The following is a 288,358-nucleotide window of genomic DNA, read 5'->3' on the forward strand; positions in this document are numbered from 1 at the left end:
TGCCCCCTTATGGTCATTTCCCCCTTCGCTTTGGCCTCCTCTTGTCTCTCGATCCTACCGAGAGACAAGATGGCGGCCGCTACGGACTGTTTGGAATGTTGACAGACGCCGGAGTACCAATCAGCTTCGCAAAGCTCCGTAACGCGAAAAGTACGCGAAGCGGAGCGCTGTTACAGATATATATCTTTTATTGAACGTTAATTTCTCAAAATCCACTGGAGCACATATATTGAGACCTAGCAAAGGCACATCGGGCTACCAGTCCCTAATATTTTGCCAAGTTTCGTGCAAATCCATTCAGCCGTTCGATTATTGACATTTAGATACGTCTACAGCCTGAATGGCTGAACGGAATTACACCAAACTTGGCAAAATGGTACATCAAACCTAAGAGGTCAGGGAGGATCTACTATGCCCCCTTATCGTCATTTGCCCCTTCGCTTTGGCCTCCTCTTGTCTCTCGATCCTACCGAGAGACAAGATGGCGGCCGCTACGGACTGTTTGGAATGTTTACAGACGCCGGAGAACCAATCAGCTTCGCTTCACAAAGCTCCGTAACGCGAAAAGTCCGCGAACCGGAGCGCTGCCCGGTCCGCTGTTACAGATATATATCTTTTTTTGAACGTTAATTTCTCAAAATCCACTGGAGCACATATATTGAGACCTACAAAAGGCACATCGGGCTACCAGTCCCTACAATTTTGCCAAGTTTCGTGCAAATCCATTCAGCCGTTCGGGCTAAAAGTGAGGCCAACCGCCCTATGGAAAACTCAATGTTAAAAACACGTTTTGGGACCCCCCTTTTTTCTCGACCCCCCCTGGACGAACCCCCCCCCAATTTTCAGGGGCTGCTCAGAAACAAAATGTGCCATTTTCCTGAAAATTTCAGCCAATTCCGTCCACAAACGCCAAAGTTATTAGACATAGAATTTTCAAAAAACCCATAGAGAAAAAATCCTAACTATATATACCTACTGGCGACCGCCAGTAGGTAATATATATATATATATATATATATATATGAATAACACCTTCCTTAGACAAGAAAGCAGAGGCCAGAGGGGGGTTCTTTGGAGAGACCTTTATTTCAATGGTGCCAAAGTCAGTGGCGGCAAATGCATTTCGGCGTGCGGTAGTGCCTTCCTCAGTGCCCTTCACTGGCTGGAACCCTTCATAGTAGTTCGACAGTCCTGCCCCTCTTTTGATGTAGCTGAGGGTGACGTGCTCCTCTCCCAAGCAATGATTGCTCACCTGTCGAGTGTTGCATGAAATGGCAAACTTCAACTCCCAGAATGCAACATGTTTTTGCATCTGGGCCGGCGGTTTGGGTGGAAGTACCGGACTGGTACAAGCTTCGTCCTCTAGGCAGGCTGTAGCTATGTGCCCCAGAGAGTAGCACCAAAGGTCCAAAAGCGCCTCCTCCGATCCCCTCTTTGTGCTGATGCGGCCCCTCTGTCCAGGTAGCAATGAAAATGGGGGCAGCTATGTAGTAACACAACACCCTGACGGAGGTAGAATACCTCTCTCCGTTCTTGCCATCCCAGGCAAATGAGGCGGACACCAGTTCTCTCGATCCCTCGAGTCTCAAACGGACATATATATATATAGCAACACATATTGTGAATTTTTGGATGTGGCAGTTGAGGTGAAGGAAGGTAACATAACTACACGTCTGTTTCGTAAAGCGACAGCCGGCAATGCGGTGTTGCATTCAACAAGCCACCACCCTATCCCACTGAAGAGAAGCATTCCGTATGGGGAGCTGTTGAGGGCTCGCCGCAATTGCAGTACTGATATCGACTATGAGGTTGAACAGAAGGCAATGTTGGAAAGTTTCAGGGAAAGGGTATATGACAAAGAAACACTGAAAAGTGCCCAGAATAAGGTCCAAGACCTGAGCCATGAAGAAGTCCTGTTTAGGACTTCTATCAGTGACAAAAAAAGAAAGGTGATCACCAATAAGAATCAACCAAACGCCCCCCGCATGATTACGAACTTCAGTAGGGGAGCATGGGCACTAGAAAAAGTGATGAAGGCGAATTGGAGACTTTTGGTCTCTGACCCTATTATTGGAGAACTGGTAGGCAAAAAACCACAGGTGACATATCGTAGGGCACGATCCCTGAAAGATAGGCTTGTGCACAGTTATCTAGACGAATCACCTAAAAATAAGTGGCCCCCTATCCCCAAAGGTTTCTCAACTTGCGGCAACTGTAAGTGTGATCGCAATGGGAAATCACGGAAGAATTATCAGATAGGGACCGGCTAAATGAAAGCAATCCAACACCAAATAAACTGCAATACAGACTTCGTGGTCTACGTGCTTGAGTGTCCTTGTGGCCTCAAGTACGTGGGCAGCACGAAGAATCCACTCAAGGTAAGGATCTTACAGCACCTACGTGCAATCAACAATAAAGACCATAATTACCCAATGGCTCGCCATTATGAAGAAAGCCATAATTGCAATAATGGAAGCCTGAGGTTTTATGGCATTGATACCCAGGAGCATTAGAGGTGGGGACCGAGAAGCACAACTTAGGATCAAGGAGTCCAAACATATTATTGACATGGGAAGCAAGACTCCAAATGGATTGAACTATGGAGAAGAATTGTCATCCCATATAGGCTCTTAGACACTAAGATGGCATAGGGCAGAGGCCAACCCGCAGTATGAGCAAAATGTGTATATAGAGCAATCCCCAGCACAACTTTTAGCAGTGTAACTCTCTAGTAATGGGCCATCCTTTGGGGTATATACAAAAAAATGGATACAACAATTGATGTTAAAGCATTTCTATGCCGGTAACTCTTGAGATGGTCATGAGTAGAGTATACACATTAGTCACTGAGGAGAATAATATGTTGGTTAGCGATTATGTTAAATAATGGAATGTTATTTTGTATATGTTTATATGAATTTTCACTTCTACTCACAAAAAATATCTCACGTTTCACTTATCCACAATTAATAAGCACTCGAACATTAGACCTGCCACCAACCTTACACCATCCCAGCCCTAGGGAAACCCGCATGATGATGGGAGCTCCCTTATCATCATGCCTCTCCTTTTATTCCTCCGCTTCCCCTTTCCATCCCTTTTTCTGCCCCCCATATCTCAATTGAGATGGTGATGAGATTGGTCGGTGATATTTAACTGATGGGAGTATCTATTTCCAGTTTCTCCTGTAACCTATCCAATAAACAGATGGGTGTGTTTAGTCTTTAACCGGAGCAATATTTCACACTAAACGCACACGAAGGGAGCTCCCGAGTTGCAAAAAAACCCCTGTGACATAGGATTCTTATACCCTTTCTCAACAAGGCTATCATAACCTCCCCAGGGCCAGAAAGACTATCGGTAACTCCGAACCGAGATGTGGTGACTAGACCACATCTCCCGGCATCCCTGGCGATTATGTAGTCCACGATCATTGAGCCAAGGATAGGGGCGGTTACGGGAATCTGTGACTACATTTCCCGACTTACTTAGCGATTGTGTAGTTCACGATCGCGGAGCGGAGGACAGTGGCTATCCCATGGGCGAAAATCACTTTCCATGTCCCATTCACATATTAGACATTAACATGGATATTTGCCGAAATATGACACAATTACAAGTGTATATTGTATATATATGAAATGTACATAATGGAAGTATTTTCTTTACGTCTATGAATTAAGACATGGATGATGGACTTATATAAGTGTAAAACACAAAATGGTGGCTACTTGATAAAGGCTAACACCGAAACGCGTCGTCCTTGTTCCACGAGTGCACAATAAAGGGTTTGTGCAAAATTCTCTTGGTGTGTCGTCTCTGCGTCCTTTTAATTAACGGGACTTGGAAGCTGTGGATATATATATATATATATATAGATATATATATATATATATCTATATATATATATATATATATATATATATATATATATTACCTACTGGCGGTCGCCAGTAGGTATATATAGTTAGGATTTTTTCTCTATGGGATTTTTGAAAATTCTATGTCTAATAACTTTGGCGTTTGTGGACGGAATTGGCTGAAATATTCAGGAAAATGGCACATTTTGTTTCTGAGCAGCCCTTGAAAATTTGGGGGGGGTTCGTCAAGGGGGGGCCGAGAAAAAAGGGGGGTCCCAAAACGTGTTTTTAACATTGAGTTTTCCATAGGGCGGTTGGCCTCACTTTTAGCCCGAACGGCTGAATGGATTTGCACGAAACTTGGCAAAATTGTAGGGACTGGTAGCCCGATGTGCCTTTTGTAGGTCTCAATATATGTGCTCCAGTGGATTTTGAGAAATTAACGTTTAAAAAAAGATATATATCTGTAACAGCGGACCTGGCAGCGTCCCAGGACGCGTACTTTTCGCGCAACGGAGCTTTGTGAAGCGAAGCTGATTGGTTCTCCGGCGTCTGTCAACATTCCAAAAAGTCCGTAGCGGCCGCCATCTTGTCTCTCGGTAGGATCGAGAGACAAGAGGAGGTCAAAACAAAGGGGGAAATAACTATAAGGGGGCATAGTAGATCCTCGCTGACCCCCTAGGTTTGATGTGGAGGTTTTAAAAGGGCCCCGCGGGGCAAAAAAAAACCAAAATAATAATAATCGAACGGCTGAATGGATTTGCACGAAACTTGGCAAAATATTAGGGACTGGTAGCCCGATGTGCCTTTGCTAGGTCTCAATATATGTGCTCCAGTGGATTTTGAGAAATTAACGTTCAAAAAAAGATATATATCTGTAACAGCGCTCCGCTTCGCGTACTTTTCGCGTTACGGAGCTTTGCGAAGCTGATTGGTTCTCCGGCGTCTGTCAACATTCCAAACAGTCCGTAGCGGCCGCCATCTTGTCTCTCGGTAGGATTGAGAGACAAGAGGAGGCCAAAGCGAAGGGGGAAATGACCATAAGGGGGCATAGTAGATCCTTCCTGACCTCTTAGGTTTGATGTACCATTTTGCCAAGTTTGGTGTAATTCCGTTCAGCCATTCAGGCTGTAGACGTATGTAAATGTCCTATGGAAAATTGCATGGGGAAAACACATTTGAAAGTGTTGAAATTTAGAACCAATTAAAATGTTACTTTGGTTTTGTATTTGTGTGTGATGAAAGTTAATTGGTTATGTATATATGTCAAATGAGAGGAAACCACAGCCATTTCGTGATACTACTGTCTGAGGTACATTTGTGAGGAATTTTTGGTGGTGAATTTCTGGTGTTTGATTTACACAGTACTAACACTTCTGCTACTTTTAAAAAGGTGAGTTGTTAATTTGTAAGGGGAACTATGTTGTACACTTGAAGATAATTTGAAAAATGTTTTCTGTTATTTATTTGCAGTCCTTCTGTTATACTAAATACTTGATAAAGTTAGTTTTATATTATGTATTACTAAAAACGATAAATGAAAGTGATTATTTTTTTCTGCAATTTACAGCAAGCAATTTCAAAATAAAATGGCTCACAATGAAGAGACCGTGGCAATTTCTTTTGAATTGTCCACTACATTGATTGAAATTGAGAGCACCAATAATGAAATATTGTCACAAGGAGGAGATGACTTGTATGATTCCATTAGATTGATTGAAATGGACAGCACCAATAATGAAATATTGTCACAAGGAGATGACTTGAATGATTCCACTACATTGATTGAAATTGAGAGCACCAATAATGAAATATTGTCACAAGGAGATGACTTGAATGATTCCACTACATTGATTGAAATTGACAGCACCAATAATGAAATATTGTCACAAGGAGGAGATGACTTGAATGATTTTTTTGATCAATCTCTTGATGGCGAATTTATCGAGTGTTTGGAGACCATAGAGTTACAAGAATCATCATTGGAGACTTTTAATGAGGACATTGCTGATGAGGACATGTTACTAGTTCTTTCAAATTTAGAAAATTCTGAAGAATAAATTTATATTTAGAAATCAAAAATTGTTTGAGACATTATTCATTTTTATTTTTAATTTATGAGGTTGTAGCGAAGTGATTGTAGTATAAAATGAGACTTATAGTATAGAGTGCAACATTTTTATGTTACATGGTAAGTTTACTCATATTTACTTCCCTTCTGCCACTATATTATCTCCAATGTGTATTTGACATCTCTTCTTCATCTCCGGCCTCCTTTCTCTCACTGTGTGTCTCCGATGCATCTTATCGCTGCTATTTTGTGTAATTACAGAAGAGAGTAAAATAAAATAGTTCGGAACGTGAAAAGGGGGCAAAGTAGAGTACTCCTCACCCCCTAGGCCTTTTTAGGCGGTCCCAAAAGGATCAGTTTCTGCTTTCCTGAGAGATTATGGTATGAGTTCCATATACCACAATAACTTGCATTACAACATGCAAGATATCTATCTCCTATTACCAACTTTTGGAGATATTCGCGCTAAGCGCGAATATCTCCAAAAAGTAACACCTGCCCTGAGCAGTTCTTAGCCATGTTATCCAATGGGAGGTGGATAACATGGCTAAGAGCATTAGCTCGGTAATGCATGAATATCGCTGAGTTTTTAGCGATATTCATGCATTGCGGCCGTTTATTATCGCATTTGCGATAAACCTTGATAATAGCAAGGTTTATCTTCGATAATTTCTGACGATGCTTAGTGGTAAAAAATTGGTTGGTAAGCATCGTTAGCGATAAATATCGCTTAACTTTGGTAATATGCCCCAACGTCTGTTAACGTTCGATTCGAAGGAAATGAGGAAGTGTTGAAAAACATTGTCTGCGCCAACTTGCCTTTTTTGAAATGCCACACTTTTGTCGTGCACGGCAGCCATTTTAGATGTCTTGACCAGACCCACTCTCTGCACGCTGTCGATTCGTAGCATGGCTCCTCACCCACACAAGCATCTACCCTAGGCACTGGTCACCACCGCTCTCTGTCTTATGCATGGGCAATAAACCTCCCCCTATCTGCGCTGCTCTTCCCTGAGAATCACACTCTGTGCCCGCCCGACACCTCCCTTTCGCCCTATTCACTACCGCACCCTCTGACACACCTCTTTCTCTGTGTCCGATTGTCCAGGCTATCAGCTAGCCCTGCAGATGTAGTTTATGGCCCCAGCTGTAAAGAATCACCCCTCTTCAAAGGAGTTATAGTAGATCAAGGCCCACACCCGATGAGATCCGTCACACCACACGTGTTCCTACTATCTGAAAACCATCCTGTATTGTGATTGGGGAGGGGACCGAGCCTGAAGCGGAAGATTCCAGGAATGACTCTTTGTACATCAAAGTTTTTACAATTATGTGTCACATTAAAAATATATAGCACTCCAACAAAGTAGTAGGAATATAAAACTTTAATAACATATAAATATATACAAGAAAACAAAAACAGTAAAAACATTTAAACAACGAAGAGACCGTGGCAATTTCTTTTGAATTATCCAATAGATTTATTGAAATTGACAGCACCAATAATGAAATATTCTTGTCAGTAGCGGTCTGTTGTGCGAATAGTTCCAAGGCAGCAGAACGCGCTGAAATCTAGATGGCACGAAAGTGATGTCTAGTAAGTTGCCGCCCAGCAAAAAACGGCGTGGGGCGCCGCGGGGGTGAGTGAGTCCAGTAGGCACCACAGCTATTCTTACCGGCATTGCAGAATTACTGCTGGGGACAATGCTTGTGCTGTAGCAGGGTCACAGCAGAAACAAAAAGGATTCTGTTGAAGATGTTGTTGATTTCAATTTGAAAACAGTTCTGGTGTCAACTGCTATGCTAATGTAGTGGTTAATGTTTTGTTTTCTCTAGAAAATGTAAAAGAGGGGGAGGCAGTCCAAAGTTCCGTTAAAAGGGCAAAGGAAAGGATCGGTGGTTTGAACTATCAGTCAAAAAGGGGAGGGGGTGCAATAATTTTTCCTACCGGGTCACACTGTGCTTTCACCGGAAGTGAGGTCTGCAGGATTCTAGTAATTCCTTTGAGATGTCATCAGTGATGTCATCAGTGATGTCACTGACCATGTCATGAATGATGTAATATGTGACATCATCAGCAGTGGATTGCGGGTGCGCGATATATAGTTAGTGCAACTAACTATATATGGAATTTCAATGGTTTTGTGTGAGTAAAATAAGGTTTTTTAAATGCTAATTCCTAACTATATATGGTCTATAACCTATGGTTTTTTCAGTGAATATATATATATATGTATACATATATAAACGAGGGCGAGACCTATTCCATTTTCACTGATTGTTTACTTTGGTTCCATCAAGAAGGCATTCAGATGTGTCGCACATTTGCCATAAATTCTGAATGTTTGTACTCTAGTTGCTCATTAGATCACTGTAGTAAAGCTACTGCTCACCAGGGAAGTCTGCTGCTGGTATTCAAAGTGCATGTTTCAGTCTGCTTGTCTGAATTTTTTAATGAAATAGAAGAGGATTTGAGAAGTCACTCAAAATGTGCCCTAATTTTAATTTTTTCAGCACTAATCATAATTTCTATGGCAAAATGAACCCCACATTGAGTTCCTTTTAAATTAAACTACTCACTCTCTACTACTCTCTACTAATCACTCCACTACTCTCTACTTCTCTGCCACTCAATCTCTACTACTCACTCTCTACTACTCTCTCTCTACTACTCCCTCTATTACTCTCTACTACTCACTCTCTACTACTCTATTATTCACTCTCTACTACTCTCACTCTACTACTTCCTCTCTACTACTCACTCTACTACTCTCTACTACTCACTCTCTACTACTCGCTCTCTACTACTCTCTAATACTCACTCTCTACTACTCACTCTCTACTTCTCACTCTGCTACTCACTCCCTACTACTCACTCTCTACTACTCACTCTACTACTCTATACTACTTTCTACTACTCACACTCTACTACTCACTCTACTAATATTTACTACTCACTCTCTGCTACTCCCTCTACTACTCTCTATTACTCACTCTCTACTCTCTACCTCTCTTTACTACTCTCTACCTCTCTACCTCTACTTCTCTACCTATACCTCTCTACCTCTCTCTACCTCGCTCTACACGCACACATATGCACCTATATATATATGCATATATATGCATATGCATTTATATATATGTATGTGTGTATATATATATATATATATATACATACATATATAAACATATAAATAAAATGCATAGCTATATAAATACAAATATAAATGCATGCATACATCTACATATACATATATGCATACATATGCCTGTTATGTACATGAAAGTTTGAAAAACACTAATACAATCACAGCTAAAAAGCCACCTAATTGCAAACAGAAGTGCTTTAACTTAAACGAGGGCGCGACCTATTGCATTTTCAATGCTTGTTTACTTTGGTTCCATCAAGAAGGCATTCAGATGTGTCACACAATTGCCATAAATTCTGAATGTTAGCACTCGTGTTGCTCATTAGATCACTGTAGTAAAGCTACTGGTCACCAGGGAAGTCTGCTGCTGGTATTCAAAGTGCATGTTTCAGTCTGCATGTCAGAATTTTTTTATGAAATAGAAGAGGATTTGAGAAGTCAAAATGTGCCCTAATTTTTCTTTCTGCAGCACTAATTATAATTTCTATGGCAAAATGAACCCCCTCATTTTGTTCCTTTGCAAATTAAATGTTTTAAGTGTTACCACTTTATTCCAATCAAGATGCCTTCAGGTGTGCCATACTTTTGTCATAAGTAAGACTGTTAGCACTCTAGTTAGAACAATCTGTGACATTCTGTCATTGGGCTATACTTGGGCTACATCTGGGTGATATTTGTGCTACATATGGGCTCTTTTGTCTCTGGTGGCCATCTTGGGAGACTTATTTGTTATGAAGTTTCCTAATTTCCTCATTTACTACAGTCTCCTCCTTAGGAAAATAATTTCAGTTTTTTAGGTTGATTCCATCAAGAAGGCATTCAGATGTGGCACACATTAGCCATAAATTCAGAATGTTAGCACTCTAGTTGCTTATTAGATCACTGTAGTAAAGCTACTGCTCACCAGGGAAGTCTGCTGCTGGTATTGAAAGCGCATGTTTCAGTCTGCTTGTCAGAATTTTTTTATGAAATAGAAGATGATTTGAGAAGTCACTCAAAATGTGCCCTAATTTTTCTTTTTTCAGCACTAATCATAATTTCTATGGCAAAAATTAACCCCTCATTGTGTTCCTTTTAAATTAAACTACTCACTCTCTACTACTACTCTCTACTACTCACTCTCTACTACTCACTCTACTACTCTCTACTTCTCTCTCCCACTCACTCTCTATTACTCACTCTCTACTACTTTCGCTCTACTACTCCCTCTCTACTACTCGCTCTCCACTACTCACTCTCTACTACTCACTCTCTACTAATCACTCTCTACTACTCTCTCTGCTACTCACTCTCTACTACTCACTCTCTACTACTCACTGTCTACTACTCACTCTACTACTCTCTCTCTACTACTCACTCTCTACTATTCACTCTCTACCACTCTCTACTACTCACTCTCTACTACTCTCTCTCTACTACTTGCTCTCTACTACTCACTCTCTACTACCAACTCTCCACTACTCTGTACTACTCATTCTCTACTACTCTCGACTACTCACTCTCTATTACTCCACTACTCTCTACTACTCACTCTCTACTACTCTCTACTACTCTCTCTCTACTACTCACTCTCTACTACTCTTTGGTACCTGTAGTGCAGCTTCTTCTCTTGAGAGCTAACGTTTGTTGTGGATATAAGAGGCTGAGTGTTTATTGGATTTGTGCATCGCCCTACATGGGTTTTATTATTTTTATTCTCTGCCACTACAGATGGACTAACTTGAACAACACTGCCACCGCACTACAGGTACCAGAGGCCCGTTGGCCATGCCCACCGGGGCAGGTCCCTGGAAAGGATTTATGTGCAAGGAATGCCGTCTGCAGTGAAGCAACAGTATAGCCATTGAAGAAGGGAACCGTGGTTCCCAAAACGCATCTGGTGGCTAGTTAAACTTGATGCCTGTGTTCATGTCGCATTCTGCTGGCAAGTTGGCCCCATTAAACAGATGAAACACAGACCTGCCTGCGGCTTCTTCTCTTGAGGGCTAACCTTGGTTGTGGATATAAGCGGCTGAGCTCAGCCGCGAGGAGAAGCCCGCTGCATGGAAGCGGACCGATGCTGGCGTCACAATGGTGTCAGCAAATGGAGGCAGTTTCACTGGTGTCAACTGGAAAGCGGGGCAGAGTGTTTATTGGACTTGTGCATCGCCCCACATGGGTTTTATTATTTTTATTCTCTGCCACTAAAGATGGACTCACTTGAAAAACTCTGCCACCGCACTACAGGTACCAGAAGGCCCGTTGGCCACACCCACTGGGGCAGGTCCCTGGAAAGGATTTATGTGCGAGGAATGCTGTCTGCAGTGAAGCAGCAGTATAGCCATTGAAGAAGGGAACCGTGGTTCCCGAAATGCGTCTGGTGCTAGTTAAACTTGATGCCTGTGTTCATGTCGCATTCTGCTGGCAATTTGGCCCAATTAAACAGATAAAACACAGACCTGCCTGTGACTTCTTCTCTTGAGGGCTAACCTTTGTTGTGGATATAAGCGGCTGAGCCCAGCTGCGAGATGCCCGCCGCATGGAAGCGGACCGATGCTGGCATCACAATGGTGTCAGCACATGGAGGCAGTTTCACTGGTGTCAACTGGAAAGCGGGGCAGAGTGTTTATTGGACTTGTGCATCACCCCACATGGATTTTATTATTTTTATTCTCTGCTACTACAGATGGACTCACTTGAAAAACACTGCCACCGCACTACAGGTACCATAAGGCCCGTTGGCCTCGCCCACTGGGGCAGGTCCCTGGAAAGGATTTATGTGCGAGGAATGCCATGTGCAGAGAAGCAGCAGTATAGCCATTGAAGAAGGGAACCGTGGTTCCCGAAACGCGTTTGGCGGCTAGTTAAACTTGATGCCTTTGTTCATGTCGCATTCTGCTGGCAAGTTAGCCCCATTAAACAGATGAAACACAGACCTGCCTGCGGCTTCTTCTCTTGAGGGCAAACCTTTGTTGTGGATATATATGGATATATATATATCGTCACTGGAGCGACAATTTATACGCGGCCGTCCAGCCGCGGAGTATGCACCACCCCGTCATCCTTGGGGGTCACAGAAGTGAAACAGCAGCCAGACACGGGATCGAGGACGGGCCCACTTGCGGGGTCCATACAGGACTTGATTATGTGCTTTCTGCACCACACTTCCCATAATACACAGTCTCATTCGAGCCTCCCATTGGTGGGTGTGTCATATGGAAAATGGAGAAGTGGGTTAGCGGTTGCGCACACCTCTTCCGTTCAAGCCCTTGAAGAGAAGCATATGGAGCTTCGAAACACGTCGGGCAGATCCATTACGGAGCGACATCTACAAGCGGATCCCCGTCCTCACCTATACATAAATCAAGCTGCTGCTCGTGTGCTACTCAAAGGTGGACAACCTTGGAGCGACAATTTATACGCGGCCGTCCATCCGCGGAGTATGCACCACCGCGTCATCCTTGGGCGTCACTGAAGTGAAACAGCAGCCGTACACAGGATCGAGGACGCGCCCACTTGCGGGGTCCATACAGGACTTGATTATGTGCTTTCCGCACCACACTTCCCATAATACACAGTCTCATTCGAGCCTCCCATTGGTGGGTGTGTCATATGGAAAATGGAGAAGTGGGTTAGCGGTTGTGCACACCTCTTCCGTTAAAGCCCCTGAAGAGAAGCATATGGAGCTTCGAAAAGCGTCGGGCAGATCCATTACGGAGCAGCATTTACAAGCGGATCCCCGTCCTCAGCTATACATAAATCAAGCTGCTGCTCGTGTGCTACTCAAAGGTGGACAACCTTGGAGCGACAATATATATATATATATATATATATATATAAAGAAACTGACGAAGGCAAGAGCCGATACGCGTTTTTCCTTTTTGTGTGCAATAAACCAAGTGGTTTAACTCACTGCGAGTGCTGGTTTACTGACTTCTGTCAGGGGAGCTTTTATATATATAAAGATATGTATATATATATATATATATTTTTTTTTTTTTTTTTTTTTTTACTTACATTATTTATACTTACCTGTGTGGTACAGGCAAACCATACTTTGGAAAGTACACTTACCACATTTTGTTGGATTTATGAGTGCCGTTTCCCCCATTATTCATGCCCACCAGGAATGCCTTTGTGTATTTATGAACCGTATAAAATAGTTAACTTATTCTCATGAACAATTTCACATTTGCAAATTAGGCGCTATGAGTTTTTGAGAAAGGTGTGGAAGTTGAAGTCATCCTTCTTTGTCCGCTTTTGTGTGAAAGCCTGAGGAATATTGAGAGTGTATGATTGGCTTTTCTTTTCTTCTATTGAATGAATTCTGTAATCTTATAGCACTTAAGTACTGCATGCTAGATGCAGTTTATCATTTTTTAGTCCCATTGCAGCATCCACCTACATGGAACTAAAGTTAAACTTGCCCCGCACTGCAAAATCAACTGAACAATGCCTTATGATTCCTTTCCAAAATAAACTTTTGTCATTAAAAGAAAAGGTTTTGTGACTCATGTTTTTTTCTAGTGATTAAGGCTGTGAATCTTGCATATACTGATTACTGATCACTGAAGTCTAAAATGGGCTCTTTCCCTAAAACTTTCTAGACTGTAGAAACTTTGCATTTCCACTCAATTCTAAGGTATATTTCTCATGTAAGCATTTATTAAGAATGTCCCAAAATTCAACATTTTATTTAACAGGTGAGTTCTTATTAAAAGTCACAGTTGTACCACAAGGGAAACAAGCCAAGAACGACAGGCACTGGAAAAGGAGAGATGTGCCAAAAGGCCAGTCCTCTCAACCACATAGATAGAATACACAGATTTAAAAAAAAACACCTGGTGTACTGAGAGTGCTTTCTATTATTGCTTTCTATTATAGTTCATATAAACCTTGGCTGGTATCCAGTCGTAATCCAACTGTTCTCTGGTTGATTTCTCAAATATTGGTCATTAAACCCTCCTTCACTCAAGTGTTTTCCAGTGCTAATGGCACTCCAAGCAATCTAAGTTATGGCATGTGTATTTCTAAAGCACACTATCACCTGTGAGGGTATCCTGGCGCTGAGTATATGGGTGTGCCTAGCCCTACTTTTGGTAGGCTAGTTAATTTGCAAAGTCTTCAGCTTCTTGTGGAATTCAAAAAGAGAGGAGGAGGCTCTTAAGTGGAGGGGGAGATTACTCCACACTTTCAGAGCAATATAAGAGAACGCTAGTCCTCCTGACGTGTTTCTGTGTATGTGTGGGATGTTGGCGAGAAGCAGCACTGCGGAGGGGAGATGTCTGCATCACTAGTGGAAGGAGATGCGGCTGTCCAGATAGATGTTGCCTGAGTTCTCGAGTGCCTTGGATGTGTGTGGGTGTGTGTGAGGAGTTTGAAGAGAGCGCTTGTTTGTATCGGAAGCCAGTGTTATTCCCTGAGTTGTGGTGTAATGTGAAGTCTATTTGGGAGGTTTAGAATGAGTCAAGCTGTCGAGTTCTGGATGAGCTGTAGTCTTCTAGTGGGTGCCCGAACAAGAGGGTTGGGTACTTTACTAGACTATTACTTGTGCAGTTCACACAATTAAATCCAAAGTGATGCTGTTTTGCTTAGGGGTTTAAAAATGTTTTCATAATTAAAACACATGATCAGAATACCAACCCAAGAAAACTAAATAAATGTTTAAATGTGTTGCCTAAGGCTTTAAAAACAATGCTATATTTGAAATATTTTTGATTGTCATAAAGAAACAGTCACTTGGTAATTGTGCTTATCTTTAGCTAAGCAATTATCCCTACAAATTCAACAACACACTTTTCTTCACTCAAGCGTACATCATGATTGTGACATGGATAGCCAAAAATGCTGGATCCACCATACAAGGATGGTGTCTGTAAAGATCCTAATTGACTTTGCAAAATACCTGGATAAGACTTTTGTGGGCTCTGGTCACATATGTCGGGAGAGGGTCAGGTGGTGTACGCCGGTCCTCTAGAACCTGAATATTTGGAGCTTTCCTCTCACATGGGAGGCTAAAGTCCAACAAAATTAAAGGGCTGATTTAGAATTTGGCAGACATGGTATTCCATCACAAAGTCAGTATGCCCACTTCATTAAGGGATAGGTGGACTGGACATATTCCATCAACGGATCTCCTATGGGCACTGTCAACAGAATACTTCTACAATGGTAATAGGAGGCAGAACATTACACAACCTGACCTATTTATGGTGGATGGTGTAAAATCTTTTTCTTCCTATCCCCCACAGTCAGTAGAACCCTGTTGTTAAAGGACCAGAAAAAGAAAAAGCATTTCCAATGCAATAGGTCTCACATTTGCAAAATTTAGAGTTATTGGCATTGTAATTTTTACACATATATATCTATATAAATATATATATATATATATATATATATATATCTATATCCACACATGTTAGCCGAGCAACACAAGCCCGGACCTTGAAGGGCGGCCAGTGAACTGGTGCACGGCTTCCAGTAGTAATCCAAACACACCCTCCTTTCACCTTCAAGAAGGCTCACCGACACTGGCTGGGTTGCTATTAAATGTTATGTTATGTTATGTTATGTTATGTTAATGGCATTTGTAATGCGCGCAGCTGCTCCAGCGAAGGAGCGTCTCGGCGCCCAAATCTGCTTTAATGGTGAACAGCACGAAACAAGATGTTACTTCAGCCCAACGTTTCTGCTCTTACAAGCCTTGATCACGGGTGGTAACTCTCTGTAACTTTGAACAGCCCACGTGATATCTTCTTATCTTATCAGCGCGGGCCGTATTATCCCACAGAGTGCGCACAGGGAAAGTATACAATTCAATTAAAGGTGCCAGCCTTTCAATGTTCGAATGCCGCATTGCGCACACATTAATAACACTAATCCCTTAGCGCATGTATTTCAGGTAACACTCATGCACAGTTCGTAATATCTTCATTCACTCGCTGCTTTAAATAGTACTTCCAGTCTGCAAATTCGGACTTTCATCCTTCTGCTCCCAACTCGCCTCACTCTGCAACGACGTTGTAGGGGGCAAGCAGGTCGGGCTCCAACGAAAAAATCCACACATGTTAGCCGAGCAACACAAGCCTGGACCTTAAAGGATGGCCAGTGAACTGGTGCACGGCTTCCAGTAGTAATCCAAACACACCCTCCTTTCACCCGATTTAATGCGTGCAGTCTGGGAAAGCACAAAACAATTTGCAATGAAATACAATTTTGCAGTGCGTACTGCAACAAGACCAATTTAGAACCGGCAACATAAGGAAATGCTCGAAAATAGGAGTATAAATCTCAAAATTGTAATAAGTTATTTAAAGATGCTTTTAAACAATCCTAAGCGCTGTTTCAATACGTGCAACCCGGGAAAGTGTCAAAAAATTTGCGATAAATACAACAATTTTGCTATGATGCCACAAGAACAATTCAGCATGCGCAGGCAGGTATATGTTCAACTAGGAACATTGAGAGATAGGTACTTGCCTTTTGGTGACGGGTTTGACTGTCTATATTTATTTGCTTATTTATTTGAAAAGTTGTATATAGCGCTGGCAAGACCTGGAGGTATCAAAGCGCTTTACATGAGGAAGAACATTGTTTCAGAACATAGTTACACAGTTACATAAGTTGCTGGAGAGTAGTTACATGAGTTACAAAAGCATAGCATAGGCATAAGGATAAACACAGCAGGCAGGGGGAGAAAAATTCAGGGGAGAGAGGAAAGGAATAGGGGAGGTAGACAAAGAATAAAGGAGGGAAGGTGGGAGAGGCTTTAGGAGACACAGCGTAAAGACTTTACTTGTGGCGCCATCTAACCTGTACATGGGCAAGGTGCTGAGGAGCAACTAGAGTGAAATTTCGAAGGAAGGGCTACGCATGCTACATCCTGTGCCTCACGCCCTCTTGTTGGAATCGGCATGGAGGGGGTTTGAGGCAGCGTTAAATTAACCGGATAGATCGGGATCCTAGTGTGATTTGCAACTAAGACATCAAACACTGCAAATACAGAGCAAAACAACTCCTTAAATACTGATAAAGAAAAAAAATAAAACAAACGCAAATATATCCCTCCAAAAAAAACACTACATAGCAGAAAGCAATAGCCACGGAAGAACCAAAAGATTTCCAACATAAACACTTCAGGCCACTTATTGCATGTTTACTGTAGTTAGGCGGTGCTGCATGGGCGTTCCTGAGAAAATAAAGGCTGATCTACAAAACGCATTAGCCTGTCAAAAACGAAGACAAGAAAACAGACAAGCTCAGGAACCAATTACTAAGAAACAGCTGCAGTAGGCGGAAATTCTACACATATCCAGATTACTTCATGCCTCGTAGAGGCAGCGCATGCGCTGCCCTATGCGAGACCTAAAAAGGATTCCCCGGGTGTGGTGGGCATTAGTGTTTTATTTTAAAAAAACTACAGCTTTGGTAGTTTGTTTCTGAAATACAAAAAAAAGTAAAATGGTTGATGGAGGAGGCCCGGCAAAAACATAATGGTTTTGTCAGTTTTTTGCATTGATGGTGAAACCGTAGCCCTAAAATGTTTCACTGCCTCAGGCAGGAAATAGGATATTGAAAGTAAAGATAATCAATGGAAAAAGAATTACCTCTAGCAATCAACATAACCTATGAGAAAAAGAACAGGCAAACATGGATGGGAAGGAAAAGAATGTGAATATCACAGTGCACTCCATATGACTGACTCTTCTTACCAGATTTTACAAAATACCCCAAGAAAGAAACTACAAAGAAAGTAAAAATACCATTTTTATTTTAGAGTTTTAACATCTCAGCAGTATATCATAAGCATATTTCTAAATACACCGTACTATACAAATTAGATATTTACAAAAATATATATTGCACAATTTAATGCTGACAATTTAGGAAATGGAGAATATATCCACAAAAAATATCCTGAGTACTTCATAGTAAATGTATGGCTTTATTTATATACAATTGAAATTATATCAACAACACAGTCCTTCTTATTAGACATTAAGAAGGTTTACAACCAATGGGAGGAGAGTCTGCTGAAATAACAATGTGTGGGATCAAAATATACCCAATGATATAAACAAAAAGTGAATGTAGAGCCTAGCTTACCAATGCCTCCTTTGTTTAATATGGCAAGTGAGCTTCTAATGGTCATTGTGTGTAGGTAGTATAACCTTAGCTGTTTTGCATATTTGGAAGTTCTTGGACAGTCACATAAATAAAATGTAAGATAACATAGAAATGCAAATAAGAAACTATTTCCACAAGTATATCTGTTATACAATGTTATGAGGCAAGTTCAAGGTTGTATGATTATCAGTAGCTTAGCTTGGACTAAAGGACAAGTATTCTTATGTCTGTAACCTTCTCCCATCAATCTGTTCTAAAATGCTCACAGTACGATTGGCCCAGCATCTACTTTTAATGCCAATAGTGAGATTGTGAAAGGATACTTCCATTTGCAGACCCACAACACAAAAGAAGGGACTTCCAGTCCTGCCTATTGGTGGACACTGGAATGCAAGACCCACATCCAAGATTTACCATCATCGCTGAACAACATTTTATAAAGAACATGTTTTTTCTTAGGGCCAACACAACAGCACTTATTACAAGATTTCTAAAATAATTGGTAGACTGGGTCTCAAATGTTTCAAGCATGGAGCCACAGCTATTTGTTGCTACGTTCTGTAAAAATGCCCGTAATTTTACCCAGAGTGAGAATTGTTCGGGAAGGAGTATTGAGGGCAGAAGAAATACTAAGCACTTAGATTTAATTTCTTGCAAAGCACTCTCAGGCACTATAAAATGCACTACTTGTAAGGTAGGGTGATGTGCTGATATCAGACTACAACTAAGAAAAGGACTAATATATGCACCCTGAATGTTTAATATGTTACTACATCATTTGGCACTGTGCCCATGGATAGGCCTTTAAACATGTAAGATTGTTTTAATTTGATTTGTGTGGACATTGCTGCTCCCTACCCATGTTCTTTTCCCTACAGTTTGAAGCAAGGGCAAGACGTTTTAAGATCAGAACTCTATCAACTCAAAGTGTATAGCGTTCTCTCTATGGAATGCTATCAAATTACCAAGAGATACCTATCATTTAAGCTGTATTTAACTAACAGACTGTCTTTCTTTACAATCTAAATAAGTTTTTTCAATTAACACTAAAGATGCTCTATGAAGATTAAACAACATTTTAGCCTGCTCTTATTCAATTTAATATAAACCTACAGAAAGATCAGGAATTATTTTACAACCTATTTCAGGACATTCTGTGTGACACTGAAGATATCCAGGACAAAAATGAAGTAGTAGAGATATAATGTATATTTTAATCACCCCAAAAAATTTACAAAAACAGTAAGAGTGTCTATATCTCTTTGGGGGTAAGTGGGTAATGTAATATTAACTGTACTGTCCCTCTGTCATGCAACAAGAATTTCATACCGTGCCATGGATCCACTTATTTTCTTTTAGATGACATCGTAATGTAATCAAATGAAGCTCCTAAAGGCATGCATAAAAAGCCATCCATTACTGTTTGTAGTTTGTACATAAATCAGGCTCCTTCCAATATATAGGCTATTTATATGAAAATGTAACCAGCAGATTGAGGTACCATTTCAAAGTTTAAACATGTTAAGAATATGCTGCATGAACAGCGTTGCTGAATAGACTAAAACAATAAACAGGAGTGTAAGTATATACTAATTGAAAAAGAAACACATTTATTGTGCTTTAGTTGACACTTAGCCAAATATAAAAGTAAATGAAAATGCAAAAATATCATAATTTTTTTTTTAACTATCTTAAAATTTAAGCATCTATGTAGCACATAATATAGCATATAATATACATAATGGAACTCCCAGTCCAGTGTAATCCATTTATGAGGTCACATTAAAAGAATGATATTATCTAGAAGACATTGGTAAGTGAAAGCAATGGTACAACATATGCATACATCACAAAGATGAACAGTCACTGAGACATGTCATTTTAATATTACTATTTTGCATAGTAATGTTCCATTTATGACAACCTACATTAAAAATATTAATGCTGAATGACTTCAGGTGGCCTTAGAATATTGCTCATAATTATGTGTGATTGACAGTGGGAGAGGAGTGTAGTCTACTAAATAGATGTGCGTGCAATTACTGAAAATCATTGGACTTGCTTTATACTAAGGAACACATGGCCGATGAGATACTCTGTCACAAATGTGACAGATATTCCGTTTGCTGTATTACACGTTTCATAGGTGATTTGGAGGATGGGATATTTGTCATGATTGTGACGAAGTAACCCTGTCCGCCAAGATTGTAACCAGGCCCTTATTTTCTTTTTTTGGAGTAAGCTTTAATTATTAGTTCCCATTACCTCTGCGGTGAGATTCCAGGGCCAGATATAATAAAACCAGCAGTTATCACCCTCCGACATAGCGAGAATGACAAGTTTTCCACCCAAAATACAGAATGGGACATGGGCCCAGCAATACTGGATACAATTATGCATATTTCCCCCTTCCAGGTGATATAAATGGCCCAAATCCACAAACATTTACCACCAGCATATACGGAGCAGGTGGTAAACATAGGGGGACTTTCTTTCTCAGACATGGGGTGTAGTTTAGTGCAGGCAGTGGGAACAGAGGTATCCTTGGCCTTTAACTGGGGGAAGCTTTGTCTGCTCTCCCCAGCTGATGTATGAAGGCAGGAGCGGACTGGGCAAAGAACGGCACACACAGCTCCACTGAAGAGTTCAGGTCTGGTTTTTGGAATTATCAGACCCATTGTCTTCAGCCCCAGCAACACTAAAAAACTAGTACTTATCCAAAGCAGTATTTTCCTGGGAATACCTCTCCGGAAAGCTCGTAAGTAGGGCTTAAGAGCAAGTTTATTACATGTGGCACACAATACTCATTTGATCCGATAACTATTTCCTGCTCAGCTCTCTGCAGACAGAAAACAGTACTTGATGTTGGGCATTTAGTAATCTAGGTAGTAATCTAGGTGGATCAGAAATCCAATTACTACTTTCACTTTGATTCATATATGAAAACAAACTTTTCAAGATTTGTATTGACGCATGCCTGTAAAATTTCACAGTTCTTTTTACTCTTTGTAACTCTACGTTAAATGCTACAACAGTACATATTCACTGCTCTACATTCTAATAGTAAACAACTTCACACATGCTTTCTCTTCTCTTATATTTTCATGCGTTTGTTGTTTTTTATATTGCTCATACACACAACAACGATTAAGTCACAAGTGTCTATTATTGCATGGGTAGTGCCATTTAAGGGTAGGTCCAATGACAAAGTCTGCATTTCAGTAATTACATCATAAAAATAAAACAACTTGTAGCTTGGGGTCTGCATTTTCAGACAAGAGGCATTAGCATTGCCTTTTGATCTATAAATGCAGTCCATTTTAAAAGATACAACAATACCTAGAGCCTCAGTCCAAGTTGCCCTTTAATTCTGATGCGGCTGGCAACATGCATTATTGGCTTCTTCAGAGTTATGTGATACAAGTTAAATCCACAGACACAATGACTTTCAATGACTTATTATTATTGACTTAATGATTTAGGATTATTGGTGGACTTGGGACTGGTAATACTCCCCCAGTAATTCCCCTTATTTAAGGTGACATTCAGGTCATACTACCTGTAATCCACTGGTAACTTTCCCACCAACTGCCAGAGTTGTTAGTGCCTCTGATATCAGTAAATCTAGGGCGCAGAAATACTTAGTGGGTTACCAGGCAACTTATAAGAAATGTATTACTCATATGATCATTTATTTCAAAATTAGAAGATGAAGACTCAGCGGAAGAAATAGGTGTCTGAAAATATTTGGAAAATGTGTGGCACTGTAGCAGTACACTCCAGCATAAAATGTTGCCAGAAACATAACACAAGATTTTAACCAACAGAAACTCTTAATGAAATGGCTTAAGGAAGCATAGCTGATCAAAAGAAGTGGTATCATAAAAACCATCAAGCATTTCGCTGCAAATTTGTACAATTCAATCAAACGTACATCACCAAACCAGCTAACGTTTTTATGGCAATGTAATTCGTAGAATTTTCTAGGCATACTTTGGGGTCTATAATTAAGTACCCTGAATAAGCAGATAACTTATCAATAAATTAAGTAAGCAGGGTGCTGCCCCCATCACACAGTGAAATCCATACTCAAGAAAACTTCTCTCACAGGACTACTGAATATATTAGGCAGATCACAACAAATTTTCACACAGCACCAAAACCTACACTTTCCTTGCCACTCAAATGTGAAAAACTCTATGCACAACTTAACCCAAGGCAACCATCAGAAGACACCAGCAAAATATACTATAACTACATGTGCAACTGTTAATTAGATAATTGGAAATAGTGCCATTCAACAGAATTATATATTTCAGAGCAAGCAATGGAAAAATATTCAAACTTATAGCAAAACTCGAACTGCAAAGTCCTCTAGAACAAACACCTATGCACATAGTTCATCATCACTAAGCAATATGTGGAACATTCTGATCTTCGTTTAACAGAAATTCTTCAAACAATCATGCACTCACTCAATGAGGAACCCCACAAACATGTAAATGGTAGTCAGTTTCTGGGAAACAATACAAATGGCAGCAGCCTGCTACATTAATGCTGGTTAACATAACATATTAATAGTCTTGCAACTGAGGCTTTATACACAACAGTGATGAAAAGAAGAATATATTTTGGTACTTGGAATTAATTTGTGGTTAGGCCTTAAGCAATGCGTAAGTTGCTTAAACTCTAGGACCTAAATTAGAACTCAAGGCAGAAAATAGGTCAAACAAATAAGGAACTTCAAAAAGAAAGTCCACAAAATCATTCAACCATATTAAAATTTGTTGGATCCTCCGCCCTTAAGCAATTGCCCCAAAAAATAAAATGTACAAATACTGGCAATGACAGGCAAGGACAGGCTACTGACAGACCTACGTCAGTGTCAAGGCTTTTGTAACCTCTACAACCTATCATTATTTCACTGAATGCAACAACTGGGACAATAGTTTCAAAAAGTTTACATGGCTATTTTAAAATAACTGGCCAGGTATTTGCTATGTGACCGATATTTGGACTGCATATGTTGAACTACATAAAAGCCACAGTGGTGTCTGAACAATCTATGCAACTAAACAGCTGATTCACACAAGTAATTTAAACTGTAAACACATATTAACAACTAAACAGTCAATTATTGACCTCTTTCAGGAATTCACAAAAGGAATGCTGGCACGCTAAAATGGATTTATTACCTCAGATTTCTCCACAATGAGTGTGGAAAAATAATTGTGTGCAAGGGGTGGGAAGCTGGTGGACCAATCCAAATGTAATTTTGTTAAAGCACAAATTTCAATATTGATATCTGACCGTTTCCCAATGTAAATGTAAATGTATTTCGATTTATATAGCACACAAATCACCCAGGGGTCTCAAGGCGCTTGCTTAGGGAACCCGTCCTGGTATTCCCCTGTGAGATACCCCGGCAGGGTATCCACAAGGTGAAAGCCAGGCATCCCGCCACGAGGGGCCGTAGTGGAGATTAAGCAAGCTATTGCCCAGAGTCGCAGAGTGTGACCCCGTGAGTTGAGTAGGCACCGGAGCGAGAATTGTCGAGTCCGTGGAATTTTGAGCCCGAGACCCGCCGAGGCGGGGAATTGAACCCTGGTCCACGCCCGATCTCAGCTTCTGGGTCTGCCGCCTCTAACCACTGAGCCACGCTTCTCCACAAATGTGGAAATGGTAATAAATTTACTCCAGCCAATTGCTGGAATAATTACCCTTCAACAATGGAAGGGTGAATGGATCACAAGCAAATTCGAAGGGAGTTGTGCATAAGTATTTTCTCCACAAGGAAAACAGTATTCATATGGAAAAAGGGAAACAATTGCTTTTGCACATTCAGCTATCTGTCCTCCTGTGCTGAACTGTGCAGTACATGCAATTCTGCACAACAGAAATAAGTAGCTTCAAAAAATCATTTGAGCTGAGGAATAGTATGACAGAAAAACTGTGCTCCGTCTGCCTTTACCGGCATACTACCACACATCTGTTTTGTGAATAGCAAAAAAGTTCAAAAGTACGTTCAGGCAATGTCATAAAATTACGCCTCTATTTCTGCATTTCTATCTAAGCGACAGCTCCGTGAGTCTATGATCAGCAGCTGATGCACACCGGTGACACTTTGGCAAATAATATAAACAGTTATGCAACATTTTTTGTAATTATCATACATTTCCAATTGCACAAACATTCATACTGTAGCTATTCTAAAATCCTCACAGTGAAGGTGCACATTATTCTTAATTAAGAACATACAAAATCGATTACTATTTTCCTTTTGAAGCACACAGGTATAAAACTGCTATAACATTTTTATGCACATGGCCTATAACTAAGACAATATCATATAATAAATACAATGGACAGCAAACAAATCTCAGTTAAGTGAGTAGTTGTAATAATTATTCCTATGGTCTGATTTGGCCAACATTCATAGATATAGCGTAATTTAGAATATGGCAGGCTGGTCATTGATCTACTGGTACGGTGGTAGCTCTTTCACAGCCGTCCCTCCATATTTTGAAGTTCTGCGTGTTAATGTCTGAATTTTTTAAGGAAATTGCTCCTTCAACTACGACAGGAGCACTTTTATCAAAAACGTAGGGGCTTCTTTACAAGCCCCTTGTGCTGCCAGTGCACCACTTTTAATATGGGAAAAAGTGACGCTCCAGCAATGTAAGGGCTTGTAAATAAGCCCCTTAATGCGGACAGCACACTATATCATAGTGTCACTTTAACCATATTTTTTTGTTTTACAGAAACAAAGTCCCAAAGCAGTGGTTTGCTTCTGCAACATAAAATGGTAATCGACCTGTGAGTTTTCGAATAGTGTTTTGGGATCGAATTGAATTTTCTTTTTTTTGTGTGCTTTTCTAGGCAGTCAAAAAACCAAGCCATATTGATTGGGGTGTCTGTCCTACACACAGATACTATTGTGATGCCTTTTAAGCCAACAACTCTGAGGCAAATGGTCAGAGACGAAGGGTTTCCTATGGCACAGCTATATGAGGTGCTACCAGCAGAAACTAAGACGTACCCCAACTCTAAATGATACAGGAGGAACCATAAGTGCATTGGAAGGGGCATCCACCAGTCTTTGGTAGATGCCCCACTTTTTCACACTCTAAATGACCCCTACCCTTTTTTCAGTTGTGTGCATGCCACTTAATTAAGCATTATGAAAATGAGATAATATTTTCTCAATCACTCTACAAAAGAAGTTATACATCTTCCTTAAGAACTGTATTCTAGCAGAATACTGTGTTTGCACAAGCTGTTTGAATCTAAGATCTTAATAAGGACTAGACACCTGAGTGGTTTAGTTGGAAGCTGTAATGTGAATAAAACATTTAGAATGCCAAGTGTTCTCCCTGTATGCCAAATGACTTGGAAAATTTGACAGCATCAATATGGTTCTATGCAAAGGAAAACTGGGTCCAAATTAGCTTCAAATGATCTGTTCTGTGCTTATCCTTCTGAGTAAGTTGGCTACTGAAAAAAACCTTATCTAAAATAGAGGTCATGTTAGGGGGAATTGCGGATTTATAGTCGACATCACACTTGAATCTTACAGACTTCCTCTAGAAAGGAAAATTCTGTAAATAAACACTTCCAGACCAAACTGCTAGTGCACACCATGTGCATCTAGAGAAGATTTATGCTACAAAAGATTGCTACAGCTGATCCAATGACAATCCAAATAACAGAGGCAAATACATCCTTTCCACCATTCTTGCCAATATCATCCCTTGGAATTACAATTATTACTTGTGCTACATTTGATATGTCTGAGACAAGCGATGAGTTGTCTATGGCCCGCATTGCAAAGTAGATGATGGTGTTGTTTTCTGAACTCTCAAGCTCTGGCACATACACGAAGACTTCACGGGAGCCAGCAGGACGAGGTGTCACAGTAGAAGTATTAAGAGCTGTCGAATTTTCAAAATTGTCTCTAAGCTCCAAGGGACTTTCACTCATTTTGATCAAGTAGCTTGTGGCTGGAGGGAAGGAACAATGAAAAGTGAACTTGCATGGCAGAAACAAAATATAGATTTAGTCAAAGTACTTACCTGAACAAAAACAAATGCATTGGCTAAACGATAAAACAAGAGCAAAGTGAGGGAATCACGGAACTCTACAGGAACTTCTTTGTAAAAGGACTTGATTTGTATACCTCAATTTGTAGTTTAAATGTTTAGTAAGGCTAGCCCATGATCAATTCCTAGCCTATGAACAATCTCTCTCTGGTTGCATGGGCCTGATAAATCATAATTCATCAAACCCAAGTCCAGCTTATCACACACATTTTTGAGCCTTTATGCTTTTCTTATGCTTATGCTACCATCGTCCCCTGAGGCACTCTGATGTACACATACATTATTTAGTTGCTTCCTGGTACTAATTGTTTTCACATGGTTCTTAGTATGCCACATTGATTTATATACCTCTTCATCACTTGATTCTTGATTCTTTTCTATTCTCCATGTGTTACAATGATGAATATATAAAGATGTACCCACTGAGTAATATTTTTGGTCTCTAATCTTTTTTATGAGTAGTGTGCTCCCTAGGGAGGGCATGTTGTCCTGGTTTTGCTTTAAGGTAGCAAATTTGGATGCACTTAACAATCCATCTGGCTACACCTGCAGTGGATATCGCCTGTCCCTTGTGAGGTCTAGAAAATTAAATAAACAACTGCTATGGGTCGCGGAATGGTTTGGTCCTATCTATCGTAATCGAAAGATCATTACACGCTATTGATACAATCAGGCTGCGGCAAGAAAAGTTCAATAGTTTGATTCCAATCAAAAAGTGATACTACCTTTAAAAGGAAAGTGGGGTTGAATTTGAGAACTACCCTATCTTTATGGACTCTAATGAAAAGCTCCTGGATAGTAAGGGCTTTTAGTTAGCTAATACTCCTAAGGAAGGTGATGGCGATTAGAAAAGCTACCTTGCAGGAAAGGAACAGAAGCAGGCAGGAGTTCAGCTTTTCAAAAGGTGGCTTCATAAGTCTGGTAAAGTCTGCATTGAGACTCTGTATTTTGTAATTTGCTAAGAAACAAGTGTGAGTCCTAGGGCATGTGCCCTCTTTAACAACAGACATGCATACTTGTGGGAGATGCAAATACCCAAACTCTAGGACCTTGTGCACTAAATTGCAAGCTTGAATGGTGCTGGGTCCAGGTGTCTGATTTGTCCATGGTTCTGAGTGAGTAGCTCTGGTTTGAGAGGAAGCTTCTTGAGTAGATTGATGGGTGGAGACCCAAGGCTGCGTTGCCTAGGTTGAAGCAACTAAGATTAGGGTTAGGTTCTGTGGCCCCTTAACACCTCTCCTAAGAGACAGTGGACATGCTTTAGACTGAGCTTGTGTTAATGGATGCCAGGGAGGATTAGGAAGGTTTGCATATAGTCTGAAGTAGTAATCATGTTGTATAATGCTTAACACTCATTTGTGAAATGGCTTAATCTTCCTCTGACAGGTGACGTAAGATCGGGGGATCTGTGGAAAGTCAATGTTTAGTAGGGGAAGGCCCTTTGTTGGTGCCTCCCATGTCACTACCACTGTACTTTCCTTTATAGGTTCTGCGGTTATAACCTCTACCTGCCTGGTGTTAGTAGGAGTGGTGTTGCCTTTGATATGATTGGCCTTGATCAAGGGAAGTAGGCTTTGAACCACCCCCGACCTGATGTTTATAAAAGGTCCTCCAAAAACTGGTGTACTGTGACACTTTTCAGTCTCTGTGTCCTTTTTTATTTCCTCTAACATCTCATCAACCTGTAGTTCGGAAAAGGTGTTCTCCATCGAATGGCAGATTGATGAAATGTTGCTGTTCTTCAGGCTTAAATCTAGAGATACGTAGTAACTATTAGTGACTAGTTGACTAACAAACTTACCAAATCAGCAAATCTGTAATAGACGCTCCCAAAGGAATCATTTGCCTGTCACTCAGTGATGGCACACCATGCATGTAGTACACTGGTCGGTGACAGGCACACCGAAAGAAGTCATCTGTCTGTGACTCAGTGATGGGCACTTCATGCACACCTAAAGGAATGATTTGCCTGTCCTTCGGTGATATGAAAACCATAATTAGAGTGGTCTTTGAAAGGTAACACTTCAAGTTGTACAAGTTTGTTTAGGTATTTCAGGAACATTGCTTTTCTTGGCCTCAAGTTGGTTGTGCCTGTTAGGGTCAAGATGCAAACGCTGTCAGAATTTATTATTTTGACCAGGCCAAGGGAACCATTTGTAAAGTGGGATAAATAGTTTTTTTTTTAATTATGCAAGAGTTTGATTGACTATTCTTAGGACCTCATGTATGAAAATAGAATTTTACGATTATCAAATAGCGATTTTTAAGAAATCGCTATTTGGTAATCGCAAAATGTGACGTAACCAAACAGACAGGAAATAGCTATTCCCTAATTACAATTCTCAAAAATCACAAAGGCAATAAGGTAATTCCTATTTGTAATGTTAGGTGTGAATGATCTTGCATTACCTAAATTGCGATTACTTAATTGGTAATAGCACATCAGGTAATGCAAAGGCAAGGGTGCCCGGGGGCCTAAGGCCCCCCTGAAGCACCCCTAAGAAAAAAAGTGCACTTCTAAGGCACACACAAGCCCTCGGGGCATGTGTGCTACATGGCACTTTGAAAAAAGCAGTTTGTGCATTTTTCAAAGTTTGCACAAGGTTACCATTAACTTGAAGTTGATGGTAACAGCATTTGCTAAATCACAGCTTGCATATAGGAAAGGCTTCTTACATGTGCATTAGGGATTTGCAAATTGCGATTCCCTATTTGCATTTGCAATTTAGGGAATTGCTAAAATTTTGATTACCTAAATTGCAAGTGTAGCGATTTGCACCATTTGCTAATGCAAATCACTTTAATACATGTGGCCCTTGGTGCCTTAGTGCTGAGCTTAAGTATTCACTTCTCTTGCTTTGTCTAGGTGGAGAAGGGCAAGAGGTGTTGGAAACTTTATCAGATCTTAGGGCCCGATTCACAGAACTAACTTAAGACAAAATCCTAAATTTACTACCATTTTGGTATTCACAGAAGGCACTTACTCATTTTGGTATTCACAGAAGGTGTTCGGTGTTCACAGAAGTTAGGAGTCCTAACTTTAAGACTCCTAAATGCTTTCTGTGAATACCAAAAGTCTTAAAGTTAGGATTTTTCTCAGTTTAGAAGTAGTAAAGTTAGGATTCCTAACTTTAGGACTCCTAAATGCCTTCTGTGAATACCAAAAGTCTTAAAGTTAGGATTTTTCTCAGTTTAGGAGTCCTAACTATACTACTCCTAAACTGAGAAAAATCCTAACTTTAAGACTTTTGGTATTCACAGAAGGCATTTAGGAGTCCTAACTTTACTACTCCTAAACGGAGAAAAATCCTAACTTTAAGACTTTCGGTATTCACAGAAGGCATTTAGGAGTCCTAAAGTTAGGAGTTCTAACTTTACTACTCCAAACTGAGAAAAATCCTAACTTTAAGACTTTCGGTATTCACAGAAGGTATTTAGGAGTCTTAAAGTTAGGATTCCTAACTTCTGTGACTACCGAAATGATTAAGTGCCTTCTGTGGTCCTGACCGACTAATTAGGATAAGACCGCTGAGGAGACGGTCGGAAACACGCCTGTTGGCCTAGTGGCTTGTGCTGCAGCCCATAACAGGGTCGCAGCACAAGACCCAATGCCATAAGTGATGTTTTTCAACATCCCTGCATCCTGTGGCAATGGGGCATGGATTTGTGGGGGCACCTGTGGTGGGAAAGAGGCATTACATCAGTAACAATGCATGCGATTACAAGGTGGTTGTTACAACGACGTCGTTGTTACATCGCAGTACCATTTCAACACAAGTTGTTAAAATGATTTTCTGTAGGGGGCGCTCTAAGCTAAGGAATAGTATAATTTACTATTCCAACACCTTCCCTACTGTTGCACACATTGGCGTTGGAATAGTAAATTATACTATTCCAACATTCAGCGCCCCCTACAGCAGGTCGTTGTAACGACTTGCATTGTAAAGGTATTGCGATGAAATATCCCGGTCATTGTAACAACTGCGTTGTAATCGCATGCGTTTACAACGTATACGATGTAGTGGTATATATTCCCTGTGATGCCTCCCCGGTCTCATAGTAGAGGCCACGGAGGTACGGGAGCCCTGCTATGGACCCTCTAAGTCTGTTTCCAAAAGCCTTTCAATGGCAGTTTGGACCACCATTGAAAGGCCGTCGGAAAGGGCCATAGTAATCCCTAAGGCAGTACCTGAACAGGCCTGCACTCATTGAAGGGATTACATTCCGGCGACAGGGCCGACATGCTCCTTAAGCCCATCGGAACCACAGCGGTTGCCCCCTCACACATGCGGGCGGACTGACTGCATTGTAATGCGGTGGTCTGACCTCTGCTTCAGATGTCGGTGGGACTCACACCGATGTGCCGTTGGTGTCGGTCCCACCAACATCATAATGAGCCCCAATATGTTCCCTGCTGTATAACAACATGTTTTCAATGAAAAAACCCTCCAGCATAGAATTAACTTCCCCTAATATTTGTTACACCAGAAATACAAGAAAATGGCATGGTGCAGGGTATAAATTACAACACCCTCCATTAACAATTCTGAGTTGCGGAGTTCTGCTGAGTCAAAGACATTTCCACTACCTAGGAAAAGAAAAACGTTTGAATAGAAAGGCATGTGACCAAACAATAACACCTTGCTACAAAAGATAAGCAAAAGGGTGTGATTCAACGAAACACTTTTCTTTCTGATACTTATTGATGTGGTTTTAATTCAGAGATCATTTCTTCAGTAAATATTACAAACAAGGAACGTTAGCTGAGAGTGAAATCCACACCCTATCTGACTGTAGTAATGCACAGTTATATGGTTTTGTGTTTACAATGCATCAACATCTTTACCATAATAACAAGAAATCTATATTCTTGTCTCGGATCTGTAGAAATAAAGGCTGTGGTCTGCACAAGACTCACCTTGTCCCTCATCCAAGTTATCTCCTGGGGCTGTCCAAGTCAAATAAATGGTGCCATTGTCTGCTCTGGCATCTAGATCCACAATCCTACATGGCGGGAATGTATCAGGCAGAGGCCCTGGCGGGACGTTTGACACAATGAAACTGCCACCAGAGGCAGTTCTACTGAACTTTCCGACACTGGCTTGGGTGGTGTTATCTGTAAATACTGGTCTTGGTGGGTTCATCTGGATTGTACCTGTCACAGGATAAAAAAAGAGCATTTATTATCTATGTTTAACCTCCCCACAAACCTTGTGAAGACACATGCACCTGGCATCATAAGGAATGCTTCTATTTTAGCAGGAAATAGCATTTTGACAGTGCAAAAGATCATTCAAGGGGCGGGTGTGAACAGACAATTGTTTGAATGATAGATGCATAATTGAACGTGAAGCAGAGACAATACAGGCTGGATAAACAGATAACAATAGACAGGCTAGACAACTTAGAATATATACATATCTACAATATGGGATAATGCGATGGTATAGATTGAGTTGGTGAGGAATTATTTGTGACCAGTTTCATTCATTAGCATGTGACTGCTTAAGGGCATTTTATAAGCAGCACTAGAAGAGGATATGAAGTGCAGTTCAACTGAAATAGTCAAATGAGGGAAATCATCAAGCAGCTATGTGAAGTTTGCTAGGAAACAATATTGCTTATGTGAAAGGTTAATAGCATGTTTACCTTTGAGATAGGTTGCTGGGGTATTATGTAAAACTATAAAAACAGAAATAGCAGTTTTCTGATAATCAGACAAATTGATAAAAGTAGCAGGATGTCAGACTGTACTTAGGAATGTTCTAGGGGATTCTAGTACCTATGTTTATTCCAATAAAAGGAATGATTATTGAGTAAGACCCACAGGTAAACGACTGTTATTATCCAATTTGCTCACAACATGCGCCCACAATAGTGTTTTCCCCATATGGAAGTGAATGTGAGGAAACATTTTGCAAGTATTCAGTCCTTTATATATGGCAGGGGTGTCAGTAGAAGTGATGCAGGATTATAGCTTCAAGGTTGGGTTGAAATACACACCACATTTTCCTGCCAAAGTTGCTTGCAGGAAAGTGCCCCTTTTAAGGTCTCGACCTACAGCATTGCTTTAGCAATGCTTAGTTGTCGAGATTATAGTAGGCTTCCGGAAAGTCTCCCCAAACTACGGATTCCGTACAGTTCATGTGAGCCAGGCGCGTGCACATCAAACACCATCGGCCTCGGCATCAGACTTCAAAGGGATCACCTCCCCCACCCCCCAGCATCAGACTTCAAAGGAATGCGCTCCCCCGGCCCCGCCACAGCAATGCCGAGAGTTTGTTCTCCTTATCATGCACCCACGATTGTCCCTGTGTGCCTCTCAAAACTGCCCTTCACCCTCCCCCACCACAGAGCGCTTCTCACGGCCGTGCGGCCGGCCGGCTCACCATCGATCGCTTTCACGGCCGTGTGGGCGTGTTTTCCCATGTTTGTTCACAGCTGGGACTCGGGTTCTAATCCCGACATCCCCACTTGCACACATTTGACCACATTAGCACAGATCTGGCCTGGAATAAGTTTGGGGCTGCTTCACACGCACAAGACTTGTGCCATTTTCACAAGCACCAGCAAGTCCACAGAGCACGATTGCTGTTGCTGGTGTCACACCTCCTCACGCATATCGATTTTACCCTGATCTTGTTATGCACTACGTTACCAAAAAGTGAAATTGCAGAGCGTCCAATTTTACTCTGAGTGTAAAATATTTCTGTCAACTTGTCCCAAGTCATGGGTCCGGCTTTCAGACATTTATAAAATGTGTGCCAAAAATAGAACGCAAGTAACCATACGAACCTTGAAATAACGTGTACCCTTGAGTGAACGTGGCAAAACTACAAGCCACAGCATGCTTAGTGCTGCTCGCTGAACATTCAGGCATGAATCATTTTGACAACTATGTTTTCTTTATCTTTTTACGAGGATATTTGCCCCGGGTCAGCCGCGGAGGTGATCTGTGCCAGAAGAAACCATTAGATTGGTCAAGTGCCCATTGAGATGCGCGCGGCTTGGGGGCTCCAGACATCGTGAGATTAAGGCCAGAGCCAGCCAAGCTAGACGAGTTAAAGACCAGCCTTGTGGTGTAACCTCGATCAGCTCACCATTCCTCTGCAGGAAAAACCTATGAGAATGTGATCTTGGGCACATATTTTGTATTGTACATTGGCCTGGGAGGCCAGAGTACCTACAACTTTAAACCTCACTTTTCTACATATTCATTTATCAACCAGAAAACATAATTTTCAACCAATTCTATACAAATGAGCAATGGAGAGGTGGGCCCCGCCAGCTGTTTAAAAGAGAATACAGTTGATAGGATATTTATTTGCGAAAAGTTGAAACAAACCCAGAAAAAATACGAAATCGCCCATTATGTTTAGATACAGTAACATCATTTCTACCAGAAATGTCACTGGATAGGCAAAGCAGCCATTAATTTCCAGTAGGGAACAATTGAGAAAATACGAGGATGCCTTATAATTGGATGAACTCGTTTGGGCACAGAACAGAACCGCCTGGTTCTCATCTAACTTGCCGAACTGACATATATTCATCTGTTATTACTTCATTGGTGTTGGACTTGGCCCTTTTGGCAGGTTCACCCCTAAACTTTTTGCTTTTATATGTGACCTGGTGTAAGTTGTTTTTGGCTTCTGTGCACTTTAACACTGTGTCCCAGTGTAAAGTGCGTGCGCAGTCTGAGTGCGCGTGGTGAGATTGGCCTGCCCTCCCATAGGAATGCATGGGGGATATGTCTGTCCATGGTAGTTCCTGATGTGTGGGGAGTGCAGGGGCGACTTTGGTGGGTGTGAACTCGTGAGATTAAATGCTGTGCGACGGTGTGCGCAGATTTAATGTGTCTGGTGTGGAAGTGGCACTTCTAGAAGTTGGCATGTCTGTGTAGTAAATGTGAATTGACTGTCTGGCTTGTGATTGGCTGGAGCTGGCTGGTGTGCCTGGCTCCAGGAGTCAGGATGGGTCTGCCCCGGTGGTGAATGGAGAGATCTGCATGTTGATGGGAGGGAGGAGTACACCTGGGACCTGAATAGGGCTGGGCCTTCCCTACACAATGCTGGCTCCGCCCCCTGTGGTGCGACTGATGTCCCTAGCCTGTCCTGTGAATGGGGAGAGGGGCTGAGAACAACAAAGTGCTCCTGAACCAGCTGCGTCTGGTTTTCCTCCTACCCTGCACCCTCCAGACAAAGGAAAAACTATGTATAAAAAGGGGCTGTGACCCTATGTAAAATTTTCTCTCACTGATCCTATCTGGAGGGGGGCCTGCTGCTGCTGGGCGCTAGGAGGAACCGCCACTGAGGACTGCCTCCCTGCAGGAGGGCCCTGTGAGCTGGCCCCTGGGCCCAGCCTTTGCCCCCCCTGCCTGCTAAAAGACTTTCCATGTACTCTGGGACGGTAGTGCCTGAAGGGTGCTTCTTTATTTATCTTGTTCCTGAAAGGAGGGCTTTGCTGTCCTGAGGAGCGCCGTGCTCGGCCCAGTAGGACTGCTGGGGGCCTGCAGCACGGAGAGGCTGCCTGGGGATTCGCCCCATGTTTTGACGTCTGGCAGGTGCCCTGCATCAGTGCTCTGCAAAGCTCGAGCAGTTTCCCACCCCGCATTGCGGTATTTGTCTTGCTACCACTGGTGCCCATTCGTGTTGTGTACCGAGCGGGTGCCTACCCCGCATATTTGCCGATTTTAAAAACCCATAGTGGGTGCCCACCCCACCAGGGACTTGGTGCAGATTTGTGGCTCCTAGCAGGTGCCCATCCCGCTTTATATTGCACTTAAAGAGGGAGCCTACCCCTCATCTGCCCCGCATCACCTCCGCAGCCCTCGACAGGAGGAAATCACCGCCACGGCTCACCGGAAGTCAGGCAAGCCTTGCCTGGGATGGGGGCGGGGCCGAGAGAGGAAGTCCCGCCCGCTGGTGAGGAGCACACAGCGCGGGGCTCCCGTGAGGAGAGGGAACCCCTGCCAGTGCTTCCGAACTGAGGAGTCTCCCGGAGCCTTGCAGGCTCCACCGAGAAGCCCCAGGTCCCAGGAGGGGGCTCGGGTTAAAAGGGACCGGGTGAAGAGTCCCTCGTCGAGCAGCCTAGGACGCCCGGAGAGAGGAGATCGGCAGCCTAGGACGCACAGGAGAGCCCGGTGAGTGGGGCTAGTTGCGAAGGGGGGGAGTGCAAAGGGGCACATTGCTGGTGCCACCCCCCACCTCCTGGATGTAATCCCTGCTTTGGGGACAACATTGTTTTTGGAAGTCCCAGGGGGACTTGGGGGCCATTTTCGTGACCGCTTCCACGTGGAGGGGGACTATTGAGGTCTGGGACCCCCGTGAAGGGCCCTAAGATTGAGCGGCCCGGTTGCCAGTGGGCCGCTCCTACGACTTCAAGTGTGGAGAGGGCCAGAGGGGCTCGTGATTTCACCCTATGTTTTGCCCCACAGTGCTTGGGGGGCATACTTGTTCAAGAGCCTCTGGGCTCCAACGCTGGGGGCATTTGTGTTTAAGAGTCCCCCGAGTGGGGCTCGCCTGCCAGTGGTGCCCATGCTACCTTCAGCTGCCCTGCGAGAGCGCAGGCAGCTGCAACGTGGGGCATATTTCCTGTGGGGCACATTTGTTTATTCCTAGAGCCTTGCATGGCTCTATTGGGGGCATACTTGTTTCAGAGACCCGTGTGGCTCCAAAGTTTGGCGCATTTTTGTCCTAAGGGCCACTGAGATCCCTTGCCGCATTTTCCGCTACCTCACAGCTGCCCAGCAAGTAGTGGGCAGCTGCACCGTTTAGGTTCTTCACTTTTAGGGGACCTGTTCTTTGAAATTACACAGCTGCCCAGCAAGTAGTGGGCAGCTGCCATGTTTAGGCTAAACTCTTGCGCATTCTTCTTTGGCTGCGTGTGCAGACAGCCCTGACACTGTTGGACAAAGGGCGTTTGAACCCTACGGAAGGCCATTTGGCCTGGGGTTAGTATCTCATGTGATTCTTGCGCAAGGTGATGGTATATTGTGTTTATGTTGATAATTACCTGATGCCTAATGTAATTTTTGCCTGTTCTATATCTCTAAATGTGTTTACATGATTAGGAGGTTGTTTTGCCTAGTATAGGTTATACTAGTGAGTTTATGTATCCCTGCGTGATCTATGCCTACGGTGATTAGTATTGCATAGTGTGTACCTACCTTTTACCAGTGGTTACTGGTTGTGTTCTACCATTGTTATTTTGTGCTACAATTATCCTATGTTCTAGAAGTGCTATTTCTACTAAGTGCTGATTCTGACAGTGGCCCACGTGGCCCTGTCCTGGTGTAAATAATCCCCTGTAAATACTGCCCAGTGCCAGTTGGCACAGTGTAATTGTGTGATTATGATCTAATGTGTTTATGGTAATACAAAGGCTATTTTTTTACATATAACCTTGTGTGGAGTTCCTTTTTGTGGTGTGCCTAGTGTGCTGCTGCTGTGTGTGTGTTGCGCAAATGCTTTACACATTGCCTCTGGGATAAGCCTTATTGCTTGTGTCACGTTGCCAAGGGGGTGAGCAGGGGTTATCTTGGCGTGTAACTCCCTTGCCCTAACTAGAGTGGTGGTTTCTGTCTTGCTTTGGGGCAAACCTTAGCCAACCAGAAATCCTAATGCTAACAATTGGGTTATAATATTCGAAAGGGTAATCGGTCCCAGATACCCAGGGGTAATTTAAGGCGCATTTTTCACATTCTGTTTCGAGAAAAGGTTGGCTTCGCTGAATATGCGTCTTTAAAATGTAGTTGTACTTATGGCACAAATACCACCCATAACTGAGACAATGTTGTTTTACACTGGTGTTTCTGTGTAAATGTCGTTGTATTACTGGACTGTCAGTGCAAGTGTTTAGCACTGGGCTGTCAGTATTAATGTTGTTTTTGCAATGGACTGCAAGTGCAATACTGCCTTCACTCTACCGCCCTCACTCTACTGCCCTCACTCTACCACTCTGCCGCCCTCACTCTACCGGCCTCACTCTACCGCTCTCACTCTACCACTCTACCGCCCTCACTCTACCACTCTACCGCCCTCACTCTTCCACGCTCACTCTACCACTTTACCGCCCTCACACCCTCACTCTACCGCCCTCACTCTACCACTCTACCGCCCTCACTCTACCGCCCTCACTCTACTACTCTACCCCCCTCACTCTACCGCCCTCACTCTACCACTCTACCGCCCTCACTCTACCACCCTCACGCCTTCACTCTACCACCCTCATGCCCTCACTCTACCGCCCTCACTCTACCATTCTACCGCCATCACGCCCTCACTCTACCGCCCTGACTCTACCACTCTACCGCCCTCATGCCCTCACTCTACTGCCCTCACTCTACCACTCTACTGCCCTCACTCTACCACTCTCACTTTAACGCCCTTACTATACCACTCTACCGCCCTCTCTCTACCACTCTACCGCCCTCACTCTACCGCCCTCACTCTACCGCTCTACCGCCCTCACTCTACCACTCTACCGCCCTCACTCTACCACTCTACCGCCCTCACTCTACCACTCTCCTGCCCTCACTCTACCACTCTCCCGCCCTCACTCTACCACTCTACCGCCCTCACTCTACCACTCTAGCACCCTCACTCTACCACCCTCACTCTACCACTCTACTGCCCTCACTCTACCGCCCTCACTCTACCGCCCTCACTCTACCACTCTATCGCCCTCACTCTACCGCCCTCACTCTACCACTCTACCGCCCTCACTCTACCGCCCTCACTCTACCGCCCTCACTCTACCGCCATCACGCCCTCACTCTACCACTCTACCGCCCTCACTCTACCACCCTCACTCTACCACCCTCACTCTACCGTCCTCATTCTACCACTCTACCACCCTCACTCCCTCACTCTACCGCCCTCACTCTACCACTCTACCACCCTCACTCTACCACCCTCACTCTAGCGCCTTCACTCTACCACTCTACCGCCCTCACTCTACCACTCTACCACTCTACCGCCCTCACTCTACCACTCTACCGCCCTCACTCTACTGCCCTCCATCTACCACTTGACCGCCCTCACTCTACCGCCCTTACTCCACCACTCTGCCACTCTACCGCCCTCACTCTTCCACTTTACCGCCCTCACTCTACTGCCCTCACTCTACCACTCTTCCGCCCTCACTCTACTGCCCTCACTCTACCACTCTACCGCCCTCACTCTAGCGCCCTCACTCTACCACTCTACCGCCATCACGCCCTCACTCTACCGCCCTCACTCTACCACTCTACTGCCCTCACTCTAACACTCTACCGCCCTCACTCTACTGCCCTCACTCTACCACCCTCACTCTACCGCCCTCACTCTAACACTCTACCGCCCTCACTCTACCACCCTCATGCCCTCACTCTACCACCCTCACGCCATCACTCTACAGCCCTCACTCTACCGCCCTCACTCTACCTCCCTCACTCTACCACTCTACACGCCATCACTCTACCGCCCTCACTCTACTACTCTACCACCCTCACTCTACCACTCTAGTACCCTCACTCTACCGCCCTCACTCTACCACTCTACCGCCCTCACTCTACCACCCTAACACTCTCACTCTACCAGTCTACCGCTCCCACTCTACCGCCCTCACTCAATAACTCTACTGCCCTCACTCTACCGCCCTCACTCTAAAACTCTACCGCCCTCACACACTCACTCTACCGCCCTCACTCTAGCACTCTACCGCCCTCACGCCTGTACTCTACCGCCATCACTCTACCACTCTACTGCCCTCACTCTACCACTCTACCGCCCTCACTCTACCGCCCTCACTCTACCACTCTACTGCCCTCATGCCCTCACTCTACCACCCTCACTCTGCCACTCTACCGCCCTCACTCTACAGCCCTCACTCACTCTACCGCCCTCACTCACTCTACCGCCCTCACTCACTCTATTGCCCTCACTCACTCTATTGCCCTCACTCACTCTATCGCCCTCACTCGCTCTATCGCCCTCACTCTATCTATCTATCTATCACCCTCCCTCACTCTATCTATCTATCTATCTATCTATCGTCCTCCCTTACTCTATCTATCTATCGCCCTCCCTCACTCTATCTATCTATTGCCCTCCCTCACTCTATCTATCGCCCTCCTCCTATCTATCTATCTATCTATCTATCACCCTCCCTCACTCTATCTATCCCCCTCCCTCTATCTATCAATCGCCCTCCCTCTATCTATCTATCTATCGCCCTCACTCTATTGCCCTCCCTCCCTCTATCTATCGCCCTCCCTCTCTTCCACCCACCTCCTTCTCTAACTCCCTGTTCTCTTCTCTTCTCCAGTGCTGATCTGCTGCTCTCTTCCACCCTGCCTCCTTCTCTAACTCCCTGTTCTCTTCTCTTCTCTTCTGTGCTGATCTGCTGCTCTCTTCCACCCGCCTCCTTCTTTAACTCCCTGTTTTCTTCTCCTGTGCTAATCTGCTGTTCTCTTCCACCCGCCTCTTTCTCTAACTCCCTGTTCTCTTCTCCTGTGCTGATCTGTTGCTCTCTTCCACCTGCCTCCTTCTTTAATTCCATGTTCTCTTCTGCTGTGCTGTTATGCTGCTCTCTTCCACCCACCTCCTTCTCAAACTCCCTGTGCACTTCTCTTCTCCAGAGCTGATCTGCTGCTCTCTTCAACCCACCTCCTTCTCTACCTCCCTGTTCTCTTCTCCCGTGCTGTTCTGCTGCTCTCTTCCACCCCACCTCCTTCTTTAACTCCTTGTTATATTCTCATGTGCTAATCTGCTGCTCTCTTCCACCCCACCTCCTTCTTTAACTACCTGTTCTCTTCTGCTGTGCTGATCTGCTGCTCTCTTCCACTCACCTCCTTCTCTAACTCCCTGTTCTCTTTTCTCCCCCTGCTGATCTCCTGCTCTTTTCCACCCCGCCTCCTTCTTTAACTCCCTGTTCTCTTCTGCTGTGCTGATCTGCTCCTCTCTTCCACCCACCTCCTTCTCTAATTCCCTGTTCTCTTCTCTTCTCTCATGCTGATCTGCCGCTCTCTTCCACCCTGCCTCCTTCTCTAACTCCCTGTTCTCTTCTCTTCTCCTGTGCTGATCTGCTGCTCTCTTCCACCCCACCACCTTCTTTAACTCGCTGTTCTCTTTTGCTGTGCTGATCTGCTGTTCTCTTCCACCCGCCTCCTTCTTTAACTTCCTGTTCTCTTCTCCTGTGCTAATCTGCTGTTCTCTTCCACCCACCTCTTTCTCTAACTCACTTCCTGTTCTCTTCTCCTGTGCTGATCTGCTGTTCTCTTCCACCCGCCTCCTTCTTTAACTCCCTGTTCTCTTCTCCTGTGCTGATCTGCTGCTCTCTTCCACCCGCCTCCTTCTTTAACTCCCTGTTCTCTTTTGCTGTGCTGATCTGCTGCTCTCTTCCACCCACCTCCTTCTTTAATTCCCTGTTCTCTTCTCTTCTCTCGTACTGATCTGCTGCTCTCTTCCACCGCCTCCTTCTCTAGCTCCCTGTTCTCTTCTCTTCTCCTGTGCCGATCTCCTGTTCTCTTCCACCCGCCTCTTTCTTTAACTCCCTGTTCTCTGCTCCTGGGCTGATCTGCTGCTCTCTTCCACCCCACCTCCTTCTTTAACTCCCTGTTCTCTTCTTCTGTGCTGATCTGCTGCTCTCTTCAACCCGCCTCCTTCTTTAACTCCCTGTTCTCTTCTCCTGTGCTACTCTGCTGTTCTCATCCACCCGCCTCTTTCTCTAACTCCCTGCTCTCTTCTCCTGTGCCGATCTGCTGTTCTCTTCCACCCGCCTCTTTTAACTCCCTGTTCTCTTCTCCCGTGCTGATCTGCTGCTCTCTTCAACCCCACCCCCTTCTCCAACTCCCTGTTCTCTTCTCCCCTGCTGATCTGCTGTTTCCTTCCACCGCCTCCTTCCCCAACTCCATTTTCTTCTCCCGTGCTGATCTGCTGCTCTCTTCCACCCACCTCTTTCTCTAACTCCCTGTTCTCTTCTCCTGTGCTGATCTGCTGCTCTCTTCCACCCGCCTCCTTCGTTAACACCATGTTCTGTTCTGCTGATCTGCTGCTCTCTTCCACATACATCCTTCTCTAACCGTACACACACATACATACAACCACGCACACACACACACATACAACCACACACACAACCACACAAACACACACAACCACACCACACACACAATCTCACACACAACCACACACACAATCCCACCCAACCACACACACAGCCACACATACAGCCACACACACACACAACCACACACACAACCACACACACAATCACACACACATCACCACACACATCGCCACACACAACCACACACACAACCACACACACAACCACACACAGCACACACAACCACTCACACAACCACACACACACACAACCACACACACAACCACACACACAAACACACACACCACCACACACATCACCACACACAACCACACACACAACCACACACACACACACACAACCACACACACAACCACACACAACACACACAACCGCACACACAACCATACACACAACCACACATACAACCACACACACACAACCACAAACAAAACACACACATAACCACACACAGCCACACACCACACACACATACAACCACACACACTCACCCACAACCACACACACAACCACACACACAACCACATACACAACCACATACACAACCACAACCACACAACCACACACCCAACCACACACACACACAACCATACATAACCACACACACAACCAAACACACACACCACACCCAACCACACACACAACCACACACAACCACACAACCAACCACACACACAACCACACACAACCACACACAACCACAAACACAACCACACCCAACCACACACACACATACAACCACACACAACCACACACAACCACCCACACACAACCACACACACACACACAACCACACACATCTATCTATCGCCCTCACTCTATCTATCTATCTTTCGCCGTCACTCTACCTATCTATTGCCCTCACTCTATCTATCTATGGCCCTAACTCTATCTATCTATTGCCCTCACTCCATCGCCCTCACTCTGTATCTATCTATCTATCTATCTATCTATCTATCTATCTATCTATCTATCTATCTATCTATCTATCTATCTATCTATCTATCTATCTATCTATCTATCTATCTATCTATCTATCTATCTATCTATCTATCTGCCTCACTCTATCTATCTATCTATCTCCCTCACTCTATCGCCCTCACGCTATCTATCGCCCTCTATCTATCTATCGCCCTCTAGCTATCTATCTATCGCCCTCACTCCATCTATCTATCTATCTATCTTTCTATCTATCTATCTATCTATCTATCTATCTATCTATCTATCTATCTATCTATCTATCTATCTATCTATCTATCTATCGCCCTCACTCTATCTATCTATCTATCGCCCTCACTCTATCTATCTGTCTATCTCCCTCACTCTATCTAGCTATTGCCCTCACTCTATCTATCTGTCTATCTATCGTCTCACTCTATCTATTGATCACCCTCACTCTATCTATCTGTCTATTGCCCTCACTCTATCTATCTATCGCACTCACTCTATTGCCATCCTTCTATATATCTATCGATCGCCCTCAGTCTGTCTATCTATCACCCTCACTCTAGTTATCTATCTATCTATCGCCCTCACTCTATTTATCTATCTATCGCCCTCACTCTATCTATCTTTCGCCCTCTCTCTAGCTATCTATCGCCCTCACTCTATCTATCTATCGCACCACCACAGCATCACTCAGGGGCACCACAGCATCACTCAGGGGCACCACAACATCACTATGCGCTACCACAGCATCACTGAACGCCACAGCATCACTCATTGCCACCACAACATCACTCAGCGCCACAACAGCATCAATCTGTGCAACCATTCAACAACAAATGGTTCAAATATGTTCTCACAATGTTTCAAGCTTTATTATAAATGTCACAAAAAGATGTTAATATTTCACTTCTGTTCTTGGATTTTCGTCACAATAAAATACACTGAACATAATCTTCACAAAAGTTATTTACACAAGTTTAAGTTATTGCCATTATAAACTACAATAACTTTTGTTTAAGTATTAATTATTTAAAAAAATTAAAAGCCATTGTTATTTGTAATATCAATACATCTAAGTCACGTAAATACAAAACATGTTGCATTACAAATGCTATAGGAGTCACATTTGCATAAGTTAAAAGTATTGGCATTGTAAATGACAAAGCTATTAATTTCGCTATTTTCAAAACCAACACATACATAAAAAATTTGTCATTCACAAGACCAATAGCTCAGACTTTCCTAATTCGAGACCTATTGCATTGCAAATGCCTGTTGTCATGTTCACCCCCACGTTTTGCTATTGGGTACTGATATGTTTCTACTGATCTGCACTGGGTCCCTGCTACGCATGCTCTGGTGCCAGTGCTCTTTTACTAAAGACAAGGTAAATTAGTCTAATTGTGATACAATTTTCAAGCAATTTAGCACCCCTGAAAGTCCCTACTAGATGTACTCCTGGTACTTAGGGCATAGGAACTAAAGAGGGTCCCTAAGGTCTGCAGAATGTACTGCCACCCTAAGGGACCTCTCTACAAACTGCATGCCGGTTGCCATTTCAGACTGCAGGTCATGGTGCAAACCATAAGTGAAAACAAGACATAGCACACTCACTGTGAGCCATGACAAAGTCACTGTATGCACTATATGTAAGTTACCCCTACAGCTGGCCTTGTAGCCGTAAGGCAGGGTGCATTATATTACATGTGAAGCTATATCTGCATGAGCAGATATGCCCCTGTGCTGTCTAGTTCAATTACTAGATAGTACAATTAGCCATCTTAAGTATCTGTACTGGGCACTGGTCATTCTGAGTTCCCCAGCTATATGATTGCTTACTGAAGCCTACGGTGTTTGGTATCAGACTCCTTGTCTTAATACATCTGTATTGTTGTCAGTTCAAGAATTATTATGACATGCACCCAGAGGGCACCTTAGAGGTGCCATTGAAAAACCTACCGGTATCTAGTGTGCCGGCTGTGTTGTATCATCCAGCCTGCCACCTAAGACAGGTTTCTGGTCCCTGCAGGTGAGAGCCCACACTCTCTGAGGGCAGAAACAAATCCTTCTCTAGAGGAAGGTGTTCATACCTCCTCCAGCAGGATGGCTAGTGATTTAGCATATCAAAGCCAGGGGCTTCAAAGCCCCTGCCATCTTTGATATGCAACCCCAGCTTCCCTCAGACCTGGGAAAAGCCGTACCCTGCTCTGAGGCCCATTTCGCACCAGGACAGGGGGTAAATTCGCTATGCAGCTGGTTTGTTGCACCACCAGACTAGTAACACCCCTAAGGTGGTCGACCTGATGTGCTCCGTTAAAGAAGGGTTACAACATCTTGTTTTTGGTGAAATCTGGATCTCTGGGATAGGGTTATGTCAACTCCTCACAAGAAGCGTTAATATAGGGGGTGTAGCGACCCAGGGATAAGTAGCCCATTGGCTAATACCCTTCTCGCCCCTAAATTTAGTATTCAGGTGGCCCCCTGATACCAGGAACACATATTGGTCTGCCTCACAAAGATGAAGGACAAAGAAGAGCCAAAGTTGTGAGAACTGCCAGCATCGACCTTGGTGCAAAACCCCGCCTGACTGCTGCTCTCCTGACAATCACTCACACTAACTCATCCAGAAGCGGAGCAGCCTCCCTAAACCTTTGGAAATCTGCCCAGAACCGCCTCATCTCTCTTCGAGTGCAGAAGCCACTCCCTGCACCAGCACACACCGACTGTAGCTGCCCAGTACACTGCTTTGTAAACCATCAGGCTCACTGAGGGAGCGGCACCAGAGCAAGACGTTTTTGAGCTCCAGGAGGTCAGATCCATCTATATGCCAAGTTTGGAGACGCCAGGTTCCCAGGAGACACCCTGCACCAATACCGAGTGTACTGGAGCCAGTTGAAAGCACCAAGACTGGTTTGGAGCGCCACTGCCACCAAAACTTACCTGCATGTCGATGGAATCCTCCTGCTCTTCGAGAGACTCCTAAAGAGGCCAGTTCCACACTGAGAGTGGCCCTGATGTGCTTCTTTTCCCTTTTCTGCAGCAACAACGAGAACTGTGAGAGTCTCTACCTCACCAAGCTGCCGGACTTTACACCACTGCACCCGAGCTCCCCAACCCACACGTCTTTTCTCAAGAAATACATATATATATATATATATATTAAAGAGGCCTTCATTTTACAGACTCCCGGACGCAAGGTTGGTGCGGTGAGGGGACCCGAGGGGGTGCTTCGGCAGTGGCAGTGTTCTTTTCCTTGAGTCGCCTGTAGAGACTCATCAAGCTAGTTGATTTTCACCCATTCCAGCATCGCCCAGGACCGGAGCGCTGCATTCCGGGACATGCTGTCCATCACTACACAATGGACAGTAGTTTGGGTGCACCAATCCATTTGGAGTGAGAGTGATAGGGTGCAACCAATCAGCACAGAGTGAGATACATTTCAGCAGGCATTAAGCACGCCTCCGGCAACACTTACCTGGCACTGAAGAAGGCCTAATGGCCGAAATGCATTTGCCTTTGTGAATGGAGAAATAAAGTGGCCTCTTTGATGTTCCCCCGCTGTTGGCTTCCTCTCTTTTCTTGTAAAGGAGTTTTTGTGGATAGTTTAACGTGTTTGCCAGTGACACGTTTCTGGAAGCCCCCGCATCGCAAGTTGGCTCTGGTTACATTCGCGTGAGAGGCTACGGCTGCTCGTGTGATGTTGCCGAGGTATCGGATTCGCCGGAGCCCACCTTTAAATCTGGGAAGAAGACAAGCGATGCTGAGGCCATTCTGCCTCACACCGGGCCTGATGTTCTGTCATTGGGGCCCTCATTTTACAGACTCCCGGACGCAAGGTTGGTGCGGTGAGGGGACCCGAGGGGGTGCTTCGTCTCTCTGAACACATCAGGACATTGGCAGTGTTCTTTTCCTTGAGCCGCCTGTAGAAACTCTTCGAGCTAGTTGATTTTCACCCATTCCAGCATTGCCCGGGACCGGAACGCTGCATTCTGGGACATGCTGTCCATCGCTACACAATGGACAGTAGTTTGGGTGCACCAATCCATTCAGAGTGAGAGAGACAGGGTGCAATCAATCAGCACAGAGCGAGATACATTTCAGCAGGATTGAGCACGCTTCCTGCAACACTTACCTGGCACTGAAGAAGGCCTAACGGCCGAAATGCATTTGCCTTTCTGAATGGAGAAATAAAGTGGCCTCCTTGATGTTCCCCCGCTGTTGGCTTCCTCTCTTTTTTTGTAAAGGAGTTTTTGTGGCTAGTTTAAAGTGTTTGCCAGTGTCACGTTTCTGGAAGCCCCCACATCGCAAGTTGGCTCTGGTTATATTGGCGTGGGCGGCTACGGCTGCTCATGTGGTGTTGCAGAGGTATCTGATTCGCCTGAGCCCAACTTTAAATTTGGGAAGAAGACAAGTGATGCTGAGGCCATTCTGCCTCACACCGGGCCTGATGCACTGTCATTGGGGCCCTCGTTTTACAGACTCCCGGACGCAAGGTTGGTGCGGTGAGGGGACCTGATGGGGTGCTTAGTCTCTCTGAACACATCAGGACATTGGCAGTGTTCTTTTCCTTGAGCTGCCTGTAGAGACTCATCGAGCTAGTTGATTTTTACCCATTCCAGCATCGCCCGGGACCGGAACGCTGCATTCTGGGACATGCTGTCCATCGCTACACAATGGACAGTAGTTTGGGCGCACCAATTCATTCGGAGTGAGAGTGACAGGGTGCATCCAATCAGCACAGATCGAGATACATTTCAGCAGGGATTGAGCACGCCTCCTGCAACACTTACCTGGCACTGAAGAAGGCCTAATGGCCGAAATGCATTTGCATTTGTGAATGGTGAAATAAAGTGGCCTTCTTGATGTTCCCCCGCTGTTGTCTTCCTCTCTTTTCTTGTAAAGGAGTTTTTGTGGATATATTAAAGGGTGTATATATATATATATATATATATATTTATAAATACATATCTAAAAAAGGGGTATTTACTTACCTGTAATTTTTAAGCAAACAATATGCCGTTACCAAGCATGCCTTAACCACGAATATGTAAGTATTTTAAAGGCAACTATATATAGAGTGAGCAAGGACACAGCCTTGTGTCCGAAACGCGGCTGAGGCATGCACCGTTCCACGTATTTTTGAAAAATAAAAGAAATCAGATTCTGGCTTAAAAACGAGTCCGTGTTCCTGTTTCTGTGCACCAAAGCACTGGGGAAATTTTGGAGTGGATATATATATATATATTGTCACAACCTCCGTCTGGTGAAGCCGCCGCTCCACCACTGCCAATTTCGTAGCAGCTCCTCGTCGAGGACGAAAAAGAACAAACCCTTCTTAATTAAATTCAGTGGATTTATTTCATGAAGTTAACCCAGCAAGTCCGCATGACGCGTTTCGCCTCCAACACGAGGCTTGGTCACATATATATATATATATAGGTTTCTATTTACCCAGTTTCAGCTTCAATGTATATCTAACAACACTCTATACACAGCAGTAATAACAAACACCAACAAATCAATATCCAGTTACTTAAATACACTCACACTCTTGCAGCACAAGCAACACATAATCATCTCCATTTCATGGGCACAAGTCTCTAAAGTCGTAGAGTTGGCAAAGTGCAGCCAGTGAATGATAGTGTCACACACCGCACCAACAGGCATCACAGAAATATGCCATTAAATGTAGCATACACTCAATATACCGTCACATAAACGAGACACGCACATGTATCGTGGTGATTTATGTACAGATGACACCATGCTGAAATTAAGCAATATGCATTTGAACATCAACTGAGAGAAAAAAACAGAGAAGTCCTTCAGCACACCTGCAAGCCGAAAAAAACAACTTTACAGATCGCGTTACCAGACACACTTTACTTTTGCATTATTTCACTGTTATAAAGTGCCCTCTTTCTGCATGGTTGGCCCCACTTTTTGCTGAATTGCTGATGTATTTTGACTGAGTGTGACTGAGTGAGTGATAATCAGGTACCCAGGGTCTATGTTATTTCCCTAATACTGCATTGAAGCATAAACCCAAATGGCATCTCTGGCCACAGGCCAGCCACAGGTACCCAGGTCATTGTGACCAGAGAAGGCCTCCAAGGGCTGCCACTCTTAGAGTTCCTGTACCCTGAAACTCACACATTGCCTGTGCAGGCTGCGCGTCTTGGTGCAGGACAAAGTGAAGAGTCAAAATGACACACATCCCTGTGTGCCATGCTTGCAAACCACTGCCCTGTCATAGATCAATCACCCCTCTAGTTGTGTGCACTATACCAGTGGTGAGGGTACGGGTGCATGAGGCCTGAACCCCTACAGTGCCTAAGTCCATTCTTAGACATTGTAAGTGCAGTGCTGCCATTAAGAGAATATGGTGCTGGGAATTTGTAATTGCGAACTCCACAACACCATAATGGCTACACTGAAAACTGAGAAGCTTGGTATCAAACCTCTCCCCACATTAAACCCACACTGATGCCAGTGTGGGATTTAATGCAAAATGCACAAAGAGGGCATCTCTAGCTGGGGGCGTGGTTTGCGGCCGAGTACAATGGCCGCACTCTAGATGTGCTCCGAAAGACCCGTGGCACTGAAGCCCGACACAGCCCGCGGATCGGCATAAATGTTGGCGGAAACGACATGCCGTGCTGCCGGGCACCCCTGGGAGACTCGGACGAGGGACTGCTGAGCCCAGGATCCCGAGTGAAGGAGATCGGGTCGCCAACGGGGTGGAGGACCGGCACAAGCAAAATGGCGACACCGGAGTGAGACGGAGCTGGAGAGCTCCGACGGGAGCTGCCTGTGCCCCGGTGCGGGATTGCCCTACTGCCTGCTCATACTGACTCCGCTTGAGATCTGCGCAGAAGACGCGTGGCGACGGGCTGCTGAGAGCCCTCGGGAGTTGTTGGCAGAGCCATACGGAGGTGGGGTGGGGCCGGCCCCGAGCACAGCTGCAAATTTAGGCCCCGGCTTTGGGGCCTACTGCCGGCAAGTACAGGGCACGAGGCTTAAGGTGCCGGGAACCGGAGTGCTTCGGGCCGTTCCTCCCTCCCCTCTCCCTATCCTGGACATTAAACCCGCATGGTGAGGGGCGGAGATTCCCCACAAGGTGTGACGAGATCAAGAGACCGACTCCCGATGACCAGAAGAGCCGGAAGTAAGAGGTGTTCTATCGCCGCAAAGGTCCTCCTCACCGCCTATCGCCTACGGACCTTGCCGGCCTGACGGCGAGGAGGGATAATTGCGTAGAGCTGCTGCGCGCCCTTGGAGGTGCGCCTTGCAAAATCGCAAAATTGCAAAATAGCAGCTTGCCTCGGAGGCGGCTGCTAATCGGGGTACGGGCCTAGGGGGGCCTAGGGGCCTATTGTCATCGGAGTGCCAGACACAGTGCCCAGAGTCCTGGGGATCGGGGTGCTGCGTGCCATCTTTCCCTCCCCCTTCATCATCGGGGGCTATCCCTCTCAGGACTGAGTGGAGGGGAACAGTGGTACTTTGGGCGGCGCAGGAGGATCTTGAGCGCCAAAGGACGTGAGGTGCGCTAGCTCTTCCCCCCCCCCCACCCCCCAATGAATGCTGGCGCAGGGGTCTTCTGGCTGCGGACCTGAGGTGGCAGCACCGACTACGACTGGAACACGGCCTGCCGGAGCTTGAAGCCCAACAGCGGGGAGCATTGCACTGGGCCTGGACTACTGACATTGTGGACTGGAGGACGATTGGTGGCGGAGACCCTGGGATAGAGATGCAGCTCTCCCCCCCCCTCCCCCTGTGAACGGATGCGACATTCTTCTGCTCTCAGGTACTATTGATGAGATATCGTTATTTAGTAATGTGAAGGGCGCCATCCTGCAAGTGCGACACAGCGGTGAAGGGGACTTTAGACACTCTTCGTGTTTGGGGGCCAGGATTGATGAGGCCCTTGTATGCCGACGGAGCCGAGGTGGAGCGGAGTGGAATCGTTTTGGGTCTGCGCCTCCGTCCCGAAGCCCTCCTCAGGGGGATGATGTTGTCTAGAGCATGGAACTACCTCTCCCTCCTTCATGGACACGAGGTGCTTATTGCGGACGCCTTGTTTCCACATGGCGCTGAACTGGTCATCTGCTACCCTACACTGCATGACCTGCTCTGAGGCGCAAGTGAGGTCAGTTTACGAATGCGCCCGGCATGTGTATCGCTGATAACTGTTGAGGGGACACCTGCTATTGCAACGTGTTGGTGAGCTTTGGAGCACAGCGGATTGTCTGAAGTGCGAACTGTTGCTCCTGTCGATCTGTCTGTAACATAGCAAGCTGTAAGAACTGTTGGTTTGCGCGCTCCCAATTTGTCCTATATGCCGTCAAGGAAGATGGCTACAGGAGGCAGGGGTTCCAAGAGCGCCCCCCAGGTGCAATTGGCTAAATTCGCCTGGACCAAGGGTGGTGACAAGGGAGACTCGCCTAGACTGAATAAAGATGCCGTGGCGCAGTCGCCATCCCCGAGCAAGGAGCCTACGCTTCATGACGTCATGGCGGCCAAGAGAGGCATGCGCACGTCAATGGACTCTGTCACAACGGAGTTTTCCCTGCTCTGTGCAGACTTCAAACAAATGAACGAAAAAGTGAAGGAACTTAAGGTGGTAACGGCGGCGCTGCAGGAGGATACTTCTGAACTGCAACGACAGGTGTCGATCTTGGAGAAGAAACAAACTCAAATGGCACAGCAGTTGGATGATTACGAAGGGAGAGCTCGTCGGAACAATATACGAATTCTCGGAGTTCAGGAAAAACAGAAGGGCCCGCGGTGGACCTCTTTGTGGAACAGTTGATCACCCAACACTTGAATCCGAAGGCTCTCTCCACTTATTTTTCCATTGAGCGAGCCCATAGGGTGCCGGACGGTCGCCCCCAAGGTAGGGGCTCCACCTAGACCCATAATTGCAAGAGTGTTTAATTTTAGAGACAGGGACAACATCCTACAGGCGTCCAGAGCGGGTCCTCCGCTGAAGATAGACAACTATGAGGTCTCTTTCTACCCTGATTTCACAGCGCGAGTTCAGGCACAATGGCGCAGCTTTCAGGCAGTGAAACGGGAACTGCGTAGCAGAGAAATCAGATACGCTATGCTCTTCCCGGCCAAATTGAGAGTGGAGGGGAATGGTAAACCCTGGTTTTTCGACTCTCCAGAAGCAACCTGGGAATGGCTGGAGGGATGGACGAGGGTCGGCGACATGAGGAGCACCTGCCGCGATGGGGCGGACCGGAAGGGAGGTGGAGAACCTGGTGCCTCCGCGGCTGAGACTGTGTTGGAAACTAGTGAACTGGACGAACAGGGCTGAGTGACGTTAATCATCTACAGAAGGGCTCACTCTTGAAAACACTCGCAAGCATTGGGTTGGGGATGAAGCTGAAGGGTCTTGGGGTTTCGAGGGAGACGCATAGAAGTTTCAGGGGTGCCGGAACCTAGAGTTCCAGATATGTAACAGGTCAGATTTATGGTTTAACACAGACATGTTATGATATTGTTCTAAATGTTGTGTCTTCTCAATATCAAATATTGTTTTATTGACGCTATTGTAGGTGCCACGGGTCGGGTGAGAGCGCATCACCTCTGCAAGTTTAGCACAGGTAGGGAGTATATAGGCACTCTGCCATGTTGGGGGTGGGCAGTTTGAGGTCCACGGGCAGGGGAGCAGGGTGGGGATAGAGGGGTGTTGGGTGGAGGTTTTTGAGACCATTCAATCCAAATTTATTGCCTGCTGTGAAACTGTACGAATTCCAATGATGATGTTGGAGAGAGGGATGGGCTGGTTGCACTCTGTTTTGAGCTTTAGTTTTGGGCAGCACTTCAAGGATATGCGCAAGCAAATGTGTGATGCAGTAATGAGCTTTCAAGGATGTTATGAATGTGATGGCAAACAGGTTGTGGATGAACAGATAGTAGATGATCCCGCCCCGGTCCTGGCTCCAGTGTCCCCTTTAACCCTGGTCACCTGGAACGTACGCGGCTTGGGAGATAAAATTAAGAGGGGATTGGTGTTGCAATATGTACGTAGGGCAGCCCCAGCATTGGTATTGTTTCAAGAGACGCATCTGGTGGGTTCGACATGTAAGGCTTTGGATCGGTGTGGGTATGCGATGGCAGTGCATTCTGAGTTCTCCTCTGGCTCAAGGGGGGTGAGAATCCTAATGCGTAAACGCTTTCCTGTGATAATACAGCAGGTGTGGAAAGATGCACAAGGACAATTTGCAGCAGTCTCCTGCTTGTGGGAGGGAAACAGGTTCAATGTGGTATCGGTGTATATCCCGCCCGCCCTTCACTCAGTTGCTCTCCCCACCCTCAGTGCATTTCTACTGACGCTGCCGGAGGGCGAACTCATACTGGGCGGTGATTTCAATGCAGTACTGGACGAAGGAATTGGCCGTCACCCCAGCAGGGTGACAGGGCTGCATAAAGCGCGGCTGACGGGCTATGTAGAGGCTATGGGTCTTACGGATGGGTGGAGGTTTAAACACCCTGGGGATCGAGGCTACACCTTTTACTCCGGGTTACACAATAGTCTCTCACGTATTGATCATTTTTTTGTCTCTGCTGACAGCTTGCCCCATATAACTGAGGTAAAGATAGGCCAGAGGGGTGTCTCGGATCATTCCCCAGTCTCCATGGTATACTCCTCCTATGTGAAAGCCCGGAGGCGCATCTTCCCAATTTCACTTCACTTTTTGCAAATTCCTCAAATCAGTAAAGACCTGGTCACGGCTACGAAGTGCTACTTCCAAGAAAATACCGCTTGCGTTGATCCACCGGTGGTCTTGTGGGAAGCATACAAAACGGTGCTGAGGGGCCAGGCGATAGCCTCCATAACAGGTCATAAGCGGACTGTGCAAGAAGTCCTTAGAGTACTAGAATACGACCTGGAAGTTTTGCAATCCAAACATGATCTTGATCCTACTGAGGAGGCTGCGCGCCAGCTGCGCCTCAAACAGGCAGAAGTAACGGAGTATCAGCGAGTGCAGGTCAGACAGCGGCTTATGCGTACTCAACATATTGTATACGAGGTTGGAGATAAGGCGGGGAGACTTCTGGCATGGTTGGCAAAGAAAGACAGGGCCCAGAGGACGATAGCGCAGCTTCGCACTGCTGACGGTATGGTCAGCACTACCCCTATGGATATAGTAGACACCTTGGCCAATCATTATGAAGCGGTTTATACCCCCTCCTCCGGTATGTCCTCTGAGGAGGCACAGACCTACATTACAGATATTCAAATGCCCTCCCTTTCGGACATTGACGCCGAACTGTTAGAATCGGACTTTACGACGGATGAGGTCCTGGGTGCTATTCATTCATTGCAGTCAGGCAAGGCCGTGGGGCCGAATGGGGTCCCCATAGAACTTTACAAGCGCGTCTCGGATCACGCGGCTCCGCATCTGTTACGTATGTTTGAGGACAGTTTGGCTACGGGGGAACTGCCCCGTGATCAACAGACGGCTACGATTATAGCCATACCAAAATCTGGCAAAACTCCGGACGACTGTACATCATATCGTCCTATATCATTGTTAAATGCGGAGGCGAAAATACTGGCCAAAATGATAGCTGTACGACTGACCCCACACTTAGAGACACTTATTCACCCAGCCCAATCCGGATTCATGCCGAACAGGAGCACTGCTCTCTTTAAGGCGAGTCCATGCGGTGATGGCGCAAATCCCAGCTCTGTCGGAACCGGCTGTGATCCTTTCGTTAGATGCATGAATGTCCTTCGACATGGTCGAGTGGCCATATCTCTTTGCGGTACTGCGACATTTAGGCTTCGGACCAAAGTTTTGTGCTTGGGTGAAACTCCTGTATACAAACCCACTTGCACATGTTGTAGCCAACGGCCATATCTCCAGGGACTTAAGGCTGGGCCGTGGTACGCGTCAGGGGTGCCCCCTATCGCCATTGCTCTTTGCATTGATCTTGGAGCCGTTGGCAGCATGGATACGGTGGGACCCCATGATCAGGGGTCTCAGCTGGACTGAGTCCTGGGAGGACCGCATATCGCTATATGCTGATGATATTCTTCTTTATTTAACTCTTCCTAGGCGTTCACTCATGGTTCTTCTTAACATCTGTGAGATCTTTGGTCGAGCCTCAGGATACACAATTAATTGGTCCAAGTCGGTGCTGCTTGTCCTTAAGGGGCCACCACCGCGTCTTCCGGACGGCTGCCCCCTGGTGATCACTGATGGGCCCTTCAAATATTTAGGGGTGTGGGTGACACCTAGTCAGGAGATTTTTTACCACCGCAATTTATTACCTCCACTTGAACGATTCGCACGGATGTGAGGCATTGGCATACCCTACCACTGACCCTTCTAGGTAAAGCAGCGTTATTTAAAATGATGACATTACCGCGCTTGCTGTATATCCTGGAAAATACTCAGTTTCTCGTGCCTCCAAAATATTTTACGTCCATAAACGCACTGGTTTCTGGTCTCCTTTGGGGGGATAAACCGGCGCGCATTTCCCGGCAAAAGTTGGTACAAGGGTGGTTCGATGGCGGCATAGCGCTCCCGGATGTCCAGTTGTACTACTGGGCAGCCCAATTAAAGATTATAAATCACTGGCTCCATGCTCCACAGACTGAGCCTGCGTTCAAAGCGGATAGGTACGACCTAGGGGGTGGAGGAGTGATGGCTGCACTCTATGACCCTAGAGGTGTGGCGGCCCTGTTGGGCCCTACGGCTCACACAGTAGAGCTATGGTACCAGGCCTCTGCTCGCCTCAAATGTAAGAACACGATCACGCAGATGACGCCACTCTGGGCATCGCGACGCCTCGGTCGTCTCTGTAATAGTAAGGGCTTTGAGGCCTGGGACCGCATAGATATATCGACGATTGGAGACCTCTATAGGCGGGGTGCAATCCTCACCTTTGACCAGCTAGCAGCCCAATTCAACTTGGTGGAGGCGGAACGTTTCCGCTACCTGCAAATCACTCACGCCCTCAAGTCTGTGCTCCCGACTGAAGGAAAGTTATTAGAATCTACTCCTTTAGAAGATAGACTGCTTACAGAGCACATGCTGAAAAAGGCGACCTCGTTGGTCCACCGTAAGTTGATCAATAATATGCCTGACCCTATGGAAAGACTTAGAATGGCCTGGCCTGCGGAAATAGGTGAATTTGATGAGTCGGACTGGCAGGAGGTCGCTGTGCCGTCGCAGCTCAGACTGATACAACTGAAAGTCCTACACTGAGTATATTACACTAGGGTCACACTACATAGGATAGGAAGAATCACACACCAGTACTGCTTGAGAGGCTGCGGGGAGGTGGGGACATTCTACCATACTATCTGGGATTGCCCATTGATTGCTTGTTACTGGTCCAAGGTTATGCGAACTATATCTCAAGTGGTTCATGTTTCGCAAGTCCCTGAGCCACGCCGTTGTCTGTTGAACATTTGGGAGACGAATGATCTGAGCAACCCCCTGCAGGATTGGGCAACGCTGGGTATTATGTATGCTAAACAAAATGTGGCTAAGGCCTGGGGGTCCCCCGTGTTACCGGCGCTTAGGGCCTGGAGTACGGATATGGACTCAGCGATGGTTGCCGAAAAGGCGGTATATTTAAATCGGAAATGTCCGCGAAAGTGGTCAAAAATTTGGGGAGCCTGGAATGAATATAGAGAATTTATTTGTGAACCACCGCAGACGGAAAGGGATACTGATTTGGAATGATAGGGAGGGGGGTTGGGATAATCCTGGAGTGAAGAGATTGTGTTGTATAGATGTAATGATTGCAATATTGATGTTCCATTGAGATAATTTGCTGTGCCCACTATGTATCGCCTTATTAACTATGCTCGAGTACAATGTAAACCTTGAAAATGCCCATTGTTCACTTTTCTTAACAATAAAAATTGTTTCCAAAGAGGGCATCTCAGAGATGCCCCCTGAAAACTAAACCACCACTAGTGTCCAGGCTGAGTGGCTGCTTTCAGCTGCCACCAGCAGACATGTTTCTGGACCCCTGGGTCGAGAGCCTGCTGCTCTCTGGGGCCTGAAACAATGCACATCCCGGGACAAGGTGTCAAGCCTTCTCCCACAGGATGGGCAGGATTTGCGAAGGGTAAGCTTCAAAGGCTTGCCACCTTTGTGAGCTTCCCCAGGCCAATTGCTGTTTCAGCAACTGGTCCCCACTGGTTCTGACCCCACTTCGGGCGGGAGAACCGGCGGGAAAAACAGGTGCGGAAGAGAGGCATGCCCACTTCTGCCAACTCCACCCCTCAGGTGGGGGAGGCGAGGTGAAGCATAACTCTCAGTCCACGCCATCTTGAAGATGGGGGGACTCAGCCAACCAGGGACAGGCCCAAGCCCTCCTCCCACTGGAGGGTGGCATAATAGGGGGTATACTCAACCCAGGGAAGGGATCCATTGGTCCCTGCCTATTACCTACCTGTAACACCCCTAAATCTAGTATTTAGGGGCACCCCTTAACCTTGCTTCCTCAGATCCAGACAAGAAACAAGAAGAAAAGAAGAAGAAGGACCGAACAGCCGTGCAGCAGCTAACACGAGAAAGTCGCCCACTGAATTGGCCCCAGCCCTACCGGCCTGTCTCCCCCTCGAACCTGCTCCTGCCGGATGTGTCCTGCAGCCAGCAACCTCAAAAACCCCGGAGGACCTGCGTGCCTTCAATTCCAAAGACTGCTTCTCCCGTGAACAGCTGATTTGTTCAACTGCAACTTCTGGCAGCAGCCGCTAACCGCGCATCCGCCCACTCAGCACCCACCGTCCACGGCCTGAGCTGAAGTGGGCAAACATCATGAGGAGGTCACTACGGTGATGCTGAACTGAGATCCGGCGACCAATGACCTGCCTCAAGCCTCCAGCCGATGCCTGCAGCCTAAATCCAGAGGGCCCCCCTAACTGCGACCAGGAGCAGGTAAGAAGATCCGACCTCAAAAGGCACCCCTGCACCCGATGCCCTGCAGCCTTGTGTGCCCAAACCGACGGTGCCTAACCAACCCCTAACTTCCCAATTTACCTCTCAAAGTGGTGGTCGCACCCAGAAGTCCTTCGTCTCCCTGCCTGCAGTGCTTTTGCAAACCGGAGGTTCTCACCTGGAACCAACAGGGCATCCGACCTTGAAACAGCACCCTGTACCCGGCCGCCCTAGTGCCGCTGAGGCTGCACCTTTTGTGCTAATTTGTTTCCCATTTGCCCTGAGCAGAAGTCCAGGAGCTTTTCTCCCTCAAACCAGTGGCCTGCTTGCCAGCAGCCACCAACCGGAGGCTGCCTATCCCCCATTGGATAACATTGGGCCTCAACACTCTGTACCCGGCCATCCTAGTGCCGCTGAGGGTGTAACACAAGTGCATCACTGACCCTGGGGGACCCCTGAGTCTAACCCCAGAACCTCAACTCCAAAGACCTGATTACTTACCTAAAAACCGATGACTATATTTTTCTCCATAGGATAACATTAACTGTTTTTCCTGAAAAAGTTTGTGTCGAGTTTTGAAATCTAAAGAAATTCTTTAAAGTTGCATAATCTAACGAAACGATTTTACTTAACTGTTTCCAGGAAATGTCCCAGAGTAGTATCCAGGCATACTACACTGAGTAAGCCTAGTAATCTCTAAAGTTACTTACCTGCTGTTTTATTGAAATTCCCATTGAATCCTATGTACTGCATTTACTAAGTATTGACTTTTTACTACATCCATTGTAAATCAAATCAAAGTATATATTCAATTGCAATCCTAAAACGGTATCATCCAAATTGTATTCCAACTGCATTACTACTGTAAAGTACTTATTGCTTACCTGTACCAGGCTTGCTTGGTTCTAGAAATAAAATACCTAAAAGAATATTTTTATATAAAAACAATTGGTATGAAGTTCAGTCTTTGAGTGTGTGAATTAATTTGCTGACTGAGTGTGTACAACAAATGCTCAACACTGCCCTCTGATACTGCCCTACTGCTCGACCACACTACCACAAATAGAGATTAAGGTTCTATCTAATTTTAACTCTGCCTACCTTTGGGGTTCAACAAGACTCTGCACACTATACCTCACTTTGGTATAGTATATACAGAGCCAGCTTCCTACATTGGTGGATCAGCGGTGGGATACAAAACTGTGCATATGTTGGACTACTTGGTTATCACCTGATCACACGACAGAACTCTTAAATGGTCTTTAGAATTCAGATTTTTCAGATTGGTATTTTTTGCAAAATTGCTAAAAGTCTTGTTAGGGCATTGGTTACGTCCCTTTAGAATTTTAGAAAATAAAAAGTCACTGTAGCTTTGGGTTAGAGGAGTTAGAAGTTTTTTTAACAATGTCTCAAAATCAGAACCCAGGTATTAGTGAAAATAACACCAAAGACATAGAGGACAGGGTTTAGGAGCTTGACCTCAACCCTTATCTTCACTTGTCTTTCAAGGAGATAAGGTCCCTATGCAAAACTAAAAACATAGCCATGGGTTCCCATCCCACCAAACAAAAGCTCCAGGAGCTGTTGGCTGGGCATGTTGTCTCGCTCTGCTTTATGTTTTTCCGCAACAGGACTTTAAGATACGATTTCTGGTAAGCTTTGGCCACACACTAGTGAGCGTTTGTTTACTCTTTGTCCACTTTCTGTAGACCCACAATTACTGAGTATTACGCGTTTGTTGCACTTGTTTTTTTCAGCGACCTCGAGACTAAGGTCTATTTTCACTTGGGTAAGATTGTCATGACGTTCCGGCTCTAATTCACTGGGTCTTTAACGGGTTGCCTTCTGGTCTGTTGTCTATCACCTCCTAGTGTTGTCTTTTTCATCAGTTGGGTTATCCAGCGCTTACCTGTCTTATACAGAAATCATCATATTTCGCTTGGTGCATTTTTTACTTTGGGAGCACTTTTCACAAGTCATGTGCAATCCTACAAAATTACATTTTGTATTTACAACTCCTGACTTTTTACACATGCTTATGTTTTGTTGTAGTTCCACACGGAGGACTTCTAAAAACATCTCCTCCACTACTCTGTTGTTATGAAGTACCCCTGAAGAAGGGTTGATTCATCCCGAAATGCAAAGGGATTATTTTGTAACTTTTTGCTATAAGTTTTTGCTATATTGATGTTACCTGTTTGAGAGACACTGTACCATATACCACTGATAGATCATAGCACGCTGCTAGTGCCAGGCAAGACATAAAACCAAATACAAACTAGCTCTCTTTTCTAAAGAAAGTCAAACTATTTTTTCCGGAAAGGGATTTCAGAACTCCTGTTCAAACCCTTGTAGTCTGGCATCTGGATAGTGCTAATGTCCTACATGATGGCCTCCCAGACTCCACACTGGCAACACTTTTGGGCCTCTACATGCTTCAGCATGACTCATTCAGGGCCTGAATGAATATGATCACATAAACTAAACCCCATCCTGTTAGAACTCCATATGGCTCTCCTTGCTATCCTGCTCCATTTTCAAAACCAGCTGCATATATGCAGGGGAGCACATGTTGTGCCCTTTTGTCTGTATGCACCCCCTGTTCCTGCACAGCAGGAACTTAACAGTCCATATAACGTTAACAGTCCGTGTCACCCAGGAACGACCTTTGACATTCCAATTGAAGTGCCTTTTTGAAAATCACCGTCTGGGAACACCAAAGGACCGCCCACAAGACTACAAAAATACTTGTAATCTGGCGGGTGGGTGGCAGTGAGTTTTGGTGGTGTGAGAGCAGGTGGGTAGTGTGGCGGCCCCCTCCCGCACTGCCTAAGTCATAATCTGGCCCAAAATCTTTTTATGGCTCCAGCAACTGTCACCTTCAGGCTTAGATCCCAACACCAAAGCCAGGGAACAGTAAAATGATTTTCAGAGTAATACAAGTCAGACTTCAGCATGGCTGCCCTATCTCCACAATATTGATCAGTAAGCAATAAAGGTTCCACAGTCTTTGGAGAGCTCCAAGTGAGATATGTGTGAGGAGAGACTATATGTACTCTTCCCTAGAGTAGGGCCTGAATGGTCCACAATTGTTAAGTGATCTGAAAAGGTCTCCATCACCAGAGACATATCCTTTATGGCAACTCTTATATGTGCTGGCTCCCTTCACATATTCAAGGACCTCCACTCTAGTGTCAAGCTGAATCAAAATTCCAGCTGCAACTTGGGGAGAAACTGATGGGTCATACATTTAATTCAGTATAAAAGAGGTGCCATCCAGATCGGACATCTGAATTTCCTTCTTCAACATCACAGTCTCAAACACAGCTGCTGTTCCAAACTTTGACCATCACCAAAAGTGCTGCTGTCATCTTCCTCTGACATTTTCAGTTGTCTCATAGTATCCCTTTACCAAACTTCTCTTCCAAACTACCTTCATCCATCTACACGAGGACTCAAACAAATCCTGTTTTCCTTTCTTGAGGATTTGTCCGATATTTCTCATAAGTGTCCTGCTTTTCATCTGTCATGCAGGAACCCTTTATATCCCATAATCCCCCCTCGCTCACTTGAGATATTTCAGAGTTTGATGACCATGTTAATGCTACTAACTTCCCACTGAAAATGGTAGGGTGCTCTTCTCCTCTACAGAAAAGCCATCAGGAATCCACCCTAGGCTCCGGTCTCACTCTATTCTTTCAGGACACGCAGCCACTCAGTGTTGCTGGCAAGGCATCCTCCTTGCTAAACCTCCCAGTCAAGTGGAACTACTTTTTTCTGGCTTTGTCTCAGTGGTCACCTGTTTTCTCGGGCAGCCAAGAGCAAAATATGCTCCACACAGGATTCCACCAGAGAAAAATGGATTCAAACTAAGGGGCCGATTAGGATGGCGGACCGCCAGTCTCACGGGAAATGACCGTCCGACCGCACCTTGGGGAAACCGGCGGTGTTATTAGGATTCCACTCCAGCAAAACCCGACCGCGGCGGACAGATGTCTCCAAATACCGCCGACGGAACCATAGAAAAACCGACCACCGTGGACGGAGTGGCCGCGGTAACAGGCCCAACCGCCGACAGTGCAGCGGAGTCTGTCCGTGGGCTGGCTGTGGTGCTGCGTGGGCGGCGTGTGCTTGATGCGGGGGGTGATTGTGCTGAGGTGGGACTGGTGTGGGTGCACTTGTGTGTGTTCCTGTCCCCACCAGGGTGTCTGGTGTGGACAGGTACCAGTGTTCATGCATGCTGTGGCGTGGTATGTGTGTATTGCATGCTTGAGTACCTGCGGCGGCGTCCACGACGGTGCATGACTTGCTGGTAGTGAAGTAGGAACAGGGCAGGGAAGGAATGTAGGGCTGGGTCCATGGCGCTCGGGTCCGTGCGGTGGGTCTCATGGCAATGCTTTCCCTCTCCGTTGTGGTGCTTCCGCCGTCTATGAGATGGAGGTGTTTCCGCTGTGGGGTTCTGGTTTGTTTGCGACATCGTAATATTGCGGACGGTTGGGACGTCATTCCGCATGGCGGTGAGCCTGGATTGGCTCCGTCCGCCGTGGTGTCTGGTGTGTTCCCGTGGCGGTTCACGTTTTTACGCGGCGGACGGTAAATGTGCCCAGTTCCCCTTCCTAATATGGCGGACGGAAGGCCCGCTGCTGGCGGACGATGAGGTGCATTTTACGCCGCCTCCAGCCCAGCAGTCATGGTGCCGTCCGCCATCCTAATCGCCCCCTAAGTGCAGTATCCCCCAGCAGTTCCGATCCACCAGAAAGGTCGATAGCTAGCGGCAGCTCACAAAGAAACAGCCTCCCTGTGCTCCACTCGAGCCCCCAACCTGGTACACTTTGAATTAGATGGGGTGCAGCAATATTGGCTCTTTATAATGCCAGAAAGAAATGAACATTCATTTCCGCATTACACAAAACGTAATTTGTGTAACTTGTGTACTACTAATAAAACAAGATGTGTCCTACCAACGGGTCTTTATGTATAAACATTCATGTGCTAACACATTTGTAGCTGTCAATACCCACATCCTGGAGGGATGGGTAGGCTGCAAAATACACAGAGTAATATCCAAATCTATTGCATTATGTAAGTTTGCTGAGGCATTTCTCATTACCCCTGACAGGGGACCAATGCTTCCTTTCCAATGATGAAGACTATAACTGACCTATATGTGGGAGTCACATAGAGCACTAATTACACATACAGTCACCCTTGCAATGACCCCCCCCCTTAACAAGCACACTTAGAGAAACCACACATGTTTTTCATTGTGAACTTTCTAATATGTTTTACAAATAACATACAGCCTGACCAACTATCACTGACTGATCCCACCTTGGAATGTGTTAACTTAACTTAATACTAACTCAAGCTGCTGCAAATCTTTACCATGTAACCCTAACAGGAAAATACTTGTTACCATTTATTTTCTGTAATAATGCGAAAAAAGGTTTGGTTAAAGTTGATTTAATCTGCTATGACAAAGGTATAAACATAAAGAGTTGCCTTAACCTAAATCATAGTGTCTATGAGAAGCAGTAACATCAATTGTTTCTGGCAAAAATGTGTTACTTTCACAAAGTAATCAAAAAGTGAATGAAAAATGGAGAGCATGGGCAGTGTTCAACATACCTCACATTACGACTGAATGGAGTAAGCATTATTGACCACATTCAGTGATTGATATTAGACCTATAATAGGTATTCCAATGTGGTAAAACTGTCTCACCATTAACTACAAATCCAGGTATGTACAATGCACGCCTCCCAGCCTTCCTGGTGCTCAACGAGTCATCAGTGTTTTTCCCATGGACACGGACCTTTAAGTTGTATCTGCCATCTCCATTGTAAGAATAAAAGAACTTGGAGTATATTCCATCATTCTTTGCAATATCAGCACCTGGAGCAAAATATGTTACAGTTAGTTAGTAAACAATTTAACTGCCGAAGTGAGACAATATGCATCAGTGAATGTTTAATTAATTAATTAATAATCAAACAATATATGAAACTAAATAAACAACCAAATTGGAATTGCTGTAAAATTAGTCACAAAAAATATCCAATACAATTTAAGTATGGAAAGGTGCAAAAACAAGTAATCTATCAAATGAAATTACATACTTTGATAAAGGAAAGAAAAAACACAAAACACAATAGTCCAAAATAAATACCTACAACATTAATGATATGCAATGATGTCTATGACTGGTATGCTTTATAACATACATGACTGGGTGATGCATTGCAAAGGGTTAGATACTATTTTTCCCAATAGACAAAATCAAATTGTGCCAGCCTCTTCTTCTTTAGACTGTTGAGAACACAAAGCGCCTACGTTACTTGATATTAATGCAAAATAAACTGCCCTCAAGGATGCCAAATATGTATAATAATGAGTCATGTGATGCAAATATTAGAGTTTCCTAGAAATTAAGAAGATTCTATGTATGAGTGGATGATTGTTAAATTAAACGATGCAGTGGTGGGGTCCGGATGTTACTACTCACTACAGTAGTCTAGACCTAGGTGCTATTGGCACAGGTAAGATCAGCGGAAAATCAGGTAAAATAAAATAAATACATAAAACCGATGCAGGGAGCGCAAGGTAAGCGTTTTTATTTATTGTATTTTACCCATCCCCTAGTCTGTCGGCTTCCTTCCAGCCACCGCCCTTCAACACTGCTCTTACCTGTGCCAGTTGCGCCTGCCTAGACCAACTGTGCAAAAGTATTGTTAAGCTTATAAAGAACACTTGTGTTCAGCGGCTGCTGTTCCTAGCCTTTGGCGTGTCAGAAACGCGATCTTTCACTAAGAGCCTTTTCGGTGGGGACTCATCCATTAGAGCGGGTGATACGCTGCTTCCCAATCAAACAGTTAGACTTTTACCAACAAAACTATATTGTATACTAAGGGCATAGTGAAGCTCCCCCACCTGCTCACAATTCCAGCTTCAGCGGGGGCACAGCTAAACAGATGAAATCATTTTTTAAGATCCTTTACCCTGAGCTCTGACTTGTAGACCACAAGACAGAAGCAGGACCTAACAAATAAACCTGAAATGAAAAAACAGCATAGCACAGCAGGAGTGTCGAGCAACCAAACATGGTTACCCAGAGTAAAAGCAATACCAGCAATTGCAAAAAAAATTGTTAAGAGGCTGATGGGATGAGAGTGTTAAAGAAGGAAGGAAAGAAGAATGCAAAGAAAATAAGGAAGATGGGATAAAATCAAGCAAACACAGGGATAGAAGGGTGAAAGGAACAAAAGAAGAAAAGAAAAGGGAGGAAGGAAGGAATGAATCTTAACTCAGAAGAACAATTGCAGTATAGCATCTCAGAAAGGTTTCGTATTGCATTCTGTGCTCACTCATGAAGTAACATATGGGTCAAAGCGTGGGTCGGAGGAGGGGATATCAGAAAGAAAAGCTCACACCTCAACGTCCACCAATGGAGCTAGGTGTGCCTGCTCAAGAAACACCCCCAGCATCAGCTCGTCTGGCAGCTGAGGGTCCAGAGCAGATGACCACATCACAATAATGGAAAAAGTCAGTGTAGGTATGAGTGACATTTCAACGACTATGAGTGACACTTTCTCGTGAGCAAAAACAAGCAATGAAGATGATAAATATCATACATTAAACCCATTTGGACATCAGGGCCTGGGCATCGGCTTCTGTTTTTTTTATTCGTATCCTACATGGTTTGTTGAGCTTTGTTCAAAAGCAAGTCTTAATATTACCCTGTTTGATGCATGTGTAATTTTTCACTTTGTCTTTAAGCTTGCCATAGTGAGAAAGTGAAAAATTCAGGCCAAGCCAATTGGTTTTATATACACACGCCATGCTTAATTTGCAAACAAATAAGAAACATAAGCAAGTAGAATAAACTGTTTCTTAGGAGCCCTTCACTCAAGCTGCCGAATGTAGGGGTTCATGAATACCAAGTATTATAAATTTTGATTCCACGTCATGCTTCTTTATTTAATCAACTTACACTTCCTGTCTTCTTATTTCACTCTTGTAGGTCATTTTTCAGTCTCGCGCCTGCGTTGCAGTGCTTAGCACTGAACGCAGAGTGAGAGACCTCTTGTAGGGAGTTTGAAAATGGACCTAGGAATCCCTTTTCCTTTTGGCCCACGCTATTGGCCTTTGCGTGCATCTTTTGATCAAAGACAGCACGCAATTGGCCAAAGGCCGATGCAATGCTCCATCCATGGCCTATTGGTGTCCGTTACACGCACAGCTGCCATGCGGTTTCAATTATCGCGCCCAGACACTGGCACCATAATTGAAACCACAGGTCTCGCTGTGGCACGTGTGCGCGCACCACTCGTGGGCTTCTTCTTTTTTGGATCCATTTCACAGTGAAGCAACTAAATGAAAAAAGGAAAGAGAGGTGGGCTGCTTGCACACACCACTCGTTGTTCAGGAAGTGTTTACACTTTGTGTTCCTCAGCCTCTTGTTAAGGCACAGTGTTATCCCTATTTACTCTTGTACATTAATTGGTTTCACTTTTCTGTCACAATAACATACTTGATTCACGTTTTTTGTTTGCGAAGTGAAGTGAAGACGTACAAGTATTTAGTCTGTCTTAAAGATACAATAAAAGCTGGCTCTTTATTATTGTGAAATTATCTACTGAACAATGTTATGTGTACGTGTTTCAAGGTCGCCACTTACAAAGCACGTTTCATTTTCTGACTCTTTTTCATTATACCCTTCTTTCTTGGCACAACTTAACTCTGCTCAGCAAAGGGGCCCAAAACTCACATTCCCCATTTTTTCCAGCCCGATATGTTGCCTCAATATGAGGACCGGTAGGCGCAACATAAACAAAGTCCAAATATCTTCCCTAACAAAAAAAAGACTTCCTGGCCTTACCAAAGCTTGTTTTTCTTCTCCCTTGTCTCTCTGGTTCCACTCCCTTTTCTCTCTTGCTTCTCACTTCTCCCCTTTTGGTTTCTCATGCATTTTATTTTTTCTCTAGTGATTTTTGACCAAATGTCACAGAGTTGCTAACTTTGCTTCTCTCAGTTGGGGTGGGCAGAAACACAGGCTTGTAATGAAAGTTGTGTTACTGAGTTTTCCCCCAATAACACGCTCTCAGCAATCCCTAGTACTTCTGCCAGTAGAGTGTTTCTTCTGCCCATTTATGATGCCAGTTAACTGTATCTGAGAGTAGTGAATGCAGGTCCCCTGAGGTACAAGTGGGTGCTATTTCTGGGTAGTGCCTGCGAGTGATGGACTAGGAGGTGATTGGTCCTAGAGTGTGTGTTTTCCTGGCATCTGTACTGTAAGTACTGTCACTATGTGTTCTCTCTTCTCTCTGAGTGCTGCCCTTGGGTGGTACCTGTCGCCCCTTGGTGCTGTCCCTGGGTTGTGTCTATTGCCACTACCCCACAATGCTGCCTCATTTGTGTGCCGTCTGGGTGATATCTATGAGTGTTATCCGAGGTTCTGCCAATGGGTGCTGTGTGGGAGGGTGACTGATGATTGTGATCCTGGTTGCTTTCCATGGGTGGTGCTAGTTGCTGGTGCATGTGGGTGCTGATCTGAATTGTGCTTCCTGTCTGCAAACCTGAGCGAACGTTCCAACTGGTCCAACTTTTTTGGTTGGGTTTGGCAGCTGTATTTCCCCCAAGTGTAACATCGGTGCTGTCTCTGGGTGGCCTGTGGCTCACGTCCCTTGCTGCTGCCCGTTGTTTGTGCTCTACTGTGGTGTTGCCATGAGATGCCTGAGATAACCACCTCCCTTACAGAAACTGTTCCAAGTCACCTACTGCATTCTGGGTGTTGTAGTCTTGATTTTATTTTCTTGAGCTAATTAGTCTAACACACTTGAAAACAGTGATTGTGTAGGTGAAAAGTTGCGGACTGGAGACAGAGTCCCGGAGGACCCAGAGGGAGTTGGTCACCCTAGTGGTACTCCCTCTGTGTGATTTCCTATTGGCAGTTTGCACGTTAAAGGTGCCCATATGAATCTTAACACTCATCATGGGTGCCCCTAGGTAATACCTGTAGGTGTTGCCACTGTGTACTGTAGCTGAGTAATAGTATGTTTGGATAGTAAGTGGTGCTCCAGGGAATTGACCCGACAGATGCACCTGGCTTCCATTTCCAGTGTATTTAGGAGACATCTAATGGTGATGTACACGCCGCAGAGTGCTGCTCCTAGATATCTCCCTTCGCCCCCTAGGTGCCTGGAATTAATGTATGTAGCGCCTCTGGGCCTGCTGCCTTTCAGCAGTATCTCTGGCTGCTATCCTGTGCTGGGTGATGTTTCTCAGTGTGTTGCCTCTAGACGGCCCTGGACGTGCCAGTCACTGTCTCTCGTTCATGCCCCTGGGGAGGGCTTCTGTGTACTGCCCCCCCTGGTAGGCTTGCTCCGCACGCTCATCCCCTGCCCGCGCCTCCCCTAGGGCAGGTGGGGGGCAGGCACCTGGGATGCCCTCAGCTTGGAATGTCGGGGGAGCCGCGGAGCCGTGAGGCGGTGCCAAGGGAAGGAATGCGGCGGCACTCGATGTACCATGGCCTCTGTACCCTGGAAGAGGGAGGAAACGGAGACACAGGCCTGACAACACTGGGCAGGACCCGACCAACACAGGCGGGTGGGTGACCCCCTACCCCCCGCACACACGAGCACCCACCACAATGATGTCACAGTCCGCAGCGACACTCCAACGCAAACTGGCACTCCCACACTGGCTCTCTAAAACGATGCCAACCCTTCACACAAACACTCCTACACAACTAGCAACGATAACCTCGGCATACACTGCCACCGATACACCTTTCCACCCTCCACTCAGGCACCACAACCTGCCAACTCCCACAGTGACACACCCGCGCAGGCGTCCCTCTGACTACTTTCTACACACAGACACCCCACTCTGGTACAACAGACAATTGCTCACACAAATAGCAATGACAGCCTCTCAAACACAAACTCCCCACACTTCTACACCACTACAATAGTATCCCGCCCCCAAAAAGCACTAACAGCCTTGGCAACACCCTTCCCCCTCACACTTCCCACACACTGAGCCACCAGACACTGTCACTGCACACCGACAAACCCCACCTTCACACCTCTCTTTCTCTGCCGAACCCACACTGACAGGCTCCCCAGATTACCACACAGTCACCCGCCACCCGCCAGTACTCCCCTTGCCTGATGACACCCTCACCACATCTCCCTTCTCAATGAAACACAATGCTTCTCTACGACCCCCCTACAGACAATGATACCCCGACGCTCATGAGAGGAGATTTAGGAGCAGTATTATGGGAGAATAATACAGATTGGTGGGGGTACTAGGTGAGAAAAAAACTCTTTTTTTTATTTCCTTACATTTTCGAAGACTTTTGTCTGTGTGTATGCACAAATTCCTTGTGAAATCCGACATACACCTCACCATACCCAACTGAAAAGCACCTGTACTAAACTATTTACCAGAAAATACATCAATGATGGGTTTGTAACACCCCAAACACCCCCCTGAAGCTACGTCTCCGGTCCTGATTCTGGAAACAGGCAGGTTCTCAATGACCTTCCACAAGACGGCCACAAATGAGGCCCAAGCTCTCCAGGAGCATGTTCACATAGAGAGAAGGTGCTCCCAGGAGTGTGGCCAGGTGGTGGTCCACCATGAAGCAGCAGAGGCCCAACTCCTGGAGGTACTAATAAGCCACCAGAAAATACTGTGCAGAGTCCATCCAGGACAGACAGTGGTGCAACCCCAGAGGGATGGTTAAGCCACTACTCTATGGAGTCCACCCAGGAGGGGTGGAGGTCCAACTCAGTAGGATCACATCTGGACTGCCATTTTATCTCTAGAACACTACAACCCACCAATTTCTCTCACTCGCACTTTCCTTTCTCTCTCGTGCACTCTCCTCTCTTACCTCCCTTTACTCTCCTGCTCCCTCCCTTTCTGCCAGTCAGAGGGCTTTGACCTACTGTTGGCCTTTCCTGTATTTTTATGAAAGACACCTCCATCCATAAGGCTCCTCTGTCATACCCTCTGTCTTCTTTCCCTCCCTTGGCCGTTCTTTGCCATTTCTCTTATCCCACCATGAGCCCTTCGAAGTGATCTTAGGTGAAATAAAGCACTTTATAAATACCCAGCATAGCAAATCAAACCCTCAGCTGACATGAGTTTTGGAGATTAAGGACCTATAGCAAAATACACCTGTGACTCCTGCCAACTACAACATGCCAGTCACGTAGCATGCTGCATTCATGCGAAGGATGGATGTTTTTAACCCTACTCTATGAATCATTGCACTCTCACCTAGGGCAGCGTCTGTGCCACTCTTTAACTTGAATAGCGAACGCATCCCTTTTGTTAGACGATCTGCGTCTAAAGAAAGGTCTATGGCCGCTATTAAAGTAAAAGCGTGGCACTGGGCACTTTAAAAAAAAAAAATATTTACAAAGTACTGGATTGATCATTTGCAGGAGTTTAAGCTATTGTAATTTACAGCGCCAATAGCTCAAACTCTCATAAATGCCAGACCTGTTGCTTTGTAAATTCTTGTTCCTTCCTGCTATCTCCAATTGTCACTGTTCCCTTATCTTCCTCTGCCTTCTTCTTGCTCATTTCTGTAATTCTCTCTTGCTCTGGACTAAAATGTAGTGGAAGAAAAATAACTCTCTTGCCCCTAAAAATGAATTCACTCCACACCAACCACCTGCGCAAATTAATCACTGTATATGGGACAAAGATGAGTCACAAGAGGTGGAAGGCCTCCTCCACTGGTACCCTGCCCAGTTCTGCAGCCACTTCCAGCAGCTTCCCACTGCTGCTGCACAGAGATGAGCTGCCTCAGCCTAAGGACAGAGTGAGCTGTTGGCTGGCCGAGGGTGTGAAGTAAAACAAACGTCAGCAGACAGCAGCATGCACCCTAAGCATTTTCAGCAAGGCAAGCACACACTTGGATCTCATCATTCTGGCAGCCATGATGCCCAGGGCAGAACTTTACAACAGGCTCTGGCTGCAGGCTGCTGATTGTGCGCTGCCATGACTGCAGGGCATAGTCTCACTTACTTGGAGGCCACGAGCCACTGTGGGCGGCAGCCCCCGTCACCTGATCTCAGTCATTGGCTGAGGGGAGCCAAACCAAGAAACGCAGAAAAGCCGGCACCAGGTGAGTCCCTAGGAAGAAGCGCAGTTGTCGGATGCCCCCCCCCCTCCAGTGCACAATGGAGGGGTTGCCCTTTCATTCACCTCAGCAGCAGTTAAAGGGCCGCTGGACGATCACATCCTCTTCCACATAAGGTATTCACAACTATACTGGGACATCTGTCCAGAATACAAAATAAAACAAATAGGAACAGACCGGTGCAAGCACAAGGAGTAGCTAAAACACACATGAAGGCTGAATAAAAACAACTGCACTGACGACACGTGTCGTCAGTGCAGTTGTGATTTTAAATAATCGAATAAAGTGGTTTGACTGACTGATTGACTGACACGTGTGTGTGTGTGTTTGTGTGTGTGGAGGCTAAATACTGCACTTGAAGAAGAAACCGGGATGAGGGGTGCAAAGGGGCCCCACTCCTGCTTGCTGTGCTAGGCAGTCACTTCACACCTAGTTACTCTCAGGGCCCTTTTACTCTGCACTGTACCCTGGAAAATCCACATGGGGCAATTAATTCATCATATCTGCGCAATCTAACAGGAGTCTATGGGGAGTCTGAGACTCGGGTGACCCCGGTGCACGCGCTGTACTTGGCGCTTCAAGGAAATGTGAGGTTCACAGCAGTATTACCTGCGCTCACAGGGTTCGTTTACCACCCCGCCCGGCTGTCCGCCTCTTCAGAGTCCAGTCCTGCAACATCACTCCCTCCCAATTAGGGGGGGGAGGGTGTTGACGGTCATCATTTTAATTTTACCGCAGTCACGTGGCAGTGCGAGGTGCAGTGCTGCCATGGAAACACCAGTGGCAGCAAGGCAGGAATCTCCTTGTTATTGATACATTGTAGCAGCCAGCTGCAGTACTAGCTCAGCCAGCCGAGCCCCAAGCCTGACAGAGTAGGGCGCCAGTACCACGGCACGCTGCCAGCCAGACCAGCTTTAGTTTAGCATAGTATTTATGCAGGAACGCAATTAGTAGGCAATGCTAACAGCTTTGACAGCTGAGGCGCTATGCCTATAATGCGTGACAATGCATTTCAGTGAGGTGATGCAGATCACCACACTGAAATGCGTTAGTCTAACACCTAATGCATGGTACTTGGCAGGACTGTCTTTCGGCGCCTGATTGTCCTGCCCGAGGCAAATCATGCCTAGCACACGGATGCCAAAATTATTTTGCACAAGTATGCAGAGGTGGGTGTGGCAGACGAGCTGAAAGAAGAGGATTCTCACCTGCAACAGTGAGGAACAGAGATGCAGAATGAGACACCACGCCTCTGTGGCCTTACTGCTAGGGCCGGAACATGGGGGCATGAGATCAGCCACGATAAGAAGAAAACAATGGAGACAAAAATGTATTACCCGTCTCAGTGAAAAGCCAAAGTTCTTGAAACAAACACCAACTCCTCAAGTGTGAAATGGTCATCAATGAGATAAGCGTCACAGCGCTCACAGTCTCTGTGTCATCAGTCTATGCGATGGACAGGTTACAATTTGACTTGAACCCCGGACCTCATGCAACCAGAACCTACATCTGTTGTGTCCTGTCCGCTTTTGAGTATTGGCACATTTATTACAGGTCCCAGGGATTGTGATTATTACGGGGTATAACTTACATGTGACTTTAAGGAGTGCTGCTGGAGTCTCAGTCTTTTGTCTCAAGAACATACATCTTTGCCTATGGCAAATTAGATCAATTGTCATCATCTGTGTTTTCAGCACCTCAATTCAGCAAAATGACCGAAGAACAACAATGACATTTTTTGTCATTGACGATGTCCGTGGCACCCTTCTAAGCTACAATACCGCAAAGGTACTTGGCCTGATCTTGTTCGCTCAAAGCATTAACACCAGAGAGGTTAATGCCATTGTCCATGACTTTCAACACCTCTTTGTGGGATTAGAGCATTTGGAAGGGAAGTCAGACAAATTCCACATCAATGAAACTATCAAGCCAGTAGCCCTAAAACATAGAAGAGTCTCTTTTCACCTGCAGATGAGAGTAGAACATTAACTGGAGCGCCTCAAACAGTTAGGAGAAATTGAGAAAGTTACAGGGCCTACACAGTGGGTTTCCCCAATGGTGTTAACCAGGGCCGGTTTTAGGGGGGTGCGCCTAGTGCAGCTGCACTGGGCACTGACATGGAAGGGGGATGCTATGTTTAGCAATACATTAAGATTTAAAAGCACCTGATGCAGAGTTCCTTGTGCATCCAGCTTTTAGGCAGAAATAAAAAAGTCAAGATAACTCTTGTGATTTATGAGCCTGCTAGAGACAGAGATATGAGTGTTGTGTAATGACAGTTTTGAATCACTATAAAGAAGCGCAGAGGGTTAATATGCCTACTGCAAATAAGAGATCTGTACTTTATGTGAATAGCTGATTGTATTAGTAAAGCCAGTCTTTACCGGCTCTTTATATCAAATGAAATGCATATGAGAGAGGGGCAATGGAGAGATAAGGGGCTCTTTTGCCGGGCCGTAGTGATGGCATCTTAAGAGGGGTGGGAGTATAGGGGGTGATGGGGCCGGGTGTCAAAAAAGATTGTCGCACTGGGAGCCACCAGTGCTAAAGCAGACCCTGGGCTTAACCATACTAATATTTATAGACATAAAGTTAGCCAACATGGTGACCTGCATGTAATGACACATTACGCCTATCCATTCCGATATACACTCATGATACACAAAGACAGTTGATATATAATAACATTCTCCACCCACACTGGACTGCGCTTCAGTGTACCTCCATTCGCCAAAGTCTTTCAAAATGCAATCCTTGAAACTTTGAATGGACTGGTGGGAGTCATAAATATGAGACATTCTCACCCATGCCCAATCACTAGAAGAACACAACAAACAACTACACAACACCATCCAGAGACTCTGAGAGGAGAGGCAGGGTTAAGCACCACAAAGACAAGTGTGAGTTTCTAAAAAGGAGCATCAAATTCTTTACTTATTTTTTTATTTTACAGAGTTTTATATATACCATATAACCATCCACCCTATTCAGAGAAACTTACACAAAGGACCTGATTCACAAACTGCACTTTGCACAGGGGCGGCTTCTCCACTAAGGCTGAGGAGCATCGCCCCACTGCTCTGAGGGCAGGAGAAAGGAAAATTAAATTATAATAACCCTGGTATTATCATTTTATTTCTCACTACAGGGCTAGGTTAGGCAGGACTTGGATTACAGGAGGAGGAGAGGTTTGCACTCCTCAAGTGTGCATGACAGTTTGGCCCGCCCTTTTGGGCCGGCCAAACAGTCAGGCACAACTTGCATGCTCCCCACCAGGCAGCATTACACAGCCTGGTAAGGAACATGCCCAGGTTCCCATTCCCCATCTGAGCGCCCGACCCACGGCACTCAGACCAATCACACGCTGCATTGCAGCATTGATTGAGTTAGGGAAGCGCGCCTGTGTGCTTCCTGCTTCTGCTGAAGCTGAGGAGGAGTGGGGAGGGATCAAAGCGGAGGAGAGACAGCATCTGAGAAAAAGCTAAGCAGGTTTTTTTGTCTGTTCGTCATCCCCCATTCGCCACCCCCATGGCCTGCCAGCTGCCACTGTCTTTGTAGTATGTTTTGTAGTGCTACATATGCATTACAAAACGTACTACAAAGTACTATTAAAAAACTAAACTTTTGTAGTAACTTACACTTTTGATTAAGTCCCTACCTCAATTATTTTCTATCGGAGGATTTTGCTGTATTAGTGGTTGGCAATTTGTATTGCTGGACTTACTACAAAAGTGTAAGTTACTAAAAAAGAGTAATTCGTGACAACCAAAAAGTAATGAACGTAGTCAAAAGTGTAAGTTACATTTGTGAATCAGGCCTATTATGATTACATTAATAAATTCATAGTTTGCCCCTAACAGTTTGGAAGCAACTGAATTTCAACTTATGTCTGAGCATAGATGGCTTGAGTATACATTAAAACTTGCAGCTCAAGCATCTTAACCCTATTTTGCTGGACCTGTATAACTTCTTCTCAAGTGCTCCCCATTTGTATGTTGAACACACGTTGTAAATCCAAGAAGTGCCCAGCTAACTAGCTCTATCAGTAGCTGATGATATACAATTGGCCATCTGAAATTGGGCCACACCATAAGACTACAACCAACTCTATATATTTAATATGCACACATGCAACCTACCACTGATGTACTATCACACACTGCAAAATACACATTGTCAGAAAAGAAATAAACTCATACATGGTTATGAAGGTACAATCACATTGTCAGAGGGTATGCACTCCAACAGATGCTAATCAGTAATGTTGTCAGAGGCTTTGTCCCAGTTACATACAAATAAACAGGTTCAGAAACACGTCAATGTTAGACACCATCACAATTAAACGGACACAGGCCCTGTAACATATAATAGCACTGTCACATACTGTCAGACAGCTACTGTGATCTAGTGCTGTGCTAGCAGTATCACAGTCAATTATTTTCACAAAGTTGCACACAATCAAACACAATGCCAAATCCATATGCAGTCACTTTCACACAGACATCTTCTCATACATAACCTCACTAACAAGCATACTCTGTCACAATAAATAGCTTCTCTCTATCCCTCAAACACACACTCACACAGAGCCATCCAGCCACATAGACATCTGTATCTCTCACACAAGACAATAATTTTGTACAAAGACCATAACATATTGCGTCATACACTAACATACACTGACATACAGACACACACTACACTAAATAGATAAGGAGAGGAATCTGGACAAAGCTAGGTGAAGGAGGGTCTCTGCCAGAAACCACACCTCAAAGCACTAAATGGCATATCATTTCACGAGGGCAGGTTCAGCTGAGAGACTCTTACCAGCCATACATTATTTATGTGGAGGGATTCTTATGGTCGAGGTGCAAGCTTCTGTTTGCTGGCAATTATACCTGTAAAATCTCAAGGAAGTCACAATTTCTTTTAGCATGGAAAAATACGAATTGACATAGATTTTGAGAATCAGGTGTTTTGTTGGTAGGAAATATCTCTTCTCATTCGTTACTAATTCCAGTCACTGAAGCTACCACAGTGTTCAAAGGGGAAGTAATAATTAACAATCAAATGGCTGGGCAACAATGAAATTCAATAGCAGACAAGAACATATTATTGTGGGAATAAAGTACTGTTCAATGCAGTCTCTGTTTCCTTTTCAACAAGCTTTGGAAGAGCCAATAGATCTTGTCTATGAGAGTTATTGGCAACATTTTGCAGACACTGTGTACAGGAGCACAGATGCTTTGCAGTGCGACTAAAACTAATTTAGAAAAGCACTATGATGCAGTCAGGGCTAATACGCTTTTTTTCTTTAACAAAAAGAGCATTAGCACAGTATACACCATAGTCCTTTTTTAATTATTATTTTTCGCCAGGCTACACAACAGCCAGGTATACAACATGGCTCAAAATCATTGCCAAAGTCAGCAATGTCCATGCTGTCCAGTAGGAACAAACTGCAATGGCAGAGCAAATATTCTCAAAGGCGAAACATATTGGTTTACTAATATTTGTTGGGGCTCGGCACAACACTTATGCTATTCTGAGTAAATCAGGTAATCTCTGAAAAAGCAAACAAAATATAACATTTAACATAAAATCCTATCACATAAAGAACGCAATTGCGTCCATGTCCATGTATTAGTGAAGAGCTTCTTTGATGTGGCATAGGAAAACATAGCTGCAAATGATATGAAGTTCAACAAGGATGACAAGGAAGAAAAAAAAAAGTTGTACCTAAATCACAGTGTCATCAGGAGAAGGGCAGCAATCAAGCTGAAGCAATCAGTACTTAGTCTGTGCTCCAGCCAAAAGAAGAGGAAGTGAAGCCAGCACAAACTAGTCAATTAGAAGGCAGCATATAGGAGTGACTGTGAAGTCAACAAATGTTTAACAATGGGTGATTGAATGCCCTTTGTTGTACACAATATCTCTTGCACGTGAGAGTGAATGCAGTGCCACAAGCAAGGCCTAAAAAGGGGGGTGAAAATTGACATTTGCCACCCTACCTTTAACACCCTGCAAACAAAGCAAAATTGTTTATTGCCTTTCATGTACATTGAACATTTCAGAACGTGCAGCCTAAATCTTGCAATTATTAGAGAAGCATTCTTTCCATTCTGTCAATTTATTTTGGTAATAGGACATTAACCGTAGTGTACCTTTCTACAAGAAAATACTTTAGACAACAGGCATTTATGGCATCTCAAATATAGTACAAATGATGCTTAATGTTTGCAGCCAACTATTATAAGAAGAGTCGTGTACATACCTCTGTGTAAATATACGCTGCTATGTGAAAGGTTGATTTATATTAGTGGGAATTTCGGAGATAGATTATTTGAAGCATTTCATGTCATGGTTGTAATGTTGCTCTTTGTGATGCAGGGCAGAAACATACTTACAACATCTTGAGTAGAACCTATGCAGGTGGTTATCCAAGAGGTATTGAGGTCATAATTATCCTTCCTAATTATACTGTGCATATCAAATGACATATACAGAAATCATTTTAATATTTATAATTGATTAAATCTTAATGAAAATCCTATTCACCCTTCCCCTCTGCACAATCCTTCAATCACATAAACCTACATAAATAAATGTAGAAAATAATTTTTATATTACCTGAACCATCATCAACAAGATCCAGTGTAACTGGTTTTCCAGATGTTAGTTCAATAATTGCAGTCACATTTGCACCTAAGACAGGTGAAAAGCCTCTGCTAACATCTGCATATACAACCATCGGATTTGGAAAATTGACTGTGTCTTGACTCATGTGGGCATTGACAGTTATTGGGGGTGCATTGCTATTTGCTGCACGGGATGTCACAACCATACTGTAAACTTGAGTGGTTGCAAGTGTATTATTGAATACGTATGTCCATTCACCAGACTGCAAGCAAAAACAAACATAAAAGTAAAATTAGAGACATGTAGAACCCAGTCCATGTGAATGTTTTTATCATAACTTCCAAAATTATTTCTCAAGCATCATCATATACTGTGGACTACAGATAACTTCAAGTGTTAAACTTTGATTTGTATTCACTCATGATATGAGCAGTGATCTGACACTCATATGGCTTAGGTCCATGTATTATACAATGGACCTAAGTATTCCGTAGAGGAAGCCCCCATTATCCCCGCTGATGGAATACTTCCCCTGACAGCCCATCAAAGTAAGAGGCGGTTAGAGGAAGAACTTTACAACATCTTCCATATCCAGGATGATGGCGTAACGTTTTTTTCCTACTATTCATCGCCATTAAAAACCTGCCACCAAGAGACAGGAAAAAACCCATCAATGACCCACACACCATCAGAGAAATCACTCAGGATGTGTGTGGAGGGGCATTATTGTTTTTTTATTTGTCACAAACAAAACGTCAGTTTGGAAGTTTGAGTTTCAAAAACAAGAAAAATGTGAGAAGTCTGATGACCGTCCATCATGGCCGTTGATTCCATCAGTCTAACTTCTAATAATTTTACAGGAATTTCCTTGTCGATGATTACTATCAATGTACAGAGTTGTCTGTAAAGTTGGTGGTTAACTCTAAATTTGGCAGAACGTGGTCCCTCGGGATGGCAGAGATAATGACCTCCACCATCCTGACTGAGTTCCCTCCATCCACCACATTTTAAATCAGAACCTTACTGATGTTAGTATTCTTTTCATTCAAGTTAATCAAAAAGAAATCTGGAACACCATTTTGCAAAACGATACAACTTCACATTAAGTGTAAGTGCAAAATATAGTTTGATAAACAGTCACATCAGTTTGGAAAATTACTGAATTTTCCATCTAATTGTTAATTGACTCATACTTTACACCCCTTATGCTTTTGCAGTTTTCTTTTTTCTATCTTTTAAATAATTAATTTTTTTGTAAACAAAGCCTGATCATTAAAGTCTTGACTTTCTTTGCTAGCTGGATAATTAGCGTACCTCATCCATGTTTTGTATTTGAATGGAATATAAAGAACTGGAGCCAGGCCGGACACCATTTAATTGTCGCCTAGCTGAACTTCAGAATGGTATAACATTTTTCAACAAAGGATGTACAATTATGGCAATCACTATTTGTAAATTAAGGTACTGCCACCACTGTGGTGGCTGAGTTTGTGTCAATGTTACTGTAAGAAATTGGGCTGTTGGTTGACTGGAATCTGAGCCATGGTCAAGCAGTAACCGCAAACCTTGTCAGGGTGAGACACAGGCCAACCCTAAATTAACCTGTGTTCATTCCCTTGGTAGGTTGGCAGAGAGCAGTCAGGCTTACTTCCAATGAAATGTATAAATTGTTTGGGCAATACTTCAAACAGTAATGAATTGAGAGGATCACACAAAATGCATCCCACACCAGATTTGACACATACAGTAAACCTTACTAAATAGAATGAGACCAAAACAGCAAAAATCTAATTGGTAGAACAGGAGATATGTAATTTTAGATATCTCAGTAAAAATAGCGCCAAAAAGCACTGTGGCGAGCTGGTCGAAAAAGATTGGGACAAAGGCACAAGTTCAGGTCACCTGTGATGGAGTGCATACTGGCTACAGTGATCAAGTTAAGCCCGCTGGACAGAGTACCTTAAATACTGGTTTGCGAAGTGCTCCTAGGATACACGTCAGAGATGTGTCACCCAACCAAGGCAGTGTGTTGGTTCTAAGATGTGGTGAGGATGCAATGTGAGGTAGTGTGTGGTTGTTGAGGATTCCATTGACAGGGGCTTACAATGCAAAGTCCGGCATCGAGGATGCGTTGTACCATCGGGCGATGTGTAAGGTCCGAGATGCTCTACAGCTGCGATCCATGGTTCTGCATAGTTGTCGAGGCTGTCATCAAGGAGGGATGAGAGGGCCGCATCAAGAATGTGTCGTGCTCTGTTGGTTCCGAGAAGGCTGCAGCTTCGAAGGCAATGCAGGTGTTAGTGAGAATTCCAATACACACAACAGCTGCAATTTATAGGTTCTGCTTAGGGTTGAGCTGTGCAACAGAGGAGATTCATTGGTTCCTCTGGGTCCACAGGGGCTGAGAGAGCACCTTAGGCCCTCTTCCAAGGGCCTTGGACTGGGGTGGCACCACTTAGCAGGGTAGACTCACAGATAAAAAAGTCCAGGCGCAGTTGATGGGTGGTTGGAAGTCTGTTATGTCCCTGAGGCTTCAGATCAGGGGCCAGACAACTAGCCCTTAGAGTCATTCTTGGATCTGGGTTCATGAGATGCAGGCTGAGTCCTCCTCACCCAGACAAGAGGGCAGTAGGTCAACACAGTAGCGCAGCAGTTCCTTCAGAGCAGCAGCCCAGCAGAGTGACAGTCCCTTCACCAGCAAATCAGTGGTGTTGTCTGAGGTTCAGTATATAAAATCAGTTCTGCCTTTGAAGTTGGGCAAACTTATAGAGGCATGCCTTTATAGAGCACAGGTGCCCTGCCATCCTGGACATGGCCCCAGACTAACTACAGGGGGTATGCTGCCCCTTGTGGGGAGACAGGGCATAGCCTATTCAAGTACAAGTAGGGCTGTGCCCAGCTCCTCCCTCCCATACTGCCAGTGATGGCCCATCAAGGCACACCTAAGCTCTCTATTGCGTGTAACTGTATAGGAGAAATCCACAAAGACCGACTGTCATCTACACCCAGTTATGTGATGCAGTGAGATGCTGCAGGCACCAAATAGTTAAGGCAGGGAAATGCCAACTTTTTAAGAGTGGCTTTCTTAAAATTATCATTTAAAATATGACGTCATCATGAGAGAGGATTTCTCAATACAATTCCTAAGATACCAAACATGAACAAGCCACCGGCTCTCATTTGGAAATGATCATTTAGCAAATATAATAAGGTAACTCCAATATTACACTATGGGAGAGGTATGCCTTACTGTAGTGAAAAATGAATTTAAGAGTGTTTCACTACTAGGAAATGTTAAACTTAAAAGTATATGTCCTACTTTTTGAATACATTGCACCCTGACCGCTGAACTTTCTATGGCTTACCCAAAGAGTGACCTATATATATTAAAAAGGGAGGTTTGGGCCTGGTAAAATGTTTATTTTTTCAGGTCGAAAAGGCAGTTCCTCCACACACACGGTCTGCAATGGCAAGCCTGGGACTTGTTTAAAGGGGCTAATTAAGTGTGGCACAATCAGTGCTGCAGGTAACCTATTAGCATTTAATTAACAGGCCTGGGCACAGATAGTGCCACCTTACTAAGAACTTACAAGTAAATTAAACAAGCTAATTGGGTATAAGCAAATCTAACCGCGTTTTAAGGAACGAGCACAAGCACGTTAGCACTGGTTAGCAGTGGTAAAGTGTGCAGAGTCCTTAAGCCAGCAAAAAGAAAGTCAGCAAAACAGAAGGATTGAAGGAAAACAGGTAGGGGATTTAGGGGAGAACCACACCAAGGATGCCAGGTCTAACCCTTAGTGAATGTTAGCATGCAGGCAACGGGATAACATTCACTGCTCCGTGGAACCTCAGCTTTCCCCTTATCAATAAACCTTCTCATTGTGCATCCACTGTCATCCTATTGAAGCCTTTGCCCCTTAAAGGGACAGAGACTGAATTAACATCATTTTGTAAATGGCATTGCAAGGACGGAGTTCAGCAGTCAGCACATAGGAGGGTTGAAGAGAACAAATTGGTGGGTGAACCACAACCAAGGATGCCAGGTCTAAAAGTTACATGGTTAGTTAGTGCTTGAAGTACACCAATCTCCATTTCCATTGTGGTTGATTGCAAGAGTATGACACATTCATTTTTTTTAGCCTAAAAATTGGCAGAGTCAGAGGAATCTCTTGGATAAGATCTGACTCACCCAATGAAATATATTGTGCCTTATTTGTACTTGCTAAATTGCATTAATCATTATCAGCAAACTCCAACATTGTAGATACATCTATTAACGCAGCTATATATATTTCAATTAGTGATTCTCATTTGTGTACTATGATCACTACTGATGACTTACCAGGTACCAGGTATCATGGCAATTTTCTTGAAATCACATAAATATACATGGCTGTGTTTTACCAACCTTTTGGTTCTGACACTGAGGACTCTCAAAGCTCTACCACAAACGAAGTTAGAAAAGGAGGGGTGCTTGAAGCACAAACATGGCCACAGGAGCCTGAAAATGAGTGATAATCTGACCTTTTGCAAGAATAAAGTTTGATTGCTGCACTATAATACAACTAATAAAGATTTTATTAGAACCAGCATAATGTATTGCACATTAGAAAGCCATATTATCTAACAAGAGGACAAGACAGTACATAATCCTTACCATTGCAGTCCCTGGGATTTGGAGGCGTGCCGTATGGAGAACTGAATCCTGCACAAAGTCTTCGATGGTGTAGATTTTGTTACTTGGATCTTTGACTTGAATCAATGGCAGAGTCCCATCAGGTTGCCATGAGATTAAAAAGAATGTATCATTCCCTACAGTGCTGTCTAAAGCCACAGTCCCTCGTAATAGCTGGCCAGGCTCAACTGCATCAGCAATACTTTCAAGCTAATGTTAAAGAAAGAAGACAAAACAGTGCTTTATAGTCAGAGCCAAACATAATGAGTTATTGAATATAACATTTAAACAAAAAATAGTATTATAATCTTTTCATGTTTGCACTGAGCTGGTATACACCCGTTACAACGGATCTTTTACTCCGCAGACCCATTACAACGAGACCATTACTCCGCATACCATTACAACGCATTGCGCTGGGGGGCGCTCTAGGATAGGGAATAAGTATAATTTACTATCCAACACCTTCCCTAGGGTCCACGGGGACTGGAGTTAGAATAGTAAATTATACTTACCACTATCCAGCGCCCCAAGGCGCTATGCGTTGTAACGGTATGCGGAGTAAAAGTCGCGTTGTAATGGTCTGCGGAGTAAAAGTATGCGTTATAACGTCATACATCCCACTGAGCTACGTGATGGCTATTTTTGGCTGTAAACAGCCTTTGTAGTGCACAACGGACAGTGGCCATTCATTGTGGGTTGGACACAAGGCCCACCACAAGCCATGCATAGTCGTGGGTGGCTGGCCGCCCACTGCTGTTTAGGCACATGGACCTGTTGCACGTAGAATGGATAAACATATACACAATCCATGACTCACCTAACAGCCACTCACATTAAATGTCTCTAATTCTCTCCCCAATAGCTCTTACCAACAATCCATGTTGCAACAACTAGTCTGACAGTAGGGAATATCAAATTCACTCAAAGCAAATGTTCTCTCCTCCACTTCTGCCAGTCTGGCTTGGGTGCTATGTGGTCTAGGCAGTGACCATCTTTGAGGCAATCCCAACTGCATGATATTGGCTGCTATGTGGCTGGGGCTATTTCAATGGTTCATTAAGGTACTGTGAACTGGGGCTGATAGCTTCTTGGGTGGGCATAATGCAGTCATTTCACCCATACGCCAGCAGCAATTGCTGCATGCAGCTTAAAGTCTGAAGCTGAAGGCTGGCAAGTTATAAGCTACAAATTAAATATTAGATGTAGTATTCTATATAAAAGAGTGAATTAGAACTACAAACCTGAATAGATTGTTGTGATATAACTCCACTTCCATCCGAGATTCCACTGAAAGCATCAATTAAACCATTTGAATCAAGCTTGTCTGTTGCAGAAAACTTAAAGCCCTCTGAAATATAGAAATTATTTATAAGTCAAACTATTGGTGTTGCTTTGGGGCTGCTAAAAGGGGACCGTTTTGCATTTATGTAGTTCCCATTCCCCTCAAATGAAAAACAAGCTATTTCATTAAGATGGAGGAGAAGGAGGTATAATTAGGTGGGTGAAGATAAAGACAGGAAAAGAAGGAGAAACCAGAAAAAAGAGAATGCAAAGGGGGGGGAGGGATGTGGAGGGGGGAAATTAGAGTAGTTCTAGGGCCCAATAGCACAAGACATTTCTTTAGAATAGCTGATGCCAATTTTGCACAAACAATACAATATCCACCACGCACTGTCACAAGCGATTAATTTGCCAAATTGATCATAAAAATTGCACCTGTCATGTCTGCTAGTTTTTCCAAGTCCTTGGCTGCATTTGGTCCCAGAGCTATTGTGTGAATTGTTGCGCCACTACTCGCAACTTCTCCAAAGCAAGCACTTATGCCAGTGTCTTCTCCATCAGTTAAGAGCACAATTTCCGACCCATGCGTATTGCCATCCAATTTTCTGATAACCTAGCAATTGAATGATTTGATAGCAATGACTGACACAGATTAAACTGAAACTCCTTTAAACAATATTTCTGCTATAATCAGCATGATAACTCAGAGAAAGGACAAATGCAATTGTAAAACACTGGCTCAGAGAATGCTAGGGGCATATTAGCTAGAGCCTCGTTAAAATTATCGTTGTTTTAGCGGCATGAAACTGCCGCTAAAACGGTGATAATGGGCTGGTTAATATGCGTTATAGAATTCCAATAGAAGCCCAGGTGAAATGTCCTGCACATCTAACCTGGGCTTCTATTGAAGTTCTATAACGCATATTAGCAAGCCCATTATCGCCATTTTAAAGGCAGTTTCCTGACGCTAAAACGGCGATCATTTTAACGAGGTTCTAGCTAATATGCCACGTTAGTTTTACTAATTAAATACTTACTGGCAACACTGAGGCCTCTAAAGAAGGCAACCATCTCCTGTATTATGCACTGTCCCTCTCCATGCCTGGCGTACCATCAACTGGGTACACTCAGCACAAACAAAGACACTTCACAGTGGTACATACAACATCAATGGTCCAAGTGCAGTTGCAAACTAAGATGAAAGTAAGAAGGGTTAATATATGGAGTTCTGGATTAAGGAAAACCTTAAGGAGGAGTGCTGTGTGTAGAGGCTGACGTGCCTCAGGTGGTTATGACTGAAATAATGAAATGCACTATTCTTTAATGCTTGTTTATTGCTGCTATAAGCATTGGCATAGCTGTTTGTGCTTATCATTTAAGTTTCAGCACTTTTACTGCACAATCTGTTCTAGCGTTTTAAGATATACTTGAAAGTCAATGGACACCTTATTTGAAACTGCTTTTCAAATGTTGATGACAGTACAATGGGAGTTTATCTGGGAATGCCCTTAATACCAGTTAAATAAAAATCAGTAGCAACAGATTTCTAGAAACCAAGCATGATTTAAATATGAACATTTATGATTGGACCAATGCATTTTAAGAGTTTCATTCATAATCAAGTATCCTTTATTCCATTTGGTTGCTGTTCATAAGATTTTTGCTAGAGAGGGGTTCACCAAAGAGCTTTTTTCAAGGCTGTAGATAAAACAGAAAGAATGGTTCAATTCTAAGTGACCATATATAAAGAATAATTGGTTTCTACAAATCTATAGTAATTTATCTTTCCTAGCAGTATAAATGAATAGGTTGTAATCGCTGACTTCCTATTATTTCTCATTTCAAGTGCATTATTCACTTTTAAATTTTAACTGTCTATTTCCACCCTGGTTCGTCTTAGTATTTGAGCTTTTGGAAATAGTGTACTTGCCTTCCTCATCTTTCAATTATTCCATTGTTTAAATGTAGGCAGAACTGAACCCCCTAGAGAGCTCCAAATTTTCCTAGGTCCAAGTGAGAGTTGCTCATATAGTTGAGTGTTTGTTTTTTGCATTCTAAGACATGTAGTCCTATAATGTGATGAAAATTAGAAGGTTGCAACTCCTACAATGCAAAGCAAAAATCTGGACTGCACGAGACATTCATGTATGGATCTGGGAATCATGACAAATCTGTCTTCATAGGGTTATCAACAGCTGCTCTCTATGCTCTGTTAAATATATAAAGTGCTGCCTTTGCAACTTAGAGCATTTTGTGTTCATCTGTTATCTGAATGCACACCAACACCAATTGCCTGTATAAGAAGTTATTTTCTGCACCAATGCTAGAAACAATAATCATAAACACTGCACAGAGTTTTTGCTTCCCTAATATTTGGTCACCAAACCATAGTAATGAGTCTACGTTTGTTGCTGACAAGGGCAGTCAAGTGGCCCTCGTCTGCGGCCTTTTCTAGTGATAATAGGAGAAAAATAGCAATTGAGTGCTGTGTAGATCTTTTCACGCACTGAGTAACTCATCTGTGTTAGGCATTTAGATACTTTCACCATGGTACTCTAACATATCAGGCAACATGCCAACACAGGGTGATTCTTCGAAATCCTTGAGCAAAGTAAGCAACCTAAGAATAACATTCAATAATTACAGGCTGGCGACCTGGTGGCAGGGGGTCCACGCCTGTTGCTGAAGGAACAGCGGAAGAACTTTTAATGTGTTTGGACAATTGTACTTTGCTCTACACGCGCTCTGCTGAAATAATAGCAGAGGCGCGCTTTTAAACTGGGAACTTTTTTTCTTCGCTCTAATTCCTTCCTGGAACTGTTAAAGCCTAACAGGACACTCACCTGCCTCTCACTCCCAGGGAGCACCGGCGGCCGGCTGGGTGCTGAATACATCGGCGGGCTATCAGCGGCCGGAGGCGCCATCTTGGGCTGGGTTGGTCAGGCGAGTGACATCATCGCCACACCCCCCGAGATCCTCCCCTATTTAGGAGTGCCTTTTCCCTTCTTCCAGTGATTACAGGCTGGCGACCCGGTGGCAGGGGGTCCACGCCTGTTGCTGAAGGAACAGCGGAAGAACTTTTAATGTGTTTGGACAATTGTACTTTGCTCTACACGCGCTCTGCTGAAATAATAGCAGAGGCGCGCTTTTAAACTGGGAACTTTTTTTCTTCGCTCTAATTCCTTCCTGGAACTGTTAAAGCCTAACAGGACACTCACCTGCCTCTCACTCCCAGGGAGCACCGGCGGCCGGCTGGGTGCTGAATACATCGGCGGGCTCTCAGCGGCCGGAGGCGCCATCTTGGGCTGGGTTGGTCAGGCGAGTGACATCATCGCCACACCCCCCGAGATCCTCCCCTATTTAGGAGTGTCTTTTCCCTTCTTCCAGTGATTACAGGCTGGCGACCCGGTGGCAGGGGGTCCACGCCTGTTACTGAAGGAACAGCGGAAGAACTTTTAATGTGTTTGGACAATTGTACTTTGCTCTACACGCGCTCTGCTGAAATAATAGCAGAGGCGCGCTTTTAAACTGGGAACTTTTTTTCTTTGCTCTAATTCCTTCCTGGAACTGTTAAAGCCTAACAAGACACTCACCTGCCTCTCACTCCCAGGGAGCACCGGCGGCCGGCTGGGTGCTGAATACATCGGCAGGCTCTCAGCGGCCGGAGGCGCCATCTTGGGCTGGGTTGGTCAGGCGAGTGACATCATCGCCACACCCCCCGAGATCCTCCCCTATTTAAACAGCCCCTATGTGTCAGCGCAGCGGATGAGCGCAGCGGGCGCGACGAAGGCGCGCCGGAGTCTCGCCAGAGTTAAGCCCGTCTGCGCCCGTCCGCGGCCGACCGGGGCAAGGGGCATTTCACTCTGCCTGTCCTCTTACATACACCCGCTCTGCCCTTATTCATTTCCATGACCCCATGTTTCCCATCCCTGAGCCCTCCTCTAGGCTTGCTTCACTGGGTCTGCTCACGACTAGAACGGTCTTTCCGGAGATTACTTCTCTCTCGGGCGCCACTAAACCGGCCGCTCTGACTTCCAGGTTTAGCTCCCTTCCATCTGTCAGGGCTTGCAATTCTAAATATTCAGTGATTTATCTAAACACTCGCTCTCTGGTTAGCCATCAACTGGACATCTTCCACCTTCTAGGGTCTGTGCAACCTGATATTTTATTTCTCACCGAGACCTGGCTCACTGAAGACTCTTCCCCCGATATCCTGGCTGCAATCCCGCCGGGTTATTATATTCTCCATGTAAATCGCCCTCCGGGCAAAATGGGCGGTGGTGTTGCAGCCATCATTAGGCACCCGATTCGATTCTCTTCATTGGCCACTATTAGCATCCCTCTGACCGACTGCATGGTGCTTAGATTGGAGCAGCCAGGCTCGTCCCTCATATGTGTTTTGGTCTATCGCCCTCCCCAACCCATGCCCTGCTTTGTGACCCAGTTCGGCGCCCTCATCTCCCAACTCGCCATTAACAATACTAACATCTTGGTCCTCGGCGATTTTAATTATTGGCCCTTTGACGCCCATGAAACCCCCTGTTCACATGCCTTCTCGGACCTCATGTTAGGCTTGAACTGTACTCAGCACATTCTCTCACCTACCCACACCAAAGGCAACATCCTAGACCAGGTATGGACCTCTTGCCTGGACATCTCCACCCCTCTTGTTCTTCCATGTCTCTGGTCAGATCACTCCATGATCACTTTCTCCTTGGCTATGCCCTCCCCTGTTATACACCCAATAGAAACCAACTTCTCTGCTCGCAATTGGATCAGGGCTGACCTGAATAACTTCACCACCCTACTTAGCACATCCGTCCCCCCCAGTACCGGGCCTATTTACAAGCCCAGGCTCTGACCTGCTGGCTTACTACGGCATCTAACTCAGTGGCTCCTTTAAAAATGGTTAGAGCCAGGCGCCGCCACGACGCCCAAAGGTGGTTCACTGACGATCTTAGAGCCCTGAAACTTGGGCTCCGACAGGCCGAACGGCGCTGGCGCCGGGGCTACTCCCCTGAAACTAAATTGACATTTTCCACCCGACTTAAAGAGTACAAGTCAGCTATATCCTTAGCCAAGTCCTTATATTTTTCCAAAACAATTCTGGACTCTGGTAACAAATCCAAGGACATCTTCTCAATAGTTGAGGAGCTGTCCAACCCGGAAAGAGTTACTATCGCACCCCTCCCTTCCCAGTTGCTCTGTGACTCCCTCAACCAATTCTTCATTGACAAAATAGCTAAGATCAAAAACAGTATCCCTACTCAAGCCATGCTCGCCCCTTTTCAATCTGTTGCTCTTTGTCCCCTATCAGACTTTCATATCCTAACTCAGATTCCCCTCATCTCGATGGAAGGCTTTCTTGCCCTCCTACACAAAGTTTCTTCTGGCTCACCAAGCGACTGCTGCCCTCCCACTGTTCTCCGTGAAGCCTTCACTGTCTGCCCTGAACCCCCCCTTGCCCTTTTGAACAACTCTCTTGCCACGGGTGAGGTTCCTCGCTCTTTTAAGCAGGCAGAGGTAGTGGCCATCTTAAAAAAACCCTCGGCAGACCCCTCCATCATGAGCAACTTTCGCCCCATATCTCTCCTCCCTTTCCTCAGCAAGGTTTTGGAGTCACATGTTACTCACACCCTTGGTTTATTTATTGAGGAATCTTGTTTTCTGGACTCCCAGCAGGCCGGATTCAGACCTGCGCACTCCACAGAGGCAGTTATACTCTCTGTCATGGAGGAGCTGCGCATAGGAGCCGACGCTAACATCTGTCAGGCCCTGGTGCTTCTGGATCTATCGGCCGCCTTTGACACGGTCGACCATAATATTTTGGTCGACCGTGTCGGAGAGGCCGGTATCCAGGGCACCGCTCTGGACTGGGTCTGTTCTTTCCTGACCGACGGCCAACAGGCGGTTAGGCTGTCCCAGTTCTCAGCAGATCAAGTCGGGCTGACTTGTGGAGTCCCGCAGGGATCCTCTTTGTCTCCACTCCTTTTTAATTTATACCTGGCCCCTTTGATCCGTTCCCTCCGAAGGTTGAATGTCACCGCGTTCAACTACGCGGATGACATTCAACTGGTCTTCACCATCGACACATCGGATGAATCTATTTCCACTTTTCAAACCAACCTTTGTTTCATAAGTGATTGGATGAGCTCTAACCATCTTAAGCTCAACCCTGACAAGACCGAGTTGGTTCTTGTCGGGGGCCCCTCCAACCCTTGGCAACCATCCTTCTGGCCGACTAATCTGGGCAGTCCCCCTTGCCCAGCGAACTCGGCTAGAAGTCTGGGGGTTATCATTAGTGCCGACCTCTCTATGAAACTTCAGATCAGCGCGGTAGTGTCTTCTAGTCACTTCCAGCTTAGGAAGATACGAAAGATCTCTTGCCTCCTTACCACAGAGGCCCTCACCTTGGTGCTGTTAGCGCTAGTCATTTCAAGACTCGATTATGCAAACGCGCTCTACGTAGGCATTCCTGACTACCAAGCCAAGAGACTTCAGCAGATCCAAAATAAGGCCGCTCTTCTTATTTTCCGCCAACCCAGGTATCAACATGTTCGTCCCCTTTTGAAAAGTCTCCATTGGCTCCCGGTCAATGCACGCTGCAAGTTCAAACTGCGCTGTATAATCTTTAAATCCCTTGCAGGTGGAGGCCCTTCTTTTATCTCCTCCCTCCTCCACCCTTATCTTCCCTCACGTAACCTTCGTTCGTCCCAACTGGCTCTGTTATCAGTCCCCAGATTCAAGAGGAAGAAACACGGTGGTCTCAGGTTTTTTTTCTTAGCCCCTTCCTTTTGGAATGCCCTCCCCCCCTCTCTAAGGCTGTCCCTCCCCTACACCAGGTTTAGATCCCTACTTAAAACTTTTTTGTTCACTGAGGCCTACAATTAGTCCTGACTCCCACTTTTTTTCCTTCTTTTCTCTGTTTCCTCAGCACAAGCGCCAAGAAACCTTCAGGTGTTAGCAGCGCTATAAAAATTTCTTTAACATAACATAATGCTCTTGCTTACAAAGTGTAGTGAGGGCTGAGCCTCGTTTGCGCACATTGCTATGTTAGCATAGGCTTATTAGAAGTTTAAACGCCATTTTACCTTTTGCTGCTTTTGCACACAACACTGCATATAGCTGTTGTTGTAAGTTAGGCTGCGTGAATTATTTCACATGAGAACGCGACCCTAGTCTGCACAGTGAGTGCTAAAGCCTCCAAGGGTATCATAACAAGGTAGCTGTTGTTCGGGCTGATCGGCTCACATTTTAGACATGGCTGCAAGCCAACGGAGATTCTGACGCCTTCTGACTGTAGGCATGATTTCAGGCACTTGGAAGATTTCCGTTTTCCAGAGAGACAGAGAGCTCTTGCAGATCCTGATGTGATACACTCCTGCTGATCTTGGAGGTATGGGGTCCCCCACACAAGCCTAAGAGTCCTTCTATATTTTATAAAACATAGTTCCTAGCTAGGGAGGGTGATATACTAGGTGCTATAAGACCTGTTTTCACCATCTTTGTAATATGATTTCTACTTTTGTGTTTTATGGAATTGTAACAATGCTGGTCATATTATTTCTAATCATATATCTGCTTATGTTAGCAAAGATACTGAATCTTAGAGCACGTTGTTAAAATAAATACTTTAACCTTTCCCGTGTTTCTTTTTTACTCCAGTTGTGGACTGGTATGAGAGTATAACAAAAGAGTGTTCTTGCTTCCCACCATTCCTGAGTATAACCTAAGTCGCATGTTCTGGGTTGTCTAATGATTGGTTCCTTTGCTATAGGACAAAGACCTAATGTGACACTGATGCTAGCTGGTTAGGGTTTCTAAGTACTGAGGTGAGTTTTTTGGTCCACCACAATTCACTGAGGTCCTGGGTCTCTGTGCACAGTTCTGGTGAGGAGCAGAATCCCTGCAACAAAAGTTCATGCAAATAAACTTACTCCAACCTGCTTTTTATAAAACAAATACTTAGCAGCATTTTTCCTCTTCTCTCTGACGACTGGAAGAAAGACAATCATTCAGGCAATCATTGACCACAGTATTTGTATTTATTTGGCTCCTGGCCTTTCTCCTAAGGACCATCATTTTTCTCATTGAACCAAAATCCACTGGTTTTTGTTTCACTAAATAATCATTTAAAAAGCCTTTCCATTTGTCACTGCTCCATACACCAGAATGAACCTCGCTTTTTGCAATTACAGATGCAAATTAAGTTCCAGGTTTGCTTTCCAGGTATCTGTTCCGACAACACAATACAGTTCTTAAGGCAGAGGCTTATCTGACTTCCAAGACCAGGAAGTCAAGGGCTCATTATGATGTTGTTGAGTCTGAGACTGACGGCACGTCTGTGTCAGTCTGACCGACATCTGAAGCAGCAGCCAGACCGCTGCATTACAATGTGATCGGTCTGACAGCATGTGTGAGGCAGCTCGTCGGCCCTGCAGTCGGAATATATTCCTTGCAATGGGGGTGGTGCCTGCTCAGGCGCCGCCGTAGGGATTACAATGGACCTTTCCGACAGACTTTCAGTGGCGATCCGACTGCCATTAAAAGGCTGTGGGAAACGGACTTGGGGGCCCCCAGCAGTGCCCCCGTCCCTCCACGGCCTCCACCTTGAGGCCAGGTGGGCACACAAACCACAGGTGCCACCACAAACATCCATGCCCCATATCTCAGGGTGCAAGGATGTTTAAAAACATGACTTTTAGCATTGAGGCTAGTGATGCAGACCTTTTCTGGGCTGCAGCACAAGCCTCAATGCCAAAAGGCATGTTTCTGACCACTTCCTAATTAGGCAGTTGTGACTGCCGACTACCTGTCGGCCAGTCCCTTGACCGCAACCACTCATCCGACTGGCATCGTAATTAGGGCCTCAGTGTTTTACAAATCTGAGAGACCTATGTCCAAAAGGTCCCACAGCCTGTTTTCATCACTAAAAGTCTTTATGGTGTATTCTGCTTGATTACAAACGATTATAAGACTGGGACATTCTTCGGGGCATTTGTATGGCTACAAAATTGCTCTACATTCCATAACATTCAATGGAATGAACTTCCACCAGTTTTGTGATTGCATCATTGCTGTTATTACAATTATGCTATATGAATGTAAAATCACACACGGTACATAGAAATCAAGATAGTTTTTATATTCAGTAGTTAATAAAGATTTGTATCATGTGGCATGTTATAAGAAGTGCACAGGATAGAAAGCAAAAACCGTACCTCAAAACCAGTCCTTACTCCACTGCAGATATTGGTTCCTCCATCAGCCACTCTTGGGAGCTGAGCAATTAACTGCTGTCTCGACTCAGCATCTTTTATGACAGTAAGCGGGGATTTTATTGTCGCGCCACTGCTGAACACCACAATGCCAACTTGAGATTCTAATTCAATGACCTGCAAGAGAAACAGCTCTGCAGCCTGCCGCATTCGATCGATGCGTTTCTCCTATAAAAAACGAAACGCCAATATTCAAAATGTATCACAACAAGAATTTTTAACATGAATTAGAGTCACATTGTTCTAAGTGCACCAATGAATTTTCTAAGATTGTGGGTATCGTTATCACTCACCTTCGGTGACGTGAACCCCTTGAAAATGGAACCAGCTAATCCTTCAATATGCTGGTTATTAGAACAAAGCATGATCAATCTGAAAACAGGAAGAGAGGTTCAAACTTCTAAGCCCCCGATCATGAGTACCTGATCGGAGGGTGCAGTTTAAAATCCGATACTCTGGGTATTGGCATTTATCTGGTGAGATAAACAGCACCTATAATAAATTGTGCCTGGAAAATGGGGCATATCAGGCATTTTTTATGCTTTCCACACCATAATCAGCATGTTGTGGTATGTAGTGGGCAGGTACAACTGGCCAGAAGTTTAATGTGGAGAACTGTGGCAGTGCTCTGTCTGCCGCAAAATTAAAAATTGTGATATGCACGGGAACAGCAGTTACTGCACATATCTGAATTAACCAAGGTTCTCATAATCAGGACCTAAATTGAGATGGTCTAACATAAAATGCTTTTTTCATCACACAACATCTTTCCTGCCATAGGGAAATGTGTCAAAAGCAAGATGGGAAAATATTGGACGGAAGGAAAAACCTGTCAAATATTGACCAGTTCAAAAAATATAGAATTATATCAGAAAAATGTTGCCCAAGTAGGTTTAAAGAGACAAATGGAGACATATTAACCAAACTCTCCACTAATAACGACAGGTTTTTGTGCTCATTTCTTCAGGTCTTATGCATTTTGGTATTAACAACAGGTTTTTGTGCCCATTTCTTCAGCTCTAAGGCAATTTGGTATTACACAAGCTGTAACACATATTTGTGAGGTCCCTTCAGTAAAAAAAACTTTGAATCTGCACAATGTTAGTGCCTACATAGTGAGAGTCACACATTCCCTGATTTCGATGGATTGTGACTCATTGCTAATGAGAGAGCAACTTTGTGCAGTCTTTATATTATTGAAGCATACACACATGCCAAGTGACCCTTGAGGAAGTACCAGTCACCGACTAACACTTGCTGGCTGTCACTTGTAATCTTTGTGTTAAGCCTATGGTCAAGTTTGGGAGAGGAATGAAATATCAGGAAGAATGTCGCCAGCCTTCCATAAGCATCACAGCTTACCCTGGCCTTCAAGCTAATTGTCATAGGCGTGCTACTGTGGGTTGCAGCCTTTTCGCTCCACTAGCATGTCTTTATTTTTTAATTCTTGTTATATTTGATTGTCCATTATAGGTTTAGATGAAATGTATATTTTTCTCATGCACGTAGCAACTTCTTTCTTGGGCACATTCATCATCTTTTTTGAAAAACATTTTTTTTTACTTTATTTTAAATTCTTCTGTTTTTATTTAAATTCAAAGTGCTAATAAAAATTTCGCTTTTTAAAAAAGAAATGCATTCATATTTAGTAAACTACTTTGTGTCGTTTGCAAGCGTGCAAGGAGAGTTACAGGGACGACCAAGGCCCCTTCTCAGGAATCTAGGGGAGGGGTAAAAAGTCAAAGTCTGCACCCCTCAAACCCTCTATGGTTAATCCATTGGCCTCCTTCCAAAAGCAGGCACCAGTTGGCTATAAACTGACACTGACATTGACGAAGCCGTGCTGCTGCAATCTGCATAAGGGGAACCTCACCCACAGTCATGTAGTCTTTCCTCTCTCAAGGGAATAGTGGCCTCCTGCACACAAAGAACAGTAGGTTCAAAACCACTATTCTTTCTTTGTTGTGAAGTTGTGTCCAAGTTGCCTAGAGATAGTCCTTTATTTTGGCTATCCTGGTTCACACTTCAAGTTAGCTCTCAGGGCCAGTTGTATCAAAGTTTTTTTGCGATCGCGAACGGGCTGATTTGCAGAATTTGGCAGTTTGCGCAAAAAAGCATGTTGCAATGCATCAACCTTTTTGAATTCTCAATATGGGTAATCTCAATTATTTGTGATTACATAAATTGCGAATGCAGTTAGGGAATCGCAATTTGCGATTCCCTAGAAGCAATTCTTGTAGCTGTCACAAATTGCGACTTTGCATTAAGGAATCGCAAATTACCACCAACTTCTAGTTGGTGGTAATTTGCAAATTCCTAGAAAAATTAACTTTTTTGCATTTTTCTAAGCGCCAGTACCTTTTTTGGGATGCATCAGGGTGGCCTTTTGGCCCCCATATCACCCCTGAAATTCCATTCACAAATTGCGAGTACCTATTTGGTACTCACACATTGCAAATGTCTTGCCATTCATTCCTATGGGCCTCTAGCTCCATGGAAATGAATGGTAAGGTATTCCTTAATAGCGATTAAGGAATATGTAGGAATTGCAACAATTGGCCCAAAACCTACATACATTGCATTTTGCAATTCTATAATAACGAATCGGTTAAATTCGCTATTATAGAATCGCAAAATGCAATCTTGATACATCTGGCCCTCAGTGACTCCAAAGAAGGATCATCCAGGTGCAAACTAGAGCTATATTTACCTTCATTTCTTCAGAAGCAGGTCCTTCAGTATGCCAACTTAGTAAAAGTGATTGGAAATGCACTGTTTTAAAGAATTTTTTTTAGAAGATTCTTAGTGGTGAGAAATTGAGCTTAATGTAGAAGCTCTTATTCGTCACATAAATATAGCCTACAGTCATAATTGCTACAGAGAAGAAACCAGTTAATTAGTATCTGCTATGCGGAATGGCCTCTATTACTTTCTCGCTTTATCATGAGTACCCTTAATGCCCCACAATTCCTGGTCTGTTTACACTACTAACAAATAAAGCATAGATTGGTGAGTACACTGAATCATCCCTAGGCTCGGCTTTCAAGAGAAAACTCTAAAGCGATCATCATGAGTGGTGCTATTTCACCCAGAGAGATAACGCTGGGTGAAATAACGCAGTCTGGATTTAGGAGAGTTTGAGGGCCTGGAATTCTGGAACCCGAGACACCAGGCCTCTTAGAATGGCTGCATTGGTTACTGCTGAGGGAAGCAGCATTGACAGCACAACCCGACCAGGCATAAGTGTACCCATCGACCAACAAGTCCATACGTGAGCAGTTATTCTCCGTTTTGGGGGAAAATGTGTAATAGATTGAGATACTAACTTAGTTCAGGTCCTCCCATATCTCTGCGCAAACTTGGATCAACTCATAATGAGGTCTTAAGTGCAGAGAAGTAAAAATTAGTTTGATGAAAGTGAGTCAAATAGCAACACAAAACAGCCCCCCGCACAATCTCAGCAGATTCCCATTATATATTTCTGTCCTTAAAAGCTATACTACCCACATAAATGACTAAGTAGAAAACAAATGGAAGAAGACAAGAGAGTGGACCACTCATATGTGCCCACTATTTCCATATGTGTAGGGGCTTTTTTGAGAGCAGCAAGAGTTGAAGCTTGTAGTAAGGAATTGGAGTGGGTGACCCTGGATAGTAAAGCCTTTACCATGTTACTCAAGTTAGCAAGACCCTATAGTGTAGGTTCCCAGTTAGCCACAGTTACAGATATGAACTAGGACCTAACAGGACATTCCCAAGAGACATTTTTCCTTCCAGGAACATTCCGGAAGCATGAATTGGATACACCAGGAGTACCCTTGCTCATTTAGCCTTTACCTCTGAAAACACAGGAGTAGAATACAAAGGCTAAAAAGAACAAGTACATTGTACCCATTGGACGGGAGACACACATTTCCACCATGAAGACGCAGTTCCCAAGGGTAGCAGCGAATTGGAAAGCATAGGTTTAAAGGCATACATTTAAACAGAGAGAATGCATTCTACCTTGCCAATTCACACAGTCCTAGAAATAGCGCCCTCCCCTTACTCCTACTTCCTACAAAGCACCTTGTGTTTGTAGAGATTCCCTTAGGCAGCAATCCTTCCGTCAGTATTAGGTAGACTTCCTTTATGAACAGGGGGACAACTGTAAAGAAGGCAAGCGGTTGCACTTGCAGTGAATAAACAAACGCTATTCAAGATGGCTATTATGGGTTGCAAAAGTCTCCATGTCCTAGACCCGAGCTACTTCAGCAATTAGCAAGGGCACAAGACTGCAGACCAGGCAGTCTCTCTAAGTAGTCCCATATAAAAATCTCTTTCTCACACTTATGGTGCAAAATAATTGAAGTTATCAATTTCAGATTATATTTTAAAAACTATATTTTCCCAATAGTGTTAAAATGAAATTAAAATTGTGATTCCCTTGGTATGCATTAATGAAATGTTCAATTCATTGTAGCACGTCATGTATCCTAGAAAAATGCAACATATGACATACATTTATATTTCAGTTTAATTATTTGCTTAGAAAGCACATATTTTCGAGAGTTTGATTATGCCCATCTATAATATAAAGAAACCTCCTTCTCATGATTACATTTGTATTTATTTACCAGATTCATGCTTCCAGAAACATCAAGAACTAGGCAGACCACTCTGTCCTTGATCTGAAGTAGGGAAAATGATGGTGGATCAGGGAGGCTAGTGCCACTTATGGGAGAAGTTGCTTTGAAGTCAGCTGACTGTTTGATGACTTCCCACGTGCTTTGGTAGTTGCACATCTTGTTTTGCAAGTGTGGGACTTCGGTGTTGTGAGTTTTTTCATCGCAGAAATCAACCACCTATAAAAGTAACAGAATACTGCATGTTTATGCCCTTTTAACATCATTACATTCTGCTTTGGAGCAATGTTTAGCATAATATCCCCTTTTAACCACAAATCTGGCAGCCCAGTGCAAGAGCTACAGTAAATTGCATTGTACCGCTAAGTAGGTTCATAGAAGTACCCAAATACAATAGATTTTTGTTACGAGGGTCAATCACCACATTATGAAAATGTCATCAACCACAAAATGATCCCCCATTACATTTTTAGGACTCGCATAGGGCAGTGCATGCGCTGCCTCTACGAGGCATTAAGTAGTTTGTATATTGGGAGAAACTCTGCCTACTGCCGCTTGATTTCTCCTGCCTCTTCCCATTCGTGTAACGTTATCATTATCTGTGTCCGAGGGGAACTTTCTTAACTATCCACAGATCGAGAAGCCTGCACCAAGGCTTCCGTATTCACCTCCTGGTGTGTGCAAGTCCATTCCACTGCGGTACTCATGGACAGATACGTAGGTGTATAGGCTCTGATGCTGAATGCAGTGCATAATTCTAAGACACCTTTCAGTGATCTAAAGGTTAACATTTGCCAGCCGTAATTTTAGTCCTGAGGTTTGCATGCTCCGTCTCTCGCTCGGTTTCAGTTTCATGGCTCGGCTTGCTTTCGTGGACGTTCGGGCACGGGCAGAGAAGGAAAAGGACTCTGTCTCTTCCTTACTGCCCAGAGCAGACACGGATAATGTCCTCTTCTGTTCTGCAATGGCAGCTGCCCCCCACCCCCTCTTCGTATTATTCCCTATCTATCTGTCTTGCTCCTCACTTACTGAAAACCTCACAACCTATCTTTCCTTCTTTCATTTAGTTGCTTCCCTGTGAAATGGATCCAAAAAAAGAAAAACACTCTTGTGGGGAAATGCCCTTTTTCTGACATGTTTCTATTCCAAAGTGCAGCCTCGGGATGGAGATAAATAAAAGGTTTTAAATATAAAAAATAAATATATAACTAATTAAAGCAAGACAGAGTGGTTGCAAAGTGGCCAGATTGGTATTATTCACATCCAAACACATCAGCCTCACTTTACAGGCTTTGCAGTGAAGCGCTACTTTTGTGGTCAGCCGTAATAAGCATTCTGGGAGTTGTGGTTTTAGTGTTTGCATTATATACCTATGCGGTCTGTCCCCTTCGCCATCCCCCCCACAGACGCCCGCCCTTCATGGTTCGTGAAGCGGGCGCCGTTCCGGATGCTTCCTCCATGTGCCAGTGTTCCCCCTCCCTCCCCTATCCATGGCTTCCTGCGCGGGATCTGCTTAATTTCACTCACAGACTGGGCTTTAGGCCATTTCTGGCCCATGAGACGAGGCGACTCTAACCGAGGCCTCATCTCCTGGGGTGCATTAATGATTCTCATGGTCTGCTTCAGTTCGCACCAGCTGGCGCTGCGGTCACTGGCTGTGCCAGTCCTACCTTCTGCTGACTCTAGAAATGCTGGCTTCTCTCACGCACTGCCCTGTTAGGGTTGTACTGGGCCAAAAAAAAAAACAGGCACTCTAACCATTAGAAAATGCACCCTTGATGTAAGCAGTCTGTTTTAAAGAAAAATAAACCAGTGATTCTGATCCAGCCCTACCGGCCTCTCTTTTCACCTAGATTGGCTTGTCTGTGCTCATTTTCACAATAACTGTCCCAAAATGTTTCATTTAGTTGGGCTCTGCTGTCCTTTCAGGGAACTCTGCTTAAAATTTGAATGACTCTATCCCAGCCCTTCTGGTCTGCTACGGGTAGTGCCTTGACGTGACTGGTTCTGTCCTAGCTCAACAGAACTTCCAGGGTCCATGCTAAAATGTTATTGACTCAGCAGTTATTTACAGACCCCAACCAGATACCCAACTAATCCCACGCCGCCGTCATCACCATCCTTTAAGAGGATTTGTCCTGAAATCTCACTGACTCCTCCCCAGCCTTATCCGTCTTTTGATATACCTTCTTGCCAAGAAACTATCCTGTTCCCCCTGCCTCGCTAATACTTTTCATTTTATGCTGGCTGAAATAACTTCTAAAACTAGCTTCCGCTGCACTTTGTGACATTCTCACATACGTCACTTGACAGCTTGAGCTTCTCAATAAAAAAGTCTACATTTCCACAGCCCTGAGGTTTTCAGAAAGGCCATGCATTGTGGATGGTAAGGAAACAGTAGGGATTCAAGGTCTGAGTAAGCAGTTGCTTGTGGTCGGTGCCGTCCTGCTGTTTGATGTAACTACCTTCTGTTGTAGCTCTGCTAACGTTAAACATTGATATATTTATACAAAATAACTGTTGTGTTTTTTTATCAGTGCATACGCCCCTTCCTGTAGTCCACGGTACGGTCTCCTGTAACATCTCAACTCTATTCTGCCGCAGCCACTCACGTGTTGTGAGTCATATTTCGCCACTGCACCTTCCAGCAATACTGGTTGTGCATTTTTGTAGGCATGCCACAGTTTTCTGAGGGCTCCTGTTCCGTCTTCCGTCCCCGAAACACCCTCCCACTTTGCAGATAAACCCCTACCCCCCACCTGCTCTCTAATCACCCATCCCAGCTTTTCTAATCTCTTAAAGCACTACTGTCACATACTGGGATCCCTTCTATCCTTCTCCCTCCCTTGCTCTTCCTCACAGTGCCTCCAAGACTATCTAATAATTTGCAAGCAATAGAACAAAGCATGCAAATAAAAAAACAAAAGTAAAAAACATTGTCAATTTCAAAGCCAAGAAACAACGCAAGGAGCTCTAACTTTAACAAATGCGAGACCTATTGCATTGCAAATGCTTGTTTAAATGGGAGTAGGTCACAAGGAAATTCAGACACATTTATATGGAGTGCCTTTAACCTTTCCACAGACACAATTAACTGCCCCATTAATCTCATATCTATGCAATCCAGAGTTATAAGCTGGAGAGAAAAAAATCACAAGATACGAATGCTAGCCTACCTTTACATACCTATTTCATTTCCATGAGGTTTTGTCATTCTGCACTGCTGCTTCAATTTAGCATTCATCAAAAACATTATAAATACATATGTATTATTCACTTTTTGCATTTCATTAATTCCATTCAATAATATTTGCTTCTTATGTACAATAGTCTGTAAAATTCATAATTCCTGAGTATAATTATTCTTCTAATGCCTTTGGTTTGAGGATAGACGTTGTCTCCGGGGTGCTAAAAGTGTGGAATTGTTTCAGAAGTATGGAGGATACAGATGGATCAAAAGAAGGTGAGGAAGAAAAAGATACAAAGTCAATTTAAGGGACCATGTTCACAATAATCTGATTTTAAAGTTCACCAAACAAGCAGCAAATCCTTAGGAGAAAAATATACACACAAATGCAGGGCTAGACAGAGGGCCTGATTTAGATCTCAGCGGACAGGTTACTCCGTCACAACGGTGAGGGATATCCTGTCCACTTAAATATAAATCCCATTATATCCTATGAGAGTTATATTTCAGCAGACTGGATATCCATCACCATTGTGATGGAGTAACCCTTGCGCCAAGATCTAAATCAGGCTCAAAGACTCCACTGATTTCTTAAAAGCAGTTTGTTCTACTACTGATTCCAAAGATTCACAAATCACTGTATTACGGAAACCATCATGGAGGACAGACAGGCCCTGAATCGGATCACAAACAAAATGAAGGCTATTTATATGAACACAACACTCCTAGAGCAACCACAAATTGTTGTTCAATCAGTAAACAATGTATAATATGAATTTAGCAGACTTGGGTTGATAAGAATTTACTTTCATGCTTGGTTTATCTTTCTTAAGAAAACTCACTATTATTAATTTTTCAAAAGACTTGGGAGTGTCCACTCTTTCCTTGATTTGATCATATAGATTTGTTTAAAGTAGAGCAGTTCCTGTGCAAATTCCTTTTATACTTCAGTTGGGATACTATCATGCCCACAAGCTTTTGTGTTAGCAATCTCTTTTAATGACTTCTCCATTTTAGAGAACATTTTCTTCTGTGGTATAACAGTCAAAACTGAAAGTTATTAACAAGGGGCAGTTTTGTCTTCTTTTAACTGTAGAAGAAACACAAGATTCATTATCTAAAAAACACTATGTATTCTTATGCAATATTTCTGAAGTGTGAGCACTGCAGTACAGAATAAGATGTGAACGATGTAATCTAATATTCTAACAAGGGGAGCATGTAGATATATAGTTGCAAAATACTGGCAAAGTTTAAATCAGTACGATGCAGATTGCCCTCTCAAGTTCACCTCAGTCTGGGAGCAGATTTAGAAAGTCCAACGGTCATCAAGTGCATGTGGGGTCTCCTAGTAGATTATATAAGATCCTAGATGATTAATGACATCTTGAGATAGAGCCTTGCTCAAATTGTAAGGTTATGTTTAGGGAGAGTCTCAAACAGAATGTGATAGGTTTTTAAAGCTTAATGAGATGGTAAGAAAAAACAACCAGTGACAATACAATCAGAATGTTTTTTCTTATGTTCTAATCTTTTAGTGCTTTCAAGGGGAGAAGCCATTGAGACAGGCTGTGGGTAGCCTAAATGGAGTGGAACCATCTATCAATATGGGCAAGCATCAACACTTGGACCTCCATTTAAAATAATGAAGGGCATGCTTGAAATACAGTGAAGCCATCAGTTAGACTGCCACTCAGCAAATCAATGTCCTCCACCAACAACACACTCTGTTACAAGTTGGTGTGTGCAGGTGGGTGAAAATTCTCTACTCCAACATAACTCATAATAATATGCTGTTTTCCAAAAAAGAAAAAGACAGTCAACTCACTCATTCTACCACCAACTTCCATGCCAAATGACAACATGGAGGGGAGTTTTCTAATATAAAGCATGCCAATGGATCTGATAGTGCTAAACTGAACAATTTTGTAGCCAAAAAGAATAAGGTTAATCAATTAGGTATGAAGCCAGCATGCCTGAGAGAAGATAGAGAGCTGTGCCCTGTGGTGAACTAGTAGGAGCTATTAAGAGAGCTCATACAACCAACTGGGAGTCATTTATCAAATCACATCAATAAAGAATGTCAATGTTCCACAACAGAGTGTTCATCTTACTACTGCCCATAGGCAGAAGCAGTATTCATAATACCCTATATGCGCGGAGGATACTCAACTGTATCTCCTCTCCAGATGACATTAAAACTCTTAATGGAGCACTACAAAAAACTCAACAATGGCTAACACATAACGATATGTTACTAAACTCCCTCAAAACAGAATTTCTCCTGATTATACCCTACAACCAAGAGACCCCAATGCAAAATTTGATCAAAAATATCTCTGCACTCATCAGCGCCCCACACTGGTGGACTCCGCTCGCTCTTTAGGTGTCACCCTGGACAAATATCTAGACATGCAAGGACACATCAGTGCCACTACTATGAGTGCCAATTATCAGCTCAACAATCTCAGGAAAATCACACCTTTCCTACCTCCCGAGGACATCCAGTCAGCAGTCCAATCACTTATTATCTTGCGAGTAGAATATAGCTTAGTAACCCTAGCAGGGCTTCCTAAAGCGAGGTTAGCTCTGCTAAGAGCTACTCTGAACGCTTCTGCCAGACTAATCACAGGCTCCAGAAAACATGATCATATTACACCTGACCTAATTCAACTTAACTGGCGTCCCATTGAAGCAAGGATATGCTTGAAGATAGCATGTCTGACACATAAAGCTATATACCCCAATAGCCCTGTTTACATGGCCAAGAAACTCGAGCCCTCTGGTTCAAGTCAAAACTTGAGAAGTTCCAATACCTTACTCCTGAAACCACCCAAATTCAACAAAAATAGAACTTACAATTGCACTTTCTCAGGGCTGGCTCCAAGAATCTGGAATGTCCTACCGACGGAAATCAGAGCCAACCCCTCAACTGCTTAATTCAAGAAACAAGTCAAATGGCTACTTTTGGAAGAACTTCAGCAGCAATAGCTCCTATGTCATGTGATAATCACTTCCCTTGAGTGCTTTACAATAAAACTTTAATTTGTGTACTGTAATTTATACCTGACAATCATTTTCTCTATGTCTTTTGAAATATGTACTCGATTGGATATGTACTATATCGATCTTGGGGCGTAGTGCACTGCTTAAACTGCACAGCCTCGTCTAGTAGGGCCTTCACCTGGTTCCTCCTGTGCTACCTTTTTTGTATCGTACTTTTACTGTCTCCTCACGGCAACGTTAATTGTCCTCTTTGTACAGCGCTCTGATACCCGATCTGGTTCTTGTTCGCACGTTATAAATAAATAATAAATTTGATCTTTTAAAATGACAGCTGCCAAACCTATCTTGATGAAGCTTGACTACGAATTGCCTGCGGTTTTCCTAAGGTAAGAGGCTGATTTGATGTGTGGTTTATTTATAATTCGTACACTATCTCTCTGCTAACAGGTGTTTTAAAAGGAAAACATCTATTACAACGCAGGCATTACAAAGTAGTGCCTTGATAACGCAGTCAGTACCATGACTGTGGCCTTAACACGAGTTCCATTACACCGTGAGTTGATAAAACGACTAGCTTTAGGGAATGCGTTTAGGGAATGCGTTTAGGGAATGGCCTGCATTGGATTTTAAGTCCAATACCTTCCTTATTTATACACTGACTGGAGTTGGAATGTTATTTTAAACTATTCCAAAGTCCAGTGCTTTCCTAAAAGAAGTTGTTGTAATGACTTCAGTTGTAATCGAACTTGACGTAACGGCACTGTCGTGGTATTGACGCAATGTTTTGGCATGTATGGCAACAGATGCTATTTGTTTTAACAATCTGTTGCTTTAAAAACAAGTTTATATTATTACTTACATAAATGAGACAAATACATTTAATAAGGTAAGTGTAAACGTCCAGATGATAAAATTGGAAAACAAACTGACACCAAGCATAAATGTAGGAAGAAAAATAAATACTATTTCATTAAATTCAATGTTACTTTTGACTAAGATAATATGAGGTGGTTAACTCATATACTTGAGAAAAACTTCACTGGGAAATTATTAATATTGTAAAGTGAGGAATATATGGGTGTTCACTTAGGAGAATACTTACTGAAGATAGACCTTGCATATACATTATTGATGTCTTTGCATCTTGAATTTTTTCGGGTACAAACTCACATCCATCTTTCACTTCGCCTGTCTTGATGTTCTTGATACAGTCATTATCATTGCAAATCTCCCCATTACACACAATCAAACCCTTGACATCCGAGGAACATCTGGAGATGGTAACAACAGACAGAAATCATTCTTAAAGGAAATTCTTTCAGAGAAATATATAAACAGAACCAGCAGACAATAATTAATAAGCATATATACGTTGTGATTAGTGACACATCACCAAAAAAATGACTAAACATGTGACACACTAGTTTCAACATAGTGGAATTTTTATTCGAAAATGCAGGTAAGAGTGGTGAAGCGGTGGGAGGGATTTGACAGAAGACGACATGGACAATTATTTATTTATTTATTTAATAAACACTCCTCTATGGTAGATCGATAGATCGATAGATAGATAGATAGATAGATAGATAAATAGATGATAGATAGATAGATAGATAGATAGATAGATAGATAGATAGATAGATAGATAGATAGATAGATAGATAGATAGATAGATAGATAGATAGATAGATAGATGAGACTCTTATCCATTAGGTAGCTTATACTTAAAGCACTATCACTGGCCACTGTAGCATCTTGGATTTATACACAACCCCAGTACTATGAATTAGGCTCTAACAATATATTTATTCAACTAATGTTGGTTCTCATGAAACTCTGGCCATTGTAGCATCTTGGATTTATACACAACCCCAGTACTATGGATTACGCTCTAACAATATATTTATTCAACTAATGTTGGTTCTCATGAAACTCTGGTACTCCAACAATAAACAAATGACACTACATCCACAAAACCAGGGATGATCTGCAGCACAATGCCTAGCTAACATTTAAAATATTTGGACGCATTGTTATTATCATTTTATTTTTCCCCTTGCTAGTCTGGGTAGGGGTGTTGCTGCTCTGCTCACAGAACAGGGCAGGGGAGGAGTGGTTTGCCCACTCCAAGTGCGCAGGAGGCTTTGGCCAGCCGTCTTGGCCGGCATGTTCTCTATGGAGGTCATGCCCGGCCACACATTCTCTGGGTGAGTGCTAAACTACGGCGCTCGGACCAACCACAACGCTGCATTGAAGCATTGTGATTGGCTATCGGGAGGCTGGGAGCCGGAGTCATCCTGCTTCCTGCCCTGGAAGAGGGTTAAAGGACTGAGAGGAGGCAGCAGCGACAGTGGGCGGCAGCAGCAGGCAGTTAAGACTTTATTTTAATTTTAATTTCATTTCCTCCTCCCCTCTGCCCCCGTGACCCACCCCTTCACTGCCTTCAAACACCAGTCACCACTGCTTATAACAGAAGGATGGTGCACTTGAGATACCTCATGCATGTCCAGCAAAATCCAGATTGTCCCAGGTTAATGTTGGTTTATATCACTGCAACTGAATTTTCTGTAACGAGAAAATGTAACCAACGTCGCTCAGCTACACTTAATGTGCACTGTCATCTTCGGACTTTCAGGATGTGGGGGCTCCATGGAGGGGGCTCTGTAAAGGCTTTAAACTTATACAATCATAAAAGTCTATTAAGCTGTCAGAAAACCAGACATTAGGATGCTTCGTGGGGACTGGTTTCTTATAACCACAACTGGTGGTCTATTATGTAGAAGCAATTCAGACTTCCCCCCCATAAACTGTACTCAGTTTATGTCCTGGTGGGGCATGGAGGAAAGGAGTGTCTTTGATGTTACATGGTAGACTGCAGTCTATAAAAGTGACATATGAAATAGTTTTAATTTTGTTCTGTGCAGGTAATTGTAGTGAGCTGTGGTATCAGCAAGGAAGACGACTGTCCGCAAACTGACTCACTGTAAAAAGAGGGTATATACACGCCTGATGGCCTACGTGCCCACGAACCAAGCATATTTACAACCTAGATGCACTGTGAAGAATATAAATGTTCACGTAGCTAAATGTCAGAATCACTGAAGGGAACACCGTAGACACCACATATTATACACATCGCTGTGTGTGTTCCAAATTTACTTTGCGCAAAGTCCTGTTGTTCCATTCCAAGAGGACTGGGTATGTAGTTACCTGAATGAAAATGGGAACCTAATGTAATAGGTCAAGAGGTCTGTGTGAATTAAAAAGTATAACTGATGTTACACTAAAATGTACTCATATTTACCTTCCATTTGTACCACAAATGTGATGTGTAATTTCACATATATGTAACCATTTTACTCAGATCTAATACAAACAATTTAGCTTTTTAGGGTCCAGCCTGCGAGAGCATTTGCTATCACTTGCGTCTCGCTTGAGAGGCACTATTGTATACAAAGAGGGCTTGGAGCCCACCCACTGCTTACCATGTTTGGCTTCACGTCACTCTACTTTACAGCCTCCTTAACGTCAATTCTGATCATTTCTGTGGATCAGGGACCAAGCACAGATTGATTCAAGTTAATCAATGCCGGTCTCCTGCTCCCGACATGATTGAGGTATTATTTCTATCGCCCTACCACTCCCCCTGCCTCATGCGACCTCCATAGCAATTTTGCCTTTTTCTTGTTTTGTGGTGTTGTTGCTACAGATTTTATCAAGTAAATGAAGATCTCGATCTGGGGTATACTGAGTACGTTTGTGAATTGGTGCGACTGGCAGATGGAGATATGCTGTTAAATTACTTTCACAGCTGGTCCTGAAAATCTGCTTCTTCATGGATTACATTTTATACTTGACAGGTAATCTTTAGGCAATACAAGCCAAACGCTGCTATCTTTTGTGCAGTTCGGCCCTAAAAGCTTTTAGTCTCTGGAAACTATGGTGCTTGTGGCGTTTGAGCAGGAAAGGGCATGAAGGGTTTCTCAAAATTTGAAGCATTCATAAAAATTATTTTCAGTGTTTTTTGATTATAGTGTTTAATGAAATATTTTTTGTGCATTTAAAATATATGAATAATTGCACCAATTGACCTATACAAACACAACTAATATAGGATATACGTGATGAGTTCTCAGCTATTCCTTGTTTTGTTCACACTTGGGCTAGGAACGTCTTCCCTGGTCCAGATACACACATCATGGCAACAGGTGTGTTTTAGCGTTTAGAGCACTACTGTTGTGTTTACTTATTTTATGCTGCTCTAAAGATAGGGATGTTTGACTACTGTACCGTACCACTGTTGTATTTTTGATTAGAAAGCTTCGACATTAAGCATGCTATTATTAAAGGCCACACATCTCACACAATATATACACTGTGTTGAATACACTGTGCATGTCTGTCAATGTTTCCTTAAAACCTTTAACGCGTGACATCATGCGATGTGAGTTTACATGTTTGTGAATGTAGTGGTTATGAGTAATAAACCGATAGGCTGTCTATTTCATAACTTTAAATTTTTAGAGATGACTTGGCCTTGATATACAAAGAATCACACAGTGTCATAAATCTAATTACATTTTTTTTAACAGTGACTACAGAGATGTGGATAGAGACGCTCTATAGATGGTTTCAGCCCACACTTGTTTCGTCCCTGCTTAGGTCTTTTTCGAGGATATAGCCAAAGGTAATGCATGGAAAGGTAGAGTGGTACACACAAGATTTAAAATCTTCTTATAAGCCAACAGAATCATACAAATACATTTTGAGAAATTTTGAGGAAATAAAGCAGCTCGGTACAATAATGCATATACGCTATTTCCATCCAATAGCGTGAGTGTACACATATTTTATTAATTTCATGATATAAAGCCCGTAGACATCAGTCCAAAGAGGAGGCTGCCAAATTCCATAGGTCTAGAACAATGTCAAGAACAATTACATTAATAGGCAGCCATCTGTAAAAATAGAGACCTTGATAACTGTGTGCTGTGTCTTCCAACCTTTCTGCCTTGTTGTCTCTACCAACATCCCTGCAGTCACTGTTAAAAAATTGTAATCACAGTTACGACATTGTGTGCTTCTTTGTGTATTAGGACCAAGACAAATATATCAATCATCTGAAGTGTTCATGAAAATAAAAGTCAAAGCATACAGGGTGCAGAGCAGGTAATCCAAGGGCAGGGTTACCTGATACTTGGAAAGGCCCATGTGGAGCATGCAGCTTTTAAGGCCAGCCATGCCACATCACTAACTTTTAGCCATGCTGAACAGTAGCCATGCTGCCTTACCACATGGCTAAGAGACACTGGCAAAGCTAATAGCTCTCACATAGGGACGACCCGTTGGCTTTGCCAATGCTTGTTTTCTCTCTTCTTTGTCCTGGTGTTAGGACTGTAAGTCTGACATTGGAGGCATCCTTTCTAGGATGCACTGGCTATCACCCACCAAAGTGCCTGTCTTCATCATCGGGTCGTTCTCGTCGCTGGCCATGTGCCGCAATGCCAAGCAGGCCCCTTAGAGGGGGAATCTTTGCCGGAGAGCTTTGAACTCAAATTGTTCAGGGGTTGAACATTTTTCGCCCTGTGTCCTCTCTGGGAGGGATGTGATAGGGGATTACATTTTTTGATTTATTTCCTTTTATGTGCACCATTTGGTGCATGACATTTTTAACATTTGTTTTAATAGTTTGTCTTTCCCAAAAAATCAACACAGTGCAAACACTGAGTATAAATCACCGTTTTATAAACTTCAGTTTCTGAAGAAGAAAGTAGGCTCTACTGGTCGAGTGAAACAAATATCAAAAGTCTAATCCAATCCGTGTTTAGGTCATGACTATACTCAGCTCATACTCTCTGTTCGCCGGATCTATTGTTTCTAATATGTATTGTGTGGTCTTGGTTCAGCCACTTGATCATGGTTGGATGGCTTTCTTGTCCATCTCAGTTGTCTTGCTCTTGATTCGATGGCTTTCCTACATATTTCTGAATTTGTTTTGCCTAGGAACATTGTATTCCTGTCCTCCAGTGTTCAATACGTTTTATCCTTCCACTACACATTTGAGGAATTCTTAATATATTTAGCTTTGGGCAATCCTCGGATCTCCGGGAATACTTATATACTTGTTTGCCCTATACTAGCACTTCTAGTTTCAATTGTTTAACAGTTATTTACTTAGATAACATACCTGGGCATTTACCATTCTTACATGGTGTTCTGTCATGTTAGAAAGGTAAATGAAAAAAATGGCTGCATGCATCATTATACATGCGCACACTAGTATCATGATACATGTGCATACCCATCATGACGTAGCTTCATGAGTCATGACATCCTTTAGAAGAAGCCCCATTCCAACCCTGCCAGCCTTGCACCTGCATGTGTCTTCATGGATGCGTTCATCTGCCAGTTTTTAATTGAAGAGGCCTTCTTATTTAGGGAGGCCCCTCTGACACTAAGTTAACCAATGTTTTCCTGTCTTTGTTCCCATGTGAATCTTGGCAGTCCAAGACAGGAACACAAATGTCTCTTTCCCACCGAGAAAAAATCTTCCAGCGTGCATGGGACATTATTTTCCCCAAAAGTGGTCCACAGCTTTTGCGGCTGGTCTTTGCAGAAAAAATTAAACTACTGTGCGGTTTTCAATGCTACAGTGACATGGCAGGATTGACATCACTACATTTTGTAAGCTGATCCTCTGCCATCCGGTAGGCAAAAGGGTGCACGGTGGGTGAGGCAATGCAGCCAGACAGGCAGCAACTTCAACATTTGGCATGGCAGACACAGCAAGGGTGGTTCAAGCTGAGCCTTTACCACTTCAGCCAAACAGGAAGTGCTGCAAATCTTTAAATGTGGCCTTTATTCTCTGAACACAATAGTGACTAATATTATTTTGACCTATATATTTCATTTTCATGATTAAAACTTAAACATCTTTTGCCTGTATATTTTTTTTATAGTTAAGTAATTGTATTTGGAACAAAATTTCTATTCATATAAGGAAGAAGTCCCAATTTTAATAAAAAAGTAGTTACTGAGAATGAAAGAAAGAGCAAAATGATTACCTGGTTGCTTTAAGTTTATTGTCTCCTGAGATGTAGAATGGTTTTTCGAGATTGTATTCATCAAATACACCCCATCGAAGGTGAGCCCATTCATGGACAAATGTTCTTCCTGGGGAATGAAGTTCAGTAAACCATTAGGTAGAAAGACTAATATTATACATGACACAAGCACGTAAGTGAGAAGTATAATATAATTCACAAAGTTAAACAGGCCAAAGTACTTATGTTGCTAATGTTTTTGCCCCTTTCCAGTGGGAAATTTCAACTATCTCAAACCGCCTCGACAAGTTGTGGAAAGCACTTTTTTTTAAAAAGAGGCCATCTTTTGAAACCCAATTATCTTCTTTGGTTTGTAATGTGTTTGGGTTAGGTTACTTTCTAACTAGTGTTTGCTAAACCCCATCTCCAATACAATCAATGACTTCAGATTGGTGTGAAATTACTGTGAGATCATAAAACAGAGTAAAATTCCAATCCGACATTTTGGAGACCCTCTGTGGATATTTAAATAGATGTGATATGTTCAAACCATAGCCACAGGCTAATTAGAAATATTATATGCAAAAAAATTAATATAGGGATCCAGAGTTCTGATTTGTTTACACTTTCAAGTGAACAATGCTGTTAGAAATCACTTGTAGACGACGAGGAAAGCGACCACCGGAGCCAATCAAACACCAATTACCAAAACAAGGAAAGGTTACCAGCAAGGTGTTATGCCTCATTGAAGAGTCTATTACCTTTCAACATTTACTCTAAAATGCTCATAATTTCACTGTTGCTCCCTATGGCATTCCAGTTACATATTTAAGGATAACATTGACCTCTCTGCCCATGCTTCATGGTGCAGTCAAGAGTCACAGGTTTTTGAAAGTGAAGGCTACTGTGGTCCAGTTCACTCCAATGCCAGGTCTTCCACAGGGTTCAGTGTATTCCACTCTAATCTGGATAGCTAGCTCTCCCACAAAGCCTTTCCTTAGCCCTTTGTGTTTCTGAAGCAAAACAGGTGTCCAGTCAACTCACCCTTGGAGAATACTTCCTTTTGTTAGTTTCAAGTAGAGAACATGATGCATCTCAGTCCTCTCCCGAGATATGTTCAGAAAGAATCTTCCTTCTCTCATGTCTTCAACATGTCTAGGAGTGTTTTGAAGAGGATCTATTTTTACACTATACTGTAATCAATGATGGTGACTTTCCATGCTCTAGTTCCTGCAGGAAACCCACAACACAACTATCCTACTTTTGCACCATTTCTTGTTTGACTGTCTGAAATCTATTCCAGAATCATTTGTTAACGATGGCAAGACCCGGGCTCCTGTGTTCAGAGCTTTCAGTTTTTCGCCGGGATTTTCCTTATAGAAATCAGGATGTAAACCTTCTGACTATCCTAGAACCCTCCTACTTCAAACGAAGATGATGTCTGAAAAGAATCTTCAATTGAATGGATTTTTCCACCAATGCCCTCCTTTACATAACTATGTCAAAAACCACGTCATAATTTTTACCCTTTGCTTTACCATCTGTTCCTATCTAATTCCATCTACCACATTCCAACATACGTGTCCAGTGATTAACCTTCCAATCTTCCTGTTCTAAGAAGCAATCTAACTGCAACTATAAATAAGGTTTTTATTCATGCAGCATCAAGGCTTAGGGTGTGATTTAGATGTTGGCAGACTGGTTACTCCATCACAATGGTGACGAATATACCGTCCGCTGAAATATAAATCCCAAAGGCTTAATGGGATTTATATTTCAGCGGACGAGATATCCACCACGATTGTGATGGAGTAACCCGTCCACCAACATCTAAATCAGGCCCTTAATCAGTTCAGTTCAGTACATACGTCTTTATTTTGAATATTTCATCATAAAAGACAGAAACATAAAAATAGATCCATCCTAAAATAAACATCAGGTGTAAAAAAAGCAATAAAATAATGCAATATGTACACATAATACAGTTTTATACCAAGGATAAAATAAAAAGAATAAAATAAAGGGTGCCACTACATAAACATTACATTGTGTAATAGTATCTTAAAAACAGCAGCTATCACCATAGGTTCCCTTGTATCAGTCCTAAGAATCCTTATGGCCTCCGACCCCACCCTCGTGCCAATATTTTGACAGATAGGTTTAAGCCATTTTGTTCGGGGGGCAGAATAGACAGGACATACAAAAAGTATATGGCCAATAGACTCCCTTTGATCTGTGCACCAAAGGCAAAATTCATCCCCCTGTCCATTCCAGTTTTTTGTAAACGTTCTTATTGGCAGAGAGCCAATCCTAAACTGGTGGTATAGCTTCCTATCACTAGTCTTGGTGATGGTGTCCCAGTAGTCTTCTAGTAACGGATCATGTTTGCGTTCTAGAAACATTCCTGACAGGGAAGAGGTGTTTGTGCAATATATTTTAGTCGAACTGAATGCCAGTATAAATCTTTAAAAGCTTTTTTCGATGGGAAAGGGGTATTTCCTGGATCAATCCACAGGTTACCCAGTCCCATGTTCTCTAAAAGCATTCTTACTTTTTTTAACCAAGGTATGTTACCCGAACCCACGATGGATCTAACGTCCAAAATTTCCTTAGCAAAAAGTGCCTGTTCTGGAGTAGTCCAGATCCTCCTCCATAGAGCCACCGGTTTAAAACGTGCCACATCATCAATTGGGTGGCATCCTAGATCCATTAAAAGTGGCTTCAGAGCACTAGAACGGGGGAGGCCTGTTATGTTTCTTAGAAATGTGTTTTGTATTCTAACAATCTGGGTAAGGTCTGCAAAACCCCAGAGGTCCGCGCCGTGCAGGATCGCTGAACTAATCCTGGAATTATAAATCTTTAGAGCAGCACCTATCCTTTTGGTTTGTGAAGACCTCTGTTCTTTGACTAAACACCCTGATAACTGGGCAAACTTAAGCGAAAGAGTGTCAATCTGGGGCTTCCAGATAAGTTTACTTTCCAGAACAACCCCTAGATAAGTCATAACGTTAGTCTGCTCTAACTGTGAGCCATTCATTGTAATGTGGCCAACCACTGGTCTATTTTTTGTAAGAATCATGAATTTTGTTTTTGCTACATACACCTGTAAATCATTATTTTGGCAAAATTCCTCAAATTTATTTAGAACCGCCTGCAGTCCCTTCTGGGTTTTTGACAATATAAGGGTATCGTCCGCAAACATAAGTAGCGGAAACTTGATGCCACCCAATGCTGGAGCATCAGTTGAAAAAGCTGAAAAGTACTACACGACCCTGTTAATGAACAACAAGAACAAGGTTGGCGCTAGTACGCACCCTTGTCGTACACCCCGGGACACTGGAAATCTCTTGGTGACCTGCCCTTGCTTTCCCCAGCGAACCTGCGCAAAATTTGCGTTATCTAGCTTAATCACTAAGTCCAGAAGCTCCTGTGGCATCCCCATAGTACTTAGTGCCCCCCATAGCTTAGCCCTAGGGACTAAGTCGAATGCAGACTTAAGGTCTACAAAGGCGGCATATATGGTACCACCTACCAGACATACAACCTTCCAATATATCAATATAAACCTGAACACTTGCTCCGTTGTACTTATGCAGGGTCTGAACCCAGCCTGCAGAGGAGACAGGATGTCCTCAAGTTCTATCCAGCTCTGTATTTTTGCCAACACCATCCTTGCGACAATTTTCTGAATAGAATCTATCAGACTTATTGGTCGATAGTTCCCCGGAGCGGAGCGATCCCCCTCTTGTGTATTGGCAGGATCTCAGCTCCACCCCAGGAATCCGGAATGCGTGCCCCCTTTGCGATAGCATTGCCAAGAAAGGCGATGTATGGCACCCAATTTGTTAGATCATGTTTGAAAAGGTCTGCTGGGATGCAGTCTATTCCCGGGGCTTTTCCACAGGGAACCTTTCTTAAAGCATCCTCCACATCTTTACAAGCAAACATTAGAACTTGGCGGGTGGGCGAGGGACATATATCTCTGGGAGAGCTATCTCTTTCCACTTCCAACCCCCTGAACTGGGTCTCAAAATGCTCAACCCAGTCCTCAGGCGACACCTGGTTAGCTGGAACTTGAGAATGGGGAGTATTTCCCCACTTAACTATGTGCCAAAACTTTGTCTGGTTTTTCAACCTACTAGCTTCGTGAAGCTCCTGCCAGTGTTGGTCGTCTCACTCTTTTTTAGCGTGGCTTTGGGCTTTACGATAGTTAAGCCTGGCCTTCCTAATGTCTGGCATATTTCCAGACCTTATAGCTAAGGCCAATAGGCCATAGGATTCTCGGCAGGATTTATTATACCAAGATTTGTCGGGCGTTTGTAATAACGACCTTTGGGGTTTACTAATTTTGGAAAAATAGGATTTTAACTCCAGGAAAAGTGATTCATGGAGTACAGTTGTCTTCCCGGTTATATCTTCCTGGGTATGGAGCGATCGCAGGACACACAGAGTCTGCGATACCTCCTGGTTTATCTTTACTAGAACCTCAGGGTCTTCGATAATCCTAGCCCAACAAACCCTGCGCGTATCATTTGTAAGCAGGGCATCCGCCGTGCCTATCTCCGTATGATTAGTACTCTTTTCACCTCTATTTAATTGGAGACTCAATAAACGCGGGTTATGTTCGCTCTCTGGGCGGTCAAGAATAAACATATCATAAAGTATAAACCAATACTCAATCTTGTTGAGGATATAATCAATTTGACTTGTGTATGTTCCTTTGTCAAAGGTTGCCCTACCGATTTTATCAGAGATGGAACGCCCAGTTACTGCCCTGAAACCACGCTCCAGGCAGAAACCCATCCACTGGAGGGCTGCTTCTGTCCACATCTTGATTGGCTTCAAATCAAGAGGAGGAATGTTCCATTGGACGTCCTCCTCAACCAAGAGAGTTTCCCCTTCGTGGTTTAGGGGTTCAAACGAGCAGTTAAGGTCCCCGGCTACTAACGTAAAACAATCAAACCTGACAGTGTCAAAGAAGATGTCCATATCTAGGAAGGTTGGAGAACCCATCCCTCCCGGCTGTCTTCTAATATACACGTTTACAATAAGGATATCTAGCTGGTCGGGCCGTTTCAGATTTATGACGAGGATGTCCGGGCTATCTACAATAATTTCAAGAGGTCTATAGTTGATAGATTGCCTAACCCAAATGGTTAGGCCCCCAGATGGTCTACCTTTTTTTCCTCTTATGGCCGCCTTATAAAATTGTAGGTACCCTGGGCGGTGGATAGGGTCCACAGCCCACGTCTCCTGGAAAATCAGCATGTCGTATTCCTCCACTAATTCAATCCACTCACCTATAGATGTTTTACTCAATAATCCTGCAATATTCCACAAGGCGATTTTTAACTTGTGTGTTGCATTTACTTGGCTAATCTGGTTGGGGACCAGAACCAGTTGGGAGTTCTTGGTTGCTACCCCTCCCACGCTAATACCCCACACTCAAGGGACCCAGAAGCCATCCTTTTTAAATTACGACTGTCTCTCGAGAAACCCCCCACTGAGTCCACAACACGGGTTTCCCCAGAATTCAGTGTAGGGAACCAAATAGGCGAACCTAGGCCCTCACCAGCCAAATTGGGAAATCTATCAAAGAACACCCGACCTGGATCTGCTCCCTCCTCCCTACATTTTCCACCTCTGGTTATATCCTTGTCCGGGCTAATGGTTATATTTCCCATATTCTGATCTACTGTAAGACCTTTGGAATCATGCCCCAGTCAGTCCACCCCCTCCAGTCCAGAGAAAATGTCATAACGGTTAGACAGGGGGGGCAGAACTCATGGCAGCAATCGGGGTTCAATCTACTAAGTTGTTTTTCTCACCAGTTTGGCGGGTTGGTTGACAGGCGGGGAGATGTGCGAGCATAAAAATAATTCAAATCAAGAGATTGGATTTCCCCCTTCCCACCCGACCCTGTCCCATTACAAATTAACCTTACCTCCCTAGGGTCCCTGAAATTCACCATTATGCAGGCCCTTAATCACTGTCTAGAGTGAAGCCAGAATAATTGACTTAATTACAGATGAAGCTTCCACACAACACAACGCTTGCTTTTATAATGTTACATTTTTAATATAGTTATCAATAATCTAGGTTCACTATTGGAATAGATTTTGAATAAATATTTTCAAAATAGTGTAAGAGCATTCTTAGCATTTTCCTGACGAATTGTGCAAACTAACTTTTAATAGCAATGCACTTCTCCAATTAAAAATGCTTCCAAAACCATACAGTAAACATTATCACATTTTAGATATAAACTGCAGGCATACCTTCTTGTCAATATCTACCATGTCCGATATTTATACATTAAACACTTAGTCATGAGGTGTGATAATATATGCTCAGATTTGACATATTCAGTGCATAACCCTAGGGTTCTCTACATACCCGGGATCTTTGCTCTTAAGTGTTACTGCACGATTTAATTTAATTTAAAATTTCAGCCACGCAGCCTACTATGGTGAACTTAGAGTCAAGTTTATAGAGTCACAAATGTAGATGGTATGACTATACACCGCAGCCCACATGTGGCATTTAACTGTTACCCCACTGGTGTACGCCTTGCACCAATTTACTGTGGCATTACTGCGTAAGCCAATTGGATGTATCTAATTTTTTCTCTTGTTGTGGCAACAGAGCACATGCCTTGGGAGAACGATTGGCAGTTTCACAGTGAGCAGAGTCAAAATGCCAGCAACACAAGTCAAACAAGTGAGTGCCTTGAAGCACCAGGAAAACACATTTTTGGCCGTTCTGCGTCTTAAGCAAGACTTCATGCATTACATACTCGAACGATCATTTACGATGATTTATCCTAAGTTAATCCTCGCCAAAAAGCACGGTTCTGCGTCTGTGATGTTTTCCGCATTGTTATGGATTTTCCACATTTGCCTCATAAACCATAATCTACTGAATAATTTACAGATTTTCATAAAAAAAAGTTTAAAACGCATTGTCATGCCTTGCCGGGCATCTTGCCTCGAGACGGGAAATCTGCACAACAGACCTGGGAATGAGGGTCTCCCGGGGAGGGCTTGCCTTGAGCGACTCTTTAGGGCGGAAATCACTTGAAAAGGAGATGTGAAAGTTGTCACTCAAAGACAAGTGAAAAAGCGCAACAGGGCAATGGGGTTAAATGTAATTGCACCTATCCTAAGTGCTGCCTTATTTAATCCTTTAGGTGCAGTGGACCGGAGATTCAAAATCCCCTAAATCTCCCAGGGCAGAAACTGCCCTTATTCTCCAATTTGACACAAATTGGTCCAGCACACTGGTTTTGTCACAATCATTCAACAATACCCAAAGGCTACAGCTACAGTCTGTTATTGAAGAATAAATAAAGAATGAACTTCAAACAATACTACTGATTCTACAATGAATTATTTATATTTGTATTTAGCAATTATGGGTATTGTTGAATGATTGTGACAAAACCAGTGTGCTCGACCAATTTGTGTCACTCAAAGACAAGACCTGGTGGTAGATAGCAGTCACTGCTGCCAGGCGCCAGGAAGCCCTGTCTCCCCTCTGCGCAGCGCTCTAGCAGGGCCGAGGTGACGAGGAGAGCGGAGGAATGCGGCCCCTGACCCCCTCACACCCGAGTCTCGTGGATTCACAGATTCATAAATACTGCTGGTAAATAAAGGGTCCATCTCAACAGGTAATCAAGGAACCACCTCACCTCCCATTTCTATATAAATACAAATATAAATGCATGCATACAAATACATATACATATATGCATACATATGCATGTTATGTACTAGGAGATGCAAGTTGAAGAATGGTGGCATTCAAGGGCTTGTGTGAGTTAACGATGCTTGCAGACAACAGGTTTTGCTTGGCTATAATGGGGTGAGGGGGCAAGGAGCATCTCATGGGAAGGCGAGAGTTTTTCAAAGGAGTTGAGGTGTATGGAAAAGTGGAAATCTTGGAGCTTAAAAGTGAAATGGTAGCTACAAGCTGGGAGATGAAGGTGATAAGAGAGCCTAGCTTATTTTTCAGAGAGAGTAGGGCTGAGCACGGAAGGTTGGGTGGCTCGGTGGTAACAGGAGGGGGTGAAATTGGTGGTTGAAGGCAGGGAGAGGTGGGGGGACAGGAGGAGAGTTAGGGTATAGGGTTCATAGGTGGGGAAAGGTGGAGGTTGAGAGTGGGAGTTGGTGTATCAGAGGTGAAGGGAGAGTTGTCTTTGTTGGTGTTGCAAGAAGGAAAGGAATTAAGGACATATTTAGGGGGAGATGGGTGCAGATCAAGGTGGTTGGGTAGAAGGAGACGGGACAACTGTGTGGAGTCATAGGAATGTAGGAGGTTTGGGAGGAAAAGAGGGGAGGTGGTTGGAGAGGTCCTGTCAGCTAGGAGCGGTGGCTGTGAGGGAACGGGCATCTGGCAGGGTGAGGGGGGTTGGGAAAAAGGGAAGTTGAAGAAAGGAAATGGTACTGCTGGGCCCAGGGAGGGAAATGGAAGGGGTTACCAAGGGGGGAAGGGGGGTAGCACAGCATTGCTGGAGGAGTGGGGGGAAGGAGAGAGATGCAATGGGTTTGTGGAGAAATCGGGGTAAAGAGTGAGGGGAGGAGGGGGTAGAGAAGAGGGGACGAGGGAGGAAAAAGGGGAGCGTTAGGACAGTTAACTGGGGGAGAAGGTTGGAGGAGAGGTGGACTAAAATGGGGGGTGGCATGTGGGAATAGGGGGGAGGAGATACGATTGGAGTACCGGGACGGTGCAGATTGGACGAGGAGCAAATTGGCTAGAGGTAAGGCTGAAGTGATGAAGGCGGGGGGGCATACTGTGAGGGGGGAGGAATGGGAGAGGAGGGCACAGGGAAGGGGAAGGGAAGAGGGCCGACTTGTGCTTCTCAAGGGTGCAGCCTATTGGAGTGTAGGGAGGTCAGGGGAGGAGAAAGGGAGTAATGGATGAAGCTAGATGAGAAGAGTCAGGGGGGAAAACCCAGTCGCAGAGGAGGGGAGTAGGGAGGGGAAGAGGTGGTCAAAGAGAGAGAGACAGGTGTACCTGGAGTTGGCAGCCAGGGGTTTGGACTTGCCACTCTCATCGGACAGCGACATCGCTGCACATTTGTTGAGTCATATCTATCACGGTTTCTTAAATCTAACGGGATACACTCCGCGCTGGATTTTCACAAAGGTGCGCTTTAAATGGTGGGGTCTTTCATAAAATTTAAAGAAGAAAACTACGAGTGCCAGAATGCACAGGTGAGATATCACGCTGCCACCTGTCCGCCACGAGTAGCTGGTTTACTACTGTGTTATCTTTTTATACTTTGAAACTTGTTGTTTGGTTTCCCATTATAAACACAGGACTCCTCATCCCAGGCTGCAAGCGAGCCCTGGAAGTGAATGCACAAGCTCTCTAGGGCCTGTGCACCGGCCCAAAACTGCCAAAAAACAGGCCATAAACTGACCAGTCAGTGTAAGACCAGCCCTTATAGCATTGCCAGATTGCCACACATCTCCAACCTGAGTACATTTGTAACAGCACATCTCACATATGTGGGTTGAGTGCTGAATGCAGTGATTGGTGCCTTTGAACCAGGATTCGCTGCTCGGTATAGGAATAAGTCTGAAGCCCTTTTACAAAATACAAAGAAATGCTAGCAACAGCTCAAGCGCGCCTGGTTGGGCCTATGCTCCTGTGTGTGTAGGGGGGGCGTATGACTCTTTTAAGGGCCCCCTTGTTAACAATAACCTCTCCTGTGGCCGCTATATTATCGGCGGGTTGGGTGCGGATATGAAGGGGTAAGGGTGAAAGGTCATAAAATGCTTTTCAGGCTTTCAAGTCGAGATATGAGCAACACATTCTCGAAAGTGATCAGTTGGATGTTTGTGGCCTTTCCGCGTCCTGCTAACACCCTCATCTGTTAACGTAAATGAGCTATGGTCTGCGAGGCCGCCCACAGGATAGAAAGTCTGTCTGAAATCGGAGCTGTGCTGGAACTTCTGGAGTCAGCCTCGTCACCTCAGAGCAGACCTTTGTCCCTCGTGATTAACAGCCCTCCATAGACGAGCTGTGAATCACAACCGAATTAGCGCCCTGGCTTTTTAGTGAAATTGATATGTCTTTATAGACACTGGTGATGCTCTCGCTGCGGTTATGCCTCAGCTGCGTGCTCTAATGCTGTTTCGCGGGCTCTCCTCGGGGTGGGGGCTCTGCTGACCTGCACAGAGGAATGTGGCGGCTGCAAATGCAGGAGGATTCCCAAAAGGGTACCAACCAATCCAGCGGCAGTGACAGGCGAGGGCGCCGGCCAATGGGAGAGCCTGGCCGGGGTGGTTGGGGGGAGGACTGCGCTCCCCGTGCCCCTTGCGCCTCCGCGCTCGGTGCCTTGTTCATAGCTGTGGTGAAGAGTTTTCTTATCTGCTTGTTAAATAAACAAGCAGATAGGAAAAGTCTTCACGACAAGCCGGAAAACAGGCCATGTTGTCCGGAGGGCCGGTCCCAAAAGCGGACAGGGCGGCAACTAAAAACCCTCATTTTCAATGGGAAGCCAGCGTTTACCCTAAACGCTGACGCTACCCAAGGAGGGGCGGGGCGTGCAGTACCCTTTTTCTAACAAAATCTCTCACAGGGCGTGGCAGCTTCGCTGCTCCGCCCACACGAGATCTAAAAAAGATGCACACAGATTTCTCCACACATTCATGGGCATACCATCCTATTTGCACTCCACACCTTCAAGTCACAACTTCACAGGCAAACATATTTAAACACAGAAAGCAATCACCTTAAAATAAACATAGCTCAGGTTCTCAAACTTCCTTATTATATGGTTTAAACCTATCTTACTTTGCTTTCAAATGTATTGTATTTTTATGTTTCATACACTTTTGCATCCATCCATTCAGTTGAATACTTTTTCTAATCACTGCAGTTTGCTAAAAATACCTTTATAATGGGTGCTATGCAAGAGTGCGTGCATACTTACCCACTCATTTATTCAGTGAGTGTGTGAACTTATATTTACCAACATACTTTCCCCAATTAAATCATACCCTAACATGCTAACTCTATTTTCTTTCACAGTTCATTTCTACATCATCTGCTCCTGCAAACTCTTGCCTCACATTATTTGTTCTCGCTTCCTGCCACTCTTCATGTTCTGCACTCTGCGTTCCCTCTTGTCTCAAACACATTTGGGATCAAGTTAACCAGTGTATTACCTTAAATCGTAGCCATTATTAGAGATAGCAGGAAGTAGCAGTTGGGATCACTGGTGTGATGAAGCCATCGCTACCCCTGGTCTAAGCAGCCATGTAGGCAGAAGTACATGTGTTGCTCTAGGAGATGACCTTTAGAAATTGGTCAGCTCTTTTCAAGCACTCGTGCTTGTGCTGGCATCTACCTTGTGGGAGCAAGCAGCGGTGCGCGCTCTAATTGAAAATAGATGGCTAGCGCGCCGCTGCCCGCTGCCGCAAAGTGGAGCACGAATGCTTGAAAAGCTTGAATTAGAGTGGTCGCTTTCACCACGCTAATTCGAAAAAAATGGCACCCTGCGCGTGATTGTTAATTAGCGTGTTCGCCGCGCTGCACTCCATCAAAGTACTTCAGTTCAACAGCAGTTTCCCTTATGTGCTGCTCCCCACTGTGCCACACTCCAGGTTGCTTTCTGTTGCCTGTTTGCTGCTCTTTTGCCCTCTGTGTTGTACTTTCCTTTGTGTACTTCTCTCCTCCCCCATATGCTTTCTGTTAGACCTGGCACCATTGGCGTGGGTCTCTCTTCCATTTTTGCTGTTGCCTCATGTGTTTTTGCTGGTGTTAGATGCTTTGGGCACTGTGCCACTGCTGTCCAGTGCCACAGTGCAAGTGCACCCTACTGTAAATTAATGTATTGATTAGTGATTCAATGATTGGCTTGTTTGGTTTACTTGTCAGACCTTAGTATAGTGCACTGAGTGTGCCCAGGGCTTGTAAATCCAAATGCTGGTGGTGGGCTTGCGGTACAAAAGGGTACTGGTTGTGCCACCCACAGAAGCAGGCTTGTAAAATGTGCCTAAGGTCTGCCATTGCAGAGCCTGTGTGCAGTCTGGTACTGTCATGCTGATTGGGCAAGTGCACCCACTTGCCAGTCCCTAAACCTTCCCTTTTCTTCATATCAGACACCCCTATAGTAGGCCCAAGGGCAGGGTGCATTGTAAGTATAAGGTAGGACAATCCCTGATGTGTGTGGCATGTCCTAATAGTGAATTACAGCCATTTTCGTTATTCACTATTGCAAGGCTATGTGTTCTCCATAGGCCAGAATGGGTAGTTAGATTATTACTTTTTATAATCCTAACTGACTCAGGGAAAACGGTAGAAATTTAAGTTTAGTATGCCTGAACTCAGAATGATAAAATGCATCTTTTAGTGAACATTCTGTGTTTGAAAATACCACTTTTAGAAATTAGTTATTTTCTTGTCTAACTATCCAAAGCCTGCCTCTGCTGGGATGTGTACTCCTTGTCTGGAGTTTGAGTGACAGGGCTGGGGGATTCCAAGAGCCAGAATGAGTCAGCCCAGTGGTGAATAGAGAGATTTGCGTCTAGATGGGTGGGAGGAGTTGCACCTGGGACCTGAATAGGGCTGTGCCTGCCTTCCACAATGCTGGCTCGACCTCCTGGGGTGCGGCTGATGTCTCTTCCCTGCACTGTGAAAGAAGAGAAGGAATGATGTCAACAAAGTACTCAATGGCTGTGCTTTCCCTCCACAATGCTGGCTCCACCTCCTGTGGGGCGTCTGATGTTTCTGCCCTGCACTGTGAAAGGAAAGAAGGAGTCTTGTAAACAGAGTACTTCAGAACTGGTTTGGACTGGGCAAAGACCCCTCTGCCCTCAGAGGACAAAGGATTTTGGGGTATAAATATTGGGACCCTGATCCCAAGAAATTAGATCACATTTGGACTACAAGAACTGCACTTTCTTCTGGCGCTGGCGGTTTGCTCTCAGCGTGTCTTCTCGTAAAAAGAGGGTCATACCTTCTCAAAATGGAAGGGGAAATCCAAAGCAAAATGAAAACGGCGAGCGCGTGATGACGTGCTCTCTTCCCGGATTGCTGGGGCTTGGCTATAAACGGAAGACAGCGAGCGAGTTGTCAGCTTGCTCGAGCACTGGCGTTTCTGTTTTGACACATGCATCCAAACAGCCCTACATCTTCACTGATATCTGCCCCACTTCCTGTCCCTTAGCTCTTTCATTCCCGTCTTGTCCACCAGTAACAACTCCTGCTGTCTCTCACCCTCATAGTTGAGTCATTTCCTGTCTCAACCCAACTTCCTTGCCCCTCCCAACTTTCCGTCTCCCATGCAGTCTGTAGCTGCACGTGGCACTGTGCCAGTGTGACACCTCCAGCCTGCCTTGGCTTTCTTTTCAACACAACTTTCCATGCTGGAATTGTCTGAGCCCACAAAGTTAATGTGCTGCATGACTAACCACTTATAAGGTCCCAAAGGCAAGACCTATTGGCTATGCCAATGCTTGTTTCCCCTTCCTCTAGACACTCAGAAATAAGATGCTGTCCAGGGACTAATGGTGGACAAAAGGGTCAATCTTGTGGTGTCACCAGGGCAAAAGTCTGCAGTACGTCACTTTCATAACCCATTGTATTTTTTATAAATCAAAGGTCTATGCCTTAAACTTTTAGTGAACATTCTGTGTTTGAAAATACCACTTTTAGAAACTAGGTATTTTCTTGTCTAACTATCCAAAGCCTGCCTCTGCTAGGATGTGTATTCCTTGTCTGGAGTTTGAGTGACAGGGCTGGGGGATTCCAAGAGCCAGAATGAGTCTGCCCAGTGGTGAATAGAGAGATCTGCGTCTAGATGGGTGGGAGGAGTTGCACCTGGGACCTGAATAGGGCTGTGCCTGCCTTCCACAATGCTGGCTCCACCTCCTGGGGTGCGGCTGATGTCTCTGCCCTGCACTGTGAAAGAAGAGAAGGAATGATGTCAACAAAGTGCTCAATGGCTGTGCTTTCCCTCCACAATGCTGGCTCCTCCTCCTGTGGGGTGTCTGATGTTTCTGCCCTGCACTGTGAAAGGAAAGAAGGAGTCTTGTAAACAACGTACTTCAGAACTGGTTTGGACTGAGCAAAGGCCCCTCTGCCCTCAGAGGACAAAGGATTTTGGGGTATAAATATTGGGACCCTGATCCCAAGAAATTAGATCACATTTGGACTACAAGAACGTCACTTTCTTCTGGCGCTGGCGGTTTGCTCTCAGCGTGACAATCAGGGGAGTGCATGGTTTGCGTGGCTCTTACTAGGTAATTTTAAACAGAATCCCTTGCAAACAACAAAGTTTGGAAAACAAAGCACACACTTTACCCACAGTTCTGTAACAAAACGTTCTAAAATCTATGGCGAACCTCAAATTTCTTATCACCTTGAGTTCCCAAACATCTCCCTATAAGAACAGTACCCCACTTGTGTGGGTGGCCCAAGAGACCATGACACTAAAGGCCCGAAAGCGCTACATGAAAAGATCATCAAAAGCGGTTGTTGCGTGATTTGGGGCTGTGCTCTGCCACCATCCATGGAAACTTACCAACTGCAGACATTTTTGAAAACTAACCAACCAGAGGATTCTAGAGTGATGTGCGTTGCACTGATCCCACAAAGTTTTCTTACCCACAACATCCTTCAAACCTCAAACTTTACCTGAACTCACGCATTTTCCTTACATTTAAATGATGGAGTCTTCTGTAATCTGCAGGAATCCACGAAAATTCTACTACCGAACCTGACCCCACTTGTGGCGATAGAAACGCTGCCCCACTGGTGCGGCTGGGTCTAGTATATGCAACAAAAATGGGTTAAACCAAGGTCTATGGGAGTCCCTTGGCGGGATACCCACACAAATGAGGTGCCTTTTGTATCATGAGACATTTGGGAACTCAGGTTTGTAGGAAATGTGTGGCTCCCCACAGATTCCAGAAGCTTTTCTCACATAAATGTGAGGAAAATGTGTGTTTTAGTCAAAGTTTAAGGTTTGCATGGCACTCCCCCGAGCGTCTAGTTTTCAGAACTAATGTGGTCTGGTAGGTTTTCCCAGGTGGCAGCCTACCCAAGACTAAAAAGAAAAGCCATTCACCATGCAAGTAGGATGATACTAGGAATTAGCCACACTCTCCGGGCCCATTTGCAAAAACTACACCCAAAAGGATTAAATGTCCTCTCACTTGCCATTGAGATGGGTATCTTTAGTCCACAGAAGAGCAGAAAGACTGACACTTTAGGGGTGAGGGTGGTGCCTGATGTTAGGGTGGCCCAGAGCTATCACAATATTATCTTTAAAATATGTATTTGTGCCATACAGTGGGCTTTTTCACCCCCAGGGGCAAATGGGTCAATCCTCATGTTTGCCCGTGGTGGGGGGCAAAAAGTCTGGTTTGTCCCTTTTGAGGTGGCAGCCTCCACCAGTATATATATATTTTTTTAAAGGTTCCTGGTGTCTAGTAGACTTTCAGCCCCCCATGTGGGTCAGATTGGGGGTTATCGTCCCCATCCACCATTCAGGGGTGGCAGAGAGACTGTCCGCATTATTTTCAGGGGTGAAGGTGGGGGCCTGCCCAAGACCATAATGCCCAGCCCTCACCCCTATATTTGTTACACTACATCCTGGTGTCTAGGGGGCTTTCTGTCCCCTCGGTGCAGATTGAAGTTAATCATCCCCATCCATCCGCCGGGAGGGAGAAAGACTGTCTGCCTTGTTGGTGGGGTGGGGTTGCGGCCATTCCGATTTTAGCCAACCCTTCATTTTTTCTTAAATGGCTGTGTTTATTGGGCTGTCTAGCCCCCTGAGGGGCACATTGGAGGTAATCACCCCATCCACCCCCCAGGCAGGCAGAAAGACTGTCAGCATATTTTGGTTTGGATTGGGAATATGGTCATGCCCACCCCTATATTTTATGTTTAATAATCCCTGGTGTCTTGTGGGCTTTCTTCTACCCAGGAGGGCAGATTGAGGGTAATCTACTGCCCCCACACCTATATTTTTTTAAATGTTGCTGCTGGGGAAATGGTCATGCCCATGGTGGGCAACCCATCGCCCTTTAAATGTCCGCGATGAAACAATGTGGTATATCCCTACCCCCTAAGGACTATTTTACTGAGGCAATAACCATTAATTCGTGAGTTTATTGGCACAGCCTCTGGCTTCTAACTGAATTTAGTTAGCTGTAGATTGGCAGATCGATAATGGTTCGCATCGTAGGTAATACTAAAAATAAGGAAGATCAGCAATCAAGTATGAGAGATCACTCTATCCCTTTGCGAACAGGCGATTAATTTAACATCGCGCTCCCTTAACCAATGTAGATTGTAGAGGAATACTGGGCAATGTAACGGTAGTTAGTTCTAAGTTCTACCGGACTATTAATGAGCAGATAGAATGACCTTACCTTACCATTCTATGATTACAGGCCTGTCACAAGTGATCTACACAGACATCAATTTCAGGTAAAACATACCTTGTCCCCTAAAAATACTCCAGACAACAGGAAACAAAGTTGGGTGGTTTTGTTTATTATTAATAACTTCTATATATAATTCTGTTTCTAAACAGTGGATAACACCCATGAATGGTTTCAATTCAAGTCGGTATCCAGTCGCGACTTACAAGTTGACCTACATAGGCTCCTTGATAGGCCCCCCTGCTTTCTGAGATCCAGTCTCTATAGGCAAGTAATGCTCTAGTTACCATCTAGATATATTGTCTCAAAATTGGAGAGTATAACAGGGGCACAATAATCAGTTTTGGTTCATTTTCTGCCCAAACAGTTCATGTTTTTATCTTAACAAGAAGGTGGCTCCAATGAATGTCATATGTCTCTGGGCATTGACTCAGTGGTATGTAAAATAAATTTGTTATTTATCTAGCTTAATAAATTAGAACACTAACCCTCGATTGGTATTCCGGTCCAAAGAAGGTCTCTCGGGATGGTCTCATTGGTGGCAAAATATCTTTGTGGAACTAAGTCCGGGTAATTTTGGAGAGCGTACAGAAACCGTGGCAGCGCCATCATTTTAAATAGCGCTGCCCGTCCCATAAGAGACAACGGGAGGTTTTTCCAGGTGGCGGTGTCTCTCTTGAGCCGTTGTAGGGGCGGCAAGAGGGTTCGCTCGTACCGAGTGGCCCGGTCTTTGGAGATGAAGACGCCCAGGTACATGAAGCCTTCTATAGCTATTTGGATCGGGCAGACGCGCGGGATCTGAGGGGGGGCGCCATGTAGGACGTAGAGGAGGGATTGTCCCCAATTAATACTATAGCCGGAGTGTTCTCTGAAACTATTAAAGATATCTAGTGCCCTTGCAATGGACTCATGCAGCGTTGTAAGGTAGAGGAGGATATCGTCCGCGTAGAGCGAGATCCTGGAACAACTTTTTTAACACTATTTTTGCTGGTGCTTTCTGTTGTTGGTGTTGTGTTATGCTGACGTACCTTAGATTATAATATTTTCAGTTGTTAGTAGGTTTTTATCAACAAGTTTTGTGATAGTTCCTGGGTAATTTTGTGCCACCAAGTTGGGACACTCTTTGACTTTTGGTAGGACATTGTTCTGCATTCTGTCCATCACCTGTTGTTTTTGCTTTTGTCACCCGAGTGGGACGGGTATGCTCAGACGTGAGTCCCGTGCTCTCCATGCCACTGGAATCAAGCTATCCAGGCTGATGAAGGATGTCACCCCGAGTGGGACGGGTATGCTCAGACGTGAGTCCCGTGCTCTCCATGCCACTGGAATCAAGCTATCCAGGCTGATGAGGGCTGAAAGCCCGAAACCGGTCCTTGGATGCTTGTTTCCAGTCCAGGGAGGACCTGGCTTGGCAGTTCGGGCTGGACTGTTCCCATGGGGCACAGGGTCAAGACTGATTTGGATATGGCTGGGTTCAAACTTGAAAGGCATGGTGAGCAAAAAAACGATGGATTTAGGCCCAGATCTCTGTACTGGGGTGAATGTATGACATTGTTCTGCATTCTGTCCATCACCTGTTGTTTTTGCAGGAATAGGAACACAACAGGGTCTAGCATGACTTACTTTACATCGCTCTCATTATGTAAGATGGGCAACACTCCCTTGGCTAGTCTAAGGTTGGCTTTTTCGAACAGCTAGTCCTGTGCATCAGATTTCAATTCTAACAGTAGGAAAATTGACCTAATTCATCTGTGTGTCTTCCTTATCTCTACATGGGAGGCCCGAGGCTCTGTAAATCGTTAGGTTGCAAGACAAGCTTGATCTAATCAAACTGGGGGCGGGGCAAGCACGGCTCTGCATGTTTTTGCAACTCCGCGGAATTTGGCAGAGTTTTCTGGCAACTTTGCCAAAATCTGCGAGCCCTGCCATGCCCTAATCCTGTGCCCTGATCGTCATTACAGTACAAGAAAGAAAAGTTTCAGGCCTCTTGGGAACCCCTTCCTGAGCAGCCTCAGTTTAAAAATAGAATAAAAGAATCCCTCTGGCCTCTATATGCCTCGCCGTTGCTATCCAACGGCTGACAGACTCACTGGGGAGGTAGTGCAGATGTCAGCAATTGGCCAACACCCGCACTTAAGAGCAGTAACGGGCTCACACAGGTAAGAGCATAGGGGGTGGGCGGGGAGCGGGGAGGTGGAAGTCGACAGATGAGGGAATAAATGATAATAAATAATTAATCAAACAAAACCACTTACTTTGCGCTGGCTGTGGCAAGCATAAAATAAGTGGTTTTATTTATTTTTTCTTTAATATTATTTATCCCGTTGTCTGTCAACTTCATCCACCTCGGACCCCGCCCCATTCCACCACTCTTAACTGTGCAAGCCCCCACTTCTTAAGAGGTTAAGATTTCATCAGCATTTCTACTGTGCAACACAGTCCGGACAGAAGTGGAATGAACAACCAGTTAAATTGAATTCAAGTAATTGAAAAATTGATTTCCTTTGAGTTTTTGTCACATTTTCTTCTTCATTGATAACATACCACGTACAGCAGGATGCCATCTGTTGTGGGTTTTTTAAAGCCAAAGAGAGATGTCATAAAAAAAGGTTAGTGACTCAAGAGCAGTCACAGTAATTTCTGATATACAGGGAAAATAATCAAGCAAATGACCTGAAACAGTTTTTAGGCACCTAAGAAAAATCTATGAAAATTAACAATTGAATAGTTACTTTACCTCGCAACCCATAGACATCAATCAAGTCGTCATTCAGCAGGAAATTAGGTGTCAGGTGGATATATCTGCCTTGTTGGCCACATCCGCCATACTGCAAGGTGTAGGGGTCATCTCCGTACTTTACGTAGAAATCCGCAACAATGACACTCGCCTAATAGTATAAAATAAAGTCATGTTAAAGATCACAGTCACCTAGCATGCAGCATAAAGTATAACATGCATAAAACAAACAAGGCTAATCATCCAATATCTTTTATAAAAATATTCAGATATACATACATTTTCAATCTATTATGATACAATCAACACAGGGAATTACCTTCATTGGGTAAGCTGAACGTTACATAGATCAAAGGTGGAATAGCTTCCCCACAAATACAACCTATTACAAGACATGTTGAGGATTACGAATGTGGACAAGGGACCTACAGGAAATTCCTGAAATGGTAAGCAGTGTAAGGGGGTAATCGAACTATGAGTAATAAAAAGGTCACTTGGTTTTAAGAGTGCCAAACTAAACAATCAATTAATCAAAAAAGATAAAAACATACTGTACTGTATAAAATAGAATAATTTTAAAGTAATTTCATTTGCACAAACAACATATAGGAGGAAAAAAGATAAAATGCAAACAGGGTCGGATGAGCCTCTCTCCTAATACTACCATAACTGGAGCTGGAATCTGGTAAAACACAGGTGGTACAGAGAAACAAGCACTGGCAAAGCAAATAAGTCTTGCCTTTTGGACCTTTTGGCTTTGCCAAAGAGGTTTGCTTATTGCGTGCAGCATTGACCAAAGACATTTTTGCAAAAGTTGTGCAGCACTGGACAAAATTTAAAAAAAACACAAGCTTGTTTGTGGGCAGGTAGCATCACATAAGAGAGAGAGACGGAAAAAGCATGTCCTCTCTGGGAGTTCTGAGGCGCTGTAGTGTCATGTGAAAGCGGTGGTCGTGTTCATCAAGAGTTGATGAGTGCACAAGGATGTCATCGTGAATGCTCATGATGCCTTGAAGGGCGGATAGTGTCTCGCGGATGGTGCTCTGATACACTTCAGCTGCCAAACCTCAGTTGCTTGTAGCTTCAAAAACTGAGGTGTACTGAAAAGATAGTAATATCACAGCCCTCCTTGTCTAGAAGCAGCTGATTGAATTGTGCATACAGACTCAGTTTGGAGAACTATTTTGCTACATTCAGACCAGTGATCATATTGTACATGGTGGGGGGAGCGGTCCCTCGCCCTCTTAATTGCCTTATTCGGCTGGTGCATGCTGATGCTCAGCCAAATCAATACTGGTTGTTTGTTCTTCTCCACGATAACCATCAGGGACACCCAGTGGTGGGCCCAAATTCTTTCTCAATGACGCCAAGCTTTTCCAGCATCTCCAGTTCCTGTTCCATCAGTGGCTGCAGGTAAAATGATATTTGGTGCTGCCTAAGGACCATTGGCTTTACTGAATTGTCTATGTGGAGTGTTATCAGAGGCAATTTAAGGCATCCTAGGCCTTGAAATAGTTTTGAAATTTACCCCAGGATGTGTTCTACTTGCGACACTCTGACAGACTGTACCATTCCGAGGTCTTCTGCCATGTGGCATGCTAATAGTGTTCCTGAACCTTCTTTGACTGTGCAGAATCTGGCTAGTGTTTTTTTTTCTCCGTACTCTATCATCACATGTATCATGCCCACCAGTGTGAGGGTCTCCTGCCAGTGATAGGTGTATATCTTTGTCTTGGTCTGTGAGAGTATGGATCTTGGTTTTCACTTTTATGCAAAGTTCATAATGCTCATGGATGCCTCTGAGTTCATAGGGGCTTTGACTGTTGTTCCCGTTATTGTTACCACACACGTTGGTTGTGGTCTCCTCTCCCACTCCGCATGGGCTGTAGATGAGATAAGGAATACGTCCTCTTCTGCCAAGATGTCATCCTCTTGGTCGACAGGCGTCCATGCCGAGAGGCGTATATGGATGGGCTGATCTGTCTCCTCAAGTGTGAGGTACTGGACTGCTCTTGACAGTGACATATGCCCTTTTGGACCTCAACTCCTCTCCCCGCTGCGGTAGATTCACGCAAAGTGGTTGTGCTTCCCACATCTCAAGAAAATTTCTACTCAGCCCGGGCAGCTGTCTAGTGGGTGTTCTTCTCTCCTACAGTTTCTGTAGTGCGCGTCGGTGTTGCAGGTAATGCATCTTGTTGAACCCTGACAAGCGAGTTGTGTGTTTGTGCCTTGCCTGTGGGCTGAGGGTCCAGAGCTGGGAAGATGGCATCCCCTTTCATTGCAATGGCATCGTCCACCATGAACACGCATTAGATGGCTCACCCATGAGCCTGAAATAGTGATGAAGGCAACAATGCTGTATGTACCTTTGATGGTCCCTCCAGGTAATGGAAGGCTGTTGGCTAGCTGGAGGTGAAGGGTAGGCCTCTGCCTTGGCCTTGGTCTGCAGGTGGTATCACATGTCTGGGCAGGAGGAGAAGCTTTGATAACTCAAGCTGGGCTCCCAAATCCAGAAGTCTCCCCCACCTTCTTAGGTATACTGCAGATTGAATCAGAAGCAGGAAGTATTGTCAGGGTGTATGGAGCCTTATTGTGCTAGCCTAGCCTGGTAGGTGCCTCCTTGTCACTTGTGAAAGGCACTGCTGGGGGCTCTGTGAGGCAGCTCTGGTGGCTAGAAGTTCCCCACCCCTGCGGTGCTGCCAACCTCCTTTTCGCAGGGGACAGCAAGCTGCAGGCTATGGCCTGGGGAGGGGTGTTGGGTAGGGCAATCCCCTTGTTGCCAGTATTATGCCTTCAGGCTGGCATTGTGTGTGTCTTGTAAATTGTGTGTGTCTTGTAAAGCGCACTGCTACCCGCACCGCAGGCCTCGTAGCGCTATAGACCGCTGGGGAACCCGTCCTGGCTTTCCCTGTGAGATAGTCCCTCCTGGGAGTCTCCAAGGTGAAACCAGGCATCCCCGGCGTTTGTGAGGGGCCGTTGTGGAGATGAGGCAAGCTAATGCCCAGAGTTGCCGAGTGTGATCCCTGGTTAGAGTAGGCACCGAGGCAAGAATTATCGAGTCCGCTGATCCTGGTCCAAGACCCTGCCGCGTCGGGAATCGAACCCTGGTCCCAGGCCGTTCTCTGCTCTCGGGTCTGCCGCCTTTAACCAGTGAGCCACACCACTCCACTCGACCGCATGGTAGCAAGCTTGAGCTCTGGGTAGCATGTGACAAAATAACATGCAGTCAAAAGGGTCAACTTTCTGGGCTGGGTCACAAATGGTCCCAATCCCCTTTGTTTTTACTTTATGGGCGCGTCCGGCCGGAGGGTTGCATGTGACATCATCGGGGTCAGGGGTTGCTGCCGGAGGGCTCACTACAGGTAGAACACTAAATAATCATATACATTTACATAAGCCATTCCATGCTCATGATGGAGCGGTTCCGTCATGAGCCATGGTGGGCTTGTGCTCATGACGGAACCGCGCTGGTGGTCCCCACATGGGCAGCCAAACAACTTCTCACAAAGGGGGATGGCAGCAGAAGAGTTTCTTCTGCCACCTCCGACCCCCCAAACTCCCCATGGGAATCCCATGAGGTAAGCGCGCACAGCGCACGCCAGCATCTTTTGGAAGCCCCAAATACCCTGGAAGCCATTGCTTCCAGGCGTCCATGGAGTAAATGTAGGTGTCCTTGCTCCTGGGGGAGTTCCTGCATGCACAGAGGCATTTGGGAAAGGAAAGAGTTTTTCCTCTCTCTTGATGTCTCTGTGCAGGGCATTACTGCGTCACGATTACGCACAGCGCAGAGATCATGCAACATAAATGCCCCCACTAGACACCAGGGATTAATTTTCGAGGAAAGGTGCGACCCCTTAGGCAAGGCTCGCTTCCAAGGGGGCTAAAATTACAGTATATTTTTTCTGCTCCCCTCGGGGCAGATCGCCCCGTTTTTTTGGTCTTTCTGCCCCGGGGTCAGGGGCAGAAAACCTCACTAGCCACCAGGGATTTTAATTTATATGTTAAGGAAGCGACCCCTTGGGCTAGGGTCACTTCCAAGCGCTCTAAATTTTCTGCATATTTTTGGGGGCAATCAACATCTTTATTTGTCCTTTGTGCCCTCGGGGGACCCCTTGGCCAAGGGTCGCTTCCGAGGTGGGTAACATTTTGTTTATGCTCTTCTGCCCTTCTCACTCCCCGGGGGGCAGATGGGCTTGTTTTGGGCCCTTTTGCCCCCCGGGGAGGGAGAAAACTCCTCTAGGCACCAGGGATTCTTTTTTATTGTAGATGGAGGCGACCCCTTGGCCAAGGGTCACTTCCAAGGTGGTTAAATTATGTTTATGTATTTTCTGTCCCCCTGGGGACAGATCTTCCCCTTTTTTGGCCTTTCTGCCCCAAGACCGGAGGGGGGAGGCAAAAAACCCTACTAGGCACCAGGGATCTATTTCTTTTGCGAGGAGGCAAATGTCTGCCTGCTGTTTTCTGCCCCACCTGGGGACAGATCGGCCTCACAGAAAACAACACCAGATCCATTGGGCAAGATCACCACACATTTTTCTTGGCCCTATTTGAAGGCCCATCTGGCAGATTGACCATTTGGGTAGTGACATAACGTCTCATAATGTTAATTGTTTTATTTCTTCTGAATTGCAATTGTAATGTTTTATTTTTACCTTTTCATTCTAGTTCAAGGATTTTGCTCTTTAGACTGATGTTCCCAGGTTGCAGTTTCGTTACTGGTCGTTCTGCAGTTTATGTAGTTGCATGTGTTTGGTAACAGACTTTCTTTTGTACTGTTTACTGTAAATGAGTTTCATTTCCCTGCATGAATATGTTGTTTGCAAATGGTGTAATAATAGCACTATGTTTCTTCTGTTTTTTGAGTGTTAAAACCTTTTTGCATTTGTGCTCTATGTGTATTTTATGAGCAATTTGTTTTGTTTTTTCTTTCTAGTGGGATATTGTTGCTTTTTCGCTGTGTCTCAGCAGAGTAGGTGCTGGTGAGTGTAGCTATCTTTGGCAAGTGAGTCATATTGTTTTGGAGTATATAGATATTTGTGCTAAAGCCACACTTTGCTTTTTACTTATTTTGCACACTGTTTGTTGTTGTTGACTTGTTTGTGAAGTCTCTTTTCTTTGTATGGACTATGGCTAGCCGCAGGATTACTGCTCAGCAGGTTGTTGGTATGCTTTTTGAGTCTTACTCTAACCATGGTTCAGAGACTGACTCTGCATCTGAGGCAGAGGAGGCAGTGGAAGATTCTGGCAGTGAGTTTTCTGTCCATGAGGAATCATCGGATGATGAAGCCACTCTTAGTGCAGATGAAGTGCCTGTCTTAGAGGAGGACATTTATGCAAGGCCTCCCATTGGAAGTGCTGATCTCTGGGTTGTCCCATGCATGGTGCAACCGACATTGCCAGACTGTTGGTGTTCCAGGGTGTAGAGTGGATACTGAAAACTTTTTGCCTATACATTGTTTTTGGTTGTTTATGAACAATGTATTTTTGGCAGATTTTGTTGAACAGACTAATTTGTATACTGAACAGTTTTAGAGGGACAACAGTTTCAGCCTTAGGCCCCACTCTAGAGCTACCCAGTAGACTCATACAAATCTGGAAGAGATGAAAAAGGTTTTGGGATTAACTTGTTTTGATGGGCTTGCTAAGGAAACCATCAATGTCTTCATATTGGTCTACTAGTCCCTTGATGGCAACGGCTATATTTCTGGCAGTCATGAGTCGTGATAGGTATTTGCTTCTGCTTCGGATGCTGCATTTTGTCGATAATGGTTTAGCATTGCCACGAGATCACCCTGATTGTCACTATCTTTTTAAGATTCGGCATGTCATTGATCACTTTGTAGACCGATTTTCTTAGATCTGTGCTCCAGGGAAACAAATAGCTGTGAATGAGCCTTTGGTCTTGTTCAAGGGCTTCTTGGTTTTTAGGCAATACATTCCTAGCAAGAGGGCATGTTAGGAGTTGGGGTGTGCTGCGTGACAGTAGGACTGGATATGTCTCTAATTTCAGGGTGTACACTTGTAGGGATTCCAGGATTACCCCCCTGGTTGTCCGTCCACTTTTGGAGTGACTGAGAAAATTGTGTGGGAACTTGGTAGAGGACCTTTTAACCAAGGGCATCATTTATATATAGATAACTTCTACACTGGTGTGCAGTTGTTCATGGAATTGGCCAAAGTGGACACTATTGCTTGTGGCACAACCCACTCTAACCGTAAAAGTTTCCCTAAAGAACTTCTTTGTCAGAAGCTTGTGCTGGCATAGTGCAGTGCAGGGCGTAATGAGGAACTTCTAGCTGTGAGGTTTGCAGACAGGAGAGATATCTAAATGCTGACTACCATCCAAGATGAAAGTGCTTCACCTGTGACTGTTTGGGCTCAGGTTGCTGAAGTGCACAAACCTGTGTGCAATTTAGACTATATTAGGCACATGGGTGGTGTTGATAGAGTTGATCAGAGGTTGGAACCTTACACTGCTCTTCGTAAGGCTTACATTTGGTATAAGAAGTTGGCTATCCATATTTTACACTTGGCAACCTTTAATGCTTTTGTTGTATTTAAGGATTGTTGTCCTGAGTCAAAGATGACTTTTGCTAAGTTTCAGGAGTCTGTAATAGGCAGCCTTGTTGTAGTGGAACAGGCAAGTGTTCCTAGAGTTGGAGTGGTGGAGGATGTGGTTAGATTGAAAGATTGCCACTTTCCTGATCACATTCCTCCCACGCCTTCAAAAGACTTTCCCAGTAGGAGATGTAGTGTGTTGACAAAGCGGTACGCGGAAGGCGACTCGTATGTACTGCCCCGAGTGTCCTTATAACCCTGCACTCTGTGTGCCTGCTTGTTTTAGAATGTGCAAATTAATTTTTGGGAGCATCCTTGAGTGGTAAAGTGAACTGCCAAGTCTGTATTGTTTAAAGAATTTGGTTCAGTTTCAAGGTTGGCAATAGTGCAATGTATTTAGTTTCAGATTTTGTGTCAGTAAATTGTATCTATTCACAATTTGTTTGTGTACTCTTTTTTATATCAAAAAAACAAAATGTGTAGCGGTGTGTGTAGGCTGGTGTTTGGCTGGAGGTGTGCATGGACTGGCGCTTGGCTGGGTGTGTGCGTGGACTGGTGCTTTGCTGGCGGTGTGCGTGGACTGGCACTTGGCAGGCGGTGTGTGTGGACTGGCGCTTGGCAGGCAGTGCGGGTGGACTGGCATTTGGCTGGCGGTGTGCGTGGACTGGTGCTTGGCAGGTGGTGTGCGTGGACTGGCGCTTGGCAGGTGGTGTGCGTGGACTGGCGCTTGGCTGGCGGTGTGCGAGTAGTGACTTGCTGCTGGTCACTACACCCACTGGTAGCCAAACGCCAGTCCACGCAATCCATCAGCTGGTGTGTTTGCTGTTTTAGGCATGTGGGCATGTGAAAGTGATGGGCCTTTCAATGGTGGTCCAGTAATATTTGTGTTTTCTGTCTTTCTCTGCCTAGGTGTATATTCCATCTAAGATACACCTACCAACTCTAGATATTCTCATAAACTAAACACCCAGGGGAGTACATGGTGATATCTTTCTTGTGGATCCCAACAAGTTACCTTACCCACAATGTCCTGCAAACCTTCAAATGTGACTGTCACATTTTGCTTGCATTACTGCACCATAATTTTCAAGCTTCAGAAAGAAACATCAACATTCCTACCACCCAAGTTTCTCGAAAAAAATTGTACCTCACTTGTGTGGGTGGACCAAGTACCTGCAGCAGGGAAAGGCCCAAAACGTATTGTGGAGACATCAAAATTTCCTATGTGGAAACAACCTGTTTTTGCAAGGGGGGTCACCTGAGTTTTTTGCCCCGGGCTCGGTGGTCATCTTGGGAAACCTACCAAACCCACACATTTCTGAAAAGTAGACATCGTGGGAGTCTAGTGTGGTATGACTTGTGAGGCTCCAATGTTTCCCTACCCAGAATCCCCTGCAAACATCAGATTTTTTCTGAAAAAAAAACACATTTTTCTCAAAGGTTTGTGTTGGAAAGTTCTAGGATCACCGGGCTGACACAAATTTCCTAGCACCCAGCGTTTACCCCAGGTCTCCCAATAAAAATGGTGCCTGACTCGTGTGGGTGGGTCAAGAACCCGCAACAGGCAAGGGCCCTAAATGTATTGTGGTGACTTTTTTTTAAGGTTAATTACCTGTCATAAAAAGCCTTGGTTTTGCGTGGGGGCGCCTGGGTTTTGGCCCTGGGCTCAGCAACCATCTAGGCAAACCTACCAAAACCCACACATTTCTGAAAAATTTACACCCTGGGGAGTCCAGTGAGGTATGGTTTGCTTGCCCCCCCCAACGTTTCCTTAACCAGAATCCCCTCCTAACCTCAGATTTTGCTGAAAAATCAAATATTTCTCCAACTTTTGTGTGGGAAAGTTGTAGGATCACTGGGCTGGTTTGGTTTTTAAAACATAAAAAAGGCATTGTCATTTACAATGTCAATAGCTTAAACAAATGCTTCTCTCCTATTTCTTTAAATGTTGATAGTGGCCATTTCCTTTTCTTTTCATTACTTTTGTTACAATTGATGCACCAGCGTGGGTCCCGCGATTGCATATAAAGTAAAGAAATAGAAAGGCACTTTTATTTCTATTTCTTACTTTTGATGCATCATGCACCTGCGCCGGTGCCGCGATTGTAAAAAAAAGTCATGAAAACGAAAGGAAATTGCAGCCGCTTTTAACATGTAAAGAAATAGGAAAAAAGGGACTTTTGAGATGTGTGCTGCGGGGGTGCAAAAACATAAAACACACAAGGAACCAAAGAGCAGTGTCTTGCCAATAACTAATTAAGAGACTGCAGATGGTACAGAATGCGGCTGCAAGATTTATCAAAAGAGTGCTTTTCAGGCAACATATCTCTCTGCACATCAAACTGCTCCATTGGCTGCCGGTTGCCAAATGGATAGAATTCAAGGCCTTGACAATAGGTTTCAGGGCCCAGAGAGGTACTTGTCCCAGCTACATTAGGAAACGTATTCAGCCCTATCAACAAAGACGCTCTTTAAGATCGAACTCCCAGAATCTGTTGTGCGTTCCCAAATTCACAAAGTCCTGTATGGGAGGAAGAAAGTTCATGATGGTAACGGCCAGATTATGGAATTCCCTTCCCTTCCAGATAGTCTTCGGCTAATCCAATCGGAATTGGAGTTCAGGAAAGCACTAAAGACATGGCTTTTTAGCACCGGGACACCTCTGTTTGAAGTAGCTGTTGCGCTTTATAAAAGGTATTATTATTATTATAACAACAAAGGAGTTAAGAAAGGCACAAGTAGGAACAATTGGAAAGTCATGAGCGTGGCCTAACCAACCTGCGTAAACACTGCAAGCCTCGCAGAGTAGCCCATGCACCAGGGGGGGCTGGTGACATTTGAAAGTGGTGAGGCGTAAATATTTTGCTATACTGCACTGCAGCGAACTAGCGTAGCAAGCGAGCCTGAAAAACCTACGACGGGTTTGGGGGAGGGTTCTCTCCGAGAAAATGTTGAAAAAAAGAGTGTATAAATGGTGCATTTTCAAGCAAATTTGAGGAAGCAAGAAGGTTAATAAAGCAATGACAGGCTGCTAAAGTTTGTCGCAAACGCTTGCACCAGCTTCTCGAATGGTCACAGGAAGGTGGTCAAAACATGCTATCCATCTGCTCTATGACAATCAAATAAGCACAGCTTCCCGTGATCAAGCCAAGGAGGTGGTGTTACGTTTTGCCTGACTTTCAATTTCATCGCCAAATATCGAAGTGTACAATGAGTGGCAGCTCTAAAGTTGAACCCCAACACATAATGCATAAAAGCTGTGAAGGAACAGTAAATTACTAATGTTCACACAAAAAAAAGTCAGAATGCAAGATCCAATCCACACAATGTCCTGCCAGACAGAACTGACACAGATGAATGGTGGATCGACTGGACTATAGCCGACGGCTCAAGCGAACAAAATCTTCAGAGTATGCAATACCACAGTAGAGCCACTCACATATGGTGTGTTGCAATCTTATAGTACGCTCAACAGTAAAATGGTGATGCAAGAATTGCACACACCCTTAATTGTCTTCATTCAAGTGTGCTAGACAACTTGGGTTGGAGTAGTAAATGTCACTGTATATGCTTCCTGTATGCGTACGCATGCCACTATGTCCATGTATTTTGTTCATACTCATCAATTAACTAATTAATCGAAGAGACCTGCACCAATGGAATTCCACTTTATTAAGTTTCACCCAGTGACTCACACTCCTAACAGCAGCTGAAATCTTTCGGTGAAACACCTTGGGCATATGAGAAATTACCGGTGGAATTAACCTAGGTATTCCTGATTCCCACAGTAATTCCTCATTTGTCAGTAGAGCCCCGGGGTTCCTCTTGTACTACATGGGAATTCTGCACGCCCAGAATAAGCAGCACCTTAGTATTTCTAAACTGAAAGTAGAGCGCAGAGTTACAGGGTGAATTACCATGGCACTGGGAATGTGGCTCTTTGCAGTCCATCTAACGGTCCAGCTTGTCTGTACTTTTCCAGCAAATCTTTTTCCTAATAAGCATCTCGCCTCTTTGAACTTTGAGTTTCAGGCAATCATTTCCCTCTTAGAGAATTAAAACTTCACTGAGCTCCATAAGCTCTCCCTGGTAATATGTTGTCAGTCAAAACAGACTACATTAAGGCCTAGATGTATCAAGCCGTTTGCGAATCGCAAAGGCCGAAATACGCCGAATTTCGGCCTTTGCGAATCGCAAACCGTCTATTTGCATGTTTTGGCATGCATCAAAAAATCGCAAAATAAGGAATGGCAAAAATTTGCGATTCCTTATTTTCCCATAGCATTTAAGGAATCGCAATTTTGCGATTCCTTAAATGCTATGTATGTAGCATTTTAGAATTGCGAATTTTGGTTAAGAAATCGCAAATTACCACCAACTTGTAGTTGATGCTAATTTGCGAATTCTTTAAAAAATGCACAATTTGGAATTTTTTAAGGTGGCATGTGATGCACACACATGCCCATAGGGCATGTATGTGCGCCATATGCACACACATGTACATTTAAGGGGTGCAACAGGGTGTCCTTGAGACACCACTGCACCCTTAAAATTATTCTCAATTTGAGAATAGCAAATTGCGAATCGCAAATTGAGATTAATTTCACAATCATTCCTATGGGCCTCCTGGCCCATAGGAATGAATGGGAAATTATTCCTTATAAGGAAGATTAAGCAATCGCGAAAAAATAGCGATTTCTTACATACATCCCATTTTGCGATTTCTAAATAGCGATTCCTTAATAATCGCTATTTAGAAATCGCAAAGCGGTATGTTGATACATCTGCCCCATAATGCCCATCTCCGAAGACAATTTAGGTTAGCCTAAGCTTTGAACAATCGTGTATGTGGAATATCTTGAATTTATGAACCAACTTAAATCTCTATTGACAGGTAATGTGAATTTCTAAGAAATGGATGAAACCACGAAACTATGTAAGGTCACAAAGTTTATAACACCAACAAAAATTAGAATATTCGTCCTACCAACCATTTGTTGGGAAGGAACAGCCCCACCTCACCTGGCGCCAGCTCAGGTGCACCGCGCTCTCCGCCGGTACACCGGTCGTCCCTCTGAAGCTGTTTCAGAGATTCAGAGGGACGACCGGTGTACCGACGGAGAGCGCGGTGCACCCACTACCTGAGCTGGCGCCAGGTGAGGTGGGGCTGTTCCTTCCCAACAAATGGTTGGGAGGACGAATATTCTTCTCTACATCAGGTGATATCTTTTACCTTTTTACCTTTTTAATAGCAGTAGCACTAATGGTCCTGAGGAAGCAGCAGGAGACCTAGAGGCTCCAGTGACTGCAGAAATATGTCGACCTAATACTCTCTATTATAGTCATTTGTTATACTACTATATGCACTGTTTTTATTGATTTAGGAGTGTGTAGGTATATATTAAAAATTTCGTTTCCCACATCACTACACAATTTTAGAGCCTTTTTCTCTTTATTCACTTTATCACTATTCACTTTCAAGCACTGCTATTCAGTTCCTCACTAGGCACACCAATTTCACATCTGGAGTACCCTCCCCTGAGATACCCATGACCAGGTTATTACATCTGCCTGTTTCATGAGGTATTCTACCTCCAAAGAAGTGAGAGATCCCAGATGATGAAGGGCGGTCTCGATAGAGGACTGATGGGAACTCGTCCACCTTGTTAGCATGTCCCACTTTAGATATATTGTTTTGGATACATAGTAGACGATTGACTCTCTGCTAATTTTTGTTGATGTTATGATTGTTTGGGGGTCTAGCAGCTAGGGTCATTAAATTACTTCCCTGGGACCTTTTTGAGTGTATTTTTAGGTCACAAAGTTTGCCACATTGACCTTTTCTCACAGGAGTTCAGAAAACCCAACCTACACCCTATAATTTAATGATGGGTGCACAGAAATGAGAAAATCGGTCTTCAGACAGTCAAAGATCAGAACACACATGCATTTTTTTCTTTTGAGCAACAAGTTCCTGTGACTTGCAATGGCGCTGAAATGAAAAACGATTTTTGGAATAAACCAAATTAACGCAAGTAAAGTATATGTAAGGTGAAGTCACTTTGCTAGTAAAATACAAAAAAAAGCACCTCCCTCCGATAAAAACAAACGACAAGGCACATTTTAAACTGATTCATCAGCAGCCAACACCCTGCGGTGAGACATCTAAGACAGAGTCATTGTGAAATGTACACTATTGACGAGCCAGGAGTATAGAGAAAATGTTTTTCAGTATCCATTGACACCACTGATGCAAAACCTCTTAACAAAGCATGCTAAAGACCATTCTAATATGTACCCCCTGTCCGTTCTTCCTCTTTTCATTTCTAAGTGCACTGAATGAAATATCCGAAATAAGCCTCTCTTTCTTCTGTTTTTAAGAACTTGCCAGTTATACATATCTCTCTTCCTCCCTCATTATTACGGCACAGAATTTATAACCAACAAACATAAAAACATACCACGCCAGGTAAACAAAAAATGTAATGAAAAGCACTTTTGATTCTTCTACGTCCAGCTGACAGGTCTCGATAGGCGAGAGGGGGGGTATTAAAATACATTTAAAAAATCCTACCTGAGGAGGTCCTGAGCAGGTCCGCGCCGCCCCTAGTCCGTTGGCGCCTACAACCCCTCTCAGCCAATCCTGGCGCTGCCAGCAGCGCCAGGATTGTCTTAGGGCACAGCTATTCTTCGCCCACAGCACGCCTATTAGGAGCCTGAAGGGCTCGAAATGGGCATGCGCAAACAAGTCAAAACACAAGTGCGCATGAGTGGGCACGGTGCGAAAATTCACCCTCCGTTCCCACTTATGCGCACTTGTGTTGCTGCCTGCTGACCCTGGTGACAATCATGTCAGTCAACATGACGCCAGACCGGGTGGGCCGTCCGACGTCATGCTGACTGACATGATTGTCTGTTCTCCAGTCCCTATGCGTCTTTGAACTTGAGTAAACTGCTCAGTTTACTCAAGTTCAAAGACGCCGAGGGAGCTGCGGGCGGGGGGGCTACGCCCCCACGCCCCAATGGACGCACCGCGGCTGCCATGAACGCTGCTAGGCTCGACCTAAAAACTGAGTGGAAGGTTTCCCAGTGTAATTACCAGTAACTGGGTATAACAATCATTCCACTCGTCACTTCTTTTGAAGACATCAAGATGATGTGTTTTACAAATAAAATGTTGACTTTAAGGTGGCCCCCCATATTTCTATCAAAAAATAAGTAGCTAGGATACATTCAAAGGCCCTGAAGCTCTTAATACACCATATATACTGATGGCAAACTTAAAATTGTAAATATTGATGCTCTCCGAATTTTAAAAAACGTCTGACAATTGAATAATATTGTTGTGTCAAAGTTGGTTAGGTTGCGATACCGTAATAGCAAAGATTAATGATCATGTTTTTGTTTATGGTACACAATGACAAACATTAATGTTTGATACCACAAAACAGCTCTGAACTGAGCGAAAACTAACTCTGATTAAAAAAAATGTAATCAACACCGGTAGTTCATGTAATCTGTCATGCAGTACAGACTTTATCCACATTTTAGATAATCAAGGTGCAGTGCTCAGATAAGCATTTGTACATATTCACTTACAAACAGTGGTCACCTGACCTATGTTACCACCGCAGTTTTCTTCAGGTGCAGGAAATTGAATCCTACCAGAGCAGGCACATTCATCCTCCATGCCAGGGTTACCCAAGACAATGAAGGAGTATCTTGTGGTTTCTGACAACGTTCAATGGAATGTTAGAATGTCAATGAAAGAGAATCGTGTGGTTTCTGGCATGGTTAGATGGACTGACAAGGTGGCAGCAAGAGGACTCCATGCAGGTTACAGTACAATTGCTTGAGGTGTGGACTATTCACAAGAAGGGAAGAATATTAACTTCCTTGATGTTTCCCCAGTAGTAATAGGAATTGTCTTATAGTAAAAGGGTTTCACAAACAAACAAAATATTACTAGCTATGGCAATGCAGCTCTTGTTCAAATATGGACAAGACGTTCTCATTGTGTTGTGGTTATTTATGTTAAACTTCCTCAATTTCAATGTACATGGTCAGGACTTGCTTTCCGGAACAAAGGTGCACATAATATTTCATCAGTGCAAATGAACATGGAGAAGATTGTAGCAGGGTCATTTTGGGTCTTGTGTTTTCAGACTGCCCATCTCACTGTTTTATTGAAGTTGGACACAACAGCATTTATGGAACATTGTGCAATGGCTACAATCTGTTGTAGGTAAATGGTTTCTAGGGTCCTTAAAATTAAATACATAAAAACTAAGGCAGGAATTCAGTCATAAAAATTGAAATGCTAAAAAATAAAGCAGGAATGAGTATGACAGGAAGCCAACAGAAGATCAGTTTTCCAGAGCGTGGTTAATTTTCAATTTATTTCTGACGTAGAACTGAAACTTTCTCGTGAAAGTGGCATGACGTAGTGCATTATGGATGCGAAAGTTGAGACATTGGGGTTTTCTCTGCTAATAAGAATAATAAAATGTCTGCTTCCTTGAGCAACTTAATTCTGCAAGGCTCTGAAATTGATGCAAAAAGTTCGAATTAGCCAATCAGGCAGTACCATGTAAAGGCATGCAGGCTAACAAGGATTAATGAACTATTTGTACACGAGAAAGGAAGGTTCTCAATGCATTTTTCAGGTTATTGTAGCCTGTATAATATTGTATTTGCATGTATATAAAACGTTCTATTCCAAGGAGAGACCCACTCATCTTATCCCACTGAACTGGATGGCCAGAAATGTATTGAGGGTAATCTTCGGAAGAGTGGAAAATGTACATGAAAACGTAAATAAGAGATTTTCAATGGCTACGTAATTCCACGGGTAAGTAGTCATTTAGAACATTCGTTATCCTACTATTAACTGCATTAATTTAACCTGCTTGAGAGGAGGCTAGACAAAAAAGGAACATTACTATTATGCGCACTCAGCTGTGTGGAAAAATGAACAGTGTCTATTAGCACAGCTCTTCAGTATTTTGATTGGGAGAGCATGACAGTAGATTAAATGATACTGCCAATAGAGTATGGGAGTTTGAAGGTCAAAGACTAACCAATTAATTCTGAATGGAGAGGACTTTTTGGCAGGCTTTCGGGTTTACAGTAGATCAAGAAAACAACATAAAATCTGGCAAAGGGAAACAGCTTTATTCTCAGAAAGGATCTGTTGAAAGCACAAGGAGATCTAAGAACACTGACACACTGGTAACAGTGCCATGTTAATGAGGGGTTTATAGAGAAACATATTTCCCATGTCCTGGCATGGATTTTGTGTATGTATCCCATGTTAATTCAGGAACATAGATTGAAAGCTAACATGAACTATTAATTAATTATGGCTTACGCTGCAGTGGAGAAAAGTATAAAGAGACAGAGTTGCCTGACCAAGCAAGCACGGTGTGTGTAGAAGGGATAGATAAGTTCGATTGGGCAGGGACTGATTCATAAAGAATACACAGGGCTGTAAGACCCAGAGGAAACAGGACTACAAAGTCCACGGAAAGGACATGGGTCAAGTTTAATGAACATCGAACACGTAGAAACCAACATACGGATTAGATGTAGTAGGAGTGGATAGCTGTCCTGGTAGTCAGTGCAATAAAATAACTTTTAATTGGTAACGTGATGGATACAATTTTTAAACTCTCAGATCAAACTATAACCCACAAAGACATCTGCCTTTTTCAAAAGAAAACTAAGCTTCCAAGCATCATACTTCTGTGTTCATGTGTTTCCTATGTGTCCAAAATGTAGTCCCACATATAAATTAGCCATGCACATATTTCCTCATCTTGTCACATAATTATCCATTCACATGTGTCACACCTTTTGGACCAACGTATCTTATGAAGGGAAATTAACAAAAGACTTATATAGTGCACTAACCCTAGAGGTATCAAGGTGCTGAGTCTGAAGAACTCCAAACCACATCAGGGAAAACGCCCACCCTGGGAACATCAGAACAAGGAGGGAGGCATTATAACCTAGAGAAGGATTGACAGAGGAGCACCTTAATCAGAGTGGGCAGGAAAACATAAACTAAGAACCTAAGAAGAACAAGCATTTACAATGCAACGGTTTCGCCTTTGTAAAAGTTAGAGCTATTGGCATTGTAAATGAAATTTTGTTATGTATGTGTTGGTTGATTCACTGTAATCAGAATCGTCAAAGTACAAAATGTCAGCTTCGAAGGGCTACTTCTCAAGTTGCAATTTTTGCTTAATGCCATTCCAGGATTGGGCACAAAAAAATGCGTACGAAGGAGATCAACATGGTTCTTACACCCCCAACCATAATTTGTAGGTTGATTTTTTATACTTTATTTTTTTATTATAGGGGTCGCTGTTATAATATACATTTGCAAAAAAATCTTTCCCTTGCAAAAACAATATACAGGTAAGTATGCTAATTGTCCAAAATCAGAACATTCGTTTTCCTGGGTAATCTGCCATCATAAATATGTAATGCTGTGAGAGAAGGTCGAAAAACTGCCTCTTTCTCGCCTGTCTCCCCGCCCCAACACACAAAATGGATGCTACAGAGCATTAAGACAGGCCCGGTTCATTGTCTAAAAACATATGTTCGTTTTGGGGATTTATTTCAACAACGCGTCTACGAGTGGAACATTAAAATAATAATGGAGTTGTGTCTCAGCAAACAGTTTCTTCAACATTTGAAATAGCAGCACTTTTGTGGTGCTTTGTTGAGTGGCGAGGGGAGACCTCTGCGATCAAAAGACAATAAGAATAACTGGATACAGCATGCTCTTCCCAAAAATTATTTTGAGCATTTATCGTACGCGAATTAATTTTGTTTGGCGCATTACTTCAAAAGAAGTCATCTCGCGGAGATTTGTATCTCCGCGAGCGGGAATACAAGGATGAACGAAGGACAAGTGTCCGGCAGCAACACTAGCACCATAACACGTGCACACACACCCACGGGACCCGTAGTGTGGGTGGCCACAAACCCGCGGCCCCGTGCAAGGTCTGCTGACATCAGAGCAGAAACCTGGACCTTTTCTCCACACAGAGCATTGTTTTATTTCTGCGAAACTATGAGGGGTGGGGAGGTCAGGAACCTGGGAGAAGGCGAGAGGGAGAGAAACAGGAGACATTGAGGAGAGAGGGAAAGGGGGGAGAGAAGAAAGAGAAAAAGAAGCGAGATAATGTGAAGGGGAAGAAGGATGCGGGCTATCCGTAGGAGAGGAAGGAGGGGAAGAGGAAACAGGAGAGAAATTAAGGAGGAGATGAAGTCTAGGGAGAAGAGAATGAGAAAGGAACGAGCGGGAGAAGGAATAAGGGAAGACCCTGAGGGAGAGACATGTTTATAAGAAGAGCTGCTGCCTGGAGGGAGAGAGAGAGGGAAGAAGGAGCTGGAGAAGAGAGGGGAAACAAGACGAGATGCACACGGAGGGGGATACACGACGAGAGGAGACTGAGAAAGATGGGTAGGAGAAAGAGGACAAACCAGAGGATGGAGGGAGATAGCAGTGTAGAGGAAGAGAAGCATGGAGAGCTACAAGTAGTGGCGGAGGCAAGATGAGAGCAAGGGATGATTGAGTGAGAGGAGGAAGATGGCGCCCACAGGGGAGAAGCAGATGAACGAGGAAAGGGAACACGAAAGAGAAGAACAGAAGAACGTTTGACTCGAGAGAGGAGAACCAAGAGGCAGGAGTGAGGCTGTGAAGAAAGGGGCGGAGTGACGCTGCAAGGGCAGCTCGGGAGGCGGGCCTCGGGGCGTGGACAAAGAGGGCGACGCAAACGCGACAATATCATAGATATGTTACATTAACTCTTCCATCGCTGCGAGGCCATTCTAATGTTAAGGTGCTCTCTGTGCGCATCATATAACACAATGGGCATATAAAGAGCAAAAGCATAAACAGAGAAAACTACTTAAATGGAATGTATCACCAGAAAGCAAAAAAAATAAAAACGATCAAACAAAATGCCACTCGATTTAAGGCAAATCAAGGTCACAAATAGTTCAGCAGTCCCATTAATTGTTTATTAGCCTAATATTACATTAAACCACTTTGATATAATAACACCCTTTAGGAAGTACTTATGATTTTACATAGTGTATATTAGCAAATGTAATTACGTTACACATTATTAAGAAGTATTAAAGTGACTTAATGTGTACAATCTAAATCACTTCTAATATTTTTTTCTATGAATATTGTAAGGAGCTCTCCGTGCCCAAAAATGAATGTCCCCTTGTTACTTTCTTATCAACTGTAATATGGCATAAGAAATTTATTTTCTGGTCTAAGATAGCAAAATATTACCTTTTTTGTATTGAAATATCACCAATTCCAGGGAGAAAATGCACCCACAATTGTTAATCTGTGCTCGGTGTTTTGCACTTAAAATGGGGGTGGGGGAGGGGGTGCTCAGACGAGTACTTAGCAGTCAGGTGGCATTTGCAGTGCATTGTGTAGCAGGTTTGAGTAGGTAGTTTGGTTTCACTCGTTTATGACCAGGGTATCCTACGTCTGTTGAAGGCAGCTAGGTCCACACCAGGTTTTCAAGACAACCAGCGACAGAGTAAACGAGTTCTATTCATATTCCTTAAACATACATTTAACATATTTGGATATCCTGAAAGTCTGTCAAGGAGCAAGCTCGACTTGACCTTCTCTGAAAACCCAGAATTTATAGTATTCAAAGTTATTCCAGAGTGAGACCCAGTGAATTCTGGTACTTGCTATCTCTCTCACGACATTATTTAATTTTGTTCTCACTTGTAAATTCTATTGCAATTCGCATGTGGGCAGTCTGATACTTTTTACCCTCATATCTTCAGTAGAGCTCACCTTTTCATCATTTGATTTGGCCATGGGGGCTTTTCACAGTAGCTGACAACTTCCTTCATTCAGAAGCAAGGGTGATTTTGTTGGGCTGTTAACTTCCGCCATCTGAAACATTAGGAAGAGATAATCTGCGTGTCCTAGATACGGCAGTTTCAGAATTTCTAAACTTCGCGTCGGTGCCTAGTGAGGTTGCAGTGAATTCTGGTACTTGAAGTCTTTCATATTTTGTATGTAACGGGTTCTCGGTCACACTAGTCTCGGTCATTCAGCAGGAAGGGGTTCAATGGACGCCAGGCCATACTCCTGAGATGAGAGCTCTGTGTTAAAACTTTGTGATGTCTCTGTGGGGAGAAACATCACCAATTAACATTCTCCATAGGGGAAAGTACATGACGCGGATGCCCCCCTCCCAAGCCTTAATTTTCGTAATATCAGATCGTGCCAGCAATAATAACAGAAGCCGCCACGGCTCTCCCAGCTGGTAATCCACCGCTATTATTATGTTTAATAGCTTGATGCCGGGAAATTTATTCATGTAAATATTCATGTAAATATCAAAGCGTAGGGGCGTAATCTGCAGCCTTTGTGGAACTGCACAATCTGCCGTTCAGTGCCAAGAAGGCCCCTCCCGCGGCGAGCCCCCCAGGGAGCGGGCTGAGCACAGCAGTTCGGCGCTAGCAAGGTGTAGCCGTGATGTGGAGGGGTCGGCGCTGCCTCCCTGCTTTGTAATTACATAGCGTAGCTTTGGGCTGTTCGAGCACGGGAGACGTCTGACCTACTTTCGTGCAAGCATTAAGCAAGAGCGAGCACATTGCAGGGTTTGTGCCTTTCCGAACAGGAGGGCCTGCCCGCGAGCATGCAGCTGCCTACTGTACATTTGGTGCCGGGCGCTCCTTCTAATAAATCGTCTTTATGAAACTAAACAAAAAGGAAAAGCCCAGCCCCGTAATGACATAAACATTATCAGCCGGATGTCTGTAATAAAGGGAGCTGAGGCGTGAGCTAATATGATGGATTTGAGGTTTCTCGCTCCTTTAATTTGTGTCACTTCCTACGATCGGTTTGCTGCTCAGATAATTGAAAACAAATATTAAAATGTGCTGACGGTTCTGTGGGCACACCTTATGTGGAGTCGGAAAAAAGAGTCCAAGATGTATTAGAATGTTGTATGCTCAATTGTAGGCAATGAAGTAAACAAGTCAGGTCCCGGGCCGTGCTGTGATTGGCTGACGTCACGGGGGTGTCCCGGGCCGGCAGCCAATCACAGCGCGGCCCAGTAAATGACGTCACTGGGGTGTCCCGGGCCTGCAGCCAATCACAGCGCGGCCCGGGACACACGGCAACAAGGGGCGGGGCTTAAAAAAAGACCCAGAAATGCCCCCAAATCGCGTTTTCACGGGAAAACGTGATTGACGGCCAATCTCTTCCAATGGCTAGCCTCCATTTATGGAGCTAGCCAATGGAAGAAGGGGCGGTTTCAAGTCCCCACTATAGAGATAACATTAGATTTCGCCTGGGCGGAGCAACTGCTACGCAGTTGCAACGCCAGGACGAAACCTAAAAAAGCCATGTCTTCAAGTTTTTCTGAAAGAAGCAAAGGAGTTGACACCTGCAATGTGGGTTGGCATAGTGTTCCATATCCTGGCAGCGGTGACAAAAACAAAGCATGCTCTTAATCTAGACTTTTTTAAATTTCTAAACAGTGACTTACCTACTTAAAGCTGATCTTAAAGACCTGATTGGTCTGTACCAATGAAATGATGAACTATTAGATAACAAGACTAGATGGACTGTGAGTGCCTTGAATATCACCTGATTTCCGTCAGGAAGCCAATGAAGACTACAAAGATCTTCCCTCACTAAAAGAAATTTCGGGATGTTCAGTATGAGGCGCGGACGCGTTTTGAACCATCTGGAGCTTGTTCAGAGATGTTGTTAATAATGAGGTAAAGTACATTACAGTAGTCTAATCACCAGGTGATCCTAAAGATAGACACTGTTTTGCAAAGTTCCTCTGGAATGAAAAAGAAGATCTTCTTAAGGGATTTAAACATGAAGAAGAAGGTACCCGTAGTATGGTTTACCTGCGGATTGAAGTTAAGAGGTTTCAAACAGAATCCCTAAATTCATTACAGACTCCACAGGTGCGGGGAGAGGCCCATAGGATTCCAGCCTCCACGTCTCTGACCAGATAGAATGCTGGGATCCGCAGACCATGATTTCACACTTTTTATCATTAAGCTAAAGGCAGTTATCCTTCATCCAGCTACTTACACCAAGCAAACAAATTTTAAATGTTGCCATCATCTCAGATAGATTATTGGTGAGTAACACAATAATTTGTGTGTCATCCGCATATGACAAAAACCTGGAATTCAAAGGATCTCCCTAAGGCTGACAATGGGGAGACGTACAAGTCAAAAAGAGTGGGACTAAGTGAGGAGCCCTGCAGCATCCCACAAGGTAAGCTGAATGCCTTAGTGTTAAACGGACTACAGCTTACTATCAGATGCCTCGCAAAAAGAAAGGAGTGAAGCAGTTCTAATGCCTTAACCTCTACCCCTACTTACTGTAGCCATTTGACCATGTGTGTGGACGAGGCAGTATTGCAGGGTGACGATAGGTCTAGTAGGAACAGGCCAGCAGTCCCGCCGTGATCAATCTGCATTCTGATAGAGTCAGTTGCACCAATAAGTGCAGACTTTGTGACCGCTCTTAAAGCCATTTTCAGAGGGGTCCAGAAGGTCATGGTTAGTGATCAACTCAACTAAGTCTTCATTCAGGTGTTTTAAGAGAATTTTCGCTGGCATAGGGAGCAAGGAGATCAGACAGTAGTTCTTCAGTTCATCACAATCTACGTTGGGCTTTTTAGGAAGAGAAATAATGATAGCTTCCTTTAATATCCTGGGGAAGACCCCAAAAGTCACAATATGGTTGAAGGCTTTTTTCAAAAACTCTTCTACTGGATCAGGGGCCAGCTGCAAAATTTTAGGAGGACACAGGTCAGTGGGAGAACCCCATTTAATACTCATCAACAACTCCCTGACCTGGTGTACTGTAATCGGAGAAAACGCCTGGAGCAAGGGAGCTGAAAGAGGTACCTCTTGAGTTATGTTCACTCCTTGAGGGTCTCAACGACACTAAGTTCTGAATAGATGTTGAGGATGTTGTCCATGAAAAAAGTTACCAGGTTATCACAGAATGTTTGGGAGGCACTGGTCTGTTGCTTGCTCGGAGGATTAGACAAGATTTTGAAAATGTTAAAGAGTTTGTTAGTGGAATTGCTGGCTGACCTAACTTTTATTGTGTTGTAAGTGGACTTAGCCTCGATGATCCTAAGCTTATATGTAGCTAATAAGGCTTTATGGTTGTCATTCTCATTTGTATCTAGGCAGCCACACCACTTCTGCTCCTGCATGCGACATTGATGTCTCAGCTCTTTGAGTTTTTTCGAGTATCACACCACTGACGTTTAAATCCTAGTTAGGCATTTAACCCTCATTGGTGCTTCCTTATCTAAGGCTGACTTTAGCCAGCCGGAAACAGCTTCCTCCGGATGGTTCAAGTCAATATCTACATCAGATGCTGAGGTGTTGGGAGCTAGTTGAAGCTCTTCTTGAATAATCTGGCTCCAGTTTCAGTAGACTTGGGGCCCATTAATTGGTTCTTTCATTCTGCTTATCAGGGGGGAGAGAGAGGACATAAAGAGTACCACCTGGTGGTCTGACCAGCTAAGGGGGAGAGAGTCTTTAACATGACAGTCAGTAGTGTTGGTAAAAATGCAGTCTTGGGTGTGTCCTGCACTATGGGCAACAGTGTGAACTAGCTGCTAAAGCCAAAATTGACCATAAGCTCCAACAGCAGGATGGAGTCTTGATTAATAGAGTCCTCCAAAGGAAAATTAAAGTTGCCTAAGATGGTAAACTTGTGGTGCATGATAAACAGTTCCAGAACCTGTTCCCACATAGTAGGGAACTTCATCCGTGCACATGGTGGACAGTAAATCAGAAAGCCAGCAAAGGTGGCTTTAGAATGCAGTTTTAATCTAAAAAGCACAGTTTCACAAACATCATGCAGAAGATGTAATATCTTCTCAAACGTGAAGTTCAGGGATTCCTTGATAAATATCGCTAAACCTCGGCCTATCTGACTTGGTCGGTCTAGATTGGAGATTGTGTATACTAACGGTACTGCTTCCACTAGGTCAGTGCCTGGTTCTTTTTTCGTTTAGGTTTCCATAACTATATGGCAATCTAGTGCCAAACTTTGGATAAGGTCCATAACTTCGTATTTATGTTTAATCAATAAGCAGGCATTAATTACTGCACCCGGTAGGTCCAAAGAAGTTCCCACCTTCCAAATATGCGCTGATTAAAGGTGTTGCAGTTAAGGCAAGTAGGGCTTAACATATTGTCAGGAGGGAACACAGAACACTCTGTAAGCATATCTATAGGACGAAACTTGAATAATTGGGTTTTGGAGCAGGTAATTCTGTTGGATCCAGATTTTTCTGTCTTGGAACGGGCAGCATCCCTGGTACCTGGTGCATTCTGGGAGAGGACAGGCTCAGACGGACTTGCCTCTCAAGGGCTGTGGCCGTGTTTTTAATGGCAGAGCACACTGGCTTGAGTGGCAACCAGGAAGTGGAAAGCACCAAGGAACGTCGTGCAAGTCTTTTAGGACAGAAATCTCAGAAATAAAAACAGTGTTGTGCAAGAGAGAAGGACTGATATAAAATGCTGTGCATAAAAGATTTTTAAAGCATGCCAGTTTTACAAACATTTAGACAGATTCAAAGTGCAACGGTATTCATTCATATTACTAAAATTCAGTACAAAAAATGCAAATAGATCTCCCCCTCGACGTAATTCCTAAATTATTCTTATAGCACTAGTTACATTCGCCCCCTCAGGAATCATAGAGTTTTTACCTTTTCATATGATTCATGTTTTCGCTTCTGGTAACCCTTTGATGTCCATGATTTGGGAATTAAAATCTTGACGTCCTTGAAAAAGAATCTTCTTTGTGTAGCACTGAACATGTAAAATGAGGCATCGGTCACCATCCCCTGACAAGGAAACAGAAGAGAAAGTTAATCCTCTGACTGGCTTGAGGCACCGGTTCCTGCTGAACATGCACATTATGAATTTGAAACCGTAAAACAAACATGATCATTTAAGGGAAACTCTTCTTTGGCCAATAATCAGGAAAAGAACGCCTGTTAATTTAAGTAACACAACACTCACCCAAGAAAAATGTGGGTGTAAGTTCAGTGTTAAATTAATTCGGGTTGATTGAAAGCAATGAGATTGAGATTCTACCCAAAGGAAATTACAATCAAAAACATTGATACAGACTACTTCTTCTGAGTCTCGAAATAATTATTGAGAAAAAAATCAATTTTAGTTTTTGTACTAGTCGAATAAAGTTACGTGATGCCGTATATAAAATCTGATGATGTGGTTGTGGGTTTTCTTTATAAGATTCGAAGTGAGAAATCATTGTCAGATGTCAGTGACTGAAAGACCGAAGAGAGGGTAATATGTACTACATGGGACCCCGTACAGAAATATCGATAAAGGAGTACGAAGCAAATCTTGTTGACTGAGGTGACAGAGGTATAAGCATTTGATACACCATTTATGGTCCCTGCCATAATACTGCACTGTACTGTTTATTGTTCATTGTAAAATGTCAATAAAATATTTTTTTTTTAAAGATTAGAAGTGGGACGCACACATTGCACATGTGAAAAACAAGTACAGGCATTACACAAGTGAAAGATGTGTGGAAGGAAGTTACCGACTTTGGAAGGTATGTTGTGCTCCCTTACTAATGGGAATGTGTGTTGCAACTACCAGCTAATGAGTGGCAACCACTAACAAAGAGGCCTTGCACGTCGTGAATAGTGTCCATTTTCCCACAACAAGCAGGACAAGGGCCGCGAGTGGCCACCTTTCCAGACTGATACCTGCTGCCGGATGCTCAATTTGCAATAAACCACCTTGTATTTTATTGTGGTTTTTTGCCCCTTTCAGCAAGATAGGAGTTGTAATTCAAGTTCTGTTACAAGAGCAAACGCAAATGCAGGTGTCTACTGTCCCATACAGTCCTATGCACCTAAATACAATTCTTTGTGCCATAATATGACCAGGCCATCTATTGCTTGCTGAATACATGTATGTGGTGTGCTATGTATGCCTAAATGTGCATAAATCTCTTACGCAGTGTTGATTTCTGCATCCAGCAATGGTAAAGTAGGACCAAGGTCACAACGTAATGGTGGACTTTGTCATACTTAAGCTTCCACAGTTCATTCGTCCATCATTCTTAAACAACACAGCATTCGCTATGTGTGCAAACATCACAAGTGCCTAATAGTGATTTTTCAGAAGTATGCAAAGAAGTCTCTGCAGGCCTACAACAGACAGAACTCACATTTCATTAATAAATGATCCACTCTCTGTTTTCGTGCATCACATTTATTAAACAAAAAAAGTTTCTGAGAGTCGGTGAGTGAGCGAGAGTGAGTGTTTGACGGAGATTGTGTGTGTGTGTGTGTGTGAATTTGGGACTGGGCATTAATGTGTGTGAGAGTGTGTGAGTGAGAGTGAAATTTGAATTGGTCAAACTGTATAATGGTCCTTCAGAATTGCCTGTAGCTGCATAGTATAGGAATCTTCAATTCACCTACACGTACTCTCTGTTTGTTTATTACTAAGTGTTTACTTATAGAGAGTCATATCCCCTGTAGAAAGAAAAACGTTATTAAATAAACAATTAGGCATGAACATAGGACAATTTGAGTTTATGTATGGGTCTTGTTTTAGCATTCTCAAGTCTAGAAAAGCTGGAATTCTTGTTATTGATAGCTTTGGTGTATTGGCACAGTTCAAAAATGCCTCAAGGCACTACACCCTCTTGGTGTTTTCCCACCTCTAGACTCACTTGTAAAATCTCCTGGCTTCGGGAGGACGGGGCCTGGAAGGTCAAGCTGATGGATGCTCCGATCTGAGCTTCCGCCTGCAGTGCTTCCATTGCTGTGATCGTTGGTACTGATGTGGGTTTATTCTTACTAACAATGTCTGGGGGCAGTGGGGCAGCTGCTAAGACGAGGGCTTATCCAAGGCATGCTTCTGGCTACTGACCTTTGTTTGCAGCTCTTCTAGTTATCAGGACCTGCACATCAACTTATTTTACCCCCAAACGGTGTGACCAGCAGGTGGTGGCCCCGGCTTGATGTAAGCCCCCCCACCTGGCCGCCTTCACCACCTGGGTGAAGGCCACATGGTCCAAATGGCTTACAGTGGACCACTACATCAGCCACACCCCTCGGAAATACTCAAATGGATTCCACTTCTCCCACATGTTGAAACTGATGGCTGACCACATAGAGGATGCTGAGGGATGATATCCACTATGGAATCTCTGTTTCGTTTGCATTCGGGAGGCAGTAGAGAGTTCTGTCCTGGAGAAATTCCTGGAGTCCTGGAACGCCACATGGCTCTCTGCCTCCTTGCTGTCTACATACTTCATTGAAGAGAGAGAACACCATTCCTTGGCAAAGCGGCCCCATCGAAGCCCCTACACCCTATGATTGCAAAACTCCTGAACTACAGGAACCACAATGTTATCATAAAAGAGGCATGGAGAGTAGGAGACCTTCACTTCAAGGTGAATCACATTATGATCTTCCCAGTCTACACACTCGTGGTACAACAACAGTGACACTCCCATGAAAAGGTTAGGCAGCAACTTAGAGCCATGGGCCTCTAATATATGTTGTTATTCCTTCCTGGCCAAACTCAAAATGATCCATGAATCCAAATCCCTTTTCTTTGAATCTCCAGAGGAGACCTGGACCTGGGCAATATAGCAGAGCCCTCTTAGGTGTAACGAGCTCCTCCCATGAGGAGCGTCTACATGGAGGCAGCAAGATGCCCGAGGGAGACTGTTGTGTAACCGCAGGCATTCTAGGAGGATAAGATTGCTTGATTCTCAAGCACTGACCCCTCGGACTTGGAGGTCGATAGCCTTATTGGGACCCCACCTCCCACTCACGACTCAACACAATGGACTTTGCCCGCTCTCCCCAGAGCAGGCCTCAAATCCTCTGGTTACTGAATGATTGCATCAGCAGCATGAGATCTGTCCTTAGATATGGTTGACCCAGATCCTGCAGGGATGCAGTCAGTGAAATTACACTTAGTTGTCAGTTTGTGTTTTTTGGGGGGAGGTGCGACAGATGCTTCTGGTGTGAAAGTGTGGAAGGTTGTGGCTGGCACCAAAAAGGGGCTATTAGGAGTCTCTTGATTGCTAAAGTTAATACTGAGTTTTTTGTCTAACTACATATTTTTGACTGCACTCAACTTATCTTGCATCGCACCATTTACAGCTAAGACCCATTATAATGTCAACCCGCAGTGCACCTGGGCCATTCCAGGTGAACTCTTTCTGGTGACCATTGCCCATTGTGCAGTGGCAGCCGGCAAGGAAATGTGGTGGTGGGGCAAGGAGGCGGAGGGACAGGGAGGAGGGGTAAATAAAAAACAGAATCAAACTGACCTCCTCGCTGCATCCTCCCTCGCCGCGTCTCTCCTCCGGCCGAAACATGGAATAGAAAACATGCAGCCTGAGGCTCCCCTGACCCAATCACAATGCTGCAATGCAGTATGTTCCCCACCCAGGCTGTAATGCAGCCTGGGTGGAGAACATTCATGGCACTGAGAGAGTGAAAAACACTCCTCCCCTCCCCTGCCAGCAGAGCGGCCCAGCCTGGCAAAGCTGCTTCGCCAGCAACAGGAAAAAATTAAATGATAATAACTTTCTGTTATTATCACTTTATTCATTCTGGCACTGCTGAAAAGCAGTGGGGTGACGTTCCTCCACCTTAGAGGACTGCCACTGCCATTGTGGTTATGTATGCATTTACCCTTATAACTTGGACCGCTAACAGTATTAATGACCAGATAAAATGGGGGACAGTACTACAATTTCCTAAGCACCACTCACCGGCGATACTCCTTCTGCAAGGGACACAATTGATGAGGACTAAATTCCCGTTCCTGGCTTAATACAGGTATGATAGAATCTACCATGCAAGCCATTCCCGGAGATCCGGAAGAGTGGCGATCCTCCTGTATAAATACTTCCCCTTTGTAGTTTCCTCTCTTTGCCCCACCCACTCGGGAAGTACATTGTTGTGGAGGGCTCCCTGGAAGGTCACCTTTATAATCTAAATAAAAGTATGTCTGTTCTCCCGGGCTCCCCAGAAAAACTCTGGAGACCCTATGACAGGAAATGCTGAGTCTCATAATGGGGGTCACGGTCATAGCAGCGACTTTAATGATACTATGTCGCTTAACCTGGACTCCTCTGGCCATGGTGGGGGAGGCACGCAGACACCAAGCGGACTGCACCACTGGGTAGACTCCATTGCCCTATGTGATGCGTGGAGATTGTGGCATCCCACTCAATGTGCCTACACCCATCTATCTGGGGCCCACAAAACGCTATCATGTATTGATTCCTTTCTCCTTCTAGTCACTGGCCTCGCCTTGTAGACGGGATCCCAAATGTTACCCTGGGGCATCCCAGATCACTCGCCAGTTAAGCTCAGCTTCAGCAGACACAAATCAACACAGCCATATTTGGTGACTCAAATCCTGCCACTTAGCTGACAAGCAATTTACACGACATTTGGCTGAGGAGGGAAAGCCATACTAAGACCTCAATGGCGGTATGGTGGCTTCCCCAGACACCCTGTGGATGACAGAAAAGGCTACAATCTACGGCATAGCTAGATCTTATTTAAAAAGCAAGGCACAGACTAATATCATCAGATAACCGACCAAGAAATCTATTCCCTCTCCTTGGAAAGGGAATATTCCAAGCACCAAACAGAAGCGCTGCATTCTGGTTAAACATTAATAGAGCTACTTGTGTCTGACGTATACAAGGACAGTCTACAAATTTGGGGATAAATCCAGCAAATTAATATACTGGCTGGCCACCCGGGACACAGTCTCCCAACTGGTCAGACCCTCAAGACTGAAGATGGCAGGTCACTCACATCAGCTATAGGCATCGCTAAAGAATTCGCAAACTACTATCAATCCCTATATATACCTAGGGGTCGCTCGATAGGGAGACGTCTGCCCCGCTCATTTTGGACCTCCCCTGGCGCAGTTCCGTCTAGAAAAATGGCTGAAATTGGAACAGGACGTTGCAAAGGGGGATAATGTTGAGGCCCTTAAAACTATGGACTCTGGTAAGAAAACTGGCCTGGATGGCTTGCCAGTGGAGAACTATTAGTGATTTCAGTTGCTCTTAGTCACTCTACTCCTAGGCCTGTACTGGGAAGCAGCTGAACATGGCTGCTTTCCTCCAGACCTGGATATGACCACTATTGCATCATTCACAAGCAGGGCCAACAGGCGATGCACTGGTGGGCTTATTACGGGCTGAACAGTTTCTGACTGAAAACACTCAATTGCAAAACTCAGATGTGTGTGTATCATTATATGACAAAGCAGTGCGTAGACAGCTTTATTTCTTTGTCAGCTGTTTTCTTCAAAAGATAAAAACTAATCAGGTCTTGATTATCAAAAATTAAATCGCTGGGCTTCATCGAGACCAAAACATAAATGATCATATTGCCAAATTAACCAAAACTGCCTGCACTCAAATGCACCAACTCATGAAACCAAAGTTCGCTCAGATTTCAGGCACACTGTTCAGTCTATCATTATCACTCACCTGGATGGCGGTAACACTGCTGGGAGGCCTGCCCAATTCCTCGGCTGCTTTTCTATAAGCTATATACTTCATGCGCTGGCCAGAGACATCACAGACATCAAGAAATTACACCTTATCATTCCCATCCTAAATCCCCACCACTGGCTTGCCCTTGAGGCAAGAATCAACATTGCAACTATAATCTATCAACCAATACCCTACTACCTGGAGAAGAAACCTAAATCAAGGAGCGAGGGTAAAACAGAAGGAACAGGGGGAGACTAATCCTCAAAATCCCCAATTCCAATAAAGTAAAACATCTCAACAAGCCTTCTCCTGCTTTGCACTAAGACTTTAGAACATCGCCTGTGACTACATAAGCTGTAAACCGAAGCTTTTAGCTTTACAAAAAGATCTAACTCGCGGCTGACTAAGGATCACTATTCTCTTTTACTGTAACTGTCCTATATTTCCTCCTATTACGTCTTTCATCAGTGGTGGTATGTATAAAACACTATTACACTATATATGAGTCTCAACATTGTCTATGTATGTGCTCCACAGTTCTGAACTAGGCTCGATCTTTAGAAATATCTTAAAAAATAAATACAATTAAATAGATTACACAGCAATTCATGCTCAATATTTTACTCGGCTATGTATCAGAGGGTTATTCCTATACTATGTGTATGTGGAAATCCATTGATACATAAGGACATATAGGCTTTATGTGGTCCTGAATCAGGTGGAGAAATATTTGTTTTGACAACATAATCAATTTCAATTAATTGTTTTGCTTTGGAATTAATTATGGAAATATGACCAGTTTTTTTTTAAGCGTTATAATCTGAATTATTACGAAATCTGAAAAAGTACATAATTGAATTTCCCTGTGCTCCAAAAGATGAGCCTTGTAAATAATCACCTATAAAGTAGCAATGGGATAATAGGACATACGTTTTACTGAACATTTAAAGGCATATATGCATTGAAAATGTATATTTATACTTGACTCTGTGTAGACTGTTTACATATTCAGAGACTGCTTGCAACGATTCTGGAACTAAGAAGCATATTGTTTAAAAGGTAGCTATATTTTGATAACTTCCTATATAAACAAATGAAAGCAAAATAGCTATGAAATCCAGTCTACATTATCAGCAGTCACGTGCCTTATAGAAAGCAGCGTGGTTTGATAAACGGCTTATGCGCCTGTGTGGGAATCAGCTCTTTTGCCCGAGGCATCACATAGCTTCGACTTCCGGGAAAATAAAGAACTTAATGGTGCAGACATCGACTCTATTAGTCTAAAGCATTACTCAGCTGACTCCGGAAGGGTGAAGTGATCTCTCTCTAGGGGTCACTTTTTAACCACACACTTCAAAGAGCAAACACTGCAGATTCTTTCACTGATTGAAAACATCTCAATAAGGAAGGAAAATGCCAACAATTGTACTGAGCCCTCCCCACAATCCAAAGAGATAGCCCAATGGGCTTTATTGTAAAGTCATGGAATGACTAGCATTTTTAACCCTTAGAACAGCTTTCAGAATATGTGAACCAGCAAACAATACTAATACGTAAGTAGTATTTTGCAGATCTAATTAATGCAGCTTAAAAGTTGAATTCCATCGTTGATATAGGGGCAATCCCAAATAAAATAACCTCAATTTCCCATAAGCATGCCCCATGTTATGGAGAAGTACAACTCAACAGAAGAACACAGCATTTATGTCACTTAAGAGTGGTATACAGCTTACACCAGGCCAGTGGGAGTGGGGGTTCGTTTTTGGGATTGAATGTGGGAAACATTATTCAATCCATTTTGGGGCAGCCTGATGATCCACTGCTTTCGTGGGGAGAAGCGGTGATGGCCCGTATTCTACACATGTTCAAGTATATTTAATGGTGCTATGTTCCCTTGATATTCGTCGACATCTGTCTGACGAATGACTTTGCAGGTGAGGTCTGAGGACCACGCGAGGTGGAGTGCATTCCCTGACTGCACAGGGCTGGGCAAGGTCCATGGTGATACAGCAGATGATTGTTCTTCTGACAGTTTAATCAGAAATGATGTAGCTTTAAGTAACCACTAAAAGCCTGGGATGATGCCGATGAAACGTCATGGATGAATCATAATCTAATGAACATTGGGAGCCATTTAAAAATATGTAGATGAACAGCCTCCGTGCACATGAAGATGGCTTGATCGTTAATGTATGCTTATAAGTATATAATATATGCATTTTTCATAATTAATATAGATACATATGCTAAATCTGCGTTCTCAGCCAAGGTGAGATCCAATATCCTTTTGCGGGTCACTGTATTCAAATGGATCAGTGAAGTGCATGTGTGCCTCCAGTGAATATACTAATCCCTTAACTGCTCAGTAGCATGACATCTTTTGCTCTGGATTCAGTTTCATTCATTGGCTCAAATCTATTTAACTGGTAAAGAATATATTAAATAACTGTGATGTGGATACATTAATCACCAATGAAAATGGGAAAAGGTCCTGAAATTTGCTTTGGTAAAGGGCATTGTTGACTGTCTATAGAAGAAGGTCACGGCCCTATCAGCCTTGGAAAGATTGTAAGCTAAGTTTTAGGAAACACATGTTGAACGTTGGCAAAATGTGATTTTGTTACACAAAGAAAGAAATTAAAAATGCACCAGACAGTTCATTACTTTAGAAGAAGTGATGCTCCTACAGAAATGTGGAGAAAGGTGATTGCAATTTCAAAAGGGGAGAGTGAAATAATACAGAAAAGTAGAGACTGGTAATTAGCAGCCCAAAAAAAATGTTTTCAAATACTTTTTACTGATTTCCACTGAATGACCAATGGTGTGTAACTTAATTGTAACATTGGCACGATCAATATCTAATTTCTTCAAGCACAAGAGGTTGATTTGCCCGAGTTTGTGGCTAATATTGAGTGGTCGTAGCCAAATCTATAATCTATAGTAGCTGATAATTAAAAGTCTGAGAAATAAATGTTTAGCTTTGAATACCAATGGGAACTCTAGAGGAGGGAAATACAACAAGGGATTATAGGTTCACCTAAGGATGCTTGCTACTGGGCCCTTTCATTCCTCCCAAGTTGTGGTGGGAACTGACGGGGTAGAAAAAGTAGGGGACCCCTCTAAATATGCAATACCAGGTCAGGGAGAAGAGGGGAAAAAATTAAACCTAAAGAAAGAACTCCCTTGTGACTGAAGTTATTTATAAACAGGAATTATTCCCAGAAGCCGCCTGAGGGCGCCAAGGATAAAGTGTGAACCCACTAGAAAAATATTACCAACATTACTGAAAAATATACAATTTTATTTTTCATTTCATTTTGTAAAACACTTTTTCATAATGTATACAAATCCATAAATATTATTGCAGATATCATATTTCAACATGATTAAATCACAAATCAACATGAATAGGAAACACAGTACATATGATCAAATCATGAAAACCCGGGAAGAGACAACCAAAAACATAACAACCACCCAATCAAACTCAACTCACACATACCCAGGCACACCTTCACATACATAATATATCTGGGGAACACAATTACAGAATGACAAAGTAACTGGGGTGACCAAAGACAAAAACTGCACAATAGCAGGATGTTATAAAGGCCGTGGTCGATGCGTTTCGGTGACTGCACGTTGAAGAAATGCCACCTTCATCAGGACCTGCCAGATATACTGCCCCAAAATAGGGGAGGAAAAAGGGCCACTCCACCCGGCAAGCGTAAAAACACACACTTCAACAATGAGTATAAGCACCTTCCTCATAGGTTTCGATATACGTCTTTTATGAATAAATACCGGATTAACACAGAGAACCTCAACTCGATTTGAGCACCAATAACTGTGTCTGCGGGGGTTAAGCCCCGTGGATCATTCGTACAGGAACAATTGCTCAGAATTTACAAGCTTCAATGCCATGAACCAGAAAATGATCTTTTGTGAACATGTTGCCTTTCCATGGTCTTTATACTGTCTACTGAGCCCATATATGGTTTAAAATGTTACTTTAGAGTGCTCTAAGATGGCTTGCCCATATCTTTAGTGAACTATACCATAAGCCTGGGCCCAAATTAGAATAGTATATGTTGAAGCCTGTTCATAGCTGTCAAGATGTCAGGCATGGATGTGTACTGGTGCCTTTCCTCATTAATATAGATCAGTCATGTGGGGCAGGGGATGGGGAAAGTTTGCTTCCCTCCTAGGTTTGACAAGTAGGCCTGCATTATCTAAGTTTACTGTAGCAGAAAACACTCAGCTTCTTGACTCGGCAGGTGGGCCCAAAGGAGGGTTGAACCATTTGATTGCCTATGTCTTGGGGAACAATTGACCTGTTGATATGAACTAAATCAAGGTCATGTATTGTGGACTATGCAGCATAGATGGTACCTGGGGAGCTACAAACTGGAGACAGGTGATAACTACAGTTACTGGGGTATTCTTATTGACCACAAGTGATACTGGAACTCACTGCAGCCACTGTTCTAGCGATGACAGCGGAATTAACATAGTTAACCATACAACATGTTCCCATATTGAAACGTATGCTATTAAAATCTATTTAAAGCGGCTAAGCTCCTTCGAGTGGTGGTGTGCTCTGTGAGTCTGTTAAATAAAAAAACATGCTAAACCTGGCTTCTCCAACCAGCAGCTCGTGGGCTTCTGGTAGCTCTCCAGCTACGTCTGAGTAGCTTTCCTGTATGCAGCCCAGCCTACTAAATCAGAAGCTTTTTCTTGGTTGGGTTAATATATGTATATCAAAATAGAAAAGTGTGTTTTTGAGACAAAAATGTGTGTCTTTTGAGAACTCATAGTTTCCAAAGTATACTTAAATCTAATATTTGAATGATGAATTATACAATATTGGAGATTATTCGTAATATTACCTTGGTATTGAAGCTATGGCTGTTATGTATTATCCATGTAGAGGCACCTCAAATTGACAAAGTCAAAGAACACTAATGTATTGTTGTCTGATGTAGTCACTATTAACAACACTAACGATAATAGTAGCTCAGGATGATTTGCATTGAACGTAAGTAGATTGGAGACCCCTAAACAGTTCACAAAGAGCAACGTGATTTCTCCTACATACTGGCAAAGAAAGAGGTCGATTAAGTGTTTTTCAGACCTGGAGCCCTGAACGCTGCCCATACATGCAGGCAAATTCCTTATCATTGTTAGTGACAATTTTAAACGAAGCTCTTGTCAACAAGCTCTGCCTCCAAACAACCTTTCGTTTGAAACACATTTATGATCAAGAACCATAATTCAGATGTAATAAAGCTAAAATGGTGGATTGATATGCCTGGCTTACTGGTTACTGACTTCCTACTCAGATTATTGAAAGATCCCTGGCTTTAGGAGACACAATACTTTACATGGCATTGCATATAGATGTAACTGCCACCTCCCATTTTTCAGCACTTGTACTGCAAAGCTTTGTGTCAAGCATGGCCTTATGTTGGGGCAGAAAGCTTGGTGGCTCTATTTGTAAAGAAACTTCTGAGGTTCACGTGTTAACTCCGTATTGGCATTGTCAGTTTAGATGAAGGAAATGGCTCATAGAAGCACTGTATGGTAGCTTAAACAGGAAGTGACTGAAAGACGTGGTTAACCGCCAGTCAATTAAAGGATGCAGTGTATCTTTTGAGGAGATTTGTCTTTAAATGCCTTTTAAACAACTTAATGTATGAGGCCAAGCCAATAGCATAGGCTTAAACAACAGCAATGCTGGTGCACTGCCCTATACACAATGCAAATAGAGGGGTTAAGTGCATAGCCTGCATCACACACTAGTACCAGAGGTATTGTGTGGCTTTGTAGTCTGCTGGAGTGATACTGATAAGGCCATGTTAGCATGCATAAAGAAAGATAACTAAAGCGGAAGTTGGTATAGTTCAAGGTTTTTGAGGGGGAAAGAGAAATGTTATGTAAACAATTTGCAAAAAAGTGATTTCTCTTATAACACTCAAAGTTAGATTTTGCAACACTGTCTTTTCTTGGCAAAGTGAAATGTGGCTAAAATACAGTATTGGTGGGATGACCTAGAGTATGATTGGCTGAGCAGAATGAAAGAAAGAGAAAATGGAAAAAGTATACCGGTTAACTTCAGACCCATGGTTTGCCGTCCAACAAAGGAGGGTGGAGTTTGAGGATGAAAAAGTGAAGAAAGCTGCTGCTCAGGATCCACTCTTACATGGTGACTCAGAGCACCAGGTCAGCTGAGTGGTACAGAATATTCAAAAGACATTAAACAAGTTACAAAAATAATTGGCTTCTTGAAACCTGCCAGGGCATTTACTGCTTGAGTTTATATTTGGATGCTGGTTTCTGTTTTTTTCAAATGCAATTTGTGAAACTGAGCTGCTTTAATATCTCCTCTTTAGACATCAGGTTGGACCACAACGCCAACTCTTGATGTGCTTCAGTTTTGGCGCCATTGTTCAAGAAGTGAAGTCTGGGTTGCCCAAATAACTATTGTATTATCACACCCCTGGATACCAACGCCCAAATTACTCTAAAATAATATTGTGGGGAACAGCAGACACATACCAGGACATTCTCCCATCTTATCAAACATGATTTTGTTACAGGAAGGGTACTATAGATAATGCTTTTGCTCTGGCTTTGCAGGCTAGAAGGGCTGTCCGTGAGCTTTGCACACCTCTGTAGGCTAGCCGAAATTTTTTGGGTCATTCTTTAGTTGTGATGATCATGGTCAATGGTGGTTGAAGCTCTCCTGTCTGTGTGAGGGTGGCTCTGTGTGTGTGGGTGGCTCTATGTGAATGACTCTGTGTGGGTGGCTCTGTATGTGTGTGTGTGTGGCTCTGTGTGGGTGTAAATGGAATAGGTCAAGCATTTGCGAGCGATTAAGCTTTTGGCATTGTAAATGACAATGCCATTTATTTAACTATTAAGCTATTGGCAATGTAAATGACAATTCCATTTATTTATGATTTTAACCAAAATAAGTCATGAGCAATGCCAATAGCTCTACCTTTAATAATGCTGAGACCATTGCATTGTAAATGCATGTTATGACTGCCCTGCTGGCACAGATGATGAAGGAAAGAAGAGTGCATTTAGCACCATTTATATGTTTAATCTATAAATCACCACAATATCCTAACCGACCCAGACTTCATCTTCTTTTCAGACTAAACCTCCATCCCAAACCCTTAATAAACATCACATAACCAGCATACAACATCCTCCTTGCTAAACAAACACTTATTTAACTACCTATCAACCACAGCCAGAGATTACCAATGCAACCAACAGAATGTTACTACTCTGACAACTCTTCGGATAAGCAAAGCGCCTGACAAAACATGGCTTATTGAGGGGAGTACCTTGTTTCAAAACGTTTACAATTTAAGCTGAAGGCAGGCCTGATCTCTAATGCCTGTCCATGTCCATATAAATTAATGAATGCAATGCTCCTGGTAACTAGCACAACTATATGGAATGTGTGGATTCAGAATAGCTACACACATAGACAACCCCATCTACTGTTCTCTCTACTATTGTCATTGTAGAGTGCCACCCGGCATCTACTACCAGGGCTTGGAATGGAAAAAGAAGATTGCAGGCACTCTGTACCAGTGTACCTGCTCGTTTCTGAGAAGTGCCGGTACTCTCCAATTAAAAGTATTATGTCTCTCTTGAGAAGTGCAAGTACTCTCCCTCTCAAAATAGAAAAGTGCCGCAACTCAGTAACGGACAGGAACGGCCCATTTAAAGCACTGTCTACTACACAATGGGCCCCATTAGGATGGCGGGTGGATCGCCCCCGCCGGAGCCGGCCCGGTGGGGGCGATCCGCCCGCCATCCATGCAGAAATGACCCCCCAAAGGGTTCTATATGGTGGTGGTGTCTGAAAGACACCTCCAGCAATATTAGGATGTGGGGTTTGAAATGCCTTTCCCTGGTGGCATTGTCGCCACAGAAAGGCATGCGGAGTCTGCTTGGAGGGCCCGTTGCGGGCCCCCAGGGACTCCGGTGGGGTGGGGGTGCACATGGGGGGTACCATACTTCCATGCACAACATGGCAGGCACCACGCGAGGCCTGCCATGTTGTGCATGGAAGTGCACAACATGCCTTCCTGGCATTGTGAGGGCGGTGCTGAGTGCACCACCGGCCACAATGTTAGGAATGCAGGATGCGCCTGCAACTGTGGTGGGCGCATTCCTAATGGCAGCCATGGGACCCCCGCCCTTATGGCGGGCGGTCCCTTTTCAGGCTGGATCCATGGAGATAAATAAACAGGCAGATGGTCGCTAGAGGCCATTGTTGACAAGTGTCATGCATGTGTGCAAGTGTCACTTATTGCTGCCTCAAGGTTGACGCCTTATTCCACCACTGCCAGCGAGCTGCGCTCGTTACAGTCATTTACCGCAACCATTTTAGGCATTCATTGTCGCTTATCCTCATCTAGACATTTAATTAACAAAGTACCCTGTACTATTTAAAAAAAAGTACTAATAGTAGTTAACTGGTCTATGTAAAAAATATCAGAAATATACAGACGCACTCATTAAGGAAAGTTAAGTGAGAACAGAGTGGCATTACACAAAAGTAGAAATCAAGAGAAGTCCACGCAGACAACCCAATGGTTTCTAGTCGCGGACATTTTTAATTGCTCCCTGGAAGTCACCTTCCTTGTTGTTGATCGGGCCTAGATCATTGCCAAGTACACTATCATTGCAGAAGTGACTGAGTTTAAAGAACTTGACAACCATCTCACAATAGCTGTGGATGATAAAAATTTATTCAAAAAAACAATATGTGCTTCTATTGCTTTAACAGAAGGTTGTACCTGGTACACAGTAAAAGTGGGTGAAAAGTATGGGTTATTCAACACGATTTTATAGCCCAACTCCACTACAGGATTATTAGCCCTGTTCTTGTAAACGAGCACACGCCTATCTGAGTGGATGCTCATGTGAACTGATAAGACTTCAGTTTAGGGTGTTGTACTCAGTGGTCCCCCATAACAAAGGTCACCCTAATTGGATAGTGTCTCTCATGTCCTTTGCTGCTCACTTGCATACACATCAAGGCCATTTGTGCACTACCCACAGTCTCCTGGAGTGATTCAAAGGCCACTGTGAAGAGGGTGCCCATAGCTGTCAAGATTTCAGATTGTTTATGAGTGACATTTTCATAATTTCAGTGTAATTATGAGTGACATTGAATGACCATGAGTGACCCTTTTCTTGTGAGCAAAATCAAGCAATGAAGACGAGGGAAACACATAAATATCAGAAGTTACACCCATTTGACCAACGAGAAACTGTATGAAGATCTTAAAACTTCTGCAAATTAGCAAGAATGGAAGGGCACAGTAGTGCCCTTGTAACCTGAACATGCTATGAAACAAATGTGTAACCATGAAGGCGCACGCCCCAGACCTCTGAGGCTGTAACCTAAACCAGGCTGCATGTTATTTACACAAGCCCCTAAATAAGGCTTGTAGGAGAGGCACTTGTAGGGACACATACTATTACCGTGCAGTGCCGGTCTGGAGGCGAGCCACATGGCCGAGACGACTTCCGGTCCAGCACGGGCACAACAGCAGTCCTTCAGGAGTCGAGTCGACGACTTCTCGCTGGCCACGCCCCAGCATTCTGCACTAGAGCAGGCTGCCTGTGAGGCACCACGCTCTGGCAGCAGCGGTCTGTGTCAGGACCGGCAGGTCCACAGACTTGAGTGCCACACACAGCACTGTCTGACTGACTGAGTCAACAGACGCAACGTGTGAGCAGCGGCGACTGGGCACACTCACCACTGACAAACTTCAAGTCAAGGTTGGCCTGGCCTGCCCGCCAATGCGTGAGTCAGTGATACAGAGAGTGAGTGAGTCTGTCCTCTCCTGGTTGTCTCCCTCGGCAGTAGCGATTGGCCATTTTAAAGAATAGCTCCCTCCATCACGCAACAGCACATCACAGTGAATATGAATGCATTGCCGGGGCAGTGAATCTTGTTACATTGTAGCCTCACAGCCTGCTTGAGCCAGCCACTCTTGAGCCAGCCGCAAGCAGCACGGACCGCGCACTGCAACCTGACTTTCTGACAGTGCACCTAACAGTGCTCTGGCTTGACAGCTAGATGCGTGACCAGGGCCGGTCCTAGCCATGGGCTGTATGGGCAGCTGCCCAGGGCCTCAGGCTCAGGGGGGTCCCACCGCCGGCCCCGCAGTTGCGGGAATAATAAATGATTATCATGGCCTGGGGAAAAGCGCTGCGCAGACTAGTGAGCACAGCACAGTGCATTCTTCAGTCCAAATTAATATCGAGTGTGTGTCATGTGTGTGTTTATTTTTCAGTTACCAGCCAGCCCTCGTTCTCCACACTCTGTTGTGTTGCACGTACCTAACCGTACAATCGGCATTCGGCATTTCTGTGGTGTCTGCGCAAGCCTACAAATGCAAATTCATGCTGGCTAGAGATTGAATCCTAATAGTGCTACACATAGAGTGTTACACATATGATGAGTTTGGAGGCCTTTGCAGCTCTTTGGGGCACTGCGTATAATGTCCCGTGTTGTCTGTAGTGGCAGTCTGTTCTTTGCACTTCATTTACTTAATATTCCAGAAACGCTGAGAAGCAATTTCCGGTCATACAGATTTAGTTTCACAAAAGTTACGTACATTAATGATGGGTAATCCATCTAAAATATTTCGATAGGCAACTTTCTGAAACCTTTATATTAATTTGAGTGCTGAGTGCAGTGCATACTGCATGGCGTTTAGGTAATGTACCAGTATCCTAGGGGGAGGGCTTTACAGATTCCAGAAATATCAAATTCTGGAATATTGTATAAACATACTCCACTTGGGTGCTCTGTACATACTTTCTTCTGGGCACAGGCCTATTTTCTGTGAATTCCAGGTTTTACGTGTGAACAACAAGAGGGGAAATAAAAGGACAATGTTTATTGGGGTCCAGTGTACCTGTCCTAAGGATACATGACCAAGAAATTGTACAAAGTTCCCCAAGGAGTAATGCTAAGTTTGCAACGGAGTCTCTCTCTGGATAAATTAGCGGAAGTGACAGTCAGGGAACCCGTGGGGGTCCCTTGTCGGAACTAGGAAACCTCACACAACTGAAAAGCTGAATGACTTATTTCATTCAGCCCTATGGTTGTCTTGCCTCATCACCGGCTTCCTGCTCCAACGTCAAGCCGGCACTGCAATGCCTGACGGGTAACACAGGGTGTTACACTCTTGTGGAGATCTTTTGTTCCTTGCCGTAGATGGGTGCGTGTGAGGGGCCTAGAAAAGTGAAGTAGTGAGCAAGGGAAGGTGTATTAAAAAAGGTTAGTTAGTCCACTAAGTACACTTTATTCGCGTGGCTAACCGCCTTATTAAAAGGTGAAAGGAGGGGTACCGAGCACCAAAGTCAAAGTAGTATGGTCTCATTCAACCCTCATCTGTGGTCAACATGTTTCATGCCCTATAGGCAATTCTTCAGGACCAAATTGTGCTCATAAACTAATAAGGGGCCCAGAATGGGCTAAAGTGTATACAAAATACAACCTGGTCGGTCAATACCCAGAGCAGGCTGATGGTCCTACGTAAAAGTCAGACCTAGGGGGATAAAAGACAGTATTATATACAAAACAGTACACGCTAATTACTTGCATGTCACAGCTTTCCAAAGTCTAGACACATCAACCGGGCATCAGTGATCATCCAGGTATAAGAAAGTCTAGAAGTGCAACCGTGAGAAAGAGAGAGAGGGAGACTCGAATTGCTTATTGCATTTTTGACAACCAAGTATATGTATGTCTAATTACTAACTCAAACTGTTGGTCTGGTTCCTTTTGATGACCCAGACTTAGTAGGTTAGTATAGCGAAGATGAGGGGCCATTCTATCCCGATTCAGGGGTATGGAGAGATTGGTTAAAATGGTATCTTACCCTAACAACCCATATGTATGTCCACGCAGACTGTCCTTGTGGGGCCTGTGCTTCGAGGTAATTACCTATAAGGGGGAACAAGGAAGGGTTAAGACACCCAGTTGAGGGACAGAGAGGAGTATGGGGCCGACCAGCAGCCCGCATGGAGTCCTGTCCCACCAGGCTGCAAGTGCTCGTGAGGCATACCACTCGACCTCAGTCGCGGCGCCGCATACCGACGCCACACGCAACACCCGAACCATAGTACACCTCCGCTAGAGGCCATAGGCATCGGGGGAGTGTGAGTCCAGTACCACTGTAGATGGCACCCACGGGCGTGGCAAGCTCAGCCCCCAGGGCCGGAATTATTGTCCACTTGGTGATATCCAAGGCCAGCGGGTGCCAAGTCACGTGGTGATACCGCGGGCCCCGCCAAACAGCGCCGACAGACCGGACGGAGGCAGCCCACAGTCACCGCAGGGTGGTGGACGACCGAGACCCACACGGCCTCGCTAGAGGGTCCGTCGGAGGTGAAAAAAGGGGTAATATTTCAAACACACGGGCTTACCTGGATAGCGCGAGACCAATGCCTGTCGGAACCTACCCCCACACTCCGGCGTGTAACGACACGCAGAACAGCTGGTAGCGTTCTGAGGAACCCGCCGCCATTAAGTAAGGAGCGTTTCCAATCGAAGGGGAAGTGTTGTGGGGGCGTGTCCCAGGTGACGTAAAGGAACGACGCGGCCAACCAGGTGCCTCTGGTGTGTGGAAAAGGGAAAGAGCGTGAGTCTATACGATTTTACACCTACAGTGCGCGCCATGTTGGGAAGGGGTAGTGTTCTATTGTATAGGTAGAAACGGAGACCCCATCATATGTGTTGGGCTTCTGAGTTCGTAGTGTACTAGACCCTACCCTTAACACAGGGGGGTGCTATGGAAATTAGTCAGAATTATCTGGTTCCAGGTTTTACTCTGATGGTGATTGCTCTTGCTGGCATCGCTCAGCAGAAGGCTTTGCAGGGTCATGAAAATAGAGAGCAGAGCTGAAGCATCTTCATTAAACATACTTTCTTGGTCTTGCTTGCCTGACTGTTTGGTTGTGAATACCTAATGTGGGCTTACAAGGAACGATCGTTGCGAGAAAGCAGAAAGCAGAAGTGTTTGGTTGGGGACGGGCGGGTCTGCTTTAGGGCAGGGGAGGAGTGGCTTGTCCACTGCTAAGGGCGCTGACTGTTTGGTCGGCCTACCGGGGCCAACCAAACCAGTCATGAGCACTTTGTCCTTTCTACATGTAGACTGCAATGCACCCCACATGGAGAAAATGCCTCCCCATAGGCGCCTGGCTTGTCGGCGTACCGACCAATCACAATACTGCCATTGCAGCCTTGTGATTGGCTTAGGGGAGGGAGGCTGCCTGCTTCCTGTTCCTGCAAGAGGCAGGAAAGCAGGAGAGCAGGTCAGGAGCAGAGACAACGTGAGACCTGGGAAGGTAAGCTTTTTTTTTTAAATTACCCGCCCGCGAACCCCCACGATACCCCCCTCCCGCGCATCATGCCGGCCGCGACTGGATGTTACATGCAAATTAGGGGGGCCTCACATCTTCCCTTTCGCCCGGGGCCCCAGAAGTTCTAGGACCGGCCCTGTGCTTGACTTTGAACTTCACTGCAGTGATGCGGACCAACAAACTGAAATGCGTTAGTCTAACGCCTAATGGCTGGTACTTGACAGGGCTGGGTGTCTCCTTCCTGCACCAGACGTGGAAGCTCATACAGTGCCACATGATAGCAGATTCCTTCACACAGTCACCCAGCGAAGAGCCGACATCACAACGTTTACAGGAAGTTAAATGGAAACCACTGCAAAGACCACAGGCTCCAACTCCAGAGTTTGGGGGCATAGCAAACGGAAAGTCTTGGGGAGGTTTTATACTCTGGCCAGGAATGGACATCGGCAGCAGCCTCAAAAGCTTTTTTGTGTGGGAACGGGGCGGAAGTAAGTTAAAGGGCCTCAGATTCCTTCAAAGCCGCGCCCACCTCCACAAATAAACAAAATCTCTCGCCTCCCTTGTATTCCGCAGTAAATCTACCCTGTTCTGTTCTACGGAGATGTGCAAACGTTCATGAAGTACAAGTGGGAGCGCATTTCTTCCGTGCCAAAGAGATGGGTGTATTGGCAACCCTTCGGATTCATCATAACACAATTTTTTGCTCGAGCGAGTCAAAATTGTAGTTTCAAACTGGAAAAAGAAAAAAATACAATTCCAGACAGGTGTATCAGCGAATGAAGCCAATTCCGATGCAAGAGCAAGCCTGGTCTTGACCCTAAGCAATCCTAGAATGCAATCCTAAACAGGATAAGAAAGGGCGGCACATTCCTACTTTCATGGTGCAGGGATCTAACGACAGGGTGTGACATTCTGTAGAAAAAGCTAGGTTGTGTGACCCCTGATGTAAAGTTCAAGGCACGCTTTTTAATGGTCTTAAACGTGCTGCTTTCAAATCGCTAGACACTTTGTAAACATGCACCACTGCTCCCTGCACTGGCACGGCATCTTGTAATACTATTAGATAAATGAAAAGTAGACTTGTCTGAACATTTCTAAACCTTGCAGCCATCTGTCCTCTCTAAAAATCATGCTCCACACCCGCCATCCTTTGTATACCTAATAAGTGTGTCATTCTGAACACAGCTGGGAGGCTCGGTGTTTTGTCTGACATGTCCAGTCACTCCTGACGTTGCACACAGCATCACTTTGCATGATGTGACTTGTAGTTTTGTGTAATACGCATGGGCTTTAAAAAAACAGCATAAAAGGCATGTTGAATTGTTGATGGCAAAGTTAGTGCTCGTTGAAGCTGCAACTTGCAACCTACCTCCAACTCTTTATAACACCCGCCACAAAAACTTAAGTAAGGATATTATGCTGACGTTTGTCATTTAGCTAACATGGACGTCACAAAACAGCAGTTCCTTCAATCATGGAAATGCGCTACAATACACAAGTTGTCTGTCAAATTGATTAAAATCACAGCTGAAATGCTGAGGATATAATATACGCACTGAGGGGCAGATTTACAAGCCCCTTACGCCACTTTTGCGCCACTTTTCCCATGTTAAAAGTGACGCAAGGGTCTTGTAAATCTACCCTTGAGTTTTGCCACCTTCTATCGTTACGAATAAAAATTACTTTGACATTAAAATGTACCAGTCATCAAAAAGAAATACTATGTACTGCCTTTTACGTTAGTGGTAGGTCGTGGCCTCATACATTTAATTCAGGAAAGACTTATGGCGCTCGGAGCCCTTCTAAATTTGATGTGAACGGTTAAAATATACCCAGTGAGGATATGCCGTTGGAAGAAGTAGCATCCTCGCCTTACCTTAATTTTTGCGAGAATATCTTCATTTTCACGTACGCCAGGGTTGATAGCAATAACCACATTCTCGTAGCCGTTGCCGTTCAGCTGCACTGTTGACTGCTGCAGGGCATGGGGCGGTAGCTGCAGCAGGAGAACGAGAAAGAAAGTTCCGATGAAAAGCATGGCCAGTTCTTGCACAGAATTGCAGGGTTGGTGTGGACTTCTGAGGCACGTGAACTGGAGAGTACACACACAGCGAAAGTGAAGACAGCTCTCGGTTCCGCGGGAACATCATTCTGCAGTCGGTGACGTCCCGAACGATCCTCCCCCTCCCTCACATGCCTTCTGCGGCAGGCACGGGCCCCCCCGTGCCCTCTAGGTATCCCGTTTCAAAGCACTGCACAACTCAGACGAAAAAAATTCCGGCTGGGCAGCCGATCTCACCACGTGCGGCGTATGTTATTTCTGACATTACGATGCCAGGGAAATTCCAGTTTGCTAAGGAATTATGAATGAACAGTAAAATATGGAGAGGATCTCCCGAGCTTGGGAAATTCCCAAAGTGCGAGAGGACGGCAGTCTGCTGGTAAATCATACAATTATATATTATAAAATGTCTGCACAGCTCTGTTCTTTGCAAAGGAAGAAGAAAATAAACAGGGAATACATAAAGCAAAGGGGAATTAATACATTAGTGCGCGTGTTGGGAATGTACTAAGCGGGAAGACTGGTAATCCATACACAGTGGAAATCACCTTTAAATCTTGGACTAGAAGAGCAGCACATAGTTGTTGCCCCAGTCTAGCAGTCCAGCAGCAATGTTGAATGGACCTGCTGCAGACATCTAAGTGTGTCTAGGTACTTTTGCGTTAATACCAGTGGACAATGGAAGGCAAGAGGAATGGGTAGTTATAGTTAAGACCACTTTTCAATAGGATTTTTTTTTAATATGCCTATTACTTTGGCGCCGTTTGTCATATTTTCACAAAACTTTCTCAAAAAAAGAATGGAAATTACAAACCTTATGATGGTTCATTGCTTGAAACAATGCTTTTGAGTGCCAAAACGTAAGTAAGCAAATATGTCTATGCACGATTACTTAACCATTGCACAGTAAAAGTGCCAAAACGTGCCGGAATAGGAAAGGCTTACAGATGTAGTAATTTACATTTAATGCTTGTAATCAAACTTGTTGCAGAAATGTTTCAGTCACGCGCTCCTCGCCCACGACGTTTCTTTCCCTACCATGGAAAAGTTTAGCTTTGAGAAAGACCTTTGAACATTACTTCCAGAGAATTTAAGTGCCAACTCATGCAAAACAAACTGATAACACAGGCTGCAGTTGAAGCATGCTCTCACCGAGTCACTGAAAAGGCAGCCTTGAATGGCACTGGCACACTTTCATCCAGCTATCCCTTCATGAAAAAACATAACCAGATAAATCCAACACACTCAATTAATTTATTTCAAAAACATAGTTCCTGTTGGGACATTTCTCCGTACTAGGGCGTGCCCTTTACCACTGCACTGTAGAATAAAACATGCAATACCTCTTTTTGTTTTACTTTGGCAAGCATTCCAGCAAAGGAAATTTTGTGGAGCCACTGTTGCTTTAAGAGTTCTAAGCTTATTCTGGAAGCCAAGTGTGAGATCTAAAGAGATGACATTGTAAACTAACATATTTTAAACATTTCAGCTTTTGAATTACATAAACCGCAGATCAGTCAGGGATGGTGACTTTCGAAAGTGGTAGTGCGCAAAAGTTCTTTCCAACGTTCACATTGTGACAGGAGGAAGGGAGTGAGTGAGACAGCCACCAGGTCTCAATGTCTGAATTGCGCAACGCGATACAAAAAAGTTGGTATTAATCCCCGCTTGCTGCTTAATGAAACATGTGATCTTTGTCAATATTTTGTTTCACTGACCCTCCTTTTTCTTCATTATCATATGCCAGAGCACCGTGAAATGCAGACGTTTAGGATGTACGCTGTACAAAAACTTCTTGTGTTTGATTTAATAGAATATACTATTGTTTCATGTATAATAATAATCTAGGCTGCATCTATAGTGGACATGATAACTGACTTGCCTCTTTGCTAATGATGTAGCTGTTATATTTACATATGTTTTACATTCTATATATGTATCTAGTTATATTCCATGTTGACGTTATAACATTCTAGTTCTGGCCTGGATCTTCACTGCCGTTCTGGATTGTAGAACACAGCAGTGAGGGACAAGGTAGTTGAGGCAGCAACTGATGGATGACTGTTTGCCTCGGGGGTTGTATCACCATTAAACTTATTTTTATGAAGAAGTTGCCTGACTATTCATCCTTACAAAAGTGGCGACGAGGGAAAAGCGAACCCACATAAAACCCCTGGGACACTAAAAACACGTTTTTAGAAAAGAAGACAAAAGCTACGTGTTACATTTTGCATCCAAAGTACATTGCTTAAGACTTCTTATGAGAAAAGTGTTAATTTTGCTTGGAATTCTGAGTGGCAATCGGCTTTTGATAGCATAACAGATAATATCATCAGAGCGGTAGCCCTCAAGCCTTTTGATCCTAACAACAAATCCATCATTGTTGTGGATGCTAGTGCTTACGGTTTAGGCGCTGTATTAATGCAAAAAAAAGACAAGACTGAATGGGTAATAGCTTTCGCTTTCCGTACTCTGAAAGGTGCAGAAGCCTCTTACTGAGTCATTGAAAAGGAAGCTTTAGCTTGTTATTGGGGAGTCAATTATTTCAAAACTTCTGTTTGGGGCACAAATTTTGAACTCAGAACAGATTATAAACCTCTTGTTGACATTTTCATCACTAAAGGAGCAGGTAAAGCAACTCCTAGAATAGCTAAATGGATATATAAATTACAAGAATTCGATATTCAAATTGTGCATGTACCAGGCATTAAGAATGTGAATGCTGATTGTTTATCACAGCTTCCTCTTTGTGATACTTCAAATAAAGTTGAAGAGTGTGCAGATGTTGAGGAAGAATGGTCAGTAGCCACTATAAGTGAAGCATGTAATGGAGCCATCAGTCTGGAGGAATGGAAACAAGCAGTTATGGATGATCTTACTTTACAACGTGTGATTTCATACATGACACGTGATAACGATCTTAATGTCTGGTGTGACTAAGAACTTTCAGAGGATAAACGGTCTGGTCGGAATTATCTTATGATTCTGTTTTGGGAATTGTCAGGAGAGCAGACAAATTACTTTTATCCTCTAGTTTACGTTCCAGATTATTGGAACTCATTCATGAAGGTCATTCTGGCATGTCAGGCATAAAAAGGAGAGCCAGGTGTGATTTTTGGTGGCCTGGATTAGACGAAGACATCGATAGGTGTGTTAGAAATTGTGTTGCATGCATGTGTGGAGACAAATCTCATGTATCACAAGACACCACTATCATTCCCATTGCATTTCCAGAGAAACCTTGGCAACAGTTAGCCATGGATATTTGTGGTCCATTTAGTGTAGGTAGTATCGCAGGAAAATTTGCATTTGTTCTAATGGATTACTATGCTAAGTGGCCTGAGGTAGCATTTGTAAGAGAAACCAAAGCTTCTAATGTTGTCATTTTTTGTGAAGAAATATTTCATAGGGAAGGTTATCCTGAATCTATTACAACAGACAATGGTCGGCATTTTGTGGCGGAGGAATTTAAAGAATATTTAATTGCACATGGTATAAAGCATAATACCACTGCTGTCTATTGTCCACGGTATGGAATGGTATGGTTGAAAGGTTCAACCGTGTGTTGAAAGAAAGCATTCAGTTAGCTGTTCTAGAAAGTGTGGATTGCAAGTTGGCTATTAAAAAATTATTTGGAGCTATCGCAATACCCCACAATCGGCTACTCTAGAGACTCCTTTCAGTCTTCTCAAGGGACGATCAGCTTGCAGTAAAGTGACTCCTGCATGGATGTGTAAGGCTTCTTCTAGTGTTGTTTCCAAAGATATTCTGCAGCAGAGGATAAATGATTACCAAAGTAAAAAATATGCTCAGAGACATAACAATAAAATTAGAAACCACGTGCGACGTTTCCATGTGGGAGACTGGGTTAGAACCTCACAGGTTGAAATGTCGAAGGGAAATTTCTCTAGATGGTCCAAACCTAAGTAAATTTTGAAAGTAGTTGGCAATTGCGTGTTGTTGGATGATGGTCGTAGGTGGAATTTCAATAAAGTAACTTTATGCAATGATTTGGAGCGCAACATTTGGTTAGGTAACAAAGATAATACCAATGTTCCTATTCAGGGCGAGTCAAATCCTGTTGATGTTCCTGTGACATCCAAGGATTCTGTTCCTTGTAATCCTGGATTCAGAAGATTGTCTGGGCACATCATTTATAAATCATCCTGGTTTAGGGATTATGTGACTTAAACTTATAACATCATATTATCCTTGTATATATGTTATATCATCATAATGCTGAATTTATTCTTTTAATTTTTTTTATTACTCATTTCTCATATATTTTAGGAAGGGGAGATGTGTTATATTTACATATGTTTTACATTCTATATATGTATCTAGTTATATTCCATGTTGACGTTATAACATTCTAGTTCTGGCCTGGATCTTTACTGCTGTTCTGGATTGTAGAACACAGCAGTGAGGGACGAGGTAGTTGAGGCAGCAACTGAAGGATGACTGTTTGCCTCGGGGGTTGTATCACCATTAAACTTATTTTTATGAAGAAGTTGCCTGACTATTCATCTTTGCAAAAGTAGCCGCCATGGCAGAGGGGCAAGTGTGTTTCTAAGTTCATATTTAAAAACTGTCACTTTTAAAAATGTCTATCAATACAGTGGCTTTATCTGATGTACTACGGTGAATATTTGTGTTTGGCGGTGCTGCGCGGACCAAGGAGTACTGCTGAGTGGTGGCTACCAGCTGGCTCACTAAACCTGGCTCACTACTGGAGCTTGGAATCCTCGTGCAGCCCCCTGCAGCTCGCTCCTCTCGGGCCGGCTTTTAGTGTAGGGTGGTGTCCAGTTCCTAAAGCCTGTGCCCGCCCGGCTGTGGACTGTGGACTGTAGAGCAACGGGGTGTCAGGCGCCAGTGTCAGGAGCCGTCATGGCAAGAGCACACCCAAAGCACACTGAGTAAGGTGAGCAGTGCCGACAGCATTTGTAGAATCTGCTCCGCCTCCTTGTACTATCCTTCACACCCTACCACCATTCCCTCTCAACCAATTATCCATCGCCTTCATGAATTAAAACAGTCCGTCTCCAGCCCTTGCCCTATCATCTGCATCTGGCCAAAATAGTCCAAGCTTAGACACAGTAGTTGTGTCAGAGATGAGAACACTATGTTTGAGTTGAGGAAAAGCAGTTAATGCCAAACGGAGCAATGACATGTGTAGCCAGGGACACATGCAATTCAAAATAACATTTGTTATTTATTTTTTCAATATGCAAAAAGATATAGTACAGGTGCTCACATTAACAAAGTGACAACAAGCGTGATGTGATAAGTGAGAGTGACTTTAATATATATACATCGCATTGACAGCAACCGATAGAACTCCCTATGAACCAATTATACAAAATGCATGGAGTTCTTGCTGTAGGGGGTTGACGGCATTTCGATCTCAATGACTTGAGATCATCTTCAGGACATCGAAAATGTGAGCAAGCTGAATTATGAGACCGGGAGAAGCCGGTGAGAATGTAGAAGAATAGTATAGTCAGCACTCAATTAAGGCATTTAGGCGATGATCGGTGTGTGAACAATAAGTGATGAAACCTGGGAGTGGCATGAAGCCGACGGTTGCTCGAACCCAGGTGAAAGGTATTAATCAGAGTGAGTGATGATTAGCTGAGCCTATTGTCCCGGCCGGGTGAAGAGCGAGTACGTAGGTTCCAGGTGCTCAAGTGACAAGATATGATCTGCTAATTAGGAATTCAGCCGGAGGTGTAAGACGGCGATCTCGAGAAACGGAGGATAGTTAATTCCCTTCTGTGGTAGTAAGCCTTTTAGGCTTCAGACTGCGGGAGTCAGTCTGTGTTCCTCAGGAACCGGAGATGCAGGCCGTTCCTCACACACAGACTGACTCCCACGGTGCAGGCACTTTAAATCAGGAGGCAAACAGTGACCCTTTCCAAGAGGTACATAGGGGGACCACTCGGGGGCTTTCAGCTCCCAGCTTTGAACACCCATTTGAAGCAATTGTTAAAATGCGCCTTGGAAAATCAAGGGGACCTATGGTGGCACATAAGAAACGGAAGCGGAGGGTAGACCGTTTGGAACCCACAGTCGCGTCTGATCAGATACTTTCATCTAACACCAAGCACACCATCTAGTGGCATGCAAATTAACTCAACCCTACACACAACCACAACCAGCCTTACAGGACCCAGAACTACCCTCTTCCAGCCAAAAAATACTTCTAAATATAATTATCTCAAAACCGCAGGTCTGCTATCTTTTCCTGCAATTCAAGCATCATGGACTTGCCCATCCCCCTGAGCCCAATAGAGACTGTCAGTAAGGGGAGCATCAACTTCAATCCAGTATTCCTTCAGCTGGAAATTAGACCTGGAATAAGCAAATCCTTCGGGCTTCCTGAGCCCACTAGGGGGTCGCCCCAAAAGGAAGGAGCTTCTGCCACCCCCAACACCTCGGGCAGGGTGGGGGCTCCGACTGTCACTTTTGGCATAAAACCTTGGTGCAAAGCAGAACCAGTACAAGAGGATAAAGAAAAAATCAACATACTAGCCAGTAATGAGGCCCCTATATCAAAGCCAGGGGGAGCTCTGCCACAGCCTTCATTCAATGCATCAGTGGGCAGGGAAGACCTATCCCACTTAATTTCCCAGGTAGAGGTAGAAGAGAGGAAGTGGTGGCCCCGGGTGAGACCGAAAGCTCTGCACCCCTGACAACTGGTCAACCAGAGGAACAATAACCACTCATGGATGCTGCGAAAAAGCCAGAAAGCAAAAAAAATACAGGAAAACAGATGAACCCAACTGACTCCCCCAGATGGAGACTCTTATTACCTCGCAAATGACTTATCCTATCTCCACTGTCATACCTCCCTGGAACCGCCCCCTGGTCTCTAGTTTTCAGAAATGTGTTGGTTTGGTAGTTTCCCAAGATGGCCGCTGAGCCCGGAGCCAAAAACCCAGGTAAACCCCCCTTACAAAACCATGTAATTTTGTGATAGGTAATTTCAATGTCTCCACAATACGTTTTGGGCCCTTGCTTGTCGCTAGTACTTTGCCCAACCACACAAGCGAGGTACCATTTTTATTGGGAGATCTAGGGGAACACTGGGTGGTAGAAAATTTGTGTTGTGCCCGGTGATCCTACAACTTTCCCACACAAAAAATTGATGTCTGCCGGGAATTCAGGGTAGGAAAACATTGGAAGAGCCACAAAAGCCATAACTCACAGCGTGTCTAGTTTTCATAAATGTGTGGGTTTGGTAGGTTTTTCTAGATGGTTGCTGAGCCCGGGGCCAAAAACCCATGTGCGCCCCCCCTGCAAAACCAGTTCGTTTCATGATAGGTAATTTTGAAGTCACCACAATACGTTTAGGACCCTTGCCTGTTGCGGGTATTTTACCCATCCATACAAGTGAGGTACCATTTTTATTGAGATCTGGGGGAATGCTGGGTGGTAGGAAATTTGTGTCAGCCCGGTGATCCTACAATTTTCCCCACACAAAAAGTTGAGAATAATGTGATTTGTTCTGCAAAATTTGAGGTTTGCAGGCAATTCTCTGTGGGGAAATCTTGGGGGAGCCACGCAAGCCATAATTCACTGGATTCCCCAGGGTTTTTTGTTTTCAGAAATGTGTGGGTTTGGTAGGTTTCTCTTGATGGCTGCCAAGCCCGGGGCCAAAAACTCAGGTGACCCCCTTTGCAAAACGAGGTTGTTTCAAAATAGGAAATATTGATGTCTCCACAATTCATTTTGGGCCCTTGCCTGTCGCGGGTACATGGCCTACCCACATAACCGAGGTGCCATTTTTATCTGGACACTTGGGGAAATGCTGGGTGGTAGTAAATTTGTTGTTTCTTTCTGAAGCGTGAAAATTATGGCACAGTAATGCAAGAAAAATGTGACAGTCACATTTTGAGGCTTGCAGGACATTGTGGGTAAGATAACTTGTTGGGATCCACCAGAGCGACATCACCATGTACTCCCATTGTTGTATGGCGTTTTAGATTTCGAATGGATTTTCCCGATTCATACCCTTATATAGGTACAATTCACGTTGCCCTTATATAGGCATAGACATCAAGCCCTTATTTAGGCATAGCCCATGCAACCCAAACACAGGCATGGCTACTTCCATCCATTCACCAAACGTCACAACGATTTCTTGGAGAACCAGCTTAAGTCGTTAGGGACTTCCCCTTGCTTGAATATTGATTTCTCCAAGAACTCAGTTAGTTTTACAATGAACATCTTTTCCTTAGGGCTTCATTCATGACGTTCATATGCCCGACTTTACGTCAATGCTGGCATTCCTAAACACCTTCAAGGTATAAATATACCTTCACTTGCTGTGGCACAGGACCATCCTAATGCTGTGGCAAAGGACCACACCGCCAGCCGTGGGCCAATCACATTACAATACTCACATCAGCAGACAGCGCCATTCAAGGGCCCATCTCTTTCAACGCCCACATGCCTGACACAGCAAACACACCAGCTGATGTATTGCGTAGTCTGGCTTTGGCTACCAGTGTGTGTATTGACCTGCAGCACGTCACTACCCACACACTACCAGCCAAGCGGCAATCCACGCACACCACCTGCCAAGAGCCAGTCCACGCACATCGTCAGCCAAATGCCTGTCCACACACACTGCCTGCCAAGCACCAGTCCACACACACCGCCAGCCAAGAGCCAGTCTATGCACACACCCAGCCAAGCGCCAGTCCACCACACTGCCAGCCAAGCACCAGCCTACGCACACTCCCAGCAAAGCATCAGTCCATGCACACTGCCACCAAGTGCCAGTCCAAGCACACCACCTGCCAAGCCCCAGTACATGCACACCACCTTGCCAAACGCCAGTCCACGCACACACCTAGCAAAGTGCCAACCTACGCACACCACCAGCCAAGCACCAGTCCACACATACCGCACGCCAAGCGCCAGCATATGCACACTGCCAGCCAAGCACCAGCCTACACACACCTTCGTCACATTTAGAGTTTTTTTAATACAAAATAGAGAACACAAACAAATTGTAAATAGATACAAATATACACAAAATCTGAAACTAAATACATTACACTAATGCCAACCTTGAAACTGAACACAATTGTATAAACAATACAGACCAGGCAGTTCACTTTACCACTAATGGATGCTCCAAGAAATTATTTTGTGTGTGTTACATTCTAAAACAAGCATGCACACACAGCACAGGGTTAGAAGGACACTCAGGGCAGGACATCGGAGTCTCCTCCCGCCAATCCTCCGGCAACACAATCTACATCTCAGGGATACCGGAGTTGGGAGCAACACCACTGACCTCTTCCGCTGTATCCCCCCACTGCATCATGGTCTGTGCAGTTCAAGTATTTTCAGAAAACCGTTCAAAGTTCAAATTTCCGAAGTATTTCACCTCAATCGGTGCAAGTAAGTACTTGTATTTTGATCATCTCTAGACACGAGCGTAGCTCGTGTTTCGGGATTGATATCCCTCATCAGTAGAGGCAGTTTCGGGGTTGCAGAAACAGGTCGCCAAACACCCGTCACGGGCCTCGTTGCCCCTCTGGCGCGCAGGTGCATCTCCAACTAGCTCGTCAGCTATCTGGCTACCGGGAGCCAACACAAAGGGATACCGGAGTTGGGAGCAACACCACTGACCTCTTCCGCTGTATCGCCCCACTGCATCATGGTCTGTGCAGTTCAAGTATTTTCAGAAAACCGTTCAAAGTTCAAATTTCCGAAGTATTTCACCTCAATCGGTGCAAGTAAGTACTTGTATTTTGATCATCTCTAGACATGAGCCTAGCTCGTGTTTCGGGATTGATATCTCTCATCAGTAGAGACAGTTTTGGGGTTGCAGAAACAGGTCGCCAAACACCCGTCACGGGCCTCGTTGTCCCTCTGGCGTGCAGGTGCAGGTGCATCTCCAACGAGCTCGTCAGCTATCTGGCTACCGGGAGCCAACACAAAGGGATACCGGAGTTGGGAGCAACACCACTGACCTCTTCCGCTGTATCGCCCCACTGCATCATGGTCTGTGCAGTTCAAGTATTTTCAGAAAACCGTTCAAAGTTCAAATTTCCGAAGTATTTCACCTCAATCGGTGCAAGTAAGTACTTGTATTTTCATCATCTCTAGACACGAGCCTAGCTCGTGTTTCAGAATTGATATCCCTCATCAGTAGAGACAGTTTCGGGGTTGCAGAAACAGGTCGCCAAACACCTGTCACGGGCCTCGTTGCCCCTCTGGCGCGCAGGTGCATCTCCAACGAGCTCGTCAGCTATCTGGCTACCGGGAGCCAACACAAAGGGATACCGGAGTTGGGAGCAACACCACTGACCTCTTCCGTTGTATCGCCCCACTGCATCATGGTCTGTGCAGTTCAAGTATTTTCAGAAAACCGTTCAAAGTTCAAATTTCCGAAGTATTTCAGCTCAATCGGTGCAAGTAAGTACTTGTATTTTGATCATCTCTAGACACGAGCCTAGCTCGTGTTTCGGGATTGATATCCCTCATCAGTAGAGACAGTTTCGGGGTTGCAGAAACAGGTCGCCAAACACCTGTCACGGGCCTCGTTGCCCCTCTGGCGCGCAGGTGCATCTCCAACGAGCTCGTCAGCTATCTGGCTACCGGGAGCCAACACAAAGGGATACCGGAGTTGGGAGCAACACCACTGACCTCTTCCGTTGTATCGCCCCACTGCATCATGGTCTGTGCAGTTCAAGTATTTTCAGAAAACCGTTCAAAGTTCAAATTTCCGAAGTATTTCAGCTCAATCGGTGCAAGTAAGTACTTGTATTTTGATCATCTCTAGACACGAGCCTAGCTCGTGTTTCGGGATTGATATCCCTCATCAGTAGAGACAGTTTCGGGGTTGCAGAAACAGGTCGCCAAACACCCGTCACGGGCCTCGTTGCCCCTCTGGCGCGCAGGTGCATCTCCAACGAGCTCGTCAGCTATCTGGCTACCGGGAGCCAACACAAAGGGATACCGGAGTTGGGAGCAACACCACTGACCTCTTCCGCTGTATCGTCCCACTGCATCATGGTCTGTGCAGTTCAAGTATTTTCGGAAAACCGTTCAAAGTTCAAATTTCCGAAGTATTTCACCTCAATCGGTGCAAGTAAGTACTTGTATTTTGATCATCTCTAGACACGAGCCTAGCTCGTGTTTCGGGATTGATATCCCTCATCAGTAGAGACAGTTTCGGGGTTGCAGAAACAGGTCGCCAAACACACGTCACGGGCCTCGTTGCCCCTCTGGCGCGCAGGTGCATCTCCAACGAGCTCGTCAGCTATCTGGCTACCGGGAGCCAACACAAAGGGATACCGGAGTTGGGAGCAACACCACTGACCTCTTCCGCTGTATCGCCCCACTGCATCATGGTCTGTGCAGTTCAAGTATTTTCAGAAAACCGTTCAAAGTTCAAATTTCCAAAGTATTTCACCTCAATCGGTGCAAGTAAGTACTTGTATTTTGATCATCTCTAGACACGAGCCTAGCTCGTGTTTTGGGATTGATATCCCTCATCAGTAGAGACAGTTTCGGGGTTGCAGAAACAGGTCGCCAAACACCCATCACGGGCCTCGTTGCCCCTCTGGCGCGCAGGTGCATCTCCAACTAGCTCGTCAGCTATCTGGCTACCGGGAGCCAACACAAAGGGATACCGGAGTTGGGAGCAACACCACTGACCTCTTCCGCTGTATCGCCCCACTGCATCATGGTCTGTGCAGTTCAAGTATTTTCAGAAAACCGTTCAAAGTTCAAATTTCCGAAGTATTTCACCTCAATCGGTGCAAGTAAGTACTTGTATTTTGATCATCTCTAGACACGAGCCTAGCTCCTGTTTCGGGATTGATATCCCTCATCAGTAGAGACAGTTTTGGGGTTGCAGAAACAGGTCGCCAAACACCCGTCACGGGCCTCGTTGCCCCTCTGGCGCGCAGGTGCATCTCCAACGAGCTCGTCAGCTATCTGGCTACCGGGAGCCAACACAAAGGGATACCGGAGTTGGGAGCAACACCACTGACCTCTTCCGCTGTATCGCCCCACTGCATCATGGTGTGTGCAGTTCAAGTATTTTCAGAAAACCGTTCAAAGTTCAAATTTCCGAAGTATTTCACCTCAATTGGTGCAAGTAAGTACTTGTATTTTGATCATCTCTAGACACGAGCCTAGCTCGTGTTTCGGGATTGATATCCCTCATCAGTAGAGACAGTTTGGGGGTTGCAGAAACAGGTCGCCAAACACCCGTCACGGGCCTCGTTGCCCCTCTGGCGCGCAGGTGCATCTCCAACGAGCTCGTCAGCTATCTGGCTACCGGGAGCCAACACAAAGGGATACCGGAGTTGGGAGCAACACCACTGACCTCTTCCGCTGTATCGCCCCACTGCATCATGGTCTGTGCAGTTCAAGTATTTTCAGAAAACCGTTCAAAGTTCAAATTTCCGAAGTATTTCACCTCAATCGGTGCAAGTAAGTACTTGTATTTTGATCATCTCTAGACACGAGCCTAGCTCGTGTTTCGGGAATGATATCCCTCATCAGTAGAGACAGTTTTGGGGTTGCAGAAACAGGTCGCCAAACACCCGTCACGGGCCTCGTTGCCCCTCTGGCGCGCAGGTGCATCTCCAACGAGCTCGTCAGCTATCTGGTTCCGGGAGCCAACACAAAGGGATACCGGAGTTGGGAGCAACACCACTGACCTCTTCCGTTGTATCGCCCCACTGCATCATGGTCTGTGCAGTTCAAGTATTTTCAGAAAACCGTTCAAAGTTCAAATTTCCGAAGTATTTCACCTCAATCGGTGCAAGTAAGTACTTGTATTTTGATCATCTCTAGACACGAGCCTAGCTCGTGTTTCGGGAATGATATCCCTCATCAGTAGAGACAGTTTTGGGGTTGCAGAAACAGGTCGCCAAACACCCGTCACGGGCCTCGTTGCCCCTCTGGCGCGCAGGTGCATCTCCAACGAGCTCGTCAGCTATCTGGCTACCGGGAGCCAACACAAAGGGATACCGGAGTTGGGAGCAACACCACTGACCTCTTCCGCTGTATCGCCCCACTGCATCATGGTGTGTGCAGTTCAAGTATTTTCAGAAAACCGTTCAAAGTTCAAATTTCCGAAGTATTTCACCTCAATTGGTGCAAATAAGTACTTGTATTTTGATCATCTCTAGACACGAGCCTAGCTCGTGTTTCGGGATTGATATCCCTCATCAGTAGAGACAGTTTGGGGGTTGCAGAAACAGGTCGCCAAACACCCGTCACGGGCCTCGTTGCCCCTCTGGCGCGCAGGTGCATCTCCAACGAGCTCGTCAGCTATCTGGCTACCGGGAGCCAACACAAAGGGATACCGGAGTTGGGAGCAACACCACTGACCTCTTCCGCTGTATCGCCCCACTGCATCATGGTCTGTGCAGTTCAAGTATTTTCAGAAAACCGTTCAAAGTTCAAATTTCCGAAGTATTTCACCTCAATCGGTGCAAGTAAGTACTTGTATTTTGATCATCTCTAGACACGAGCCTAGCTCGTGTTTCGGGAATGATATCCCTCATCAGTAGAGACAGTTTTGGGGTTGCAGAAACAGGTCGCCAAACACCCGTCACGGGCCTCGTTGCCCCTCTGGCGCGCAGGTGCATCTCCAACGAGCTCGTCAGCTATCTGGTTCCGGGAGCCAACACAAAGGGATACCGGAGTTGGGAGCAACACCACTGACCTCTTCCGTTGTATCGCCCCACTGCATCATGGTCTGTGCAGTTCAAGTATTTTCAGAAAACCGTTCAAAGTTCAAATTTCCGAAGTATTTCACCTCAATCGGTGCAAGTAAGTACTTGTATTTTGATCATCTCTAGACACGAGCCTAGCTCGTGTTTCGGGATTGATATCCCTCATCAGTAGAGACAGTTTCGGGGTTACAGAAACAGGTCGCCAAACACCCGTCACGGGCCTCGTTGCCCCTCTGGCGCGCAGGTGCATCTCCAACGAGCTCGTCAGCTATCTGGCCGAGGTGATTGGTGCAATGGGGGGCTACCTGTGGTACCCCCCCCGCATTTGCATACACCAAGCAGCAGGCAACGCGGGGTGCCTGCCGCTTCATGTATGCAAATGCGTGCATTTGACTGTAAGATTGTGGCGGGCGGTGCAGTGAGCACCGCCCACCACAATGTTAAAATGAGGATTGTGCCCGCCACTGTGGCGGGCGCATCCTAATGCACATTTCGGCAACCCCGCCCTTTAGGCGGGCGGTCCCGTTTCCCGATGCCCGCCCGCCCGCCATCCTAATGGCCCCCAAAGTTTGCACGATTGACTGAGTGAAATACTTATCTATTGTTTCCACGACTCTGAAGATAGTTATTCCAGGCCTAGGGAAACAAAGTTGTCATATTTATGCTGTTGTCAAAAACAAATCTCTTCTAGTGAATTCGAGAAAGTTTCTAGTGGCCTTCTGAGCTAGCTGGCTCTCACAATTAAGTTTAGTATATTCGATAGAGACCTACTGACCTAAGTCCTACGTCATATCTATAGGATATATTATTCCAATGCGCAGAGCTTATTGGGAATATAGGAACTACACTACACCATGGGTATTTAGTTTATGAGAATATCTAGAGTTGGTAGGTTTATCTTAGATGGAATGTACACCTAGGCAGAGAAAGACAAAAACACATATATTACTGCATCACCATCTATTCCTCAAGCACACACACATACTGGTGGGATTTGGCATGAGGGTGAGTGATGGCTCAGTGTATAACATCTTATCAACAAGAGATTCCACAAAAATTAAATGCACTGTCAATAATTGAAAGGACAAAAAACTGAACTAGTGACTCACAACTCGTGAGCTGTAAAGCCACGACAAGCCACCAACCTCTTTATAGGCCATTTATACACCTTTCATTCGTGTGACACATACAAAACCATTCACACCGCCAGCCGTGGACCAATCACATTACAATACTCACATCAGCAGACAGCGCCATTCAAGGGCCCATCTCTTTCAACGCCCACATGCCTGACACAGCAAACACACCAGCTGATGTATTGCGTAGTCTGGCTTTGGCTACCAGTGTGTGTATTGACCTGCAGCACGTCACTACCCACACACCACCAGCCAAGCGGCAGTCCACGCACACCACCTGCCAAGAGCCAGTCCACGCACATCGCCAGCCAAATGCCTGTCCACACACACTGCCTGCCAAGCACCAGTCCACACACACCGCCAGCCAAGCGCCAGTCTATGCACACACCCAGCAAAGCGCCAGTCCACACACACTGCCAGCCAAGCACCAGCCTACGCACACTCCCAGCAAAGCATCAGTCCACGCACACCGCCAGCCAAGTGCCAGTCCAAGCACACCACCTGCCAAGCCCCAGTACATGCACACCACCTTGCCAAACGCCAGTCCACGCACACACCTAGCAAAGTGCCAACCCACGCACACCACCAGCCAAGCACCAGTCCACACATACCGCAAGCCAAGCGCCAGCATATGCACACTGCCAGCCAAGCACCAGACTACACACACCTTCGTCACATTTAGAGTTTTTTTTATACAAAATAGAGAACACAAACAAATTGTAAATAGATACAAATATACTTACACAAAATCTGAAACTAAATACATTACACTAATGCCAACCTTGAAACTGAACACAATTGTATAAACAATACAGACCAGGCAGTTCACTTTACCACTAATGGATGCTCCAAGAAATTATTTTGTGTGTGGTACATTCTAAAAAAAGCATGCACACACAGCACAGGGTTAGAAGGACACTCAGGGCAGGACATCGGAGTCTCCTCCCGCCAATCCTCCGGCAACACAATCTACATCTCAGGGATACCGGAGTTGGGAGCAACACCACTGACCTCTTCCGCTGTATCGCCCCACTGCATCATGGTCTGTGCAGTTCAAGTATTTTCAGAAAACCGTTCAAAGTTCAAATTTCCGAAGTATTTCACCTCAATCGGTGCAAGTAAGTACTTGTATTTTGATCATCTCCAGACACGAGCCTAGCTCGTGTTTCGGGATTGATATCGCTCATCAGTAGAGACAGTTTCGGGGTTGCAGAAACAGGTCGCCAAACACCCGTCACGGGCCTCGTTGCCCCTCTGATGCGCAGGTGCATCTCCAACGAGCTCGTCAGCTATCTGGCTACCGGGAGCCAACACAAAGGGATACCGGAGTTGGGAGCAACACCACTGACCTCTTCCGCTGTATCGCCCCACTGCATCATGGTCTGTGCAGTTCAAGTATTTTCAGAAAACCGTTCAAAGTTCAAATTTCCGAAGTATTTCACCTCAATCGGTGCAAGTAAGTACTTGTATTTTGATCATCTCTAGACACGAGCCTAGCTCGTGTTTCGGGATTGATATCCCTCATCAGTAGAGACAGTTTCGGGGTTGCAGAAACAGGTCGCCAAACACCCCTCACGGGCCTCGTTGCCCCTCTGGCGCGCAGGTGCATCTCCAACGAGCTCGTCAGCTATCTGGCTACCGGGAGCCAACACAAAGGGATACCGAAGTTGGGAGCAACACCACTGACCTCTTCCGCTGTATCGTCCCACTGCATAATGGTCTGTGCAGTTCAAGTATTTTCAGAAAACCGTTCAAAGTTCAAATTTCCGAAGTATTTCACCTCAATTGGTGCAAGTAAGTACTTGTATTTTGATCATCTCTAGACACGAGCGTAGCTCGTGTTTCGGGATTGATATCCCTCATCAGTAGAGACAGTTTTGGGGTTGCAGAAACAGGTCGCCAAACACCCGTCACGGGCCTCGTTGCCCCTCTGGCGCGCAGGTGCATCTCCAACGAGCAAGTCAGCTATCTGGCTACCGGGAGCCAACACAAAGGGATACCGGAGTTGGGAGCAACACCACTGACCTCTTCCGCTGTATCGCCCCACTGCATCATGGTCTGTGCAGTTCAAGTATTTTCAGAAAACCGTTCAAAGTTCAAATTTCCGAAGTATTTCACCTCAATCGGTGCAAGTAAGTACTTGTATTTTGATCATCTCTAGACACGAGCCTATCTCGTGTTTCGGGATTGATATCCCTCATCAGTAGAGACAGTTTCGGGGTTGCAGAAACAGGTCGCCAAACACCCGTCACGGGCCTCGTTGCCCCTCTGGCGCGCAGGTGCATCTCCAACTAGCTCGTCAGCTATCTGGCTACCGGGAGCCAACACAAAGGGATACCGGAGTTGGAAGCAACACCACTGACCTCTTCCGCTGTATCGCCCCACTGCATCATGGTCTGTGCAGTTCAAGTATTCTAGACACGAGCCTAGCTCGTGTTTCGGGATTGATATCCCTCATCAGTAGAGACAGTTTTGGGGTTGCAGAAACAGGTCGCCAAACACCCGTCACGGGCCTCGTTGCCCCTCTGGCGCGCAGGTGCATCTCCAACGAGCTCGTCAGCTATCTGGCTACCGGGAGCCAACACAAAGGGATACCGGAGTTGGGAGCAACACCACTGACCTCTTCCGCTGTATCGTCCCACTGCATCATGGTCTGTGCAGTTCAAGTATTTTCAGAAAACCGTTCAAAGTTCAAATTTCCGAAGTATTTCACCTCAATCGGTGCAAGTAAGTACTTGTATTTTGATCATCTTACGCTCGTGTTTCGGGATTGATATCCCTCATCAGTAGAGGCAGTTTCGGGGTTGCAGAAACAGGTCGCCAAACACCGGTCACGGGCCTCGTTGCCCCTCTGGCGCGCAGGTGCATCTCCAACTAGCTCGTCAGCTATCTGGCTACCGGGAGCCAACACAAAGGGATACCGGAGTTGGGAGCAACACCACTGACCTCTTCCGGTGTATCGCCCCACTGCATCATGGTCTGTGCAGTTCAAGTATTTTCAGAAAACCGTTCAAAGTTCAAATTTCCGAAGTATTTCACCTCAATCGGTGCAAGTAAGTACTTGTATTTTGATCATCTCTAGACACGAGCCTAGCTCGTGTTTCGGGATTGATATCCCTCATCAGTAGAGACAGTTTTGGGGTTGCAGAAACAGGTCGCCAAACAGCCGTCACGGGCCTCGTTGCCCCTCTGGCGCGCAGGTGCATCTCCAACGAGCTCGTCAGCTATCTGGCTACCGGGAGCCAACACAAAGGGATACCGAAGTTGGGAGCAACACCACTGACCTCTTCCGCTGTATCGCCCCACTGCATCATGGTCTGTGCAGTTCAAGTATTTTCAGAAAACCGTTCAAAGTTCAAATTTCCGAAGTATTTCACCTCAATCGGTGCAAGTAAGTACTTGTATTTTGATCATCTCTAGACACGAGCCTAGCTCGTGTTTCGGGATTGATATCCCTCATCAGTAGAGACAGTTTCGGGGTTGCAGAAACATGTCGCTGTGGAAAATTAGTACGGTCTGGTAAACATTATCTGCGCCATCTTGCCTTTTTCCCCTGATGCCACACTTTTTGTCGTGCGCACCCGCCATTTTAGGTGCCTCGATCAGAACAAACCCTTTTGCATGCCACTGGCCCCCAGCATAGCCCTCCTCCCTCACAAAGCCCGCACTCTGACAACCCCCGCTCGCACATGCCTTGGGTCATAAACCCCTCTTCAGCGCAGATCTGCCTCAGAACCCCATCCTGTCCCCAGCGCGACACCTCCCTCCCTTCCTTTCATGGTCCCAGGCCCTCTTTGATACAAATCCCCTTTTCCTGTGTGCCCGTTTGTCTTCCTCGTTCCCAGGCCGACACCTAGCTCTGCCGATACTGTTCCTTGCCCCTCCCCGTACAGTAGAAAGCTTATCTCATCAAAGGACCCCCGAGTTGATCAAAGCCCTCACCCTATGAGATCCGACCAAACCCCCACATTCCATGAATCGGCGGAATGTCCAGCTGCGCGGTAGTCATCACCTGTTGTGACCGGGGTGAGGACTTCAACTGTAAATGTGTGTGGGAACGGGCCTGAGGGGGAGATTCGGAGGATATCCTTCCGTACATCAAAGCATTGCCAAGAATGTGTTGTATGTAATAAAGCAATAAAGCTGTGTATAAGAGGCCAGGCCTCAGAGATGCAGTCAGAGCACCTCATGACGATACCTGCTGTCTGAACTGATGTGTTCTCCTCCGGAGAGAATAAACCTTGTTTCCTGCCTTCCCGTCTCCAGCGCCTGCCTCTTCATTGATTAATATTTCGTGGGTTAAAGAGGCGATACCGCCGGGCAAATATCGATTGTCCCTTGACCATAGATTTAACAATTGGCGTCCCAAGCGTGGGGCCCATCAGCGACTCGTGGATCCAGTGGGAGAGGTCCTGACGACAGAGCGAACGACTGCAACGATCGGGAGAGCTCTTGCCCAATAGACCCTCGTCTGGCACCGATCATCCGAACTTCGCTGGTTCCGAACAGACCTCTCCCGAGTGATCTACGGTCCTGACTGGGAACCATCAGGAGTGCTGCGAGGAATACAAAGAAAAGAGGACGATCGGGCGCTGGATTCGGAAGACAAGAAACTGTCCATACGGTCCGGGTAAGGTCGTGTAGACACGACGAATCACGAAATAATTGTTTAATTGTTCAGAAAATACTAGTATTACTCTTTGTTGACCTATTTGGAGATTCACTGTCTGCACACGAAGAAACAGTAGGCTCTTTCTCTTTGCAAACAGTGAAGGATAAGTAACGCAGCCAGCGTGCCTATCTTTCTCCCCCACTGATCGTTCATTTGTTCACGAATTATTTTCGGGAGATTTCCCCCTCCCACACTGATTAATGGTTTTTGACCTCAAACTACTGTTCGCGGATTTTTTTCTGGAGATTCTCTGTCTACAAACAGGAAAGAACAGGTTCCCCTTTGCAGATAGTGAAAGGGTAGAGGACGCAGACCTTTGCGGACCTACTTATTCTCCCCAATGGTCGTTTATTTATTGTTTTGATATTGGTTCATGAGGTATTCACTGCCTGCAAACAACGTAGAATAGAAATATTCTGTCTAGTCTTTGCACACAGTGATAAGATAGGCAATGCTGACTTTTTGTCCCTCGTTGTGAGCTGTCATGTCTGTCTTCTCCCCACTGGTCGATAGCTGGTTCAGCCCGGACCGTTTATTAGAGGTGGATCATCTAGCTCCGCTGGAAGGCACCCCTAATAAAGACATGTTCATAAACTATGGATTAGTTACCATAGCCTATAGTAAACTGTGGCACAGGTATACCAAAGAAAGTCAAGAGAAACAGTGGCCACTGATAGGATCCTTCGATCTTGATAAAATAGAAACGTTAGAAATAGCCCTTCGTGATAATAAGACAACGCCTATTATGCTCGACTGCCTCGGTATGTGGCGCAAAGAAGCAATGCAACGAAAGAATAGAGACGAGGACAGAGCAGGTAAAGGAACATATCGACAGGACGACCCCAGGACACAACGTCCCGAAAGTAATCCCCCGACACTACGCACAGGACGGCCAGACTTAGGGCAAAACCAATGTGCTTTTTGTAGATATGCCGGGCACTGGAAAGCCCAATGCCCGACTCTACTGAACGTGAGTAGGAGCAGAGGACCGACAGGAATAACAGGCCGGCAGAAAGGGAAAAGGCGCGAGACAAAGATGAATCAGACTGACATGGACAGGCCAGATAGAACCACCACGTTCGATTATGCCCGATGGCACAGATTTCGCCAGGCCGATTTCAGCGACATGTTCGAGTCCTCATAGATCAAAAAAACGATAAGACGGGAAAACCCAGTCTAGCTCTAAATTGACAGACGACAAACCCCGAAGAAACCCGAAAGAATAATGTACACACATGATCAAGCAACCTTACGTTTAGCCAAGTAGGGAAAAGTTTAGGGTATTTCGAGGTAAGGGTTACACAAGTATCCTTCGCCGAGAGGACTAGGGATATTGCCAATGTCTGAAAACCTACTACCTCCTTTCTTCCGCACCCTTATAGGCATATAACTAAAGCCTGTCCCATTGCTCTAACAAAAAGTATGCGCAGCATATAGAAATAAGATAATTATGGCCAATAACTGTTTTATGTTTGTCTTGGGTCTTTTTATATAATATTTGTACTGTCTCCCCGTCTGAGTTTGTGTGTACGTGATGCATGAATCTGCGTCATCCCTCTGCCTGTGTTACCGTGGTAATTAAACTTCTGTTAACAGAAGCTTTAGCATGGAACAACCTGGAAAGAAAGGAATGGGAAAACGAAATCCGTAGGCCACTGATGAACTTGAACTTTTATTTAACATAACGAACAAGAAACAAATAACAGTACGTAATAATAACACCTATCAATGCCCTAACAACAGAAAACGTTTGAAACAAGAATGGTAAACTAGAACATGAAAGTCAGCAGAACATTCGCCCCCCCCCCCATTCTGGAACCTTCCAAAGTAGGGCAGGGTTACGGCTACGCCCAGCCGGCAGCAACCCATATAAGGCGGGTCCTGCTGCCAACAGTCGGCCAGGAAATCGTAACATAGGATGGAGCCGGAGGAGAGACAAGGGCCAGCGGGACCCAGCCAGGGGATCACCTTGACCACACCGGAGAGTTGTAGGGGGGGGAATGTCTATGTCCTCGACCCCCCTCTCTCTCTCCCCCAGTCCGGCCACGGTGGCGCGTGGGAGTTTCAGGTAGTCCCGCCACATGTCTTCCCGGTCCGGCCACCAATGGCCGGGGACTGGGGCCAACTGGATCCGGCTGCAGCCGATGAGCCAAGGAACCCGTTCATGGGGCCAGAGCAAGGGGCGTCCGGCCGACATCCACCGGAAGCCCGGCCCAGAGAAGGACGGGACACTTTTTCCTTTTCTCCTCCGTAATGGCGGCAGCAACACGCCAGGCGCCACTTCTTTCTTGAATAATGGCTGCGACAACTCTGGAGGGGGGATGTCTTGTACATACCTCCGCGAAAATCAGTCCAGGTCGGGCTGGGAGGGAGAGGCGACGCGGACGAGCCTCTCCCACCTCCACGGATAGGAGGTTTCCCAGCCCCCGGCCCAGCGCCGAACTCCTCCAGCCAGGCGGTGGTGCCAGTACTTGCGCAGCACCGAACATGCAACGGTGCCGATACTTGCGCAGCACCGAACATGCAACGGTGCCGATACTTGCGCAGCACCGAACATGCAATGGCTGCGCCAATACCCGCACAGCACCGAACATGCACCACAGGTGGCCATACTTCCGCAGCACTGGACATGGGTTCACTCCAAAAGGTCTCCTCCACTCTTGCAGACTCGACGAAGGGCGGCTGCTGCAGGCCTCAAAATGGCGTCTGGGCCTCCTGGAAGGCGGGTCTCGGCCGCTAGAGTAACTTTGAACAACAACGTAACTCGGGCGCTTGCCCACCGGGGCACGAGCCCCCACCTCCGACAGCACCCCCACAGCCTTGAAGATTCTACAAAAGTCCCAGGAGCCCTCGGCCCCTGCAGGCTTCCGGTGAGGAACAACTGCCTTGATCGCTAACGAAATAAGCATGACATAGCCACTCCTTCTGTTAGCATGAATTCTCGAACTGCCGAAAAGGACTCTGGTCCAACTGCCGGTTGTAGGAGACATTTTTTCCCTGACGCTACTTCCGGACTAACCCGGCCCCGCCCAAAATGGCGCCGGTATCAATAGGAACTCACGAACACCTCGTGGTGTTTTTTTAGCTAAAAAGACTCGATGTTCTGAAAAATATATATGATCCTTTGTACACTTGACGAAAAAGAGGGAGGGTTCACTCGATGAACATGTAGAAGGGCCCCGTGAAAACTGTTTTTTCAATGTACGATTCATTATGATATTATCATGTAACCTCGCTTATAACACACACCCATGGTATACCTATAGGAATTTGATTACAACTAATCCAACTGTGTTTCCAATTATGAAATGAATGCCCCTTGGTCCCTCAACTATTCGATAGACGTTTTTAGTTCCCTGCAAATGAATGAATGAACCTTTTTAAACATGTTTTTAATCCTACAAGATAGCCCCCCCCTCTACTGTACGCACTTTAGCCATTGCCGTATCCGGCCAACCCCGATCACACTGTCCTATCAACATGCTGAACGATTGTGCAAATAAAGGTTTTCGAAACTATGAACGGGTATTGCATGCTTTATTTAAAATGTGGGATCGGCGGGAGAGTTTTTTTCTGTGCACCCTACTCTGCTCTCTCTTTAAGGTTAATAGAAGTGGTTGCCCAGCCCCGGATGGAGGATCGAATCCAAGACACGACACTCTGCCGTCAAATATGCGACTGACTCAGGGACTCGCGCATGGAGAAAGACCTCGATTTCTGGGGTTGGGTAAGGCGAAACGGTGTAAAAGATGGAATATAAAGGATGGGTAAAGTGAAACGATGTAAATGATAGAATATTATAAAGATACGACACTCAAAGGTACTAGGGAACAGAGTTGACCGAAGAGCTGATAAACCTTAGAACATCACAGCGTTGGAAGAGATTTAAGGACCCCGATAGCTAAATACACCTACCAACTAGAAACCTCGCGCTAAGTGCTTCTGATTCTCTAACGTTTTCCTACTCACAGCCTATAAGGGCACACTGCCCCCCCCCCCCCCCCCCTTGGCTCCAGAAACCACAACCCCAGGGATTCTATCCCGAGGAGATAAGATGAGTATGAGGTAAGTAAAAGACCTTCGTACCCGTGCTTTTGATATGCTCGAATGTTGTCCCCCTCCCCTCCCCTCTTTTTTCCCCCCTGCAGGCCACATCGGAATCACGACCAAGGTATGGTGGAGATCTGAAGCCTCGCCATGTCTGATACACGAAGCGGACTAACACTGCCTGGTGGCACCTAAACACACCCACAAACTGCTCTTGTACCAAAAGAGCCAATAAATTGTATGACATGATGAAAGCGATCACCCTTAATCCGTGTTGCGTGAATGGACACCTGTCACGTATGTCTGAAACTATGAGATGATGTTTGTGTATGACTGACGCGTTGACTTAACTGGTTAAAGGACCGAGAATGCAAGAAATGCGACACAATGGTGCCCTTTTTACTCGATGCATGTCCCCTGTACCCGGCCTAATGCTCGTCCATCCCAAACTGCATGCTTTCAACATTCTAACACAGACCCGTAATGTCTTATGTTGTATAATGCGCTGAATAGCCTATCTTAATGCACGGCCACTCCCCATGTCGCACGTGTACTATTTAGCCTGTTGTTGCACATCTCTCTCTCTCTCTCTCTCTCTCTCTCTCTCTCTCTCTCTCTCTCTCTCTCTCTCTCTCTCTCTCTCGCTCTTCCGAACGACTAGCACCTAAATTGGCAAACCGCCACCCCTAGTGCACCACCAATTGGCTCCAAATACCACAAGTATTTGCTCAAAATTTATCCTAAATAAAAATCATCCTGACGCCGTGTCACTACCTCTCCTTTCTGCTAAAAATTGATGAAACCGAGATTTGGCCATTAGGGAAAGGACAGGTAAGACGACTGAGGTTCCCTAATCTGACCCGAAATAAGGGAACTACATGTCAGCGGCTCCTGTGTTATAAAAAGATGCCTCAGATAACGCGACCTTCCCCGTCCCGAATTGTCGCAATACCCAAACAGTAAAGGTGATCGAAACATCCTCATGTTCCCGGAACGCCCCCTGTTTCGTATCAGCTGCCCCAGACGAGGGTTATAAAACTGTCCCTCACCCCCGGTCGTAAGAGATGGGTCTATTTACGCCCTTACCACAGTTTTCTATGTCCCTAGTTGTTTCCCATAAGACCCCTGTCTTTTCTAATTAAGTAGTCAGGCCGTAAGAGGCTACGTAGGAACCAGAATGATGTTTTACAAAGTTAAAGATTAGACCGAAGCGAAGAAATCATTGCAATGAACCCTGTTGAAAGCGAAAATGTTTAGTTGAAAGGCAGGATGCATTGATAGAATGAAAAATGTTTAGCCTATGTTCGTCCCTCAGCAAGATACCTGTCAGACCATGGTGATAGCACACAGCACCCTTTTTTAAATATAAAGCCCTGGAGAACGGTATAGCTTCGTAAGGCTCGTATTAAGAAGGTGGGTCTCCGTCAGAAGAACTGACGTAACTGTAATGCAATAAAAGGTGCCAGATCTCGTCCCACGACCAACAAACACCAAAGAAATATCTGTGAAGGAAAGTTATAGTAAATCCAGCAGGCCCATCATCAATCATTTATATGCGGTTTAAGTCGCTAGTTTTGGCGTTTCGTGCTATCCACCAACAAGGCCCCCAGTACCTGAGGAAAAGGTTTGTTCGCTACATTCCCACACGTACTCTGAGATCTTCCACTCTGTTTCGATTATCCCTTCCCCGTTTCAAGCGTGCCAGGCTTGGCGGCCAGTCGATTGCGGTGGTCGTGGCGCGCGCTTGGAATGCCCTTCCTCTTCAATTGCGCTCCACACCCAATGTAGCCGTCTTCAAAAAACACCTAAAAACTCATCTGTTTAACAGCGCTACTTGAGATTCCTTTTCTTAAAGCACGTGGTTTCGCTGTTCTTTCCCCCGCGCCAGGATACTCCTCAGTAGCAGAGCGCGCTATAAAATGGTTTAATAATAATAATAATAATAATAATAATGTTAGTTGCGAACCCTAATATAACGGACGTTTCCATTTTTACCTGGAGCTGGGAGAGAAATATACTTATGTGATTACCTTCCTCTGCCAATTCTCTAAAGACTGTCTTTTCAAACTCATTTAAGGGTACGACTGTCGGAGGAAAGAAGGACCGGATGTGGGAGCACGTGGCCTGACTACAGATCGTGGAACATCTGCGACATTGGCCAAGGCGAGACCGCGACAGAAAGGAGTTGCAGGACGAGGCACTGTTTCCGTCAAAGTGAGAGGAAAGGGCTGACCTGATGCCCCTGCTCAATGTTCAACGTGTGCCGAAAAGTCCCCGCTCTCTGAATTCGGTCATGAGCCCGCCTACCTGAAATTTCCGCCCCCCGATCTGTTCCCGATTTGGCCCAGCTCCATCCCCCCTTTTTTCTCCGACCTACCCTATGGACTACACACTCTTCTTCCATCTGAACCTTTTTGACAATCAACTCAAAGGACACAGGGCGAAAAGGACCTTTTTGACCAGAAACGCGAGGAAAAGGTCGTGCCCTGCAACGCGGGACCTAGAATAGAGCTGGACCCGTAGCTCCACCGCCGGTGCTCCACAGCGCCAACAAAAGACGACAAAGAATGCTGAGAACTCATTAACCTCGAACATTGACGCCCTCAATTATCGTTTCTACTACGTCTCATTTCTCTCCCAGCCACCATTGTATTAATTATGCTCCAACCAAACATGAACAGAACTCACATATGTAATGACCTATCAATTTACATTCCGAACGACTATAAGCAGCTATGAAATGTACCCAATGCTCTCACTACAGAATCATCTTTGTCTGTTATTGCATTACTATGGCTTTCCTGCAAACGAGTTTTTATCGATAGACCCGCCTCCTAAGATGAAAGATTTTAAAATGTAATGTTTATAACTCCTTCACCTGGGTACCTACTTCTTTTCCTATGACCACCACAGTCGACATGAATTGGAAATAGGCCAGCAAGATGTCTTGGATATGTTAAAGGGAGGACTGTGGAAAATTAGTACGGTCTGGTAAACATTATCTGCGCCATCTTGCCTTTTTCCCCTGATGCCACACTTTTTGTCGTGCGCACCCGCCATTTTAGGTGCCTCGATCAGAACAAACCCTTTTGCATGCCACTGGCCCCCAGCATAGCCCTCCTCCCTCACAAAGCCCGCACTCTGACAACCCCCGCTCGCACATGCCTTGGGTCATAAACCCCTCTTCAGCGCAGCTCTGCCTCAGAACCCCATCCTGTCCCCAGCGCGACACCTCCCTTCCTTCCTTTCATGGTCCCAGGCCCTCTTTGATACAAATCCCCTTTTCCTGTGTGCCCGTTTGTCTTCCTCGTTCCCAGGCCGACACCTAGCTCTGCCGATACTGTTCCTTGCCCCTCCCCGTACAGTAGAAAGCTTCCCTCATCAAAGGACCCCCGAGTTGATCAAAGCCCTCACCCTATGAGATCCGACCAAACCCCCACATTCCATGAATCGGCGGAATGTCCAGCTGCGCGGTAGTCATCACCTGTTGTGACCGGGGTGAGGACTTCAACTGTAAATGTGTGTGGGAACGGGCCTGAGGGGGAGATTCGGAGGATATCCTTCCGTACATCAAAGCATTGCCAAGAATGTGTTGTATGTAATAAAGCAATAAAGCTGTGTATAAGAGGCTAGGCCTCAGAGATGCGGTTAGAGCACCTCATGACGATACCTGCTGTCTGAACTGATGTGTTCTCCTCCGGAGAGAATAAACCTTGTTTCCTGCCTTCCCGTCTCCAGCGCCTGCCTCTTCATTAATTAATATTTCGTGGGTTAAAGAGGCGATACCGCCGGGCAAATATCGATTGTCCCTTGACCATAGATTTAACAGTCGCCAAACACCCGTCACGGGCCTCGTTGCCCCTCTGGCGCGCACATGCATCTCCAACGAGCTCGTCAGCTATCTGGCTACCGGGAGCCAACACAAAGGGATACCGGAGTTGGGAGCAACACCACTGACCTCTTCCGCTGTATCGTCCCACTGCATCATGGTCTGTGCAGTTCAAGTATTTTCAGAATACCGTTCAAAGTTCAAATTTCCGAAGTATTTCACCTCAATCGGTGCAAGTAAGTACTTGTATTTTGATCATCTCTAGACACGAGCCTAGCTCGTGTTTCGGGATTGATATCCCTCATCAGTAGAGACAGTTTCGGGGTTGCAGAAACAGGTCGCCAAACACCCGTCACGGGCCTCGTTGCCCCTCTGGCGCGCAGGTGCATCTCCAACGAGCTCGTCAGCTATCTGGCTACCGGGAGCCAACACAAAGGGATACCGGAGTTGGGAGCAACACCACTGACCTCTTCCGCTGTATCGCCCCACTGCATCATGGTCTGTGCAATTCAAGTATTTTCAGAAAACCGTTCAAAGTTCAAATTTCCGAAGTATTTCACCTCAATCGGTGCAAGTAAGTACTTGTATTTTGATCATCTCTAGACACGAGCCTAGCTCGTGTTTCGGGATTGATATCCCTCATCAGTAGAGACAGTTTTGGGGTTGCAGAAACAGGTCGCCAAACACCCGTCACGGGCCTCGTTGCCCCTCTGGCGCGCAGGTGCATCTCCAACGAGCTCGTCAGCTATCTGGCTACCGGGAGCCAACACAAAGGGATAGCGGAGTTGGGAGCAACACCACTGACCTCTTCCTCTGTATCGCCCCACTGCATCATGGTGTGTGCAGTTCAAGTATTTTCAGAAAACCGTTCAAAGTTCAAATTTCCGAAGTATTTCACCTCAATCGGTGCAAGTAAGTACTTGTATTTTGATCATCTCTAGACACGAGCCTAGCTCGTGTTTCGGGATTGATATCCCTCATCAGTAGAGATAGTTTCGGGGTTGCAGAAACAGGTCGCCAAACACCCGTCACGGGCCTCGCTGCCCCTCTGGCGCGCAGGTGCATCTCCAACGAGCTCGTCAGCTATCTGGCTACCGGGAGCCAACACAAAGGGATACCGGAGTTGGGAGCAACACCACTGACCTCTTCCGCTGTATCGCCCCACTGCATCATGGTCTGTGCAGTTCAAGTATTTTCAGAAAACCGTTCAAAGTTCAAATTTCCGAAGTATTTCACCTCAATCGGTGCAAGTAAGTACTTGTATTTTGATCATCTCTAGACACGAGCCTAGCTCGTGTTTCGGGATTGATATCCCTCATCAGTAGAGACAGTTTCGGGGTTGCAGAAACAGGTCGCCAAACACCCGTCACGGGCCTCGTTGCCCCTCTGGCACGCAGGTGCATCTCCAACGAGCTCGTCAGCTATCTGGCTACCGGGAGCCAACACAAAGGGATACCAGAGTTGGGAGCAACACCACTGACCTCTGCCGCTGTATCGTCCCACTGCATCATGGTCTGTGCAGTTCAAGTATTTTCAGAAAACCGTTCAAAGTTCAAATTTCCGAAGTATTTCACCTCAATCGGTGCAAGTAAGTACTTGTATTTTGATCATCTCTAGACACGAGCCTAGCTCGTGTTTCGGGATTGATATCCCTCATCAGTAGAGGCAGTTTCGGGGTTGCAGAAACAGGTCGCCAAACACCCGTCACGGGCCTCGTTGCCCCTCTGGCGCGCAGGTGCATCTCCAACTAGCTCGTCAGCTATCTGGCTACCGGGAGCCAACACAAAGGGATACCGGAGTTGGGAGCAACACCACTGACCTCTTCCGCTGTATCGCCCCACTGCATCATGGTCTGTGCAGTTCAAGTATTTTCAGAAAACCGTTCAAAGTTCAAATTTCCGAAGTATTTCACCTCAATCGGTGCAAGTAAGTACTTGTATTTTGATCATCTCTAGACACGAGCCTAGCTCGTGTTTCGGGATTGATATCCCTCATCAGTAGAAACAGTTTTGGTGTTGCAGAAACAGGTCGCCAAACCCCCATCACGGGCCTCGTTGCCCCTCTGGCGCGCAGGTGCATCTCCAACGAGCTCGTCAGCTATCTGGCTACCGGGAGCCAACACAAAGGGATACCGGAGTTGGGAGCAACACCACGGACCTCTTCCGCTGTATCGCCCCACTGCATCATGGTCTGTGCAGTTCAAGTATTTTCAGAAAACCGTTCAAAGTTCAAATTCCCGAAGTATTTCACCTCAATCGGTGCAAGTAAGTACTTGTATTTTCATCATCTCTAGACACGAGCCTAGCTCGTGTTTCGGGATTCATATCCCTCATCAGTAGAGACAGTTTCGGGGTTGCAGAAACAGGTCACCAAACACCCGTCACGGGCCTCGTTGCCCCTCTGGCGCGCAGGTGCATCTCCAACGAGCTCGTCAGCTATCTGGTTCCGGGAGCCAACACAAAGGGATACCGGAGTTGGGAGCAACACCACTGACCTCTTCCGTTGTATCGCCCCACTGCATCATGGTCTGTGCAGTTCAAGTATTTTCAGAAAACCGTTCAAAGTTCAAATTTCCGAAGTATTTCACCTCAATCGGTGCAAGTAAGTACTTGTATTTTGATCATCTCTAGACACGAGCCTAGCTCGTGTTTCGGGATTGATATCCCTCATCAGTACAGACAGTTTCGGGGTTGCAGAAACAGGTCGCCAAACACCCGTCACGGGCCTCAATGCCCCTCTGGCGCGCAGGTGCATCTCCAACGAGCGCGTCAGCTATCTGGCCGAGGTGATTGGTGCAATGGGAGGGTACCTGTGGTACCCCCCCCGCATTTGCATACACCAAGCAGCAGGCACCGCGGGGTGCCTGCCGCTTCGTGTATGCAAATGCGTGCATTTGACTGTAAGATTGTGGCGGGCGGTGCAGTAAACACCGCCCACCACAATGTTAAAATGAGGATTGTGCCCGCCACTGTGGCGGGCGCATCCTAATGCACATTTCGGGACCCCCGCCCTTGAGGCGGGCGGTCCCGTTTCCCGATAGGGTGGTGGGCGGGCAAAGCCCGCCCGCCATCCTAATGGCCCCCAAAGTATGCACGATTGACTGAGTGAAATACTTATCTATTGTTTCCACGACTCTGAAGATAGTTATTCCAGGCCTAGGGAAACAAAGTTGTCATATTTATGCTGTTGTCAAAAACGAATCTCTTCTTGTGAATTCGAGAAAGTTTCTAGTGACCTTCTGAGCTAGCTGGCACTCACAATTAAGTTTAGTATATTCGATAGAGACCTACTGACCTAAGTCCTACGTCATATCTATAGGATATATTATTCCAATGCGCAGAGCTTATTGGGAATATAGGAACTACACTACACCATGGGTATTTAGTTTATGAGAATATCTAGAGTTGGTAGGTTTATCTTAGATGGAATGTACACCTAGCCAGAGAAAGACAAAAAAAACATATATTACTGCATCACCATCTATTCCTCTAGCACACACACATACTGGTGGGATTTGGCATGAGGGTGAGTGATGGCTCAGTGTATAACATCTTATCAACAAGAGATTTCACAAAAATTAAATGCACTGTCAATAATTGAAAGGACAAAAAACTGAACTAGTGACTCACAACTCGTGAGCTGTAAAGCCACGACAAGCCACCAACCTCTTTATAGGCCATTTATACACCTTTCATTCGTGTGACACATACAAAACCATTCACTCCGCCAGGCGTGGACCAATCACATTACAATACTCACATCAGCAGACAGCGCCATTCAAGGGCCCATCTCTTTCATCGCCCACATGCCTGAAACAGCAAACACACCAGCTGATGTATTGCGTAGTCTGGCTTTGGCTACCAGTGTGTGTATTGACCTGCAGCACGTCACTACCCACACACCACCAGCCAAGCGGCAGTCCAAGCACACCACCTGCCAAGAGCCAGTCCACGCACATCGCCAGCCAAATGCCTGTCCACACACACTGCCTGCCAAGCACCAGTCCACACACACCGCCAGCCAAGCGCCAGTCTATGCACACACCCAGCCAAGCGCCAGTCCACACACACTGCCAGCCAAGCACCAGCCTACGCACACTCCCAGCAAAGCATCAGTCCACGCACACCGCCAGCCAAGTGCCAGTCCAAGCACACCACCTGCCAAGCCCCAGTACATGCACACCACCTTGCCAAATGCCAGTCCACGCACACACCTAGCAAAGTGCCAACCTACGCACACCACCAGCCAAGCACCAGTCCACACATACCACAAGCCAAGCGCCAGCATATGCACACTGCCAGCCAAGCACCAGCCTACACACACCTTCGTCACATTTAGAGTTTTTTTATACAAAATAGAGAACACAAACGAATTGTAAATAGATACAAATATACTAACACAAAATCTGAAACTAAATACATTACACTAATGCCAACCTTGAAACTGAACACAATTGTATAAACAATACAGACCAGGCAGTTCACTTTACCACTAATGGATGCTCCAAGAAATTATTTTGTGTGTGGTACATTCTAAAACAAGCAGGCACACACAGCACAGGGTTAGAAGGACACTCAGGGCAGGACATCGGAGTCTCCTCCCGCCAATCCTCCAGCAACACAATCTACATCTCAGGGATACCGGAGTTGGGAGCAACACCACTGACCTCTTCCGCTGTATCGCCCCACTGCATCATGGTCTGTGCAGTTCAAGTATTTTCAGAAAACCGTTCAAAGTTCAAATTTCCGAAGTATTTCACCTCAATCGGTGCAAGTAAGTACTTGTATTTTGATCATCTCTAGACACGAGCCTAGCTCGTGTTTCGGGATTGATATCCCTCATCAGTAGAGACAGTTTGGGGGTTGCAGAAACAGGTCGCCAAACACCCGTCACGGGCCTCGTTGCCCCTCTGGCGCGCAGGTGCATCTCCAACGAGCTCGTCAGCTATCTGGCTACCGGGAGCCAACACAAAGGGATACCGGAGTTGGGAGCAACACCACTGACCTCTTCCGCTGTATCGCCCCACTGCATCATGGTCTGTGCAGTTCAAGTATTTTCAGAAAACCGTTCAAAGTTCAAATTTCCGAAGTATTTCACCTCAATTGGTGCAAGTAAGTACTTGTATTTTGATCATCTCTAGACACGAGCCTAGCTTGTGTTTCGGGATTGGTATGCCTCATCAGTAGAGACAGTTTCGGGGTTACAGAAACAGGTCGCCAAACACCCGTCACGGGCCTCGTTGCCCCTCTGGCGCGCAGGTGCATCTCCAACGAGCTCGTCAGCTATCTGGCTACCGGGAGCCAACACAAAGGGATACCGGAGTTGGGAGCAACACCACTGACCTCTTCCACTGTATCGCCCCACTGCATCATGGTCTGTGCAATTCAAGTATTTTCAGAAAACCGTTCAAAGTTCAAATTTCCGAAGTATTTCACCTCAATCGGTGCAAGTAAGTACTTGTATTTTGATCATCTCTAGACACAAGCCTAGCTCGTGTTTCGGGATTGATATCCCTCATCAGTAGAGACAGTTTCGGGGTTGCAGAAACAGGTCGCCAAACACCCGTCACGGGCCTCGTTGCCCCTCTGGCGCGCAGGTGCATCTCCAACGAGCTCGTCAGCTATCTGGCTACCGGGAGCCAACACAATGGGATACCGGAGTTGGGAGCAACACCACTGACCACTTCCGCTGTATCGCCCCACTGCATCATGGTCTGTGCAGTTCAAGTATTTTCAGAAAACCGTTCAAAGTTCAAATTTCCGAAGTATTTCACCTCAATCGGTGCAAGTAAGTACTTGTATTTTGATCATCTCTAGACACGAGCCTAGCTCGTGTTTCGGGATTGATATCCCTCATCAGTAGAGACAGTTTCGGGGTTGCAGAAACAGGTCGCCAAACACCCGTCACGGGCATCGTTGCCCCTCTGGCGTGCAGGTGCATCTCCAACGAGCTCGTCAGCTATCTGGCTACCGGGAGCCAACACAAAGGGATACCGGAGTTGGGAGCAACACCACTGATCTCTTTCGCTGTATCGCCCCCCTGCATCATGGTCTGTGCAATTCAAGTATTTTCAGAAAACCGTTCAAAGTTCAAATTTCCGAAGTATTTCACCTCAATTGGTGCAAGTAAGTACTTGTATTTTTATCATCTCTAGACACGAGCCTAGCTTGTGTTTCGGGATTGATATCCCTCATCAGTAGAGACAGTTTCGGGGTTGCAGAAACAGGTCGCCAAACACCCGTCACGGGCCTCGTTGCCCCTCTGGCGCGCAGGTGCATCTCCAACGAACTCGTCAGCTATCTGGCTACCGGGAGCCAACACAAAGGGATACCGGAGTTGGGAGCAACACCACTGACCTCTTCCGCTGTATCGCCCCACTGCATCATGGTCTGTGCACATCAAGTATTTTCAGAAAACCGTTCAAAGTTCAAATTTCCGAAGTATTTCACCTCAATCGGTGCAAGTAAGTACTTGTATTTTGATCATCTCTAGACACAAGCCTAGCTCGTGTTTCGGGATTGATATCCCTCATCAATAGAGACAGTTTCGGGGTTGCAGAAACAGGTCGCCAAACACCCGTCACGGGCCTCGTTGCCCCTCTGGCGCGCAGGTGCATCTCCAACGAGCTCGTCAGCTATCTGGCTACCGGGAGCCAACACAATGGGATACCGGAGTTGGGAGCAACACCACTGACCTCTTCCGCTGTATCGCCCCACTGCATCATGGTCTGTGCAGTTCATGTATTTTCAGAAAACCGTTCAAAGTTCAAATTTCCGAAGTATTTCACCTCAATCGGTGCAAGTAAGTACTTGTATTTTGATCATCTCTAGACACGAGCCTAGCTCGTGTTTCGGGATTGATATCCCTCATCAGTAGAGACAGTTTCGGGGTTGCAGAAACAGGTCGCCAAACACCCGTCACGGGCCTTGTTGCCCCTCTGGCGCGCAGGTGCATCTCCAACGAGCTCGTCAGCTATCTGGCTACCGGGAGCCAACACAAAGGGATACCGGAGTTGGGAGCAACACCACTGACCTCTTCCGCTGTATCGCCCCACTGCATCATGGTCTGTGCAGTTCAAGTATTTTCAGAAAAACGTTCAAAGTTCAAATTTCCGAAGTATTTCACCTCAATCGGTGCAAGTAAGTACTTGTATTTTGATCATCTCTAGACACGAGCCTAGCTCGTGTTTCGGGATTGATATCCCTCATCAGTAGAGACAGTTTCGGGGTTGCAGAAACAGGTCGCCAAACACCCGTCACGGGCATCGTTGCCCCTCTGGCGCGCAGGTGCATCTCCAACGAGCTCGTCAGCTATCTGGCTACCGGGAGCCAACACAAAGGGATACCGGAGTTGGGAGCAACACCACTGACCTCTTCCGCTGTATCGCCCCACTGCATCATGGTCTGTGCAGTTCAAGTATTTTCAGAAAAACGTTCAAAGTTCAAATTTCCGAAGTATTTCACCTCAATCGGTGCAAGTAAGTACTTGTATTTTGATAATCTCTAGACACAAGCCTAGCTCGTGTTTCGGGATTGATATCCCTCATCAGTAGAGACAGTTTCGGGGTTGCAGAAACAGGTCGCCAAACACCGGTCACGGGCATCGTTGCCCCTCTGGCGCGCAGGTGCATCTCCAACGAGCTCGTCAGCTATCTGGCTACCGGGAGCCAACACAAAGGGATACCGGAGTTGGGAGCAACACCACTGACCTCTTCCGCTGTATCGCCCCACTGCATCATGGTCTAAGCAGTTCAAGTATTTTCAGAAAACCGTTCAAAGTTCAAATTTCCGAAGTATTTCACCTCAATCGGTGCAAGTAAGTAAATTATATTTAATTAGTGTCCAGCACTTACCCCAAATTAATGTAGACTGGAGTGGGAATAGTAAATTATATTTAATTAGTGTCCAACACCTACCTCAAGTTAATGTAGACTGGAGTGGGAATAGTAAATTATATTAAATTAATGTCCAGCACCTACCCCAAATTAATGTCGACTGGAGTGGGAATAGTAAATTATATTTAGTTAGTGTCCAGCACCTACCCCAAATTAACGTAGACTGGAGTGGGAATAGTGAATTATATTTAATTAGTGTCCAGCACTTACCCCAAATTAATGTAGATTGGAGTGGGAATAGTAAATTATATTTAATTAGTGTCCAGCACCTACCTCAAATTAATGTAGACTGGAGTGGGAATAGTAAATTATATTAAATTAGTGTCCAGCACCTACCCCAAATTAATGTAGACTGGTGTAGGAATAGTAAATTATATTTAATTAGTGTCCAGCACCTATCCTAAGTTAATGTAGACTGCAGTGGGTATAGTATATAGTTTATGAGAATAAATACATTTCGTACAATTTGTGTATAGTTGCAATTTGTGATTTTTTATTAACATGACAAAAAATAAACAAAAGAATTAGTATGACATTTTTATTTGATACACATATATTTAGTCGTATATTAGTTTAAAAATGTTATGGGTAATTTTTAATTATTACATTTTGATTGTAATACTTTATTTTATTACAAAAACATCTTTCATGGTCATGTAAGTATTGTTAGAAATTATAAAAAAAGTACAATATTTTCACAAAATATACACAATTTTTATATTGTCATACATGTTGGTTATACATAATATTTTTCTATTAATATTAATATAAACACTAATAATAATACATTTTTGAACAATATATGTAAATGAAGAAAACATTTTTACACAGCTTTATTTATATACATTTTGGAATTTTTTAAAAAGATTTTTTTACAATTTTCCCAGATTTTCAGAATTATAATAATAAATATTATGTATTTTATAATATTTATTTTTATAATTTTACAAAATATGTCATTTTTTAAAGTATTTTCATACAAGTAAAAAAAACACAATTTTTTAAAACATAGTATTCATTTTGTATTCTGTAAAGGAATATTTTTAAACATTAAATAATATGTTTGGTATGGTAATCTTTTTATTTAGTTTTGGGTCATTTATTTTGTAACCGCTTTAGGTCGTTTTGTGTCATTTGGAAGCTCACGTTTGGGAGACACTTCACGTCGCTGAAGGTAAGGTTTGTTTTATATGTTTTAATTGTGTTTTAAATTAAGTTTTGTTAGTAATTTGGTACCATTTAGTGTGGTTAGAAGTAACTTAGTTGTATTAGGCATTTGGATATGTTGTATTTAGGTATGGTGTATGTACGTACTTTTTGGCGTTGTATGGGCTTGTTTGTAGAGTTAGTGTTTCGATGTTTAATGTTTATTAAGTGATATGTAGGAGTTTATGTGTTGGTTTGTGTGGGTGGGAATGTATGTTTTATGTATTTTTGTTGCAGGAGTTCGTGATGTCGGAAGGAGTCGTTTTTTTTTTTAAAGAAGTGTTTGTTAGTTTTATTAACTAATGCATTTTGAACACTTCTTTAAAATTTTCGGTTTTCCTGGAGCGTTTGTTATATTTTTTAACATTTTCCGGGATTTTTATGGTTGTTCGAACGACTTTCGGAAAATGAATTATTCAGTTTTGCGACAGTTGGAGTTTTTCATTTTGTTTTGGGCACATTTTTTCTTAATGGATTGTTTTCGTGGAAATGGAATCTACAGTCTTTGGGATATGTTTGGTAAGTGTTTTAAATGTTATTTATTGTGGGTGGGTAATGTTATTATGGTTATTGTAATGTTTTATTTATTTCAAAAATTATTAATGTGTTTATATATATTTAAAAAAATATAATATATATTGCACACATTAATTACTTTTGAGATAAAATATATTATTGTGATTTACATTGTATTGTTTGTATTTTTTTACGTTATGCTTTGTTAGTTAGAGTAATTTAGAGTAGTGTTTTGGCTATTATGTTGAGGTATTCTATGCCTTTAGTGCTAGGGTACAGCTTTACTTGTTGCTCTAGATATTTGTGCATTTGTTTGGTTTGTTTAGATGTTTTTGGAGTTAGTTCAGTAATGGATTGTTCCATTCTGAATTCTTGATAACTTTGTTCTTTTTGGAGGCATTTGATACATTTTTCTAAAGTTGGTTTAGTTCTGCCTGTTGATTGGAGGAAGGCATTGTGCCAGCCTTCAACAGCGTTGTTTGTTTTAGATTCCCCGTTTAAGGTGCTACGGTAAACGTTCCACCAGGGTATTAAGAATTTTGGATTTCTCCTGTGGCCAGATCTATGGAGCCTACCTACCCATGTGTCTTCAAAGTAGTCTAAGGGGTCCATTAGGATGGCGGGCGGGCTTTGCCCGCCCGCCACCCTATCGGTACACGGGACCGCCCACCTTAAGGGCGGGGGTCCCGACGCCAGCATTAGGATGTGCCCGCCACAGTGGCGGGCACATCCTGCATTACTAGCATTGTGGCGGGAGGTGCTCTCAGCACCGTCCGCCACAATGCTAGAAATGCACTCTGAATTTGCATTAACAAAGCGGTAGGCACCGCGCAGTGCCTGCCGCTTTGTTAATGCAAATGAATGAGGGTACCACAGGAACCCCCCCCATGTGCAGTATCCCCCCCTCCTTCACTCTGGGGGCCCACAGGGGGCCCCCAGAGTAAAGACCACATGCCTTTCCGTGGCGGCATCGCCGCCACGGAAAGGCATCACACTCAGTCCATTATAATATGGCTGGCGGTGTCTGCTTCACACCGCCACCATATTAATCATTTTCCGCCCCGGCCGCAATGCGACCAGGGCGGAAAAGTGGCGGGCGGTGTTTTGCTCCGCCGTGGTCCCCCCCGCCATTCTAATATGGCGGGGGGGAATACAGGGAAGGATGGCGGGCGGATTGCACCCGCCAGGCTGGAGGTGGCTACCGCCAGCCTGGCGGGGGCAATCCACCCGCCATCCTAATGGACCCCTTAGAGTGCAGTTAATTTAGCTTCATTTTGTTTGTAAAATGTGGTATCAATTAAAATGCTGTAGTGTTCGGCCACATCTGTTTTTGGAACATAAGCCAGTGCTATTATTTTTTTTATTTGATAGGCAAAAGATGAATTGGTTGCATATTCTATGCTTAGGGTTGTCTTTTGCAAATGTCTCCATAGACACTGATTGAAGTGATAATAGCAGCCTTGGATACAGGTATGGGGGTGTATTTTTAAAATACTTGAAAGCATTGCTTGTTCAAAATCAAGTATTATTTTTTCTGGGGAATAGTCATTAGTTTTTTGTTTGATAGTGTTTAATAATTCCATATATGTGGATTTAGTTTTATTTGGTAGAAGTGCATAAAGTAGAGGTATATTGCAGTTTTGATATAGGCCATGTATAGTGTATAATTGGTGAAAAGGTTTGGGACAGATGTTAAAAGTCCCATCCATCATCCAATATTGGGTTTGTTGGAGTTTATGAGGTTAATGGCTGTGCCAAAAATTATTAGTCTTTTCTCATTGTCGTTGTCGTAAATGACAAAAGGTCGTTTGTTTAAAGGTATAGTTTGGTCAGGATTTAGATTTATATCGCTATATGTTCTAGGAGGTGGTGTGGTAGTGGTAGTTGTTCCTTTGGTACGTGAAATTGTTCTTTTGAGGGAAACTATATTTGGCATTTGGGTAGTGGCTGTTTTAGGTATTTGAGGAATCTGTTCTTTTAAGATTACGCTTGTTGGTTTTTGGGAACCTGTACTAGCTTCTTTAATGTTTTCTAATGCTGTTCTAACTTCTATTTCGGTTATGTTTGGTAGGTGGTTGTGTTCTCTGGTATCAAGGATTGTTGCTTCCCTAGTTGTTGCCCTTCCATAACATTTATTGGAGTAATATTTGCAACATTTCCAATTTACTTTCCTTCCAAATTGTTTTTCTTGGGTATAAGTGTAACCCATGTAGCAGAGTAATAGTTTTCCTTTTTGGCTGGTAACAAATTCAGCTCCTTCTGTCATTTTGTAGTTTGTTAATCTATAAGAGATATATGTTATAGTTATTTGAAATATAGATGTATGTATATTAAATAAAAATTTTAAACATTTCTACTGTGCATGTTTACCTTTATGCCAATTCAGTCTTTTATTTTGATGTTCTTTACTGTTTAGTTGTGGTCTTTATTTTCTGTGTTTTCTTTACCTGAAAAATAAAATGCATTTATTTGTGTTAATTGTTCTGATATATGTTTTAGGTTACACTTACAGTTTTTGCCTATAAGTTTTAGATTAGATTTATTTTATGTTTTTATAAAAAATGTTGGACATACTTACTTTGTTAGTTGTATCTTTGTTTTCTCTGTCCTGTTGTCTGTTCTTTGTCAGTAGAGTATTCTGTTGTGGTGCTAGAAAATAAAAAGTAGATATGCATCAGTAATTGGATCATGTTTGTTATTTTTTTACAATTTAGCAGTTAGTTTCAGTGAGTTCATGTTATTTACTTACTTTTTATTTACTGATTTTTAGTTTGGTTTTTGATGTTTTTGTAGTTGAAGTCGAATGTATCGAATGTTTAGTTGTGGCTTGTATTTTCTGTATTTTCCTTATCTGTAAAAATAATGCATTTATTTGTGTTAATTGTGTTGATATAAGAGTTTCGGTTGCAGTTGCATTTTATACTATAAGTTTTAGTTTAGATTTATTTAATGTTGTTATACAAATCGTTGGACAAACTTACTTTGTTAGTTGTATCTTGGTTTTCTGAGTTCTGTTGTCTGTTATTTGTTAGTAGAGTATTCTGTAGTGGTAGGAGAACAAACAAATAGATATGTATTAGTTATTGGATCATGTTTTGATTTTTTAACATTTTAGCAGTTAGCTTTATTTACTTTATTTAAGTTTCTTACTTTTAATCCCCTGAATTGTAGGTTGCATCTTGATGTTCTTGTAGGTGTAGTCGAATTTATCCACAGTATTTTCTCCTGTCGTATTTTTTCCAGGTGGTTTGTGTTTAGTGTTTAATTGTTTATATAGAGGTTTGGAGTTAGTAATTAGTTTGCTAATGGTCAATTTTTATTTGCAGTGTTTTTATTGGTTAGTTTGTATTTTTGAAATTATATTTGTGTATTTATTTTCCATATAAGGCAAACGCTAATTAATATATTGGTGAGATAATTTTATATAAGTATTTTTAGTTACATTTGTATCGAATTTAATATATTTTAATTGTGAAATGTAAATATGTTTATAGTTTGTTATGAGAGATGTTTAAATTTGTATTAATCGTATTTTTTTATGTTAAAAAGTGCTATTATATATTACTAAAAACGTTCGATATTTCTAATTAAACAATATTTTTGTTGTCGATAAATTAACTCTCGATATTTTTTACTTAGTGTGTATATTTTTTAATATTCGATATTTAAATATTACGATATGTATGTTGTCGATATTAGTGAGATCGATGTGTATGTAGGTCGATATTTAATTTCCGATATTTTTGTACGATGTTAGTTATGTATAGGATGTCGATATTAATGCTTCCGATATTTTTGTGTCGATATTTTTGTAGGACGATATTGTGTTTTTCGATATTATGTCAGTGATTCCTCAAACGTGAGTCCCTTGCTCACTTTGCCACTGGATTCAAGCAAGCCGGGCTGAAGACGGCTGAAATGCCAGTAACCAGTCCTTGGAAGCTTGTTTCCGGTCCGGGGAAAGCATGGCTTGGCAGTTCGGGCTGGACTGTTCCCATGAGGCACAGGGTCAGACTGATTTGCATATGGCCATGTCTGAACTGGGGTGGCAGAGTGGGCTAAAGAACGGTGATGGATTAAACCCAGATCTGTTGACTGGGTGTGAGTGTTTGATTGGTTCAGATGCTCCATCCATCACCACCCCCTTTTGTACCACTTTGTTCACCATAAGTTGGCAGGGTATGCTCAGACGTGAGTCCCTTGCTCACTTTGCCACTGGATTCAAGCAAGCCGGACTGAAGACGGCTGAAATGCCAGAAACCGGTCCTCGGAAGCTTGTATCCGGTCCAGGGAAGGCATGGCTTGGCAGTTCAGGCTGGACTGTTCCCATGAGGCACAGGGTCTGACTGGTTTGCATATGGCCACGTCTGAACTGGGGTGGCAGAGTGGGCTAAAGAACGGTGATGGATTAAACCCAGATCTGTTGACTTGGTGTGAGTGTTTGATTGGTTCAGATACTCCGTCCATCACCACCCCCTTTTATACCACTTTGTTCGCCATAAGTTGGCAGGGTATGCTCAGACGTGAGTCCCTTGCTCACTTTGCCAATGGATTCAAGCAAGCCGGGCTGAAGACCAGCAAGTCATGGACTTTTGCCAACGACGACGCAGGTACGCCAACACACCTATTGCTGTCGGAAGGGGAGTACCTTCCGGGGCCGTGACGTGGGGAGGGGGAGGGTCATGTTGGGGAAACAGCATTTACGATAGCACCAATATATCAACAGTGCAAGGAGACAACCAGGAATGACAAAGACAAACCACTACACACGATTGACTTGCTTTATTGCACATAATAGGGGTATAATCCTAGAGTAGCCAAGATCATGGGCACTGGGTAGAACAGAGCAGGTACATCAGAGTCAGCACATGAGAGGGCACAATGCAGTATCAGAACAGCAACAGGGCAGTGTCCATAACAGAGCAGATACATTAGAGGCAGCACATGAGAGGGCATAATGCAGTATCAGAACAGCAACAGGACAGTGTCCATAACAGAGCATGTACATCAGAGGCAGCACATGAGAGGGGCTAAGTGCATCAACTGTCCATGGCACAGAGCAGGTACATCTGAGGCAGCACATGAGAGGGGCTAAGTGCATCAACAGCCCATGGCAGAGAACAGAGCAGGTACATCTGAGGCAACACAAGTATGTGGGCCAAGCGCCCGGTCCCATGGACATTAATAATGCAAGGGTGGTTACAATGGACAATCTAGACACCAAGTCAAATGACATGTGAGTGATGGAAGCTACACCTCACAGCACAGAATCTGATGGACTGCTTGACCTAGTCGCCTTGGACACACTGCCAGCACCAGAAACAGGAGTGTGAGACACAGCCACAGCTCTAGTGACTGCCACATGAGCCATAGACCCAGACACACTGCCAGCACCAGATACAGGAGTGTGAGACACAGCCACAGCTCTAGTGACTGACACATGACCCATAGTCCCAGATACAGGAGTGTGAGACACAGCCACAGCTCTAGTGACTGACACATGAGCCATAGACCCAGATACAGGAGTGTGAGACACAGCCACAGCTCTAGTGACTGACCCATGAGCCAATGACCCAGACACACTGCCAGGACATGTTCCTGTACAGTGACCAACAAATACCATGCTAGCATCTGAGACATGAGAGTGGCAAACCCACACAGTGCCAGTACCTGAAACAGGAGAGGGCACAACTGACACAGTGCTACTACATGAGGCATGACATCGAACAACAGACACAGTGCCACTATCTGACACATGAGCGTGAACTGCAGCTGACCCACTAGGACCACTGAAACCAGCTGTACTGGAGCGACATTGGGGTGGGCAGGTGTCACTGGTGTGTGTCTCTGTTTCTTTGGGATATGTAGGGGCACCCCGGACATGACTGGACTGGGGTGGCAGACTGGGCTAAAGAACGGTGATGGATTAAACCCAGATCTGTTGACTGGGTGTGAGTGTTTGATTGGTTCAGATGCTCCGTCCATCACCCCACCTTTTGTACCACTTTGTTCGCCCTAAGTTGGCAGGGTATGCTCAGACGTGAGTCCCTTGCTCACTTTGCCACTGGATTCAAGCAAGCCGGGCTGAAGACTGCTGAAATGTCAGAAACCGGTCCTCGGAAGCTTGTTTCAGGTCCAGGGAAGGCATGGCTTGGCAGTTCGGGCTGGACTGTTCCCATGAGGCACAGGGTCTGACTGATTTGCATATGGCCATGTCTGAACTGGAGTGGCAGAGTGGGCTAAAGAACGGTGATGGATTAAACCCAGATCTGTTGACTGGGTGTGAGTGTTTGATTGGTTCAGATACTCCGTCCATCACCACCCCCTTTGTTACCACTTTGTTCGCCATAATGTGGCATGGTATGCTCAGACGTGAGCCCCATCCTCACTTTGCACTGGATTCAAGCAAGCCGGGCTGAAGACGGCTGAAATGCCAGAAACCGGTCCTCGGAAGCTTGTTTTCGGTCCAGGGAAGGCATGGCTTGGCAGTTCGGGCTGGACTGTTCCCATGAGGCACAGGGTCTGACTGGTTTGCATATGGCCACGTCTGAACTGGGGTGGCAGAGTGGGCTAAAGAACGGTGATGGATTAAACCCAGATCTGTTGACTTGGTGTGAGTGTTTGATTGGTTCAGATACTCTGTCCATCACCACCCCCTTTTATACCACTTTGTTCGCCATAAGTTGGCAGGGTATGCTCAGACGTGAGTCCCTTGCTCACTTTGCCAATGGATTCAAGCAAGCCGGGCTGAAGACCAGCAAGTCATGGACTTTCGCCAACGACGTCGCAGGTACGCCAATACACCTATTGCTGTCGGAAGGGGAGTACCTTCCGGGGCCGTGACGTGGGGAGGGGGAGGGTCATGTTGGGGAAACAGCATTGACGATAGCACCAATATATCAACAGTGCAAGGAGAAAACCAGGAATGACAAAGACAAACCACTACACACGATTGACTTGCTTTATTGCACATAATAGGGGTATAATCCTAGAGTAGCCAAGATCATGGGCACTGGGTAGAACAGAGCAGGTACATCAGAGTCAGCACATGAGAGGGCACAATGCAGTATCAGAACAGCAACAGGGCAGTGTCCATAACAGAGCAGGTACATCAGAGGCAGCACATGAGAGGGGCTAAGTGCATCAACAGTCCATGGCAGAGAACAGAGCAGGTACATCTGAGGCAACACAAGTATGTGGGCCAAGCGCCCGGTCCCATGGACATTAATAATGCAAGGGTGGTTACAATGGACAATCTAGACACCAAGTCAAATGACATGTGAGTGATGGAAGCTACACCTCACAGCACAGAATCTGATGGACTGCTTGACCTAGTCGCCTTGGACACACTGCCAGCACCAGAAACAGGAGTGTGAGACACAGCCACAGCTCTAGTGACTGCCACATGAGCCATAGACCCAGACACACTGCCAGCACCAGATACAGGAGTGTGAGACACAGCCACAGCTCTAGTGACTGACACATGACCCATAGTCCCAGATACAGGAGTGTGAGACACAGCCACAGCTCTAGTGACTGACACATGAGCCATAGACCCAGATACAGGAGTGTGAGACACAGCCACAGCTCTAGTGACTGACCCATGAGCCAATGACCCAGACACACTGCCAGGACATGTTCCTGTACAGTGACCAACAAATACCATGCTAGCATCTGAGACATGAGAGTGGCGAACCCACACAGTGCCAGTACCTGAAACAGGAGAGGGCACAACTGACACAGTGCTACTACATGAGGCATGACATCGAACAACAGACACAGTGTCACTATCTGACACATGAGCGTGAACTGCAGCTGACCCACTAGGACCACTGAAACCAGCTGTACTGGAGCGACATTGGGGTGGGCAGGTGTCACTGGTGTGTGTCTCTGTTTCTTTGGGATATGTAGGGGCACCCCGGACATGACTGGACTGGGGTGGCAGACTGGGCTAAAGAACGGTGATGGATTAAACCCAGATCTGTTGACTGGGTGTGAGTGTTTGATTGGTTCAGATGCTCCGTCCATCACCCCACCTTTTGTACCACTTTGTTCGCCCTAAGTTGGCAGGGTATGCTCAGACGTGAGTCCCTTGCTCACTTTGCCACTGGATTCAAGCAAGCCGGGCTGAAGACGGCTGAAATGTCAGAAACCGGTCCTCGGAAGCTTGTTTCAGGTCCAGGGAAGGCATGGCTTGGCAGTTCGGGCTGGACTGTTCCCATGAGGCACAGGGTCTGACTGATTTGCATATGGCCATGTCTGAACTGGAGTGGCAGAGTGGGCTAAAGAACGGTGATGGATTAAACCCAGATCTGTTGACTGGGTGTGAGTGTTTGATTGGTTCAGATACTCCGTCCATCACCGCCCCCTTTGTTACCACTTTGTTCGCCATAATCTGGCAGGGTATGCTCAGACGTGAGTCCCATCCTCACTTTGCACTGGATTCAAGCAAGCCGGGCTGAAGACGGCTGAAATGCCAGAAACCGGTCCTCGGAAGCTTGTTTTCGGTCCAGGGAAGGCATGGCTTGGCAGTTCGGGCTGGACTGTTCCCATGAGGCACAGGGTCTGACTGGTTTGCATATGGCCACGTCTGAACTGGGGTGGCAGAGTGGGCTAAAGAACGGTGATAGATTAAACCCAGATCTGTTGACTTGGTGTGAGTGTTTGATTGGTTCAGATACTCCGTCCATCACCACCCCCTTTTATACCACTTTGTTCGCCATAAGTTGGCAGGGTATGCTCAGACGTGAGTCCCTTGCTCACTTTGCCAATGGATTCAAGCAAGCCGGGCTGAAGACCAGCAAGTCATGGACTTTCGCCAACGACGTCGCAGGTACGCCAATACACCTATTGCTGTCGGAAGGGGAGTACCTTCCGGGGCCGTGACGTGGGGAGGGGGAGGGTCATGTTGGGGAAACAGCATTGACGATAGCACCAATATATCAACAGTGCAAGGAGAAAACCAGGAATGACAAAGACAAACCACTACACACGATTGACTTGCTTTATTGCACATAATACGGGTATAATCCTAGAGTAGCCTAGATCATGGGCACTGGGTAGAACAGAGCAGGTACATCAGAGTCAGCACATGAGAGGGCACAATGCAGTATCAGAACAGCAACAGGGCAGTGTCCATAACAGAGCAGGTACATCAGAGGCAGCACATGAGAGGGGCTAAGTGCATTAACAGTCCATGGCAGAGAACAGAGCAGGTACATCTGAGGCAACACAAGTATGTGGGCCAAGCACCCGGTCCCATGGACATTAATAATGCAAGGGTGGTTACAATGGACAATCTAGACACCAAGTCAAATGACATGTGAGTGATGGAAGCTACACCTCACAGCACAGAATCTGATGGACTGCTTGACCTAGTCGCCTCGGACACACTGCCAGCACCAGAAACAGGAGTGTGGGACACAGCCACAGCTCTAGTGACTGCCACATGAGCCATAGACCCAGACACACTGCCAGAACCAGATACAGGAGTGTGAGACACAGCCACAGCTCTAGTGACTGACACATGACCCATAGTCCCAGATACAGGAGTGTCAGACACAGCCACAGCTCTAGTGACTGACACATGAGCCATAGACCCAGATACAGGAGTGTGAGACACAGCCACAGCTCTAGTGACTGACACATGACCCATAGTCCCAGATACAGGAGTGTGAGACACAGCCACAGCTCTTGTGACTGACACATGAGCCAATGACCCAGACACACTGCCAGGACATGTTCCTGTACAGTGACCAACAAATACCATGCTAGCATCTGAGACATGAGAGTGGCGAACACACACAGTTCCAGTACCTGAAACAGGGGAGGGCACAACTGACACAGTGCTACTACATGAGGCATGACATCGAACAATAGACACAGTGCCACTATCTGACACATGAGCGTGAACTGCAGCTGACCCACTAGGACCACTGAAACCAGCTGTACTGGAGCGACATTGGGGTGGGCAGGTGTCACTGGTGTGTATCTCTGTTTCTTTGGGATATGTAGGGGCACCCCGGACATGTCTGAACTGGGGTGGCAGACTGGGCTAAAGAACGGTGATGGATTAAACCCAGATATGTTGACTGGGTGTGAGTGTTTGATTGGTTCAGATACTCCGTCCATCACCACCCCCTTTGTTACCACTTTGTTCGCCATAATGTGGCAGGGTATGCTCAGACGTGAGTCCCATCCTCACTTTGCACTGGATTCAAGCAAGCCGGGCTGAAGACGGCTGAAATGCCAGAAACCAGTCCTCGGAAGCTTGTTTTCGGTCCAGGGAAGGCATGGCTTGGCAGTTCGGGCTGGACTGTTCCCATGAGGCACAGGGTCAGACTGATTTGCATATGGCCATGTCTGAACTGGGGTGGCAGAGTGGGCTAAAGAACGGTGATGGATTAAACCCAGATCTGTTGACTGGGTGTGAGTGTTTGATTGGTTCAGATGCTCCGTCCATCACCACACCATTTTGTACCACTTTCTTTGCCATAAGTTGGCAGGGTATGCTCACACGTGAGTCCCTTGCTCACTTTGCCACTGGATTCAAGCAAGCCGGGCTAAAGACGGCTGAAATGCCAGAAACCGGTCCTCTGAAGCTTGTTTCCGGTCCAGGGAAGGCATGACTTGGCAGTTTGGGCTGGACTGTTCCCATGAGGCACAGGGTCAGACTGATTTGCACATGGCCATGTTTGAACTGGGGTGGCAGAGTGAGCTAAAGAACGGTGATGGATTAAACCCAGATCTGTTGACTGGGTGTGAGTGTTTGATTGGTTCAGATGCTCCGTCCATCACCCCACCTTTTGTACCACTTTGTTCGCCCTAAGTTGGCAGGGTATGCTCAGACGTGAGTCCCTTGCTCATTTTGCCACTGGATTCAAGCAAGCCGGGCTGAAGACGGCTGAAATTCCAGAAACCGGTCCTCACAAGCTTGAGTCATGGGTGCATGAAGACAAGGACTGTGTGTTCTATGTTCGTGTTGTGTGTGCACGTCCATGTGTGTCTGTGGGGACGCTTGTCCACACTTGTGCCCTCAGTCATGTGTTGTTGACAGTTCTTTCAACATGTGTGCACGTTACATTGGACATGTTTTCACACAGGATGTTGTTTGTGGGTGAACATTGTGTGTGTACTTAGCTGTAGTGCCTTATATATCAGTCACGTCACACATACAATCAGTGTCTGAAACATGTATTATTTGTATTGTGTTGGTCAAGATGTGATAGTGTGGCACAGCTATGCGGTGTTGGTCAAGTGACATCTGCTACCATCTACTCCCACACAGGAGGGCTCCAAATGTGCATCAACCATACACTGTGCTGGAGGACATGGTTAACGAGGAGGTGATCCGCAAATTCCGGCTTGACCAATGTAGATTGCAGGAGCTTGTAGCCCAATTGGCACCTCATCTGCAGCCACGCAGGACATATCCAGGAGCTATTACACCCACAGCAAAGGTGATGGCGGCACTTCACTTCTTCGCAACAGGCACTTTCCAGTACACAGTTGGTCATGCCGGGGGGATGTCACAATCCATGTTCAGCATGGCACTGCGGGATGTTCTGAATGCCATGATGCATCACAAGGATGATTACATCCATTTCCCATGTGCGGCAGAGCTGGCTGAAGTGAAAGGTGACATCTATGCCCTGGGCCAGATACCACATGTAGTGGGTTCCATTGATGGCACACATATTGGTCTCATTCCACCCAGGCACGTGAACCTGTATATCGCAATCGGAAGCACTACCATTCGATCAACGTGCAAGTGGTGTGCCTGGCTGACAACATCATCTCCCATGTGTGTGCCAGATTTCCCGGGTCCGCACATGACTCCCACATCCTGCGGAGCAGCATTGTCCCCCAACTGATGGCTAATCTACGTCCAGAACGTGCATGGCTTGTAGGTGAGTGTGCTGTGAGGACTATTGTGTTGTATGTGTGCCATGGTGTTCCCACCAATCCTGGTAATGATGTATGTGTCTGTCATCCCCCCACGTAGGCGACTCTGCGCACCCAAACCGGCCGTGGCTGCTGAGCCCCATACGGAATTCTACTGCCTCTGGTGAAATGCGTTATAATGAGGCCCATGGGAGGACACGTCGGGTGGTGGAACGTACTTTTGAACTGCTGAAGTCTAGGTTTCGCTGACTGGATAAAACCGAAGGGGCCCTGCCATACTCACCAGGCAAAGTATGCAAAATCGTGATTGCCTGCTGCATGCCCCACAACCTGGCCTTGCGCAATAATATTAAACTGATCATGGACCCTGCAGACCAACAGGTTGCTCTGCCTCCCATCCCACCCATGTCCACTGATGAGAATAGTAGGGAGGAAGAAGGTGTGGACCAGAGGCGTCAGATCATTGCTCGCTACTTTCCTTGAATGTGAGTAACTACCTCTTGTGCTGCTGGTCAATGCGTGATGTATGTTTGCTGGTGATGTGTGGATGTGGTGTGTGAATGCTGCCTGTTCTAGTATGTTCTGTTCGCAAATGGGTGTGGGAGATAGTGTACATGCAAAGCTCCCTGAAGTGTGTCCTGTGATACACTTAATTAGTGATGAGTGTGGTTTGTGGGATGTTGCAGTACGGTGTGGTGTGATGGGTGTGATTCAGTTTTCTGACCAGTGCTTGTTGTTCTCTCATTATCCCTAGGTCACTCCCACAGAGGCATGATTCTCAAGAACATTGATCCCTGTACCTGGTAATGACAACTTATAAGACAAACATGTGATTAAAACATGAAGGTCACACAGCATTGAGTGTTTACGTGGTGTTTATTAACAGGTTGTGGATTGATGTTAGTGCATATTTACAAGTAGGTGTTGGGGGGAAGTGAGAGTTGAAGGTCATGGCAGATGAAAACACCGTGGGGACACCACATTGTGTGATGTACACCTAGTCCAACAGACGTGTGCCAATGCTTGGCATTGTGGGGCAAGATAGTTCGCAGGGTGAATGGCAGGATCAAGGAAGGGTGAAGTCAGTGGTGGGCCCTCTTCGAGCGGGTGGATGGTGCACTGCACTGCTCTCAGCTGGATACAGCCTCGGACGGCCCTTCCGTCTTGGAGCCGGAGCGGAGACAGCCGTGGGGGCAGGTTGGTCGGGGGCCACCTCCCTGTCAGTGGCCTCAGGTGATGGTGGGGGTGGTGTTGGTGACCTGTCCCACTGGGCACTTTGGTGTGGGGGAGGTGGTGTTGTGCGGGATAACCACTCCCTCCAAAGAGCAGTTTGCTGCCCCATGAGATCAACAATTTGGCCAATGTGGGTGTCCATGGACCGCAACAGCTGACAGCTCTGTAGCGAGTCTTGGTGTGCCCGATCCGCCTGTGCCTGCGACCGCTCATAGGAGGAATGGACTCTGGAGATGGCATCCAGGGTCTCGGTCCCAGGATGGGGTGGGTTTCGTTTCCGACCTCGCCTAGCACCTGCACTCCTGTTTGTGAGCTGTGGCCTCACCTGTGTCCTCTCCCGTCCACTCTCCCTGCTAGCCTGAGATGTCGATGGCCCATCATCGGACGATGGGTTAGGCAGGGTGGCACAGGCAGGAGTGGTGGTGGTGGTGGTAGCTGCACAGCTCACAATGGCAGGTGTTGGTGTTGTGACACTGGCCACGGTGGTGGAGGCCGGGATGTCCTGGGAGCCTGATGGCACTGGGAGTGTGCTTGGGCCAGCATCGTCCTCTGCACCCGAGGTGTCCACGGGATCTTCACCAGAGAGTCCTGGCTGTGGGCGGGGCGACTGGTGCTGGCGGTTGCTGGTTTCGCCGGTCAAGTTGCGATCACCTGAGGGACAAGAATTTCAGAATCAATGCTGTGGACATGACAGGTTTTTTGTTGTAACATTACAAATCACTATGGAATCAGGACATGGTTGTTGTTGTCAACATGTTGGTGTGGTTGACAGTACTGGGCAATATGGTGGCGTGGACGTGGGGATACAATACTTGGATATGTGTGGTCCGGTCCTGCTATTGGATGGTGCCCCTGTGAAGATGTCTATCTACCTGTAAGTTTGAAGGAGGAGATGCACTGGTCAGCAAATGGTGGGCGGACTCCATCCTGCTCTGGGATGAGACATAGGGGCCTGTTGGGAGTTGTAGTGCTGGTCTCTCACACCCCCCACCCACCACCACCCTCCCTGTAGACATGGGGGCCTGTTGGGAGTTGTAGTGCTGGTCTCTCACACACCCCACCCATCACCACCCTCCCTGTAGACATGGGGGCCTGTTGGGAGTTGTAGTGCTGGTCTCTCACACCCCCACCCACCACCACCCTCCCTGTAGACATGGGGGCCTGCTGGGAGTTGTAGTGCTGGTCTCTCACACCCCCCACCCACCACCACGCTCCCTGCAGACATGGGGGCCTGTTGGGAGTTGTAGTGCTGGTCTTTCACACACCCCACCCACCACCACCCTCCCTGTAGACATGGGGGCCTGTTGGGAGTTGTAGTGCTGGTCTTTCACACCCCCCACCCACCACCACCCTCCCTGTAGACATGGGGGCCTTTTGGGACTTGTAGTGCTGGTCTTTCATACACCCCACCCACCACCACCCTCCCTGTAGACATGGGGGCCTGTTGGGAGTTGTAGTGCTGGTCTCTCACATCCCCACCCACCACCACCCTCCCTGTGGACATGGGGACCTGTTGGGAGTTGTAGTACTGGTCCCTCACACACCCCACCCCCCACCACCCTCCCTAAAGACATGGGGGCCTGTTGGGAGTTCTAGTGCTGGTCGCTCACACACCCCTCCCACCACCACCCTCCCTGTAGACATGGGGGCCTGTTGGGAGGTGTAGTGCTGGTCTCTCACACCCCCCATCCACCACCACCCTCCCTGTAGACATGGGGGCCAGTTGAGAGTTGTAGTGCTGGTCTCTCACACCCCCACCCACCACCACCCTTCCTGTAGACATGGGGGCCTGTTGGGAGTTATAGTGCTGGTCTCTCACACCCCCCCCCACCACCACCCTCCCTGTAGACATGGGGGCCTGTTGGGAGTTGTAGTGCTGGTCTCTCACACACCCCACCCACCACCACCCTCCCTATAGACATGGGGGCCTGTTGGGAGTTGTAGTGCTGGTCTCCCACGCACCCCACCCACCACCACCCTCCCTGTAGACATGGGGGCCTGTTGGGAGTTGTAGTGCTGGTCTCTCACACACCCCACCCACCACCACCCTCCCTGTAGACATGGGGGCCTGTTGGGAGTTGTAGTGCTGGTCTCTCACACCCCCACCCACCACCACCCTCCCTGTAGACATGGGGGCCTGTTGGGAGTTGTAGTGCTGGTCTCTCCCACCCCCCACCCACCACCACCCTCCCTGTAGACATGGGGGCCTGTTGGGTCTTGTAGTGCTGGTCTCTCACATACCCCACCCACCATCACCATCCCTGTAGACACGGGGGCCTGTTGGGAGTTGTAGTGCTGGTCTCTCACACACCCACCCACCACCACCCTCCCTGTAGACATGGGGGCCTGTTGGGAGTTGTGGTGCTGGCTGCTTTGACAACATACAAGCCTGGGAACGTACGAGGCAAAATTTGTGTTTGGTCATGGTGGGTGCATTTGAGCCCAGGACTTCACATTCGGGTGACTATGTGGCCCACATGCATGGATTGGTGCCTGGGAGATGTGTCTTGGCAGTTGTGCAAGGCAGACCACGGCAGTGTGATAGCGGTCATTGGTTTGTACTTACCAGTCTCTAGTCCCTCTTCGATTCCTTCCAGGCTCTCAGGGAGCAGTATGCCCAGCACCTTCTTCTCCAATTCTGCAAATGGTATAGGCTCCGGGGAAGTGCCGCCGCCAGTGTAGTGTGCCCACAGGTGGTTCTTGGCCCTGATGCCTTTCACCCTTGCCTTGAGGTCGTGCCACTGCCTCTGGATCTCGTGTTTGGTGTGGGGCACGGTCCCTGACGCATTCAATCTGGTCACTATCCTGTCCCACATGTTGGTTTTGGTTGCCAAGGTGGTCTGCTGGACTAGGGTACTGAACAGATGTGGTTCGACACGGATGATTTCATCCACCATGACCTTCAACTCACTGTCTTTGAACTTGGGGTTTTTCTTGGGTGCCATGGTGTGTGATGTGCAAGGTGTTGGTATGGTGGGGTGGGGTGTGCAGGTGTGTGGTATGTAGGGATGGTGTTGTGGGGGTTTGTGTGGTGGGTGTGTTTGTATGCAGGTTGTATGTGTGTTTGTGTGTGTCTGCTGTTTGTGGTATTCTGCCTCTTTCTTGCAGCTATGCTGTGATGCAAAGGATTGTGGTCATGGGAGGGATTCATTTTATACTCTGTGTGGTGGTTGTGTCCCAATGGTTGTTGCCAGTCAGGTGTTCTGTGGGTGTGGTGACTTGGGGGCATTTTTTGTGTTTGGGGGGTGTCATTGGGCCGTGTAGTTGTTGGGGGTGGGTGTTTTAGGTGTGTGTGTGTCCTGTTTAGTGTGTTTTCTATTTACTTCCGTCAGCCATTTTGGAAACAGTTTGACGGCAGGAATGTTGTTCGTTTGGTCCTTCCGCAGTCATGCTGCGTTTGTCGAAGCATTGTTTCCCGCGGCGGTCGAGGGAGGTGGTGAGTTCGGTTGGGATGGCGGCGTTATCCTAATCGTGAGGGCCGGACCCTCTGCAGGTATTGCGGCGGTTGGGCCTGTTTCTGCGGTCATATTAGTCCACGGTGGAGGGTGTTTCTGTGATACCGTCTGCTTACGGCGGTCTTTGGTGTGATCCGTCCACCGCGGACGGTGTTTGATGTGATCCGTCCGTCGCGGTCGGTGTTTCTTGACAGAAATATCCTAATCTCAACTGCGGATTATCCGCGGTGCGGTCGGGAGTGTTTTTGCCACGACCATGGCGGATGGGACACGTTTCCGTCCGCCATCTTAATAGGCCTCCTAATTCTTCCCACACCAATCCCTCCATTACTCATCCCAAAACACATTTTACTAGAGATTATTAACCCCCCCCATCTCTCCTTATACTCAACCTAGACCTCATCTTACTACTATGATCTTCCAATAAACACTTTCTAGACTCTTCCATCTTCTATCTCCCATTATCTTTTTCAATTCACCTAACAGACACACATATTTACTGCTCAAATTAACTCAAATTTCACTGTACTAATCCACCACTGATCATTTTTTGGTTCGGGAGTAGCATGCTACTCGCCAAAAAGCACTTCCATGCCTTGTCAGGGGATGTAAGCACAATATAAATACAATACAATGTAGAGCTATAAAGGAATGTACTAAAGTGAAACACTTCACGCATGTTTATTTAAGATGCGGAAGCATTTCACGCTTCTGCATAGACTTCACACTTCATAATAGACTATCATATTTTACTTATTTACATGCCAACTTGTTATTTCAAGGCTAGGCTCATGCATTGGATCTTAGATCTACAGCCAACCCTTGGATTGTCTCTGGCTCTCTAGTAATTTGTTTACTCGCCCACTTCTAGCGCCATGCATGGAGCGCGCAGCTAGGGTTGAAACTGCTCTGTTAACCACTTCAAGTCACAGAGCAGTATCACCCCTGGTATCGCTCTCCATGCAACAGTGAGAGGGTAGAGGGTCTGCCTTGAAACAGAATAATCGAGGGCCTCTGACTTACCTTCAGAAGGCCAGTCCAATCGTAGTGCTGCCACCTGTTAGAGAATGCTCCTGTCAACAGACACCAAGCAATAAAAAAAGATCAGGCACCTTGCAAGAGTCCAAGGATTAATGCTTACTGCCACACATTCAGCACAGCAATTTTGGACATACACGGCGGCAGTGACTCCTCCCTCGCCCCTCCCAGATCCAACCAGCGTCAAATGCATAATGATGGGAGGATGAAATATCAATATGCAGCCAACAAATGCCACCTCCTCTACCTTAACTTTACTGGCCCGCCTTGCCCCAGCTTTCTGTGCTTTTAAGTGCTCTGCATGAATACCCTGAGTACTACAGTACTCAGCGCCACAGAGAAGACAAAATGAATAGCACAGAACAAGAGACCACACCCAACACCGGATGTAACTGCTCTGTCTTGTGTATAAAAGAAGTTGGGTCCATATACCCATTGTTAGAAATGGGGGTCTCTAGTTGGCAGTGGCTTGCACCCTGTCCAAGTAGGGACCTTTATTCTAATCAGGGTAAGGGAGTTACACACAAGATAACCCCTCCTCACCCCCATGGCATCTTGGCATGAGTTGCCAAGCTTATTTCAGTGGCAATGTGTAAAGCATTTGAACAAAACACACAGAGTAACACACTGAAAACCCTAAAAATGGACACCACACCAGTTTAGAAAAATAACCAATCTTTATCTGACTAAAACAAGACCAAAACGACAAAAAATCCAACATACAAAAGTAAAGATACCACTTATAAAAGCTTCAAAACAGTACAGTCCATAGGAAAGTATGGATGCGTCACTTTTATCACAAAGTACCTTGGATGGGTCAAAATCAAAGATGAAACAGGCGCAGGGGATATGAGCCGCTGGAAAAACAAAGCGATGTGTCGATTCCTTACTGCCATTGGAGGTAATGCAGTGATTCCATTCTGCCATGGGAGGTGATGCTTCAAATCCTTGCTGCGGTGCAGAGGATGTGAAGGGTTGATTCCTTTCCACTAGGGGAGGTGATGCATCAATTTCTTACTGCAAGGGGAGGTGATGCTTTGAATCCTTGCTGCGGTGCAGAGGAGGTGACGTGTCAAATCCTTGCCACTAGGGGAGGTGATGCATTGATTTCTTACTGCAAGAGGAGGTGATACGTTGATCTCCGGACACATGGCTTCGGGTCCTTACTGCTGAGCTACATTGACGAAGAGCTTGGTGCCTGCGTGTGATGCGTTGAAAATCCAGGCACGCTGGGTTGATGCGACGAAACAGGCATTGCATCGCTTTTCCAGCCACAAAGTAAGTGATCCATCAATTTCTTCAGCCGCACAGCAGGGCCTACATAGGACTCAGAGGGGGTGCCTTGTACGTCACAGACACGGTGCTCAGGACTCAGGCTTCATCGATTCTTTCGGCTGCTTCATGGTGATGAGAGTCGATTATTCAGCCACACAGCTTTGCTGCGTCAGTAAAAATAGGCGCTGATGGTCGATGTGTGGATTTTTTGGTACTGGAATTGGAACCACTTTGCAGGTCAGAACTCCCAGCGGAGGAGTAATGGGGCTGCAGGTGAAATCTTTCATGACCCTGAGACTTCATAACAGGAGGCAAGCCCACACAAGCCCTTGGAGAACCTTGGCAAGCAGGATAAGAAAGCAAAGTCCAGTCCTTCAACTGCCCAAGACAGAAGCAGCAAGCAGCAGGCCAATACAGCAAAGCACACAGCAAAGTGATAGTCCCTCCTGACAGCTTCTCCAGCTCTTCTTCTTGGCAGAATGTCCTCTTAGTACAGATGTATTCTGAAGTTATGGTTTCACAGCTCTAGTGCAAATACCAGGTTCTGCCTTTGAAGTAGGAACCTTCAAAGGAAAGTCTTTATAGTGCCCCAGATCCTGCCGTTCCCTTACCTGGCTCCAGCCACACTACAGGGGGGTGGAGGCAGCTTAGTGTGAGGACAGGCACAGCCCAATTCAGGTGTCAGTAACAACTACTCCCACCACTCTAGCTCAAGAAGACCCTTCAGCCTGGTGATGGGCCATCAGGATATGCAAGGCACACCCCAGCCTCCTTTGTGTGACTGTCTAGAGTGAATGCACAAACAGTCCAACTGTCAGTCTAAAATAGATGTGGATTCCACAAGCAGGCAGAGGCACAGCACGGTAAGGCAAGAACATGTCCACTTTCTAAAGAGGGCATTTTCAAACATTCAATTTAAAAGCCAACTTCACTAAAATATCTATTTGTAAATAGTGAGTTCGGGGACCCCAAACTCCAAATCTCTACCTCTTCCTAATTGCTAGGCAGCTCCAATGATAACCTATGGGAGGGATAGTCCTTGCAATAGTGAAAAAACGACATTGGCAGTATTTCACTATCAGAACATGTAAAACACACCAGCACATGTCCTGGCTTCTAATACACTGTACCCTGCCCATGGGGCAACCTTGAGCAGACCTTAGGGGGGGCGTTACATGTAGTAAAAGGGAAGGTTTGGCCACGCAAGTGGGTGCACTTGTCAGCTTGACATGGCAGTTTAAACTGCATTCACATACACTACAGTGGCAGGTCTAATTCGTGGGTGGAGGGCTACTCCTGTGGGCGGCAAAATCAGAGCTTCAGGCCCACTAGTAGCATTTGAATTACAGACACTGGGCACACACCATTCACTTTACTAGGGTCTTTACAATACTAAATATTTCCCTCATAGTCTATATATCCTTTTATTTAAACATTGTTTATACTCATTTGAACAGACATCAGAATGCAACAGTGACACATGGGATCATCTTGTTATCATTTTTATTTTTTCAAACTTTTCTTCTCTTTTTCTTAAAAACCATATATTTTGTCTTTCTTTTTAAAAGATTCTTTTCAAAGGCATATTATACACAAACATTTCTTAATTGTCAGTGGTTTTAAATCCATATTCATTGATAAGAATTCAGATTAGAACAAATATTTTTCTTCAATGCACATAACGACATTGAAAAGCAAATACTTTTAAAGAAAAAAACATACAATCTCCCTGGTTAGAATTAATACAACCATACTACAGTCATTCAAATTCAACCATTTTCACACCAACCACAATCATACAATATCTGTACACAGTTGAGTATAGTGTGTGGGCAGAAAAATTTCTGCCACAACTGGCAACCACAGTATAGGGTTCCACGCAAGGTCGACGCACGTTTCGGTGGAGTTATGGTGTTGAAACCACCTTCATCAGGACCCATCCAGATAACAGCTCCAAAATTTCATTGACCAGGGAATGAAATTAATTATTTATATAAAAATCCAGTTTATGTGTCATTTCCATCACTGGAGTCCAGCCGGATCACCAGTTAGAAGTGTCTCAGTATGTCCAATAATATTAGTTGTTATCACATATAATTTTCAGAAAACTCCAATGTAGGTTCAGGCAACATCATCTCAAGGGTGAAGTGGTGGGCAAGTGTATTAGTAATCGTCCCAAAAGCATGGAATGAACTTGTTCTGATAACCTTTTAGTTATACTTCGTTTTCATCAGTACAAGTATCTCTGTAATAGGGATATCTTTTATATTTTAGTCCTCCGTTTACGTTTGAAGATATATCTATCTGCCAGCCGTGTGGTGTCACCCTCAACACAAGAGAAACATGTTCCAATCCAGTTAATAAATAGTCAGGTATAACTCGAGACAGCTGTTTTCACGACAACAGATGTTGATTGTTGCTTTTGCAATAGCGTCTGTCCTGAGATCACTAAGCCCACCAATTTCACTTACGTTGATCTTAAGGCCCACAAAAGCACAGTACTCTTCGAGGAGAGGTATGAGATGCTGGAGCGGACAGTCCGAAGCCGTCAATGATAACAAGATGTCATCTGCGTTAGGCCACAGTCCCAACACAACATATTGTAGACCTCGGTTAGTAGATGGGCTGTCTGTGGTGCGCAGTGTTTATAGAATATAGCTGTAAAGCAGTCTGACCCATGGGCTTTGCTTGTCTTCAGATGCTTAATGGGTGCTAGAACCTCTTGCACCGAGATAGTCTTGTCCAGTTCCTCCCTCTCTGACTGAGGAAGGGAGGGGAGGGTGAACGATTGTGAGTACACATGCTGAGCTTCCGAGTCCTGGTTACTGCATACAGGGAGCAATGGAATTCGGAGAAAAACCTTCTCCTCCTCTGAGGTGCAGAGAACGCCGGCCCGTTCTTCACATCTTGGATGTACTGCTCAGTGCCAGGCCCACAGTTTTCTTGCCATGAGTGAGCCCACCTTTTTACCACTTCATAGAAACTAAGCTCTGCATGACCCAGGATATAGTCGGCTTTGTCATACTCTAGGGTGCAAAGTTGGCTGGCGAGAGTTGTAATGCTCCTCCAGAGTTTCGTGGAGGGGCTGGATTTATGGTTGCGCTCGACCTAATGAAGCAGCCCCCTATCACCGCCTTCATGGTGTCCCATACCATCAAGGGGCTCATTGTTTCTGTATGATTGAATTTGATGTATTACTGTATGGCTGTTGTTATTTCATGTTGTACCACATGATCTCCTATGAAGGCATCATTCAATCTCCAAGAGTCCTGTGGTGTGGTGAGTTAGGGCTAGGCCATCGTAGGGTAGCCTTAGTAGTATTAGTAGTACTGTGCCATGATCCTCAATAGTACTTGTATCTTGGGATACCTCCACTTCCAGGGCCAACAACCTTTAATCCAGCAGGATAAAGTAAATCCTAGTATAGATATTATGTGGCACCGAGAAGTGGGCGTTGTCAGTTGCTAACAAATGGCAATAATGCTATGCATTGGTCAGTTCCAACTTCTCTAGGACGGTCCTACGTGCCGTGGACAAAGTTGGCACCCTTCCGACCCTTTGATGGGCCATACCTAGTGTAGCACTCATAACACAATTATAGCCCCCCCAGTAATGAAGGGAGGATCGGACACCGCAGGAAACGTCTGCACAATGGGGACCAAAAAAGACCTCCTGCCACATTTGGGCAGTATATACAACAGAGTGTGAGGAAGGTGCCCTAGCATTCGCCCTCAACCGGGAGTCATGTCCCTTGTAGGTCAGACAGAAGTTGACACTTATAGAACTTGGCAGCATCCTGAATTAGAATCACCACCCCCTGTTTTTGCGCATGCTGAGTCTTGTTATTGGAATGTGAAAGTGCTGGAGCGGAGCCAATGTTGGTCCCCTTTCAGTAGGTGTGCCTACAGTATCTGCCCCAACCTCCTCAGCTCACCAATGATGCTAAGCCATTTTCTTGGATTGTTGAGGCCCCTAAAATTGTAAGGCAGCACCATCGGTGTCTACTACAAATGTGTTCAGGTGAGTCAGGATTTGACTGTTGATGCGGGCCCGCCCTGAGAAATGTGAGCTAGTCGTCTCTTGCAGGAGCTTAGAGCTACGTGGTGTCCTCCCCTTGACCATAACCCAACATACCAATAAACCTGCAAACATTAAATCCTGTAATGCATTGCCTAAGAGAAAAGGTAAAAGGTAGGTCCTAGGTAGGTCAAGTAACTATATGCCACCCTGTAAGGAGATGTCAATGATATGAGGGAAGAGGTGTTACCATCCTTGTGGGAGAGTCCGGTCAGTACCTCCCGGGACCTGCTCAGCCCCCCTTAAAAGAAAAAAGTATAGAACAGTTGGCAGTGCTTATATGGGTCAGTGCTATGCAGTCCCTTCTCGCTTCCCCTACAGGGGCTCAGGCCTAGCTGCCAAGGTTTCAGATTGCTATGTGTGACATTTTTATAATTTCAGTGTAATTATGAGTGACATTTCAACCACAGTGAGTGACACTTGCTCTGGAGCAAACTCAAGCAATGAAGACAAGGGTAACATACAAATATCAGAAATGACACCCATTTGAGCAAAAAGAAACTAAGAAAGTCTTAAAACTGCAGCAAATCACAGAAATAGAAGGGCACTAACCTAGTGCTCTTTAAACTGATCATAGTTTTGGGAATAAGCAATGCATCATTGGTACATTCAAGAGCTTTCATCAGGGATATTTAACCCCTCTCTGTGAGAAATCACTGTGGTAGTGTTCGTTTTATAATACCTTTTCTCTAGTAGTGACAACACTACAGTGCTGCACCTAGGTGGAGAGAAAAATAACAAATATTATGCATCTGTAGAAGTCCTTGAGAGAAGTATCTCTGTCTGCTCAGTCGGTTGCATACTCTCTCACGTGCTGCACAGTATCGAAGTCAGTCTGTCCCCAGTCACGAGTGGTGAGGACCTCTGTATGCAAAACTGGGATCGTCACTGGGCTGCTGAGCCAGGCTGGTGGTGTCGAGCCCGGTTTTCTTGGTCCTTGTTGTGTGTGATATTACGGCTGCCACTGTGCCATTAATCATGCTGCCCCCGGTGAGCGCAGCAGCTTGCTGTACCCACTCTCACAGCAACGGCCCCCTGCGGTGCTGTCTCAGTGATACTCACTTGTGGGTCAGCTGCTCTGGCTCTGTCTGGGGCCAGAATGGTGCATGTGGGATCCAATTCCAGATTGAATCCATGAGCCAACTTTACCACAGATGGTGGTGTCAGCAGCTTTGAGTCTGACTTGCCCTGCTGCAATGCCCGTCCACGGCGGAGATTGTAATTGTAATTGTAATTGTGGGTTTATATAGCGCTAGGAATCAACTCCCGGAGGAGTATCTCCACGCTTCGACCGCTGGGGAACCCGTCCTGGCTCACCCTGAGAGATGGTCCCAGATGGGTATCTCTAAGGTGCGACCAAGCATCCCCGGCGATCTGGGGGGGCCGTTGTGAAGATGAGGCAAGCTGATGCCCTGAGTTGCCGCGTGTGGTCTCTGACTAGAGTAGGCACCGAGGCGAGAATTATCGAGTCCGCTGACCTTGGTCCACGACCCTGCCGCGTCGGGAATCGAACCCTGGTCCCGGGCCGTTCTCTGCTTACGGGTCTGCCGCCTCTAACCAGTGAGCCACACTTCTCCATCACCTCGTCCCCGCACCCCGAGCGAGGTCAGGAACAGGAGCTGCTCATTTGAACTTCAAGAAGCGCAGGTGGCAGCAGGAGGACGGACCCTGACTCAAGGTCCCCCATTGAAATGAAATTAAATGAAATGAAATGAAATTGAATGAAAAATTGCATTTGTATAGCGCATAACTGCCCTGAGGCCTCGCAGCGCATTGTATCTCACTGTCTACTTCACCTTTCGGCACTGACTGCAGTGACATCAATTTAAGTTTGGCGCCACGGGCGTCGAACAAGAGTGTGCCTAACTTAGCTGCAGCAGGCAGCGCTCAGAGCGCTGCGGCTGGTGCCATGATAATTTTGCAGCACTTAATCTATGCAGCACTGCCTCAAACTAGCCAGCTGCCCTATAGTTCGTTAAAAAACTGAGGTAATGGGCGCCAGGTGCCGCACAGCCAGTAGGCACGACTTGAGGGCAGGCCCCCGGGGCCCAGTAATTAATTTGGCAGGTGGTGAGTCTGTCATCATGACTCACTTTCACGAGCCTCTGACAGAAATCAAGCAGAGCCAGCAGCCTGCCCGACCCATTTTGCAACATTGTAGCAAGCAATCTCCCAGATCTGCCAGCATGATGTCAATTACTCTGTCTCTAGGAGTGCTGGCAAGTCTGCGGGGAGCTGAGCACTCGGCAGAGAAGCCGGCAGCGCACACACAGGTCAGAGGCACCAGGCAGCGCGCACTAGCACGCTGGCGTTATGGTACCCAGTTTCAGGGTCAGCAGAGAGTGGGCAAAATGCGTGACAATGTATTTCAGTGCGGTGATGCGGAACACCACACTGAAATGCGTTAGAGTCACGCCTGATGCGTGATACTTGGCAGGACTGGCTCAGGGCCTTCCTTGGTGTCAGGCGTGCGCGAGTGCGAGACTACCGCGCACGTAAAAACTACCAAAATGGCAGAGGGGCGTTATTGCGCCTGTGCAGGAAAGGCCGAGGGGGTCATAACCGGCCTCTCCGCAAGCGGCAAACGCTTTGCGTTCTCGCGGATGGTCTTTACTTACCTGCTGTGTTCCTGGAGGTTGTGCTTTTCGGGGCTTTCCGTCGGGCGTTGGAGCGGCGTCCTGACTCCGTGTGGCTGCCTCTCGCATTTCGTGCTCGGCGGCCCCTCTGCTCGTTCTGGCGTTTGTGGGTCATTCCTGGCGTTGGTGTGATTCGCTGCTCCCTGGAGTGGTAAACAGTCAAAATATCGACTTCAAAATATCGACTGGACATAATATCGAGTTTTAAATATCGACTGGACGAAATATCGACTGGACAGAATATAGACAGCAAAAATATCGTTTTTAAGGTAAGTAAAGTAATATCGACTGTTAAAAATATAGACTGTTAAAATATCACATTATATAATAAAGGTTATTAAAATTATCTAATTTTTAATATTATTGAATTTTTATAGTGTTTTTTATGTTTTTATATGTGTGAAAAGTGTGTATTTATGTTATAAATAATAATAATTAATGAAATTTGTATTTTTTTATTTTTGCGTTATTTAATTCTGTAGTGGGTTGTGGGTTTATAGGGGAATAGGGTGGGAAGTAATTTAATAATAATTAATTAAATATGTAAATTTATTTATTGTTATTAATTTTTAATTATTTGTTAATTAATTTTTATTTGGTTATTAATTAAAATTTAATTGGCAATTAATTTAAATTAATTGATTAATTGTTAATTATGTTAATTTTTCTAATTTATTTTCTGTAGCGGGTTGTGGGTTTATAGGGGAATTGGGTGGGAAGTAATTTATTTATAATTAATTAAATATGCAAACATATTTATTGGTATTGTAGAATTAATTGTTAATTAATTATTTTATGGGTAATTAATTAAATTAGAATTGCTAATTAATTTTATTTAATTGATTAATTGCTTATTATGTCAATTTAATAATGTATTTTCTGTAGTGGGTTGTGGGTTTATAGGGGAATAGGATGGGAAGTAATGTATGTATAATTAATTAGATAAATCAAAATCAATTTATTGAATTTAATTTGAATTTATTGTAAATTAATTTTTAAATGTTGAATTATTATTTGTTAATTTGTTTTAATTTGTATTAATAGTTAAATAATTGTAATAATTAACATTAATTTGTCATTTTAATTGATTAATTATTATATTATATTAAATTCGTAATTACTTGTAATGCATTTTTGATACATATTAATTTATATTTATTGATAAAATATATGAAGTATTTAATTTTGCTACTGTTGCACTCTCTGGAGTGGGAATAGTAATTTTTACCCCTACGCTATCCAACGCTTTCCCTACTGTTGCACCCACTGGAGTGGGAATAGTAATTTTTACCCCGACGCTATCCAACACTTTCCCTACTGTTGCACCCACTGGAGTGGGAATAGTAATTTTTACCCCTACGCTATCCAACACTTTTCCTACTGTTGCACTCACTGGAGTGGGAATAGTAATTTTAACCCCTACCCTATCCAACGCTTTCCCTACTGTTGCACCCAATGGAGTGGGAATAGTAATTTTTACCCCTACGCTATCCAATGCTTTCCCTACTGTTGCACCCACTGGAGTGGGAATAGTATGTTTTACCCCTATGCTATCCTACGCTTTCCCTACTGTTGCACCCACTGGAGTGGGAATAGTAATTTTTACCTCTACGCTATCCAATGCTTTCCCTACTGCTGCACTCTTTGGAGTGGAAATAGTAATTTAAACCGCTACGCTATCCAACGCTTTGCCTACTGTTGCACTCTTTGGAGTGGGAATAGTAATTTTCACCCCTACGCTATCCAACACTTTCCCTACTGTTGCACTCACTGGAGTGGGAATAGTAATTTTAACCCCTACGCTATCCAACGCTTTCCCTACTGTTGCACCCACTGGAGTGGGAATAGTAATTTTTACCCCTACGCTATCCAACGCTTTCCCTACTGTAGCACCCACTGGAGTGGGAATAGTAATTTTTACCCCTAAGCTATCCAACGCTTTCCCTACTGTTGCACCCACTGGAGTGGGAATAGTCATTTTTACCTCTACGCTATCCAATTCTTTCCCTACTGCTGCACTCTTTGGAGTGGGAATAGTAATTTAAACCCCTACGCTATCCAACGCTTTCCCTACTGTTGCACTCTTTGGAGTGGTAATAGTAATTTAAACCCCTACGCTATCCAACACTCTCCCTACTGTTGCACTCTTTGGAGTGGGAATAGTAATTTAAACCCCTACGCTATCCAACGCTTCCCCTACTGTTGCACTATTTGGAGTGGGAATAGTAATTTTAACCCCTTTGCTATCCAACGCTTTCCCTACTGTTGCACCCACTGGAGTGGGAATAATAATTTTTACCCCTACGCTATCCAACGCTTTCCCTACTGTTGCACCCACTGGAGTGGGAATAGTATTTTTTACCCCTACGCTATCCAACGCTTTCCTTACTGTTGCACCCACTGGAGTGGGAATAGTATTTTTTACCCCTACGCTATCCAACGCTTTCCCTACTGTAGCACCCACTGGAGTGGGAATAGTAATTTTTACCCCTAAGCTATCCAACGCTTTCCCTACTGTTGCACCCACTGGAGTGGGAATAGTAATTTTTACCTCTACGCTATCCAATTCTTTCCCTACTGCTGCACTCTTTGGAGTGGGAATAGTAATTTAAACCCCTACGCTATCCAACGCTTTCCCTACTGTTGCACTCTTTGGAGTGGTAATAGTAATTTAAACCCCTACGCTATCCAACACTCTCCCTACTGTTGCACTCTTTGGAGTGGGAATAGTAATTTAAACCCCTACGCTATCCAACACTTCCCCTACTGTTGCACTATTTGGAGTGGGAATAGTAATTTTAACCCCTACGCTATCCAACGCTTTCCCTACTGTTGCACCCACTGGAGTGGGAATAATAATTTTTACCCCTACGCTATCCAACGCTTTCCCTACTGTTGCACCCACTGGAGTGGAAATAGTATTTTTTACCCCTACGCTATCCAACGCTTTCCTTACTGTTGCACCCACTGGAGTGGGAATAGTATTTTTTACATTTTGCTATTGTACGTTAATAATATTGGATATTATTTAATTATATTATGTTAATATATATATATATGTTTTAACAAATATGATTGTTAATTTTTTTTATAACTTTATTTAAATATTTAATTATTATAATTTAATTTAGTATTTTTAAGTATATTTTAGTAATTAATTTTAAAATTTAATTTAATTTAACACTGTTTTTAATAAAGTCAATATTTTTTAAAACTATATTTTTGTAAACAATATTTTGTACTCAATATTTTTGTACTTACCTGTTTGTACATACAAACTCGATATTTTGTCTGTAGATATTTTTTCCTCGATATTTTGGGTAGTCGATATTTTGTCAATCGATATTATTTCAGTGATCCCCCTGGAGTCTCCAGACACTCGGAGCTACAGTTCAAAAGGAAAAAGAGGACATTTAAATCAGAATCTCCTTCTGGTTTACACGGTAACAGCGCTTCCGCGCTGTCAATGTTAATGTCATTATCATTTTTGTATTACTTACCTAATCCATTGCTCCTGCATTGTGAGGTTCGCTCTTTTCTTGTTTCTGCAATCTATGAAAATAAACAAGGCTTCAATCTATTTAGTACCTGCATGAAGGAGTTTTATGTTACTATTAACTAGTGTCATTTGGAATATATTCAGCAAGTACAGTAGAATAGGTAAACAAACAGACAAGCTTATATACCTTTTGCTTGTTGCTAAAAGATAAGGTTGTTGATTTATTGTGTTCTTTTTACTCATAGCATCAGTATTCCTAGCACCAGAATTTATCCTACATCATTGTTTAGCAATTACGCATTACACATTGAAGAATGGAAACCTAAGGTAGTTATACATTTTGATGTAAGTGATACAATAGGATTATAGATATATCATCACGTTGTAACTGCTACCCTTTTCCTATTCACAGCCTTTCATCTTCCCGACTGTTACCGTGGTGCTGAAGAACGTGTTGTGTTTCTTTCCTTTCATTCCTTGTTTTGTTTCCCTTCTTCCCCGCATTACCATAGCTGCCCGGCAGTGACTAAGTGTTGGTAGCAAGTGGTGAATTGGCATAGTTGAGGACCATACCTCAGATCCATGACGCTCCTGCGAAAACAAATTAGGTAAGATCCTGACACTTGGTACCTCATCTCACCTTCATGAGCAGTCTCTCTGCTGGCCTCTATTTCCACATCATTTGGTCTCCGGGCCTGTCTAGTTCATTGCACCAGGGCCCACTTTTCATGCAGCTGGTGCTTCTCCAGTTTTACACTGAGGCTTGATGTCCCTCCAAAATAGGCATGCCTAAGAGTTCTTGTGCAGCCTCTGCCACCCAATAGAAAACAAGACAAAAAGGGTGGTCCTATCAATATTTAGCTCTTATAGAGTTCAGAAAGTCGGTGACAGGCTCAAAGGACCTGTGCTTGGCGAGCACAACTATAGAAAGGTCCTTCCTGGAACCCCATCAGTGAAGTGGCATTGAACGAAAACTGCTCCCCCCTCCTGTGTCTTCATCATAAGTTCTTCCTTAACCTTATGGAAGTGGACCCAGATACGTGGCATCCAGGGCGAGCCCACACCCATTTACCCGAGTCCACCCTGTGTATCCTGTCCAGACGAATGCTTGGACAGGCCAGGTCCTCCAATATCACTTCAAACAGATCCTGGAAATAAGTGGGGAGGTCTGCTCCTCTTACTTTCAGAGGAGCCCCTCAGATGTGAATGTTGTTCCAAACTGACCTATTCTCCAAATCCTTGAATTTGTTTTGCAGCTGCAAGTGTTGTTGTTCATGAAGAACACCCGTTGTTGAAGATTTTCACAGTGGTCTATCTGCTCACGCAAGTACTTCCCCATCTTCTATGCTCTATCACCCAGATCAGAGACCTCTCTGCGTACCTCGTGGATCTCGATTCGATGGTGCGATTTAAGAGTCAGGATCTCATTGTTGTGGTTTTGAAACGGTGCCAGCTGGAAGCCCTTTGTGCCCCGAGTCTCCTGAGGTGGGATCGCCAGTGTTGGCCCAAGATGGGGACACCAGGATGAGTATCTAGGTTGACGACGTGCTGAGGCCTGTTGCAGCATAGCCTTGATGGAGCTCTTCATGCATACTCTGCCCCCAGCCATGGTTTGCCCCTGGAGACCCAGTGAGGGCTGTGGGCCATGGCAAAAGAATCATTGCACTAGTTATGTGCTGGTGGTCCCCTACATGCACACTCTGGGTTAGAGTTCTCTTCAAAGGATGTCAGGCTGGGCACCAATATCCTGTATCTAGGGAGGGAGCTCCTCCTCGGGTCACTGTATATTACCAACCTAGGGGGCTTCATGCAGTCCACCCATGTCATTGGCTGTCAGAGGCAGAAGTGAAGGGAGAAGACACACAGACACTGTAGGGTGCTGAAATTGGAAGGGGCACAAGGGAGCATCTACAGTCCTAAGTCACGGCCAAGAGGCGATGCGACCACCAGAGGAGCTCCTCAAGGTGTAGGACTCAGCTCATTCTCCCCTCGTCACTGCTCCTCACTTGGCATGCCACCTGGGGTCTCTGCCTTGATGCCGACCTCCACGGTGTGACTACAGCATCAGCTGCACCTCTGATCAGGCTCAAGGCCACACATCCAACAATCTCTCTGTCCTAGATGGAACTAGGGGCCAGGGCTGGTCACAGAGTCTGTTTACGGCCAGCGGGGAAATGCGGCCCAGTCATCCGTCCTCTCACTACGAGGCCGCTCAGTTCATGCTGCTGTTGGCGAGGCCCCGCCCTGCAGGCTCAATTGAGGAACAAGGCTTGCGCAGGGCCTCTTCAGGCTGTCGGCTAGGCAGGATGGCCACACACCCCACAATCATGCTGCCTCTCCGCTGAGCTGTCCAACAATACGGGGCTCAATGACTACATTGTGCAAGCTTTGCAGTGAAGCTGATGATGGGGGTTGTAGGTTCACCTGTCGGAGGTCCCGGATAAGACATCCGCCATGTTCGGCACCTGGGTAAGCCCCTATTAATACTTTTGTATAGCACATTGTGCGAATTGAATAGCCTCTAGGCACTCCCAATTTTTGAAAAAATTATTAAAAATTTAAATTATTAAATACAAACAAAAGTAATTTGATCACAAGTTTGTCAAGGGCAAAGCAAGGTCTCACACTCAGGTGTTTTGTTTAAAATTTTTGTTTACGAGCAACTTCAGCAATCTTGTGACAAAAAGACCTATTGTACCCAATATAGGTTTAAGGTGGACCTTCTATCCATTGCTGATTTGACTTCCTTCTTGTCTATATCACTATGTCCTGATCCTTATTCAGTGGCTTTCCTCAATATTCTTGTATTTATCCTGGCTGCTGAGTGGTCTGCTGTATTGGCTAGCACCCATATTAAAATGTTTTTAACCAATCCAAGATCACAAAAATGTAAAGCATGTGCTTTTTTTCAGGAGGGGGGGGCTTTTAAAACCATTGTATGCTTCTAAGTTCAGAAATAATTTTATTAAAAAGAGTAGAGGTGTCTGCATGCAATATAAAGTATTGAAATCACTTTATTACTAGGATGTCAGAGGTTCAAGTGCTAGCAGGAAGAGAAGCGGGGATAGCGGGCATCCATGTCTTGTACCCCTCTCAAGCTTAAAGTGGGGGGATGGGGTTCCATTAATAGCTATTTGTGCTCTTGGATTTTTGTACAGTGCCATGACCTTCCTCGTGTAGTTCTCTCCTAGGTTGCATGCTTGCATGCTTCTTTCTAGGAATTGCCAAGACACCCTGTTGAATGCTTTTTCTGCATCTAGGGTGATTGCCACCGCTGGTTTGTGTGTTTTTGTGGAGTGCTCTATTATCTGGCAGACGAGTCTGGTATTGTCATGGGACATGCATGTTTTTAGGTAGCCCACTTGGGTGTTGCCGATCAGGTGGGGGAGGACTTTGTTAAGTCTTGGCGCCAGTACTTTGGTGTATAGCTTGCAGTCCAAGTTTATTAGTGAGATGGGTCGATAGTTTCTGGGCAGCTGTGGATCTTTGCTCTCCTTAGGTATTACCACTATGTTGGTTAGAGACATGGAGTCAGTTACTTCTCCATCTGTGGAGGTTAAAAACTTACCAAAGACAAATCGGAATGCATGCCCCTCAACGTGCACACAACCAAAGACATAATAGGGAACTCCTTGTTAGCCTTGCAACCAAAATCAGTAAAGTACCTAGGCATCCACTTTGGGAAAACCCTGAGAACAACACTAGAACTAAACGAAAAAGCCACACTAGTTAAGATCAAAAGTTTACTTGAATGCTGGTCACCCAAGTTCATTACCTGGTGGGGCAGGATAGACACAGTCAAAATGATGATTACGCCCATTGCGAACTACATGGCATGAATGCTACCCATTGCGCTCTCCGACGATTCCACAGGAAAATCGATCAAATATTAAACAAATTCATATGGAGAGACAAGAAACCCAGACTAGCCCTAAAAAAGCTCAGACTAGAGAAGAAGCTGGGAGGGCTCAACATAGCAGACCTGAGAACGTTCCAAACAGCCTACATATCCAGATAGGGAATGCACTGGGTCCTCCCTAGCCAGAAATACAAACCAACATGGCTCTCTATTGAACAGGCCATACTAAACAACACCAAACCCCTAACTCTCCTTACAGCCAACAAACACGCACAACTAGCCAACCCTATCTTCAAAATCACAAGGCAAGCACTGCTTAAAGTAGACCAAGAACTAGAACATAGCATTAAAATGTCAAAATGGGAAGCATTATGGGTGAATCCCAACATTAAATACAAAGGTAAACCCAGAGAAATAGAATTTTGGCAACAGCTAGGCTTCTCATACCCAGCACAACTGGAGGTAGAAAGATCCCCACAAACCTTCAACAACCTGAAAGCCCAATACACATTCCCGGAGAGCGAACTATATAACTTCCTAGCCATCAAAACAGCAATAACAACATCGAACTTAGACAAACACAGACCCTTGATCTTCCACTACAAGGACACAATAAATGCAAGTGGTCACCAGGTGGCACACCTGTACAAACTTCTTTGCCCCACCTCCACCAAACTCAATGCCAAAAAGACCAAATACTGGGAGCAGCAACTAGGTACCAAACTCATAGCGAAAGAACTAGAAACTTTCTGGGCAGCCCCAGCAAAAGACATAGCATTGCCGGTGCTGGCTCAGACGAAATTTTGGCTACTACACTAAGTGTACTGGACACCAGTGCGCCTCGCATCGATGGGGCTCAAAGAGAGCGACAGATGCTGGAACTGCGACACAGAGAAGGGTGACCTTGCACACCTAATATATAACTGCAGCAAAATTGACAAGTTCTGGGGAAAAGTAACCAATTTCATTAGCCAAACATTAGGCTGCACATTTGACCGAAAGTTTGCCACAACTACTACTGCCCGTATCACAACATACATTGCCACCCAACACGACAGACTCCTCCTAGACTTCCTCTTGACTACAGCAGTCAAAATGATCTAACCAAATGGAAAAACACCTCCAAAGTCACCTTTAAGGGATGGCTGAATTGGGTAACATTCCTCAGGGGATCAGACAACACTGCACTCAGACATGCACCATGGAAAAACCCAAACATGAAAATGTGGGATAAACTGGACGCATACCTAAATACATACAAGCCGCCATGAAAGCCAAAGTATAACCCAGCCCAACCAAAAAAGACCCCAACCTGACCGGTTGACCTGACAACAAGACCCACTTGCCAAGTATATGTTTTATGTTTTTATGTTAGTTTTATGTTCCAACGATGAAGCAACCAAACGCAACAACGAAAGCTAAAAAAAAAAAACGGGCAGAAAAACGTGGGGCAGATATAAGTCAACCCGCAGTAACTGATGTTAATGCCTACAAACTGTAGTATGTCATTGCTTGGTGTTTATTGTTTATTTCTATAACATGTAAATGCCAATAAAAATGTTTTTTTTAAAAAAAAGAAATCACTTCATTACAATACATGTCTGTTACAATAGAACTACATGAATCAGACTTATTAATGAAAGTAAAAAAAGTTAAAACAATATATATGAAGCATACATAAAATAGGATTAAAATAAATTTCGGGAACCATCAGGGGAATAAAGGTGGTTTAAGAACTTCTTGCTGGGATGGTTGTGGCAAGTAACATCTTTGGACACTTGTGTCTATGTATGCTGTAACAGGTGACCACAGAATTAAACATTTTGTTGCCATGTTTAAAGGGTAAACAAAAGAAGTGCCCAATCTATGATTATGGCAAACAGCATACCACCAAGCTTTATAAGAATTTTTTGCAAAATCCTTCCAATTCGTGGATATTTGCTGAAAGGCAACCACTAATAGTAAATCAATAATTTTAACATTTAGCTTAAGATTTTCCCTAATGGAAGAAAGACTTCCTAGAAAAATATGAGTAAAGGAAAAAGGAAATGTAGTACCGAAAATTAAATTAATTTGGGCCCATACTTGTTTTCAAAATGCATATACACATGGACAATAAAATAGCATGTAAAATAAATCAGCATTTGTGGACGAACAAGTCCAGCAGGTATCCGATACCGTTGAATAACTTTTGCTTAAAGTAAGTGGTGTTAATAAGAGTCTATTATATACAAAAGAAAATGTTTGCGTTGTGCTAGCTGCCTTAGAAGACCTACGAATCTTGGTCCATATGTTTTTCCATAGAGTCAACAGCCAGGATGTCATAAAATCGCGCTCCCACAACTTTTCTGTTTTAGATTTCTGCTTATCAGTGGCGGAATTTTGTAGATAGTTATATATAGTGGAAGCCTTGGGCGTGATTTGTAACAGGGTATGAAGTCGTGAGGCGGGATTTGGAGCATTGAAGGTATCAGGTACATTAGATAGTTAAGTGTGAATATCCACCACAGCTTTCTTTAGGGAATTATACTTATGATTGAATGAAGCAGGTAGGTTAAATGATTCGCAAAGCGAGGAAAAGGATAAAAAATCTGATCCTGAGAATAGTAACCCATATTAGTCCCTTATGTCTCCAGGCTTTCCAATAGACAGGTCTATTTCGGATGAGAAGGTTCTTGCTGTGCCAAATTGGTGAGTTAAGAAAAGAATCTGGATTTCTAAGGGGTGAGAGAGGGGTTGGTTGAAGGAGTTTGAAAGTGAATATAATTATGGTAGTAGAAAGGGACTGGGGTTTGCGTGAGAAGGAGAGATACAAAAAGAAAAGGGATTCAAAAATAGATGCTTGAGTGAAGTCCAGAGAGGACAGTTCTCTGTGGAGTCTAGCAACCAACAAGAGGCTTGACGCAGAAGGAAGGCTTTTCGATATGCCTGGTAATCTGGAAAATTAACTACACCCTCTGATTTAGGGGGAGTTAATTTTAATAGAGACATTCAGGATTTCTTATTATTCCACTGGAAGGAAGAGAGAATAGAGTTAACTATTTTAAATAATTTAGCAGAGATAGGCACTGGGATGTTAGAAATAGTTTATAGTAGTATGGGTGATAATATCATCTTTATAGTATCCAAGCGTCCCCACGATGATAATTAGAGGGGATGCCATTTAGTGGTTAATTCTGATACTTTTTGTATACATTTATTCATAAATAGTGTAACTGTGTCTGAAACTGAGGGGGTGAAGTGTAATCCTAAATACTAATATGCTGAGGGCTCCATGTAAAATTAGAAGAATTGAAATCTGACTTAAAAGTATATTTAGTTATGGGCAGAATCTCACATTTATCATTGTTCAGTTTATATCCAGAAATAAGGGAATATGAACGCACTTAGTCTAAAAAAGCTGGGATTGATTCTTCTGGTCTTGACATAAAAAGTAGAATATCGTGAGCATAAGCTGCAAGTTTAATATAGGAGTTTAACGTTTGGAGGCCATGCAGATTTGGGTTTTGACGTAGTTTAGATAGGAATGGTTCCAAAGCTAAATTAAAAAGAAAGGGAGAGAGGGGGCAACCCTGATGCACTCCTCTTCCCAAATCAAAAAATGGAGAGATCATGCCATTAGCACAAACTGCAGCAAGATGATTAGAATAGAGGAGTGCTATTAAAGAAATAAAGTTAGGGCCAAAGCCAAACCATTTAAGAGTATACAACAAGTACGTCTACTCAACTCTATCAAACGCTTTTTCTGCATCTAATGCTATTGCTGCAAGGGGTTGCTTTAGATGGGATGATTTAGATAAGACGTTAAAGAAAAGAAGTGTGTTATCTGTGATGAGGCGTCCCTTAACAAATCCAGATTGCTCTTTGCCCAGCAGTTTTGGTAAGTATAAGTCTAAGCGTATAGCCAATGCCTTGGAGAAAAATTTATAGTCAATGTTGACTAGGGAAATAGGCCTATAATTTTTACAGTACTTAGTATCTTTCCCTCTTTCGGGATGAGGCAAATGTGGGCTTCTGAGAAGGAGCCAGAGGATCTTTCTATGGAGCAAAAAGAGTTTATCAGGGAGTGCAGCTTGGGTATTAAAAGTGTGGAAAAGTGAAGATAAAACTGTACAGTAAAGCCTTCAGGACCTGGCGCTTTATCTTTTTTTAAGACATTGGAGAGCATTAATTAGTTCTTTCTGTGTTAGGTCCAATTCCAGGGAAGATAAATCAGGAGAGTTGTGTTGGGATTTCTGAACATTAGAGAAAAAAATTGACAATTCTTGATCTGTATGTTGTGTTCTGGATGTATATAATGATTTATAGAAGAGAGAAAATTCATTCAATATTTCAGCATCTTTAAGTTTTAAATCAGAAAAATCATCATAGATAGATTTAATATTGAATTTGTTGTGCCGAATTTTTTAATTGATTGGCAATATTTTCCCAGCCTTATTTTTACCACCATGAGATTTTTGACTGGATTTTAACAAATAAAGTGAGTCATTGTCTATAGATTTCGTGTTAAATTGCAATTTAGAATTTATAAAAGCTGTTAACCATTTCTGCAAAGGGGACGTGTAGTATGAGTGCTCCAGTCTCTTAATATCATGAAAAAGATAATTGGTGAGGTTGCGTGCTGTTTATCGTTTTTTGGAAACAAAATTAATAATGAAAACCCTCGCAGAGGCATTAAAGGCATCCCAAATGGTTGAAAATGGCATGGAATCAGTCTGATTAATCTCAAATTATTCATTAAAAAAGAGGTGAAGGAAGCGGTAAATGCAGTATCTAAAAGAAGAGCATTATTAAAGTGCCATCTCCTTGGGGCATTAACTTTAAGCAGTATAAAAACCACTGTATATTTCTAATTGTCTTATGTGAATGGATTTTAACAGCACATTAGCCCTTCCTTTTCTGTGAAAAACTTAGCCCTATTGCCTCCACAGTATTAAGGCACTACCACCCGCCAGAGCTTAACAGTAGGACCAGGAATTAATTTTGCTGCAAACTGTCCCTTCACAGATTCCGACCAAGGGCAATTTTGAACCACATATTTTGGAACCCTGAAATATGTGCCTATTAAAACAGAAAAGGGTCAAAGTTAAAGTAGTGGTAAGATACAAGCTTGAAATGTCTAATAAATGAAACACATTATTGTGATGAGGCAACATCTACGCTACATGAATTCTGTACAGATCCAATAAACAAAGAAGCACTGGCAAAGCCAATAGGTTTGACACTCAGACTCAAGGCCTGAAAATAATTTTGCAGTGGCTCAAGTGTAATTTTCAGATCTAAAATATCCCCTTGAGAATTCTTGTGGAGATAGAAGCATGCCTCCAATAGCCGACTGAAAGACTGAGAAAATACAATATTTCTGTGGGCTGCTTCAAGATGGGATTGACTATGTCCCAAGCAAGTGCTTGATATTTTTGTAACCTAAGAAGCTAAAGAGTGAAGGAAGCGGAACTAGAGCCCTTGGGGTATTATATACAGTGTGTTCCCCATGAAAGGAACAAACAATGGTGCAAACTTCATTAGACGTCAGATCTACAAACTAATAACTCTTGCTGCTTCGATTCTTAGAAACCTTCTCTCCACCACAAGCCAGGAAAGTCTATATTTACTGATGTTTTGCACTCCAGCCAAAATTCACATTGCTTGTTCACCACGTGTTGAATAATAGTAAAGGATCCCGCATTAAATAATAAATGTTACAATAATTCAAGATTGCTTGTTTAGTTACATTGTGGCTGTTCATTTACAGTTACAGTAGTTCAACTTTTAAAACAAGAGAATTGTCACATTTTGGTTTATAGCCGAGTGCAGACGCTGCAGAAAGATACAACAGGTCAAATGCACCATTCTAGCCTTTTCATTTCAACATAGCTAGTTTAGCTTGCTCATTGTCACTTTGCTGAATATATGTAGGTTTGTCCGAAAAGATGAACGAGTATTGGCAAATTTAAGTGCTTAGACATTGCTTAGTGAAAAGAACTTCACTAGCGTTACTAACAACAGTTACGGCACAGCCAAGATCATGTAACCAAAGTGCAAGGTTCACTGACAATACAGGGAGTATGCCAGGTTATGTGTGAGTCAGAGGGAAGCATGTAAATCTAAGAAGTTAATGCTATATTAAATTTCGAATTTGATAGCACTCGATGTATCAGCCTTGGAAGGATTAAAGATTAAGCCCTTACTAGGACTTAAACGTAGGACTTTCAGTTCAGACATACATCATCAACTGGCACTTATCTCACCAGCTTGTTCGCAAAAAGTATTATATTGCATGGAAAATACCATTAGTACAAATAGAAAACACATTTCCTTATTTACATATTCCGTAGGCAAACAGAAACTATTACTCACTTCTGTTTATCAACTGTGACTTATGATAGAACCTTGCAGTTATATGGCAGTGAGATTCCGATTTTGCTCGGATACTATCTATAGTGACCCTGTGGCATAAATGTGTACTGTATGTAATAGCTTGGTCTTAATGGTCATAAAAATGTTGCAGCTAATTGAGACAACCTATGTCAAAATAACATAGCATATTTTTCTTCTTGTAGTTCACAACGAACACACCAATGGTAGGCCATATGTTATTACCTACTTGGAGCCCTGCACTTAAAATTAATATAAAAACGTCTGATTTTAGGGTACAAATTGATATGCATACAGAAATGCCTGTTACCTTTTAAATCGTGAATTGTTTTGAGCCAAGTTGTCTATGGTATTCATAATGTGTGCATCCATTCTTGAAATCCTGTAACAGTTTTTCATTGAACCCAATTAGGTGAAAAGCAAAGCTTCCTGGGACCCCTGTTCAGCCAGCTTAATGTTGCTTCAGATCTGTATAACAAGGGCTACATCTCTGTAAACTATATCCACCATTCCAAGTTTACGACAAATACACGAGTAGACAGGTTCTTTTTTACCACTAAATATGATTTGCATGATCAACGTTCAATTTATTCATTTGAGGCTATCTCCTGTAAGAAGCTCTCAATCCCATATGCAAGTATAGCGGGCAATTTTGATGCTTCTACCTTATCAGAGCAACATCATGTAGTCAATAAAAAGCTAGAAAAATACTCAGTAAGCCCATGCAACATGAGGAGGCACTGCACAATTGTGTTTGAATGTGCTGCTTTGTACTGAGGATTGCATTAGGAAGCATACCCAACAGTACAGTGGCTATTATATCACTATCTGTTTCCCAGATATAACAATTACTGACAGGTGACCTTCAAAAATGCATAGTCTTTGTTTTTAGTGTATTAATCCAAAGACGGTGACTGCCTGCAAACTGAGTTAAGGCCATCCATTTTCTCTCCAGATCAAAAAGTGTGGGATTTAATAACACAATACTAATAGCATGCAGATCAAACCACTCACCACCCAACTTTGATAGGAAAGAACAAACACCTGGCACCTTGGTGGCATAACAGAAGTAAATTCATTTGCAGCATCTAGGAATCCCTTTATACAATTAATATGTGTGGAGGTTCTCGAAGTAATTTAATAGAATTTTGGGACATACACAATTTTTCCAGCTTGCATGACAAAATAGGGGCAAGATAAGTAAAAAAAAAAGGGCAGATAATAAGGTTCCTTTCTAAAAGTCTTGTCCATGTATGTAAATATATATTTTTTATATACAATAAAGAATTTCAGAAATTAAAAAAAAAGAGTTGAAAAAGTTACCTTAGAATGAGGGATAAATGCGTTTTGCATATAACTTTGCCAAGGCATCTAATAGAGCCATAGATTAATAATTAAAAGGAGATTCACACTGTCTGTTTTTATATAAATGCAATTTTAAGCTGTCTTTAATGACCCTAGAATTAGAACAGTAAATAAACATTGTAAAAAAAAGGGTAAAGAAATGTATCCCACAACTCAGGGCTTGCTTGAATAACCATAATATGGACCCAATGGGTGCCTTGTATTACACTACACACTCACAGTAGATCATGGTGTGCTGCGGATTTTGACATGTATGGGACCTGTGGGTACTAAGTGATGGATCACACCCACTCAAAAGTTTACAGGATCCACATTGACAGCATAGCAAAATGTGTTGCATGTATCCCTTGGCATTTAGGTAAAAGAAGACACCCATATGTTTCACCCTTTGATTTTTGGGCAATGGAAATTTTGAAACAGAAGGGAGTTTAATTATTTTGCTTAGCTAAGAGGACATCAAGTATTAAGAGATCTGTATGGCATGGACTATCTTGTTACTGGTAGTAACACTTTTTCATATGGGAAAACTAAAACATGATGGCTGTAATTTGTTTCCAGGTAATGCTTGGGGTTGTCAGTACTAGCTACTACTTAAACTGAAGATTTGTATGCTTAAGTGTGTCGCAATGCTTCAGGAAGTTCATCTGTAGTGTGGGGTATGGGCCTCTTGTTGCATGCATGTTAAATCAGCATGGCTTATTAGGGGTTTAAACGCCATTTTTCCTTTTTGCTGCTTTTGCACACGGCACTGCTTAGCTGTTTTTGCTGAGTTCGCTTTCAGGAAGGTCTTTACATGAGAAAGGGTTTGTTTTTCAACATCTCTAGACATCCATCGTGTCCCCAGTCTGTACAGTGAGTGCTGAGCAGCCAAGGTTATCATAACGTGCGAGCCTGTTTATCGGCGTGTCCGTGTAACACATTTTAGACACAACAATTTGGCAACTGCTAGCCAAGTAGGATTCTGGCGCCTTTATCATAGCACACTTGCCACAATTGAACACTCTTGGAAGATTCCAGGCATGCAGAGAGACTAACCGGTCCTGATTTAATTTATACTTGCTGAGCGGACAGGTAAATGGGGTCCCCTAAAAAAGCTCAAGAGACCTTCTGTAGTTTTATAATACAAAGTTCTTAGATAGGGAGAGTGTTTTAAATAGGCGCTTTTATCACCTGTTTGCAATATCATTATAATATGATCCCTCCTTTTGTATTTTATGGAATTGTAACCATGCTGACCGTATTATTACTCATCATATGTATGCTTATGTTGATTAAAATACTGTGCTTGAGATCACGTTGTTAAAATAAACATTTTAACCTTACTGTGTCTCTATTTTACTCCTGGTGGGGACTGGTCTGAATATATAACAAAAGAGTGTTCTCACTTCCCACCATTCCTGAGATGATCCTAAGCCGCATGTTCTAGGTTGTCTAATCATTGGTTTCTTTGCTATAGGACGAAGAGCTAATGTGACACTGATTGCTAGTCTGGTAGGGGATTTTGGGTGCTAAGGTGAGTTTTGGCACACCCTAATACACTGAGGTCCTAAGTCTTTGTGCACAGTTCTGTGTTTGCGCAGAATCCCTGTAACACATCTTTATCTTCGCTAATGCCCTTCGCACTCCAGTTTCTTGTTTCTTCTTTCCGGCTTATATTGGGGTTGTTTTTGTGTTTGTTTTTCCTTGTTTTGAGTTGCTTTTCTTTTTCTTGTATTGTTTGCTTTGTTGGAAGGTTCCTTTATGCCTTGTGCTTTTTTTCTCTTACATTTTGCCACCTTTACTTCTGAGCTTGTTTTGGATACCATCATGGAACATCTCCTTTCTGTCCTTTAGTCAGTCTGGATGACAGTGCTGAGGTTTCTGTCAAGATTGCCTGTGCCTTTGGGCTGTATTTCAATTGCGGCTGTCCATTGAAGTGCCATAGTCTTGCTGGCAGTCCATGGATCACCAGACTGGTGGTCAACTTGTCATACTTCGACTATGGTGGTCGGACCACCACAGAACCCCTGCTGCTGCCAGGGATCCGCGATCCCTGGTGTTCTTTCAGTGTTGTGAGGCCAGAAATTTGTTGGTGGTGCCACTGCAGCACTGCCAAGCATATTACTAATTTCCACAGTAAGCCCACCATGAAAAGTGTGGTTGTGAGGAAACAAAGGGTGCCTTACAGGGCGCATTGTTGCATCTGCACCAGGGGATTCATTCAGGGGAGCACATGGTGTGGTTTTTATTTTAAAATGTTAATAAAATATTTCAAAATAAAATATAAATATGTTTTTAAATGTATTCATATTTTTAAATAGTATGAATAATTTAATTCATTGTTACATTCATTCTTATGGGGTTTTATTTGACGTCCCTGCCTCTTATTTCCTTTGGGCCAGCGTTGTACTATCAGTGGTTGTCCATGTATGGAGCTGACTTACTCCAACGCTGTAGTGAGATATATTTCTTACTGGTTTGTGTTCATTTAGGCTGGAGTGACTATAGAAGGGCAGTTTATGAATATCAATGGGCTCACTCCTTTGTTGTTGGGTTTATGCCTCTCCCTAAACCCCGCCATAATGCTCCCTAAATCCCCCTTAACCGCATGCGTGCGGGCGGAATTCCGCTCGCACGCTGAGATATTCAAAAGCGCATGTTACGTGACGAGCTGGGCTCGTCATCAGCGTGCGAGGAGGCTACCTGATGACGAGCCCAGCTCGTCATCAGCGTGGAAGGGGTTAAACTTTCTTAACCCTTCCCATTAATCATAAATATCCCTTATTTTGCCATCACTCCCCTCTGTTCCACCTACATTTCCAGGTATATACTTATGTGTGTGGAAATCTCTGCAGTCAGGGTGGAGATCCCTGCACAGAAATGGTAGGAGAGGTAGAGTCCTCTGCTTGTAGGTATGTGAATAGGATTTTTTATTATGCTAGTAGTACTAATGTAGTAGTGCTAAATATACTACAAAATGCAGTGCTGGATAATGCAAAAGGTTTTCAAATTTTCCGTAATAAGGAAATTCTTTACCAGGAACAGGCATGACCAATTTGATGTTCCTATTCCACATGATTGATAATATTATTTCATCTGTTATAAACTTCAAATTTGAATTTCAATGGGGTGTGGCTTGCATCCGAGAAAGATGGCCACATACTAGTGGAGCTGCGCTAGCAGTTAGCAGTTAATCACCCATAATCCGGCATCATCCGTTCCAGGGAAGGCACCTAACGGTGTTGGAAGCCGTCGGGAGCCGGCGGAGAGCAGTGGCGACGAACGCAGTCCATCAAGTGGTGATCTAACACTGGGAATTTGCAGCCCGGGCGAACCGTAAATCGGATATAAAATGGCGCCTTCCAACACAGTGAGCGGCAGCTGCAGGAATCCCTGACCGAGTGGGGTCGGCAACGCTGCCAAGAGTGCTTTAGACGGACCCGTGCGATGAGGATCGGAGTCGACAGGAGTGTGGCAGAGGTGGGGAACCCGTAACTTGTTCCGGCTGGGGCTCCACGGTCCCGGAGACTACCGCGTCCACAGGGCGCAGCTGAGCTGAGGAAAGACCTGGTACCCCAGGTGAGAAGAAGCGCGGTGGGGCAGCGCAGGAAGTTTGTGCCTGAGGAAGTGAGGGCTGGTGGCCCATCTGAGCGGGGACCCGCGGAGCCGCCGGGGCCTCGCCTGACAGCAGCCTGGGCCCGGATGGCCGCTGGCACTTTCCCCATAAATCAGCGCGAGGATGGTGCTCTGACCGTCGAGACTTTGAAGAGAGGCTGTTCAAGTTGAGCAAGCAGTGCGGCTGACTCCGTTGGTGTCTCGGTGGTCCCGGAGAGCATGTGGCAGTACAGCGTTGGTGAGAGGCAGCGAGTGGAACCTCAAAAGCCCGGTGAGTGAGTGTCAGCGACGCCCCCATTGAGACCCGACCTTTGACTGCACGAGAGATCATGCGAGGGAGGAGATGCTGTCCTCTGGGCCTACCTCACGCCTAACACAAGCTACTTATTTGCAACACAGACACAGGGCCTGACGTGAGGCGACTCGGTCTGTCCCTGTGCAAGCCCTGAAGAGTGAGAGTGGGTGGAGGTGTAGCAACCAACGACAGCCTGCCTGAAAAGGACTGAATTGCAAGAAGAAACGTCTAAGCAGACGCCTAGCCTGCATACAGAGGGAGCCGGAGGGCCCCACAAGAACGTAGCACCATCATCAGAGGTCCTCCCCGCAACACGTGCGACGGGACAATGGCCACAGACATGGGCCACAACAGACTGCAAGTTCAAGTCCAATCAAACCACATAGACAAGTATACGGTGGCCATGGGAAGGGAGGATGGAAGCCAAGGGAAGGGAGGACGGAAGCCAAGGAGGGAGATCACAGGGTGAAACAGTGGAGGATGGACCCGACCCATCGCTCAGAGACATCTTGGCGGCCATCAGAGAGATGCGCGGAACCCTGAACCTAAGTTGGACTCGGTAACGGAGGAGGTCAATTTACTGTGCGCAGACTTCAGGAAGATGTCGGACAAAGTGGCAGAGGCAGAGAGTGCTATTGGTAACCTCCAATCCAAAACAAAGAGACTCGAAGAGCAAGTAGCCACCCTAATGAAAAACCAAACTGACATCTATGCCCGGCTGGATGCTCAGGAGGGATGAGCGAGGCGCAACAACATCCACATCGTGGGGGTCCCAGAAGGCATGGAGTGGGCGTCCAAGGACTGGTTCATGGAAGACTTGATACTTAAGCACCTCAAGCCGAAGCGACTGTCCAACTTCTTTTCGGTGGGGAGGGCTCAATCTGCTTTGGGAGGAAGGCCTAAGTCTGTGGCCCCTCCACGTACCATCATAGCCTGGATCCTGAACTACAGGGATTGTGAAGCCATCCTGCAGGCATCGCCAGCGGAGGTCCTTTGACAGCCCTCAGAGAACAAGGGGTGAAATATATGATGCTCTATCCAGCGCGACTCAAAATCCTAGATGGAGGCAAGGTGTACTTCTTTGACTCACCTGAAGAGGCCAGCGGCTGGATGGAGGGATGGCAGACAGTAGGTAAAAATGGTGGCCTGCGCAGATCTGAACACAGCCAACCTGGACGAGACGCGCCGAAGAAAGATAGAACGTCACCGGAGAACCGAGAACGTGAGCAGAGTATGCTCAAGTGACTATGGATGTCGTAACTGACTGAGGTGATTTCTGTCCTTAATGGTGGTGGGGGTGGTATGGACCTCGGGCCCTGAGTCTAAAGGGGGACCCTGTAGGATAATTCAAGACACCGAACTTCACGGTGTAGGAATGTGCGGGTTTGATATTACGCTCGGAGCCATGCCTTCTGCGTTTTCGTAAAGAGCTGAAGACCTTTCTCTTCTGTTAAACCGCTGTGCTTCTCTCTCTCTTAATCTGTGGCTCTGTTTGGCGAAGCGCCGGGATGCTCTAGGGTAACCACGCGCTATACAAAACTGTTTTAATAATAATAATAATAAGAGGTTGTGTTCCAAATGACTTCAGCAGTGGCTGGGAGTGTTAAGGGGAGGCGGGCCCGGGGAGTTGGGGAAGGGTAATCCTAAAACATCTATTTACTGGGTGAGAAGACTGTTAGCTATGTATTATTCTTTCTGCTGACTGCAGGCTTACGTTCCCTCTTCAAGTTGATTTGGGGCTGATGGGGCGACAGGCACTCTGCAAGTTTGAGAGGTGGGAGGTTGGGGACCCACTGAGCAGGGAGGCAGGGAGGGGGGAGTGGGTAGGAGGGGGGGTAGGTTCTATGTGGAGGTTATGTTTTGCTCATTGTAAATTAGTTCCTATGCATATTGGAATGGCTTTAATCGAATGCAGTGGGACATGACTGATTTATGGAAGTGGAGGCCCCACGCAAAGATTGGGTGTACAGACACAACTTAAGATATGGACGTGGAATGTAAACGGACCTGGCAAGTAAATTAAGGGGGCATTACTGTTACAGTACCTGAAACAGCATTCCCCTGATGTGGTTCTCCTCCAGGAGACACACCTACGTGGCAATAGGTGTAAAGCCTTGGACCCCACTGGCTATAAGATGGTGGCCCATTCGGGGTTCACGTCCGGTTCTACGGGAGTGGGAATATTGATAGGCAACACCCAGCCTATGGTAATTTCAGGTACATGGACAAAAGACTTAGGATGCATGGCTGCTGTGACAGGGAGATGGGAGGGGTGAACAATAGTCCTGGGCTTTTGCTACATCCCGCCCGGCCTACATGCCACGACTTATGCAAGATTGGGATCCTTCCTGGCTGACCTTCCCCGAGGAGTCCTCCTGTTGGGGGGTGACACAAATGCTGTAATGGACGCTGACTTGGACCGATTGAGTGAGGGGCAAGGGTACAGGGGGGAATGTGGACTACAAGGTTTTGTGATGGCCCTGGGGCTTGGTGACCTGTGGCGCACACATCACCCCTCTCACAGACACTACACATTCTATTTGGCTCGACATGGGTCCATGTCTAGGTTAGATCACCTATTCACACATATTGACCAGCTGTGCGACTTAGCGGATCCCCGCATGCTGGCTCAGGGAATTTCTGACCACCCCCCAGTCAGCATTATCCTTAAGGGCGCGGTGACCACTAAGGCATCCTTCCCAAGGATAGACCCATGGCGTCTCAGAGACAAGACCATAAGTGATAAACTACGGGAGGGTTCCCAGCTATATTTTGCAGAAAATTGGGGCTCGGTCGAATCCCAACTAACATTATGGGAAGCTTATAAGATGGTCCTGAGAGGTCAGGTCCAAGCATTGATTGATGCTCAGAAAAAAGAGGAGTCCATACAGATTAGACAGTTAGAAAGCGAGATAGAGATCCTCGAGCGTGATGCCGGTGTGACGTTCTCAGTCGATCACAAGCATGTTTTGGCCCTGAAACAAAAGGAACTCCGAGCATTAGCTGAGAACGAAGCGCGAGCCTACTCCCTTGCTACGCTACATCGGATATATGATGCAGGAGACAAAAGCCTGAAGCTACTGGCGTGGCTTGAACGCCGGGACAGAGAGCCCTCATGGGTGGCCGAGGTGCGAGATGGGACGGGAGCGCTGGCTTCCACTGGCACAGATATAGCTGAGGCATTCGCGGCATATTTCAAAAGAGTTTACACCCCAGTTTGTACCAGGACGGAACAGGACTGTGCGGAGTTTCTGCGGGACTTCGCGCTGCCCACACTCTCCCAGGAACAAAGAGACCGATTAGAGGCTGAATTTACTGGGTTGGAGATAGGAGAGGCCCTCAACTCTCTCCAGGCCGGGAAGACGCAGGGACCGAATGGACTCCCAGTAGAAATATTCAAGCGGCAGGCAAACATCATAATTAACCCTCTACTGCAGATGTATCTAGAAGCGCGAGATGTTGGGAGGCTTCCTCTGGATCAGAGAGAGGCCACAATAGTGATAATCCACAAAGCAGGGAAACCGTCAGATCAATGCTCTTCTTACCGGCCAATTTCACTTATTAATGTGGAGGCCAAGGTCTTGGCTAAGGCCCTGGAGACGAGCCTGCTCTCTGTTCTGCTGGATCTGGTACACGTTGATCAGTCAGGGCTTATGCCTCGCCGGAGTACTAGACACAATCTACGACACATGTATGGGGTCTTATATATGACAGAAGATGTGGGCAACACCCAAACAGCATTGATGGGGCTGGACGCCTCAATGGCCTTCGACAGTATCTAATGGCCTTATTTATTTATGGATCCCCAGCGACTGGGCTTTGGCCTGATATTTTGCAGTTGGGTACGACTTTTGTACGAGCAGCCAGAAGCGAGGGTGAGAGTTAACAGAGCAGTGTCTCGAGTTTCTACCCTGCGAAGGGCTACCAGACAGGGGTGCCCTCTGTCCCCCCTCCTTTTTGCCCTGGCCCTAGAGCCGTTGGCCCACTGGATTCGGAGAGACAGGTCATTCTGTGGCATAGAGCTAAACGACAAGTGGGAGAAGCGTATTTCCTTATACGCGGATGATATTGTGCTACTTATGGCAAGACCCTATCACTCAATAGTGCAGGCGCTCCACCTCTTTGAATTGTTCGGTAGCTATTCGGGCTATACGATCAATTGGGCATAGTCATTGTTTTACCCGCTCTCAGCCCCCCCCACGGGCCCTGATGAGGTGCTCAGCCTCAATTGCGATAAACGGGTTTAAGTACTTGGGGTATACCTTACTAGAGACAAGGAGGAGTTCCTTGCCAGAAACCTGGGGCCCCAACTGATACGTCTGGTAACGGATGTGAGCCACTGGAGGTCACTGCCTCTTTCCCTCATGGGACGAGCTAAATTGATCAAGATGCTGGCATTGCCAGCATCCTCATACCACATCCTACAAAATACACCTTACCCGGTTCCCAATGGGGTATTCATGCGCATATCTCAAGCAATTCAGATGATGCTTTGGGTGAGCAGCAACCCAAGGATGCGTAAGATTACGAGAGGGGTGTATGATGGGGGGCTGGCCCACCCGGACATACAACTGTACTACTGGGCCTCACAGCTTCAGGTGGTCAACGACTGGGTGTAAGCGGCGGGTTCGGAGCCGGCCTATAGAGTCGACAGGTTGGATATGCCAGGGGGAAGCTATGAGCCTCTCCTATATGCACGGAGGCCACAAAAAGGATCTGCCATCGCATACAGGGGTAGTGATCCAGTGCTGGAGGGAGGCAACAAAATTCCTGGGGTGGACTGGCTCCCCGACAGGTAGATCCCCGTTGTGGTTTGGGGATCAGTTAGCAGAAGTGACTTGATTGACTGGCTTTAGGGGATGGAAATTATTAGACATTGAGTATTTGGGGGACCTTCGATCCTTTGACTATCTTAAAAAAGAGTACGACTCTCAACATTATTACTACATACGCCTTACTCAGGCTCTACGCTCACACATACGGGGTGATACATAATTCCCGGAGTATTCCCCCATTGAAGACAGGCTCCTCCTAGATCCCATACTAGAATAACCCACTTCCACAATCTATCGCAAGCTTATAAATAACATGCCTGATCCTCTAGTGTCATTGCGGGAGAGATGTGCGGGTGACATAGGTGCCCTGGAAGACAATGATTGGCAGGACGCATTGCAGAGCCCCCGCTAAATTATACTTCGAGCTAGGTTCCGATTGGTGCAGTTAAAAATTCTACATCGAGTATATTACCCAAGAACTCACCTATTTACCTGGGGAAGAATAAATCGCCCCTCTGTGCAAGGGGATGTTGGGGAGAAGGCACATTCTACCATAAATTATGGGAATGCCCAGAGATAGTGCCCTCCTGGACTAAAGTGCCGGACACAATGGCGGCGGTAATGGGTTCACCAGTCCCGTTAGAACCCAGGTGGCTATTACTGATGATAAAAGGAGCCACAGACTGGTCCAGATACGAGATCTGGCTAGCAATGGCAGCCGGGGTGGCAAAATGTAACATAGCCAGCGGCTGGGGGGCGCAGGTGCCCCCGCAGTGGGACCGATGGCTGCGTGATCTAGATTGGTGCCAGAGAGCTGAAGAAACCATTTACAAGTCCTGGGGTTGCATAAAGAAATGGAAGAAGGTCTTGGGCTCCTAGCGGAAATACAGGACACTGAGGGGAGGATCAGGGTCAGATGTATGAGTGTTAACAGTCCCACATATGTCTGCGACAGCCGTATACTGTACTGTGAAGTGTTGTTCTAATACATGCTATATGAACACTGCCTTGTACTGTTTGATACTAGGAGCACAGTTAATAAAAAGAATTTTAAAATTAAAAAAAATTATGTTCAAGATGTGTGCATCAATCAATGACCTATCAAAGAATATTACCAACCTGTCCATCATTACTCAATGATAGGATCCCTCAGTGTATATTAGGAACTGTAGCCATTACAATTCCCAACCATTCCTCAATTACACCTTGAATTGAACCATTCCACGTAATCACACCATGTTTCTGACAGAAAATGATACATGAAGCCTGGCAACAAAAGAGGTTCATTCACACATTTATTGTAATGACTATTGGATTATAATCACTGTAAGTTTTTGGACTGATAACTAGAGTTGAAAACTCTGCAGCCAATTAATAAGAAACGAACACACAATCAATTGTTGAATGGTGATGTCCGCTATTTTAGGCTGGATAACCAGTGGAGTCAACTACTGACCTAACATTTAGCAGCACTTGATTCAGTTTATAAGCCCATTGTAATAATAATATGCTACACTGGTCAGATTTGATATTATGTAGCTTTTCGGGTACCACGTTTCCAGCTGTTGTCAACAGTTGCTAGATCCAAATCTAAATAGGTTTTGAAATATGGTGATTAAAATCCCACATTATCGTAATTGCACTGAGAGGTTTTAAAGCTTGGAATTAATTTTCGATTGGCATCACATTAAATTACTGTTTAGGATTTTTAGATCTTGATGAAATATAAACACTAAAAAATAAAACACCCTACTGAGCTCCATTTTTCACTACTAGAAACCTCAAATCTAAAACATATTTGATCTGATGGCCTTTAGGGTGACTTGAGTAAAATGGCTACTCTGCAATTGGAGTTACCCCTCATTAAACGAACTGCTTTACTGCAAACCAATTATTAATTCATATAAAAATCTGTAGTTTACCAAGTTTTATGAAGACTAATTATATGGACTCGAAACAAATGTGGCAAAGTCAAGAAGGCTAAAAGAAATAAACCATGCAGAGCTGTAATAACCCTTGCAGATCATTCATCGCAATATTTTCATAATCATTAATAGCATAGTTGGTTATCACTCAAACGTTCTTTTTTGCAAATATTATTCAAGCATATTTTTCCATTTGGTTGGACTCCTATAGAGTATAATTACCATGGTCTCCACTTTACAATTCTCTGGCAATGGTCAGGGATACAGTACCAAAACGGCAATGCCTCTAGAGCAAAAATCTTGAGCATGTTGAAAAAATCTAATTACAGACCAACATGAAAAAGGCTAAATTGATTTGAGAGACCACATAAGCTGGTCGTAGTTTTCTGAAATGTCACCTGCTTCATGTCAGATGAACAGACTGTTCTTAGAGCAAGAATCGAGTCGAAAATGTTAAGAAGATATGATTGAGTCATTGGACAGGGCAATTCCAAGTTTTAGAAAATATTTAGCAGGGTCTGATGGTGAATGAGGGCACAAGGACATGGCCCCACCTATACGTATCAAAGCAGAAGATGTTGTTTGTAGATTCTGCCCTGCAAAAGAAAAATATACCAAAAACTGACAGATTTTAGCAAAGTGCTGGGGAGGGGTATCTTCAGATCTCTATGATCTACAAATGTTTTAAGAACCTTTTCAATTTCAGCCCTATCATATGCAGGGACATACAGTGCATGCTCGAAGTGGTGCAGCATGTCCAAAGATCGGAACCTGGTCAGGTGGTCATGCTGTTTAGACACAGCTGCCCTATGCGAATGCATCCTGGCTTCAGATAGGGCTCTCAACAGGACTTTCAGAGGTGCAAAACAATTGTGCGGTGCTTATGGAAGAAGAATGCAACAATGATAAATCCATGACTTCTGATAAATTGTCCTGCAGCACTTCACTGCTCCTGTGCACTTTCCATCTCAGACAATTCCTTTACACTGACTTGCACCTGGACACCACTGGAAAATGGATTGACTGTTTTGTAAATATTCTAGGTCTGATATGCTTTTTTGTATTTTATTAATAGTGGGCAGTGAAGTTAGGATTACAGAACATAGACATTTGTATAAAGATGCTTCCCAAAGTGCCTAAAGAACTGTATTTTTAAGGTTTGAAAGTACAACTGTGTGGGTGGACACAGGAGATTAATTTAAAATCTCAAGAAGGTAGCCTTGGCTGAGATACATAGCTGAATTCTATAATAACATTGGAATAAAGAAAATGATGCAATTCATCATTAGCCCAATTTGGACCCATTTAGTGTCCATTGTTTAGAGATGGGCAGACCTTAAATTTCATCAATGGAGAAGAGAGGGCCATCGGAAGAAGGGTATCACAAGGGCAATGCATTTTTGTTTCTGTCCGTCACCACCTGGAAACTCTTGGCGGTGAAGGACAGGACAAATCACAAAATTGCCACCACACTCTGAGAGAAATCTCACAGAGTGTAAAGGTCATTGGTGGAGTTTGTTTTTGAAAAACAAAAAACTTTGAACAATTTGCTGGCTGGCCATCATGACTGAAAGGTACTATCTGTCAAACTTTTCCTACATTGACAGGACCCACCATGATGTCAGCTTCTTGTCAATGTAGAGAGATGATTGTGGGGCTGGCAGATATCTCCAAATTTGGTGAAAGGACAATCCTCCTTCAGGGTACCAAGCAACTTTCTCCATTGCCCTATGAACATTACTCTGTCCTAAGACCCCTAAATCAGGGCCTTTGTTTTACTAGGTATAATTGGAGCATGGTATGACCTGTACAATGAGAAATGAACTGCAGTGTGTTCACAATGGATTGTGAAACAGTTAGACACTTTTTATTCAAATGTTCACAATTAAAAAAAACACATTAATGGGCATTTATTTAATCTATGCTATTTGCACTGTATAGATGGACACACATTTATCAATATGTGGATATTTGGATTTAGGTCAGTATTAGAATTAAAAGCTTACCTAATATAAAAGAACAAACGTTCTGTGATGAATATGTATATGGACGGCCGCGGTCCATGCAGGTAACAGTGGTGGGTCGGTGAGGCCATGTTAGGGGGATTTCGAGGGACGATGCAGAGGCCAAATTAAATAAATAATTAATTTCCCCTTGCTTGGCATCGTCCTTCGAAATCCTCCCCCCCCCCAACGTGGCGGCACTGCCTCACCTCTGTTTACTGCACAGACCGCCGCTGTATATAGACCTCAATAGAAGAAAATTATACAATATATTGACTTTAAAGTGTAATTCACATATCATTTGTGTTCTTAGTAAACTGGCAAGATGGCTTTGTCAGCTAACAATTGTCGCTGGCATTGATGTGATCTGTAAACCGGAAGTCCAGGTCCTGAGAAAGCCGCCCTAGCCTTTCATACTTCTATGATCGTTACATTTGGTGTCATGAAAATATATAACATTACCACCATTCTTAATGAACACATGTGCGATATGAAATGCTATATACATATAAATTACTATGTAATATCATAGTGTAAAAGTATAGCATTTATGATTTAAAAACACAAAAGGAGAAAAGTGAAAACCAGTGATTGTTATTTTATAAACCTCTCTGGTGATTGCAACAACTTGATTAAGAATTAATTTGCCATTTTGTAAGAAAATAATTAGTGGTAAATCATCAATTGCGCTTCAGTACAGAAATATCTACTGTAAACAAGCTGGATGACTTACACTTCTTTGTAGATATAGATATCAGTAGGTTCGACTTTCTACTTTACCACTCTCAACCTTAAGACCACTTTGCTTTACAACAGAAATTGTTTTCAAATTGAAGCTGAAAGTGAAATGGCCTCCTGAGCCAAGCCAAAGAAGAATACAGTTGTAGAGGCAGTTTAGGGGTTATTATTGTGAAGGTACATTTCTGTTAATTCAACACCAAACTCATGACATACCTTGAGAATAATCACTGGTTCTTCAGCCTGAAGCTAAAATAAACCATAAACTGTGTTAATGCAGGCCCCTGCTCTGACCAATCTTTGCCAGTTGGGAGGAAGCTCTAGTCTAAAAGATCCCGTGAAATTATAAAACTGAAAGCATGGGGAGGTCTCGTTACTGATTTTAAGCCCTCTTGCAGCTGAGACCCCCCCCCCTCAGTCCAGCTTGCAGCTGAGGCCAAACACCTTTGCCTAGCACAACCAAAAACATAGCTTTACATGGGGACTCCATTGTTATCAGACACTGCTAATCCAGTAAAAATACAATATTTATTCAGTATTTGAAGAACCTGTAAAGGATTGTATAATTTATATTGGTGTATTATTGGCTGCAGTTGTGTTTCAGTTGGTGTACTTCTACATCTCACAGGATTTGTATGTAACAGAACTAAAACACAGGATGGTAAGTGTTTGCACAATGACCAAGTCAGGAAGATAATAGTTCCTGGGGATCTTGTTTTTAAACTACTAAATGCAGATCTTATCTCCCAAATTACATGACTTCAGCCAACATTTACTGCTGTGGTTGTTATTTATGACATATATGGATTCATTATGTTATCTATATTGATAAAGCTCTCTATGAAATAGTTATGCTGTTGGATGCTTTAGTAGGTACAACTGGTGTTCCCTCTCTGCTCTCTAAATAATTGAGCAGACGTGTCGTTGTGTGAGGCAGTAGCATTGTTATGTCTTTGGTATCTTTGACCCTTGATTATAAGATTTGTATCACTTTTGATTACAGACCATGTCCCTTCCAGGGATCAAGCACAGTCATAACTTATGACTGAAAATCTACACTGAGGAAAAAGAAGTGAAGAAAGATGCCACATACATTCCGGAAAATAATTAAGCATGTGGTATAGTATGAGTTAGTTTTTCTGACTGTCTGTAATACATGTAGTTCTTAAGCCACATTTTATGGAAATTCAAAGTTTTTCTGTGGATGTTAAGGGTTGCATAACACTTAATAAAGGCATTGGAATAGTACATACAGAAATTTGGATTTTTAGGCATTTTGACTGAAAATTATGTTGCAAAATACATCATTTGGTCCCAGTTTTTCTTTAAAGTTTCTCAGGAATGGGAGCCCTCTCAAACCCCCTTAGAACTGAACATCAGAGACAAATGATGCTATTCACCTTCTTTGTTAATTATCACATGGCTTTTGACTGCGGACCGTGGACTTTTATGGGGCACTTGCAAGGCATATCCTCTTCTCTAATGTGGCACCTGGGCCGTAATTCACCTTTTCTGGCAAAATATACACTATCCGAGGACCTAAATCATGGGTGCAGTCTGGCACCCCTGACAGATAATATTATATAGCTGATTTGTCTCTACATCTGTCAGGCTAGGTTATTATCCATTATGCAGTGCTTTTATGCACTCCCTCTCCTATATGCAAATTACACTATTCTCCTTCACCACAATAACTGGCCTTCAGCAATCGATGGATAACTTGAATTGTTGCAACAATGTTAACAAGCTTGTAGTAAACCCAAAATAATCTGCAGTTATATATGGGGAAGGCACTTGCAGAAAGGGCTGGTGGTTGGTGGTCGAGGAAATATTAGAAAGGACATCCAAACATAAGTATCTGGAACCTGAATGGAGGAACTGGTGGATTCAGGCCCAATCTAGCTTCACTGACACCCAATCTTAACTCAAATATATGTGCCCTCACCCGCTTGTACCATAATTTAGAAGCACTCATTATGCTCTCTATACTTATGGCCACTCCCAGGTAAATGATCTTACAGTGCAATATAGTGCACTGGGACACTTTTCGAATTTCTTTTCATCATTCTCCTGCTCTACAGTCCTAAATTAGCTTAGGGTTTAATTCTTTGAGATAAGCAGTGATGCTAAGAGTTTATTTATTGACTCATTTCCTCTAATTGCGATTGGCCTCCTTAAAATATTTAATCTGGTAGGAGTTTGGGAGAGTCAATAGCTTCTGGAACACATGGTCAGTCTTTTTATCTACATCTTTGGACATTCTTAATATAAAACTACAGTTGAACAGCAACTATTACTGAGCACCAGAAGAATATGGCTGTGACTTATTATTATATTATACTTAGATAGGAATCTGCTCATGCTGATATACTTGAAATTTTGTTATTGTTAGGGAAAGTTTGAGAATGCTGGGATTTTCATGAAATGTGTTGATTTTGTGATGAATTGTAAGAACAGGTGTTTATTTATTAAAGGAATCTGACCCCAGATGACCCACCATAAAACCGTAATCTTTACCAACGGGGTGGCGGTTTCATTCTCAGTCTCTCGTTGGGCCAATTGAGCAGGGGTGGGGGGGCCCTGAGCAGAAGTGGGCCCACTTATATTCATCTTAGGAAAGTTAAGAAAACATTCCCCTTTTAGAGAACACCCCTCCTTCATAATACTTGAAACACAGAAGCAGTTTTTGCAAAAAGCGCAATCTGCAAATGTGGGCACTTTTTTTAGGGTGCCCAGGCCTATTTTTTATCCCAATACAACCCAGCCACTAGCTACTGGCCTTTCAGCCCAGATCGTAGTCTTGGTTGCCAAAGAGATCGGCAGCCAAACGAGGAAGGGTGAGAGTCTGGTATTATACTGAAGAGGAACCACCGCCTCAGGTAAACTGCCCATTGCCACCAGACCTGAAAACTTCATAATCCACAGTCACATCAATAGATATATATTGATGGGACAGGTAAGTAAATGGAAAGTGACAAGCGCACAATAGATTGTAAGTTGTCCTTTTTGTGCTTGCAAACCCCAAAATGAAATACATTCTATGTTCTTTTAGCGTGGAATTTTAACTGAAAGTGCTTCTGCCTACAAGGCCAGAAAATACTTTGAAGGAAATGTTACAATATCAGCTTTAGTCCAGTGCTTAATTTGAGCCAGTGGTTTCTGGTGATCAGCACTGGCACTTAATTGTCAACACCAGCACTTGTGACAATCTGCCACAAGGTAGTGCTGTCTCAGATGACCACAACAACAATCAATTATTTGTTCAATAAATATTAAAAATGACTATTACCTGGCGCCCAAGACATTCTTAAGGGTTTGGGGGCCTGGAATTGTCTGAATTGTTACACAAGCAGGAGTGTGATACTTAGTAGTTGTGTTGTTACTATCACTGGCAGCATGACAGGGGCAATGTGTGGCGCAAGCTGCCGTGGTCCCCTGACAAGAGCCCTGGCACTTATTTATTTACAAACTAAGCACTGTCTAGTACATCATGCCTTTGGAGCATGTCAGGGTTCTGTATTTGTCAGGGTTCTGTATTTACTTTTTTTGTTTTACCAAAATAAACTAAGCAGGAGCTTGTTTTAGACAACAACAAAAAGTGAATATCCTGATACATTAATAATGTTTTCTGCAAAGAACTGCTATGCACCACTTGGAAGTCCAGGTCAGAGAAAGAAACATCAGATATGGCAATGGAAGGCCTGCCGTACCTGGGGCTGGACATCCAACTCCTTTCCTGTTGCGGAATACCAGTGGTTGCTTCACCTTCAGGATATTCTGAGCAGAGTTGGCATGGCTTCACCAGCTGAAGCATAGCAGTTAATAACCTCTAAATGAGGCTAGGGAACTGAGATGGTGAGGTGGAATGAATTATATATTCAGATGTGGGTAGTGGCTGTGCTTAATTTGTGAAAAACTGTTGGGGCCCTTGTCAAGAGGCTACTGTAGCTTGCACCTCCCATTGCCCCTGCCACAAAGCCAATGACATTACCAACACAACTACTAACTGTTGCACTCCTGTGTGACAATTCAGACTATTATAGGCCTCCAAAGCTATAGGAATAACTTGGGAGGCAGGTATTAGTCATTTTTAAGATCTATTGAATTAACAAACAACTTTTGTTGTGATCGTCTCTAAATTAGTTATGATAATCTGCCACATGGTGTCGTTGTTTAAGTGCCGGTGTTGACAATTAAGTACCGGTGCTGAGCACCAGAAATCACTGGCTCTAATTACGCACTGGGTAGTGGTTGATAGTTTTTACTTTGTTTTTATATTTAGTGGATTAAGTAGATATCCCTCTGTTCATGCTCTCCAGATGTTGTACATGTTTCCATTTGTAGGTCTTGGTACCCTTTAATTTGTACCATTTTAACGTTTCCTACTTCGTTTTCCTCAGAATAAACAACATGTTGCACTTTTTGACAATTTCTGACAGTTTTTCTTTTTCTTTCGGGGTTTTATGTAGTGTGTGCTGACCCCGAAGGAATCAGAGTACTTTACACGAGCACCAATTGCATTACAGATGGACACATTCAGGTGGGAGCCAGTGTTCTGAGTGGTAGGGACACAGGGTCTTGAGTAGTGAGTGCTTTGAATTTAGTGGAAGACCTATTCAAACTAGGTTATCTTTGTATTAGTCCGCCTTGTTAGGCTGGTCAGAATGTATAGTGGTGAGGCTACAATGTTGTGTGTGTTGGGCGTTCAGACTTCCTATTGTAAGTGCAGTCTCAATCCCAACTCCAGAGGCGTGCTTAAAGTGGTGTTTCCCTAACTGTGACAAGCAGATTCCAAGAGTTAAAGGATGTCACCCATCATTTCACTCAGTGTTATCTTCGGGTGGGTTCGGCTGGCTCTGCTCAGTCTTTCCAATTGCCTGAGGCGTGATATACAGGTGAGACTGAATGGCCCTGTAATATTCTTTTGGGGCAGAAATCAATGGCTGTAGTAGGGTTTAAAGCTGATTTAAAGTAGGTTTGTAAATTGTGGGGGTAATTCACATGGTGGCAGATGTGGGGCATCTTAGAAAAATGGTGAATGTCCAATCTGCCAACTTTACAATTTCCCCATCATCTTTAGAGGTGAGAAAGAAAATGAGGTTTAACCCATCGAGCCTCAGTGGGATTTGCCAGCAGAAACCTTGACTGGGTGGTCTGTTTTTCACCAGATCGCTGAGCCATAGTGAGTGTTAGTCCAGTTCTATTACAGCTAGACAACTATCATTGGATTTCTGCCCCAGATCAGCATGTAATGCACAGCATTTTTGGGGGGAGAAAGGAAACAATGGCCCTGATGCTCAGGGAGAAAACTCCCTGTGCATCACGGCCATTAATTTTTAATTTGTTTATGAAGCAAATTCCTACTTTAGGAGTTAGTTTAAAAAAAGAAACAAAATGCTGAATAGGGCTTAGAACAGGACTTCTGCTTGGCATTCTGTTTTGCTTTCATTGCATCCACTTATGAACCTAAGGTACAACGTTCTCTTAATGTGGTGGCCAGACGTTTCAGGGGTGAAGGGGTAGGTAACACTGATGTGAGTATCTCTGTGAAACTAGAGGTCTGGTGGCCCACCTGCCAAACTATGAATCTGCCCGTATGTACTTTGTGCAGCTACAAAATGTGATCATCATAGTTACAACAATTTAACTGGGAGACACCCCGATATTTAGAAAGAAAAACCTTTTGGTAATTTGAAGGCCAGATGGAGTAATTCAGCAGCAATGCCAGTGTGTGGGCAGACTAGACCAAGGTATTTGTAGGTTAGATTTAAAGGAAAGATGTTAGGTCACAGAAGAAAGAATGATCAGACCAAGAAATAGACATATCCAGAGTGGTGGGACAGTGAGGTCCAGAGAGCTAGTATTGCAATGTCTAGAGACGTACTGTCATACAGTCTAGTTACAGACGAAAACCCCCTGAATTTGAGTTATTGTTCGCGGTAGGGTAGCTTTTCATTCCCTATTAATTATTGATGTTAGATAAGTAGTATAAAAGGTAATTGAGCCAGGATTTCTCTGTTTTATTTGATGTTAAGGCTGGTCCAAATTGAGGTCAAGATGTACTTATGTTTTTTGTGGGTGCAAACAGGTTTTAGATCGGTTTGCGCCCACAAAAATCATGTGTTCCATGTACTAATACTATTTTGCGAGTCTCAAATTAATTTGCGACTCACAAATTAGGATTAGCGACTCGCTAACTGGAAGGGGCGTTCCAAGGGCGTCCCATCCTAATAGCGACTTCTTAAGCTATGTATGACTGTTTTGCGACCGCAATTGCGGTCGCAAAACAGTTGCAGAGTACCACCCTTCACAGTAGGGTGGTAAACCAATCACAAATGTGTTGGGGTCCTCAGGGGACCACTTACCCTTTGTGAGTAGCTGCTAAAATAAAATCTCCAGGAACCTCTGCCTGCCCTTAAAAAATGAAACTGAAAAGTTTCATTTTTATTTTTTAAATGCATCCCGTTTTCCTTTAAGGAAAGGCTGCATTTTTTTTAAAAAAGCAGAAAAATAAATACATCTGCTTTATTTAAAAGCAGTCCCAGCAAGCCACCATCCCTGGGAGTGCCAGCCTTTCGCAATGGGGTCGCAAAATGCGCTTGCCTCATTAATGTGCATGGGGCATGCAATTTGCGACCCCATTGGGAATCGCAAACAGTGTCTCAGACACTGTGTTGCATCCCAATTTGCGAGTCGCAAATGCAATGCAAATTGGTGGTCGTACATCTGGCCCCAAATGTAGCTTCTTGCAGAAAGCTAATACCTGCTTCCAGTTGAGTGAGAATCCACTGCAAGGAGCACTCAAAAAAACAAACAGCAACAGCTCATCTTCCCGGAATAAATTCACTAATCCTGGCGAGTATTTCGTCAATTTCTAGAAAGCAATATATTATTAATATCTAAAACGCCTGACGGAGGCAAAAAATAAAAGAGCCCTAATTAAATAGTCTTGCTATTTTAATCTAAAGTGAAACCCAGTACATGTCTAAAATAAACAATTTTAGTTGACTTGCTACAGTTGTAGCTTTGCGTGAGACTTTTGAAAATTATTGGGAACAAATGCATCCTGTAGAGTTTCAAAACAGTGTGAGAGGTCAGTTGGTGTTAAAGTACAATTTCCTGCTGCACGTTTCCTCACTCTAACCATTATTATGTGTGTTAACGCAGGAAGCTTTACTGCTGATGCAACCAGTCCAAAGCGTTTTTTTCCGAAGTGCACCAAGGGCGTGAGTATAACCACTTCCGCTGAAATACACTCATTCCCAACAATTGCAAAACCGGGGACTTTATGAGAAGTATTTTTTAGAGGTCTCATAACACTCGCCTGCCCTTCAGAGAGCAGGATATAGTGTGTTTACACACATAACTTTGTAAAATACAACCGTGAAACTACTGTGAAATGCAAGCACAATGTTGTTTTTTCTACACATCATGTCCATTTATTTGTGCATTTTTACAAAAGTATACCATTTGTGCTACAAATGTACACTCACATTTAAACATCTATAACGTAGTTGTGCAATTTAGTTCAACGCACGAGTGCATGCTGTCTGTCTAGGAGCTTTGTAGACTTCAGAATGTCTAAAGTGAAAGGAATGCTTCAAGAGAATTCACCCTCATGAAGCGTGCTAGGTGCTGCCATGTACTGGCTTGAAGGGTAACAAGGGCCTGCCATGGCATTCAGATGATTAGGCCCCAGAGGCAGATGAATATTTATTTATTTATTCTGGTTTCTACAGCGCAAACTTGCTCTAGGGGCATTGGAGAGTGAGAATGTAGAATTTCATATGCTATTCTGCTAGCATTAAAAATTGCGATCTCGTTTTTATACATTCCTAAAACTCAGTAAAGCTTAGCATTATTGCCCATGTTTTAAATGCGATGCCCGTGTTGTACGTTGCACATTTCAGCATTACTGTTCAAGTAAGCGTAGCCCCGTTCTGATCTTGACACAGCGAAGCAACAACTGCAGAAATGAGCAGGTGCCCCTTGCGCCTAGGGGAGGGGCACCCTTAGTAGCGCCACAGGGCTGACCCTCCTCCGGGGCCCAGAAAAGGGGGGGCTGGACGTCATCATGAGGTGCAGAGAATCCTAGCAGGTATTTAAGGCTGAGCCCCAGGGGTTTCGTCCTCTTTATCCCCTCGGACTACATCCTGTCGTTGTCGACCACCAACCCACCCACCCGGCAGAAGAGCAAGGCTTCACGGAGGCAGAGCACTGACAGTTAACAACAAAGGGGGATGCACAACAATGGAGGTGCAGCCATTCGATGGACCCCAGGAGGGGGTAGATTCCACGTATGCAGTGGGTAGGCGGGGCGGAGGTGCTGAGGGGCTGACCTGCTGGTGGTCCTGGACTCTACTGCCCTAACCCACAATGTATGGACTTAGTAGAATCTTGGGGAGGTGAGTAGCGCGCCTTACAAATGCAAATGATTGATTGAGTGGTAGCGATGCCCAGGTCCTTGCAGAATTGTTTCAATTCATTGTGATTATAATCGTCTAGTCGTTCTTTCTGGAACTCCGCCGTTGGTCTGGTTTCTTTGGTAGTCATGGTTGCGGTGTGTTTCTGTCAGTAGTGGGTGAGTCACTCTCTGTACGATTTGCGTCGGTTCGGATCGCACCGCTTGCCACCAATGTTAGAAAGGCGGTCCCTGGGGAGGCAGAAGATGTCTGACTGACCACCCCGAGACCCACCTCTCCTTAAGAAGTTGGCCGAGCGCCGTCGAGAGGCCTCCTGAGCGAGGGCCCTCCCCCAGAATCGTCACAGCAGAGTATTCACACACTACAAAGGGACACCACACAAGAGAGTACTTCTTAGAATCTTTATCAGCATTAATGGTTCGGTTCCTTCGGTAATATATACAACGGATCGAGGGATCCTCAGAGTCTCGGTAACAAGGGGGAAAAGGGTAGCGGGACAGTCTTAATACCTGTCTAGCACGGGGATACCCTACGCTCAGCTCTCAATCCTCGAGCTGGGGGGTTCCGCAAGGTTGGGCCGCGGCAGCGCCAGCAGGACTCCGAAGATGGTTTCAGCGAGGTTGGGCCGCGGCAGCGCCAGCAGGGCTCTCGACTCCAGGATACAACTGCCGACCCATCCCAGAGCTGCCCCAGATATAGGTCTGGAGTCCTTTGATGTCCGGACCCTCGCGCCTGGGGGTCAGAGGGGCCGGGATGAGAGTGTCCAGACACCCGGCAGGGGGGTGGAGCCAGCGCCCATGGAGGTCGGAGGGCGAACAAAACCAGGCGTCCGGGGACGGCTGGAGGCCCATCGAAACTCCCCTCTTCCTGGTTCCGTCAAGTGGCCGCTTTACCACCTGGTTGGATCTTGGTGCCTCGATGTCTGGGCTTCGCTGGGGCTGTGGCCGAGGCCGGGCCGGGGCCACGTGGTCCGGACGTGTAGGGTCCAAGATTGAGTCGGGCCTGAAATGGTGGTCCGGAATCGGGGTCGGATCCGCAGAGTGGGGCGAGCCGGGGTCGCTGGGCTCCTGAGGGGGAGAGCCGGGGATCGCCAGGGGTGGCGGCTCTCGTGAAGTTTGGAGGGGATAGCTTTTCGGCCGGGGGATAAGGGTTGATGTTGTCCAGGGCCCGCTAGGCGGGAGAAGTGGGACCACGCCACGAGGCCGGGTCCAACACACGTCCCCCCCAGCTGAAGGCGGGGAGAGTCACCCATCTCCTTGGGGGTTCTCCTCGTCGAGGCGGAAGAAGCGGGACAGGCCGTCGGCATTGGCGTGGTCGTTGCCTGGGCGATGTTCCACAGTGAAGTCCATCCCTTGGGGGGAGATGGACCATCGCAGCAACTTTGGGTTTTCCCCTCGCATTTGCATCAACCACCGCAAGGGCCGGTGGTCCGTTTGCACCCGGAAGTGGGTGCCGAAGAGATAGGGTCGGAGTTTCTTGAGGGCCCACACCACGGCGAAGGCCTCTCGTTCAATGGTGCTCCAGCGTTGTTCTCGGGCCAGCAGACGCCGGCTGATGAAGGCCACCGGTTGATCAACTCCCTTGTCATTGAGTTGGGAAAGGACCGCCCGACACCGTGCTCCGAGGCATCTGTTTGGACCACGAATTCCCGGCTGTAGTCGGGGGCTTGGAGCACCGGGGCGGTACACATTGCTGTCTTCAGAGTCTCAAAGGCGGCCTGACACTCGGGGATCCAGTGCACCTTCTGTGGCTGCTTCTTGGAAGTGAGTTCAGTGAGGGGGCCAACAATGCTCCCATAGTCCTTCACAAAGCGCTGGTAATAACCAGTGAGCCCCAGGAAGGCTCTGACTGCTGTTTGGGTGACCGGGGGCTCCCAGGCCATGATGGCGTCGATCTTGGGTTGGAGGGGAGCCACATGGCCGCTCCCCACTTGGTGTCCCAGATAGGTCACGGAACCTTGGCCTATCTGGCACTTGCTGGCTTTGATTGTCAGTCAGGACCTCCCAGAGGTGCTGGAGTTGCTCGGCCCAGTGAAGGCTGTACACCGCAATATCGTCTAGGTATGCGGCGCTGAACCCTTCTAGCCCCGCCAATACCTTATTCACCAGCCTCTGGAAGGTTGCGGGGGCGTTCTTCATCCCGAAGGGCATCACTCTGAAGTGGTAGTGGCCATCGGGGGTCGAGAAAGCGGAGCGCTCTTGGCCGCCCGGAGTGAGTCCGATCTGCCAATAACCGGAGGTGAGGTCGAAGGTGCTCAGGTAGCGGGCCGCCCCCAGGCGGTCGATCAGTTCATCGGCCCGGGGAATGGGGTGTGCATCGGTCCGGGTGACGGCGTTTAACCCCCGGTAGTCGACACAAAATCGTAGTTCGGGAGTGGCATCAGGGGCGGCGGCTTTTGGGACCAGGACGACTGGACTGGCCCACGGACTGTCGGAGGGTTCGACTACCCCCATGGCCAGCATCTTGGAGACCTCCGACTGGATGCAGTTCCGAACTCGGTCGGGAACTCGGTAGGCCCGGTGTCGCACAGGCGGGCTGTCCCAGGTGTCGACGTCGTGGACACACAACTGGGTGACTCCGGGGGTGAGGGAAAATAAGTCTGCGAATTGACCCAACAATTTCCAGCAATCCTGGTGCTGTTCGGGGGTCAGGGCGAAGGAGAGGGTGACCCCCTCGACGGAGCCGTCTTTTTCAGAGGTGCTCAGAAGGTCTGGTAGGGGCTCGGAGTCATCTTCGGCCCCGCCATCGGTAGCCATCAGCAGGCTAAGCTCTGTTCGGACAAAGTGCGGTTTGAGCGGTTGGAGTGGAGGACCCGGAGGGGGTTCCTGGGGGTTTCCATGTCCACCAGGTAAGTGACAGGGCTCTTGCGCTCCACCACCTTGAAGGGCCCCGTCCATTTGTCCTGGAGGGCACAGGGTTCGACCGGGGACATGACCCAAACTTGTTGGCCCGGCTCGAACTCAATGGAAGAGGCGTTTTGGTCGTACCAGCGTTTCATTTCCTCCTGGCTGGCCTCGAGGTTGGCTTCTGCAAGTTCCCGGAACTTCGGAGTCTGATTTCGGAGGGTTAGGAGGTACCGGTAGACATCGGGAGGAGTACCTTGGGCTGCGACCTCCCAGCCTTCCTTGACTAGGCTGAGGGGACCCCGGACGGGGTGTTCGTACAATAGTTCGAAGGTACTGAATCCCAGGGATTTCTGAGGGACCTCCCGATAGGCGAAGAGGAGGCAGGGCAGCAGCACGTCCCATTGGCGACGCAAAGGCTCCTCCAGGCCCATGATCATCCCTTTGAGAGTTCTATTGAAACGTTCCACCAACCCATTCCCTTGGGGGTGGTAGGGGATCGTAAACTTATACGTGACCCCGCACTGATGCCACAGGGATTTCATGTATCGAGAAATGAAGTTCGTACCCCGGTCACTGATGACTTATCGGGGGAAGCCCACCCGGGAGAAGATCCCCATTAGCGCCCGACCTACCACGGGGGCCGTCACAGTCCGGAGAGGGATGGCTTCGGGATAGCGGGTGGCATGGTCCACCAGGACGAGAATAAACCGGTGTCCTTGGGAGGTGCGGGGGTCCAGAGGCCCCACAATGTCTATTCCCACCCGCTCGAAGGGGGTGCTGACGACTGGGAAGGGTTGGAGGGGGGCCTTGTGCTTCCCTCCACTCTTCCCGCTGGCTTGGCAGGTGGGGCAAGTCCGGCAGTGATTGTTCACATCGTTTTTCATTTTGGGCCAGTAGAAATGGGTCACCAGGGGGCTGTATGTTTTGTCCTGCCCCAGGTGCCCGGCGAGGGGCACGTCGTGTGCCAGGTTCAGAAGGAAGTCTCTGAATCGGAGGGGGACCACCAGCACCCGGCCGGCCCCCAGTTCGGCAATTTTTTGTTCACTGTAGAGGAGATCGTGGTCCCAATAGATCCAATGGGACCCTGAGGGGTCTCCGGCGGCTTGCGTGGCGGCTTGCTGTCGTATTCCCTCGAGGGAGGGACAGGTTTTCTGTTCTTGCCGGAACTGTTCCCGTGTGGGGCCACCTTCTTGGTGCCACTGGGCTAGTTCCGGGAGGTGGCCAAGTTCAGCAATTTCTTCACTGGGGGGCCCCAGTGGGTCGGGGTCTGGGTCGCTGTCTTCGGATACAGCGGGCGGTAGAGGTGCGGGCCAATCGGGGTCTTCAGTCGGGGCGACTTCCGTCGGGGTAGCGACCCAGGCGGCCATGGATCGGGTGGTCGCGCAGGCCCACTCTGGAAGGCCTAGCATCCCCAGATGCTCTCTCCGTTCGACGCCGGCCCAGAGGGAACTTTCTAGGTTGTTCCCAAGGAGGCAGTCCACGGGGGCATCGTCCCGGACGGTCACTTTCAGCATGCCCGACACCCCCCCCATTCGAAGGGGATGTGGGCCATCTAGCACAGGCTTTCGGAATTGTCCGCTGACCGTACGGGGCACAGCACATTGGGCAGGATCTGGTCAGGGGTCACCAAGTGGCAACGGACAGCCATCACGCTGGCTCCGGTGCCGCAGAGGGCTTCGGTCCGGCGCCCATTAATGGTGACCCACTGGCGGTACTTTTGAGTGTTGCCCGGGATCGGGGCCCGGGGGATCATATCTCTTTCGCCCAGACATACCAGGGACATCGCAGCAGGCTCCCACTCGGCCTGCTCGTGGTCATAGTCCTCTTCCTCGCCCCTTTCTTCTCCTAGGGCGGCGGCGGCGATCTGGCGGTTTGGAGGACAGGTGGGGCCGGGTTGTTGGTTCATCGGGCAGAGGGGGTCATTGGCATAGTGACCGGGCCGCTGGCATCTGTGGCAGGTAACGTTCGGGCGGTGCCCCGGTCGTGCTGGAGGGCCCCTCTTCTGGCCAGGGATGGTGAAATGGAGGTCGGGGGCGGCCCCATGGGGGAGTCGCGGCTCCTGTTCGGGCCTCCTCCGCCGCCTCGCGGGCGGTGGTTCCCCGGGGAACCTCGGCCGTAGTCTCCCATCGGGCTCCGGGGGACCCGGGTGCTCACCCATCGATCGGCCTCGATGGCGAGTTTACGGGGCTCGGTCAGTTTGCTGTCAAGGAAATGCTGCCTCAGTTCGATAAAACAGTTGTTGGGGAGGTGCTCCCACACAATGAGGTTGAACAGTTGCTCGTAGGTGGTGACCTGGCTGCCTTTGATCCACCCCTCTAGGGCTCTACTATAGAAGTTCACGTACTCCACCCATGTAGTACCGGGGTGTTTTTTACAGTCACGGAATCGCTGCGGTACATCCCGGGGGTGAGCCCATAGCGAGTAAGGAGGGCGGCTTTCATGTGTTCATAATAGGTCATCTCTGCGTCGGGGAGTTCTAGCAGGGCGTCTCTCCCTTCGTTGACGAACTTCCCCCACAAGCCGGCACCCCAGTCTTTCTGGGGTATTCGATGAGAGGCCATGGCTATCTCGTAGGCCTTAAACCACTGCTGGATGTCGTCGTTTTTATAATATTCCTTGACGACGTCTTTGGGGATGTGGACCTTCGTGTCCGCAGGAGGAGGTGGGCTCCGGTTCCCGGAGGCGTTGTCCTCCCCAGTTTTGGCCTTGATCTCAAGTTCTTTTAAGCCACGCTTGTGCTCGAACGTGAGCTTCTTCTCCTCTAAGTCTCTCTGCCTTCGTTTTTCCTATAGGTTCCCTTGTAGCCGTAGTTGCTCAAGGGCTATCTTTTTCTCGGCCAGTTGCAGTTCTCTGTCCAGACGGAGTCGGGCGAGCTCCAATTCGTGGAGCCGGCTCCTTTCTCGCTCTCGGGCGTCTTCGGGGGAGAGGCCCGTGTCTATGTTCGTAGGTCTTTCCCCCGCTGGGATTGCGTTGGTCTCGGGGTGTATGTTCGGACCCGTGTCGTCTTCGCTTTGGGGTGGCGTTGCTCCTGCCTCCACCCATGTTTGTAGGGCCTGTTTGAAATCTTCCTTGGTGCTTAGTCCAGTGGTCAGACTGCGCCAACCTCCTGGCCCCCCTGAAGACCCAGGTATACAAAGACAACCACAAGAAAAACTCCTGGTTCACCCCCACCCTCAAGGACTCCAAAAAAGAATGTCGCACCCACGAAAAAACCTGGCGCCTCAATCAGACCGACGAGAACATGTCTGTTCTCAAGAGCGCCACCCGCAAACACCACCAACTCCTCCGAGCAGCAAGAAAATCATCCTTCAAAGACAGGCTCGAAAACAACGCCCACAATAGCAAGGAACTATTCAGCATCGTCAGGGAACTCTCTAACCCCGATGCTGAAAACAACGCCACCCCCCCCCCCCCCTCTCAGGATCTCTGTGACTCCCTCGTGGCTTTCTTTCACCACAAGGTCACCGATATTTACAACAGCCTCTCCACATCCAACACGAACCCACCTCCGGAAACCGACACTGACAACACCACCATCCACACCTGGAACCCAACCACCACCGAGGAAACCACCTGCATCATGAACTCCATCCACTCAGGATCCCCATCCGACCCATGCCCGCACCACATATTCAACAAAGCCAACAACATCATCGCACCCCACCTACGAGATGTCATCAACGCATCACTCACCTCCACCACTTTCCCCGAAAACTGGAAACACGCCGAACTCAACGCCCTCCTAAAGAAACCTACAGCAGACCCCACCGAACTCAAAAACTTCCAGCTCATCTCGCTCCTCCCATTCCCCGCAAAAGTGATTGAAAAGATCATCAACACTCAACTCACCACCGCCCTAGAATCCAACAACTCACTCAACCCCTCACAGTTCGGTTTCAGAGCTAACCACAGCACCGAGACCGCCCTCATCGCAGCCACAGACGACATCAGATCCCTGACAGACAAAGGAGATACCGTGGCACTCATACTCCTGGACCTCTCCGCAGCCTTCGACACGGTATGCGACCATACTCTAATACGGCGCCTCAACAACGCCGGCATCCGAGGCAAGGCCCTGGAATGGATCACCTCCTTCCTCTCCGGAAGAACACAAAGAGTCCGTCTCCCCCCCTTCAGATCTACAGCCACTGAAGTCATCTGCGGCGTCCCACAAGGATCCTCCCTCAGCCCCACCCTCTTCAACATTTACATAACCCCCCTGACGAACATCGCACGCAAGCACGGACTCAACATCATATCCTACGCCGACGACACTCAGCTCATCCTCTCCCTCACCAACAACCCCACCTCAGCAAGAACCAGACTACACGAAGGCATGAAGGAAGTAGCGGACTGGATGACAGACAGCCGGCTTAAACTCAACACCGATAAGACGGAGGTCCTAATCCTCGGCCCTACTCCCACCGCCTGGGACGAATCCTGGTGGCACCCCGCCCTGGGCAGCACTCCCCAACCCACCGACCACGCTCGCAACCTCGGCTTCATCCTGGACTCGTCCCTCTCCATGAACAGACAGGTCAATGCGGTGACATCGGCATGCTTCAACACCCTCCGCATGCTCCGCAAAATATTCCACTGGATCCCCACCGAAACCAGGAAGACCATCACCCACGCCCTCGTCACCAGCCGCATGGACTATGGGCCGGCATCACTACCAAACTACAGAAGAAACTTCAACGAATCCAGAACGCAGCCGCACGACTCATCCTGAACATCCCCCGCCACCACCACATCTCCGGACACCTGAAGAAACTTCACTGGCTCCCAGTCAGCAAGAGGATCACCTTCAGGCTCCTCACCCACGCACACAAAGCCCTTCACAACCTCGGACCAAAACTCATCAACCACCGCCTCTCCTTCTACTGCCCCCCTCGCACCCTATGCTCGACAGGACAAGCCCTAGCAGCCGTGCCCCGCATCCGCAGGGCCACCGCCGGGGGCAGGTCCTTCTCCTACCTGGCAGCAAAGACCTGGAACTCTCTTCCCAGCCACCTGCGCGCCACACAGGACCACCTCTCCTTCAGAAGGCAGCTCAAGACCTGGCTTTTTGAGCACCCCCACGGGTGAGTAGCGCGCTTTCAAATGCAAATGATTGATTGAGTGGTAGCGATGCCCAGGTCCTTGCAGAATTGTTTCAATTCTTTGTGATTATAATCGTCTAGTCGTTCTTTCTGGAACTCCGCCGTTGGTCTGGTTTCTTTGGTAGTCATGGTTGCGGTGTGTTTCTGTCAGTAGTGGGTGAGTCACTCTCTGTACGATTTGCGTCGGCTCGGATCGCACCGCTTGCCACCAATGTTAGAAAGGCGGTCCCTGGGGAGGCAGAAGATGTCTGACTGACCACCCCGAGACCCACCTCTCCTTAAGGAGTTGGCCGAGCGCCGTCGAGAGGCCTCCTGAGCGAGGGCCCTCTCCCAGAATCGTCACAGCAGAGTATTCACATACTACAAAGGGACACCACACAAGAGAGTACTTCTTAGAATCTTTATCAGCATTAATGGTTCGGTTCCTTCGGTAATATATACAACGGATCGAGGGATCCTCAGAGTCTCGGTAACAAGGGGGAAAAGGGTAGCGGGACAGTCTTAATACCAGTCTAGCATGGGGATACCCTACGCTCAGCTCTCAATCCTCGAGCTGGGGGGTACCGCAAGGTTGGGCCGCGGAAGCGCCAGCAGGCTCCGAAGATGGTTTCAGCGATGTTGGGCCGCGGCAGCGCCAGCAGGCTCCAAAGATGGTTTCAGCGAGGTTGGGCCGCGGCCGGGCCAGCAGGACTCCAAAGGTGGTTTCAGCGAGGTTGGGCCGCGGCAGCGCCAGCAGGACTCCAAAGGTTCAGGGTTCCAAGCAGTGAGTTCTTCTCGGGGTCAGCCGCGACAGCGTCAGCAGGGCTCTCGACTCCAGGATACAACTGCCGACCCATCCCAGAGCTGCCCCAGATATAGGTCTGGAGTCCTTTGATGTCCGGTCCCTCGCGCCTGGGGGTCAGAGGGGCCGGGATGAGAGTGTCCAGACACCCGGCAGGGGGGTGGAGCCAGCGCCCAGGGAGGCCGGAGGGCGATCGAAACCAGGCGTCCAGGGACGGCTGGAGGCCCATCGAAACTCCCCTCTTCCTGGATCCGTCAAGTGGCCGCTTTACCACCTGGTTGGATCTTGGTGCCTTGATGTCGGGGCTTTGCTGGGGCTGTGGCCGAGGCCGGGCCGGGGCCACGTGGTCCGGACGTGTAGGGTCCAAGATGGAGTCCGGCCTGAAATGGTGGGCCGGAATCGGGGTCGGATCCGCAGAGTGGGGCGAGCCGGGGTCGCCGGGCTCCCGAGGGAGAGAGCCGGGGAACGCCAGGGGTGGCGGCTCTCGTGAAGTTTGGAGGGGATAGCTTTTCGGCCGGGGGATAAGGGTTGATGTTGTCCAGGGCCCGCTAGGCGGGAGAAGTGGGACCACGCCACGAGGCCGGGTCCAACACTGCCTGTGTTCAGGTACCCCGGTGGGCCGGTGCGGTATGCGGTGCCCTGGATGTCAAGTAGTGCAACTGTTGACTGTAGCGGGTTGGGGTCTGCTGGCACAATGTGTGCAGCAACAACTGCAGAAATGTGTGGCAGCCACTTTACCCAAGATCTGTGTCTAGTTTTCAAGGACTTCTCACTTTCTTCCAACAGTTGAGAAGTCACCTGCTCATTAGTATTTCTTTACCAAACTTTCTTCCCTCTCTTCATTTTCAACTAGATAATGTACATAACTATAGCTCTAAAATGTATGGATTTTAGCATTATATGCACCAACTGACGGTAGAGTGAAGCTCTGGTCTGTTGATATGGTAATATCCCTCTAGTTTTATTTTTGATGTTTACTTGCAATTTTTAATTAAACATGTTAGTTGGACCTGTCATCCATAGGGTGGTCTTTCCTCCAACCATTTGCCTCCCATTTCTGTTGTATTTTCTTGTTGGCCGTAGGATTCTGAGCCCTTTACCAATGCTAACCAGTGCTAAAATGCATGTGCTTCTCCCCTAAACATGTTGTCATTGGTCTATACCTGATTGGCATATTTAGTTTACCAGTAAGTCCCTTGTAAAGTGGTACCCTGTGCACCCATGGCCTGTAATCTAAATGCTACTAGCGGGCCTGCAGCACTGGTTGTGCCACCCACAAAAGTAGCCTTTCAAACCTGTCTCAGGACTGCCATTGCAGGGCCTGTGTGTGCAGTTTAATGCCACTTTGTCATGTCATTTAAAACCACTTGCCAAGCCTTCAACTCCCCTTTTATTACACACAAGTCTCCTATAAGGTAGGCCCTAAGTGACCCTAAGGGCAGGGTGCTGTGTAACTAAAAGGCAGGACATTTACTTTTAGGTTTTATATGCCCTGGCAGTGAAAAAACATCTAAATTCATGTTTTACTGCTGTGAGGCCTACTCCTTCTATAGGCTAGCATTGGGATTCATTAATATCCCTAGTAAGCTGAAATTCCTGATTGCAAAGGAGTAGCTACTCCGTGTTTAATATCTTTAGAATGGTGGTGATAAATCCTCTTTAGTAGTAAAGGTGGATTTGACTTTACCATTTTATAAATGCCACTTTTAGAAAGTGGACATTTCTTTTCTCTTAACTTTGCTCTGTGTGCCGGCAGCCTGTCTCCAATACACATCTGGGCTGAGGTGACAGCTACCCTTTGTGCATACTCTATAGACAGCCACAACACAGGAAGCGATACAAAAGGGGATGATGGACGGAGCGTTTGAGCAAATCAAACACTCACCCCCAGTCAAATGATCTGGGTTTAATCCATCACTATTCTTTAGCTCACTCAGCCACCCCAGTTCAGACATGGCCATATGCAAATCAGTCTGACCCTGTGAATCATGGGAACAGTCCAGCCCGAACTGCCAAGCCATGTCTTCCCTGGACCGAAGATAAGCATCCTGGGACCGGTTACGGATTCATAATCCTCATCAGCCAGGCTATCTTGAATCCAGTGGCCAAGTGAGCAAGAGACTCACGTCTGAGCATACCCTGCCACACTTAGGGCGAACAAAGCGATACAAAAGGCGATGATGGACGGAGCGTTTGAGCAAATCATCGCTTTGTTCGCCCTAAGTATGGCAGGGTATGCTCAGACGTGAGTCCCTTGCTCACTTGGCCACTGGATTCAAGATAGCCTGGCTGATGAGGATTATGAATCCGTAACCGGTCCCAGGATGCTTATCTTCGGTCCAGGGAAGACATGGCTTGGCAGTTCGGGCTGGACTGTTCCCATGATTCACAGGGTCAGACTGATTTGCATATGGCCATGTCTGAACTGGGGTGGCTGAGTGAGCTAAAGAATAGTGATGGATTAAACCCAGATCAGTTGACTGGGGGTGAGTGTTTGATTTGCTCAAACGCTCCGTCCATCATCCCCTTTTGTATCACAACACAGGAAGGGCTGGGTAGGGCAGGTGATAAATCTGCATTCATCTGCATACTGATAGTCTTCCCCGGCAGGGAGAGGGAGAGGTGGTTCACCCTTACAATTGAACAGTTTGTGCCCTTCCCTCACACAAAGAGCTTATTTACCCCCCACTGGCAGTCTGGAGCCAGGGCTGGGTTGAACGGGATCCTTGTGCACTTATGAGAGCTCCTTTGAAATCATCCCCGACATCAAAGGCACTTAAGAGTACACGTACCAGGGCTATGACCATATCAAATGAGTACACTACTGGACTTGGAGAAGAGCTCTGCTGGAGTGAGGACTGTTGTGCTGTAAGGGTTGCCTCTTGCTGTGACTGACTGTTCCAAGGAACAGCTGCTCTGCTTTGCTGAGATGCCCTGCTGCCTGCTGATCTTGCCCTGCTGAAGACAAGGACTTGATCCATCCACTTTAACCCAGAGTAGCTCCAAGGACATGCTGGCTTGTCTCCTGTTCCTAGAGGCTTCAGGGATACAAAATACTTCCTCCATCTTCTTGTGGTTCTGCTGGACTGGGCCATCTGTGAGTCCTGCCCTTGCCTGAGGAGCCCCTCTATTCCTGGGCCACAGAAGTGGGTATTGTGGCTGATTTCTGAAAAAACTAACATGAAGCCCCAAAAAGCCTTGCTGCACAGGTGACAGTTCCTCGGAACCAGCATTGAATGATGTGAAGCCTCGCAAAGCCTCACCGCACAGACTCTCGGATCCTACGCTGGACCATGCAAAGCCTTGCCAAATCTCACTGTACTGTTGACAGCTTCTCAGAACGGATGCCGGATGATGTAAAGCCTGGCCACACAGCCTCTTGAAACCTATGCTGAATGACATGAAGCATCGCAAAGCCTTGCCGCACAGCTTCTTGAAACCGAATGTGGATGGCATGAAGCCTCGCCATGAAGACTGCACTCCAGGGATCAAAGTACTGTGTTCAGTGGGCCCAAGTGGGTCCCTGTAGCCTGCCCGTGCTCTAACGTGGTCAGCCTGAACTTTGGATTTGTACTATTCTCTCTCGACCTCAAATAACCTCTTAACCTCTAGTGAGTTTAAAGCACTATTTAATCTTTAAAAATTCATATCTTGACTTCTAGTGGTTGTTTGTTGTGTTGGTCTTGTTTTCATTAGATAAATATTCTCTGTTTTTCTAGACCCGTGTGGTGTCGTTTTGTTGTGTTTTCATTAAGTTACTTTAATTTAAGTGTTACAGAAACACTTTTCACATTGACTCTCAAGTTAAGCCTGGCTGCTCCATGCCAAGCTACCAAGAGGGTGAGTACAGGTTAATTTAGGGTGTGTATCTGACGTATCCTGACCAGAGAGGTGTTCCCTACTTAGACAGGGTGCAAATCTCTGCCAACTAAAGACCCCATTTCTAACAGTGTTCTATGCGCTGTCCCAAGTGTCTGTTTTCTTTTGCACCAGCTTTACAAAAGAACTAGTCTTTAAACATGGATATTAAACACAAGTGAATAAATGCAACAAGATAGAAGAGAATGTAAAAGTCATATGCTAGTTCAGAACAGACTAAAAGTAGGTTATCAGACAGGCTGAATAGGTTGGCGAGGGCCTTGCATCTTGGTATCTTATGGTGCCATAGCAAGGGTGCTATGAACCTTATTGCATTGAAAGAAAATACCCCTAAGCCTCAGTTGACTAAAACAAGCATTTGCGATGCAATTGGTCTCTCATTTACGCGAGTTTGAGCTATTGACATTGCAAATGACAATGCTTTTTTTTTCTTTTTTAAAACATAAATAAAAGGCATTGTCATTTACAATGCCTATAGCTTAAATACGTGTAAATGCTTGCTTAGTGGAGGCCTCAAAACCGGTCTCTATCAGGCTCAGGCTGTCAGTCTATATTCCAGACTGCAGTGACAGCAGGCACATCATGTGCGCGTGCTCACACTGCTCACTTCTCACTAGTGGAGAAGTTACGGCATGACGTCCTGCCAGGTGAATATTGCAGGAGAAGGGAAATCCTTTAAAGAGTCATTTTCTCTCATGATTTCCCTTCTCTTATTGAAACTCAGGAGCAGCAATATTGTTGTGGTGTCACCAGGGCTTTAAGTGGAAGCTTTTTCAATATTATATACAAGCTAAAGTTACTGCTTATTTATCTTTTGCAACTAACAACCAGTGACAAAGCCAATAGTCCTGGCTTGTAGGTATGCTGTTACTTATATCATATATCTGGATGCAATGGCAGAAACAGCAAAATACAAGTAGGGCGGCACACTATGCTAAGCATAGATTTTTAGCTTACGTGTTTTTAAGTCACGCCCTTAATTACATTGGCCACGTCCCTTTGAGAGACCCCCAGTTTTTTCATCCCATTTAAAGCCCTGCATAGGGACACCCCCATGTATTAAATGAGCACTAACTGAACATCTGCGCAATGGCCGTTAGAGAAGGGACTGCTCAAATATTTTCCATGAATAGTTAAAAGCGTCTAAAAAGGTGCAGATGCCTCTTTCACACTTTTGTTTCCTTGCTTCTATGTGAAATGCAAGTTTCTCATTAGAAAAGAAAAATATCACAGCACACTTTTGCCAAACTGCTTGTATGTTATGGACTATCACTGTTGGACGAAGGGCTGGATAGTGATGCTAAAGGCAACATTACAAAATGGT

General features: G+C 45.2%; 1 protein-coding gene across 1 annotated transcript; it reads right to left on the reverse strand.

The window, feature by feature from the left end:
• Window positions 1–17,812: 17,812 nt before the first annotated feature.
• LOC144755314 (calcium-activated chloride channel regulator 1-like) lies at window positions 17,813–175,249 on the reverse strand. The gene is made up of 14 exons (XM_078644116.1): window positions 174,757–175,249; window positions 153,634–153,771; window positions 129,302–129,452; window positions 110,183–110,291; window positions 104,221–104,389; window positions 96,917–97,144; window positions 92,244–92,468; window positions 83,458–83,635; window positions 82,983–83,089; window positions 81,721–81,948; window positions 77,055–77,325; window positions 62,987–63,157; window positions 31,203–31,439; window positions 17,813–26,185 (listed from the first exon to the last, which is right to left on the reverse strand). Exons 1-14 carry the CDS (start codon window positions 174,916–174,918, stop codon window positions 25,833–25,835), a joined length of 2,727 nt encoding a protein of 908 aa, XP_078500242.1. The 5' UTR covers window positions 174,919–175,249; the 3' UTR covers window positions 17,813–25,832.
• Window positions 175,250–288,358: the final 113,109 nt, after the last annotated feature.

This window comes from Lissotriton helveticus, chromosome 1_1 (assembly GCF_964261635.1).
Source record: "Lissotriton helveticus chromosome 1_1, aLisHel1.1, whole genome shotgun sequence".
Taxonomy (NCBI): Eukaryota; Metazoa; Chordata; class Amphibia; order Caudata; family Salamandridae; genus Lissotriton; species Lissotriton helveticus.

What these genes read in the sequence shown, in the direction of transcription:
- LOC144755314 (XM_078644116.1), bottom strand. Translation starts at nt 174,918, where the DNA reads ATGCTTTTCATCGGAACTTTCTTTCTCGTTCTCCTGCTGCAGCTACCG. An exon ending in AAAACTAGCAGACATGACAG is followed by an intron (nt 83,090 to 83,457) that starts GTGCAATTTTTA and finishes TCTATATTTCAG; the next exon opens with AGGGCTTTAAGTTTTCTGCA. An exon ending in TAACTTGGATGAGGGACAAG is followed by an intron (nt 26,186 to 31,202) that starts GTGAGTCTTGTG and finishes CCTTCCCTCCAG; the next exon opens with CCACAAGCTACTTGATCAAA.